Source organism: Patagioenas fasciata, chromosome 6, assembly GCF_037038585.1.
Source record: "Patagioenas fasciata isolate bPatFas1 chromosome 6, bPatFas1.hap1, whole genome shotgun sequence".
Lineage (NCBI taxonomy): Eukaryota > Metazoa > Chordata > Aves > Columbiformes > Columbidae > Patagioenas > Patagioenas fasciata.
The window spans coordinates 18170757-18459114 of NC_092525.1; the positions used below are offsets into that span (position 1 = coordinate 18170757).

At 41.9% G+C, this 288358-nt stretch overlaps 6 protein-coding genes across 20 annotated transcripts; 1 reads left to right on the forward strand and 5 right to left on the reverse strand.

Annotated features, from left to right (window-relative positions):
• Nucleotides 1-252: 252 nt before the first annotated feature.
• On the reverse strand, nucleotides 253-155557 carry ROR1 (receptor tyrosine kinase like orphan receptor 1). Of its 2 annotated transcripts, XM_065842354.2 has the most exons (9): nucleotides 155230-155541; nucleotides 51444-51515; nucleotides 39229-39516; nucleotides 37816-37846; nucleotides 13478-13605; nucleotides 11950-12267; nucleotides 10892-11137; nucleotides 6990-7201; nucleotides 253-3269 (listed from the first exon to the last, which is right to left on the reverse strand). In XM_065842354.2, the coding sequence occupies exons 1-9, from the start codon at nucleotides 155327-155329 to the stop codon at nucleotides 1845-1847; spliced, it is 2820 nt and encodes a 939-aa protein (XP_065698426.1). In that variant the 5' UTR covers nucleotides 155330-155541; the 3' UTR covers nucleotides 253-1844. The 2 variants fall into 2 exon arrangements, with proteins under 2 accessions (XP_065698426.1, XP_065698427.1); XM_065842355.2 differs by lacking the exon at nucleotides 51444-51515 and having other exon boundaries at nucleotides 155230-155557.
• Nucleotides 155558-170030: 14473 nt separating this feature from the next.
• Nucleotides 170031-195876, reverse strand: PGM1 (phosphoglucomutase 1). Its single transcript, XM_065842363.2, has 11 exons — nucleotides 195578-195876; nucleotides 182356-182518; nucleotides 181922-182068; nucleotides 180741-180866; nucleotides 179332-179522; nucleotides 178717-178871; nucleotides 178025-178140; nucleotides 174769-174904; nucleotides 173171-173354; nucleotides 171205-171339; nucleotides 170031-170289 (listed from the first exon to the last, which is right to left on the reverse strand). The coding sequence occupies exons 1-11, from the start codon at nucleotides 195821-195823 to the stop codon at nucleotides 170200-170202; spliced, it is 1689 nt and encodes a 562-aa protein (XP_065698435.1). The 5' UTR covers nucleotides 195824-195876; the 3' UTR covers nucleotides 170031-170199.
• A 99-nt stretch (nucleotides 195877-195975) lies between these two features.
• EFCAB7 (EF-hand calcium binding domain 7) lies at nucleotides 195976-223769 on the reverse strand. Of its 7 annotated transcripts, XM_071810076.1 has the most exons (19): nucleotides 223318-223759; nucleotides 221257-221444; nucleotides 217080-217291; nucleotides 215632-215718; nucleotides 214755-214971; nucleotides 213605-213723; nucleotides 210001-210142; nucleotides 207987-208096; nucleotides 206878-207035; nucleotides 206548-206681; nucleotides 204355-204503; nucleotides 202320-202529; nucleotides 199259-199366; nucleotides 198189-198254; nucleotides 197350-197418; nucleotides 197106-197161; nucleotides 196884-197002; nucleotides 196621-196697; nucleotides 195976-196063 (listed from the first exon to the last, which is right to left on the reverse strand). In XM_071810076.1, the coding sequence occupies exons 2-15, from the start codon at nucleotides 221441-221443 to the stop codon at nucleotides 197410-197412; spliced, it is 1908 nt and encodes a 635-aa protein (XP_071666177.1). In that variant the 5' UTR covers nucleotide 221444; nucleotides 223318-223759; the 3' UTR covers nucleotides 195976-196063; nucleotides 196621-196697; nucleotides 196884-197002; nucleotides 197106-197161; nucleotides 197350-197409. The 7 variants fall into 7 exon arrangements, with proteins under 7 accessions (XP_071666177.1, XP_071666178.1, XP_071666175.1 ...); XM_071810077.1 differs by lacking the exons at nucleotides 195976-196063; nucleotides 196621-196697 and having other exon boundaries at nucleotides 196883-197002; XM_071810074.1 differs by lacking the exons at nucleotides 195976-196063; nucleotides 196621-196697; nucleotides 196884-197002; nucleotides 197106-197161; nucleotides 197350-197418 and having other exon boundaries at nucleotides 197651-198254; nucleotides 223318-223428; nucleotides 223661-223769.
• Nucleotides 223770-223808: 39 nt separating this feature from the next.
• On the forward strand, nucleotides 223809-252102 carry ITGB3BP (integrin subunit beta 3 binding protein). Of its 3 annotated transcripts, XM_065842365.2 has the most exons (9): nucleotides 223809-223923; nucleotides 228821-228863; nucleotides 231505-231643; nucleotides 237405-237477; nucleotides 239462-239540; nucleotides 240644-240737; nucleotides 242652-242711; nucleotides 249253-249345; nucleotides 250904-252102. In XM_065842365.2, exons 1-9 carry the CDS (start codon nucleotides 223919-223921, stop codon nucleotides 250912-250914), a joined length of 597 nt encoding a protein of 198 aa, XP_065698437.1. In that variant the 5' UTR covers nucleotides 223809-223918; the 3' UTR covers nucleotides 250915-252102. The 3 variants fall into 3 exon arrangements, with proteins under 3 accessions (XP_065698437.1, XP_065698439.1, XP_071666185.1); XM_065842367.2 differs by lacking the exons at nucleotides 249253-249345; nucleotides 250904-252102 and adding an exon at nucleotides 247585-249243; XM_071810084.1 differs by lacking the exons at nucleotides 223809-223923; nucleotides 249253-249345; nucleotides 250904-252102 and adding exons at nucleotides 228250-228457; nucleotides 243644-244577.
• A 2108-nt stretch (nucleotides 252103-254210) lies between these two features.
• On the reverse strand, nucleotides 254211-277330 carry ALG6 (ALG6 alpha-1,3-glucosyltransferase). 6 transcript variants are annotated; one of them, XM_071810083.1, is made up of 16 exons: nucleotides 277271-277291; nucleotides 276556-276606; nucleotides 274144-274255; nucleotides 270479-270563; nucleotides 266914-267003; nucleotides 265958-266046; nucleotides 263592-263674; nucleotides 262821-262885; nucleotides 260406-260591; nucleotides 259770-259905; nucleotides 257827-257912; nucleotides 257173-257257; nucleotides 256013-256083; nucleotides 255305-255373; nucleotides 254959-255157; nucleotides 254211-254701 (listed from the first exon to the last, which is right to left on the reverse strand). In XM_071810083.1, exons 3-16 carry the CDS (start codon nucleotides 274223-274225, stop codon nucleotides 254504-254506), a joined length of 1524 nt encoding a protein of 507 aa, XP_071666184.1. In that variant the 5' UTR covers nucleotides 274226-274255; nucleotides 276556-276606; nucleotides 277271-277291; the 3' UTR covers nucleotides 254211-254503. The 6 variants fall into 6 exon arrangements, with proteins under 6 accessions (XP_071666184.1, XP_065698396.1, XP_071666180.1 ...); XM_065842324.2 differs by lacking the exon at nucleotides 277271-277291 and adding an exon at nucleotides 277078-277264; XM_071810079.1 differs by lacking the exon at nucleotides 277271-277291 and adding an exon at nucleotides 277128-277261.
• Nucleotides 277331-285386: 8056 nt separating this feature from the next.
• FOXD3 (forkhead box D3) lies at nucleotides 285387-287681 on the reverse strand. The gene has a single exon (XM_065842803.2). The coding sequence runs from the start codon at nucleotides 287083-287085 to the stop codon at nucleotides 285877-285879; it is 1209 nt and encodes a 402-aa protein (XP_065698875.2). The 5' UTR covers nucleotides 287086-287681; the 3' UTR covers nucleotides 285387-285876.
• Between the last annotated feature and the right edge of the window lie 677 nt (nucleotides 287682-288358).

Below are 288358 nucleotides of genomic sequence, written 5' to 3' on the forward strand. Positions count from 1 at the left end.
ATAAAAGGCTCCTTAGAGCATTTGATGCTTAAGCTGCAAGAGAATTGTTTGCACTGATGCAATGACTCAAAAAAGTATGTGGGAGGAGATGAGAGAAAAGAGGGATCAAGAACAACACCACAGTTACTGTCTGTTGAACAAGATGCCAAGCGAGTGCTGCAAAGCTGTCTACGTATGTACGTGAGAAAGAGCAACTCCCACTAATGCACGTTATTCAAGTGTCTTACACCAAGATGGAGAAATACCGATATATTTATGTTAAAACAATGTTTTAATAAACAGCAGCATAAAATACTCAGTGTTTAATATCATCTCTGGCATGTGAAATACAAAAATGCACATATTTTAATTATAAAATAGCCTTTGTTATTACATTTTCATGCTTGCCTAATTGAAATGCCCTTAATTAATAAATCAATCATCAAGTACTACAGTGATTAAATGCATGCAGTGAAAACAAAGAAAAATATTTGTATAAGGTAGTGGCTGAGTATCACCATAATATATTTCAAGAACATCTACATCAGGTTAAAAATAAAAAGAAACAGACCAAGATATAAAATGCAGAGATGTATTTTCACTTCTGCTGTACAAAACATTATCACACTTTTGTGCAAAAAGATAAAAATAAAGTCATATTATACAACATTGTCAACTGAGCAAAAGATTGTTTTTGTTCTGTGTACAATAAAAATACTATTCAGTACAAAAAAGTCTGTGAAAAACCGTAATGTACACAGCACTCTCGTAACTCATTAAAGTGGTTTCAAACGAATAATCTAGACTGCTTATACCTGAATGAATTTTTCTTAATTATACAAATGTCATATTCCTAAGTTGAAAGTTAACACTAATTCACATTACTAGAACTGATAGACAAAATTGCTATCAATGGATTTGCTGCCTGATGGAATGTGAGTTTCTCCTTTCTCAGGGTTACTGGAGTCGTAGTCACTAAAATTAAACATTGATCTGAAACAATAAATATTCCTGGGAAAACCGATTGTCATATATAAAATTGTGGTTTGGAAGCTTTCCATTAAACAGTTGCATAGCAACAAAAGGATACAAAATTTCTGCTTTAACTACTGATTATGAAATGTTATCTTTGAATAAGTTGATTCAGGTCCTGAATGCTTTCATTTAATTTCCTTTAAGGCAATTTCTTAGAACTCCAGCCATCTTTAGCAGCCAATAGCAGACGATTTTTGAGGACTGTGAGCTGGTAACTCAAGCTATTGTGCTGTCATATAAATGACTCTTTCTTTGGTCTGCATCTGAACTCGGACTCCCAACTTAAAAAAAAAGACCAAAGTCCTACCTGAAGTAATTTATTCAGCTCTCAGATCACATCTTTGAAACATAATCCTCAACTGCAAAATTTACAAACATTGTAACTAGTATTGGAACTGAAATTGCACACCCAGTAGATCTCTGAATATTTGCATCTCCTAAAAAAAGAGACAAATATTATAATATGCTTTCAGTATAAAAAAGTTTCCGTGATTCAAACCATATCAGAGGTTTAAAAAAAGCTGTGAAAAAGTGTACGAGAAAATGTTTTTATCTAAAAAAAATTTTAAAATTCCCCCTACCCCTTTTCGAATCGTTGGTGGCACTTAAAGAAACAACGCGTCCGTTCCCCAAGCTGAGTTTCCACATACCACACCGACCTCTGGTTGTGTCTGCCCGTCCTGGTAAGCAGTTAAACTTCACAGAAGATACTTGCTGCAATGTCTGTTAAACAACCAGAAGAATCTTTAATAAAATATTTGCATATAAATCTTTGCTACGACTTTCTAGTTTGTATTGTAAATAGGTATATTTACAAAGGCCTCAGTTATTTACAATTCAGCTGAAATCATAGATTCATTAGGTCCATGGATGCTGGAGTCTCCTAGTAGGGAAGACTGCTTCGAGTCCATTTTGTAGGGTTTTTGAGTTTTATTTCCAAAAACCGTAATACCGATTCCCCCCGGATGACTAGGAATTGACATGTGAGATAGCAAAGGAATATTTGCTTCTTGGTTGGAGCCTGAAGACGGCAAACTCGTGACGTGACCCGTGCTGGTGGATCCGCTGGCGCTGCTGGGAGAGCGGCTCTTTGGAGGAGGACAGTGCTGGATCACCCTGGGCGGGCCCTGCGGTGGGTAGTGGGCAGCTGGGAAAGCAGCATATCCCGGCGGGATGGGGTACCCGTTGATGGGGATGTAGCGCTGGTTCTGAGGTATGGGCGCTCCGATGAAGCCGGCAATCTGCCCTTGCGGGATGCCTTGCGCTGGGAACATGTAGTTGGGGTACCTGGGGTTGCTGAGGTTGCTCACAGGACTGGCGCTAAGGGAAGTCGTTTGAGTGGTGGCGTTCCCACCTGAGGGGGTGGTGGAACTGGTGTGACTTGACAGACCCTCCCAGGAGCGCAGCCTGGCGTGGATTTCCTTAAATCGTGGCCGCCGGGATGGCAGATCGTGCCAGCACTCTGTCATCAGGCTGTACATTCTGGGAGGACAGTCTTCAGAGCACGGCAGCAGTTGCCTTTTCCTGATCATCTCAATGACTTCTTGATTACTAAATCCGTAGTACGGTTGAAGTCCAAAGCTGAATATTTCCCATAAAACAACTCCAAAGGACCAAATATCGGAATCAGAAGAGAACTTGCCGTACATAATTGCCTCCGGTGGCATCCAGCGAATCGGCAGGAGAGACTTGTTTTGAACTCTGTAATAATCTGCCGAGTAGATTTCTCTTGAGAGTCCAAGGTCTGAAATTTTCACATGAAGTTGTTCTCCAATTAAAATGTTACGAGCAGCGAGATCCTTATGGACAAAAAAATGACTTGATAAGTACTCCATCCCTGCCGCAATCTGGACTGCAATATGGAGGAAATCCCCGTGGTCCAGGCTGGATTTTACAGTCCCATCCTCATCGCTGCTGCATCCGACATCCGAATGCGGCGATCGCATGATGAGGAACTCGTGGAGGTCTCCTTGGTTCATGTACTCGAAGAGCATGCAGACAGGCTGCTCCTGGGTCACGACGCCCAAGAGGCAAACAATGTTCGGGTGATGGAGCTCGGCCATGAGAGACGCTTCTTGCTGGAATTCTGCCCACTGCTGGGGGTTGTTAAAGTCTTTTAGTGTCTTGATAGCAACAAGCTGAGCGTGATCCATGCCCGGAAGGTAGAGATGGCCCTTGTAGATCTTGCCCAAAGCACATTCACCCAGTTCTTCCATGAAACGTACGGCAGACAAAGGCAACTCCTTAGCCTTACTCTGTTAAGGAAATAACAGCAAAAACGCGTCAGAAAAACATGACTGAAAATGTATTTTTAAGATAGTTTTGCACATTAAGTCTGAAAGCCAACCAGACTGATGTGGGGACTCCTGGGGCCGCACACCCATTGGGCAGCGATGCTGCTCAGCCCCAGGGACACTGGTACCCAAGCTCAGGCCTAAGTGTCGTCTAATCTTTGTGCGCCCTGCTGCAAAACTAGATTTAGAGCTACTTTTTACCCTCTACACAAGACCACATAAAACTAGTAAGTGTTAGATCTAAATGTATGCAGGAACCGCCAGCATTTCAGCAAGGGCATTTATATGCTTAAAATTGAATCTGACTGATTTCAGGAATTGAGGCAATTCACATATTTTCAGTAAGTACACGCTAAAGTGTTTTCTGGGCCAGGGCCTAAAGTTGTAGCAGATTTTTTTTTTTTAAACTATGTTCTTGTACCCAATTCCTCCTCAAATTTGCAATTAACCCTTCAATGTACAGTGGAGATTATTTCTGTTCACGCTTGACTGAATGTTCAATCCTGACAGGTGCAGCATAGTCAGTGGGAAAAAATGACATTATGGTAAAAGAAGAAAGGCAAATTTTTAAAAACCTGTTGTTATTCTGGGTGCATATATTCACTTTTAGGCCATAAAGAAGTTGTATTATTTTAAAATGTTAACTTCCACATGTGCTTGTAACATCTACACCAAAACCCACTCATTTAGGGTCCTTAGTACAGCCATAGGTAGCAATTTAAGGCTGATGAGTTTGGGATCTATGTTTCATAAATTAGTGTAAACATGAGCATCTGCATTCCTGAAATAACGTAACAGCATCTTTACAGTGGTGATATAAGAATGTTTAAAAAATAATTTAAAAATGACATTTCAGAATAAATTCTAATCGTATTGACCACTTACAACTTTCAGACAAATACTACAGTAATGATAATAATAACGATAATAATAATAATAAAGCCATTTAAGCAGGCAGCCAGTAGACTGTACGGTGATGGCAGGAAATTAGCTATATTGTTGAGGAACAGATGGTTTATATTATACAAATCCTTTAGGCTAAAACTTGTTTAGGTTTGGCATATTGTAAATTATATTTTAGTAATGAAAGTGAAATGACCTCTGTCTGACCTGAGGCTGGGTTCGTCTGTTTGAACCAGCATTGTGGAAAACTATGAAAGAAAATGAAGTCATAAAGTTTTGGCAGGAAGGGCTCATTTCAAGTTAAGCGGTGATAAATCTGCTTCGTTTTTGTTTGACAAGTATTTGTCATACACCGGTGTACAAAATGTAAAGAAGTGTAAAATACAGAGGGGGCAGCACGCCAAAGTAAACCCATCGCCTCCATCTCCTCATCGGCTCCTTCCATTAGGTGAACAACAAGACGGGTTTGGTTTATTATCTTTTTTAAAGGCAATTAAAATCCCTTAAAACTGAATCAGGCTTTTGGATGAAATGCTTAAGTTTTTATTTGTACATGCAAACACACTTTTTGTGCAGACAGAGCTCCTACCTCAGCTGGAGCTTGAAACCCAAGTGTGTTTTTACCCAAAGTTGATATTAATACTGGATACAGTATTTAAAATAGGATTCTGCCTCCTTTCTTTTAAAATTTTGTTTGAAAGGCAATCAAAACATTTGAGACAGGGTGCGCTGGGTTTCCTAGTAGGAAAATACAGAATTAGCATAAATAAGATGGAAAGGTTTTTGCAGCGTGTTATTTTGGACATAAAAATAAAAGAGTGCTGTGTATATTTGCAAACATTTTGGGGCGAGTTCCATTCCTGTGTATGGTGCATAAGGCATCAGTTGGTCAGCAGCCGAGGTGGAAACTGTGACTTCATTAAAATGATGCCAATATTCCCATTATCTTCAGTTTAGCCAGGGTTTCACCCCAAATATCTAGTAGAATGGGGATCAAGAAACATATGCAAATTTACCCAAATATTCCATGGAAGTGGGACGTAAGCCGTAGGTTTGACACCTAATTAAAAGGTTTTTGTCCTACCACCATTTTGATATACAGCTACTCCCTAGAGTGCATAAAAGTTGAAATTAAGAACTTTAAAGGAAAATCAAGACAAATTCACTGGGCCAGTGTGTGGAGGACTGGGGAGTTCAAATATAACACCAGATCGAGCTCTGCCCGACCACCGCGAGCAGATTCCCCGCACAAGAGTCCTGCTGGCACCACAGCAGCGCCAAGCATCGCAACACCATTTCAAACAGGAAGCCTCCTGTTAGCATTATTCCCTGGAAAAATATGCAGTTTGTATTACTAACGGGCAAAAGCAGTGCTGCATTTTGCAGCACAGCGGGTTTACTTTTATCACGGACTTAAAAAGACGCTCTCATTCTGTCTGTGAGCTGCAATTTTCTTCTGCAACAACTCTCTGTGTCCGTCCCTGCTGCACTGAGGTTGTGGCTCCCCAGAGAGACAGGGCTCAGCTCCATCCATCTATCCATCCATCCATCCATCTATCCATCCATCCATCCCTCCATCTGTCCATCCCTGCCCTCGCAGCATCCCCAGAGCTCCCAGGATATGGCTACTTCACTCATCTTCCCTAAGCTGCCACAATTTAGTCTTTATAACCCAACTCTATAAACTGTAAAATTGAGAGCAAGCAATAGCAGCATCCCATAGGTGCATTATCCAACTTCAGAAGAAAACTACTCCCAGATTTATTCAGAGATGGAGAACGCAGCTCCTGAAGTGCAAGTGTAACCTCTCCTGATGCCGAGTGATTAACTTTGCTGGAAGCAAGATTTGAAGGTTAGAGTTCACATTGCTGAAATTCAATAAAATCAGAATTTGAGTTAATTTCTAACAAAAATTACAGCTTCCTCAAAGGCCAGCCTGTTTCAGATACCATAGTCTGCAGAGTTTCTATTCTAATTACTTGTAGATACTGATTTTCACTCTGAAATGCTTCGAAAGAACAAGGTCCATCAAGCTAAAAAGAAAAGAACAAGACTCTTTTCCAGGGTGTTATGCTGCCTGTAGATGGCAGAAGGCAGTTACAGCCCTGCAGCGGGTGATCCATACAGGTCTGAAAACCGGCTACCCTGCCAATAAACAAGGAGCTCAAGGTTAATCACGCTTAAATCTTAAATGATTTTAAAAAATGCTTCACAAACCTGGGACTACAGTGAAGCAAACCAATACCAGCAACAAGAGCCGCTATGCACCAGCTGTGCTGGCCAGAACTGCAGGCAGGTTTTTGAGGCTCTGTTTTGGTAATTTTTCTTTCTTTTTCTTTCTCTTTTAAGGGAGAGAGTGGCTAAGCCTGAAAAAACAAGGAACAAATCCTTCCAGAGTGATTTCAGCGGAGTGAGAGACAACGTATGACTGCAGCGGAGCCATGAAGAAAGTCTCCTGAGAAAATGCTGAATCACTTCTTTATCTGCACTACTTCCTAACTTAAATGAGGAAATTCGGAGACATTTCAGTAACGGGTTGCTTTCTCTATGACAAAAAACCCCTCCTATTTATCCAAACACATAGGAATTACCTCGACAGGTCCAGGACACTTGCTATGCTGCTGCTGAGGAAAGTCCTTACAAAAATTACAACTACAGGCACCAGCAGAAACTGCGAGCTGGAAATCAGCTTAATATTTTAGCACTGAGTTGATCAAAGCATTTCAGTCCCTGCCTTAATGGACAGCAAACGTCAAAGCAGAAATAAGGACTAATTACCTTTGGTTTATAGGCGTTGAGCATTGACATCTCCACGTTTTGTCCTCTGACGTGTTTTGGCTGCCTCTGAACGGGAGGGGAGGATGACTTCTGATTGTTGCGACAGATGCAGATGAAGAAGAAAAGCAAGGCTATGGCCAGGGGAATAGTAACACTTGGCACCAGGATATATAGGATTTCCATTTTATTCTTTTCCTTGGAATCCTTGTAATCTGGTACAGAAAAAAACACAAGCCAATGAATGAAGTATCCCGCAGAGTCAAATACATCTCTGGGTCAACTAGAAGTATTAAGAATAAAAAATCCAGGTAATACTACTGCAATCTACCTTGAATACTGTTTTATTTCCTCAATATTAACAGAGCAATTGATTTTGTTGAGTAACGTTTCTGTGAGAACACAGAATGGCCAGGAACAGGTTCCCTGTAACATGTTGGTTCCAACCTACTTGTAAGTCATGAAACAGCTGGACCCTGGGAGGTGGCTTTGCTTGGGGTGACATGGAATTATGGTCTAATACCGGTCCACAGAAAAGTAAATTTGTAAACCAGTTTATGCAAGAAAGGCTCTGGTGGGATTACAGACTCCTTATTTTAATATATACACTAGGTTTTGGTGCCACAGTTTCCTTAACCCAACAGAAATGTGGGGAGCCATTAAAAAGGACAGTTTTATACCCCTATTTATTTCCAGCCTCCTGTTCTCAACATCTCCTAACATTGGCTGGTTTATTTAAGATAGCACGAATGCTGGCTGCGATATTTGCTCCCTCCGCACGCAGCTCTGCACAGCTAGTGATTAATTTTAGAAACACGAAATCCTCTTCTCTCAGTGCCCAGCAAAGCATCAGCCCCTCGCCTCCCCGCAGCTGGTTCTGCTTCCCCCAAACACACGGATTAGAGGGAAGGTGCAGCGGGAGAGGGGACAGAGGCTTCGGGAAGGGGTTCATGTCCTCACTGTCACGCAGCACCCACGTGCGGTGACAAGGACAGACCGTCCAGCTCTGTGCGCGGGGACGTCGAAGCCTGTTCTGCTCTGGTATTTCCCAGGAGCACTCATGAAGTTTAGGGTGTAATTACATACAGATTAACACACTAACTCTAGGGCACCGGGGTCTCTGAAGATCACCTTGGGCTGCAGGACCGGTGGCCGTAGCCTGGTTGTTTCCCAGGGAGATGGGGAATGTCTGTGGCAGCATCAGGCTTAGCGGATTCTGGCGGAATGGGGAATGTTTTATTATTCCTACAGGGTCATTTCAGTTTGTTTGTCTGTGTTTTTGAGGCTGGATTTGTAGAAGTGCTTAGTGGGCCGCACAAGTATCTTTCATGCACTTAATTAAACATGAACTTGATCTGAAGCTTGTGTTTGACTCACATTGTGACAGAGGCAAAGTTCAAATGGTTCTGGATGTCACTTTGCATAACCCCTCTCCTCTTACAGGCTCGCGCTGTCCTCCACTCCCCCCACGCTCCTTTTTGACCATTCTTTTCAGATTAAGTTGTGCCATCTGGTTCTTAATCCAAAGGAGAGCCCGTCCAAATATTTCTATGGCCTTTGGGAAACAAGAGAGGACTAAAGCACCGTGGGTGCTCTCGGCCTGTCTGAACGTCCAGCTCTACAGCGCAGACCCACTGCGGGTTTCTTTGCTGCCCCTTAGCATGGACAATCAGAGCCTTTCCCCTCTCCTTCAAAACCTTCTCATGTTGGTTTTTGCTAAGCTTCATGCTCAAATTGCGCCGCGCTTCATATCTTCCTATATTCAAGTTGACAAACTTTTATGAAATTAATCTATTGTGGCTTGTGAGACAACTGAAAGATACAGTTGAAGAAAGAAAGAGTCAGCACGAGGCAGACGGAGACCTGGGCACTAGTTCATCGCCTGAACCATTCCAGTCAAAGGGAATTATTATTCTTATTAAGTAGCAGCCCCTGCCATGAAGCCTCATTAGGTTAATAGGTTTCTTGGGAGCAACCCTAATTAAATCCATTTCCCATCTAGGCATGTCCTGGTGAGGCAGAATGCACAATACTTATTAAAATGTGCCTGAAATGGCTCTTTCAGCCGGGGCAAAACTGGCAGAATGCAAGTCCCATGTGGTATTTTTGTTTTAATATGCAGATTAGCATTTAACAATTAAATTACTCCTCACCTGATATAGCTCTATTTGTCTATATTTAGAATAGCGATGCCATAAAACCCAGCTGTACAGCGAGTACCATTTGAAGCAGTGGTGAGAAGTAACTAAAATCCTTGTCGGGAATTCTTCAAACCAGTCAGTCGCTCTCATTTATTATCTAGTAAAACGTTCCAATCAGGGACTTTTGCAACACATCCGAAAATGTTCTGCTTTCAGCTATGTCAGATCAAAAGACGGAGCCAGTCCTGGGATCTCAGAGCCCGTCTAGAGGGGGCCTGGCAAGCAGCACCCCCCCATCAACTCCTAATTACCCAATTATCCAGAAGTTGTGGCAAACACAAGACGACACGGTCGTACAGCGACAACACAGTGGAGTGCACAAAGCTGAACGGCATTGCTGGGGGTGGACACATAGAGACCCTTGAGTTTGCTCAAATCAAGCTGCCCAAACCCCCCAGGGATGAGCTGTGACTCCTCACCCAGCCCAGGCGTCTGCCCAGGACGCTGCAGGGTTCCTGCTGGGCCAGATTTTTGTGCTCAAGGGCTGAAAACGACCTTTGGAACAGTTTATATAGAATGAACTATTCTTGTGTAGTCAGTCTATCACTGTGCCTAATTAACAAAAAAAATAACTGAGGTTAAATGCACTGAAATAATAGCAAAAAGATCCAGGACTCTAAAAAGCGTATATGAATGTGAGAGAGGGTTTGAGATGCACATGATATAGCCCAGACTGTCTGCCTTTCTCCTGATCTGCTCTTTCAGTAAGAACATAATTTAGATCCCATTTTGGCGTCGATTCCCATCTTTCCATTAATTGAAAAAGACTTTGGAGCAGGCTCACAACATGTCTCGCTGCAGGAATGTTCATAAGCATAACCAGAAATAATTTAATTTGGTTCTGGCTATCACACAGTAACATCAAAAGGTATCTCCTTTCCAAGGGGAAAGGTAACGTTACTGTGACAACTTGTAGGCAACATAAAATTTTGTGTGAAACTTTGTACTATGAATTTCCAGAACACTTCTGGGTGCATTTCTGGCATGTCCACGCAAATAGCTGTATTTTTTTCTTGGCAAGCTATCAATACCGTTATTTTTAAATGCAGATAAAACAATTAGGAACCATTTGTTCAGGTCTTCCACCCACCTCCCCCAGGTCTCAGAAAAGCAGAGTAATGAATCTCCATTTTTGTTTATTTTGAAAAACAAAAATGTAGCCAGGGCAGTTCTGTAAACACAAACCTCGAATACAACTGAGAGGATCTGGCAAGATCATCTCTATTTTAAAACAAGACTTGAGCTCTATTAAGTGAGGTTTGCATTTATTAAAATGGCTCTTAACGAACCAAGTGAAATGGGGGAACATTTTATAATCGCTTTGTGGATCAGCATCAACAATACAACTTCTGTGATTTGATTTAACTTGGACTCGAGAGTTGTACTGATTGTAACAGCGGCCTGGAAAGCTGGGGACGCTGGGGCTGGTGACCGTGCCGCTGCTTCACCACCTCTGGGGAGGGCTCAGGAATTCCCTAGAAAAATATTTTCATGCCACCACTTTGCCAGCTGCTCAAAGGTCTCCTCGGGGCGAGGATGCTGTGGCTTTAGCTGCAAACACCATAGTTAGCACTTCCTACAGCTTGCTTTTCAGGGATGCAAAAGAGACACTTCAGAGCTCCTCTGAGCTCCTGTTTTGCAGGACAGCTATAGGGATGTGACAAAAGGGTTCCAAAACGAAAGATAAAGAAGATCAGTAATTACCACATGCTGGGACATCACAAAGCTCAGACTTAAAGTTCTCATCTAAGGTGAAGCACCACGGGGCGTCCTTCTGGTTGCCGGGGTTGCGGCAGTAGGAGTGTCCCCCATTGAGCTCGGGGTAGCGGACGGCGGTGAAGGTGTGAGTGTGCGGGTACTGTGAGTTCCAGGGCTGGCACTGCCGCCCTGACCGCGTCACACTCACTGTCCCCCGGTAATCCACTCCCGTGCTGTTGTAGCATTTGTGATCTGTAAAAAATCCAAAACAAAACAATCAAAAAACCCCACACAAATCCAAAGGCGGCAGTGAGGCAAACGGCCGCAGCATGGTGCGCTGGGGAGCCCAGGTTGGGAGCACGGGATCCCAATTTGCTGTGGCTGTAATGCAGGGCCTGCTTTGCATTCACATTCCTGGGGGGATTTAAAGCTTATGCTTCTGTAATGAAAACAGCTTATGCCAAGCGTTTTTAATATAAGATACACAAAGGAAGTAAAAACTACAGTGGGAACCCGAATTGCAGCCATTATTTTCATATGAAGGTAGAGAATTTGTGGGAGCCATGTTTTATATTTGACTATTCAGATGTGTAAGGGCTGTAAACAGGCCTGATCAAAGACTGAGCTCAGCCAATGTCTAAAATTAGGCTGTATTAGGCAGGGCCAGCCCCGGCCCCTACAAATGTTCCTCCTGACAAGCACCCCCATATTGCACCCACGGTTTTGCTGCAGGACAGGGAGCACCTACCGATGCTCCTCAGTATTCAAATGCTTTCACTGTCACTGTTTCCTACTTCCTATTAATTAGAAAAGACCTGAAACCAACAAACAGTGTTTAGTGTGAGCCCATAGGTGGCTAAGGAAACAAACTGAGAAAGTATTTCTGAATTTCTACCCGCTCTGGACCAGCTAGGGGAGCAGTGTGGGAGCGGGGGGACTGGAGAGCGCGGCGTCTGCGAGCTTTCAAAGCCCAGCACCAGCTCCAATGCTGATGCACGGACCCTTCCAGCCATCCTTTTCACAGCGGTACCTTTTGCACAGAGGCACAGCCGGTTCTCACTTACTTTTATTTATGGGGTCTGCCATCGGGATCCCAATCCTGATACAATTGACAGCTTCGGGGCTGTCTGGTTGGGGAAGATCTTCGCAGTTGGGCAGCTTTAATCTCATCAGAATCATGGGATTAGACCTTGCAAAAATATACTCTGTCTGACACAGGACGTTCTCCAGGATTTCGCATTCATCCCGGCACAGGTCTCGCGGTTTGGGAGCCGACGAGGTCTCGTCGCAGTAAGGGAAGGCGTAATGGCACAGCGAGGGGATCGCAAACTGGGAGCATTTATCCGACAAATGGCTGGAAGTGCCAATCATGGTGAAGGCAGCTGTAAAATATACAAAGAGATTTCACTTAACCCAGTGGGAATTTTATTCCAGCGCTCTTGCCTTCCCAGTATAACCTTCACTTCCCATTGCGACTATTATTTTCAGATGTTCAGGTGATGAACAGGCCTTCCAGAAATACACAGTGCTAATTACATTAAAAGTTATTAACAATGCTGATTTCTCTGACAGAGAAGATACATCTGGTTTTCAACACGGGATTAATGTTAAGTATGTTACCAAAACTCCAAACCTTAATATAGGTTTTTCTTTTTTCCCCAAATAATTTATAATGGTTTGCAAAATCATATAATATTTGGATGCCTTTTACCCAACAGTTAAAAACGGCAGTCCCTGCAGGCTGCAGAATGACAGTACTGGTACCCTTGTGGAAGATGACAGCTTTCATAATATTCCAAATGACTTTTCAAACAAAATGCCATAAGATTATGAACTGTTTGCTATATAGAAATCATTGGCCTTTCCTGTGAAGTCTTTTTCACAATGCTGACAGTGTTTACAAAACAAAGGAAGAACACTCTAGGGTGAAGATAAACTTTGAATATTCTGACAGCGAGAGAAATTCTGAATATAGACAAGATGATTACTGGCTAGGGTTTGGCTGAGGTTAATGTATATAAAAAAATAGAAGAATATCACGATATTTATGAGGTTTCAGCTTGAATTCAGCACCCCCATCAGCACATCTCCCACAAAACCAATGATAAATGGTTCCTTACTAAATCTAAAGGCAAAACATGACGCGGTGAATTATTTATGCATATAGTATCTTATGCTGGAAGACACGTGGCCTCTCCCAGCACCTACAGTTCTCCTAAATTGTCTCAGTCACCTCCAAATCAACTAAGTCTGGTCTCCTTTTACTTTTCAAATCTGCTTGGGCAACAACTGCACAAGGCGGCCAGGCTTTGAGCCACCCCGAGAAGCTGTAGATACACAACGTCTTATCCTTGGAAAATCAGTTCTTAGTTTCTTTCGGATCAGCAGAGACACTGAAGCTGCTCAGACCACCACTCTTTAAAGTCTTTCCACTGCCACCAATCACACTGGGGTCCTGGGTGAGCTTTGTGTTGAAACCTCACAACAAAGGAGAAGGAGCAAATAAAAATAGTACTGCAGTTTAGAAAACCCTAGTAGCTTTGCGGGATAAGATTGCTTCTTGGGAAAGAAGCAAGCGCCTTTTTTACCCACCTGTAATCTGATTTTCTATTTCCCCTTGCATATGCAAAGACTCCATATAAATGGTTCGGTTTCCAATGAACCGCGCACAAGCGATCCCCCTGTAGGGCTGGCAGAAACCGTCCTCTTCATACTCGTCCCTGAAACCGATCACAAAACACAAAAGGGTGAAACATTTCACATGCGACTTTGCAACAAAACGTCCCCACAGGGAGGTGGCACTTGCATTATGAGCGGGCGATGCAAGGGGCTCGCCGGGTTTGTCGATTCGTTCTGGGTGACACTCGCCGGGTTCAGGAGCCCACGTCCCGCCGGCCCCTGTGATAAGGGATTATCTGGTCCATAGGTAGCGTGGGGGGCACGGGCTTTGTGACCTGAAAGGATTCCCACACTGCTGCAGGTAGTTTTCAGTACCTCACAAGCGAGCCCAAAGTGATTATTTAAGGATTGTATCAATATAAGGATCATACCTTTTTATCCAACAAAACTGTGAATATTTATTTTTTAAAACAACTTCAGCTTCCTGTTAAAAACAGTGGCATTTCAGGTTCATTTATTAATCTTGTATGAAAGGAACACTTTTTGCATGAGGGGGAAGGCTATATTCAGAAATATATCCAGCCTTGATTGGAAGAGAAAACATAAACCGCCTGAAAGAAAAGATTTATGTTTATTTAAAGCAGCTATCATGCTGTTTTCTATTTTTAAACCAAGCTTGTACTTAATACTGACAAACATAGCAGGAAGACTCATGCGAGCAGAGACAGAATTTAAAGTGTATATAGAAAATCAAACCACTCCCAGCACTGATGCCCTTGAAATAGGAAATGTTTCTTCCATCTTCCCCAAGTGTGGTAAAAGTTATTGCTAAAAAAGAACCAAAGCTAAGACAGGAGTTAAATAGACAGATTTATTTCATTAGGTGCTTTGCTTTATGCAATATAGGAGACATTTAATACATAAATCCAGATGTCAAATTATTTGCCAATATTCTTCAAACAAAGCAAAGAAAGGAAATTACTAAACCTCTGAAGGCCAGAGCGGTCGCTGCTTATTTTGAGCAGATAATCGAGAGCAAAGTGCTCACACACAACGGAGAGCCCGGCGGAGGTTTTCCGGCGGAGGTTTTGAGGAGGGGTTTGCAGACGCGATCACTGAAACACGCACCCAACTGCATCCATCAGCCCTTTGACTTTCTCGCTTTGAGTCAGGAGATATTTGGGACCCGTTTTCTGCAAAGGTTCTGCTCAAGCACCGGCAAAGGGAGACGCCTAATGAAAATTCGCTAATAATTTATTTGTGATTTATGCCGGTACCCACCCAAGACAGCTACTGCACGGCTCTCGAGCTAGGAAAAAACATATTGGAATATCCCTAAGTATGATCACAGCTGGGTAGGCAACAGGTTACTTTGTCTGCGTTTTTTTTTGCAAACTTCATCCACCCCCAGCTGGTGAAAGCCAAACAGCAGCATCAGACTATGCCATTAATAGGGAAAAATCAGAGCTTTTTAAATCAACTCTACCATTAAGTTTAACAAAAGACACTTTCATCCCCTCCTGAAGACCTTGGCTGTGAGAGCTTGGAAATGCAAATTACACGTAGGCTCTTTGAAGCCACCCTTTCATTGTGTGCATGGCTTAGAGCCTGGCTCCCCAGCGCCTGTCACAGCGGCCAGGGCCGGCTAATGGGATTAGTGGGAAGAAGCGCTGGGATCGCCCTCCAGGACACCCCAAATGCCGCCCGGTCCTCCCCAGCTACCAGCTCCAGAGCATCACCCCGGGATTCACACAGCACTGCTTTCCAGCTCATAGGGAGAAGTCAGACACTGAGAATTAACTGTGATAACTGATGGCTGTGAAGACGGGGGGTGGGGAAGAGGGATGGTAGAGATGGAAACCTCCTTCCACACACACCTCACAACCGTGAAGACATCGAGGGGAAGGGGTCCAGCCTCCATTAGGGGCATCCGCCACCTCTCTGGCCAACCTGGGCCAGGCTCTCACCACCCTCAGGGGCAACTATTTCTTCCTCATGTCTGGCCTGAACCTCCCTCCCTTAGTTTAAAACCATCACCCCTTGTCCTGTCACAACATGCCCTTCTAAAAGGTCTGTCCCTAGTTCTGTTTCTGTATCATCCTTCGTCAGCTGTTCAGGGTCCCACAAAATCCTCCCTTGCCTCTCCATCTCCTTGCGATGTCTCTTGTCCACCTTCACTCCTGCAGCTCTTCCCTATGAGAAGGCTCAGGATAGAAATCTTTACATCCAGGATTTAGGGCCACCCTGGGCATCCCTTTGGCCCTTGATGGGCACCCAAAGCTGTACCCAGCCAGACAGCAATTCCTTGAGCCACTGCTCCCTACAACACAGCGTTTTGGGGGGCAGCCATGAGTTCTCCATCAAAGAGCATTTCCCGCTGACCAGAGCGCTGCCGAGGCTCAACACCCTCTGCTCGCCAGCTGCCCCATCCAAAACCAGGGCCATAGCCTGACACGGAGCCCACAATAGCTGCAGAGCTCCTGTATGGCTTTGGCACATTCCCCACCTCCGGCAGCCGGCCTGAAAACGCAGCTATCGGGTTCTTGGCATTGAGGCTGAGATCACTGTTCCTTTCACATAGTTCACGTTTCGCATAGCTCGCATGCTTTTTCCGAGCAAATCACAGCATCACCGCTCTAACGCGTACCCGCTTCACGGTCCTGATCCAATTCTACTCATAGAGAAAGGACGGGTCCTTTGGGTCAAACAGGAGGTAAATTAGACCTGATTCAACAATTATTATGTTTAAATTTACAGACAGGCTTAAGTCCTAATGAAATGGAAGTCAATCTAAGCCATAGACATTGCTGATTGGGGATGGACTTAATCGCTTGTGCAAATTCTCCGCTGGAGAGGAAAGCAGTCCGCAGGTGGAAACCAGGGACACCGGCGTTTGCAGAGCTGGTCTCGGGCTCTGGGTGCTGCCCCTCGATCAACTCACGCTCCTTCCACCACCTGCACCCTGCAAAGCCCTGGCCGCATTTCAGGGAAGACTACACACACAAAAAAAGGAAAGCGCTGGATTTTAATGAGTGACACATAACACAGCACTGTAGTGCTTTATGATTATTTATTTTCAGATCTGGTTTCCACTGTGCTTTCTGTTTGGGTCTTTAAATATTTCTAGCCCTAATGTTTATCTTGGAGCTTGCCCACTGCTTTTAGATCCCCTCGTGACAAAACTTCTGGCTTCATGTAATAATAATAGTACCACGGATTAAATTTACGCTATTCTCTGGTGTCTTTAAGTATCTGATTGCACAAAGTTTACAGAAGACTAAGAGCTTTGAAGGGTGTCCACACCAACCCACTAATGTAACCCGATCTGGAGCCTGCACCAACATGGTGTGCACGGGGTCTTCATGCAGCCCAAACCTCAGCAGCATCTTTCTATGGATTGCAGAGGCTGCACAGAAAGATCAGCACCATAATAAGATACTTCATGTCTCTCTGGGTTCACCTGAGTATGAGTAAGTGTCTGTATGAGTAAAAGGACCCTGTCCTTCAAATATAGTTCAAAATGGCAAAGGTCCCAACAAGGGTCACCAGGACAGAGCCAGGAGGAGAGATCAAGTCACAGCACCCAAAAATAATTGCCAACAACTGACAAAGAATTCACTGTCACCGCTTGGGTTCATTTTCACCTCTTTAATTTTCTTCTGTTTTGTGCTGGCAATATTTACATCTGTCAGCCCTGAGTCACCAGCAGCTTTTCACATACTGAAATAGTAACAGAATAATAAACCAACCCTAAAGCAAAGAATGGCCAGTGCAAGTTTATGGTTCTCTCCCTTCCCCATGGCTTCCTCGGTGTTCTCCTAACTTCATAGCAAGATCCTTCTCTTCTCTCTGGGACATTCTCTTTCATCACATCTGACTATGGCATATTGAAGAGGTAAACAGGAAAGCAAAAAAAGTGATACGGCTCCATGTGCAAAGGTCTTACGGTGAATAAAAATCACATTCGGAAAAGGCAGAGCCGTTTGAGACCCAAACTCCCATCTGCCCTCGGTGTGATGTTTCTGGTGGATCGCAAGGCTGATCTCCCTTTCTGTTGCAACCTGAAACTGGGGAGAATTTCTAATTGCTTCTGACTTGAAACAGCAGCAGCTTCTTGGGAATCTCCACGCAAACCAGGCAAAGCAGCGGAAAAGCAACAACAGCCCCTTTGCAATTTGTTTCTTATCAGTTTGCACTAAACCTGGAGGGGCTGCACGGTCTCCACCTCATTCAAACAGATCTCTGGAGTCTGGTTTCTAAACACAAACCGTTTCTGCAAGATTCTCCGTCAAAGTCCAGTTCCCAGCATGCTGACTTTTCCTTGCCAGTCTTTTTCTAAATTACTCAGAAATTGCCCAAATCTAAACAACGTTCCCAGCAAATGTCAACAGTGGTTCCAGGAACTCAGTTTAGCAAAAGCTTTGTAACCGGGATTCAACATGAGTTCACTTAGAAGTATTTAATCAATTAATAGAAAAACTGAACCTTGTGAGATCATGTTGTATTTATTTTTATAATATCCAATGTATTAAAAATACATATTCCAGACATGCTGTAATTGTGTGCTCATTTCTACCACACCCCATGCAATTTGTTCTTTTTTTTTTTGATTTTCCTTTTCATTTGCTTTAAGAAGGATTTGCATGACTACTCAATGAGAAAGAATCATAAATACAGAATTAACTTTGATACCTTGAGCAAAAGCGGGCAAAGGAGAGATGTAGGACAGAAGAAGACAAAGTCCCAAATGCTTTGAGCGTCCCAAGACATGAGGTAGGAGCATCGCTCTCCCTCCCGACCCCTGTTTCAACACCAGCCCACTACAATATGTACTTATGCTTAGGTCTGTGGGTTGGTTAGATGGGATCACTGGATTACTGTTATTTTGGTAACCAAATCTCTAACTGACAGCAATGTAAAACAGAGGTGTACACAGAGGCAGTGAGCAGGAATAAAAGCAGCAAGGGAAAGGACATCACAATGTTCAGCAATACCGGAAGATGCACGGGATTAAGGTGTGTGTCTAAAGCCAGACTGATTTATTAATATTAACTCTTTTGAAGAGCAAAAGAAAATAAATGCTGAATTATCTCCGAGATCTACCAAGTGGAGATGGAGTAGCTTTGGCTCCGTGCGAAGACTGTCCAGACGTTCTTTTCACTTGCAAAGCAAAAGGCATTTTTTCTTGCTTAAAAAAAAGAAAATGTTCTACCATAGCACTAAATTAGAGCAGTTCATCTAAATAATTTATATCCAACAGCAGAGTACTGATGGGAAAACGCAGCCAACGTTGCCTAATTCAGACAAGCGAGCGCTTTCAAGCCTTCTCTGCCAAGGAGAAACTGCTGTGAGGGCTCAGCTCCTGCCACACTCTTGTGCTCTTGCAAAAGCTGCACCCAAAGGGTCCTGGTCAAAATTAGGATCAGGCACTTACAAATCTGCAGCCTAAACCTGAGGTTATGGAGGTTGTTGCTTTAGGGGAGCTGAGTTCATACTGAATGCTGACGGGTGACAGCACAGAAGAAACGTGCTCTAGAAAACTTGGCAGTTAATTAAAAGGTGTACCAATAAATTATTTTTATTGTTGCATGTATTCAACAAACCCTCTGTACATGCATTAATGCTGTATAAATTATTTGTACATTGTTAAATAAATTGTATTTTGTTCCGCACTCATGTTCCAGCTTCATGTAGAATAAAAGGAAAAGAGTTTTTACTTGGCAGGTAACCCTTAAAGCAAACAGATGAATAATATTCTGTCATACTTTCCAAAGAGCAAAACCCAGTTGCTTGTGCCTCACTTTGAAAATGGGAGCATATTGGCTCTGTTTCATAACAATATTTTAGAAATGTGAGGGCTGCATTTTACTTTGCAAAAAGAAGAGAATTGCCCAGACTTGCACGTCACTGTGTAATTTAAGGAAAAGTTCTGTGCAACATAAGCTATTGCTGTTTTGACACCCCTTTAAAGTGGCAGGGCAGCTTGGGTTTAAATGGTTCACTAGAAAAGCATAGGCATAAAATAAAAAACTAATAACGCTGTCCCTTGACATCATTAAATTTACAGAGTCCCACAGCACCACTGGTACACCTGGTTCCTAAACATAATAATAATTCTTAAAACAACTCAATAAGCAAATACGATCTGCCTAAGTAACTACTTTCTTAGCTGTCATCTCACTTTGCAGACTGAGAGCTGGTTTAACATGAGGCCTCCGATCCAGAGACAGATGAATATCCAAAATTAACATGAGTTTGGGATGCTGTTGTGTATGGCTGAGCACGTGGGAGGGCACCGAGCGGCCCAGGCCAGTGCTCAGGCCACTTTCTGGCTGTTCTCTGCTAAAACCGGGGCAGACAAAATTCCCTCACCCCTCAAAAATCTTACAATTACCCAAAGGTACTGGGCTGAGCCTTTCTCAGGGCTGCACATCGTTGCACTCCCCTCCCCTGGTCACTTCTCGTTAGAGGATTTCAGTGCTGAAAGGAGGCAGGATTGTGCGGAGACATAAATATCACTGGTGAGAGCTGACATGTGTTTTCTACTAACCTCATCTGGGCAGCGCGGCAGCATCCACAGTTTGGGAAGCTTAATAAAATACATCTCTCCTGCAATTAATCCTTTGGCAAGGATGCACCGAAGCAATTACTGTGTGTTTTTCTTCGTCATCATAAGAAAGTTTTAGTGTCTCTATCAAAATCACGCATTTTGGGGAAGCAAAAGCCGCCTAGAAAAGCTCAATAAAAACGGCCATGAATTTGATCTCAGTTTTGACCAAAAATAAATACATTAGCTGGGATGTTAGCCTCTGAGATTCACTCTTTTTCTCCTCTTAAACACTTCACAACAACCCCTTTCCTACCAAAGCTCCTCCAGCAAATCCACAGCATTCCTGTGAGCGAGGGCGCTTGCTCGGCAGCTGCAGCTGGTTAGGAAACAACCCCGGTAACGGCATTTGGATCGTTCCTGGCAGATTTCTTACATCATTATTCAAGATGAACTGCAAATCATATGCTCGTAGTTATGGAAATGGCAGGAAACTTCTTGCACTTATGTTTTGTTTGACAAAGCTATTCTGAGGTTATGTTTGGAAGGTCGCTCCGTCCAAGTTTTTTGATGCAGAGGAAAAAGACGGAAAATGTTTTTGAGGAGCCATCAAGCAGGATAAGATTACAAGTGCTAAACTCTGCCTCTTGTATCAAACCTTTGTAGTGCACAGAAAAACACACTCCCCTCCTCCTGGATTCCCTCATGGAGCTGCAATGATCTCACACACACGTTCCTTATCCACCTCTCATCGGGCATTAACCTCCAGATAAGGAGCTTTTGATGGAACGATCATCAGCTTCACCCCATAAATCGGCTGCAGCCGCTCTGCCCTGAGTGATACCAGACCCCCTGCCCCGCCCCACTGGGGCTCAGGTCCTTGGACTGACGGATTTTGGGGGCGGACAGGCAGGACCAGACTGTGTCACATCCACATCCAGCTCCTACACAGTGAGAGCGCAACTTTTCCACACAGGAATGGGAGAATAACACACTCTTCTGCCTCTCAAGGAGGATATACATAGTACTACAAATAGGTCATATCACAAAGGACATACTCCAGATTGTATTCAGTCTCTAATCAGATAAAAATCCCCAATACTAAGGAATTTATTCATTATTTAGTCCTGAAGTTATGGAAGTTATTTCATCGAGCAATGCAATAAATTGCAAATTACATTGTGCATCTCCCCCACATATCTGATATTTTTCCCCCTCATTATACACAGAGAAGTGCACCTCTGTGATATCTTTTCAAAAAAGAAACTTTAAATATAAGAGAAACACAGTCAAGGTTGAGTCACCTTTCAAATGGCTTCATCTGAATGCTAAGGGTTTTATTCCCAAATATTTTACTGCCTCTTTACAGGCATAAGGGGCCACAGAGCAGGTATTCGTGCAACTGATACCACATGAGAAGGTCTCTTTACTTTTAATCAGGCTTTAATGCATAAGGAGCTGGGTCCTCCAAGGAGCACTGGTTTGAGAAAACAGAAGGGACAAGTGTACTTTGAACCTCTGTGATCAGAAGAGGGTGAGAATAACAACAAGCGTTTAAGTAACACCTTTCTGTTTGCCTTACATTAAGTCTCTTTCGTCAGATGTCCTTTTTTTAAGGAAAAACTAACATTTTAAATTTTCCAGTTAGCATTGCTAATGATGACTGTCTGACAACTGCTTATTCACTGTTTACAACTAAAACGGCTCAAGTGTTCAGCAAAAGAGATTTTTCTTGCTACTGTGTGATGCACACCTACCTTTGCAACGGGACAGTCAAGTCTTCTGGAATATACAAGAAATAGCCACACTCACAAGTGAGAACATCAACAACGAAAACATTTCATGTAAAGCAAAAGACAATTTTTTATCGCATTAACACACAGATGACTTAAATAACATGGGAAAGTATCCTCATTTTCAAGCTATTTTTCTGTTCTACGTATTTCTTTTTCTCTCTCTCCTATGGAAACACATCCAAGCCTCCCAATTCTCCAGCAATGTGTCTTAAAGACCTGTTTTATTCCCTGATAAAACTGTTGCAGATTGTTCTTTGCCCAGGAAGGCAATATCCTGCAAATACAGCTTTGAACTATTCCTGACTGACAGAAAAACTTGTAAGCACCAAGAGTCAATACTGAACATTATAAAATGAGTTTCAGAACTTCTGCAGCTCATTTTATCTCTCACTAACTCTTTCCTGCTTTACCTTATTTTCTGAAGTCACAGCTTTATTTCTGCTCCTCCCTCCCTTCTCCTTCCTTCTAACATTTAATTTGTCTTATGTGACTCAAATAGGTCTTTCTTCTCATGACCTAATATTTTAACCTTAAGCATGATGAAAAACAGACTTCACAAATCCGACACTTGAATTAAAAGTGAAACACATGCCTCAGCACAAGTTAATTAAAAATAATACATATAATGTTAGCTTGTTTAAAGTATTATTTGACCAAAAATTTGCACCCATCAATAACTCCCACAGTCCACAATTGCTACAAAAGTAACAGTCACCACCAGAAGCTCAAAGTGACTGCAAAAATTAGCTATAGAATCACAGGATGGTTTGAGTTGAAGGGCCCTTCCCAGCTCCCCCAGTGCCACCCCTGCCATGAGCAGGGACATCTTCACCAGCTCAGGTTGCTCAGAGCCCCGTCCAGCCTGGCCTGGGATGTCTCCAGGGATGGTTCATCCACCACCTCTCTGGCCAACCTGGGCCAGGCTCTCACCAGCCTCAGGGGCAACAATTTCTTCCTCATGTCCACCCTGAATCTCCCTCCTTTAGTTTAAAACCATCAGCCCAGTTGCTGAGCTTGACCCTGAGAGATGCTAGAGCGCCAAGCAGGTACGGCCTTCAGCACACCAGTACCCAGCACGGGCCCTGCACATCCTCAGCGTTTTGCATCACTGTCAGATGCCCCAATATCAAGTCAGATAACCATAATTAGTTGTAGATAGCTGATTTTACACGCATGGAGCTTGGATCCTCTCTATATGGTAACTCTTGCCCTGAAACGTGCATCTGTGGTTCCCTTTGATGGGACAGGCCTTTCAAAGTAAGGACTAGATGGAAAAAGATTATTTGAAATTCCAGACTCCTGGAGGTTGCTGGGTTTATGAGCATAATGGTCACACTTTGGCTGGGTGTAGCTGGTAAAGTCCAAACCCATTTTAAGCAGTTAGTCTTATTGAAATAGTTGGTCAAATTTAACAACTATGAAAATGTTTAAAGTTCACGTAACTTGCAGGTCTGCCATAAATTCTGCGCCTGCCAGACACACATTAAATAGAGGATCCTCAGCTGGGAATAGCCAGTCTGCTTTAAAGGGTATCGCAAGTTATATTAAACAGAGAATGTCTTGTGAAAAAGATCGCTTTTGAGATAAGAAACTCATTCTTAAGACAACAAACACAAGTGAAAATATGCTTCAGTGAAAATTAAGATCTGTCCATCCATTCCCTACTGGTAATCGGATAAGGGAAGGAGAACTTGTTCTCTTTAAAAGCATTTTGCCTCTCTACCCAGGCTGCACCGACCAGGGTGAAGCAACCACACTTCAGTAACTGCCTTGGGACCAAAATACTGACATTTTGGTTAGCCCGGAGAAGGATGCCTAGCCCTAAACTCTGAAAATCCTGATTTGAAAGGAGAACTGTAAAAATGGCAGCTTTGTACCCAGAAATGGGCCAAATCCCTTCCGAAAAAAAAAAAAAAGGGTGTATGCTGCCTTTTCCTCCTGCTACCCCAAAAGCGTGAACACATTGCAACACATCTTCCTGCCTGTTTTCTGGCAGTGGTATTAAAGGAATTATTTAAGTAAGTTCTGACCTCTAATTTCTGTATTTCTTTTCACAGTAAATAAAGATGGAAACATCTAATTTTGCAAGGTCAACCAGTTTGAAACACTACAAGCTTAAAGCGTTTGTGTGAGCAACTTCAAGAAAAGCCCACCTTGTTAGTAAGATGTTTGTAGAAAACATGTAGGATAATACCACTTTGCAGCTCATTCACAGCCAATAATTGGTATTCCAGGTGAAAAAACCCACTTTCCTCCCTCCATAACCAACACCACATTTTCTGTGATTCAAGTGGCAGAAGAAGGAAAAGGTACACATTTTTCTTGACTTGTCTAAGTTTGCATAATAAGCAATTTATTGATATTTACCCACTAATAAAACAATCCCAATTGCTTTATATAGTTTTATTTTATTATTCCAATGTGTCAGCAATTGAGAATAGTAATTTGATCAAATTTTGCGTTAGAAGTAACTACACTAAATTGCCACTGTGAACGGATGATGAATGTCTAAGATATTTTATACATGATTACTTGGGCACTTTGATGCAAATGGTATCTGGGGTACTCAGAACATCCATCTGTACCATTTCTCAGCAGCAAAGTGCAGCCGTGTCTGCCGGACTTCCTACCTGTCTCTGCAAGACATGGTGGGCGTGACACCAACATCTCAGCTGTAATTCCGAAATTAATAGGTACTGATAAAGTTATATGCATGTTATGTATTATATTAAGGCATTCCCTCACTGAAAAAATATTATTTAAGATAATAGAACTGTTCCTAGAACCTTGTATTAATAGTCTGTCTCGGCATACTTTCACAGTTGTACTTTATCAAATCTAAAAGCTGGTTTTTATCTTTGAGTAGGTAAAATGCTGGTCTGTATCAATGCGAACTCTTATCGCAGTCTGGTAATATAAAACATGCATTTTACAACCGCATAAAAAATTAGATGAGCGTTAAGCTAAACATCATTTAAAAAGGCATGCACACATACCATCCATGCCGCAAACCCATTTATGCAGAGCGTGTGAGAAACAAAAATCAAAGGAAACACTGGTATTTATAAACCATTGCTCCTTTTATACAGCCAAGGAACTTTATTTTGGCAAAACCACGATTGCCTATTTTGTCTCCCAAAAACGTCTTCTATTCCAAGGATGGAGTAACATGCCCGTGTTATTCACACTAAGGAAAAACACAGAGCAGCTTCACAGAAACCTGTGGGTTTATCCCCAAACAGCGGGGATCAGCCTTGGAAACAGCTGCGGCTCCCGATGCCAACTCTTGCCCCAAACACAGCTCCCAACGCAAAGCAAAAATTCTTCAGATCATTCCTTCACATTTCTCATTCCTAGAATAATATTTTCACTCTTCATCTTTCGTTCATTTCACATCTGCAAAAGCCAGTACACTCATGGAAGGTCAAATCTTCATCTGCTACTTTTGCCTGGGCTAATATGCATCTACTGAGGAGGAAAAATTCACACCACGGAATTTTAAATAAATGCTAAAATTTTCCATGAGATGCTAAAATCACACAAGGAAACTAGCATAGTTTAAAACAGTAAAGGCTTTTACAATGTTTTTAAGTCCAAGATTACGAGATTCTGCTATAAGTCATATTTGTTTCTCATAAGATGGAAAGGATGGAACTATCAACAATAACAAAGAGAAAATGCATTTAAAAAAAACCCCCACATATAAATACAACAAAATAGTTTCTATTCCAAAAGTAATTAAAGAAGACATTAGAAAGCACCTACTAAAACCAGACCTTTTACACACAGGCGGGTCAAGACAGTTTGCATCCAAGACTTGTAAAAGACAAGGTCTCTGTGATCTCTTCATGGGTGTTGACTGAACTGACGCGGTCATGGACCCAAGAGACTCCAAGTCCGCCGGCCTCACAGCCTCCAAGACAAAACAGAGCAACGGCTGCAGCGAAGCCCAAACAACAGAGGACGTGAGGAGGTAACAGAGCTGGTGGCAATTCCCAGGAGCTCCTGGGAAAGAGACCCTCTCAGACGTGCTTTGGCCAAGTCAAGAGTTGGGTTGTAAAAATAACAATGTTTGTATATTTAGAATCTTACAAAGGCATTTGGCTTGACACAGCACAAGCATGTTCAGAAATTAAAGACAGATAAAATCAACACAACACTTATTTTCTTTTTTTTTTTTTTTTTTATCCCAAGCATGTGCTCTATTAATTCAAACCCACCAGACTTGGAACGCAACATAATGGAGAGAAGTACTACAGCCTATGCTGTCCCAGGATGGGTGGATGGAGAACTGCAATGGTCTCTTCTCACCTCTGAAACCTCTGAATCTCTAAACTAGCCGTGAACCTTGAAAAGGGATCGGTTTGCAAAGTGTTCTTGGTGCTAAACTGTGGCAAAAGAATGTGCTCATTCATCTCAAGCAAAATCAGGATTGAGAGAATATTTATTTATTTAAAGTGAATTTACTGACACGAGAAATTTGCCTGGAAAACTACGGCAGGGTAACATTTGTGATTAATTTTTGCTTAACACGGATCTCTGTTGGCTCAGGCATCAATAATGGCATCCAGCAAATCACAGGTCAGATGATAACTGCTTTTCTTCCCCACCGAGGTAACCACACATATTTTCCTGTTAACAAGATCAATAAACCTGACACATTCTGAAATCTATTATTAACTCCTTTTACAGTATTTGAAGCTGCCCAGGCTTATTGCTTTGAACGGCCAGAGCTAGAGCCTCATGCGTGTTTCTAATTATCAGGATAAATAATCTAACACCTTATAATCTTCTTCCTCACACTTAATGATTTTGTGATGAAGTAACACAAATTGCGATTGAGTAGGTAACTACCTACAGGTGGCTGCGCAACGATGTTTTCTTTATAGGAAAAATCATTCTGAAGGTTTAACACCGTATTGCAGTAGTGAAAGCACCTTGGGTCAATACAGATTTATTCCCATTTTTAATGTTTTTACTAGACTGAATAAACACTTGCCCCAAGACCAAACCCAGTGGTTCTAAAGGTTGCGGAAGCCCAGGGTAAACTCTTAAGTTGAGGTTGGTGTGATTGACACATCCTTGCAACAAGGATCCGCACAGTTATTTCAGGGTGGGGATTGTTCCCTCCAGCTTCATGTGGGCTTTCACAGCCCCTTCATCACCAGGCTTTTGCTCACAACGCTTCGGATGATGGCTGATGACAGTGTGGCTGCCAATGGTATTGGGTGGCCCTTTGAAATTGCTGATTTTCAGGGGGTCTTCACAGGAGAGATGCGTTTGAGCATGGAGACACCTGGAGCATGACCATACTCATCCCCCCCTCCAGGCCGGAGGAGCTTGTTCCCAGCAAGGACACTGGGCCAGCCCGAAGAAGGTAGGACACTAAAGGTGGAAGGAGAAACAATCCATCCTCACTGAACCACTTATGAAATCAGAAGATGCCCTCAGTACAGGAAAGACATGGACGTGTCAGAGGGGGTCCGTAGGAAGCCACCAAGATGATCCAAGGCTGGAACAGCTCTGCTGTGAGGACTGGCTGAGAGAGTTGGGGTGTTCAGCTGGAGAAGAGAAGCTCCAGGGAGACCCTGTTGGGGCCTTTCTGTGCTTAAAAGGGGCTTATAAGTAAGATGGGGACAGACTTTTGAGCAGGGCTTGTTGTGATAGGACAAGGGGTGATGGTTTTAAACTGAAGAAGGGGAGATTCAGGCTGGACATGAGGAAGAAATTGTTGCCCCTGAGGGTGGTGAGAGTCTGTCCCAGGTTGGCCAGAGGTGGTGGATGAACCATCCCTGGAGACATCCCACGCCAGGCTGGATGGGGCTCTGAGCAACCTGAGCTGGTGAAGATGTGCTGAGTCTGTGTGAAGGGGAGGAGAAGACTCAGTGCCTGTGGGAAGAGGGGACAGGAGAAGGGGACTGCATATGGGCAGAGATGGCTTTTCATGTGGTTAAACAAGAGCCCAGGACAGGGAACAAATCCATCGCACACAGGCCACAGGCATTGCCTGTCCTTCTTCCAGAACCCACACTTTGTTTGTAATACTGTAATTATTTTTATCACTATTTTTTTGTTTTCTTGAATAATTCCTACCACAACCAGCTGGACCTTTCACTACTCTAATACTTCAAATTCTTCACCTTAATTCACTTTTCAAGCTGCTGGTAGCGCAGCTGGCAGATAAAACAAAAACCTGCTTGAAGTTTTGCCCAGAGTTGAGCCATTTCATGCCATTACAACCTGATGAAGCTCCAAAAGATCCCTAATTGATCCTCCTTTTCTTGGTTCCCCATTGACACAAACTGAAAATAGCAGAAGAGGATTTGTTTAAGGAATATCAACAACAGCTGGGCATTAAAGTAAAAGAAGAACAAAATGAGTAAGAGATTGAGATTTGCCCACTGAGATTTTACTGCGTGGTTATACAGGATATTTTATTACAACCACAGAAACATTATAGGCCTTTAAATAGGATTTCCCTTATAATTAAAGGCCTTATGGCGTAAGGGAATCTCACTGCACTTTGGAGATGACCTCAGACATTAAATGGTTTCTGAAATGTTTGACTATTTTCTTATTTCACCCCTTACACCTGACCAGCTCCCATGGCTGTGCAAACACAGGAGAATGTTGTAAGGACATTCCACCACCAGAAGCTGCAGGTGTTGAAGTAAAACACGGCCAGACAAGACTTTGAAACACATTTGCTCCACATGACAGAAGTTCCATTTTCTCTTTCAGAAAATCACAATAAAGATGACTGATTCACAATTTCATTTGTTAGTTTTCTGACTTAGTTACACTCAACGCATTCCACAACAGCTAGAAATTATTTCATACCACAGGTTCGTGACACAAGTGTACGATTATTTCCCTTCTTTCCTCCTACATCTACAGACCTTTACACTCATTTCCCCCAAAATAACACCTGTACACATTGGGCTGGTGGGGAAGAAAATCAAGGAGGCTGGTTTCCAGTCTTCTTTTTTTTTGTTTTTAGACTGCTTAAGATGGACCAGCAAACCTCCAAAATATCATAGAAAGCTCCAAAAGCTTGAGACTGGGAAGAACGAGACTCTGGCACTTGGGCTACACCATAAAAAATGCCCACCCTCCCCAAAACAACAGTACTCATCTGTATTTTAGCAACTCCTAGATGAAGAGCCATTGAAGAAGATGCTGTATTGTAAATATATGTAAATAAAACAGATCAATAATTTCTGCTAGAAACTTCTAAGATACCACATTGTCTGAGCACAACACGAATCAGCTCTAATCACACGTGAATCAGAGACACTCTGAAAGACGATTTTTTAATTTGCCCTTTTTGAGGACAAGACAGACATTCAGGGCAAGACCTTTCCAAAATAAAGCGGCACAAAGACGGGCTCTGTTTAGCCACTACTGTAACCTGACCCGCTCCAGGAAGGGTGAAATTAATTGTAATATTGTCAGATCTTGCCTCACGGCCTTGGGGCTCAAAGAAATCCTTGTAAGTCATTTAAATTGCCCTTACAATCAGAGCTAAGCAAGAATTTTTTTGATGAAAATTGTCTTGGAGAGAAAAACATCATCTTCTGAAACTGGAATGTTTCACAAAAACACAGTGGTTTGGACAAAACTGCCACTGAAATCTTTTAGCGGTTCCAGAAGGAGTTTTTGGGTTGGCCTCAAAATAGGTATTATCTGGAATAACCACAAGAAATATGGGGAAAGCAGGTTACAGCTCCGCTTTTCCTCCTCTAAAGTGAGTATATGCTGGGCTAGGGGCTATGAAACACCGATTTTCTGAGAAAAATGCCTAATGGTCTCTAACATGAAATAAAGCCAGATATTGAAGGCTCAATATTTTTAATCAAATCCACTACGTCTCAGGACCAGGCTTAATGTGGGGCTTAGGAGCACGGGTCCTCTGTCCTGGGGTGGATTGAACTCCTACCCAGAGAACTTCTGCCAGGGAGTTCAGTGGGAAAAAGGCCTCTGTGTGACGTTAAACATATACAACATTCATAGGAACAATATTTGGCAGGTCTGATTATTTGGTTTCACTCACAAGACTCAGTTTATCATCAAGCTCAGTCAGACAAAGATTACCGACTAGGTATAGTGATCTTTTTTTCTTTTTTAAAATATCTTTTTTCATGCTTTTTTTTGGGCCCCACCCCCTTTTTTAAAAATATCTCCATAAACACAATACCCTGATGGCTGCAAGACAATATCAGGGTCAGTAATGCAACTTTTCAGCCTTTCCTGATTTTTTTCTTTCTGTTGCCAAACAGAAGAATCATCAAAATGATCCTCACGTTGCTGCTTCTTAAACAAATCAGGAAAATACACACAAAGTCTGTAACTCGGGGTCAAATTATAGAATTACAGGATTTCTTTAAGTGATTGTATAAACATCGATAATTGAGATCACCAATTAGAGAAGGGAAAATCTATCCTCTACTCAGACTCTGTGTGTCAGCCTCCACAGGCTCCTGCATGGGATGTGAGATCTTCCTAGATCTGCAGTGTTAAAAAATGACAATAAGGTATCTGATCCTAGTTTACGACGACAGCACAAATTTACCTTCCAGTGTTTATCAAACATGACCAGACGAGCTCAGTGCAACAGGACTAACGCAGTAAGGCTAAATTAACATGCTAAAAACCAGCTAAATATAAAAAAGCACAAGACCTGATCCAGTATTCCTAACAAGATGAAAGACGAGCACTTTCTAAGCAAGTAAAAGCAATTTCATCTTCTCATCTTCACGTCCACTATGCAACTGGGTTGTATTAGAGGCTCGTAGAAATAAAAGTCCAAATACTCTCCAAATACTGACTGGAGCACTCCACAAAGGCCATTTCTATACCAAAAATTTATTTGCATATGCAGTTGCTATGGGTGATCCCGCACAGACTGAAAACAAATCCAGTTCTTAATAGCACATTGTCTTTTCCCCTGCATTACAAAAATGCACTAGGGAACCCTGGTTCCCCATACCCAAGTCATAATGTATTATACTATATTTCCTCCCCCTTTCACACAGAAAAAAATACTGACATCAGTGTAATTCATTTCTTTTCAGGTAGTACAGCTATGTCTCCATACTGTGTAATACCTTCCCATCGTGCCATATGAAGACAGAAGAGCTTTCTGTTTGCACCACAAGCAGATAAGAGCGGACCACTTCAGACAAAATGTATAAAAATATTTATCAGATACCCTTTCAAAAGTGAAAAGCACTTTCTAAGGTCAGCCTTTGTCCAAACTACAGGCTAGTTTCTTTTCTGTGGACTCAACACAGCATAACATATTACAATTTAACCCACTTCACTAGGAAGAGCTGAGGCACAGGACTGGGATTTCTGCAGCATTGCTCACATGAAAACCAGGGGACGATGCACAGCTGCAGCAGACAGGAACAACCATCCAGTTGCAAAGGTTTTGGTCTGCGCCTCCAGAGATGGAGGTCAATTCTCTATTTCGTTAGAGGCTACAACAGCCTGGACAAACCAGCCCAGGGTGTCAGACCCAGCCAAGGCGATCAGCGCAACTGCAGCTGCAGCTGAAGTAGCACAAACAGCGGCACTTAAGGTAACTGAAACACCTTTAATCTTGCTCTGGCTCAGTTTCCCGTATGTGGTCTGGGAGATAAGAAGAGGTACAGAGGCAAAGGACTTTTGTGTTTCTCAGATAATGGGTATATTTAGCTACGTAAGTACCTCGAGGTAGATAAAAAGCACTAGAATACTGACTATAATGAAGTCATTTAACACAAGACACAAAGATGGCTTCCTAAATTCTGTACTACATTTACTCCAAGGTTTTAATTTATTTTTGCTTCTTCAGGAAAGCCCATGACCATGCCCCGTCCTAAACGATATGCCATGGTGCCTCAGCAGTCACCTCAGTGCCTGCGACGCTACAGGAATATCACGAAGAAAATCCCAGCAGAACCACCAGAACAAGGGAAAAGGCGAGACAGTGGCACAGCAGATAAGTGTGCACCAGATCAAAGACCCAGCGAAGAGCACAAGTCCAGCTCTCCCTGGAAACATTTCATTTCCACGACTGGCAGATAATCCGACTCTCAGACCCTGGCAAAACTCAGGGAGTATTATTTTCGCTTGAATGAAGTAATACAGCAGAACTTAACATGGTTTCTGTCAGCATCAGCCACTCAGACTTCATCTTCATACTGTGTGATTTTTTTTTGCACAAATATATTTATATTGGCCTCCACATAGAATATCCCACTTTACATTTCAGCCCCTATACATCGTACGCACCGGTCGTTGCATCATCGCACAGCAGGGCTATAAAAGATCCTGTGCTAAAACTCCTGGGACTTGCCTTCAGCCCTCATTCAACATTCCCACCCTCACTAAGCTACACAGAGGTAGTTTCTACGACAGCGACAAAACACGCTACAGGACTGGAAATCAGTACGTCTCCTTCAGCAAGATCCTGGGGTCAAACATGGATCCCAGCCCTGGGGTGCTCGGGATGCTGCTGGAGCAGCTCCCCAGTGAATCCACTCTTGCTTCTTTATCGGCATTTTTCCTCCTACAAAATTTAGCTTCTACAGTGAAAAGGGAAAAGTTTGTTAGTTTTTGAAATCCACAATCAAACACACAGTTGGCCGAGTCTCACCTGGATGCTGGCCAGTGGTGATGTGTTTTCTCACTGAAGGAACCACACTGACATCCAGTCACACGGAGCCACTGTACAAAAGATCTGTTTTACTAAAAAACCCAGATGTGTTTAACTAAGACAAAAAAACCCCAAAACCTTAATCACTGAAAAAGAGGATGGGAGAATCCTGTGGGGTTTGTGGTTTCACAAGCCTTGCAAGCTATTTCTGGAAATCACAAACCCCATTTGATTTCATGAATCAAAATGCCCCTTAAAATTACAGCCTCTCCTCTTCTCCTCCTCTCCTCATTCTCAGTGGTTATATAAAGAATAAAACAATACCATATTGGGGTTATATAAATAGAAAAGGCCCCTCTAAGAATAAAAGGACTGTTGAAGAGCAATACAGACACAAGGACTGTATAGACCCTCCTCGGGATGGTATATATATCCAGTCTGATTTACATTCATGCTGCTGTCTCTCTGCCACCCAGTAACCACTGCACATCCAAGAGCAGCAATATTTTCTTCCTGTAAAACCTAAACCACCATGTCTTGCGAGCTTACAGAACACTTCCAAAAGGTGACATGCTGTTCTTCGCAAGCTTCCACTGTAATAAAGTCAAAGGTCTCCCTTGTGCTCCACCTCCTCTCATTTCAGTGACTTGCACCCAGGATTCCTCCTGGAGTGGGTGAAGTTCAGGGCAAGTGCAGAGCCATCGCTCCAGGTGGTGGAACAATACAGAATGAGAAATAAAGGACAATAATACTAATGGAAAAGACTGGGCAAACAACCATTTTCAAAGCCAAAGTATGTCTATTGTTATATGAAATTCTCTCATCTGGAAACTGCTGTGTTCTGACCTCAGCCCTTTCTGATTTTAATCTCAGTAACAACCAGAGAGACTCGAGATCAAGATACACACATCTATGTCCTTAAAGGATGAAACCTTGCCATGGATGATGGGTAAAAAGTGAGTTTCAAAGTGATGTGAAGCATGGAAACTTCAAAAATCATGTTGAAGGTATGGTCTTCCAGGAAATTTTTAGAAGCAATGGCTACAGTCGTGTGTATATATGTGTGTAAAATACATAAGACACACAGAAATATCCAGCGCACAAGTATACACTGAGACATGCTGGAAAATAGTTAACTAGCAAAAGGCTCTCTTTGATCTTCCTCAAATTAGTCAATTAATTCGACTTGACTTTGCGCTCATATATTTAATGAAAAAAAAGGGGGTTAAATTAGCTGATGGTGGCCTTTTCCACCAAGAAAGAGCCAGCCAGACCTGACTTATCTGGCAGGAGTTTGTGCCTGTTGTGGAGGTGCCCTTGACACCATCCACTTTATGGAAACTATTCCAGCATCACCCCATCCCCGGGCTGGGGACAGAGGCTCCAGCACTCGCCCCACAGCTCATCCAGCTGCTCGTAACTGCCGCTGTATCTGTAGCACCTTCCGGCAAAATGAAAGATAAAATAATGATTTATTTATAAAGCAGGAGCGTGGGCTGTTGTCTCTTTTTTCGAAAGCAAAGTTTCTTCAAGCTATGTCAGAGACACAGAGCAGCAGAGCACGTTAATGGAATGTAATTCCATGGCCTCACAGATAAGGGCTTTAAAGCCGAGCTTTGCCAAACTCAGGAGAGTTAAAGGAAGGACGTTCAGGTCAGCCCATGTTCACACTACAGCAATGTCCTGGGTTCTTGATTTCCTTACAGACTGCAGGGGTGTCTTTCTGCTGGAATTTCATTGGCTTCAGACTGATTTGCAAATCAGACATTTGGCTCTAGCTAACTGTAACAGTGCTTACGAAAACCAGAAAGAATAAGGATGTAACACACACATGAATTATTATGTTATCTAGCATTGCCTGTCCTATTTTGCAGAAGTCATCCATTTCATCATTTTACTTTTAAGCTACAGTTGGCTCATCTATTTTTCTGCCATCACATCGGTGCAGAACTCTGCACCTATAAATTATGTGGAGAAGAAGTGCTGAGCATATGGATTTCTTTTAAAAAAAAAACCATGAACCTCAAATTAAATCCTTAAATGAACAGAACCTTCCATTCATGGCAGATTGATAAAGACAAGATGGGAAAAAAACGCTCACCGAACAAGGCTGCTACTTGTTGTCTATTTTGTTCATTGCTTTACCACAGGAGAAGAAACTAATGTTGATATGGCAGTACAACTTTTCATTTCCACAACATCCTTCAAAGTGCTTCTGTATTTAACCTTCATTTAGCCACTGTAAAATAGGATGATACGTCCCTGTGATGATAAACAGTAAGTGTCCATGTGCTCAGAGCAACACCAGTGGGCACAGCGAGGGAAAAGAGGCAGGGGTTCCCATGACTGTATTTTGGGGAACTGAAATCAGCTGAACCCACGGAACCACATCCAGTTTAGTGAGAGCGCCAGGACTAATGCCCTCAACTTTTGAGAAAACGGCAGGAAGATATTTTGTGACCCAGCTTCCAGGACTGTTCCTTGAAGAAAGGGTTTCCCCATGGGACTCCAATGAGTCTTAAATGACAGGGAGGGAGGTCACCACATAGTACATCTGTCACTCAGGAATTTGAAAACCAAGGCTGGCATAGATGGGGTTGGTTTTCACAGATAAAAGCAGAGATTTCTCGTAATTATACCTACTGCTTATCTAATAGCAATAAGGAATGCTAAAATGGCATTGAGACTATGAAACAACAGAACAGTCTGAGGGCCCACGCATTTGCAGCATCTAAGAGGGAACAGGCTCCAAGTTCTCTTCATATTTGAAGAAATTTTCAATCCAAATACCAGGAAGAAGTGAGGTAGTAATCTCTAGAACAACTTAATTTTTTATTTTTTTTCAGACAAGAAAATTTAGCAGAGCGGCACACAATGCCCTGCATATGCTGCAGAGTCCTGCTGCCTTTAGCCAGCACTCCTCCAAATGCTTTTTTGGCGACACTTACTATGTAACGTGGGATCACTCTCATCACAAGCACCTCCACCTTCATTAATTTCATAGTTATGAATTCATTTGCCAGCTTGTATGGGGAGAAAGCCATGCACGAGTAGGCTGTGAGACACCTAAGGTACTGTTTTCATGGAAAGAACAGCAAACAGTGAGGAACAGATTCCGAGGCGCTTTCCCTCCTGCATCCCACACCATTTCTCTTCGTAATTTCGTCTCATGCCACTGGACCAAACCCACTGCTGCTCTTGCAAACACACCACTGGCAGCAGATATGAACGAGGTTCGAGGTGACGTACACTGACCTTTTTTTTCACTCTAATTTATTATGAGTCCCAAGTTTATTATTTCTTTGTCATGAGCTCCTTCCCGATTCTCTTATTTCATAGATTAAATCTGGTCACCTCTACAGAAATGCAAATGTTCTCTAATCAGTAAAATGGAGATCCCTCTGCACAGTTCTTTGAACATTTCTCTGCAATGTTTAGTATAATGTGACCTCTTACAAGACAGAGCCCACAACTTCCCAGGGTAATGAAGTGTGATTAAATATCATTTTTGGTTACAAAATTATAAGGCACTACAATTGTAGTAGGCACTACACTATTAAAGAGGGAGTCTCACTTTATTTTCACCTTTTCACATGCACCCACATATACCAATGGGCAGCAAATGCTGAAAAGAAAATTAAGTCACTTTAAAGCCAATTTAATATTTGATACAGAGCATATAGTGATTGTTTGTTCCCTGAAATAAGACAGGGTTGTGTTAAATTAGAGGAAGGGTGTTTGGCTCAGGTGGTGTGTAGTATTCCTATTCTCTGAACTAGCTCTCATGACTTTAGTTTGGTTGTTCTCACAGTTGGGACGATGCTGTGTAGACATAACCTTAGAGCTCAGCCCAGCTCTCACTGAATTAGTGGAACCATTTGCTGTTACTTCTCCATAACTGGGTGAGGCTTTCGGCTAGTTAAATGTGGTCTTCAACCCAAAACCCTGCCAGGAAGAAAAACAGGAAAAAGATTCCCAAATCTATTCTGTTTTTAAAAAGCAAGGCAATCCAGAGTGGCCCAGAGAGAGAAATTCCAGCACAGCTCTGCTTTCTGTGTTGGCCCATCAAGGATGTGCTGCTTAACCTTACAAATTTCAGAAACCCCAGACTAGGTGGAAGCATACGCAAAATACTCATCAACTCAAGTCATTCATTAAGTCTCCAAACTGCTAAGGAGCACAACGGCCCCCACTTCCCACAGCACCAAGAAGCTTTCCTCCCCAGAACGCCACAGTCACCAAAACGAATCTATTTTAAGTCCGAGCAAAACAAACTTGGTAACTTCGTGTCAGGTACCTTCAAATGGGAAGACAAAAGCACATTTTATGAGGTTCCATTAGAGGGCATCCTAGCATGTCCTTTGGGGGTCAGATGCTTTCCCTAATTTATGTCCTCTAATATTTTGTAGACGATCTTCTGTAAGGACAGTCAGGAATATTCACATCCCCAAACTTCTGTATCCCTTGTAATTGTATTAATAGTTTCATTTTATGTTTTACATGGTACTGTATTTCTCTTCTAAAAGCTCAGCTTCCCTCACCAGAGAGGCAGGTTTTCAGTATTGTTCCGTGCACGTAAAAAGAGAATAAGCTGGACACGCTATCATAAAATTAGTTTCAAACTACAAAACAGTTGACGATCACACCTGAAAACAATACAGGACTGTAAAAGGTGTACAAGTTTGATCATGTACCTTGAAACTAGAGGCGAAGATAAATGCACGTTTTCAAAAGCTACCGAAAACAGAAGTTCCACAGCCGAAAAACAACGCGGCAACTGCTCAGACCCAGCAGCAGGAGTGGAACCTGAGCTCCAGGACACAGGGAGCTGTTGTAAAAACAGCCGCTACTCACACACCCACGTACTTGATCTTCAAAACTTCAGTTTTAAGACAGTTTACTAATACAGGCACAGAGAGATACAGATACAGCTTATGACCATCAGTCCCCTTAAAATCAGTAAAAAGCTCCTGGGTAGTAAAATCTACTTCCAGTGATAAATATTTCCCAGACTGGGCTGTGACATGTCTGAAGACCAATTTCTACTCATACCTGTAGGTACACTGAAATAATTTCAGACTGAAGGCACCAGAGGATCTAAAGGTAATAATACGGGAAATTAAGAAGTCTAGTGTAAGAAATAGGAGTTGACATGATAACATGAAAATATATCTACGAGACAGATAATTCAGTTACAATAAATTACCATACTATCTGACTTAAAGCGGAATGTAGAAGTGCTCCTGTCACACAAAAAGAAAAATGAACTTCTGACTGCCGAAATGCAAGATTAATGAATCGACATAACAGACATGAAACAACTTACGATGATCCTGGACTTGCTGTTGGCGGGGGACCTGGAAAAGTGACAGAAGAAAAACAGCGTGATGAGTTATGGCGAGGTAGCGAGCAGGAAGCTTTTGAAAACCTTTTAAAAGATAAAAGTAGCAGTCTGTCATGTTGGATGTGGTTTATGCAGTTTAACAGACGAGCTGCAGTTTCTCAGTACCAAAGACAAGAGGGTGACTGTCTGCAAAGTGCTGTAGACGAGGACAATAAACAGGTGAGACACTTGTCCTGCAGATCAGCCCTGTCTTGGGCCATCACAGAAAAGGTCACAGCAAACCACAGGAGGCTTGTACAAAAGCATGTTGTAACTGTAACTGGGAGAAAACAGCATCATTTCCCCCTATCAATCTTCATTATTTCTCTGGGAATTCATCCTAGGCCTGATTCAGAGGCACTGATCGAATTTGTTGTGAGCTCAGCGAGCTTTTGCCAGGAGGGTTTCATTGATATGGCCCTCGGTGCGTCAGTTTTGGCAGCTCTGGAAGGGCTGAGTGGGCTGGAGTTCAGCTGCAGCAGATTTCAGGGGACTTCGTACTAATGAATATTTGCTCTAGAAATGGAATTGTGAGATTAAATATCGCTCCGGTCAGAAAAAATACTCAGTGTTTTCTGCAGGAGCGCCTATGAAAGCATCATTGCTCAGATAAAAATCTATACTTCACATAAAGGCTAAAGGACAACAACTGCCTTATGAAAGAACATCTAATGATTAATTTCTTACTAGAATTTTGAAAATTTGGGAGATTTATGAAACTCTTCACATCCGTCATTCATTGTGTGTTATTTGCCCATTTTGTAAGAGGATTAACTACAATTCTCTGCAGACATCTTCACTACAGTGAATTATTCCCCTCTGAAATGTGGCGGTGGAGGAGAACACACACAAAACCTGTTTCTTGTTTGGAATCGTCTCAGTCATAAGATCAGTTTTGAAGGCAATTATATATATATAAACTTTGAAGAAAAAGTGCTTATTTTACCTGCCATATATATATATTTCTATATGCATATCACCAACATGCCTACAGTGCAAGCTAAAATGTCTCACTTACAGGAGGGCACTCCAGCACTTGAGAATAAAATAGTTTTTTCTTGTTTGGCCCAAACCCACTCACGTAGCGTATTAATGAACCCTGCTGTTTAGTGACCCCTGCATTCCAGCCCTGCTTCCAGTGGGCTTTTATGACAGTAAAAGCCACCATTAAGCTGCCAACGGGAGCATCTCAGGAAAACAGGTGGCGAGGATACGCTGCCATCCCAGAGAGGCTCCCAAATTTAGGCTGAACCAGACCAGTCGATACCACTACATCAGTGTGTTCACTTTCAATGGATAAATATGCTTTTCTTTGCAGCTGTAACAGTTTGCACGGCTTAAAAGGAACAAACTTACCGAATTTTACAAACAGCACACCCGTTGTAGAGACAGTCTTTCTGCCGTTAGTCGCGACGCACTGGAAGTAGCCGGTGTCCGTCGTGTCCAGGTTCCTTATTCGCAGCCGAGACCCATAGCTCGTGGCACGGAAGGAAATTCTCCGGGGCTCCTGGACCACCGGAGCGTCGTTCTTCAGCCAGCGGACCGTGGGAGGAGGATTGCCGGAGACTTTGCAGTGCAGCTCAGCGGTCTGGCCCAGGGTGGTGGTGATGTTGTTCATAGGTTCATCAAGCGTCAAGAAGTAATCTGTGGTAGAAAAAAAGGGTGAGTAAAGGATTACAGCTCAGGAAATGTCACTTAAGGAAAATGAGATGATCTTTCGAGGTCCCTTCCAATCCCTGACATTCTGTGATTCATTCTTGTCTTTGAAAGGAAAATAAAGCAAGTGACTATTAAATTTAGCAGAAAATTACAATACTTGTTAATTGATGTTTCAGGGCCAGCAATAGTATTGCAGGGTAATAGAAGGAACAGATTTTGGCATTTCCATTACACCACAGTAACGCTGTATTTCTTGAAAACTTAGCCTCCTTCATACACTCATGGATTCCCTCTGTTGTCTCAACATTATCCTATCTCGCTTCAGAAAAAGAAGGTAACACTGCTTCTCCTTTCTCTTTTATTTTTCCTTTTTGTTAACCAATAAACACGAAAAACATGTTATCAGAAAGCCCGATGCTCGTTTTCATGCCTCTGCCTATGCAGATCTGCCCCGGTTCACATTAAGACCCACAAAATATAGCAGTATATGAAATTAATTGCTCGGAAGTGAAGATCTCAGAGCCATTTTCAATCAATTTCCAGAGCGGTGCAGACAGCATGTTGTCAATGACTTTGCAAGAACTAACTGCACAGATGAAGGAATAACCACCATGTCTAGAAGACAAATGCTTATTTTTCTCAGTATTTCCTTTGCTAAGAACGCTAAAGTTTATCTTAAATCTGAAATAGGTCTCATAATAGGTGCAAGCAGAAGATCAAGAACTATTCTGTTAAGACAGGGAATGTTAAATCAAAATTTAGCAAAATTAATCTCTTCTAATCCGTTCATGAGCGTTGCCTTCTCCTGTCAAGTGCTATTTCTTTCTGCATCGTTCATGAAAAGGGCCATTTCTAGTTAACTGTATTCAACATTTAATTAAATCCTTTAAAGGCAGAGAGTGAGATGGATTGGGGATGGGGAATGGAATACGTGGGCTTTCATCTCTGTGCCACAGGTTCAGACCTAACAGCGGTCATTAGTGGCCAAACCCCATTATCATCTGTCTGCTCCTGTCTCAGCGGGGTGGCCAAGAATGAGAAATGCAAGGCTGAGATTTGCTCCTGCGCACCCAGAGCCAACCCGGCAGGCCATGAAAAGCCCATCAGTAAATAAATTTGTGCTGTGCTGCTTATGCTCCACTGTGCTGGGGTGCATCTGCTGTTAAGTCCAGCTGTAAGCCTGCCTAAAAGCACAAAAAAATCTCCAGTATGTATAAAACCAGCTTAGCTAACTAACGTGGCTAACTAATCCACTTTCCTAATTATTTATATTAACCGTGTCTTTACTAGCTACTCCATTATGTTTTGTGTATATCAGTATCTCTGTCCTTCGTATTTAATCTCTTTAGCGCGTAAGCTCTCCCCCTGTATTTGCACAGCACTTTATACAAGGCATCCCTGTTCTCACTTGGTCCCGAGGAGCCATGAGGATCAACATTTTGCACAAAGGTGCTGCCCACATGTATTTTTTTTCCCTGATCAATGAGTCTTTTAACATGCAGGTAGGAAACTGTGCAAAATCTTACTGTTAACTCTGCTCCCATAGATTTAATTAGTTAAGAAAACTGTGTATGGGGTAAAAAGGGGAGAGATCATGGCTCTCAGTGAGGACAGACCCCAGGGTCTGATGTCTCTTGCCAGAGGTGTCAGCCTCACCTTCCAGCTCCCCGGAATCATTTCTTCGTGCTTCATTGCACAACTAGAAATGTTTCTGACTCGCTATCTTAATAACCTCACCAGGAAGCACAATCGAGGTCAGCGCACGCATCCGTGGGTTCTCGCCACAATCTGGGTTTAATAAAATCACACTAGCAGCATGGAACTGGATAACCACACTTAATTATCCAATGTAACATTTCTGTACCACAGTCATTTATATAATCCCTGATAACGTTTCAAAGACTGCTTCAGACATCTACAGCGTAACACAGCCAGAAACCAGAATGTCCTCAGTCCTGTGATGGTCTTGCTGACAAACACCACAGCAAACAATGTTTTAGTGATCCTATGGTATACAGGAGAGGCAAATAAAGGAGTAATAACGTAGGGTAGGTTTCCAAGGGCTGGAGAAGGATTTTAAAGTATCAGTAGCAATAGTAAGTCAGTGAAAAAGTACGGTTGTAATGCAAGAGCTATGGTGCAAGTACTCTATAGGTACAAAGAGGAACAGCCTCAGCGTCAGGAGCTCCTGTCTCCTCTAAGTGTTCTCTGCCTTCCTCCATGAACTACTTACTACAGAAACACTAAAAAAAAAAATCTATCCACTAAATTCAGCTTAGCTTAGTCCTGAAATCCATACATTTTTCATCCAAAGCCTAAATCAGATCAAGCAGATCACAGGTTTCACGCAAGCTGGAAGCTTCATGTTCCTCACAGATAAAGTTCTATAATTGTAAATATGCTGAAGGTCTAACAGTGCTTCTAAAAAACCTTGAACTCTTACCCAGGCATACAAAACTATGAGCACTCCTTCCAAAGCCATCCCTTGCTGAACTTGTGTGGTGTGGAGGGGCTGAAGAGCCATCCAATTTTATGTTTAATACCTGTGTCCAACTCTCACCTACCAAAGCCCATCAAACCTTCAAAGCTCCTGCCACCATCCACTGCTGCCTGCACCGGGTTCCTGTCCAGGTCACCCCCATGTGCATTAACATCTCCTCCTTCTGGGCCCAAAGGCCAAGAAAAACGGGGATAAATGCTCCTTTTGTGCTTCCAGCTGGAGGCAAACGGGGCTGATGAAATGGGAATGAACCCGGTGCTTGCACACAGGATGAAGATGCCGTGTCGTGGGGCCGTGGTCTTCCAGCACAAGTTGTTTCATTTGACACTGTCCCTGCCATCAAGGAGCTCCCCAGATGCGCAGAGTTGACTCCTTCTGACCTAAATAATTATTTCTTAGAAACATGATGGTTCTTATATATAAAGTAATGACTGCGTTTCTGAGAATGAACCAGCCTAGTGGCCCAGGCCATTGGAAAGTCTGAGTTTTAATCCTGGCTCTGGCTAGTCCTGGGTGAATCATTCAGTTGTGATTTTTAGGAAAGCCAAAGGGAAGTCGACACCCAAAGCCAATCAAAGCTCCCATGGGATTTGTGCAACTAAGTCCTTTCAAAAACAGCCTTAAAGCTTTTGGCTCAATCTGTCCAGCTATAAAGTGAGGATAATAATCCCTCTTACATCATGGGAAGGCTGTTATGTACATTAATGAGATAATGCTCATAAAGCATTTTGAAGGTGAGAAGTGCTATGCTGGGATAAGCACTGTTATTATATTTTAAGTTAAATCTCAGGGTTTCAAGAACTTCACAAAAGCTGGTCCATATATGAGACCAGGACACTATAAAAACATTTTGGAAACATTTTCATTTACAAAAGTATGGGAGAATAGCCTGAAAAAGTCCTAAATAAAATTTAGCCCACCTATAATTTAATAATAGTCAAACTGATTTTTTTTTAATTTGTAAAAACAATTTACTGCTGGGCCCAGACCCTGAATGCCAAGTTTCAGCCCACAGAGATTTTTTTTTTAATGGTTGAGTTATAAACCCTTGAAAAATGCTGACAGCCCCTTTACTATAGCAGCACTAGCGGGTGCCCTATAATGAACTTTTAAATGACTTGAGATAATATCTGGAAAGCCAAGCCTGAAATATATTTCTGGTTTTGAGCTGTTGCCAATGCAAACACAACACATCATAAGTCATCTTCATGATCCTAAGCGCATAAATTGGAGACACTGCATATAAAATCCAAATATTAGGTATCCTTCATGGCCAAACTTTTTGCAGGTTTGATGTTACAGAATAGCAGCAGCTGTGCAAGGACAAAATGTAGCATGTTGTGTGGAAAGGAGAAAAGTGCGTGTATTTCCACGGCTGTGTCTTGACATTGTTAAATAAGAGCCTGTCCGGTTGTCATAAATCCTGGAGTTTTCGACCACTTTTAAGTGGAACCCAGGTGGCTTTCAAAATAAAAGCTCGTCCTCTCTGGCCAAGGAATGTTAATCTCCTCGGTGACCACATGGTTACTCTATCTTAAATTACCAAAGACACATCTTAGAGCAGTAACACCCTCTTTGCTTGGAGGAGGATTTTGCTGGCCACAGTGAGACCTTTTTTCCCCCAAGCACTGTGTGCTCTGTGTTTCTGATTTCAATAGGTGTTTAAAGCACGACAGGGATGCAGGATTAGACCCTGAAACGTTCATTTTCTGAGAAGAATCGTTGTTTCATTTATCCTTTCCTTTATCCCCTTCTGATTTTGCACAATATTAAAAGAAAAACTAAAATTAAAGTCTCCATTCAAGCCGTTGCGAGCCTGAAAACAGCTTTAATCCAGGTGGGACAGAGAAGCTGGTGTACCAAGTTATGATACTTCCCATTATAAACACGTAACAACAGAGTCCTCTGGAGAGGAACATCTCCAGACCTTTCCTCAAGCAAACCTCCATCTGTGGGAACACCGTTTACGGTTGCTGGATTGGAGAAAAAGTTTAATTCGGGGTTTGAAAATTGAAATCTGCACTGCAGCACCTAAAGCAACCACCTGAGCCAGGTGGACAAAGCAGCTGGGCCACCAGTCTCACAGGCTGTATATATATTACATTTATCTCTTTGCACCAAAAGGTTTAGCAGCTCACCACCTCTTTGTCATAGCATACGTGGGCAATGAAGAAATGCAAGAAGTGTCTCAGTCAGTGCCTGCAAGATGGATAAATGTAAAGATTGGTAACTCAAAGAGTTTGTTTGAAGGGAAAGAGCCTGCGAGGCACATGGGAGGGTCCAAACATAGGCTGCCCAATTTAAAACATAAGTCTGGAAGGAAGCATTTTGGTTCATTCAGAGTTTTGGATTATGCCCGTTAGTTCAGTGTGATCCTACATTTGGACGCATCCTGTACTCACGTGTATCGGCACCACCATTGAGCACAGATCACTGGAAATTTTCTATATGGAATTGTTGTCTTTGGAGAAAGCCAACAACCCAGAGCCCACCCAGCCTGAAGACACTGGAGGGTCTTGCTGGTTGCTCCATATGATCAATCGACTTGAGTTTTAAGCTATTCCAGTTCAGCTTAAGACGGAACCAGCACGATCTCTGACTGAAGCATGGCCATAGACAGAGCATGGTGGGGAAAGGACTAATCACTTAATAACTCACAAAGGAAGACAACTCTGATGATCATTGTTATTAAAGGGGCAAAAGGAAGATTCCTGGCTGGAAATTCACTTATTTTGAATGAACAGAAGTAGAGGAATGAAAGCAGGAGGGAAGGGATACCACACTCAACCCATGATTTGGCAACTCATATGAAGACTACCAGAGTTAAAGAAGTCCAGACAATCATGGAGAAATATTCAATGTCAACTGTCTTGCGACAAAAGGAAACACTTTACTGCCTTTGCTCGCCCAGCTTATTTTCAAACGAGCTTCCTCAGCGATGTATATGTGCAAGACTCAATTCGGGACACACTGAAGCTTGAGTTGGGATTTCTCTTCCTGGACACTCTCTAGAGTTTAGTGCCATGCAAGGATAATTTACAGAACTCAAACAGGATGACCACTGCCCAAGGCTTTATGGCTTTTCAGATGTCCACATGTGATATTCACCGTATTCGGGATTCTCAGAATTAATTGCTACTTTCTGATAATTAGCAGCTTGGAGATTGCCCTGGGGCATCGGGGAGGGAGGGCTTGTGGAGGGAAACTGGAGCACACATGCTCATGGGCTTCTTAAAAATTATCTGGGGCTGATCCACCTGAATCCCATTGCTTTTGAAGAGGAACTGGACAACTCATTGCCCTTCATGCCTCTGTGGATTCTTAATATGCATTTGAGAGCTCACATCTGCCTCTGCTTTTATGAGTCGACTTTCAGGTTTAAGGACAGATGTCTTGGTGATAGCTTTGACGCTGTAATCTGGCAAGGGGAAATGAAGCTTTTCCTTACTCAGGAACCGGTTTTATAGCACAAGTAGGAAGCCTCTAAGCTTTATCACAAAAAAAGTGATTTGGAATAAGTAAACAAATGTCCACATCCAGCTATAAACCCAACTACTGAAAGCCATCAAGGGATTTTGTTGTCACTTTAGAAGCTGCTCTGCCGTAAAGAGCCACATAGAAAAACTCAGGCTATTAAAGGAAGGGTGTATAGAAAGGTATGTGCCTCAAGATTAATGCTGTAGAGTCAAAGAAAAGCTGTTATTTTTGACATTTTGACATAGCATCACTTTAGGATCTGGTTCTTATTAGCCCTTTCTGTGCCTTTTAAAGGTCTATTTTTTTAAAAACCAAAAATGTCAGGAAATTTGGAACAGAAACTTTCAATAAAACACGTCCCTTGACCCTCTGATCTATCAATCTTTCAAATAAACAAAGATAGCTGGATGAGCCAGGAAAACGTTATTATATATAGTTACCTTATGTATAATGGTCACATATTCACCCATATACTGAGGTTATATAAAAAATTCAAGGTAAGTGAAGCATTTTGTGAAAGATTTTTGCCATGAATGCCCAACATTAACTCGGGGTGGTTTCTTTTTCAGGTTGTGTTCTGTGACCTTCAAATTTCACACCCTGTATTATTTATAAATGAGACATTCAAGAAACACAAATTCTCAAATAAAAACGTACACTCCGTCAGTGGAAAAGCAAACAAAAGGAGCTAATGTACTGTGGCTAAAAAAATTTTCAAACAAAGTAGCAGTAATTTACTGCCTCGCCACTAACAGGACCCCACAAATAGAATCAGAATCCTGAGCCCCATCAGGGGACCTTGATTTACTGAATATCCCCCCGATAATAAAGGAAAATAAAAAGGTAAATTGTGCATAAATGTGAAAGCTGTAATTCTTCCCCTTTCACCACGTGTATCAAATTCACATCCAGTGATTTCAAAAGAAAATCTGGAAATCTCTAAAGAACTGAGGCCAAGTTAGGAGGCCTCGATCCACCTGGTTTTCTCCACGTTTGGTTTTGTTTATGTTTTTTAAGTTGTAGTTTGCCTAAGAGTCCAATTCTCTCTGGGACACCAGAAAGATTTTCCTTATAAGAACTCATAGCGAGGTCACTTCCCTGCCTGGAAAGACTTGCCAAGGCAGTAGCTTCAGCCTGGCTTCATCAGTAAGGACATCAGAACTCGTTTCTCCCCTGGGATCCCTTGGACCCAAAGGGTCCATCACCGTAACCCACCGGGACATCCTGCAGCCCCTTCTGCACTGTCCAAACCCCCCTGCCAGGGGGTGATTAACCTCCACAAAGATCTCCAAGAAGTTTATGACACACATGGTGTAGTGGAGCAAATATTGCAGTTCTCCCATCCCCTGTTTTAACCCTCCACAGCTATTTTCTGCTCTGGATCTCATCCCCAGACCATCCCAGAGGAGGGATGCTTGCTACAGGTGATCCTTATATCAGTGTGTCTTTGCACAGCTTAGCCTTAAAGCACTGACTGTTTCAGGGTATATTTTGTGAAGTCCTAACTCTTGCTGTCAAGCTCTCCGAGGAGTTCAGGATAACACCCGGAGCACCACGGGACTGCTGAGTGATTGCAAGGTCAGCACCATGCAGAGACGCCATGAGTGGTGGGGAGCTCAAAGACCGGCCTTGGGAGCATGGACGTTTGGAAATGAAAATGGCTCCCAAGCCCTGGATCATTCTAACATTTTATACTCATTTGCCAAAGCAGATAAGCCATGAAAGGGAAAGGAAAATAGGCAGTATCTGCAAAAACTCACACTAATAGGTTTTCTTTGGAAATAGAAGGACCAAGTGAAAAGCTCCCGCAAGGAGGAGGTACAAGCAATGAGGGAACGGGCTGCACCTCAGCACTGAGTCCTCAGCTTTGGCTCAACCACGGCCAGGACTTGTCCTTGTGCGTGGTCAGGGAGATGCCGTGGTGAAACGAGCTCCTGAGGAGGCTGCGGGGGGCTCGGGGGCACCAGAAGGACCTGATGAGGGGAAGCTGCAGCGGCAGCATCGTTCTCTTATCAGTCCTGCAGAGTGAATGTCCACTGAATTTGAATCCTACTCACAGTTAAAAGAAAATACTATTTCAAAGCTGACTCTTTCTTGGCAAAGACTCCAGTATTATCTTTGCCTGAGGATGAAGAGTTCCTGAACAATTCCTCTACTGCACCAGATGTAAATAGGCTCTCAGTCATTCAGACCTATCTATTTCTTTGTAAATAAACCGACATCTGATGGAAGGAAAAGCCTACCCTTCCACAATGGATTTTGTGGAAGAGAAGCAGCCGAATGAAGGGCTCTTCACCTTTTTAAATAAGAAAAAGAAGAGCTCAGGGTAAACTGGAAACTTTCTCAAATAAAAAGCTGGAGCAGGAGCTTGTCCCATGGTGTAAGGAGCAAGCAGGAGGCAATGCATGGGAAAGCAGAAATGAGAAACCAGAGTGCTTGAAACAGCAGGAAGAGAGAAAGAAAGAAAGAAAGATTAAAAAATGCTCGGGGCCGCCTGCCTTGCTCCATCACCAGCTGGCACATCCCAAGAAAGAGTCACATTGAAGAACTCTTCACGGAGAGGGTCGTGAAGCATTGGAACAGGCTGCCCAGGGCAGTGGTGGAGTCACCATCCCTGGAGGGGTTGAACAGACAGAGATGAGGTTCTCAGGGACATGGGGTAGTGCCAGGGGTGGGTTATGGTTGGACTCGATGATCTTGAGGGTCTTTTCCAACCAAAATAATTCTATGAGTGTCAGGAGCAGTTCCAGGGCCTGGTGCCACAGAGCCACGCAGGAGCACCATGACGGGCGACTTCTCCGATGAGCCATGGTCCTCATGGGACATCTCCTGCCCGCCGGGCAGCTCCCCCAGTCCCAGGGAAACCTCGGCCTGGGAACCTGGGCATGAAAGGCTTCACATCCTACCACAGAGCCCAAGATGGGCCTTTTCCTACCACCAGAGACACCTTTTTTCCCAGAAGTTCACTTCTTTCTTCCTATATAATTAAACACTTACTGGATCACATTTTCATTTCTCTTTTTCCCTCGTGGCATTCCCTCTGCATGCCATGATTTACCAGTCGGAAAAGAGAGAGAAACGTTCATAGCTAAATTTCTCCTATTTTAAAAGTGATTATTTTTTTTATGTTTTATGCAGGGTTTGTTTGTTTTTTTAAGGTTTTGGTGAGAAACCACCTCCTCCCTCCCATCAATCGCTGCTTTCAACAGCTCTTCACGGGTGGCTGCGTCTCTTTTAAATTCATTTCCTGTTAAAAAGAATAAACAGGCAACTGTTTAATGCTGTCGATTTAGCTTATTTAATAGAAATTGAAACCTGAATAGGGCTCAGTTGTAAGATAATCACTGCAGAATTCACGGGGCTAGGGAAAGTACCATATTAAGTAATTATTTCAAAATGCAGAATATTGTTTAGCAAGACGATGAGCTGTTCCTCCTTCCCAGACACAGGAGAAATATTCGAAGAAGAGATGCTCATTTCCAAAAGGCAGCAGGTAGAGTTGGAACCACTTAATGCGGACAGCCGTTTAATTGGGAAATTTGGCTGGAAAACACTTTCATGTGGTGAACTTAATAGGCTTTAAAACGAGTTTTACTGGGACGCCTGCGTGACCTCATGGCCGACTGCAGCAAAGACAAGCAGAGGTTGATTCCTTGCGACGCTTGTTTGCAAAAGAAATGGAAACTAAATGCACACCTAATTTTCTCCTCTGAGGTTTCAACTCACCAAGTCAGCATGTGCGGGAGTGTATTTTGCTTTTTACAAGCGAGAGTTTCAAAGACCTTTAGCAGAACCAGCAGTTTCCACATGAAAGCCCCCGCTTCTCTCTTAGACAAGACGGAACGTGTGCACCTTGCTTTGCTCGTAGGCACATTGGGAGAATCCGCCCCTCTGACTAAGCTTTTTGGGCAGCAAATGCATTTTAATAACCTATGTAAATCCGTGTTTAGGTGTGTAAGCTTACAGCAGTCTAAATGCTAATCAGGGCAAGCAAAGGGGCCAGTAATCCCCCAGGAATGTGGGATTCAGCCCAACCAGTGGTAATTGCAGCATTCCAGGTGGAAATGAAGCGTGAAACTTCATTTTACCTGTTTCTGACAATATAGCTCAGGAACAGGTGTCATGGAAGTAACGCGGAAAATGGTTTAATTACTAATGTAGAGGCCAGATAAGATGCTTAAGAAAGATGGTGACACGGTCCAGGACGGTGGCAGGTGCTCCAAGTTTTCCCTCTGCTGGCTCTGGAGCTGCTGCTTTCTGACAGATCTGACACACACACACACATTTGAACTTCCAGATAAGAGAAAGTCCAAGCAAAATATGGGCTAAAAATCACCCTGGTTATAAGAAACTAGTCTACACAAAACCTCCCAATAGGAGTAACTAAAAAGAAGGTACTGAGGGCTATTTTTCAGCATGGATGAGATACATTTTACTGTAAAATCACATTATCTTCAGTATCTCATTCGTATCTTCCCCGCTATCTAGGTTTTGGTTGGAGTTACTCAGCTTTCCCTGCAATATCTTGCAATCTATGGGCAATTTACCAATTGAACACTTGGGCTGACATTGGAGAGCAAAGAACTTATCACTGACAATCCTTTGCAAAAAAATATTTCCACCAAGTGCAACCGTGTCTTCTCCTGTGACCGTGGGTGGGCGCCTAGAGAAAAATCTACCCCGTAGGTTAGTAAGGTTGCCTGCTAAGGCCACTTAATTCTTTCTTACTTTTTGAAAAACCAAATGAAGTTGCCAAACAAGTAAAGAAACACAGCTGGGGGGAACCGCTGCCCCTGCTCCTCTGCAGCTTTGGGATGTTCCCAATGCACAGCCCAGACCTACGGACCTGCCGGGGGCACCTGGACGAGTCCTGCAGTTGGATGAGACATCTATCCTGTCAATGCCTTCTTTCAGCAACTTGCTGTAAATTGGGAATTCTCTGCTTGATGACTACATGCTTTTCTCCCCTTCCCACCAGTGAACACAAGTCCTTTGACTTTTGTCTTCCTCACTATGTGCTGGATCACCAGAAAGTTCTGCTCCTTCCCTGGTGGGCAGATGTGAAAGAGCCAACCTTGCCTTAACATACCCAGAACTACATAGTCTCCTCATACTTAAGCACATAAAGCATATTTATGCTTAAACATAAAACATTACGAACACGTGCTCATTTAAAAAAAGAAACAAAAACCAGACAAAAACACTTGGAAAACCCATCTGTGGCAGAGCTCCACTATGGGAAATTTCAGTTTAAATAGTTCGTGGTTGGCAAAGTCATAAGTAAAGGAAAAGAGTGGTTGGGAAATTGCACGGTTAGCGTGGCAAACGGCATCCTCCGTGGTAAACGTTACCTTAGAAACATTTTGAAGACCAGACAGGCTCAGGAGCTGCAGGCCACGGTCTTGCAATGAGGGCGAGGGGAAGCCAAGCAATTTGGCTCAAATAATTGGCGGTGCATAATTTACAAAATGAAGGGGAATGAGAAATACATCCCTTTTTTCACAATACATACCCTTCGGAGAGCTCCAAATCACATATAATTACCACCTGCAAATATATTTTCCCCTTCTATTAATTTAAAGCCTCAAAATTTCATAATAAAATACATCAAGGCAAACTGACTGCCTGATGCTTGTTAATTTTGAGTTGAAATCCTAAGATCCACCAGACAAAATGTCAAGCAGTTCATAAACCAACAGAACTCACATCTTGAAATATTTTTACCATGTGGAACATTTTACCAGTACAAGAAACGAACACAGCATTCCCCAGAAATCACAGAACCACATATAATTACACGTCAAACGATCACAAGGCAAAGAAAGGTTTATCTTAAATGCCTCCTGACCCCTTTGCTTCCTGATTTGGCCAAGTCAAGAAGAAGAATTGAGATTTAAAACCTGATTTCACATCTTTTTTCTTTTTTTCCGCTCACCTTTATCTAATTCACTTGAGATGTTCCATGATGACGTAGGCATGAAATCAGCAACAACTGATGAATTTGCTCCTGGAAAGGAAAAAAAACCCGATGCTGTTAATATATTGATTCTGTATCAAAAGGAGAGTAAGAGGTATTTATAAAGCCACTGCGACAGCAACAACATTATTTGAAGAGCAGCAGCTATTCAAATGCAGCCGCCGCTGTGTGTTGGCAGGATGAGACATACGGGCAGCAGACCCAGCAAAGTGGAAAAAGGCACCGGGCCAGCGCTGGAGTTTGTTTTGCAAATGCTGTCACTGCCAGGCCCTGTGTTAATTAAGCAGCCAATCTTTGAGATGAATTTGGCCCACCTTAAAATCTCACCACGGGTTTTATAGAGGTAGAATGACTCTGCAGTGCTACAGCTAAGAAAAACACAAACGCTATGAGGTTGCTGAGCATGTTCTCTATTAACATTTACAAGCGGTTTTAATCCTGCAAACCCATGCACACAAGAAGACAGAGTTTACGCACTGAAGTTAACAGGGCGACTTGTATGAAAAATCCTGCGACTCATGTAAACACAGGCTGGAGGGACCGAACAGATCATCAGTAGCATTTTCTCATTGCTATGATTCTTTTTTCCTTTTCAAGAAAAAGCTGAATGGTGACTTCAGTCTTCACTTCTATATTCACCCTTTTTTTCACATGCAAACAGCAAGTCGTAGGGAGGATGGTGTTCAGCGAACCAGCCTCACTGGACATTGGTGAGTTCATCCAACACCTGTATGAGGACTCTGGTGTGTAACTCTGTAGCAGCACTTGCCACATCTTGATGGGCCATGGTGGCCGGGGCAGTATCCATGACAAGACATTTTTTGGGCTCCCCAAGGAGCAAAACCATGTTCAGCAGTGTAAACCCATCGTCACGCGGTGGGAGGGGAGTCACTGTCCCTGTCCCCTCATCACAGCTGACTCCTTATGATGCTCTCCAGGCATCTAGGAAGGACCGGCTTTGGAACATGACCTCTCAGAGTCAATCTCCAGAGATTATTACACATATCTATCCGAAATTTAGTGAGTGGGAAGATGGGAAGAAGGGGTGTGTGCACAAAATACAAAAGGCAGTGCACCTCCCAATTCCCTGTGTCCACCCAGCCCTGGAACCCTGGCCTTGCACAGGAGGGAGTGATGCCAACAGGAGCACAACGGCACCCAACGGGGGAAGAGAGAGCGGATTTGAAATTAAAACAAGCGTTTGCCAACGTGTTAGCTCCCAAATCACTACAAATTAAGACCTGATCCTGCACCCTGGCTGGATCTCACTTGGTCCCGTAGCGAGGGCAGAGCCAGGATGCTGAGTATCAGTGGGATCCCAGATGAGGACAAGAATATTTTTAAATGTATTGTTTGTATTTTGACACCATCCCTTTAGCTTGTTCCCAGACGGCTTTTAAGTACAAAGCAATTTGACTCGTAAAACTGTGGCGGCGCAAGGATATGCAAGGATGTTCTGCGTTTATTTGACTGCTTGGCAACTATTCTATCTCATTAAAAAATCACGAGAAAACTGTAAACACAAAGTCATACAAATGCATGAAGCAGTTAAGTTCAGATACAGCCCTTACACTTTTTATAAATATCGCCTTTCTTAAAAGCCCACCTGGTAGCACTGCTTATTTAAGACCCTGTCAAGTATTTCCAATGTAAACACCGCATTTGAAGGCATTATAACTCACCTACGAACAAGGCCCCTGGCCTGTGCAGATACACAGGGGAGAAACCCACTGATGGGGACAGATCCTGAGCCTGTGTATTTTATTTTACTAATAAAATGGCATCGCTCTGAAGTCAGTAGTGACATCTGTTTGCACAGTCAAGGTTTTGGCCCACTGGATCCATCCCTCCTCGTTCTTTACTTTTTAACAGCCGATCTTCTTACCTAACCCAAATGTTAGGGACAATGCGGCCGGAAAACCACATTCATACTGCTCAGACACTCTAGTTTTCCACAATATATTTTCTATAAGTAACATTACTTTTGTTCACCTCGAAATATTCTGGTATTAAAAGCCCACAAATGAACTATGTCCAACAAAGAGCTAATACACATTAACGTCAATGAAAGAAAAAGTACTAACAATGCTATGACCAAATACAGTATTTTGCTATTTAAAACTCCAGAGTGTTCATATTAATGTTTTCTTAAACAGGCTTTGCAAACATGACCATGAATCTCACAGAGTAGATATCCACCACCTGATCTACAGAAGAAACCACATTAGAAGACTAACCTTTACTATTTGTGAGATAGTTCTCCAGGCTGGTAATTTTCTTATATTCTTGAATTAAAGCTCTGATTTAAGAGATTGAGAGGAAGAAGCAGAGCAACTACACAAAACAGGTACACACCACCGAATCAAAGTTAATGTGGAAAGCAAAAGCATCCCAGAAAAGAAGTCCACAAGACATACCTGAATTCAGTTCCTAACTGCAATGATTTAGAATTGCTGTGCATTAAAGTGCCAGCAGTGATACCTCTCCTTGGAAAAACTGTGTTTTAACCTCCAGGCCAAATCCGAAGGGTGCTCTGTCAGAAGGTGACTCCCAGGCAGCCCATGGAGAGAGGTGAGTCATGGATCAGAGAAGGATCAAAGCCTCACCTGAGCAAACCCGTTCCTCCCCGAACCAACCCCACCTCCCGCTCCAGCCCCGTCCGCCTCCGCCTCCTTTGAAAAAACAGACTGGGAATGAGTAGAACTTTTTTCCCTTTGGGACCCATCATGTCTGGTGGGTCAAAGAGCTGGAGCACCATGAAGGTCCCACCAAACACAAGACACCTACAGCTATTCCACGCGGGACGTGGAGGACCACGCTCAGCATCCATCGCTCTGCTCCCCCACGGACCATCCACCCACTTCACACACACACCTGACCCTTAAACTTCACACCAACCAGTCGCTCCCTTTATTCTGTAAATCCCATACACTTGATTTACACACAGCAACTTGCACCTGAGGCACTGAAACAGGCTTGCCCACGTGCTGTCACCATTACAAAAAAAAAAAAAATCTGCTTAATATTACAACTGGATTTCAAATGAGATGTTTAAGAAATAATCTGTTAAAAATGCCCTCTCATGCCCCGCTCCAACTATTTGATTTGTTCTGAAAACAAGTTAACCTGAGAAATGTGAACAGCAGAGAGAAATGTTATTCCGTTAAGATTTTATTTATAGATGAAATCATTCCAGGTGAATGACGAATCTACTTCTTAATACTAGAAAGATAAGTATCTATTCAAATCTCTATCACTATTAAGAAACAATTGTCTTAAGTTAATGAGAAATCACAACAGTCAGTTAAACCCCCTGTGAAAAGCTAAAAGAAGCTGGCTGACATCTGATTTTATAGCCGCATTGCATAAGCGTAGCGTGAGTTTCACACAAGTCAGTCCTTTTAAAGCCTTTGTGATTAAATAAACTTTAATAAGGTTTACAAAAGCCTGCCCCTGAAGAAAAACGACAGAGCCGGCTCTTATCTCAGGCACACACTCCTGGCTCATTTTCTCACCAGGAGCGACCATTACTCAGGGCTCCTGTGTTTGTTCTGTCTGTTCTACAGACCCACGGAAAGGCTGGGGCAGCCTCATCCCGGCCACGGAACCAGAACGAGAAGATCCAGACCCATGGCCAGGATAATTAATATCTCTGTGTGATGCATTTGTAACGAGAAGTAAAGAGAATTTAAGTCAAGCGAGGATGAAGGTCGATAACTAAGATGACACCAAACCCAGAAATGATTGAAGATTTTGAATGGGGAATAAATCTGGCATATAGAAACAAAGCAGAGAGTAAAATAAGTCTAAGAGGTTGGATATTCATCATGTAAAACCCTAGGACTAATGCACGAGGTCTGTACAGCTGCTATGCATAGGAACGTACACACTGTTGCCTGGGACAGGTTTTCTTCTTGGGTGCAGAGATGAAAATCCCAGTTCTTGCAGAAACACATCTTAAGGTGGAAGATACGTCTAGTTAAAACATGCAAACAACATTTCAACCTGTCTTCTTAATGGGCATCTTGCAACCTACTTTATATCCCACCAGTGGGTTATTCTATACCCTAATTCTATACCCTCAAGACAATCTGGAGTAAGGAATTTGTTCTGACACAAACATGAATGCGATTCCAACATTTGCAACTCAGATCTCACCATAGAATACCCACAATGGCAAAAAGGTATTTAGAGAAACCAAGGAGTTAGAAGTCTGAATAGTAAGATAAACAATCCAAACCAAATGTTTAAATAAAAGAACTTTTCCATTTGTGAATTTCTTTCTGCAACTGCACAGAAAGCCTACCCTGAGTGAGATTTAACCGACAAAGGAAATTGCCTACGGAAATGCTAAAACCCCAATTTCACGAGACACTAAAAACAAGATTGGTTAGAGGGGGATACAAACGGGGAGTTATCCCACACTGCCAGGAGGGTCCAGACAGGATAACCTCACAGGGGATTTGGGCACAAGAATTTTGGCCAAATCACCAATAAATATTTTCTAGCAGCAGATCTAGTAGAAGAGTCAACGCCCCTTAAAGAGGTGAATAAAAACCTTCAGAAAACAGACTCTTCAGCTATCCTACCTGGATACAATATTGGAAAAACAGAAATCAGAGAGAAAGTTATACAGACTTAGACCAAAACCTAATTAGACGAAGTGCTCAGTATATTTTGCTTTCCTGCACATTCCAGAGCGACGCTTCATCTTTCCCTGTGTCTCCATCCCACCTGACTGATGTGTTCCAGGATCTCTCCACAGATCTGCCTCCCGGCTGTTTTTCTCTCAGCCCTATCTTCCCATCTTCCTTTTTTCTCCTTTCGTGTTCTCTGTCCCGCTGATCCTTTGTAAGCTCCCCGCACATTTTCATCTGATCTCCCGAGATACTGCATTTTGCAATCGGGCAGTTCCCAGCCCATCCGCAGCCCACCCGGGAGGCGCTGAAGGAAATCTAGACATACTTTCTGCAGACTGTCATGGATTTAATCTGTGCTTTGATAATTTTCTTGTCTGTTTCAAAACTGGCACCATCCTGAAATTTCCTTAATGTATACCTCAAGTTTTCCTTGTATCTTTAACGTGTGAAAGGATTTTATTTTCATGACATCAGTATCCCTGCATGTCAGTAGACATGTCTGCATTATACGGTTCTTGTGTTTCAAAAGGAGCCCGGAATCAAAAATACTTCAATCAGCTGAATGAAATTGCATGAAAATGGGAAATAGTTGAGAGTGTTTCTGCTCTCCAAGTAAGGCAGGAGAATATAAGAATACACTGCCTTTAGTAGTACACAATACCATAGGTCAATGGCAAACCTTCCATTGATTAGTTATGAATATAGCAATTTCAGTACACAAAAATATATAAAAAATACAGTGTATATATAACCTACAGCAAACACAATCCATGTCAAAAATATATTCCTGCAAAAATATTCAAGCTGCCATTCTAAATATTTTGAAAGTGAGGAGCCTGCAAGTTATATGCAATAAAAACTGCTGGAGAACAGGCCTTCACTAAATCTATTTGGTAAGCTAGATGAAATGCCGCATGACGGCATTTCTCCTTCAAATGCATAACTTTAACTAGTTCATATAGCTTTCCTCCACCTAGGTACTCCATGGCTGAAAAAGCAAAGGCAAAGCTACTTAAAGGACCCGCTGAAGCTCTTCAGGCCGTTCCGTGCAGATGGGGGCAGAGACAACTTTGCGCGATGCTAATAACTTTCAAATGGTTAATTTTGCTCACATTCTGAGAACGTAAAACTTTCAAGCATATCTATCTGTGATTTATGTGTGGTGTATCATTACTGGTAGCCTGGGGTAGCTTAGTAATTGGCATTAGATAGGGCAATTTTCAACAGCAAGGAACAATTTAAGCTCTGTGGATTTCAGATATACAATACATTCATTTTCAGCTTCAAAAGTGAAGACGTGCAGCAGGATGATTTAATTTAGTGCAGGACTGGAAATTGTTAAGAACTTCATTTCTACTCCATCTATCAGAGCATCTCATCGCTGCTACCGGCACTTTCATCGGCACGTACGCCAGGAACGGCCTTTTTCTAAACGCCTCCAGCTCCCAAGGGCTGGAGATAAATCGAAGGATCTGCCCATTTCTGGTGCATCATCAGAAACCATCACGGGGCCCTATTTGTGATTACGGGGCAGGACGCCAAAACGCACCTGACACCTCTGCCTTCCCTTGTCTTGGGGGTCCGCCCTCTTCGATAAGGATACACCAGGAAAGCTTTTGGCTCAAAGGTGGGTCACTGGGGTTGGCTGTATTTACAGGATATCAGTGATAACCACCCCAAAAGGTCTACTGGGGAGGTTAAAGCTTATTCTCAAACACACCACTCTTAAGATTCGTTCTGGAATATCAACAGGCAGCATCATCAGAAAATTATGTGATTGCTATGTACCGAGTATCTGCAAACTCTTAAAGTACCTTTAAATGTTTTGGCAATAGTCTAAGGACTACACAAGTCTGGGCTGACTGCAATGTTTCTAGTAACTTGGTCTTGGGTTAAGGTCATATCAGTTAAAAACTGTTTTCTTCCATGGGATCTCAGAAGAAGAGGTTTTTAAGAGGCCTTTTTTATATGCTAATACTTTAATCCTAAATACCTAATTACTGAACTACAATTCCTTTTGATTGCAGCTATTAATTACAGATTATCATTAATGTTATGTGGATTTAGAAGTCACTGTGGAATTTGGGTGCACTTTACATCGCTCTAAATTGGGTCGTTAACAGTTCCACTTAAGAAGAGCAAAACACTGCGCCCTGGAGCAACCCACAGCTTTAATGACAGGGAATGAAGAAAAGAAATGGCCGGTTGGCCGAAGGCCAGCATTTCATAGCTCACAGTTGAGTCTTTGTGCTTACGAACTGCAGAAATGTGGCTACAATGGCACTTCAACCTATGTCAAGGAGACGGGAACCTCCAGCGTGTGATCCCAGAGCAGAGAACGCTCTGCCCAGTGTTCCTGGGATCGGTGGACTGGGCATGATCCTGCACTGCGTAAACTCACAGGCCATCCGCCTTCCTGTACGAAGAATTATTTTTACTCTGCTCAACCTGAAACGCAAGCAGGATATTGGAGGAATACATAATTTTCTTGCCCATAAAGGCAGGTTTTATCGGGCATGGATATCAAAGAGTCTGGTTGTTCTTCAGTAGTAATAACCCTGGAAGGGAGCACAGCACAGCTGTTTGTCATGCAGACCTACAAATATGGGGAATTTGCACAATAAATGCAATTTTCCCACCTCTCCAAACCTACCTGAAATAATACATGGGTTTTCCGTGCCCTGAGCTATTCTCTTCTGAGCATCTCAGGCTGGTGGAATTGTGGAAGAGAAAGTGGAAGTGGGAACCACACAAAGGCAACAGGATGACTGACAGAAGAAAGCAAAAAAGAACGGAACGGAACGGAACGGAACGGAACAGAACAGAACAGAACAGAATAGAATAGAAACAGAAACGAAACAAAACGTTTTGGTTGGAAGAGACCCTCAAGATCATTGAGTCCAACCATAACCTAACCTAACTCTAGCGCTAAACCATGTCCCTAAGAACCTCACCCAAATGCCTTTTAAACCCCTTCAGGGATGGTGACTCCACCACTGCCCTGGGCAGCCTGTTCCAATGCCTGACAACACCTTCCAGGAAGAATTTTTTCCTAATATCCAATCTAAACCTCCCCTGGTGCAACTTGAGGCCAGTTCCTCTTGTCCTATCACTTGCTACCTGGGAGAAGAGACCAAATCCTTCAAGCTCCAACCAAGGATGTGACAAGAATCAGAAGAGTCATGAGAACCTATCACAACATCAAGAGGGCAGGGAGATGGAGAAAGTTGTTAGGGGAAGACGTTTCACCATCAGGAATGGCAAGGAAGGTCCCAGGGAGAAATGGTAGGAGACAATGTTCCCTTTTAGGGACCTTCCAAGGGCAACATCTGGGTTGCCCGAGATGAAGGTTTCCCTAAAAAGCCCGCAAAAGGTCCTTGGTCTGAAGAGTGCCAAGATCCCTCCAAGCAAAGAGAAGAGGCTCTCTTGCAAAGCCCAGATGTCCTTGCAACTCTGAGTGATCCGCAGCCCACACTCAGGATGGAAGCGTGCTTTCCTGAAGACATCGATGCCACACATAAGCATCTTGGGGGGCTGCCCTTCTACTGACACAACATCCACACAGGTTCCCATTTATTTATCTTACCCAACAGCAGATCGAGCAGCACCCACATGCGCACGGTTGGGACCCAAGTGTCTGTAGACAAAGGAAGAAGTGCTTCGATGGGGCTTTGCGTTGCACCTGCTCGCGTGTTCCTGGCTTTCATCAGTGCCACTGTGCTAAATCCACCCCCAAAAGCTTCAAAGGAGGCAAATCCAGTCAAGTACAGGGAGGGCAAACGAGAAATTGTTTACATCCACCATAAATTGCAGCACGCCGCACCTCCTTGCACCTCAGCACTCGAGGGCCAGAAATGATTAAAATGGATACAGCTACCAGCAATCTACAATTAAGCCCTTATAACTTGTGAAGAAAATTACAGTAGAAGTCTGCCATGCGCAAATTCATTATTATTTTTTGAGCTCAATAATTATTTTTGTTGCAGCGAGGAAAAGCGTACCCATGTCAGCTCATGAATTAATGAACGGTCCTGAAACAATTACTTCTTAAATACACAGAAGTCTCCCTAGTGTAAACATGCTCCATTTTATACCATATCCTCTTGGTACAAGGCATACATTGCAGCCTGACTTATTGGCTGCGTATGATGAAACAGTAAACGTTGCGCATTTGACGGCTTCAGCCTCATGCCTAAGATTTTACATGAGTTGATGTTGATTGATGTACAAACTGCCAAATTTATAAAAAGGCTGAAACACAAGGATACACTGTGAAACGTATGCTAATAGAGCACAATTTATATTAAAAAGGGGGGGAATGTAAATATTTAACTGATGCCAGAGCTGGATGCTTTGGCCAAGTCAGGACTGAGCTACACTGATTGTTCAACAGGAACATACACCTTGGTCTAAACCCACACAAGTCTGACTTCAGGCAGGCTTAAAGCTTGTACATTCTAGAAGGTAGATTCTTCTGCTAAAAGGTTAGGGTTTTTTAATTTTCCTTGAAGTCAAGCAGATGACACTTGTAAGAGCAGCGAGGGAAGCGCCGGGAGGCAGGATCCTGACCCAGGTCCCTCCATCTCCGGTGCAGCATCCTCAAGAGACCCAAACCAAACCAAGACCCTCCAGCTAATTAATGTTTACTAGCAGCCTCAAGAGGGCAAGGTCTTTGGGAGGTGAAGCCTGAGCTCCCTTTTCATGGCTCCAGGCTGGGTTTCAGACACAACAGTGATAGGACACAGGCACATCTGTCCTTGTCCTGCCCCTGTGGGTCTCCAGATGGGGGCTGTCCACACACTGGCTAACAAACACAATTAAATAGGTAAGTAGTCTGCACAAAAGGTTTACATCAATGCTTCAGAAGTTTATTTTACATCCCTTCACTGCTGAAAGAGTTAATGTACTGATTTAGCCACAGTTATAACTTATTCACTATAGGAAAGTTTCCTGAACTTGAGGTTCATCAGGATCTCCTGGATTCAGATAATCTCTTAACATTCAGAAAAATTAAATCCAAATTTTACAATAGGACAACATTTATTTTCATTGCTACTTTTCAGGGGATCTTCAAATTGTTTCATCAGTGGCTTAAGCACGCCCTTGCACTATATTCCCCATGATTTCAACAAAAAATTCCACGTGCTACTGAACATCCCATCACGGACACGCAGACCCCAGCACTGCGAGCACCACGCTGGCAGCTTTGCAATGGGCACCAAATCCAAAGGTTTGATGAAATCAGTCTCCCAAATCTTTAAATTACTCAGCAATCCTCACACACTTTCCCAAGCACAGCCAGGACTAAACAAACAGTCAGTGCAACAGAGATACTTCTAAACAACACAAATAAGACTTAGCAAACCTTCGTCTTAATTGCACCCAAGAGTGCAAATGTCTGCAGTCTTCATGACCCTGTAATGGTTTTGCCACAAAAAACAAAAACAAAAACAAAATCAGAGTCTCTAAGAGTTAACAGCCTGTACAATAGGAAACCAACAGGAGCAGGGCAAAGTTGGCTTGTTTGGTCTTAACTGCTTTTGCAGCCGTTGAAGCTTCATGGAAGGATAAACCACTGATGATTTTTTTATTAGCTCAACAAACAAGAAGCTGGGCGTTTGATGTGATGCTGCTGCAGATCATAAGAGATTGTGTTTCAAAGTAGTGGCGACTGCCATAGTTTAAGAAACTAGTTGGCTGGGAAATTGATAAAGGTTTTCTCTGCAAGGCAGGGCAATCCAAATAAACACGCTGAGCACGGCGCATCCAGATGAAGTTCCAGAGGACCGACTGCTTGCCTAGTAACTGCAAACCACACAGCTGCACAAAGGTTTTTCATTGCTGTTCCTAATTTCTTGTTCTTCAGACCAAAGGACTGCAGTAATATCGAGCTCAGCAGGTGATAAGAGCGAGTGTCTGCCAAAGTAAGCCGGAGTGCACGGATTCTGCTGAGTTCAAATGAGTGCATGCTTATTACAGGGCTAAATTTGACTAGAGGCTTCGTTAACATTAGTCAGCTCTGATAGCAACCAGATACACTGGAAATATTTTGTACGGACTATTTACAAGTAAAGGAAAACACGATTTCTTCTTGAAAGCTTCAAAGCAAACAGGACACTGGGAAAATGAAATGTAGGACGTCCCACAGCCTTCTCATTTGTTCTGTATGTAGCATTTACAGACTGCTCCTCCCATTTTTTTCTACTAATCTGTAATTAGTTCCCAAACCATTCCCTATGGTCAAGCCAATTTTCTTCTGCTGTTTAAGACTCCTAAAGTTCATTCCCAGGTCCCTTCCTCACTCTGCCAGGAGCTACACCCTCTGTTTTGTCCCACTTCGCAGCTCTGACCATCTTGTAGAGGACTCCACTCCACCAAAAGAGAATGAAGTCTTGGTGCTACCAAGGAGGCTTCTAAACAAATGATGGAGAGAGACCATGAACAACTGCAATTTTGGTCTCTTGAAGGGTGGCTGCAGTTTTGGGAGGAGGGCTCCTGTCTGAGAGATACAGAGAATTGATTGCACAGTCTCAACACTCCAACGGTGACATGAGAAAGATCTTGGAAATATTTTTTTATTCTAGCAGATTACCATCTCATTTTTGTGATTCTGGTCAAATAACACAATCTACCACCTGCTTAGATTAAATTAAGATGTTGAAGTAACCAAACTCCTTACCCTGTGGCTGTACAAGACTAAAAACTTTCCATTATTTAATATATGGATGCTCGAGGAATATTTGAACCTAATCCAGGCTTTACTGAGATATGTGGAAAATCCAGCATCAGCTAATGATGTTCAATGCTGCCTCAGGTTTGTGCAAGTCTTTAATCCTTCCGAAACACAGCTCTGCTAACTTGTGTATTTTCTTACTCAGATTCCCAAATCAATTGACTTTGACAGTGGGTTTGTGTGCTGCTGTTAGTCGTGCTGTTTACATTAGGCCAGGGATAACAGATTTCAGCATTACAAGAATATTTTTAAAATTTCGCCATTAAAGTGTCAGAAGTAGTGTTAACAGAAATAGGAGATTTTCTTGTGGGTTACCTGATTTGATAACAACATCATACTTGGTGATCTCAGCCCAGCTCCCAGCAGCCAAACACCCATCACAGAAAGCACAATGAGCAAATCTGGCCAACTCCAGGGGCCAAAGGACTGAATTTCTCTCTCCCGGTACCTGTGGGATATTAACAACTTGGTCTGGAGGGACTGTGAACTTCAGGTCAGTCCTAAGCCCGTGAATGGGGCAAATCTCACTATTCTCATAGGAATCCGTAGCGAAAATGGTCTCAGTTTATGACAAAGGAGGGATAAAACTCAACATGAGCTGCAATAGGAGATATATTCACAAAAAGATGGGAACAGACCAGGAGAACTGGATTCAATATCCTTTGTAAAGCTATCAAATTACTTCTGCTGCACTGAGGGCCACTGAGATGGCACTGAGAGATGTCCCCTCTCAAGGTAAACATACACAAACCGTAAATATCAATCACGCGAAAGTGTCTTTTTTCACCACATTTCTCAGGAAATCGTGCCTTGTTTGAAACGCCTGGGCTCGGAATGCCAAAGGCAGGAATTTGCAGGAGATGTGGTTCTCTCCAAACCACAGAGCAAATTGTGCCCTGTGATTTTGGTTTCCTTGCATTACTGGCTTAAAGCTCTGAAAGCATTTAATACCTATGCATACATTAGGCACAGACACACAACTAAGCAGATACAGATTTTGGGTTAATACAAAATCCTGCACAGGTAGCATCAGACAGTGCACGCCAAACATACCACCTGTGATGAACTTCACAGCAGAAATCACAGCACAACATTCATTCACGAGCATTTCTTGTGGCAATAAATAGAATTTTGTTCCATCTTGGGCTGTTTTAACAAATTGAGGTGTTCACTGATGTGCCAGGTAGCGGCGCACGCAGCTCCAGACACAGGTTTTAAACACAGTCGGCAAAAGGTTGCATCTGGGGTGAGGTGTTAATTCCCAGTGTTCGCTGACACCGGGAATCCAGGAGCTACGGTGGGTGCAGACATGGAAAACAGATGTGACATGAAGCACTGGGGGTAAATGTGTCCTCAAGCCATTCTCTAGCGAACAAAGTGGTTGAGAAGTCCTGCTAAAGACTGAGGAACCCTGATGTCCTACCTGGTGGCCAGAAGCTCTGACTACTGACAAACTGCATTTCAATTATGGGACTGATGCAGACAAACAGTGTTGACATATTTACTAATCAAAGCTTTGTTGTTGGTCTTTCAAGTTCAAACTGGCTGAAAACAAAGAGGTTTTGCACCAAACTTTCTGTGCTTCTATCTCAACAACAGTGTTAGCCTGGTTAGTTCTAGTAACCTGCACTATTGTATCCAAAGCAGTGAACACAATTGTTATTTCCACTGATGAGCAGAATCTCTGTTAAACCCCTTCCAGCACAGAATTAAGCGTACTTGTGTGTAGCTTTATACTAACATAAAGCTGAGGCACAGGGATAGAAATGAGGACTAATTTGTCTTGCAGTAGGGTGTGTGAATTCAAGAGACTAATCTAGCAACAAGTGATGTTATGTGACAGAGCTCCTCTCCGTGCAAGCCTAACACAGAGCAAGGATGAGCAAAACCAGTCTTCTGTGACACCTGGACATTACACTTGCCAGCTTTGCCTTACAAGAAAGAAAGCAAACTTCTCCGAATATCCTACTGGGTTTAAACACATAACAAACACACTTAATAAAATCAGAGATGAATGTGACATCCTTCTGTCTCACATACTTCATACCAGCCCAAAGACACACTCTCACTTCCCAGGGATGAGAAGAGATGGAGTTGGTGAACAGGGTGAAGCACCTATAAATGTTCCAGCTGACTCTCGCAAGAAATCTCCCTTTATATCTAGAGACCCCTAAGTGTGGTGAGGCAAAGTGAAGCCGAATGGTCATTGCACTCACACACTGTTCAGCACATTCCGGGGCACCTTAAAGAGACCGCCGGTTTCTCAGAACCAAAAAGCTGATTTATTTTTCTGGTAAACCTCCAGCCATCAGCACAGCTGACCTGCTGTGGTCAGGGACACCCCGCACCTCGCCGGCTCTGCATGGATTTCCATGAGAACTTCTGCTGGAGGCTTCGGTCCATATCCATATGTTGTTTGCCAGTTCTGGGAGGGCTCCCACTGTGGTCAAGGAAGTTCTGCCTAACAAGGATAAACACAGGACTGCCCAAAGCTTTCAGGATTTAGCTTACTTAGTGCCATTACGCTTGACATTGTGCCAGGTGAAGAGAACTTGATCTCTGCTCCAAGTGGATAAACACTGTGCTGCAGACACAGGAGTCTTGGAGATCTCAGCATGTATTTATGTAAAGTAGTGCAGGTGGGTTTACTTTTCAAATAAATAAATACAAAAATACTTCATAATACTTCTAAGTCAGCAGAGAACAGTGTGGTGGAATTAGCTTCTCATGTACTGGGTTGGAAGAAAGTCCCAGTGGTACCAAGTGTCACTGATGAGGAGAAAGAGCCAGGCCAGACAGAGGTCACCAAGGGAAGCAGGAGATTCTGCACTTAAACACAGAGTAAAACCAACATGTGGTATTATGCAAAGAGATGTCTTTGGTTTGAGTAGGAATCTTTCCTTAACAATTAACTCTTAACAGCAAATTAATATCTGTATGCCCCCACAGCCCTGATGCAAACTCATTGAAAAACTGTCTAGTGACACTGGGATCAAACACAGAAACTGAGGAACATGCTGAAAATTTAACTGTTAAAAGTATCACTTGATGATGCTACTACTTTTATTCTATGAACTAAGAGTCAAAAAGAGAAAACTCCAGGGAAACCAGTGTAGTTTTTCAAGAGGCACTTGGTCTCACTTGTGCTTCCATTGAAGTCAACAGTAAAGCTGCTATTGAATTAGGAAATGCTGAGCACTTTTGAAAGCTGCACAAGTGGATGAAAAGTGCCTTACAAAGCTATTAGCTCACAACTGCTCTACAAGTTACAAGCAATGAAAATAAAGAAAGTAAAATAAAAGCAAAGAAAGGGATAGAAATGTTTGAAAGCTCTTCTAAACCATCACACGCTGACGATCAGCAGTTACCATTCCCTCGCAATGTCTTTCATCTGCACCAATCTACTGAAGGCCACTTCATCATGGTCTAGGTTTTAATTAAATTTAATGTTTATTTGCACATGCCAGGTATATTGTAATTCATGAGAGGGAAAAACCCCTGCTCTGCAGCCACCAGAGTCACCTCACTGAAGTTTATGGAGCCTTTAGCAGATTGCAGACATAAAATAAGACCAGGACTGACTGAACCGAATAGTTTTCTGGTCTTGTGGTGTGGGCTCACGGCCCCTTGACTTATACTGATTGCTGGTTTGGAGCTTTCTTGTACATAGAATCTGAAAACCATAGAACAGTTTGGGTTGAAGGAACCTTCCCAGCTCCCCCAGTGCCACCCCTGCCATGAGCAGGGACATCTTCACCAGCTCAGGTTGCTCAGAGCCCCGTCCAGCCTGGCCTGGGATGTCTCCAGGGATGGTTCATCCATCACCTCTCTGGCCAGCCTGGGCCAGGCTCTCACCATCCTCAGGGGCAACAATTTCTTCCTCATGTCTTGGCCTGAATCTCCCTCCTTTAGTTTAAAACCATCACCCCTTGTCCTATTGTAACAGGTCCTGCTCAAAAGTCTGTCCCCATCTTTCTTACAGGCCCCTATTAAGCACAGAAAGGTGCAATAAGGACTCCCCAGAGCCTCTTCTCTCCAGCTGAACAACCCCAACTCTCTCAGTCTGTCTTCCCAGCAGAGCTGTTCCAGCCCTCTGATCATTTCTAGGGCTCCTCTGGCCCCCCTCCAGCAGGTCCATGTCTGTCCTGTGCTGAGGACTTCAGAGCTGGACACAGGACTCCAGGTGGGGTCTCACCAAAGCAGAACGGCAGAATCCCCTCCCTCCACCTGCTGGCCACGCTGCTTTTGATGTAACCCAAGGTACAATTTGCCTTCATGAAAAACCAACCACGTGAAAAGCTAAATGGGCTAAATATGGTTGGCACATGAACAAGATCTTCTCTGGCCCGTAAGCTCTGACCGACGCAAAAGACACAACGTCTATCTTACATGGAACCATGTTAGTAGAAATCAGCAGCAGACACTGACCCAGTGGCCACCGCCGGCTCCGCGGGGTTGTGAGATGTCCAACGCCGGCATCACCATCATCAGCCGCAGGACCCGACAGATTCTGCGCTCTTACAAGCAACTCAGCCCCGCTGAACATTTTACCTAACTCAAATACTGAGGAGAAGAACTACATAACTCAGAGATTTGCTTTGGCACGGGGCGAGGACACTGTGGCACCGTTTGTGTGTACTCAGCAATTTTAGAATCCAAGGATTTCTCCGCGTTGCATGCTTGGAGATCTAATAAGAGCACTCTGCACAGTTTCTGGCTGGTTAGAAAGCAGACAAATGAGAAAAATGAAGACTTTTGTTTTTATTGGGCTGTCAGTTAACATTTAGCAGTGTGGCTCAAGTTGCCTTTTAAAGGGTGCTGCGCTCCATCCTGGCTATTATGTGAAAAATGACACAAGGTGCTGTTATTTAAGCACTAAGTCAGTCCCTAATGACCTTTTATACACAAGCATTTGTATTCTTCAAAAGGTGAACGCAGAAGGACAGGAATGAAGGAAATCTCCCTTTGGACAACTAAACTACATTTCCAGCAGCTGGTGTACACACAGCACGATTAGAGTTCCACGGTGCTTGATTAGCAGCCCAAAAACATTTATCCACTTAAAGAATCTGCTTTCACTACCTCAGTTTTAGGGAATTGTGATTCAGAGTGCTGTTCTTTGCCAACACTGAGGGCTAAGCCTGACTTTAAGATGTACAGTGGTTGGACCATAGGGATATATCCACAGTTATACCCAGGCTAAGGGAGGCACCGAGTTGATGCAAAAGGGAGCAGAAATGGTGCTTTACTTCACCGCTGAATGACGCCTTTCACTCAGCTCTGACAGGAGAAATATAGGGCATCACTGAAAAAAAAAAAAAAGAAGCGAAAATCTGGCATTCTTTTCTATCTGGGAAAGATAAAAGGATGGTGGGTTTAAGGAAATAATTTCAAACATGGGGAGCTGTTGTACAAGAGCAATTATGAAGACTATTTCCTCATCTCCACGATAAAGTAATCAGGTCCTTAAGTAAGCCCAGACACTGGCCTGAAGGTTTTATAGTCTCTTCTCCTCGTACTACTGCAGCAGAGGCAGCTGGTGGAACAGAGAAGGAAGATCTGTAATGAAGTTGCATGGTGCAGTTTCTAAAACACCCTAGACATAGGCTTTTTCTGTTAAAAAAGGTCAGGGAAAAAAAAAAAAAAACAACCAAAAAAACAGAGAGAGAAAATTATCCTCAAAAATTAATCTTCCAAATAAAGAGAGCAGCCTATGGAGAAAGGACCATGCACAGTTTGGAGGGAACCAGCAGAGACATAGCTTGAGAAGGATCATCTAATTTCTTTAATGGGATGTGACCCCTGCACCTTGGTTGTCTCTCATCACTGGCTCTCTGGCTTTGAAAGGGTCGTAAAATGGCAAATACCAACAGAAATGAAAGATTAAATAAAAATGGTACCTAGGAGAAAATGGAGATGAGATCCATTGTAAAACAGTAATTTAATCAAGAGCTACCTGCCCAGCTCCATTTGATTATAGTCAACTTGGAGGTAACACTTCAGGAGCTGAGAATCTGGTCTCTATGGCTGCATAAGTAGTTCTTACACAAAGAAAACTTCACATCTGTGGACACCACATTTAGATGAACAAGTCAAAAAGATATCTAGAAAAGAAACATCAAAGTGAAATGTATGAAACCATTTTACACACACAAGCAGACATCTGAGCAGACAAAGCCTGAGCCCCATTGCAAACTGGATCAGCACTTCACTTACAGTCTGTTCACATAAAAATAGCTCAGGTGTTCATACGCTAAGCTGGAATATAAGTCTCCATCTCAAAACACGCTTCTGAAAGACTGATACAGAAACTGGAGTCGCAGAAAAATGTCTTAAAATACCCTCCCATAGTCCCACACTTTGACCATCTGATTGTACAAGCGGTTCCTACCATAAGAAATTGGAATCTGTATTTTTAACCCCAGGTAAGACAGGTAGCATTTCTGTCCGGCTTTCCTTCTGCATGTTTCTATACATTCAGAAACACGGTGAGTGATACAAAGAATCAGCATAAAAATGGTAATTGCATGTAAGTCATATAAAGAGATGGGGGAAAACAACAACAAACAGTAAAAACAGGTCCAAAAGGTTGAGTGAAAATTGCAAAATCTAAACAAAGACAATTTAGTTGAAGACCGGAAGAATAAAGAAGAAAAAACCTGCAACGCAGATCAGACAACTTTTGTGCCAACTGCCTGATCTGGCACCTTTATTTCACAGCAAAAGATGATTTATAGCTTTACTTTGTAATATTGCACCACTGGAGCGCTGGGTATTTTGAAACCCTTCATAATGAGCTTATTTTGGTGGGAAATTATCATAATGCTACTTGGCAAAAGTTTCAACTGACAATCTTTAAAGGTATTCAATTGTAAAAGATTTACTGTGAATATAATAGCAAATATGGTTGGTATCAGGAGCCTTTTTTTCAGCCTAGACAGAGTAAGTCGTCTGTTGTTCCTTACATCTGGAACAGTAGTAATCTATTCCTTAAGCCCGAGCAATCAAATTACTCTAATTTTCTGTTGTCTTGGCTTGAATAAATATTTTCAAGACAAGTTATGTTTAAAATATGCACACATTGACTGTACCGTTAAATGTGCTTAACATCTGTGCTGCAGTTCAGTGTGGTGAGCTGGAAAGGTATCCCAATGGAAAGGCACTTAAAAATAACTCAGTTTCCATTTGAATTAATAACCTAGTAAAGAATAATTATTGGGGGAAAAAGAAAAAAGAAAAAGAAGGAATAATTTAAATTAAAAATATAGAAATACGAGAAATTAGGAAAAAAATAGAATAAAAGGGGGACTGGAATTCCTGTGGCAACTTGCACAGGACCAAGTTTCAGAGGGATGGCATGCTGTAAAAACACAACCTTTTGTCATTTCACAGCATTCAGGCTGAGTGGGCAATTGAGGGGGAAAAATGATTAAAATATTAGGGGGTTTGTGTCTCCAGAATCCTTCACAGCCCTTGCAAGTCTCATCACGGCAGGAAGCAATTTGGACTATTTGCTAGTTTGCCAGAAAAAAATGGCAACATGGAGTTGCTCATTTCACTGTCAAGTACTGGAAACTTCTGAAATGTTGAGTGAAAAAACCAAGGGCAATTATTATAATTATTTCTCACAAAAAGTACCAGGGAAATGCTCCCATTTTCACATGCAGATTCAGTCTAATGGGTGATGAAGGGAAAGCACAGCTTGTATTTTTGGAAACCTCCATTAACACCTTCAAACACATTCTGCAAGACCCCTGTCTGAGGAACAAGCGTGAGTATCTACAAGCCCCATGGATGCGGGTAAAACTCTGTAAAATTTTGGATCAAAATCCCACATACTTCTCATTTCTTCCCTATGCATCAGTGACAGGGTTGACAAGTATTCCTTAAGCGATATCAGTACTTTCAGACTTAAACATGTCATCTAAAAGATGTTCAGTTTTCATTTTTCATGTTGTTTTTTTCATTTCCAAGACACCCCTTACATTCCAGCTCAACGCAAGGAAGAAAATGAATGCACTTCTTTTTTTCACTGCCAGTGTTTCCTTTCTATTGCCATTTTCCCCCCCAAGTACTGCAATATTAGGACACGGAGAGCAGATCTGGTAAGAAGGTCTTTTTTTCAAATAATTGCTTTTTTGTCATTTTTATTTGAAGAAATAAACATTTGGTATTGTTTTCCCTTAACGGGCAATGTTTGGTGCGACGGGAAGCTCCAGGTATAAATGAAGATGTGTACATCTGTAGACATTTATTCCAGCTGTTCAGTTAAAAGAAAAAATAAAGTCGCTGTTCCTCCTTCCCCCTAAAATCTCAAAACTGATTTCAAATCACATTTTGAAAGCGAACGCCACCTTCTGCTTTCCCAGGCAGAAATCTGCACTCCCATCAGAATTTCCAGCTCCTTCCTATAAACACGGTGGTTTTGCTTTCAGGGATAACTGCCTCTTGAACCAGCTACAGCACTGAAGCAAAGTATCAGGCAAAGCCCAACTTAGGCTCGGCACGATAATTCTCATTCATCTGTTTGCTGGTTCCTGGAGCCTCAAAGCAACGGGAGAAGGGAGGGGATGTGGAAACACAAGAGCTGCCCAGTTTCTTTGAAGAGAGAATTATGTCTGTTGAGATAGAGCGTAATTGATGTTGAAAATGCATGCGTACTAATAAATTAATATCACAGCAAACTTGAATTACAGGATTTATGGGAATGCAACACAGTCCGTTTGGTAAACAGATCTGAAGTACAGACGATTTGGGAGGATAAGAAATACAGAAGCTTGGTTGGCTTCCAACTGAGGAGATTAATGTCAATATTTAAGAAAGCACCAATTCCCTTGCATAGGAAACGGGAAAAAAAAATCAGCCATCTGAAACAAAATATTGGATTGCCTCAGCGCTCGAGGATTATCCAAATATAGTAAAATTTCACCCTGCTGCTCTTTATGTGTTGGAGTCCATCAGATATCATGTAACTGCCCCTTCCAGCGCCGCTCTTTGGGAAAAGCGTGCGAGATTGGAAGTGCTGGAGAACCTGCTTCTTATTTTATGGACAAAAGGACAAGACTGGAAGTGCTAGAGAAGCTGGTTCTTATTTTTCGGACAAAAAGGACAATTCTCCTACATCAGATCGCTCAGATCTGCTGCAGAGCGTCCCCATAGCTCATAACTCATCTCGACCATTGATAACCATTTAAAATGATTTACACCGCAGAGAAACGCTGCTCTTCCTCTAATGTCACGTCGGTTCAGGTCTTTTGGAGGTGTGATGTTTTTTCAGAGGAAATATTCACCAGAAGGAAGCTTCCCAGGGCCTTCCACCAGCCACCAAAACCTCTTTTTATGCTTTCTCTCCCCAAAACCAGACTCTCTGCATCACTCAGATCGACCTAATACATTTCACTATGGAAGGAGCAACTCAGAATACTTTAAACGTTTCCATCCTTGTAATTCCTTCAAAATACTCTGGAAGGTCAAAGGTTTAAAGCCAGTTCTTTGAAAGGAGTCCCATATTGCTGAACCTTTAAAGGAACCTTAACAGGAATGTTAATTACTCCGAGTCGTGCATGACACACACTTAACGTGCCAAGTGCCCGTAAAACTTTAACAAAAAAACCTCAAATCCATTTTTCCCGAACACATTTCAGGGCCCAGTTCAGCAGAGTACTTAAGCACATGAGTAACTTTAATAAGACTTAAGTATGTGCTTAAATATTCTACTGTAAGAGAGGCTTATGGTCTGTACTATAAAGGGACTAAAATCAGAAAAACAGCCCAAAACGCCAATGATACCAGTGGTCCCCAGTCCCTGAGCTCTAAACAAAGAGCTATTGTGAATTACAGTTTGTCTGTATCTGTTTTATGAACATCTCACAGTATATTTGTTATGAAAATGTACCATATTAATTGGAAATGTTGATAACAGGTGTTTTCCCTCTCTGATTAAAATATACTACTTGTCCACCAAAATAACTGTTTGTGGGAAGAGACAAAAATCTGCACCTATCTTTGAAAGCCCACTGTAATCTGATCTATCAAGTGATCGCTTACAAAGGATGGTGAAAGACATGAGTTACTTTGATGGTCATTATACTCTAACATACTGAAATAACTAATAACTAATATTAATAATAACCAGAAAATAACTAATATTTTCTGGTTTTACTCCCACGTTGCGTTTTTATTAAGCCCGTGTGTGAATGCAGGAGGTTGTGCGTATTCACGGACCTTCTCCATTTGTAACCGTCTGTAGTGACACCAATGGTGAACACATTTCCTCCGAAATTTTTCATGTTCATAAATTTGGGTTACTTCTACAATCTCATTTATGTAAAAAAAAAAAAAAAAAAAAGTATCGATTATAGAAGAAGTTCCTTGCACGGCAGGAGATCCCAAACACCAGCGCAGTCGCGCTCATTCTCTTTTCCAAGTGAAGCCAACATGGAAACTTGGAAGACGTTTTGCTAGAATGTCCTCGCCATCCGCTTCCCTCCCCTCACAAGTGACTCGGCTGGACAGTAAATACCACTGTAAATACCACAAATTAAATAATAACTGAAGAGGAAATATGCACTGATTACACATCTCCATTTATTCCACTATTCCTGCAATTTTCTGTTCCTTTTCCCCTCCGTATCGCTTCATCGCGATGTTCAAATTCACAGGCTCATCAATTTCCTGATCCGTTTCCAGCAGTTACATTTCTGCTACCCCAGCAGTCAGTCAGTGAAGTACTTGGAATTGCACCACTCTCAAATTTATAATTAGAAATATTTTTATCGCTCTCTCCCACGGCAAGGAAGATAACTTATCTTTCTTAAAAATAAACAAAACCAAATGGAAAGAATTCATTCATAATTAAATCATTCTCTCCAGAAAACCTACAAGCAAGACTGACAATTCATGAAAGAGATAAGAGGATTAGAAATATAATTTTAAAATTGTCTTAAGGGTGAAAGTTTACACCCACATCAGTTAATTGATATCCATATCAGTTACAGAGAAATAGCTTAGCTCGGTCCCAGTTAAAAAAATGTATTAGCACAATAAAAATATTTTAAAAAATGAATAGGCAGACTATTTCAAAATTGTAGTATGTTCCAAGGCGCACATGGGCTTAAAAAGGGAGAAATACTTTTTTTAGTTCTAAAGTGGAGTTTAAATATTGTACAAATAGTTTCACATAGAATTTTGTAAAAGCTTCCTACCCTTCAGTTACATTAAAACAGTGTACTCGAATAAATTATTCTGGGGTGAAAAGAGGAAGGCACTCTGAAAACACTCATGGATGAAGGAAACATGGGGGATGAGCAGAATCTGCACGACGGCCACTCGCAAACTGGAGACGCGTGGGCCAGTTTTAATAGAGAGCTGACTTGGGCTTTCATCAAAAACTTGAAACACATCCAAGCCCCCAAACCATACCCAACATTGAAGAATTTTGGTTAAGTACACTTTTCTCTTATTTCCTCTATCTATCAGCACAACATGATTTCAGGCAATAATCTCGGGGATGGAAATCCAAATGTCCGAAAATTTCAATGGCGCCTGTTCTCAGGGTACTCCAGCCTTGCTAGAAATATGAATTACTGTCCTACAGCCTAACCCTGAAAGATTCACAGTCCAAATTCCAGCCCAAAAACATTTGATATGCTTGGACAGGCTTCCCATAAGCAGTTGAACTTCGTGCACTGGCATGAACTCCCTCTCGGCATCTTTTGAAGTTTGCCCGAGCACATTATTGATGTGCACGGCCAGGGAAGGCCAGGCAGCTGCTCACAGAGCGGTCATTATCTCTGAAATACTTGACATATTTTCCTAGTATAAAGTGAACGAACACCTCCAGAACTCAAAGCGCATTAATAGTCCGATATGCCAACTCCAACAGAAGCACAGGAACTCCAGCATCTCCCAGTACAGGCCAGCATCTGGTGTTGCTGTGCCAGCTGTCCCACTCACACTGCCCAGCACAAGGCCAGGGATGACTCTGTTTTCACTTGGTACTGGCACCTGGAAAGCCTGCTTTGTAGGAAACACAGAACTGAGCACTGTTTCCAATCTGACGCGAGTCAACAGCAAACGAAGGCATCTCAAGCATCGACTGCTGTGAATTATTCAGGTAAGATACAAAATGAATTGCAATTGCTCACCTGGCACATCCGATTATCCCTCCCTTCCTTCCTCAAATTCACTAAAGCACAAGAGACCCGCGATTCAATAGGCAATTTATCCATCAAAACGCATGAGGAATCCTCTTCTTTTCCCTGCTGCCCAAAAGCAGCATCAGAAACAAATTCAAATTATAAGAATGTAAACACATGGACACACGCTACTGTTTGGATGGATTGGCTTACTCAGGGATGTCACATCTTTCTTGTTACGAAATCAACTGTGTGACACATTTCTCAATAGCACCAACAGTCCTTTCACTAGTGGACAGGTATTTAAAGGAGTGTGACATGGTTTTAAATACTTACCAGTTATCCTGCTGCAATATTACTGTAGCATCCAAGCCAGCTGGTCCTTCTCTGCTCCAGCTCGGCCGTCGCCAGTGCCCTTCTCCCTGTGTCTGTAAGTTTTTACTGTACCTTGGTGAATACTGTGATTTCCGTAAAGCTGGTATATGAATTACATTTTATTAAATGTCATGGTAAAGTGCTCAGGCACTGATGCACAGCCTATTAGTAGCTTTAAGATTCCAATGTTTTGGTGGGAATGCTTCAAAACTGAAGTATGTTTTCTTTGGCCAAAGCACCACCATTAGATGCAGTTTCTCCTGACATTTTAAGAATTGTTTTATGACTGTTTCCATGGAGGTCAAAAAGGAAATTACTGTTCCAGGAATGCTTAGATAGCATCCACGGCAACACAAAAGCCTAAGTTATGGAGTTGCATTCTGGCCAGTCTGATGGTGTGATGATTAACAAGTTGTGCAGCCACAGAGGGCCTGGAGCTAGGAATGCTGCTGGGAATTCTGCTTCCCCAGTCCCAGCCACTGACCTGGCATCTTCCAGCTCGTACATCTTCCCATACGTCCAATTATCACATTTTCTTCCTATACATTTTATCAGTCACAATTATTATTTGTATTGTTTCCCTACCAACTGCCAGACATTAGAGAGATCAAAACAACGAAGCCCCCCTCCCTTTTTTTTAAATAAAGTGACTCTGCTTAAGACTTCCACAGAACAGTGATTGTAAATTTATTAGCTTCACTTGCTATGAGGAAGCTGTTAAAGGCATCAGGAAGCAGTCAGATAACCAAGGCCATAAAATACTTTAGAAATTAATGAATGAAAGATGGGCAGAAGCCACAAAGTGTGGGTCTGGTTCTGGTTTTTGAACTCGTACAGAGTTCACAGATGCTCACAGGCAGGGTTTTTATTCCAGAAAGTAAAGCATCAGTGCTCAAGCGCAGAGCGCAATCAAACTTCTTCCAAAGCTCTGAGTTATCCCAAATCCTTGGGTTTTGTTCTGATACCTTGCTAAAACGAATCAGAAATCCTTTGAGCTGGGAACTGGTACAGCTGGCTTTGGTCAACCATTTCCTGAGACAATGCTCCAGAAAATATCACTACTGCTGCTACCACCAGTTACTGCAGGCTTGAAAGACCATGTTGATAAAGAATAAAATTCATCTCTGCTGAAAAGACTTATTGCTCCCCCTGAAAAGAGGTTGTAGCAAGGAGGGTGTCAGTCTGTTTTCCCAAGGAACAAGCGCCAGGACGAGAGGACTGCGTCCAGTTCTGGGCCGCAGTTCCAGGACAGGGAACTGCTGGAGAGAGTCCAGCAAAGGGCAGCGAAAACACTGAAGGGAGTGGAGCATCTCCTGTGTGAGGAAACGCTGAGGGAGCTGGGGCTCTTCAGCTTGAAGGAGACTGAGGGATGACCTCATTGATGTTTATAAATATGTAAAGGGTGAGTGTCACGAGGATGGAGCCAGGCTCTTCTCAGTGACAGCCAACAGTAGGACAAGGGGTAATGGGTTCAAACTGGAACACAAGAGGTTCCACTTAAATTTTAGAAGAAATTTCTTCTCAGTGAGGGTGACAGACACTGGACCAGGCTGCCCAGCGGGGGTTGTGCAGTCTCCTTCTCTGCAGACATTCAAACCCGCCTGGACACCTTCCTGTGTAACCTCATCTGGGTGTTCCTCCTCTGGCAGGAGGATTGGACCAGATGATCTTTTGAGATCCCTTCCAATCCCTGACATTCTGTGATTCCGTGAATGGCCTCAAGTTGCACCAAGGGAGGTTGAGGTTTGATCTTGGGAACAATTTCTTAATGGAAAAAGTTGTCAGGCATTGGAACAGGCTGCCCAGGGCAGTGGTGGAGTCACCATCCTCGGAGGGGTTGAACAGATGGTAAATGAGGTTCTCAGGGACATGGGGTAGAGGTGGATTTGGTAGCGCTGGGTTAACAGTTGGACTTGATCTTAAAGGTCTTTCCAACCAAAACAGGAAGGGGAAAGGATGGAGCAGCGCTCAAGCAACAGAGCACTGGAACAGGCTACCCAGGGAGGTTGTGGAGTCTCCTTCCCTGGAAACATTCAAAGCCCGCCTGGACACATTCCTGTGCGACCTCACCTAGGCGTTCCTGCTCCAGCAGGGGGATTGGACTAGATGATCTTTTGAGGTCCCTTCCAATCCCAAACATACTGTGATACTGTGAAGGCTCCCATGCTGCCCACGGTACCGCATGAGCCCGTCTGACCCAGAGTGCGGAGGGAGGCTGACCACTCACCTTCCTCAAAAACAAAGAGAATCTGAAGCCTTTCGCAAATTCTTCTAAAACCAGGGAGTTCTCTACTCATTTAAATGGATTCCTTGAAACAGAAAATCGCACTTCGGATGCTGGTGCCTCTGTCAACACCTTTTGTTTGGGTAGGGAGAAATAAAGACGTTCTGTCTCTATCCCTATTTTCTGATTCAAAAGGAGAAATACCCTGGCAAAAAGGCTGCCGGATGTCAGAGAGGAGCTCGAGACAACTCACCCTTACACATGCTCAATACATCAGACCTTGCTTACATTATCACGTACCAAAGGTACACTGCATCCTCAAAAATGAAAATTACATGTTAAAATAGAAAGCTTTTTTCCTTTCTACACCATCCTTTCTGACATCTGCATTAGCACAAGACTAGTAACAGTTGCTAATTTTTCTTTCTTGTACAGTTCCTCTGTCTCTAAATTGTACTTGCTAACTGGAAAAGTAACCACTCCAGCGTCTTTTAGTTTCTTCATAGCATTAACTGTGGTATCCACAGACAGAATCACGGACCACCCACAGGACAAAATGGCAACTACGGCAGTTGCTTACATGGAAAAAAATGTTAGAAAACTATTTGATGTATTTTTAGCCTCTTTTAATGCACTTTAGCAGCTGGAAACAAGGTGGGAAGCCAGAACCATGGGCCAAGATCCAAAAGGCCTTGAAGGCTTCTCCATGGACTTGGATCGGGATCTCTCCGGCCACCGGCCCCCACACAGCTCAGAGCTCTGCTAACCCCTTCTCTGGGATCATGTTCTTGATTTCCCTCACATAGAATACACGAGCTCAGAAGAATTACAGGCAACAAGATTCTAGGAAACGTAATATTTATGGGGAAAAAAACCCTTCTGCATACAAAATGTCTCATGCTTGAGAAACGTGTGCAGCAGACAACAGAGAAGAATTATTTTCATGCTTTCTAGTGCTTGGAGCTATGACTTTATTTATAGCATCCACTTTAACTGATATTACAATAGCCAGGGATAAGGACAGCTTAGCTACAACTTTAGACAGAGGTGAGGCTTCAGAAGTACTATCGGCAGCTTCTTTGAATAAAAGTAAATACTAGAGTCCCATTTGAATTTTTAAGCATAACTACAGAAATAAAGGACTCTTCATTGTAAATACACTGATCTTTGGGATACAAATCTGGGAAAGAATCATAAAGGTAAAAGTAATTCAGAACTACAACTGAACCAAAAATTACATTTTTAATTAAGCTTGTGGATTGGGCTGCAATATTAGAGTGGCATCTTGTTCTGCCTGTCTCCTGCTTACAGCAATACAAGCAATGTAGCTCATAAAGAAAATTATGAGCTTTCTGTAATTATTCATATTTGTTTGTCTAATGGCCATATTGATTCAAGGCATTCTTAGGAATTCCACTATCCTAATACCTGGTCATTATTCTGAGTGCTGCCCCGATCTGCAGTAATTGCATACAGCCCAAGAAGAGTCCCAGCAACAACACAAGTAACTTCTAGAAAAAGTCCTATAATCATTTCTTAAAAGTCAACAATCACTGAAATTGCTGAGGCCATTCATTTCCACTCTAAAAGAGATTTCCAGGCTGCCTACAACAGTTGTACAATAATTCACATTTAGGAAAAAAACTCCTTAAGTAAGGAGGATGCTTATTTTTCCATCTGAAAAAGTTTGCTGTGAGACGTGAATCAAGTGGTCAAATGTAGCAAAAGCTGTTACAAGAAACCACCTTATTTAGCACATTCTGTCAGTGGCAGAAGCTATTCTAACACTCAAACAATTAGCTTTTTGGCAGCATAGACTCTGGAAATAGCTGCATAACTGTCCATTCTCCTGACAATGCTCTTCCTGGATTTTCCTTAAATCCCATGAATGAAGGATTATCAGGATTTATGTAGCAATTTAATACCTTCAGGAAAGAAAAAGCACACAGTACAGGAAGAGAAACAACAGGGATTGAATGGATCCATCATAATTTAAGTTGAACTTGCAAAGAAATTTATCCTGACATTGACTGATAAATATCTAGACTATTTGAACTTGTTTCCTGGATGTGAAAACCATCCTGCAGTTGCTTCCTCTGGCTGCTCCAGTGCGGTGGATTTTCGGGAGCAGTGCTATGCTCAAGTCAACGGGCACAAGAAGTCACAGCAATCAATACCAACTCATCCCTTTTGCATCGATTCGGTTTTTCAGAAGTCCTTAGGAAATGACACTTGTCTTGCAGGCTCTTCATGCTCCCTGCCCAAATGATCTGGCCTGGATATTTTTTAAAACAGTTTTGTTTTGTTTTTTAAATCATATAATTTTTAAAATGAATGCTTAGTCTTCAAATATGTTGTTTAGTTGACCAAAACTGAAAAAATTAAGATGTTTCACACAGGCTTCGGGATTGGATCCATACAGTGTTATTCCCCCATGAAGCATCTCAGACACTGAATACTCTTTTATCACCCAATTTAAATTCCCCATTTATTTAGCCTAACGGGGTGTCCCCCAGCACACGTCCCAACACGGTGGCCACTTTCCCATTCTCCTCCTTGCTCACCGTGCAAATCTCAGGATATTACAACCTACCTCTACCAGCGCTACTCTTGCCCCCCTGGTACCTTATCAAAATGAGGCTGGGGTTAAGCAGCTTGAATTTCCACTGCATTCTCTGCCAGCACAAATCAGCAACCCTCTGCGATTCGGAGCAAAGGAGACTAAGAAAACAGTAGGGTCAGTGTGACGGGCAGCAGGCTCAGTGCCTTCCCAGCCCCACTGATAAAAAGGCTTTTTTTGTCAGTATCTCAGGGAAAAAAAAAGAAAAAACTTTAAGGAAGGATTTCTGAAGCAGCATAATGAAATAGCTTTGCAGATACTCCTTCCACGCATGAGAGGAGAGGTACGAGAAAACACAAAGTCATTTGTTTGAGAATTTAATGAGTAGATGATGAAGGCTGAGGCAGCAAAAGGCTGAGCCCAGGGAAATGTGATGGAGAACAGAACAGGCTGGGATGGACTTTGAAAATGAAGGGAAGCAGCTTGCATTTGATATGGCAGTGGAAGAAGAGACAGTTGAAAGCACACAGGGAAAATGGGGCCAGGCAAAGAGGCAGGCTAGAGAATTTATTTTTACTATACTGCAGTATATGAGTCCTATTTAACCCCTTTGGGGCTGGTTCTTAGTTGGCTGTACATTCTCCTATTAGCCTAAGAGATTTATAACTGGACGGATAAAGAAGGTAAATGCTAGCTCTGAAGGAGGCCAGACAGCCCCGGTGTCCTTGGCACCAACAGCCCTGTTCTGAGGCTTGTCATCTGCTTCAGTGCAGGATCAGGAGCAAGACACCAACCTTCAGGTGACAATTCAGCTATTTATAGACTTTTGACATTTAATAGATTCTTATTCACTTGTCTAATGGTACAGAGGAATGATGGCAAATCATCTTTGGACGGAAATGATAAAGATATATCGAATGATCAAACGCTTTGATCAAAGCGAACGGAAGAAGAGTTGGATGCAGATTTAGCGATGGATGTTTTTTTTTTCATTCCCCTACAACAGACATGCTGTTCTATGAAAATCAGGGGAGGAATGGAGCACGTGTCATGCTTTCTGACGGCTGCTTTCAGAGGAGTGATGGTGTAGGTGCTGACTTTTGATTTCCCAAGGGTTCAACCAGCCTTTGATGTGCAGGTCAGGAGCTCCCTGGCCCCCACACGCCACATGGGTTTAGATGCTCCACAGTTCGACTCTCAGTGCCTTTGATGATTGTTTTTTGCTGGCTAAAGAGCTCATCTGCTTTTGAATGGTGATTCTCAGGCTGAAGCCACTCTACCTTCAGATGACAATGTGTGGTTTTTAACCTAAAAACAACAAATCAGTGCTCACTGGCACAGGCATTGTGTAGATTCTTCCCTCTGTAGGAAAGTAAAGAGGTTAAATCCCTTTCCATTTTAACAAAAACATATTTTATCTAAATCCATCACACTTGTATTTAACTTAAAAATAAAGAAACGGGCATTCTGCGCACTAATAAATTTTTCCTCGGCACTATCCCCTCTCTTTGAATCTGAGGGCAGGGGGAAGAGAGAGAAAGAGATACAGAGAGGGAGACGAACTATTTGGGCCAGGCTAACTGCCCTTTGAATTGTCAAAAAGCTTGAAAGATCTATGACTTGCTGTACTGACAGTACCAGCAATGTAGGTCAGGCCTTCGGGTCTCCAAGGCTTTCAGATCAGGCTCTCTGTAGATCCCAGACACAGGATGTCAGTATCTCATTTCACAGCTTATAAAAAAGCCCCAAAATTGCGACATGGTCAGGCTGAGCCAGAAGAATGCTTTTTATTTTAATCAACAATTGCTAAGTTAACCTGGCAACATACATGAAGTTAAATCATGTTGAGACTTCCACAGACCATTCTGAGTGTCTAACTTTTCCCTCTATGTTGGGAAATCACATTAACATTTTAATTTACTCTTGTCTCTTACCTATGCAATATTATTCCCTGTTGCACTCTGTGAAAAGCTTATTTCATGTTACTGCAGCGGACCCAAGCAAGACAGTTCCCATTCCCACCACTTACTTTCATAGTTAATCCTCGAGGCCAAAAAATTCTGCAATAAGGACTTGATGCCTGACGTTTGCTCTGTATTTTCCATTTCTCAGTTTCGCCCATCATTCCCTTGGACTATGTTAAAACAGTTCGCCTCTTTTCTTGTTCCTTCCCTTTACTATCCAACACCGCCCACTTCAAGAGAGTCGGCGTTTCCCACAGAGTTATTTGCCATTCTAAACTTGGAGGGGAGAACGTGGCATCTGAAACAACACCGTGTGGTAACTATTAGCAAAGAATGAACTGTAATAATTATAAGTGTACTTGGAGATAATACGTTCCTTCCCTCCCTCCGAGTCCTTGCTGTTTAGGCAAGTTGCGTGTACTTGAGGCTGAGGGGTAGGTGTTGATTTTTTTTTTTTTTTTTTTTTTCAATTAAATGAGTTTCTCAGGCCTTCCAGACAATTTTGTGAAGTCTTTGATTTTAAAGAAAAAGAAGAAAAATATATTTTCTGCAGCTAGCTTCAGGATATTTTATATTCCATTTATATGTAAGACTTTTAGACATTTCTAAAGGCATTAGCAAGACTACAATATAATCTCCTATTTCCTTCCCTTCTCCTTAAATTAGCTTGGGGATCTTCATGCCCTCCTGTGTGACTCCTGTGCTCATCACCTACCCGCTAATACAACTCCCAAATCAACACCTGAAACCTCACCAAGAGGCAGCACTTTAATGCCCCGTTCCTCTGCTATGCGTTTCAGGAGGAAAAAGAAAAACAAAAAAAAAACTGGTGGGAATCCAAAACTCTCCTGCCCAAGTGGCTGAAGTCCAAGCAGCCAGAATAAATTTTCCTACAGAACGGCACTGTTGTCCTTGCAAAGAAGAGGCTTCATCCCAGTGCGCAGCGGTAAAACACAAAAAGATCTGCTGAACTCACGTTGTTATAATCTAGGAATTTAGAGAGGTAACAGCAACCCAGCAATATATCCACCTCCATCCCTAGTTTCTGAACTATTGTGTCGCAGTGGACAGGAAGACAAAAAGATCATTCACCTCCACATTTCTCAACAGGGTCTGATCGAGGGGCTGCGGAGCGGCACACGCTTGTCCAGGGAATTTCAAGGGGGGAGGTAAGAGGACGGCTGGATAACATTTAATAACTTTGAAACATGATAGCTACCTACACAATAATGTCATGGTTGGGAGCAATGGTATTTCAGAAGCTGCTCACAGAATGACTGAATTCATTGTTTGAGCCTACAAGAAATTTTATTAATACTTATTGGCTGAATAATGTAGAGATTTGAAAAGTTTCTGTTCAGCTCCACAGAGCGATATTTTGAACTATTTATCTTACAATATAATACGAAGAGAAGTAGAAATTTACCTAGGAATCTCTTGCTCACAATTCAATTGTAATAGTGTGTTTAAAAATCCGAGCTGACAAATGAGATTTGAGGTTTACAGGTACAGTCATCTTATGTATTCACTTCAGAGATTTTCTTTCATGGCTTGAATTTCATAAGCCAGCTGGAGTGTTCCCTGTGCAGAATCTGTACGAGATGTATGAACAACTAACATGGAAACCTCTCGAGTTAACAGCCACCTCAGCCATCCTGTCTTTATCAAGACTGGGCATTTTTGGCTACGCCAAGTGTCAAGGAAAACAAATGTACACCTCCGAGCTCTCTTTAAACGCAGAGTTTAACAGCAAAAGTAAACTCCAACCACTTAGTGTTATCTCCATTGTGTCACGCGGGGCATTTGAAATAATTAGAATGTAACCTAAAAGACCTTAGAAGTAAAATTGTCTAAATCTGATTCAACAAAGTTAAATTACTACATGAGATTGTTTTAAAAGCCTTTACATCATTGCAGATCTCAGCATCTCTGAGGCTCCCGGGCCCGTAATCATTTCCCTAAAAGTAGTAAAAACCTCCCAATGCACGATTGCATTGCAGGTTGTTTAATGTAGTTTGGAACATGCCAAGAAAATGTCTTTGGCCTTACTCTTAAGAATATGGCAATGATCAACCCAAAGCATGACGTGAAGGTTGATTATATTTAAAGCAATTTAACGTGTTGCAACAACGTTAGACTTAATGCTGCTCCATTAAACGAAACTGCAATCTCGCAGCAACGCAAACACAAGCTCTGCAGAGCTGGTCCTACACGCTCGATCCACATTAGTAACATTTACCCACATGAGTAATGTCCCCGAGGTGAAGATAATGGATGAAGGGGAAAAACCGAACAGCGGGTTACAGACCTTGGCTTCGGCCATGCAAGTCAGCAGCGAGGTTCTTCCTCCGGAACGGCCCAAATTAATGCCAAATCACAACAGCAATCCCACGTTTCTCACTCGTTTCCATAAGTTGTTGTAGGAAGCCAAAAAGCAACTATTATTAAGCTCTGGCACAGTGATTTCTGCTGCACAGCAGAAGGAGATACGCATTCACAGACATCATATTCACAAAAACACCCTTTTTTTGTGCGGACAACTCCAATAGTATCAGGTTAGCGATCTGATCAGTTGTGAAATGATTTTTTCTTCCCCATCATTTGACCACTATTCACTACTGCCTTATACACAGGACACGTTAACATGGCAAAAATCTAGTTTACAAAAGCAGTGAGGAATGCAGCACTGCAATACAATAGCAAAGATAATAATCCCATTATAATTTGTAGATCACCGACCACAAAAGCTCTACAAATAACGGCTTCCTTTATTTATATGTCAACAGATTTGACATTGTCTGATGATCGAGATAAACAACTACGCATCTTTAAGAAACTGCTTCAAATTACTATAATTACCACTGTCTGTGCTGTGTAAACTCAGCTCCATTTATACAGAAATGTTCTGAGATCACCTGTTAGTTTTTAGTGACAGCAAAGGACTATCCCTCATATTCCACAAAATTAAAATGAGCAGCACTGCAGTAAATTATTCTCACCGGTAATGTGGAAAATTACTTTACCAGACACGCTGGTCCACAGAAGACATTTCCCATCACTGAATATATATATTTAAAGCTGTGGATTTCAAAACTCATTAGCTTGCAGACTGCTCGCTGCTTTCCAATAGTCTTTCTTGTATCCTCATCGAAGTTTTTACTTGGACAGATTGGGCAGCAATATGGGTCCCGAATTCAGCTCACAGCCTAAGAATTACATGTTTAAAAATCAGTGTAAAGGTTCGGGTCCATTCTGATGGTGCTTGTAATGTTTCAGAAGAACTGCCATCTGAAATCTCGCCAAAGCAACTGCATGAGGGACAACGATTCCTGCAAGAAATATTGGCACCGCGGGCTGCGTCCTGAGGAACACAAACCTATTCAATACGGTCCGATTCAGTATTGGAAAAGCTATAAAATCAAGCCCAGAGATACTATCTGGACAGTGCTGGAGGCAGGTTTGCACCATCTCTCAGTGACACACTGTCAACAACTTATCTCCTCCAGACTTTCAAACCTGTGCTTGGAACTGTGAATTCAGTCGGGGTGTGACACAAACCTAAAACCATTCAAACACCACTCGGCAAACCACCGGGTTATGTATAAATAGCTCGTGTAGAACTGAAGATGACACATCCATTGACAAAAGCAACACAGAAGTCCTGTGGGAGCGCTCAGGAAGTCTGACCACCATAAAACACATCAATCACTTAATAGAGCTCGCTAATTATCTACTGCCCAAGACTTGGTCAATTGACCTGGACGGGCAATTTTCCCATTCTTAAACAGGTCCTCTTAGTTCTACTGTTAAAGATTCCATGTGTAAGGATTTTAAAAAACAATGGATATAGTAGGGGTTAACTCCTGTGGTCTCAGAGCAGCTCATCACAGCTCAGCCCACATACCTTTAAACCTTTAAAATACAACTGCAGACATATTTAAAGTATTAAAACATACAACTGCCTCTGTTTAATGTTTGAACTAAACTAAAATATAGAGGAAAAATGTAATTCTGGAATTAAAAGTAGATCTAGGCAAGATGCTTATCACCTTGGTAATTCAGCTGACACTCAAATCTAGACTAAATGTAACTACAAAAGCTACCAAAATTCAAAGGTAAAGCATCAGCACGGTCACTGTTTCATTTTGTCTGTCTTGATTTTGCAAATAAGGTTATTCTTGAGCAGTTAAGCATCTCTTTGTAGATATAAAAGCTATTTTGGGGGGGGACACATAAAGCATAACCTGAGAGCTATCAAAGCTGAAGTTTAGCTTTGTACTGCAAGTATCTGACCTATTCACTCAGTAACAGGCCTAATCAATCTTACTATCTCCCACAATAGTAATTCATTATAGTACAGGCCTTATCTTTGTATCAAAGTCAAGAAGAAAGGCAGAGACAGATATAAGGAAATACTTCACTTCTCTCTGATACGCTGTACATAGTTTAAATACCAGCACTGATAATATGTTGAACACTCGTGAGTCCCGTGTACACTTAATCACTCATTTCCTTCATTGACTGAGAATAACACTGGCACAATTTACTGTGCTTTACCCCCCTGCTTCTCCTGAGACATCTGGCACACATCCAAGGAGCAGGAGGACCATGGGGAGGCTTCGAGGGATGGAGAAGGAGGTCTGATGGAACAAAATCTCCTTCAGCTATGGAGGAATTTCAGAGCTCAGGAGACCTGGAGAACTTCGCATGACCAAGGCTGACTGACCTCTCCAGACAAGGCATCGTCTCCAGCTCCTGCTGCAGGTGGGCAGCCTCTGTTAATCTAAATTATGTAGAGCCTGATTCAAGACACATGTGAATCCTGGCAGGACTTGGATAGAGATAGTGGGGAGAGGAACCATGCACCCACACACACCAGTGTGTCCAGGAAACCTCAGCCCTCCCTCCCCTGCCAGAGGGAAAGGCCCTTCCTGATAAAAATATAAATCTAGAATTGCATTTGTAGTTACGCTTCTGCTGACAACATCATTTCTCCACCGCTGTAGAGTGGGGTTTTTATGTGTGAACGAGAATCAAGGATTTGCACCGCCCAGCAGCCGCACGAGGTTTGGGGGGATTTTCCCTCCAAAATGTACAAAACCATTTTTCTATCATACAAAGCATCATTTGGTCGTTTCTCATTTCCCAACTGCAAAGGGACTGATAGAAAGAACACACAGCTATTTGTCATCCAGAGAACACTCATCACCTCACACTCATTTTCCTATGGCATTCTCCTTCTCTCTGAGCTTAAGACACTTGACCATGTCACTTCATGACCATAAATCGCCATGTGCTGCTGCAAAGGCTCAGCCACTCCATTGAAAACCACAGCTGACCAGTAAGCAGAGTGGGAGGGAAGTACTCAATACCTCCAACAACAATACTTCATTTATAAACCTGACACCTCCAGGCTCTATCTCAAAAAAACCCTGAGGGCTAAATCAGGCACCTAGAAATGGTTTATTTCTAAAATCACTATGCTGAGTTTTTCGCACGCAGCCTTCAGAAACACTGCACTTTATTTATCATTTAAAAGGCACTAGGTCATGTTTGGCATGGCAGTTTCCACACTCGAAAACAGAGTAATTGATCTGAGGGAAACCAAAGTGGACCAACCACTTAGCGTGTTTTATGGTTTTTACTACTGTATGCACCTGCATAAGTCCAGGGGTGCAGTCCCTCAAGGCCCAATACACAGATTTATATACTCTTAACACATCTTAAAAATTAAGGAAATTATGCTTTTTACTCTCAAAGGGATTCAATTTCTAAAAATCCTAAATACCCTTCCACTGTCATTCCTGTTATTTATGCAACATTAAAGGTACAAGCTACAAGTGGTCCGTACTTAAAAAACAACAGGCTCTTTTCACCTCTGTGGGTAGAAAATCTTGACCCTGTATTTCACATTGTTCACTGGACCCAGGCAAGAGAGGGAGCAGCATTTCCAAGCAGAATTTGCACTGTGTCCTCCCCTGGGAACAATGGTTCACTGGGATTCAACTAAGGAGCAGGGGCAGAAACACCTACAGAAAATATTTGTAGATGCAAGAAATTAATCTGGTTTTGTGTTCAAGATGCAAACATTGGATCATACAGCCACCTGTATTCCACTGGTACAAGACTGCAGGAAACTTATTTCAACTTGCTGGATCTCTGAAAGCAACACAGGGAACAGGAACATAAATATGGGCTCTGCAATATGCAAACTAAATCTATGCCATTTTAAAACTTATGCTGTTATTTTCAGTATGAGCACTTGCAACTATTTTGCAAACACAACGTCAGGATGTCTAAAATCTCATTTAAATGACAGAACTGAGAAATGCTGCAGCGCAAGCAGCAAAACAACTGCTCTTCCAGTTTGTTTCTTAACCTTTTCCTTGGAGTGACACGAAAACCTCCTTTTCTTCCTAGAGACTTAATACAAGTGTCAGCTTCAGTCATTGCCGTTTTACAAGACTATAAAGTTAACAGCCTCTAACACCCAATTAGCGGTTCCCTATATAAAGCAAAACCAGTTCCATACTATTGTATTCATAATAACCTGAAGCTGACTGCATCTTTTCCCTTTCCTGCCTCAACACTAGTTTCCAATGCATTTTCCTTACAAAATTGAAACAAGAAGGATTAAAACACTTCTGACAATTACTAAAGAGATGAAAATTCATAGATCTTCAATACTGGAAATAAAAAAAATTTAGATGTACGTAGCTGGACCAACTTGGTTCATTCAGAAGGTATGTGGTTAAGGAATCTGACATTTACTTTGCTAAAAAAAATCAGGGTATGTTCAGATAATCTTAGAAGTATATACACAGCTTTTTGTCTTGTGGTCTCTTTTTTGCTGTCACTTCAGATCAGAGTCATAGCTGAGGATCCCCAGTAAAGCCCTGGCTACTGTCTAAATGTATTAGGAGACAGTTCCCAAGCTCACAGGCTTGTAGCTTAATGGATGGTACCAAAAAAAAAAAAAAAAAAAGAATTAAGTATTATCATCAATTTTGCAGATGCACGAGAGAGGCACAAGCAAATTAGGCATTTTAGTCAGGTCATGGTGTATGTGTGTGCACGAGCAACGATCTGAACTCCTTGTGGCTGTAAGTCTAGTGCCTGAGCCACGAGGCCATTTTTCCTCACCAGCTGAACAGGACGATGATTTTTTTCTCACCCAGAGGGGTGGACAAGCAGCAGAACGGCTGAGCACTAACCAGGGGCACAGAGGGGCTGAGGCACCCCCAGCTTTGCATATTTGCAATACCAGATGAGACAAGGGGTCCTGGGCAACTTGAGACCACCTTGAAGCTGGCCCTGCCTTGCCAGGAGGTTGATGAGTTGCCCTCCAACAGATCCTTCCCACCTACGTTTTTCTATTATTTCTAACTTCTATGCATAACTTTATTATGCTTATACAGGTATCAGCAACAAAGTATGTGTGAAGGGAAGGTCCATGAGCAACATCACACTTTGCTGTCACTTGTTCTTAATCCTCCAACATTTTGACAAAGCATCAGTCGAGATTTCAGTTTGTTGGGTCTGGAACACTGCACAAAATGGCATGTTCCTGGGCAAAGGCACAGATCACAACAACAGATTTTTGCTGTGTGTTTCTGTGAAAAAGCAGTATTCCCCATCCTGCGTATCTCTTCCTGCAGTACTGCTTTTTTAGATTAGAAAATGTCCAAAAACACATTTGAGTGAGCAACGTTGCTCTGGTAATGTCTCAGCACATCAGTTTCCAGAGAGCCCCAAGGCAAAGATCCCACTCAGCTTTCAACAGCAACAACCAGCCAAAACCTTTCCCTGCACAGGTCGTTCAGGGGAGAGGAAAATGATCCACAAACCTCCCTCCTCCACATTTCTTCCTCCAGCATGTGCCTCAACCAGCTCAGCTGTCACACCAGATCATGTCATCGGGGCTGGGACATCCCATGAGCCAAACAGCCCAGAGCGATGGACGTAGGACTGATTGTGTCTGACACCTGGGGAAGGTTTCGGTCCATGTGTTTGCCATCTCGAACCATTCGTGTTTACTGATTCTAACACGGGATGCGCAGAACACGGCCAGCAGTTCACAAAGCCGCAGCGACCAGCAGGAGGATTTTGTCCTTCCAGTCAGCCAGCACAGTGCAGTCTGAGACAGCAAACTGAATATCAGCGATAAACAGGAGGCCAAATCCTGCTTCTGTAGAAGTCGAGGCTAAAGCTGGACCCCTCATTCTGCCTCGCTGATGTCCTTTTCAAAGAGATTCAGAAAACTGTCCTAAGGAAAATACATGCTATATATGCACCAAAAAGTACAACTCCCCACCTCTTAACTTACAAATAGAAAAGTAGAAATGCAACGTATTTAATAAGCTCTCTATTATACCCAAGAGCAAGACATAAGTCAATTACTTTAACTAAGAACATGCGCTAGGTACTACATTCATTTTTTAAAAAGATAGAACTTGGAGCCGGACTACAAATGTATATGACTTATTTACAAAAACAATCTAAAATAGATTAATCTCTCTCATAAATTTCGGGGTTTTTAAATTTTCAATAAGGGATTTATCCTACACTTTCTTTTCCCTTGTACTGTTCTGTTGTGGTTTTGCCAGACTCCCTTTTTCCACATATCTCTCAGCACTAAAAGGAGGTTCTTGAAGAGGGGGAAGCCACGGCCCAGCTGGTCTGGCTCCTGGGGACTCTTAGGACTGGGCTTTTGCTCTAAAACGACTCTGGTACCCTGCCCTGTACAGATGTGAAAGGAGAAATATATGAGAGGAAACAGGGGAGGAAGAAATGGGAATTTCATACTCTTCAGGATGACAATTGCCCCACTGATTAGATTTTCCCTCGAGCAAAACTTATTTCACACTTGGCATGTGATACATCGGCCCCACCTATGCCATTGTTCATGGCGAAAAATGCCTTTCTAAAGTTACCAAACTTGAAATGCTTTTCATCAGCAAGGTTTAGATACATCTGCATAATTCTCCAAGTACTGATTCATCTATCAAACTAAGAAGTAGCCTTATTTATATTCGGTCCTCAGAGATTCAATGGAGAGTCAGCTTTGACACCTGGGGAACCTGCGTCAATGAGAAGCTGGAGGGAAGAGAAGCTGGGGGGAATAAAAATAGCTAAATTAAAGGAGACATTTCGAAAAACTCCAGTAGAGTTTAACTGCCAGGAAGTATTACAATTTCAGAAGGGGAGACAATTCAGGTACAAAACACTCAAAAATTTCCCTGCTTCACACTGCAGGCAAACTCCTGTCTCATTTGGTGTTGGCCAGGACAGGAGCATCCAGCGGGTTTCCAGATCTCCACCAAGTACTTCTTACTCTCCAAATAATTTTGGCATAGCGGTGATCACACCATCATCAATCCTCCTTCATTAGCAGAGATGAGAATCAATTCCTTTGCTGCCTTTCAGACCTTCACAAGTGAAACTAAAACTGATCTGCTAATGGTCTGGGATGTGGCTTGTGGCTTCCAGGATCCTCTGTCCTCGACTCGAGTGACATTGTCCTCAGACCTGGAACAAGTTTGGGCTCCGGAAAATACAGGGGGGGAGGTGGGGAAGTGAAACCATTTTAGTCTTTTATGAAACTTATGAGATTAAATTTGTGCCAGTTTCAAGCACAGGTTGTGTGAAAGGTCAATAAAAGTTTGCGTATTTTTCTTTTCTTTTTTTTTTTTTTTTTTAAGATACAAACCAGAATTAATTTCAAAAATTTACCATGATTTCTGCACATCTTGGGAGTCAAAAAGAGCTTCTGGGAATGCGTGTATCAGTCTGATAAAGAGCTATACTACAATTCCCCGTGGTTTCTGCATTTCTTTAAGTACGCAAAACCCGCACAGCTTGTTTACAAAATCTCTTTGCAAAGAAGACGGGTCCTGCACCAATGAGTGTTATTTTGTGGATCAGCTTCAATAAGCACAGGATTTTCAAGGAATGAGAACCTGGTTGAAAGAAATGTATTCCTAATTTTTAGGATTCTTTGAAACTAAGATTAAACATAAATGTAGAATAAACACTAGAAACATTAACCTCAAGGAAATAATGACCACACATAAAAGCTAAAAAACATTAAAGGGAAAATCAACAGTAGGCATCTTTAAAAGAAAATGCTACACTTGTCTCTGAATTCTTCAGTTCATTATTTGAAAAAAATATCTCTCTGGTTATGTGAACAAATGTTTGAAAAATGAGCAATGATTGAGAAATAGTATATAGTATGTTACTATGCACGTTTTTGAAGCAATGCAGCATATCTGTGCATTAGATGAACCATCAGTGTTGCCTAAAACAAAAGTAAGCAAAACTATATAAACTAAAATATGCTGTTTCTTTGACATATCACTAACTTGCATATATAATTCAAATATAACGGATTGCCTTTGTTTGGATATAGTGATTTTATTTCCGCCTGCAAGAAAGTCATATGGGAGGGTATATGAAACTGGGGGGGCAGAAAGCAGTTTAGGGGCCACCACAATGATTTCAGAAGCTTTTGTGACCCCAAACGAGTCCTGTACCCCCTGACAGAATCATGCACCTTTCTGAGAAGTGCAGCTGGTACCACCAGGAGAAAAGATTTTTTCACAGACCAAAGTTTTTTTAAAAACTCTACAAAAGCAAAGTGGGGGAGGAGCGAATTTTTGGGCAGTCTAGACAGGACTCAGGAGGTGAAGCCCAGAGACAGACTAGATAATATCCTGCCACTTCAAACCTACCAAAATAACCTCCAAAAGTCCTTAATGAATTCCCAGCAGAAGGCTGCACAGGCAATGAATCAGATGAGACCACATTTCTCACCATTGGCACTGTTTTCATTAAATAAAGCGAAAAATGTACAAAAGGCAGCTCAAAGGAACAAACAGCATCACTTACATTATCCATGTAGATATACACCCAAGCAGAATCCAGCGTGGCCTCTCATATAGAACAAGTTATTTGCCACAAACCCTCCCCTCAACGAGGTTTAGTATCTAAATAAATAAAATTTGAACAAGAGCAGTATTATCATTACTTTACAACTTGGGAAAGGGAAACTGATTTACAGCCACACATAAATCTGTGGTGGTGCAAAATAATCAACCCAGATCTCTTGGTTTGAACAGGCTTTCTTTTTTTTTAAGCAAAAACACATGTTGATTGATGACACTTTTTTTTTTTGCAGGTTCATGTCGATCTTAATGAATTGTTTATGTAAAAACAAAAGCTTCATACCATTCCGAATCCTCGTTAGATGGCTTCAGGGATAGAGTCATTATTTCATTTGAAATGACCTTTCATTTCAAATTGTTGTTGCATACAATTGAGAACTTAAGACAATCAAAACCAAGCAAGATGGTTTGATTTTCTCTAATAGAATACTTTGACTCAAAGTGAATCATTTTTCCAAAGTTTTAACAATTATTTTTAAATTTTCCATTGGTTGCACACTAAATGCCTTACTTCTCAAAACATCCACTATTTGCCAATTCTCAGCCGCGTCCTTTGCTCAAACAAAAAAAATCTGAGCAATCCAAGTTCAGATTCAAACCTCAGACCCCACAAGTGATTCGTTATTGTAGCTGGATTCCTCTGTAACATCCTTTCTAGTTACAGCTGAGAAACTGTAGAGGAACAAATGAGATTGGAGAGAGCAGAGAGCAGCCAGGTGAAGGTCCAGCACTAAGAGAACAGCCACTCTGAACACTGGAAAATGAAACTTTTCTTTGTGCAGCAAAACAAAAAAAACCACTCTGGACGCAGAAGAGGGTGGAAAGGAACACTTTTTTTATATGCTATGCTGAGTTTGATTGAAGACATAAAACTTTAGCACTTGAGGAATACTCGGGTTCATCAGATGTTTTTGTGAGATGAACACCTGGGCCACATCACATCCACCCTGTGATTTCTCCTTGTGCTCACTGGTACTATGTTCTTCCTTCTCAAGAAGAAATTGGGCATTTTAAAACAAAAATAAACTATTGGTTATTTGGAAAAATAATAATATAATATTTGTTATTATTATTGTTACATTTGGCCTGTTCTAAAAATGAAAGCAACACAGGCAAGTACTTCTGCATCTGCACTGCCCCAAACACAGTTCTAAGTCACTTGTTCACGCACAACCAAAGAACAGAATAATATAGTCAAACTCAAACACAAGTCCACCAGGAGTTGTATTTTGCGTATTAGACTTAGTTCAGCTAAATTCACTCCTAACTCAGATGCAAAAACATCTACATGATACGGAGAAAAGAGGGATCCAAGAAGATGCCCGCAACACAGACAGCAGAAGCCTGGTTTTAATAATGCAGCAAACATCTTGCTGCTTCTTTTGATTGGCATGGCATTAATTTGGGATTTCTTTCTATTTAGTCTATGCAGGAAAATGATAACAAACAGACCTGACAAACTCTTAAGTCAGAGTGGACTTCACCTCATTTTCAGGAAGCCACGGACTTTACAAACAGCCCTGACCCTTACGCACAACATCATATTTACCTGCACTTTCTAAAGCAAGCTCAGGGAATTCCAGTCTTTACCTTTTGAAGGACAGAGTATACAAATAATTTTCTCTTGCACCACACAGAATATCCTATATTTCATTATATTTTACAAACTCCTCCACTTCCAAGGTTCCGCAGTGGCTAAAGACCTAACACTTCATAATGTTTATTTGTGTCACAGACATTAAAGTACTTTCTATTTGTGGAAGCCCATCAAAAATAAACAGTCTGAGATAACTGGGTTTTAAAAACTTTCTTGTACATTTGGTTTATTATTGTCCCTTCCCCAGCTCTTATCCAAACAGTCCTGACAGCTCGTTTATTGAGAGATCTACCTATGCAAAGCGTGCTGGTGACAGAACCACGGGAAGTGTCTAACTGTGGCCTGACCTTAAAAATAATAACATTTAAAAAAAAAAATCACAAGAGCAATTTGAGGACAACTAATTTGTGGAGAATACTGTAAAATATTCCCTAGTGCCTCACTGTCGATTAGTTAGAATTGCTACCTGAAATGTTACACGTGACAGCTTTCAGTTTGATACTGTATCACCAAATAGATGGGGCAATATGAAATCCACCCGTATAAACCTTTGCTCATGGGATTTTACAGTAAAACACGACTCCTACTGAAGTTCCATTAAAGCAGAGATATAAATGTTCATATATCCAGCGAAGCTATTCAATGAAGTTTTATGTACCTTTATATGTTATATATAAGTCTATACACATTTGCAGAACAACATATATGTTGTTTTCTAGACATCTAACCTTTTTTTTTTTTAAGTTTGATTCTAGGAAAGTGTTCGGTCCTGACCAAGAAAGGTGCATTTTTATCCCTGATCCATTAAAAGCACAAGTTGCAGCAGTTTCGCTTTCTTAAGTACCACTCCATTAACATCCTCATCATTTACCCCGGAGGGGCACTGGGGAAGATGAAAGTTAGTTTATTTTCCAGACCTTCTCAAAAAAAGGTTGTCTGTTCAAAGCCACGTGGCTATGGGAGCTGTTTGCCGAAGACACTGAATTAAGACACCCCCAACCTTACTTTAGATTTGCTATCAGTCATGTGAAGGAGCTCTCATTGACTAACAGCTCTGGACTAGACTCAACAGTTACTTTCCAAAACTCCGCGGCAGCACCTCAAAGGTGGGCACAGCAGTTAATGACACTTTTAAAACACGCTTGTAAACACCGAGTGAAACCCTCGCTTTGTCGAAGTTCCTCAACAAGGTTAGATTTTCATCCACAGAGCTTAACACGGATGACATGGTTATTAAAAGCAATAATTAAAAATAGCTTTTAAAAGGCATTTTAGGGGCTTTTAAGAACTACATATAAATTGGAGCCTTTTAAATGAGATCATAAAAGGTTTTATAGCTAAGTACTACCATAGCAAGCACACACCGAGATGCTGAAATTTTGCACTGAATTCACATTTAAATACGGCATTAGAGCATTGCTGCAGGGCTCCAACAAACTAAACCAGCCAGAGAATTTCTACTCAGAACTAAAACTGTATCACTAATTCCCCAGGAATGTGCTTTTCCTTTGCTTCATGCCTGTTACCCAACACTGCAGAGTCAAGAAATGTTGAGCTTGACTTCATTCACCCTCCAGCCCAGCAGCACAAAACCTCCTGCCACCCGTGAGGATGCGCAGCTACAGCTGAGGACACCACCTGAAAATGAGCGAGTTGAAGAGGTGATGCTAGAACTGGGACTGATTTTGTAGTTCTGTGAAGAAGGCGGTGGAGCTATGAAGAAATCCAATTTCCTTTTTCAGTGCTGTGGTGGTTTTGTTGAGCCCAGCCAAGTTCAATCTTTCATATGTCTTTAAATTTTAAAGTATGATTAAGCAAATGTAACTCTGCACATGCTCAGGGAGAAGACTGCTAGAAAAGAGTTATTCTTGCTACCAACAGTTGTGAGACACAGATCTGCACATAAGCTGTGCCCTTGTCTTTTTTGGATATGGGCAAATAGGATGTCCCACCCCATGCAGATCTTGGCTGTGGCTCTAGGAAGCTTCCTACATCTTTTGCACATAAAAATTGCGATAAAGGAAGAAAAGGGTGAGAAGCAGCTGAAGAGGCTCACGAGAGATAGAAGAGCGAGAAGTCAGCAGTAATGCCTTTTCCTGGGCTGTTCCCCCTCGGTCTGAGCCAGAGAGGGTCGGGCGATGAACCGTGGCCACTCCAGCTCAGCTCCTTCCCCAGCTGCTCCTTTGGGAAAGCACCGACAGCAACTTCTCCTGTGGCAAAACACCACCTGGCCCAGCTGCAGCAGGAGACCTTTCCTAGCAGGTATTTAGCCAGTGGACATTACAAATTCTCAGTTGTAAACCTGGATTCGGGGACTTTTATAAAGGCAATTTTTGACCTTCAGGTTTCACAGCACTGGAGCGGTTACAGTCTGTTGTGCCAATAACTATTTGGGGAGCACTAAATCCCGAGACTATTTGGCTGTTGTGCACATGCGCAGCTCCCAGGAATGATGGATCCTGATTGAACATTTGCAGAAAAGCAGGAATGCCATGTGTCGCCCCCAAAAATAAGACAGCATCTTTCCCTCATGCTGTTTTCCCTGTCCAAATGATCCAAAAGGCATCAATCCATACAGTGAGCTGACTGCCTGGAAAACCTCAAACTTACTAAAAACAAACCCATTCTTATATAATTAGCAAAACTTTTTCTAAAAAAAAAAAAAAAGACAATCCCTCATAAAAACAGAAAATTCTGCTTTTGCCACACATGTAATACAAGAAGCCCTGAAAATAGAATTTAAACTGGAAAAGCTGACAGGAATTTAGCAGAAAATTTCTATACAAAAAGAAAGTCACATGCTAAGTAGAAAGGCACCATCCTACCTACTCCTTTCACTGCAGCAGGAAAAAAAAAAAAACCAAGATACATTAAAAAACTTTAATGCAAACTGCTAAACTAGCCAAATAATCACACAGTCTTGCTGTTCTTAAAGAATAACCAACAATTCCCCTCGTTCAGCACAGCAACTGACAGAGCATCTGATGGGCCTGTTACCTCAGCACTTTGTGATTTCATTATAGAGAAGACAAATAAAAGCACTGCTTTGTCAGAGAACTAATCCAAATCCAGAGGAGCTTCTGACCTATGTGTGGACACATCTTCTTCTTGGCTTTTTATTAAATCTTTAAAAAACCAAACAAACAGACACAAAAACCAACACACAGATCCTCACCAACTGTACACTGGGATAACTACACTAAATTTAGCAAGACTATAACAATTTCTATACACCATCTTCTTACATGCTAAAAATTGTCCCAAGCAATCTTGCATATTTTTCCCATCTTCTTCTGAAATTCTCTTTTCACAAGATGCCAAACAAACTATATTTACTGTGCTGCTAATACAGGAAGAATTGTTATTTATCAAGTCAAAGAAGATATCTGTACTATGTTGTTTGGCTAAAGTACATTAAGTTTAATTGCTGACATACCCTTAAACTTTGATAAAACGGAAGAACAACATTTCGTTTTGCCAGAGGAATTTCAAAGCATAAAAAAGGGCTGTAAAATAACATTAGTGGCTCAATTTCAGAAGTGTTTTTCAAAAATGTTCCCCCAAAGTCAGCTATGGTGAGCATGCCATCAGTCGGCTTGTGCCACTGCTTTACAGCAGCTGTAAAATCCAAATACTCTTGCCAGGCACAGAGAGGTTATTTCTCCTTCAGAGACAGGAGAAAAGGGGCTGAGTTTCATATTCCCCAACAGTTTTATTGCAAATATTCTCCACCTGAGTACTGCTAGAAAACAAAGCATGCTGTGACCTTAATTTAGGTGGTAATGCCAACCACCACGTGCAGATAAGACCCACCTTTTCTGAGGTTCATGAAATATAACCTCAAAAACCTGCCCATTCAAGCAGCCAGGAGCTTTGCGGCAGCTCTCAATGCTGTTACTAGTGGTTTCCTACACGCTGATAATTCCTTATCACAGGGACAAGAGGGAAGTATTGGCATAATTTCTTAATGACACCACATAGCTTCTCAAACACTAGTGGAATATAGAGTAGCGGGTACCGATTTTCCAGTTATGAAATACATTAAATAAATATAAAATAAATCACAACCCACATCTGGAATAAATATCAATCAACGAGCTGAAAAAACATACTATTCAAGAGGCACTCGTATCAACCTTTTAAATTCTCACTTGGTATTATAGTGGAGTAACACATAGACTGAAGCAATGTAATAAAAATGTCTAGTCCCAGATATGGTACTTAAGGGTTAAGTGTTCAACCTGTTGATTGCTTAACCTTACCTAAAACATATGGCTTTGCACTTAAGAGTAAACCCATGGAAAGAAACCCAGTGCCCAGAGTGTGTGTGAAATTCTTGGGAAGGTCACTCTGAGGCAAAACGGACCCAAACACTTTGCCTGCGCACATTTGTTTCACGAGACTCCACTGCTCCCAGCATGCAAGGATTTCTGAGCTCCCTGCATTCCTACTCAAACAAGAAAGCCTGTTTAATAAATTAAGCAAGTGATTCATCCACAAGTAAAGGAATGGTTAGTAACCAGCTTACAAGGATAAGAAATAGCCAAATATTCTATTTTACTGTTCTTTGCATTGTCTAAGACTGGATGGAGGCTTGTGGTTTCTGATGACCCTTGGCTCAAGGAAAAAACAAACAAACAAGAACACACACACCAAAGAAAACACAAAAACAAACAAACAAACAAAACACAACGCCACCAAAGGGGCTGAACAAAAAGCCCAGAGTAACCCCAGCATCATCTCAAGAGAACAAGGTGGGACTGAGCCCCGACACCAGCAAGTCTCAGTCTGGAGAAGCGATTGGGAGCAGCCGCACTGCAGGAAACACGACTTGGGCTCAAGTCCTTTCCTCTGCTCACTCCCTGCGGTGTTCCCAACATACAGGGCCCTTATGTGATTTACAGCACCATTCAGATCCACTCCAGGCACTACAGGATGTTTCTAATAGCTCGTTTACTCTCTTTGTGTGTTCCCTTACGCAAAATTATAACCAAAAAAGACACGGAGGTTTTGGTGTCCTAGACGTGGCCATTCCTCTGCACTCTCTACATATTTAGATTCCCAAGTCGGTGTTTTTCACCTATGCATATATTTCATATCATCTACAAAATTTGCATAAGGAGCTGTGGATCTAATACAGTACTTTAGCAGAGGCTTAAATTCTTCACTATACTAGAGAAGAAGGTTGTATCTAAAAAAATGCTCAACATAATCAGAGCAGTAATAAGTCACTATGAAAAGCAACCAGCACCAGAACATTTAAAACTCTGCAGTACACGTTTCATCCCAAGAAAATGCAAGTGAGCTTATTCTGAGAGCCGCACTCTGATTAATTGTCTCAAAAAAAAGTATAAGGAAGAGCAGGAAGGAACAAGAACTTCAAAATCCGCATTTAGGGGAAAAAAAGCTTAAAACCATCTGCTAAAGTTACAAGGCAAGTATGAGAAAGTTTTAAAAAACAACCCTTCCTCATATAAGAAGTAGCAGAGTGCTTCATAAATAGTGCCATCAATTATCTTTAGTACATTTTGATACAAACTCTTGAGAAATCAGCCTGCTGAGCTAGAGGATAATTAGTTTGTGCAACTTGTGAACCCTTCCACTTGCGCTCAGAACAATCCAGCTGTTCTGCTGAATATTCCTTTGCCCAGAGAAAGTAATAACTGAACGTTTGGACAATCCACAAAACAGACTTTTCGCATCACTGTATAAACTGGGGCCAATGCAGAAAACTTTTTCAAGATTAATATACTCACACAACTGGGCACAGAATATGAACTGTCAATTTAGGCATTGATCTTTGGCTCACCGAACTCTTACGGTAAAGGGAAAACGCTCCATTACTCTGATTTTAAGCTAAATCAAATAATCCCAAATCTACTGTGATACTATTTATACTATTTTAAATTGTACTGTCCTGCATAGTATGGAATGCTAATATAAAATCTTGCTCCTTGGGGATGTACAAGAACAAACCACATAGAAGGGTACCCATTTTTTCTTCTTCAGCACATTAAGCTTATGCTATTGCTAAAACTAAGAGTAACTTGTTAAACAGTCCCAGCAAAGTGATCTCTGATAATTCTATGAGCACGTTAAACATTTTGTAAATATAAATCTGGTCAGTGGGTTCATACTTGTGGGTACCACTACATGGATGAGTATTGGTTTATAAGGCAAAAGTAGGACTTACGCTATAAATAGTGAGAGGAGATCATAGGTACTGAATGTCTGTCTTTGAAGGAAAAAACAAAACACCAGCGTAATTTTAAAATGCCACCTAGACAACAGAGCTAAGAGGTTAAAAGTTAAACACCTACAACCCACTAGCAATAGTAATTCTAACTCATAGTAAATACTTTCATTAATAGTTAGTTGGGGTTTTTTTAGATAACATCTCAGGCACCAAAGCATAAATTATCCATGTATTGCACAGAGAATTAACAAAATAACCCAGTTAGCTGAAGCTGAATGTCTCATTCTGAACTTCCTATTCCCAAATACACAACAAGAAGTCACTAGTACCTCACTGTAGAAACAGTATTTAAAATACAATTTGCTGTAAGGAATTTCATAGAGAATGTAGTTTTAGATGCCTATCTCCCATTAATGGAAACATGATTTGTGAAGGTTAAGGCCAACACAATGCTGCATTTTACTCCTTCGGTAATAAAAAATGACGCATACGTGAGCAAGAAATAAAAGATGTTCTACTTCTGTACAAATTAAGACATGGACAACCCCATTTTTGTAATGTGTAATTCTTATTCTTGTCTTTTTCTGACTACCTTTAATACGACGCGATTTGCTAAGGTTAATGTTATAGTATAATAAATAAGGTGAGTAGTAAGGGAAGACAGAGAAAGCAACTTAGCACTGAGATTGAATAAAAGTTTGTTGACAATACTATTAAATGAAAAATGATATAAAAGGCACCGGATTGCCACCAGCAATCCAGCATTGACCTGCAAACTTTATCAGTGTTATTTCAGCTCCACTTCTGTGTGTCACCATATAAACGCAAAGAGTTACTAGTAGGAACTACTAGGAAGGAAATTCTCTCACACAGGGCACAAATGGGTCGATTTGGGACTCCAGTGGTGATCGTGCCTTATACAGCCATTCGCATAATATGAATTTCTTATGTAATAATTAATCAGTTCCTACCCGTCCTGTTTGTTATCATTTGGCTTATTTGATTCTAGAGACGCAAGCAACTTCAGAAATGGTTGTAGCTTCAGGTCTGCTCTAATTAAAAGGAACTCCTCCCCTTCTTCCCTGATAAGAAGCAGCGTGAATAGTTTCTGTGGTGAACGTTTTGATGCAGAAGAATTTCAGAGATTTGTGGAGCTGTGCAAATCTCATTCTTACACTCCAAGTGTAAGACAAAGACAAAATAACCAGGTGTCACAGAAAAGAAACGACTGTATCGCCCCTTTGGAGCCTCAACAAAAATGAAGCGGGAACGACTAACACACACTGAAAGATAATCTCACCAAAAAAAAGAGAAAAAAACCCAAAGAAATTTATTTTTTCCCATGTAATCACCAAAAGGTCTCTTGAATGTAACATACACCTTCAAACCCAAATGAACTTAAAAAACTATTTCAATAAAAGCCAGTTTTAAAAGTATGATGTTAAGCCAATTTGCACATGCACCAAATTCAGCAGAGTCAGACTCATGTTCGCCTGTCTCACATTCCTCTGGGCTGTTCTCGGCACTGGGTGACGTGGTGACAGACATGAACGGGTGAAATCATATCACTATCTTTTGAAAATTGCCAAAAAAGTGATTTCTCACCATATGGACTCTGTAACAACCCTGATGCGTTTCAGCCCTCTTAATATTTGATTGCATTTTCCCTTCCCTAATGTGACACAGTCACCCACCTAAAATTCACCATCTCAGCAGTTTCATGGTGATATTAATCCAAATGGGTTTTATCTCTACTCTGACATGTATATTAAGAGTTACGTTAATAACACCACATATCTAGATGATATAAAAAAACAGCTGTGTATTTAAGCTTGCTTAATGTTAGTACTGGCGAAGCCTTAAAGCAGAAGTGATGTCTGGAAACCTTATCTGAAAATGACTGCCCCAACAGCACAATACCATGGCCCGTCATTAAAAGCCTGAGTTTAATATCGTGAGTACGTGTATTCGAAGCGAAGCAAGGCTTTGCAGGGTTCTTCAAGCTATCACAGCGTGAGTGCACCAAATCCTACCACTACATAAACTCCCCAAAGAAAATTGTAAGAGTGCAGGTTTTTCTTTTGATTTAAAATAAAATTTTTAAAAAATCAAGACTTACACTGAGTTCAGTGGAGCTGGACTGCAATTGCCCTGGTGAGTTTGTAGGTCCTTGTGGTCCTTACCCACAGTCTGAGGACATCAGCGGGGTCCAAGGAAACATAACTGCTGCAGATGAAAAGATGGACCCTTGGAGAGTTACAGGCTCGAGCCAAGATGAGAGACTGAGAAACATTATCCCCATTCTCTGGAGCACAGAAAACCACACGGTAGCACACTCCAAGTGCTGTAGCTCCCAGAAGTTCCCTAAAGACCTGGTCTTCTTCAGGGTGCAGGTTATTTCTTTTAATAGGTACACGGTTGTATTCAAGAGATGCATTTTCCCCCTTATTTTTCTACTCAAACAGGTCTTCACTATCCTGAAGCTGTGTCCCTTACACATCTTGGAGTTTTAGAACTTTTTTTCCTCTCCTAAATTTTTTAATACTCAATAGGAAACCATCTGCATATGTTGCCATTTTCTACGTCTTCTCTACATTTCAGAGCCTGATGCTTTTACCTTTTCACAGAAAAAAAATTCCCTTACTTGACTTCCTTCTACACGAGAAACCCAGAAAGTGCATCAGGGCATCCCCTGGGCTCCTGTCCTTCAGGGTCACATTGGCACTTTTCCCCAACAGGCTTTCTATTGATCTAGTTGGAGTATATCAGAAGAACTAACTGCTCTTACATCCTCCTCAAAGACAACATTTACTAAGATAATGCAAATAATATCTGGTTTTCCAGTGCAGTTGTCTCCTTACTGGGAAGACAGTAGGACAGTTATCAGGTTATCGGAACCAGTGTCCTCACAGACACCCATAGCACACTGGGGGTGTTTCCAAAAGAAAATAGTGTTTTCCAGTAAGAGAAGCATCTAGTGATTCCACTATTTATTGCAAACCCACTAAATTAATCATTTCTGGCATTACTTTAAAATGACTTTATCTAAATCTGTGTTTAAAGACACTGCTATTTAACATGCCAAGACCTCACTGTTATCAGTTTAATCACAAGAGAGTTTACCAAAGTTTATTTCTCCACAGAACTGGTAATATGAAAAAAAGAAAAATGGGTTATAGGACAGGACAGTAATTAAAATGTTGTCTACATCAACATTAACTGCCAGGGTAAATTTTTGAGGTCAGCAGTATAACCATCACGCACAAATTTATATCCTTAAGTGATTTGTTGAATCGGAGTGTTTGTATACGTCTCTTCTTGGAAGTCAGTCAATCATTACAAACTGGTTTTGAAGGTGACCTATTAGCTTATATGTCATATATTTTTCCAAAGCTAAATTGTCTGAATTTTGCTAGCCATAAAAATGAGAGAAGTGCCAGGATTTTTATACTTAACCCTCGGTTTTTCTGGGAGACACAGACCAGAAGCACTCTTAATGCAAAGCCACTATTTATTATTGTCCTGAAACACAGACATTCAGACATTCCCTAATTGTGAAAGACAAATACACCAGTGATTAAGACTAGAAGAGTGAAAACGAGGAGTCGTTTGAGGTTTTCTCGATGTATGTGTTCAGTTAGTCATCTTTTCCTGCCACTTATTTTTCATGGCAAGCTCTGAATTTTCACCTGGGGTTCATCAAAGACGTGTTCAGTTTTGTGTGTACAAAGCGAAAGAGAAGATGATGAGGTTATTCTGCTCACTGCACACACTCCGGAGGTGGCTCCTGGGGTGGTCTGTTTAGGTCCAAAAAAATTTCTTAGGAGAATAAAGGCATGATCCAAACCAGCCTGGACTGACTCCTCCCTTGCAGGGTCTGGCCACAAAAGCTGGAGCTGTGATGGGAATGGATGAATTTCTCAGCAGGTCACAACAGCTCAGGCAGCACCTGAAGGACGCAGCTTTCCCATGCTGGGCTGATTCTCTGGGTAAACACAAGACTTCAGTCTCCACGGTTGTCAATCTAGCACCTTTAACGAGCAAGAAGTTCGTTTTATTCAAGGAGGAAAAACGTAGATTTCCATCACTCCTTATAAAAGGGCTAGAAAACGTCAAGCATGTAGGTAAAAGTAATACTTCAAAACAGCTCAAGCCTAAACTCCCTTTCCCCTCGCACCTGCATGCTGATGAACATGTGCTGCATGTCTCTGTACTGCCTCAGTGTTCAACATTTGAACTGGACCCGCTCCAGCTTTTGAATAAATATCTCTTTTGGGGGAGAGGGAATTACATTCCTTAGTCAAAATACAGTTTTTCTTCTCTTAAATTTTGAAAGAAATGTGTACTTGTGAAACATTAGGAACCAGTCATGAGAAGAACTGAAATCCTTTCTATCTCCAGCCTCGGCAAAGAGCCCCGGTCCTCCTGCAACGCATCCGTGACCTCCAACCCAACCACATGTAGAACTCAACAGGGATGAGAGAGCCTGCAGGCAGAAGCTTATTTCTGCTTTGGGGAGTTTTTTTCTAAGTAATGCTTATTTCCAATGGAGGCACTTTGGGGAACGACATGAGGGTACAACAGCCTATTTGGGATCAAGATGGCAACACACTTCGTTTCACATGGCGTGCTAAGTTATGAACAACATATGTATCTTCGGAGTCCTCCTAGTCAATGGTGAGAGACTGTCACCACAATTAGAACAATAATAATAATAAAAAGAACTTCCTTCTGTTCCAAATACACCTTTTGGGGACACCTGGTTCAGCTGGGGAGCACTGGCCAGAGGTTTCGTGCTGACACAAAGTGACCCGGGGTTCGTTCCGATGGTCAGACCTGTCACATCCAATGTGCAACCCAAACTTCCACCCGTCTGGAAATGCTCACGGTCGGTAACTCTGCTGCATGGGTTACGCCCACAAGCTCGGTTTGTACATGTACAATTGGTGGTAGAATTGGGTTTTGTGATAATAAGAGCAACTCTGAATTCTAAAGAACTCTTTGTAATCCACATTTTAGGTGTGTGGTATAAACAACCCAAGAAATTAACATATTTGAGAACAAAGAGACCTGTGAAAAAGCATAATGAAGAAAAAGAAGAAAGGAACAGATGTCAAATTATACTTCAAGTTACTAGTTTCTTTTCCCACTGATTTGAATATCTAAAATATACGTTTTTGCCAAAGCAAACAGGTGATTAAAATATATTAAAAATTCCAGTAAGCAAAGGGCTACATTTGTATTTGCTTGACGCTTGTAAGTCATTCCCAAATTTATGGCACATGCACAGCACAGCAATAGTAATATTCATTTTACAAAGGCTGACTGTTTAATTGCAATTAACCGTGGCCTTATAAAAGGAAAGATGCACTCGCTGGAGTACACATAAGCCTCATTTATCCTCCAAGGACTGTGAGATGAACCTGGCATGAAATATTAAGATCACAATTGCTATTGGCAAGCCATCTGACGGGAAGCTGTTAGCTTGAAAGAGCACGGATTATATGAAGGAGCAAAGAGTGAAAACACAGCGGTGAATCAGCCCCACAAAAATGTCCTTTGATTGAGAAGCACCGGGACGGGTGGGCAGGGGACGGCGGGGTGACACGAGGTGCGGGATGGGCTCCAGGAGGACAGAGGGAGCAAAGTGACACATAGGGCGATTTGGGGCAGCCCGCTTTAATTGCAGGCACGCTGTGCTTCTTAGGAATGGAATGAATGCCATCTTCAAACTAATTAAGTTTCTTGTCCAAACTGCTCCTGTTGGAAAGCTATTCCAGTGCCTAACAACTTTTCAACTTTGAAAATATTAAGCTAAATTTACTGATGACCAGTTTAGGCAAATTTAATTTTGAACCAGCATTAATCTCTGCCTCAGTTGCATTCCCTGACTTTCTCACATTTATGAGGATAAATGCTTTATTCCTACAGAGGAGTGACATTCACTGGAACAAGTACTCGGCCTGAGACAACAAGCCATTTCTGCAGCCTCACCAAGGAGCCCATCCATATCAGTGATGGTCTCCAGAGTCATAAACCTAAGTTGTGCCAAGACTTCCAGATGGGGTCTTTCCAGAACCTTTTACATTGAAACTACCCTTGCTCCACTATTAATTAACCTGATAAGCCCTGGGATGTCATTTGCCTTTTCATCCGCCTGCCCACACTGATGGTTCCCACTCAATACCCTGGTGGTTGGTACACTCCCGTTTCCCTTCTGCCTTTCTCTATGCTCCTCATGTTACAAAATAGAAAAAACACAGAGGACAGAATCTTAACTTAGAAAAACCAGGCACCAAATTCCTATTTACCTAGAACAACAAGCAGGCAAAGGAAAAGGGTTCTTAGGAAAACCAACTGTGAGATACAAAAAGCTTCTTTCAAAGGGACAGAACTTGGGCTGGACCAAGAATTTCCATCAAGAAACACCAAGCTACATGGTGGGGACAAACAGGATTTAAAGCTTAATTATGAGAAAATCAGGATGGGTACTAGAAAAAACAGCACAAAAGGGTGAGAAGGATCATGTTGCTAAATAAGAATGTGTGAGATGGGCTGGACAGGGGCACAACAGCAGTAGATGAAGGAAAAAAAGCCAAGCCCACCATCCTGATGCTGGGAAAGGAAATCTGCAACCCTGGGAAGACCGTCTGCCCAAGAAACCAGGGCACATGGCTCCTACGTTCAAGTGCACGGGGGGTTTCCCAGCTCCTCATCTTTCTCCTTCCTTCAGAGCTGTGAACGGGTGGGTTGGAAGAGCTCACCAAGTCCCTGAGAAGATGTCAGCAGCCCCTGCGGTATGATCTGCTCTGAGAAATATTGTAAGCATGTGTTTATGTATTTTGCTAACAGTATAGCTGTTGTGCAACATGTTTATGCAATAACTGGAGGTCTTTGAATCTGAGTTTGCAGCGGTTTGGAAAGGTAGCGGTTTTCCCTGGATCCTCAGGGTTTGGTTTTGTGGGTTTTGGGGTTGGTCTTGGTTCACCCTCCCCACTTCAGGTGCAATATTTCATTTCTTGATATAATGACAGATGATTAAAAGCAGTGTTTCCAATACACCTTCCAACTGAAGATGGATCTTCTCTAAGATCCAATCAACACATTTTAAAGGATGACATTTCATTAGAATGCCATATAAGTCAATCTGATAACACAACCAGGGCCTAAATCTCTCGTCCTGGCATGCTACAGTAAAGTTCATTCATCTTGAACTTGTACTGACTTCTGTGGGAACCAGACTTTCCCCATGTTGTATGTGACTGAATTTATACTCTAGCATATGCAAGATGTACAGATCACCCTCCTGGACATTGGATACAGAAAGCTAACCAGAAATCCTGAATAACAAACACCAACACAGGCACAAAACCAGGTAGCCTTATTGCTACAAAAGCAAGGCTTTAATCACCAAAATTCATTTATGTTTGAAAAGGAAAAAAATTCTTGGATTTTAAGAACGCTGTTCAGAAATTCTTTAAGAGAGTGAGTTTCCACTGGAGAATGCCAAACCTGCACAATCAAAACATCACCTGGAGATGGTTCAATGCTGAAGTATTTGCTGCAGAGCCCTGCCAGGGTGACGATGGGACCCTCGCTGCTGACTACACCCCCAGCAAGCAGCCTCGCTCGCTGAATGGGGAGCCTGCCCTTCCAGCTCTCAGGCCTTTGGCAACGTGCCTTCCAGTTCCCACAGCTCCCAGTTGCCGGCACACCTCCCCCCAGTACAGCCCCCCGGGGGTGCTGGGAAGCGAGGCCTTGCTGGCTCCCCATCAGCAGCTGACGTGGAGCCAGAGCCTGCAACTATGGCTGAGCCAGACACTTTGGAGCCGTGGCTCCCAAGACTTCCAGTTTCCTGGCTTCCCTTCAGCCCACCTGGCAGATTAAAGGGCAGCCCAGAGCTTGGAAACAGCATTCCCAGGACTGTGTCTTGTAAGGAGCCCCGGCTCTCCGGGCCGATGGCTCCACGCACCCCCCAGGCAGCTCGCCCTGAGTTTGGGCCCCGTTCCCTTTACAGAGAATTTCACAGGTTTGGCTTTCAGTGCAACGCTGAAACAAAAACCACAGCTTTTAAATGCTCTAGTCCTCTGCGAGCGGTAATCATCTTTCTCCACACAACTCAAATTTCAATCCTTTAAAAACACAAACAAGTGAATTCATGGGGGAGAACAGGAGCAAACAGTTCCCAGTTTTGTAGATTAGAGGGGTCCTTCGCTCGCATTCGTGCCCCTGTAGCTTTCGTGGAGCTGCCTCCAAAACGTGGTTAGAGCACTTTCTGCTATGCTTTTCTTGCACTCACCTGCCAAACCCCTCACGTGTGCCAACAAAAGCACTGGAGCCGTGTGGGCCGTACGGTGCTGTGACAGACCAGCAAAACTGGGGGGGACAATTTCCCTTCAAGTTCTCAGGAGTGGAAAAAGATCCAGGACAGAAAAAAGTGGATGTAATTGCACAGCTTTCTAACACAGCTTTATATGAAACACAGAATGAAATGAAGAATTGTGTTTACCCTTCCAAATAAAACATTACCTGAAAACAAAAAAACTAGCCCTGAAGGTTAAGAAATGCTTTAAAACATCATCACACAAAACCTCTCTGACCTTTTATACCAACCCTGACATCTCCTCTCCAGGATGGATGCTTTGTTAATGCAGTTTAGCTGGAGCCCTATTAGCTCCACCAAGAGATCTCACTCTAATTTTTTAAAAATCATCAGCCAGAGTACAGTGCACACCCTTGGAAGTCAGTGTATGCAGATGGGCTCTAATTTGTTTCCCTTCAAAACGATAGGGCCCATCAACTGTCCCTTGTAATATTTAAGAAAAACACAGGTGTTCCTCCGGCCCGCAGGACGAGGAAATACCACACTGATTAAAACTGGAACTGCGCTCGCCAGGACAGACCTGAACCTCCTCCCGCCCTCCTCGTGCCTCCCCTCCACAGTTCTTCTGGTCAAAAGAATGGGCAAATATCATTTGTAACTCATCTTGGGATTTGCAAATGTAATCTCATAACCTCTAACGAAAGGCAGGGAGAGCACAGGCAGAAGCGGCACTGGCCCACAGGGATGGGGTGAGTGTAGGTAATCTATAAAGATCACAACATCCTCGATTTTACGTAAAGAAAACACACCTTATTTATACCATTTAAAAAAAAGAAACCACCCTGAGAAAAACATCACAGCTTCCCAAGTTAAGACACTATTTCTCATTTCTAGAAGCTCTTCCAAAATGCCCTTTTACAAGCCCTTCCTCTTCCAACATGTGATGCGAGATTTCACTCTGCTCCCTCTCTCCCTTTGCCTTCCCTACGCACGCTCCATTTTTTTGTATCTAGGCTGAAACACACCCTTGAGCACTTAAGAGTTACACACCCTGTTTTATATTAAAATACATACACACATAAAAAGGAATCCCAGCTCACTGTTTCCAAATGTCTCCTCTCCTACGTGTGAGCCGCTCGGTGTTGCCAGCACCACGATGCAGCTGTGTCGGGGAGCCCAGGCATGATCGACCAGTGTCAAACTGAGCTCTACAACCCCGGCACAGCCTCAGCAACACGGGATTTTTGGCTCTGAAGGGCTGTGAGTGCTATGGGCTGGCAGAGCCCAGGAGCAGAGAGATGAGGAGCCTCCTTGGGGAACACAATCCAATTTTCTTTTCCTGGTACAGCAACGCCCTTTGGAGCGGGAGGAAAAGCAGGTCACACCAGGGCTCTGCTGATGGATCCCAAATGCCTTCCTGGTGTGCAGAGAAAGTGTTAAATAATGAATTCTTTTACACACATAATGCTCAAGTCTCAAGGAAATCACATCTTTTTTTCCTTCTTTTCCCAAAATTGGGCCCACCAATGCTTGCTTTCTTTAAGAGCCAAACAACATTCTTGGAGAGCAGTTCAATATCTCAAGAGGTGTAAATCACCACACTCTATCTTATTAGAAACATTTGAAAGAGGGCAAGTGCTTTCAAAGCCATAAACTTCGGATTCCATACATGTTCCAAAGCTGTAGTGAATACACATTCCTGACTCAAACTGGTTTTAATTTGCAGTCCCTTTAAAGCACAAACGCACAAGTCTGAATACTAAATCAACTTAAATAACAATAACAAACCATTTAAAAAATTGTCCATTTGCAACTCCTTAAAACAAACTGAAAATAAGAGTCGCTCAAATGCCTAAAGCAATGCAGAGGGTGCATGTCCAGTGCAAAGGTAGCCTGCAGCTCCTGAGGAAATGCAGCGTAATCACTGCTCCACCATGGATTATTTATGGGCACAAGCCTGACAGAGTGTTATAAACTAAAGCAACAATTCTCCCTGCCTGCTGCAAAAGGCTAAAAATCCCCAGACACAATGAGAACAGCGGAATGAAAACCACATGACAGTGAAAGGAAAAAAAAAAATGCCACATCCTTTGTGAAAACAAACAATTAAATCATGAGGAGATAAAAACCATACCTGAGAGCACGGGGGTGGGCACATAGCATCTGTGCCAAAACACGCAGTTATAATTTCGCAGCAGCAACAGTTGTTCTGGCGACTGGCAGAGGGCCCTTTGCTCTCCAGCAAGCCTTTTAATTAAAGATATTGCCAGTTATCTCCTGCTGCTGAGCACCTCCCTTAGGAAACAATGGCACCCAAAAGGCAGCGAGGGAAGGGCAGGGTTTGCAAATCCGTGTTAAACAGACATACCCACAAAAATTTGTGTTTAAAGGTGTGCGTGAAGCGGATAAAATGCACTTGCTGATGCAAACATACGTGTGCTTGCAAATGACTAATTAAAAAAAATGAGCCATTTGTGGAAATTCTCAGGGAAAAAGGGCTACTGAGAAACACTAGTGTTGGGAATTGGGGGAGCGCAGGTTAAAATCGTAACTGGGCAGGAAACCTTCTTTTTCTCATGTATAACCCTTAATGATGGAAATCTGTCCATAGAGTTTTCAGTATTTCATTAGAATTTAAAATCAAAACAATTAATTTTTAAGGAAAAAATGGGGAAAAACATCTGAACTGTATCATTTCCAACAAAACTTTACTGTTAATAAAGAAGTAGACTTTTCCCTGAACGCAAAGTTTCAGCCAAGCTGAGTTGCAAAGCATCTGGAATTTACAGTATTTTCCTAATGCAGAGGAGATGGTTTGCTGCTCTGGATCCAGAGAAAGCATCTTTTGTCAGCAGCTGGGGAATAGCTGAATGAAGAGCACAAGAATGAGTGTCATTTAATCGCTGAAAAGCAGCCTTCTTTCTCTCTAATCCATTGTTAGGAGAAAATGCTCTATTCTCGAAAGCCTATTAGTGACAATGTGGACTTGTACTGAAACATGGGACACATCCAGAAGGTTTACCTCAAGGTACTAAGTGTTCCAGAAATACTATAAACCTCAAGTATTATCGCTTAGCAAATTGCTTTTAACCCCTCCAAGTGCACGAGACGTAAACCATTCAAGCTATGAGCAACCTGATCTAACATTAAAGCTGGATCTAACTTCAAAGCTGGGACTCAGACCTAATGACCTGCCTTTCAGCCTAAGTTGCTATGTGATTTTATGTTTAGCCATCAGAAATCTTTAAAGACATTGAATATATCAGCTATGCAAATCACAGGCCTTTAATAACAAACCTTCCCAACACTGCTGACTTTGGGTAAGGTTTACCTTACTTTTAGTACAGGAAAAACAGCTGAGCATAAAGTGGAACTACAAATATGATACCAGGGTCAATAATGACTTGCAACCATGCATTGCATACATATATATTATATCTAAAGTATAATGATCTCCCACTGGCCAGCAAACATCAAGAGGCAAGAAGAATAAGAAAAATGTCTAACTGGGCTTTAAAATCATGAGCTTCCTACCAAATTTGAACAAGGACAGAACATGCCAGGACCTGACACAGGCACAAACCTTGTGCTTCTCAGAGAACACAGGCACTTAAGACTTCTCCTGTTTTTCTCCACAATCCTAAAAATACCACATGATGAGGCAGTAAATTCTGTCAAGTTAGTATTTATTAAATCCTGATGCTATCCTTGGAAGCAAAATTAACTAATTGCAAATCATTACCTCTGGAATGACGAAAATACAGTGCTTAGACGAAATTAGTGTGAAAGAAAAACTCTGAAGTTTTTTCCAGTAGGAAAGAAAAAGTGCATGTCACAGGTGTTCCTGCAAGAACACCTCAGGCTGTGATGGTTTTGGGTCAAAGAAGGTGACAGAGGTCAGATCAGGTCAGTACCTTGATGTGAGACCTCCAAGAGAAAGCAAAATGCTGCAGGGAATTGTGACGGTGACTCCCTGAAGGTGACACGCAGCACTTGGGGCTCCAGGAGGCAGCAGAAAAAGCAAGAGTGCCGTAAGTTATTGTGGTTTTGTGTGTGCTGCTTATCAGAGGAGACAGGTCTTAACCACTTGTCCGCATTCAAAAAGAAATGAGACAGTTATTAACTCCAGTGGAATGGAGCGATTGATTCAATAAACAACCCAAACACAAGAAATAACTAAGCAGAACAAACAAAAACACAAAACCCAAGAAACCCTCAGGAAAACCAGCAGAAATAAGGAAAACCACTTGAAGAAACGGGCATAAAAAGAAGTTGCTGCAAGGTAAGCAAAGAGTGTGTTGCTTTCTTGCTTTTTTTGCTCGTACTCTGATCTGGGAGCTCCCCCAAACCAATGAGTTCACTTACACCCCAGCTCCCCAGATTGAACCCTAAACACAAACAGGACCTCAGATCAAAGGGTTTGTTTGTTGAGGAGGTTTTCACGATGTTTTCCATATCCATTCTTCACTCGAAACAGGGAGAAAACCATCTCAAGGCAGAAATCAAATTCATCTACAGAACTGTGCCCTTCAATTTCTTTTTTCCTCTACATTCTTCCGTCTTATATGCCAGCTTGTGTTTAGTCATGGGATAAGTCTCCCAAACCTATGGATTAGCAGAAGGATAAAAGGCAATGGTATACAGGAATAAAGACGTGTTTATACTTTTGAAGTGAGTCACTAAGCTGCCAGCTTGGAAAAAAAAAGGAAAATTCCTTACCCTTGCATGCCAACACAGCTCCTGTGGATTCTTTCTCAGAAACAACTCTGTATGAACCATAGATACTTGAATAAATGGCATCTCTGGTCATACACCAGCAGCCCACACTGCTATGTATCACATAACCCAACTATTGTAGTTCTTCCCTCAACACCACAAAAAGAGATGATTTTACTATTCATATTTGCAGGAATAAATAGAGAGTCACCCTGAAACAGGACACAAAATATATTAGAAATTGCTAGATATTAATTAATAAGACTTTCTGCACTTTTCCCAAACACTAGCTCAAGCTTTTACTCTGTATCAGTTGCCTTACTTTGTTCTGTAGTAAGATATTTACATGGACAAGTCTTGAAGAAGCAGCACAAAAATGGTGTCTACATGGAAGCACTACTAGACAACAGATAAACAGGGAGCTCTAGCTAATAAAAGACAAAAGACGGGCATTCTTTTGCCTTTGTGTTTGCCCTGCATACAGCCAGATTTCCACTGTATATTCTCAATTATGCCAGAACCTGCCCCAGCGTTGATTTTGGCAAAGGGTTCCAGTCTGTGGGCCAAGGACTGAAAGACAACTGGCAGTGCACGTTTACTTACTATACATGCGCGTTTGGTTATGAATGCACTTGCCAAAGAGTGAACTCTTCCTAAACCTTCTTCCAATCAGTTGAACATCAGCAAATGACAGATCTACCCACAATACCTGCGCTTTGAGCCGAGGGCGGTCTGCCCCGCTCTCAGGTGTGCAGCACAACACAGCACATAAATCAGCACATCTCTTGTAAAATCAGCAGAGCAGCTGATCGGACAAGATAGCGAGACCCACAGCTGTGCCGCTGCAAACCAGAGCGAGCCCTCGGACTGCACCTACTGTCCCCCCGCCATCCAGCTTTCAGATTCATTCTTGGCACTAGCAAAACCTATTTCCTCTGTGAACCTTACAGAAAAGGAAAAAGAACGGCATGGAAATAAGTTGATAAATTGTAGGTTACTTACAGGCTGATCAAAGCCCACTAAAAATCAATGCGAGTCTTTTTTTGTTGACCCAACAGAATTCGAATCAAGCTTTTAAGCACTTAAAATTTCAACCTTGGAATTTAGAGTGCCTAAGTTTTCAGTAGGGAAAAATACCCAATTTCTGATGTTTGGTGGAATCTCTCTGTTTGACTCAGTCACATTATAGATTTCGAGCCTGAAAATGGTCAACACTAAGAACAAAAACAGTAAGGAAAATATATCTTTATTACCAAATGGAAAAAGCATAAAGTGATCCTGGAATTCCATTGTCATGACATGTGAAATCTGGCAATTCGATTCAGTGCTGGATTATCAGCAGGTCCCAGTCCACCATTTAATATCATTTGCTCTACTTGTTTTGGAGTCTAAAGCCAGAGCTGCGTTACCCAGGGCCTGGCAGGTGCTTTCCATTTCTTTCTGCATGGTTACATATAACAGGTTTCTTCAGGCAATCAGGTAGATCTTTACAGCACATTTCACTAATAGTTGTACAAACAGAAACAACGTAATGAATTATTAACTGGTTAAAAAATTAAAACCTCCTTTCTCTTAAGCAGGAGGGTGCTTTGCGTTCCTATTTTTTATTTCCAGAAAACATAGAAGTAAAACGTAATACAAAAAGCACCATCTGCCTTAGCACTGGACTGAAAAGCATTAAAATTACCAAACTATTCTATATGTGTTCTACAGAAAGAGTCTGGAGCCACGTGCCAATTACTGTGGCCCTATCAAAGCAAACACGATGTCAAAGACAAGAATTACAAGAACAAAACTGATGAAAGTTAAAACCAATCACTAATGTTCACGCAGTAAGTACCTAACAACTACATTGCATACCTAGGAATCATACTGCTTGTCCCATGAGAAAAATTATTCCCTGCAGTTCCAACAGATTGCCACAAGTCTGGCAGTCAAACAGTGAATTATTACAACTCTTCAGATTTCTCATGTAGTATAATTTTCAGTTTCATGCACAGAAAAACGTGCAACTGCTGAGACCCAACAGAGAGAACAGAGCGATACGGGAATCGCCTCTCGAACCCACCAACCTGCTGCTCACCGTGACCAGCAGGGGAGCTAAAGAAGGAAAAACAAAATAAAAACTCCACAAATTTAGGCAGGAAAGAGAAATCTGCCTTCAAACCATAACCAGTCAGGGCTGTGGAAGGTGTAAGAGTTTGAGCATTATTTTTCTAATATTATCTACAGTTTGATTGCCAACTCTAATCATTCCAAGTTGCTTCAGCTTGCAATGCATGGCTGAAAGTAATAATTTCTAAACAAAGTAAAATTAAAGTCTCTTCTGAAGCACAGAAAACACACAAAAGCTGTTCTGGTCTCCTTTCTGTACATGTTCTGTGCATGTCTCCAGCTCTTCTCTAGTTTGTTTTTTTTCAATTAGTGAGAATAGAATCTCTAAAAAGAAACTGGCAACATATCCATTCAGTCAGATGGCTGTAAAATCAACTCAGCCTGTGACTCTCACCCCAGCCAAAAGCACAAGTCTCCTGCCCAAAAGATTATTTTACTTTTGGACAAAATCTGCCAAAAGATTGTGCTTGTACTATATGGGTCCAGTGAAGCGGCAGCTCAAACAAAGCCGAACAGGTGTTAATGATATAGGATGAACATAATTTTAAAGGATGAACATAATTTGATATATAACTTTATTTTTTAAGAACTTAAAATCTCCAATTTGTAACTAAAGACAAATCTCTTAGAATTAAGACCATGTTGGTGCTCTCTCATCAAACAGCGTCCCAAGTTCAGGGCACAAAATCACTTCGGTTTTAACCCTTAACAAAGCACCTAAAATGCATTTGTGACTCTACATTAGTATAGCTGCAATTCCTAGACTAAATCCTGGAAAACAGAAATATGTTTCAGGGAAGCTACTAAGGACAAAGAGAAAAACAGGTAAATAACAACTCAATACATTACCAGTTTTCATAGCTTTTGCTATGGTTGATATAATATTTTTGTGTTATGACACCAAACACAGATACAATGGAAATACGAGACCATCACTCTTCATACATTGGTATGAAGGGTGGTACATTTGCAAAGCCTGTAGCCAGGGCTTTCACTTACTGTCTTATCACTAATGCTGTACTTGGGCATCCTGATTGTCAAAAAATACTCAGAGTTTGCTTCAGGAGAGCTGAAAACTAATGAAAGCTAAGGATGCTTTATATGAAGGGAAATTGTGCCGAGCGCTATTCTCAGTCTTGCTATTCCACCATGCTATTCTGAATTTTATTTCCACGTGCCTCAGTTTCTCCAATAAGAAAGCTGCGAATTCCATGCAAACTCCAAAGCACTTTGAAGTCAGCAGAAGAAAGGAGCTAATAACGCAAGTCTACTATTATTCTATTTGTAACACAGCTTTTTGCTATTTATGGAAGAAAAAATAAAAGAAATGTATATACTAAAGCCTTCTGTCTCAACAATCTCAATATTCGCACTACAGACCAAATCCACCACTTCTCAGAGCCATACGAAGGGCTCCTGTAGACCTGGGTTGGCTCAGGGTACATGTAAAGGCTACGAGCTGCAAATTTCAACTTTGCCTGTACAAACCCAGCCCCCCAAGGTCTTGACTCCTTTATCTTCACCCATTTCCTGTGATTCCAACAGAAATAATCCCGCTTTAGTCCAACACCCTCAGCATCTGCCCGCTGGGGTCACGACGTTACTGATTTTTTCCTTGACTTGCCTGGTATCAGCTGCACAGTTTGTTGGCCAACTTGAAATGGTTAAAATAAAATAAAAGGCAAATAATATAAATATTTAAAGCAACTAGCAGACAGGATAACTCAACTGGAAGGTGAACCAGTTTATATGGTCTGGTTTTCTCTAAGCACTACAAGTATTCTCACTGCATTTTCCTGAAGAAACTAGTGAAAATTAAAATCCATATATAGCCAGTTTTAAGCTTAAAAAGGATAACAAGCTGCTGTTCAGAAAGTAAATGATTTATAATGGATTCAAACAATTAAGATTAACCAGCTTCATTAAAAAAAAAGTTTGATTATTCTGGGCTGTGTTTTGGAAACCATTTCTACCTTATTTTTCTTGGTAACACAATTTCATGCTACAAAGAAGGCATCAAGCGATGAAAAGCATTTGTTTCTTTCTAGTTCTTAAGTAAAACCAGCAATGTTAAACAGGTCAGATATAATAAATACAGCTTTTTCAAGGGAAAGAAAAATGTTTTCCTGGCCCAACTTTGAGTGACAAGAGAAAATTTTTACCAGCTTGCAACTCCACTTTATTAAAAGTGTTCAATTTTATTTAATTGGATATATATGTATATGTTCTATTGGGCTGCTTTGTTGCATTTTTCAAATTAATCATATACCATAGAAGCAACATTTTAAAGTGAGTGATGTTCTAGACACCTTTAAAAGTTCTCATCTGTGGCAGCCACAGTCTCCTACCCCATATTTTTCAATTTTTGATACTTGGATTACCCCGACAGGAAGGCGATAGTCCTTGAATAGAGCTTTTTGTTCAGCGTTCTGATAGCTTCCAGCACTTGCCCCAGTCCACAAGATACATACCAAATTTACTTAGACATCTAGGCCAGACATGAAGAATTTCTCTGTCAGATCCAGTCAGCTCCACCACTTTAACATTTTGGCTTCTCGAGGGCGGGAGAAGCCGGCGCGGCAGCCACCCAGTGACACACGGCGGGTCTTAAAAGGAACTTAATGAATGAGGCTACTAACCTTGCAACCCCTGAAACCTTCCTGGGTTAGCTTAAAAAAAAAAAATACAAATCATCCATCCTTAGCTGTATTGAACCCTATGTCCTGAAAACGAGGGCTGATAGGAGATCCATACAGAAACTGAAATATTTTTAAGCCAGTTTGCCATGCAACAGTCCCCGAGCTCAAATCCACTGTGTGTTTCCTTGTGAAGACACTAAAGAAATTTCAGTCAACTTGAAGAAACTCTTTCAAATTAGTTTTAGATCTGTTACCAAGAGTTTAAACCTAGCAGAAGGAACTGGTAGGCAATCTGTACTTATTGTGGTTTAAACCCATTTAATGTTGATCTTGTCATACTCATCTTCTCCCATGCAGAACTGCTACAAAGGGAATAAACTTCTGTTACCCAAAATGATTTACCAGTTGGAAAAGGCAAGAGGGAGTGGTGGAAAACCCCATCAACAGAGCCTGGCCTTGCCTCCTGGGGAAGGAGGGAAGGGATCTCCTGCAAGATATTTTCTTACCCACAGTCCAACCTCAAGATGGTTTGAGTTTTTGGCAGAAGCCCTTTTCTCTGGGCTGGACATCTCCAGAGGCAGATGCTTGTACGGCTGGGACGGGGGGGTCTGATCTGCTGCGGCTTCTTCTGGGGATCAGGAGACCCCAACTGCCAATTCCAGCCCCACGCTCCTCGTTTGGAAGTTATTGCCGTGCGCAATCTATCCAGAGAGGCCCAAAAATATATCTTTGTTAAGTGGAAAAAAACGAGTTCTTAATTTATATATTACAATTAAACCAAATTGGATTGATTTTTTTTTTTTTTTTTTTTTTAAGACTTTAAAATGAGCTCTAAGTCTGAAGATCTGCCAAGGCTCCCTTCCCTAATTAAACACATAACTTGCATTAAAAACCTTTTTAGTCCAGCTGCTGAGAGACTGTGGAATTGCGGAGATGTATGGTTTGTGGGAAACATTGTGTTCCTTCTTGAATTCTTCAGCTTTCACAAAAGACAGCATGTGAACACTTTCCATAAATACAAACTGCGTTTTCTAATTAAACTACTGTCACCTCGATATAATGCACTAGCAAACCAAAAGAAAGCTTAGACAAATATTTTCAAAGTTAAAGTAATCACCTTCAGTTGAAATGCCCAACTTCTCACTACAGCCGTACCTTTAAAAATAAGTAAAATATCCCCAATTTAGACAAGGCATTGCCACTGAAAGGTATGTGTAATGCAGCAGAAGGCTCACACAATGAAATAGCAGATTAACCAGATTTTCTTTCTGGATCCAATTTAGAAGCAAATTCATTGGCTGTAGCTACACCAGGCTCGGAGTTCAGAATGAGATACGCATGCTTCTAACAGAAAACTACCTTTTTTTTCCTGTAATTTAAGAGTTTAGGCTGGTTTATCAGTGTTGATTATTAGATATGGACAAAACAAGTGTTTGGTCTTTAATTACCTCCATCCTAGTGGAAGTGCACATGAAGGTTATATGAAATACTATATACTTGCACAAGAAATTAAAGTGTTCCTTTTGCTGCATTTGTTGTTTTATTATCAGATTGGCTTTCCACAAAAAAAAAAAAAAAAAAAAAGCTCTGCAGGTATTACATGCTCAAAGCTTTCTCTAGCTTAGAAAAACAAAATAATTGAGAAATATCAAAGACCTAATCCTGGGCAAGCAGCTCTTTCTTTGAAAAATCCAACTGTTTCCAACCGCAAAGTAGACAATTCACTTGTACATTTGTAAAACAAAGCACAGGTCAGGACTTTGTGCAGCCCAGCCTGGCTGACTCATACTTAGATCCCCTCATTTCCAGCATCCCTCCCATCAAACCCAAGTCATGCTGTCAAACGTAGCTTTGGAAGCCTGACCCCATCAATTCCTGATGCAGAAAATCCTTCCTACCTAGTTGGAATCATTTTAAATGCACAAATTAACATATCAAAATGATAATTGCTCTTCCTGTTTCCCAAATGAAACCACTAACTGTTCCAATAGGTTTATTACATCTCTATATCCTACACTCATTTTGATTGTACCAGATTTTCTTACATCAAATTGCAAAACTAATTACCCACTTGCAGCTCAAGACGCTTGACGTCTGAACATGGCAGGATCCTATTCCTGCAGTGGTTTGACACTGTTGCCTCAATTTGGGCTCCTGGCCATCCATCAGAGACAAGCTGCTCTGTCTGGGGGGGTCTTTGGTCCAACCTGGCAAGTCATCTGCTGAACCGAAGGGCTATTAAGCGATCAAGTAAACTATTCTGGTCGGGCAAACAACAAACACCCACTGAAGAACAGAGCTGTAGCTTTCACAGTTCCTGATGGTCTTCCACTGTCAGAGACTCCTCAGATGAGTTCTCATCTTTTTTTTCTCCCCCTAACAGCTGGAGACTCTGAATGACCAATTTCTGCTGGCCGAGCAGGGGAAATGGGCTCTTCTGTCCCATTAGCAACTGTCAGCTCCGTGGTTTTGTCATGCAAGTGCCTAGCGCTGCTCTTTTCAGGAGCCCCTTGCACAGAGCACGGTGTCACCCCAAGGAACAGCAGCAACTAAGGAGCAAAGCTGTGAGGAGCCCGAGATAACATCAGCCCTTGGAGATCTGGCCTGTTCTGTTTGACCAGAGCTAATGAAACTTAAAAAGAAAAAAATAAATAAAAATCACACTATAGCTTTTCCATTCTCATCACGAAATTCTCCAAATGAATTCCCAGCTCATCTCCTACTAGAGCAGCACTAGCTGAGAAGATTTCACTCCATCCTTTCACACTTAGGTCATCATCACACCATCGGAAGCCTTTATTGCAGTTTATCATGAGCAGATGCCCCACTGTCTTCTCAGGATGCCAAAAAGACGCAGCAAAAGCTAATGGAAAACCACTTGTGCACAGGCTGCTATAACCACTTTGCAAACCTCAATATTTGTTTGAAAGGCATCTCCCAATATGAAAAATAGTCCTACTTCATTGTTAAAAAGAGAATGTCGCAGGCAGTTAATCTCAATCATTTATTTTATATCATCCAAAGCAAAATATTGATACATCTGGACAAACTCAGTCCAAGAAAAGAGCGCCATTCCCAAAGCATTCATGAACACAACCAACAGATCATAAATCGTAACTATCCAGAACTGACCACAATTAAATAATGTGTCAGGGGAGGAGGTAGGCAGCCATTCTGGCTACGTTCAGACCACTGACAGAAATTCAGAAAAGGCTAAATTAAAAGTATCAACAGTTTGTTGGACTGGTGTCTCCCGAGTCACTGAGTTAAGACGGTCTAAGCTACAATAAACCCCTCCAGGGCAGGTCAAATGTTTCTTAAATTGTTGTGCCCAAGAGACTCACACAAACTCAGGAAAAATCATTTATATGCTTCAATCAGACTCAGAGCAGGACAGAATTCTGCCTGCACAATGAGCATGTTCATGGAGAGCCATCTTCTCTGGTTCAGTAGAGGGAAATTTAGGGTGAGAACTTTAAAATTCTGCCTTTAGAAACTATTAGATTTTTCTCTATTGACACACCATCAGCTAAAGCCACATTGCATGACATTTAATATCATTTAAATATTCTAATCTTTAGATAGACATGCAGATAATTATGGCATTTCTATCAATTGAAGCTTCACAGTTTAAAGTCCCTTAGAAAAAAGTACTCAGAGACTCAACCAAGAGGCTGTGAGCACACACTTGATTTTCATGTGAAAGTCATTTGGATTACATGTACTTACTAGTTCTTTTCACAGCACCATGCTCCTGACAGAATTTATCAAATCAGTGAGCTCCTTGGGAATTAATAAAGTTATGAATCAATATAACAAACAATGACTGTCCTGGTAGCTTAATAGATCTTATCATTGCAAAATAATGATAGGAATGCGGCTCATCCCAGTGCCCGCACGATCGCTGTTTGTACATCTGGTCAGGAAGCACAATGCGGCCACTCCTGACTCCCTGAAAAATTAAAGCCCAGACAGAGCCGCAAAGATAAACAGGGCTTTGGACGAGGGACTCGCTTTGATGAAATAAGATTTATTCTCAAGAATTACTGGAGCTGCTCGCAGCTTTCAGGAAGAAAATAAAGAAAAGGAAAATACATAGGCTGCTGGAGTGAGACTAATGATGATATATGTTTGACATTAAAACTGCTAAAACCAGGCTGCATGTTGGTAAATTGTGTCATGTGCCTGGGGAGTCTGGGCACTGGCTTTTGAGCCAGGAGCCTCTAGTTTCTCGTGCTGTTTTTAACAATAACTGCTTTTGTTGCCCTTGCCAGGTCACGGCTGCACTTCTGCTGTGGCAAGAAGAAACCAGGGCTCACCTTCCATTCGAATTTGGAACAAGCCTTAAAAGCTAATCTCACCGTGTAAGTTCACTGAATTTTTATTATGAAGCCAGAATTGCGGACAGGCAAGTGACAGGGATATTTGCCAATGGCAGGAAGAAATTAGCAGATCCTAGTGCCATGACTTTGCCCAACACATCTGACACAACCACAGCAAAAGAACCATCACTCCCTGTTTATTTAACTCAATGCTGATGTTCATGTTCTTTCTCATTTATCCACTATATCCATTGTTTTCTTCTGGAAAATAAATAGCAGAAGAAAAGCTGTGGTAGGCAGGCACTGTGACACAACCTCCACTATCACAGTTCAGAGGACCCTTTAGTGAACAGACAAAGAGAAATGAGTCTGGAGCTGAGTGAGTTCCCACTCACAGCAACGCAAAGTCATCAGTCACCCTGCAGACACGCTCTACAACAGCAGGTCCAACAAAAATGAGCAGGACAATCACTGGGGAAGCAATGAGGATCCTCACCTTTTCGCTAAGGGAAATCTAACAAACTTACACTTTCTGGAATCTTATTTCCACTGTTCTAAGTATGGCAACTCCCATCCTGGAGATCTTTGCAGAGATGCTACCTACAGCAGAGCCGAGGTCGTGCTGGAGACACCACCACTTCCCTCCCTTCAGCTCAAAGCATGATCAGCTCTACCACAAGTGGCCAAACATCCTTAAAGACCAGGAATAACAGCAATTCCATGACAGCTATTCCATCATCTAACTAATGGCTTGGTTATTAAGACCATAGCTCATCCTAATCTCAGTGGATAAGAACAATTATTGTGGCAGCTCCTTAACATTTTATATTGAAAGCACATTATCAAAGTCTGCTCTCTCACATCTGCATGTAATACATTCAATTAAGTAACAACTGTTCGGTTGTTCAATTCTCTTACTTTTGCCCTTGGTCACAGAGATTAGGGTTTATGAAGATCTGCCACAATGACAGAAATACCAGGCTGAGTTCTCATAAGTAACAGCCTGAGCTGTAATCACCTCTCCTCTCCGGGTGGCAATGCCAGACGCTGACATTTCCTTCAGTAACGTCAGAGTCTGGAAGCACAGCACTGAACCCGAAACAAAGCCCAGATAATTCTGCAAGACCAAGAATTGTAGCTAGTAACACAAACAGCCCAATTCTGACGCCTGTAGTGTGTTGCCCTCCTGGGAGTGCAAAGCATCCCACTGTCAGCGCAAGCCCTTTGCTCTGATTTCAGCCCTCCTGCAGCATAATCCTCAAGCAAATCTTCCTTTCCTGCCCGTTGAACATAAACCTATGTGCACATTCTCTGTGAAGGGGATGCGGGGGCTGAGCATCTCACAGAAGTGCAGAGCGCCTTTAGTCACACACACTCCAGAGAAAGGTACAGGTTCTGTACATCTCAGAAAGCAAGGGCCACACGCCCATTATGCCCTGAACTGCCTCAACATTATGTGTATGTTTTCCTTAAGCAAAATGCAATTATTTAAAAATATTTTCCGCTCTACCCCCTTATGACTCATTCCAAATGACTCCAGCATCAGCAGCTGCTCAGTCTTACCCTAGTTGAAAAACAAAACCCCAAACAAATAAAAAAGCCCACCCCAACAACTCAAAACCCAGCGTGGAGCATTTCATCCAGCAGAACTTTGGAGAGGGTGCGAAGTCTTGGGCCCACTGCATACCGGAGTTTTGTGTGCCCTTCAGTGACACCCAGATTTCGCCTCTCGTGGACTTACAGCTGTGCAATGTGTGTGTAACGTGTTGCCATGGATATTGCTCCAGATTCCACACGCTTCAAACAGAAGATTTATAAGGTAAAATGCCATGTAGGTCAGCAAAGAGAAAACAGACTTCTTATTTGCTCATTTTAATATCAACTTGAAGGAGCTAGGGTTTTTCTAAAAAGTAGCTGTGAAGAAACAGAACAAAGTGCAGATTATCTCAAAAAAACTAAAGGCTTCCCCCAAGGAGGCCTTCAGCCAGGTGCCTTCCTATCTGCTGAGCAGAGAACACAGCAGTTCTTCCCCAAGTAACAGCAGACAGAAACTACAATTAGAATACAGAAGTCTGTATTAAATAATTTCCCAAATTAAACATGTAATTAAAAAAAAAAAAAAAGAGGAGAAAACGGAGTAATTACAGGTCTGAGCCAATTTATTCTGCAAAGATGAGCAGAATCCTTACTCCAGCCGCTGTTGTAAATGGGGTATTTGGTCGCTGGGACATGACAACTACCCCAGCTCCCCACGCCAGGTCCCTGGGTATCATGAGCTGCAGAAACCAGTACCCTGGTCACACTAATGCAATGGGCTATAAGACTTAAGATGGCAGTTTTATTTTTGTTGTTGTTATTATTCCTTTTTAACCATAATGCAGAGTGTTCACAAGCTGCCACCTCAAATTCATTCCCTGGGAAAACACACATTTTCTGATTCCACGCTTATTTCTTATAGATTCCTACCCTCATTTCTTATAGACTCCTACCCTCACACATGAAGAGAGAGTAACCCAAATACTATCCCATCGACATCACTGACTAATTAATACAAGCAAGGGAGAAAACTTTAGCTAATACTGTTATAATTACAAGACAAAAAGCAATGCCTCAGTATTACCAGCCCACCAGAAACAGAACCACCACGTTAAAGCAACACTCGGCCACCTCCTGGAGGAGCTCAAACAATGGCCGCATTGTTCGGCAGCCTCGTCTCTGCTGAAGGCCACCCACATCTTCCCCACTCCAGGGAGAAGTCAAAATCTTCCAGCTCAATAGACATCCAGTCAGAGGAGAAAGCATCTTTACAAGGCTTGTTCATTTTTCTTGGACAAGAAGAGAGTTCAGCCTTTGCCTTCAAGCCAAGTCCCTGAAAAGAAGGGAATGAGTCTGAAGCTCCTGAAGATGGACGGGCCTTCAACGCTCAGGCATTTTGTATCACACAAGATTGATTTCCTCCAACGACAAGAGGCCTTGGGTGAAAACGATCCCTCATGGCCTCGTGGCTGGGAGCCAGCGCCAGACTGAAACACAAAGGGCACGTCGTGCTTGCCTCGAGATGTCGGGGGCCTTTTGATAAATTAAAATTCATTTTGGTAAATGAAAAATTCCTGGAATCTTTTGTTCCTGTTAACATATGCTCTAATATTTAATATTTAAATAAATTACACTAAAACAAGTAAAAAAATGAGTCAGTCCTATACGAACACCCCATTTTTTAGAAGTTCAAAATGTTCTCCTACTTTTCACCAGGCCTACTAGAAAACTAAATGCAACCAACCCTAAAAGTGCTGGAGAAATGGGAGAGGAAAATAACAGAACTAAACTAATGTGCTGTGCCAGATGAAGCCCAAACAAGAGCTCTGTTCAGAAATCCGCTGTGGCTCTGGGTGCACGGCACCAAACACTTGCTGTGAGGGAGGGGACGACGCTGTGAAGGGCAGAGGAGACTGTGCAACGGACAGCACATCCTATGAAGTTATAAGAGTTTTCAGGATTCACCTACAGACCAAAAGAGGTTCTGGAAATAAGATTTGCTAGGTGTCCCAATATAAATGAAGAATTTTAATATTTCTCCTCATGTCCCATTAACCTCACCAGTATTTCCATACATGTCACCTGGAAACCTGCTTGGGATGTACAATAAAACCAGGAGAGGCATGTTAACGGCAGAGAAGAACAAGGGAGAAGCCCTCACAAGCCTGAATTTGACTCCTTCAGCTTGCCATGCCTGGAACTGGGGAAGGAGAACAGAGAGACAAAGGAAAACAGCTTGTGTGTAAAATAAGCAGTGAATGTAGCCCAGGTGGATGAGGCAGCCCAGGTCCTGCACGCTGCTCCAGGAGAGGACGGCACAGGGGCTTGTCTAGGTGGAGAGGAAAAAAAGGAACTTTTCCTTATATTAAAAAAAATCCACCACCATTTATTTATTTTGATAAGAATATCTACAATAGGTATCAGGGAAACTTAATCAGTCTTTAGAAAGTATTTAGTTATAAAGAAGTGCACAGAGTCATTGCTGTCTGCATCCCACAGCAGAAATGAGATATTTCTTGAGAGCCGAAAGGGATATAGTTTATCATGTCCACTGAACACCTGCCTCCACTTAACCCTTTTGGGACTTTCTGCTTCAGCTGGTCTTTTCAATGGGGTTAGTAGATCAACAGGGTTCTAAATTCTTCAGAAACTCTTTTCCCCCTGCCTCTTTTCAACAATATCTTACCAGACAGTCTTTCAGCACAGGGTCTCCATCCTTATGATGTTCGAAAAGACTCCAACTGAGGGATCACAGAAAGTCACGACAAGGCAGTTTTGTTTCTGCCAAGTATTTGAGCTCAGATACCCCCTGTTCTTTATGTCAATCAGTTGTCTGGGCCAGGTCAAAAGTTACTCGTAGATCCCAATGTAAGATCCCGATATAAGTTTTACAGCGTGGTCATCTCCTGGCCTTGCTCACAGAGGCAAAATTCCCTGGCACCTTCATGAGCTACACACTGTTCCATACCCAGGCACAGATGTACAACTTTTTTTGTAATATCTAAGTTTAGCAATCCACCCAATGGTGTATTGCCAGTATATGGACAATTCACTCTCATGTCTATAGGTACATCAAATTTATTTGTGAACTTTTGTTTAAAAATAAAATTTATATGCATAAGAAAAGTGTGTACTGAGAAAAAAAAACACAAGGGAAATGTCACAAAGAAAAATGAGCTTGAGGCTTCATTGACTGGAAAGTGATTTTTTCTTCCTCTTTTATGTAAAATACTTGAACTAAGCGAATGGCAGTGCTCAGACTACAGTGAGAAGCTGACAGCAGAAATCAGGTCCTCTGCCTTCACTGCTTACCTAGAGCACTGATATACAATAGGTGCTTTAGAGAGATAAAGATGACATACACCCTCATCAAAACTTAGAAGCTTTATTTCTAAAGAAAACTCCAGATAAGATTAACCCAGTAGCATTATCTCAGCATCCAAGTGTAAGTGCGCTCTATTTATTTAGATATTCTATTCTGAAATATATCAATGTAAATAGCAAAACTCCTTTGCCCAACCAGTCTGTTTAACTAAGCCTAGCATTGTTACAGATTTAACTTTAAGACTAAATGCTGTGTAGTCAGAATTGGAAGGACAGAGTTGCAAATGTTTGTCTTTTAGCACAGAGCGCTACAGAAAGCCGGTATCAAAAGCACAATAGAAAACAGAGTTTGGTGGGAAGTTCAGATGCTTGACTACCCTGCTCTGAATAAAGCAGCAAACTTCTATTAGCTCCCCACTGTTTGAGCCAGGCTGGGTCAGTTCCCCTGGAGACTTTGCCTGTGTTATCAGCATTAACCCTCTTCATGCTGCTCAACAAAGCTGCCACGGACAAAAGCACACGCTGCTCGGTGCCAAAAAGTGCTGCCAAGAATTAATGCTGCTTTTCAAAATTAAGTTCCAAACTCTGTAACATGTACAGGCCAATTATTTTAAAATATGGGATAATACACATGGTCTCAGTTCCGTGCCCAGAATGCAGGCCATTATCTGGCAGCATTTGCAATTACATTAACTGCGGAAAGTGTGAAAATTGGTGTCACGGAGAAAGATGATCAGGATTTCTACTCTGTGTTGACAGAATAAGAGCAGCTTATAACTAGCTGGAAATAATTCATTGCTTTTTCATTGCAGAACAGGACACGCAAATTGCAAAGTGCTCAAAACAGTAACAGTTACCTCAAAATACACTAAAAAGTTGCTTCAAGCACACCTCATGGACGAAGGAGGTGTTTGTACTGTGCAGCTGATTATAAACATAAAATGCAGCATTTTATAAACACTAACTCATGTCTTAAGGTTATACTTTACAGTATCTCATAATTTTTTGCTATGTTATACTTAAAAGGTGAATCAAGTACTGGGCACTTTACTGATGGCGTCAGAAGTACCTGCTAAAAGTATTGCTGGGCTGGTTTGGATTTTTTTAAGGCTATACCCCTGAACTGTCCCACCCACACAGGCAAGCAGCATCTGAATGATTTCCACCTAAAATCAGATTCATATTAAAAAAAAAGTAATAAAAAATATCCCAAATAATTTGTCTACTAAACATGTAAAAGAGGATTTCTTGACCAAAGTTTGAAGCCCTCCCTGAAAGGGAATGGGCTTGAGCAGTGGCCTTTCAGTGTTTTGACACCCTGAGTATAAAATCAAGATTCAGTATCTGTCATGACACTGTGACTCTGATACCAGTGTCACCAGCAGCTTCTACCGTACCAGTACAAACGTGTCCCCTCCAGGCTCCGTGCGAGTGGTCTGGAGGTGACAGTTCCCACCTGAGCAAGTAGAGCTCAGGGTTTGAATCTGAGATAATTATCTCTTTCTCCGGTGTCATCCTAGACAAAGTTATTTAGCCTGTGTCTCCATTTCCCAAGTGAACAATGGGACAGCAGTCCTTGACTGCCTCATAAGGAATGTCACGAGGAAAACGATGCCAAAGATTGTGAGGCTTTGGGGTATTTACAGTGGTAAGTACCAGGGGATAGGAAAAAAACATCTTAGCCAAAAATCAACATGGAAATCAGCTCACAGTGCTTTGAAGAGCAGTATAGGTGCAGTTCAGCAGTAGTATTTAATAAAATGTATGATTATCCGCACAGAAGCAGAACAATGCCTCCTCTCCAGGCTGAAACTCCAAACAACCCCACAGTTTGCTTCAGTAAAATTCTGGCACCCAAATGCACCAATGCACTGTCTGCTGCAGAGTTTTTTTTACTTTCCTCAAAGTGCCCAAAGGCATCAGGCATGAATACACACACAGAGCTCCTGGGTACAAACATACACACACACAGAGAGCTCCTCAGGAAGATGCTCCCCGCAGGGACAGGAGAGATGAGGCTGCTGTGCCCAGTTCAAATACTTTCTTCCTTTCCTTTATACTCACTCTAAGCACATGTTTAATGCCCAAATGTGTCTTTGCAATGGAAAAAAAACAAAAAACCCACCACATTTAGAAAGGCTTAAATGGCTGTGGGAAAGAATTCGCATTCGGGAGGGGATCCAAACTGGTGGCCACAAATGTGCCCTGTGGATTTTGGGCACGGCAGAAGAGGAGTTGGGGCTGTCTCTGTTTCTGTGCAGCTGCAGCATGCTGTGCAATGGCTGAAAAAGTGTCTTCCCATTCACCACAGAAATAAGTAGTAAAGCGTCAACGGTGCCAAAGCTCAGAGGATGACAAAGAAACCAACAAAACCCAATCAAACAAAACAACAACAACAACAAATCAGTTGCTATTTTTCCAAACAATTCTAGGAATATAAAAATGGGTTTATAGATGTGAGCATTTTTTTCCTTAATGGAAAAAAAAAGCGCTCTAATCCCAAAGACTTATATAAACTCCAACAAAAGCTAATTTCCAAGAGGAAAGCTTTCAATACCTAAGGAGCAGATCTCTGTGCCAAGCAGCGGAGCGGTGGGCAGGCTGCCACGTGCCGGCAGAAGGGACTCACAGATCTGTGAAGAACTCGCCCCATTGTTTCACCGACTGATTTGCTGAGATAACCCAACCGCGAAAGCCAAAGGCCCTGCAACTTTCCCCCAGCGCGGCAGCCGCATCCCGGCACGGGCATCCCACCAACTATTATTCGATTAACTACATATGGCAGAGAAACGAGGGAGGAAAAACACAATATGCCACAGTTTGTTCCCACAGAGACTCAGCAATATCAGGGGACTGTACTGTGTTATTTAAATTTGTGAGGCTAAAAATACTGCCTTTTATTGCTCTGGAATTTAAAGACTAAGAGCAGTTACATGATCTGAGGTAGCAAACCTAAGGATATAATGCAGTTCCTTCCTGTGACCTGAATTTGATATGTGTTATTTTTCTGCAGACCTTTTTCCCTTAGTAAAACAAACAAGTAAACAAGCAAACACAGGCTACTAATTGTATTTACATTACACATTATCAACCCAATCTATATTTGGGGTTATTTCAAGACAACCAACAAAGCTTACGTTACAGGGACTTCGCATGAAGTAAAACTTTTTTTTTTAAATCTTGCAACTTTAATATTAATGAAATGGATGCAGATTAAAAATACATTTATGAAAATCCATGAAGGGAAAAAGATACATTCCCAAGCTCAAAAGGGGAATAACTTTTTATCTCATATTAAAAAAATACTCTCTAAGGCAGCATTTGCAGGCAGCAGTCTTAGATAATTGAAGAATAATGGCAAATGTGGTCCTGCTGCTCGTCCCCTCCTCCAGTCTGAGAAACCTGAAAATCTGCACAGACGTTTAAACACGACTGAGATCACAGAAACAGAAGTTACATCTTCAGGCGGGAAAGGCCCAATCCAGAGGGAGCTGAAAGGCCCCCATTGACTTCCCAGGGCGCTGGACCAGCCCGGACACCCAGCCCACTGCCAAGGAGGAGCTGCTGCCAGAAATATATTCCCCTGTAGTTCTGCCCAGTCCAATTTAAACATCTCAAGCAATGCAGCTTCAATAACCTCCCTTGCAAGGTTATTCAGTCCAACTGATTTTACTCTTAGGAAAAACTGCTTCTGAAATTTAGCTTGGGCTTCCTTGTCTGCATTTCCTTCCTCTTATTTACAGTCATGTCTTCTTTGCATTACTCTAAATAATAGCCCTTTCCCTGTTGGTAACACAAATCAAATATATTGCACATAAAAGATCACCCCTCTTAACTTCAAGAGCTTTTCACTTTCCCTAAATAAATTAAGCCACAGAAACAATTTTGATGTTTTCCCCCCAATTTGTTGAAAATTTTTCTAGTATTAACTTTCCCATAGCTGTACATAATGTCAGTGGCAGAGAAAGCCCACTAACCTCACTGATCTTGTATATATTCATTTTCAGGTTCGTTTCCGCCAAATGTCAGAAATTGGGTTTGGTATGTTTTTTACCACTACAAGATATTACAAAGGAGTATCTGTTTACTGTTAACTATTTTCTTTCCTTTGTGACAATACCATGCAGAATAGCCCGGCAAAGGCAGCAGATAAATACTCCACAAAACTGCAGCCGGTCAGACTCCAGTGCTGCACTGGAAGCGGTTAATATCGCCTTCATGGGACACAGTGTGAGAACGAACTATATTCAAGCAGTATTTGAATAACTGGATGCATTACAGACAACTAATAAAAAGGGGAAGAAAAACCTAAAAATTTAAAACATTCAGATTAGGAGAAAAACCCAAACACCTCTGTAATGCTTGCGACTGTAGCATCTATATATGCATGCACACACTTGAATAAATGATGTGCAAGTTTCATATTAACGGCTGCTGCGTTAATGAGCTTTATTACCCAGGCCATGAGCTTACCAGGAGCAGTGGCCAACAGAAAATGTCTTTGCATCACATGCAGCTTAACAAGTCCTTGAGGAACTGCTGTAAAAAAAAATAGCAAAACCCACCGAGAGAAATAGAGCACATGTGCATAATATAACAGACGGGAAAACAGTCCCTCTCCAAGCAGGAGGTTGGACTAGGGGACCCCAAGTTCGAGTAGCATTATGAGGCTTCTATAAAATTCAAGAATTTTGCGTCCTGGAAAATAGTGTGATTCTATCTCAACTGTCTGACACCATTACATACGACACAAAACTTCTTAGCTAAAGTCGAATTAATAAATATTAAAAGGCTGAGTTTGACCTTTGCAGAACAGTGAGCTGCAGTAGATATCACAAAGAAGGTGATGTTAGGTGGAAGTTACTGCGGCAAAAAAACATGCCGGGGTTTGCAATGGAAGAAAGAAAAGCTAAACATAGCACTCGGACTCAGGAGATTACAGGTCAGTCCATTCCAATAAAAAATTGAGTATTAAAAAGGGGGGGCAGCATGCATATATATGTATTTGGGGGGGAAGGAGGAAGGAGAGAGGGGAAAGTAATACTTGTTATTTGAGCAGGGCATGCCTTTTTTTCTTGGCAATCTCTGCCTCCTCTTTTCAACAGATACATCCTTTGGGGCCTAAATTGTGAGTTAGCCACATGTACACAGAGAAATGGGCCTCTGTTTTCTGTATAACGACAGGCTACTTATTTTTCAGTACAGACAACCCCTCATATCTGGTATTTAACTTATATTTAAACTAGTCCCAGCAGAGCTACCCCTCTTAATGGCTCACACAACTCTGGAAAACGGATTTTTTTTCCTCTTCTTGGACTAGACTCATCACTGATGCATTAACTCAAAACGACAGTGAACCTAAGTCTATTCAGTTTTGTGGGTTGGTGTTGAGTGATTGGGCTTCTTGGCAGACTTGAACTACTTGGGAAGCCAGAAGTGAATCAAAGACTATTACACAGATACAGAAAAAACATTAGAGATTCTGACATACTCAGTCCTTTCAAAATGTTTGATGTTTTGCCGTTCTCGAGTGACTCGTGTGATTAATAAAGTAGACGTATTTGTCATCTCCTTGGACAGAACTAAAAACGCACTTTGTTAGAGGGAAAGACTAATAGGTTTTTAGAGAAACGCCGCAGGTGAACACTCCCCAACATGCACCAGAGATGCTCTCTTCCTTTTAGAATATAACAAGTCCCAGGAGCAAGGACAGAAGAGGGATTCAGGATCATGTACTACAGTTTAGGTCTGAATATTTGTTGTCTATGACCTTTCATACCCAAAACCATTTTATATGCATCAGGTCTTAGGCGAGAAACAATTTAGGTATGGTATTACTATTGTTTTAATTAATGTATTTCTAAAGGCCTGTCCCTTCAGAGTCATCAGGTTAACCAGGGTAAACCAGATTTGGCAGAGCCCTCTTGCCACGTCCCTCCCCAAACTCAGCCCTGACAGATGCAAACCTCATCTCCTGTTGAAGGCTCCAGCAACACAGACCTCACGGCCTCCCAGGATTGCAAAGGGCTTTATTCTCCTTATCCTGTCAAGTTTTTTCCTCGTATCTAAATTAAATCTATTCTGCTGTAAATTAAGCAGAATATCTTTTGTCCTAGCAATCACTGCCATTGGGAATACCCTGTTCTCTTCCTGTAACAGCTTATGTACTAACAACTCATAACATCTGCCTTTTTTTTTTTTCCTTTTTGGCGATGCAACCTCTGTTCATTCATCCTCACAGGTCATGTTTTCTTAGCTCCGTGACGATTCTCACTGGGCTTTCTCCAGCTGATCCATACCTTTCCCAATACACGCTTCCCCAAACCAGCCACAGTATTCCTCCAGTCGAGGTCTCACCCATGCTGAGCAGAGGGACAGACGACTTCTTGTACCCTGCTGGTTCGATTGCTGCTGACACAGCCAAGCACAACGTTTGCCTTTCCTCACAGTGCACCGCTGTTGACTCTGCTCCATTTCTCTTCCGTGAAAACTCCCAAATCATTTTAGGAGAGCTGCAACCTAACCACATTCCTATTCTGTCATTTATACAGGTGAATACTCCTTTAGAAGTTTAATACATTACACTTACTCCATTTCATCGTATTTCTTCTATTTCTCCAGTATAGCAAGATCATTTTAAAAGCTCCCACCTGTGCATCCTCCAGCACAATAGTTATTCCATTTCCCAGGTTGCTACCAGAACCACCAAACCACAGGGCCCAAGGTTTTTCATTTATTCAGAGGCTCATCATTTTTTCTGCAAACCCCGAGAGCCACCCTTGGTGTGCAATGGCTCCGGTTCTGCCTCGATGCTCCCCTAGTTTCACTGAGACCCTCTGTAGATGACTCAAGGTACAGCACAGGAGCAGTGACATCCCCAGTTTACAGGAACTCAAGATATGTCACCTCGTGTTCTCCACAAGATTCAATGAGCCGCTGTAAGAGGAAAGGAGATTGGCGTGACAGGATTTGTTGTTGACAAAACCATTTTAGCTTGCTGTTTATCTCCTTGTTATCTTCCAGCTGCTTGCAAATGATCTATCTGTTGTCAAGCAGACTGATGTATAATTCCTTGACACTTCTCTTTTTAACAGGTTTTATGTATGCCTCTCTTTTTTTTCCCCCCCTTTTGCTCCCGATTTTCTAGGTCTGCCCCCATCAGCACACAAATCCAGTGTCTCTTGCTCCTAACACTGACCTGGCCTGAACAACTTCTTCAGAGGTTAAAGAACCAACAGAAACAACATGAAAACATCTAATTTATCCAAGCACCCTCTACCTGTATTTTCTTATTCTAGACTGAGATTGCAGTCCTTACATCTTTACGTTCATTGATTTTGCTGTTTTTTTCAGGGCAGCGTGGAAAGTAGCACAAAAAAGAGCCTTTGGTTTCACCTATCACGATTCTTCCTGTGCACGAAATCACAAGTCAGCATTTCTATTTTACTGCTTCTCACGTTATCACTTAGAGCTTTAGTCCTACTCTGTGCCTTTACTTTTCTGATTTTGCTGCTGTGTTTATCTGAAGATTTTGTACGTATTCCCAGTTTTTAGATTCCTCCTCCTCGTGTTTGAAGCCACTTTCTCTCTTTTAGTCACACCTCTCATCATTCCGATATACCAGGAGATGTCCTCACATCTGAAGTATATAATCTCTATAAGTAACTACAGATTTCCTTAAATACTTTTCCTCTTTTAGATTTGCTTCCCATAGGATCTTACTTATGAATTTCAGTCTTCAGGCTACCAAACCACAGTATTTTTTATATCATCCTTATTTCCTAAGGATTTTGATCTCCACCACTCTGTTAATCAAAATATTTTTCCAAGTCAAGAAGCAAATTTAAAAGCACTCTGTCATTTTATATTTGATAGCTATGCATTCAGCTAAAATTCAAACATTTCATGATAAATGGAAGTGCTCGTTGTTGTTGGGGGGTTGTTTTTTTACATAGTATCTGAGGTGTAAGGCTTTTAAGAGTTTCATGCTATTTACACCATGTTGTGAGTTCATTTTTTTTTTTAATCAGGATATATTAGCATATAGGTAAGATATCACTGTTTGTTGTGTGGCTGATTGGTGTTCTTTTATTCTCCCTTTGCTATATAAACCTGATTTTTTAGATGTCTAAATACACATTTATTTTTTAGTCCAAATTTGTGTTTAAAAGTTGACATGTCTTGTATTGATTTGAAACACATAAAGCACCACATTGGACCTCTTTGATCTTAAAAATGTTGGTAAAACAGGCGTGTGGAAGAGAAGATCCCTGCCTTCTATCCCCAGATCTGCTACAGGTTCTCTTTTGGTATTTCAAGCAAGCTATTTTACCTGTGCTCCTCTATATGTATCTAAAAGGAGAAAATACTAACAAGCAAGGTACAGGGAAAAATTATAAATTGTTTATAAACAGTTCTGAGATCCCTTGATCAAACCTACAATACAAGATTGATAACTTCTGGATACTAAGAGACAGCAGAGAAATAAAAATTGAGCGTGCTATATTTCTTTTAGATGGAACATTGAAAAGATTTGTTTTTTTCTAAAGCCTGCCAAGCTGCAATAAGAACCATATTTTTCTGCATGAAATTTAACACCCAGAAGAAACTGTAAAGGACCAGAGGGTCTCTTCTCCCTATACACTTACTACTGCCATAAACTCCATGAACATATGGAAAGAACACTCTCTAGTTTGCCTTTTGGGATGTAAATACAGATAAGTGCATTCATCTGTATGCTGGGGGGGGTGGGGACGGGGAAGAAAGAAAACCTACAGATCTTATTAAATGAGTTATCAAAAAATATGAAAGTGGCAGAAGTACATTATGCAGTACATAAGTTCAGGCACACCACTTAGATGCTTTACATGCTTTGGGTTTTATGTGCGTTTTCCTTTAGAAACTGATCTTTTGATACACAAGAGTTATTTCGGTATTACCCATCCTGATTCAAGACGTATCAATAGTGTAAGCTACATATTATCAGCAGACAAGGATATCATTCAAGAAACAATACCCAAGTATGTATGACAGAGTTCAAAACATGCTTTTTATCCTTCCTCTGCTTTCCACGACATAGCTCACCTACTACAGATTCAGATACACCAGAAGAAGTGAGTGCAAATGTTAACTATAATATATAAATTGTGCTCGTATTTCTGCAAGCGTTCTCTTCCACACCCAAATCACTGAGAAAAAAAGCAGCTGCTCCAGCTAAGAACAAGGTAAATCCAAACAGATTACGCTGAAGTACTTGCTTTATGCAAGATTTAGTAGAGACCACAATAATCATTAAGTCTGATCCCCGGTGTGACACGTGTCACAAGTTCCGACATCCAGCAATTCCTGCACGTCGCCCACCGCAGCTGGGAGTGCATTGTTTGCAAAGTCAGCCTTGATTTAAGGGCTTCCAAGCATTGGAGAGTCTGCCACATCATTTGATCTTTTGTTTTCAACAGGTAGCTCCTTTCAAAATGAAAAACTTGTAAAAGAAAACTGAAGTGGGCTCCCTTTATTTCAAGTGGTAGACTTCGTTAGGAGTATCTCTGCATCGCAAACCACAGAGCAATGGAGAAGCACCTGAGCAAGTTGGGCAACAGTGGACAGAAGGTCCACATGAGCTAATAACTCCTTTATACAGAGGAAATCACCTTGCCTGAAGCATCACGTAGCTATAGACAACCTACGGCAGGCACCAAAGGAAAATTACGTGGTTTTACACTGAACTAGTCTAATTCACATTTGCAGTTAGGTTTGTGCATTTAAAACAAACTTTGAATTAAAATATCTTTTTTTTTTCTTTTTTTTCTTACAACAGTTTGCTTTCCAAGTCATTTCCAAGCGCTTGTCTCTAAAGATGGCATTTCCCAGACACCTCAGTCCTCTGGATGCTGGTGAATCCTTTGGAAATGCACCTGGGTGACTTCAGGACTTTCAGTCACGTCACTGGCACTATTAGAGGTTTAAACCTTGGCACTCGTCCTTCCGCAGGGACCGCGCACATGAAGCCCAAGGAAAGTAACTGCATCGGGGAATGTGGTTATACTGAAAAAAGACAATTTCAGGATCAGACCTCAGCCTTCACGGAAAATTAAAATTACACCAACACAAGGCTAGGTAAGGAAGAACAAAAGCTGTTCTCATACTACAGAACACCCGATCACCCCTCCTTTCACCCCTGTCTCCCCGGCTGCTTTTATGAAGTTTAATCAAAAAAATATATGTTGTTATACTCTGGTCTTAAAGTTTGGATGAAACCAATTGAAATCCCACACCGACTGCAGCATGTTAATGATACCGTATTCTCTTCTGGCTTCCTGCCAAGGAGTGAACAGTGCCAACATTTGCAGACTTCCAACAGGAAATTAAATAACTGCCCTGTTGGAAATATAAACCCATTTACAGTGGTCAGACTCGCATTTTCCAAAACAATGATATAGTTTGTGCACGTGAAACGCTAGGAAAATTTGTAAGAAGATTTAGGCAAATGAATATGAAACAAAGACTTATGAAAAGGTATTTTACACAGCTCTACAAATTATAGCTTTGTCAGGTGTATTTCCTGACCTAAGGCTTACGTAGGAACAATTATAAGGGCCTTTACCAAATATACTGTAAACCCACCCCTGTGGCCAATGACTGAAAGTTAACAAAAGAGCTGCTTATTTCACAATTTTCTATATTCTTTCATTTACTTCATTGACTTTTGGTCACATATTCTGCTCTGGGCACTGTCCCTTCTCACACACTTAAATCCATATTGAAGGGACAGGCAAAACAAGAAGCCTGTTCCTTCCCAGGCACAACCTGGACCGTGGTGTTCAACTTGCCCAGGTGCTGCAGAGCCATACACAATAAAAATTAATATTATTCTTTAAGCATTAATCGTTAGCAAATTCGATTCTCATCTTCATTACCCTGCTACTGCAACCTTTTTTCTCTGTCAGCTTCTTCAAAGTACTATGCCACAGAGAGTCCAAAATGACATGGATTTGCAAGCCAGGAGAGGAATGGGAGGTAGGGAGCACATTAGCCAAAAGCAGAGTGGATCAATAACCAGAAATAACAGCAGCAGAATTTCCACACCTAAAGGATTCGAAAGTTGTCCTTCACATTTGTACCAATACTAAAATAGTGACAAGTGTTGTGTTATTTCTTTTTAAAGCAACACCATGCACTAGTGCAAAGCAAGTGCACCTTACCTATCTGGCAATGCAAACTTCACTGCATTCACTGTAAATAGTCTGAAGTTGCAGGTATGAAATATTTCCCACCCCACAATACTGCTACCTTGTATTTTTGCACAGTAGGGCCTTTCATTCAAGGATCTGAACTTGTATTACACAGGTGGGTAAACATTATTATCCTACTCCACACAGACTGGGAAGGAGACAAATTGTTGCAGAGTAAGTCAATGGCAAAGCTGATAATTGCTTGAAAAAAAATCCTGTTTCCCTAAGAAACACTTCTAGGATAGCCTGAAGATTCACAAAAACATAGAGATTACCTACATAGGACCTCTATATTTTAAAACCTCATCTACAGTTTTATTTGTACTTACATAAGACTAAGAATTTTACATGTACTTACATCAGCAAAGTAGGAAGTCACTGCTATATCACTACTTGTATTGCTCCTTCCCTTCTTCCTCTTCCACCACACAAACTGGGTTGAGGCACTTGAAAAATGTGATCAGTTCCACCATTACCCCAGCATGTAGTGAATTATTTGCATGGTTTAGATTCACATTCTCCATAAGTCATTTGACTTGTGAACAGAAAAATAAGCAAGGAAAAACAAGCATATTTGCAAGTGTCAGGAAAAGCAGCAGCAGGGCTATAGCCTTAAAACGTCTCTGGGATCTCAGATGCCCCAGGACATCACTAACCACTGGTCAGATCTCACTTTCAAGTCTCATAAATGAAAAACAACTCAAACTCTCACTCACTTAGGCCCTGATCCAGAAAGGCACTCAAGCGAGTATCTAACTTTAAACACAAAACTAGTCCCATTTAAATCCACTGGACATCTCAACTGTTTACAGCTACAATATATGTTTAAGTGCTTTGCTGGATTGGGGCCTTAAGCAGAGATTGTTATTTAACACTTTCTTCAAGGTATGTAGCCAGTTTCTCAACAACTTCTCAACAAACTTCATCTTTTTCCGATCCACTGCATCTCCTGTTGTTTCTTGAACAAACACAGATGTCCCCAGTTCGAACACTTCAGATTCTGCCACCACAGTAATCTAGGAACCAGCAGATATTAAATTAAAAGGCAAGATACTATTTTCAAAGTCTTCCTCGAGACAAGAATAAATAAGCAACATTTGCTGTCAATAGCACAAAAAAGGCAAACACAGGCAGTGATGCATATGCTGGGGGGCAAAAGGAGAGGATGGGAAAGGGGAAACCAAACCAACCCTGTGGAGGAGGTAACAGCTTGAGGCATTTTTCCTCACTACAGCAATTGCCTGTAGCAGGAGGAGTTCTCACTTCTTGCTGCAGCTGATAAAGCACCAGAACTTGCCTGCAGAGAATGACCGGAGGCATCTACAGCAGCACCACGTGGAACAGCTTTTTCCACAGCAGCGGAATATTTCCAGCACCAGTTTGCACAGAACGGCTTCTCCACCAGTCTCTCCTTGTACTGTCTGATGCAAAGACTCGTTTACACAGTCCCCAGCCTAAGGTGACAAACCAGGGACACACAAAGACGTGCCCCATTTGTATGACACATCATCACATCAGATGGACCAAGCAGCACCGGCAGCTCTTAGTGCTCTTCTCCTTTCAGCTCTTCCACTGCAGAGAAACTCATCACATAGGGAGCAATGGAATTATTTAAGCAATCAAAGGGAACAGATTCTTTTAAAACAGAGCTGCAAAAAAACTGCTTAGGCCTCAAAATAGTCAGCAGGGGAACACTTGGAAAAAACAAAACTCCCAAGGACCGTGAAAAAAAACCACACTGGAGCACAGAGATTAGAAAAGAGGAAAGAAACAGCATGAAGAGGAAGAAGTATCAAGCGCTCTGCTAACTGCACCTCTTAATTAAAAGAATACAGTTCTGGCTTGGTGAATTAATGTTACTGCACATCCCTGCTATAACACACATTTTTAAAAGGGATACGTTCCTGTTCTTCAAAATGCTGAAGGATTTATATTCATCTGGCTACAGTATGTTACAGAACTAAAGACTTTACAAAAAGATAATCTCCAGCAAGCTGGTGCTGTTACTCATATATTGAAACATAAGTAAGATATTATTGGTTTGGAAGCTGTCAAGACACTTCTGTCTGTGTGCTGCAACAGAAGTCAGAACGAGACATTATCCAGCCCCTGTGAGAGGTTTCCATTGGACCCTGGAAAAATCAAAGGCCAGAAATCCTTTGGGGTGTTGACATTATTTTCTAAACTAAGTCATTACAAGTATAGTCCCCATTCACATAAAGATAATTTTATTTGAGATATAAAGCTTCTAATATAAATAAAGCTTTTGAAAGAAAAATAAGTCGATCATTTTAGCTGCTGTGCCATTGCAGCTCTTGTCATTTGCCAACACCATCATAGGGCTTGGCCACATGAACATCTGTAATTCTGTTCCCCAGTACATTCTCCCCTGAAAAACTAAATTGCTATAGACGGATTTATATTTTTTTTAATAATTCCCAGGCACTAAAAACCAGAAAATCAGAAAAAGCACTGAAAGCTGCATTATCATTGCTGTGCCTGTGTTATATTAGACCAGACATGTCTCTGCTTGGAAACAAATTGATTGCATCTCTTGGTCCATCAGTCACACTCTGGCTAATATACCAATCATTCCCTAGATTAAAGAATAAGCATCTGCTTATAAACACAAAACAACTGAAGAGCTGGCACTGCTGTACAACTTCATGTTACGTTCTGTTTCTCTGCTGTTCATCACGTGCACGTAAGAATTTAACACCACCGCATCTCTAACTCCAGATCAGGGCATTCATTTCAAACTGTAACTGCCCTATGCTTTTGGTACATGCACCAAAAAATGCATCTTACTACTTTTTTTCTTTAATGCATGCATAGTATGTCATGGAGCACTTATCAGTGACTACCACTACCCATTCCTGATTTCTGTCAGCTCCTGTTCCTTCCGTCTATTCCTATCAAGCAGCTCCGATAAGCAGGCAGCCTTGCAGTGTGCTTGGAAAATCAAGACATTTGGAGTCTTTCTGAACTGAAGGAACTGGGAATTTCAAATAATGGACTCTTCAACAAAGATAATTTATTACCAGCACCGGTCACAGTATGCATTTATTCTGCATTTATATTAGTGCAAAGAAGAACAGATTTGGTCCAAATATCTTCCTGTGACTTCAAAGTTTCAATCAAGCATAGTATATCCCAAAATTAAAAGGGATGTTAATAGAAAACATCTAAGCAGATGTTGGCTGACACAAGAATACACTAAAACGCAAACGAAACCCCAGGACTTGGAATTGCCAACAGAAATGATTAGTCAGAGTAGCTTGATAGCATAGCCCCAAAACGCGCTCTGCTCCTCATAAAAGAATATGAGTGAAAATGCAGCTGGACTCCATATCGGATGATGCCTTCGAACACTCAGCATCTTTGAATAAGCCTTCCACCAAAACCAATATAAATCACAAAGTTCAGTGTGTGCCATTTCACCCACAAATCTCAACAGAGTTCCAGACAGGTCAAGTTCATCATTAAAAAACACAGATCAAAAAGTAACACCACTAACAGTGAATTTCCAAATCTTTTGTCTTTGTGCTTTCCAGGGGTGACCCTGCTGTATATTGAATCTTCAGACATACCAAGATTTCGATACAAAGGAGACAGAGTCCCTTTTCTACATACACAAAAATCACTCATTTCAGAACTCCATGCCGTGATGAGAACACTAATAAAAGCCAAAGAAGCCACACAGGAGACTAAAACTAGGAGTGATTTCCCAATCCAGAGAGTTGATTTAATTGTATAACATTAAACATTTCCCTTTTTATGTATTTATATTCTTCCAAAATGTGAAAAGTAAGTTCATGCTTAGAGAACTCCCATTACTCTCCTTGAATTGCACACACAATTACTAAACATAGGCTTCAAGAACAAATATTGTCTCAAGTACTAACCACTTTCATCAAATACTGTAAATACTTTGCTGACATACAAATGGACTTAAAATTTGGAAATAAAACTGCTTATTTCAAGTCATACATTCAGTCTGAGAAATATTCTAGTAGAAATAAACAGTATCTTTTCATTAGGGTTTGACTGAATTCTATACTGTTTTTTACTAGGCAAATGAGATGACTTTTAATTTCCTAGTATATATTTCTTTAAGAAGACAGGATATTATGGTTAAGGTTGGTGGAGGGCATGAGAACATCTATGGAACAAGAAGTGTAACCATTTGCATTTGGTTGTTCATTTTAACCCCGCTATGGTATGAAAGTCATGCAAAGGAGGTTGGATAATATTTTGTTTAGTGAAATCAAATACCCCCTGAGCAGATATTTTCCTGTATGCAAAGCATTTGCTTTCTCCCTTCCCCCAAAGAGCTCTGCAGGAATGGACACCGTTTTCTCATTCGGGAACGGCTTTAAATGACAGTCGTCTTTCAGGCCTGAAAGCTGAGACACCTCCTCCTCACAGTATGGATTGCACACATCAAAACTATCCCTTCTCCCATGGCATTTGGTGCAGGAAGCAAAAGCAACACTATATTCTGCTTAAAGACAAAACCCAAACTATTCAAATTTCACACGTTCTGCAGTGGACGCTTAGCATCTATGGGAAAAGTGGCAGTGGCAGAACTCCAGAATGTCACTGTTTGTCAACTAATTTTTCCTTTGCTGCACACACCTACAAGAAAAATAACCATCTCCGTGGTACCACCAGACATTTCAACAACACCAACATCGATCAGAAATACTCAGGAGTTGTATCGGTGTCACAGAACAAAACAAAACAAACACCTCTCCCCTTTCTTTAAATGTACGTTAAGCCACGAAGTCAATGAGAAAGAAAAGTATCATCCTTAACAGGAATGAGTTCATGCTAGTTGTGCAAAAATGCATCTTTTAGGGTGGTAACATCACACTCGAGGGGTGGGCTTGCACCACACATCATCATTTTCATGTTGAAAGCAGCTCTATTTTACCCAGCAGTCCCAAGAGAAGCTTAGAGAGTGATTCCACTGAGGCCAAAAATAAGACAGATACATCTTTTTTGAAAGGTTAGATAATTCACTTTTTACCCCTTATTTAAATAAGATCGATATGCTGAATAGCTTCAGATGCCTGTTTTACTTAATGTGATACAGTTCAGACGAAACAACTTAGAACCCAGGAATACTATAGAAGAAATATGAATCTAGTGCTGTTAACACCATTTTTAACAAAAGCATTGATCATTAGAAAAAAACATATTTGTGAGAAGAATCTGCCATGAATCCAGCTTGTTATTTCTTCAGCACAGCAGGCATTCTTTTACATGGGAAATATTTTAGCTGCTTGAAAGCAATTGCCCACTAAATTTCCTAAAAGATGCATTACATGGATTCTTTAAAGGACTCTAGCAGAAAATCTGTCAGGCTCTGTTGCTCAGATTGACTATTTTAATCAGCATTACTGAATGATTAAGCCCCAGAGGATCATAACCACTTGTAGGATCTTCAAGACAGCAAAGCGAGATCAAAAACTAGTATTTCCTTCCTGCACCTCAGTCATCTTCACTGTAATCACCAACCATCACTGGTGTCAGTAATTTACAGTAACAAATAGCAGGATAATATCAGGCCTTGATACCTGATGAAAAGAGAGTTAAATTAGCACAATAATCCTTCAAGAACATGAGTGACTTTTCAAGGAGCCCGACATCACCTTATACAGGAAAGGGGATGAAAAGAGTGTATAAAATTAGTTTAAATGGGATAACGCAACAAAAGCAAAAGAAAGTTGAGCCTCTGTATCACCACATAGCTACCCTTTGTAATATTTCAAGTGATTTTACAGGGCTCCTGACAGATATGTACATAGACACCTGTCAGCAAATTACACTGAATATATACACACTTAATCCCCTACTTGTAACGTCGAGACAGAATTCTTCCCCCTAGGCCTTTTCAGTTATTACAATTAGTCCATGTGAAGTTATTCTTGATAATCTTAGGAGATAATAACTGTCAGGGGGAAAAAGTATAAGAGAACATCTGACAATTACAGGGTTTGGGTAGGGGATTTCTGTAGAACTGACAAAAAAACCCAAAAAACAACAACAACAACAACAACTAACTATGCCAGTTCAAATACCGGAGATATAATGCAGGTCAGAAATATTCCCAGTTCTTTAAAGCTCCAAGTAGAGAGTCTTCAGGATGGCCTTGAATGAGAAGAGAACTGAACATGCCTCATGAATGACCACAGAGCAACCTCAGATGTTCCAGTTCCCCAAAATCCTTGTAAAGGTCCCACATTTATAGGAGTTGCTTCCACCTGCAGCCCTCGCACAAGAGATTATGTTACCCAACCAAAAGCTTTGTGGCAAGGAAAAGCAGTGAGTTTGCATGTAGTCTCTCCTTCTTTATTGAACAAATTCACTAAAAATTAATTTTACGTGCTAGCAACACCAAGAAGAACTTTTTCCCCTTCCCCCAGCACCAATTATCAACTTGCTAAATTTTCAAGACATACCAAAGAATTTCCCCAGAATTATTAGGACCTTCACAGATAAATAGATTTTGAAACCAGAGCGACAAGTGTGATCACTGCCATCAAAACCAGTTCAGGAAGGAAGGAACAGGACAGCTGGCTGAATGCCCAACCTAATCTGTCTCGCCCTGAATAGCACAACCAACAAAAAAAAAGTAAATCTGTCTGACTTTGACGTTCTCTGTAGATTTTCAGCCTGAAATGAAAAGGGTTGATCACAGGGCTCCTCATATCTGAACCCTATTTGCTGCTATAAAAAGTAAGAGACCAAAGATCTTAAGAGGAGTCCATATGGAACATCAAATTTCTGCACATAAAATATTCTCAGGTTTTGTGAACCTTTTACTGCTGCTCAGGGTTCACTACACAGCCAGTCATAAGAGTCAGAAATACAAGGATATAAAAGAAGATGGTGTGATAAAAAATATATTTATAAATCACAAAACCAGAATGCGAGAACATAAATCACGTCCTACAAACAGACTCTCAAAGGGAAAATTGTAAATCAGATATCATCTCCCCTATCATAATGGAAGAAAATCAGGAGAACATCTTCTTTGGATCCCTGATGAATTAGAATTTTGCTAATGACTAGCATTCCTCTATAATGAGAGGATGCATTTACAGCTTCTTCCTTTGCCTGGTACTCTTTTTGGAGAACTCAGGTAGCAGTAGGGGCTAAAAAGAAGCAAAAACCCTTCAACAGATCCTTTTAGATGGGTGTCCAGAAGCCTTCCTAAAGCTCTTTGCTGTACTAAAAATCTGGTTTATACACACATAAAATACTACTGTTTCTAATGTTGTGAAGGACATGTGTTTTTCAACATACAGCATATCGTACACAGGAAAAATAAAAGGAGAGGATAAATAATGACAACATCCAACTTATGGCCCAGCAGTGGAATGACCCATAACTTATGAGAAGCAGAGTCTCCGCTGGGCCTCTGCTCGCTCTGCTCTGCAGGCACTCAAACGCATTCTGCTCTCACACACCAGGTTTCAATTATTCATCTCTTACTCAACTTCAGATTTACTTATTTAAAAGGATACAATTTTAACAATAAATCTCATGGCTAGTGTTAATTAAAAGCTAAATCTTGCCCTGAGCTGGACTTCCAAAGTCTATGAGAATGTTCACAGCCCATTTATTTATTCCAGCATTGTGTCAGTTATTAAATTACAGTAAATTAAAAACACAGTGACAGACCAATAGCTAAAATAAGTGAGACTTGTTGCATCTCACTTACAAAGGTTGCCAGACTTGGGCTCTGACAAACTGCCAAGAAAAGTGAATTTAGAAGTGAGAGGCCCTCAGTTCAAAAACATCCTATCGCGAACATGAGGCGTTTCGACCTCGGAGGTGCCAGCAGCCCAGCATTCCCAGGTTCATCACAACTGCTTTGTGCAGTCCTGGCCAAAGGGACCGTGCTCTCAAACCACAAATCCGGACCATTCAGAGCTGTAAAAAGCATTGGCAAGAGTACTAAGTCAGAAATCTATGAAGAGGCTCAAGCGTCATGAGCATCTACCAGCTAGAAGGGGATCAGCTTTGCACCAGCCGCAGCTTCTGGGAGGAGTTCTGACATGTTGCTAATTAAAACAAATGTAACTCTCCTGTCCAGTAGCAAAATGCACAAGAGTCCAGACAGGAACAAAGGAAGAACCCCATTGGAATTTCAGATTTAATCGTTGGCTGATAGTTACTTCTAAAGTACCACATTTTCACCTCTAATTACCGGCTTCCCTCTTGCTGCTGGCTCTGGAGTATTACTGGCCTTTCACAGCTACTCAGCTCTCAGGGGAGCTCTGGGCTTCTACTCTTCATAAAAAAAAGCAAAGGGAGCACAAATCAAAACTGGGAAGCGCTTTAAATGCAAGAAGAGAAAATTATTCAAGACATTAGACTAGCAAGCCAATGGTCAGAAGCAAAGATCCACCTAGGGCTATTCCGTGGCCTTTTGACAGCATTTAATGACATAAATCCTGACAATCAACTGGGAATTAAATGATTTCTCGTCATTCCAGGTGAAACACACTGAAAGTGGAGCTTGACGTGGCGCCCTCTACAATCAGCTTGTTCTGGACAAAAAGGGATGTCTCCAGCATGCTATAAATTTTCACTAAATTCACAGAAAGACAACGTATTTTAAAAAAAGGAAAAAAATCAAAACATACGGAATGAATAATTAACATATGAACTAAAATTAAAAACTAAACCATACAGAATGCTTGTTACTTACATAGCACATCAAATATTTCAGCATAAACAAAACAATTACAATGACACTTCCTTTTATATGAAGCCAAATTAATTTTGGAGAAGAGATGTTCAATCACGATAACTGACCTCTTAAAGGAAAACTGGGAGAATTAAAAACTTTTGTAAATACAGTGTAGACTCCACAGCGCTCAGATAAACAATAACTCTATTAACATGTCACAGATGAGAGTGATATTCACTGTGCAATAAAGATGATACCTCTCCATGAAAAGAAAGGCGTGATAACAGGAGTTTTGCAAATAAGACCTCATTAGATCAAAACCAGATCTAATCTTCATTCTAATACTGACTGTTTGTTTGTTTTGGTTTTTGTTTGTTTGTGGGTTTTTTGGTTGTTATTTGGCCAAGATTCTGGCTTCTCCTAGAGACCAGTCTGTGGACACAATCACACTTATCTTTGGGGACAGAATTACTGAAACTGAATTCACCAGAAAGAAAACAAACCCTTTTTCCAAGTTACGTATTCCACAAACATTCAGAGGTAGAGATGGTACAGATGCTGAGGTGGCTTGTACATTTTATTTGGCTGCTGCTACAAACACAACGATCACTTCTCGAAGTGGTGTTAGCCCAACAAGAAGAGGAGTACCGGACAATTTTAAAAGGGCTCTAGTAAAATTTCTCACTTGATGCATCATCTCAAGCAGCTTCATTTCTCCTGACCAGGCCTCTGAAGCTTCTGACCTGCACCCTGTACACTTTCTGATAAGATTTTGAGAAAGAAACATGATAAGAATCATAGAATCATTTTGGTTGGAAGAGAGCCTCAGGATCATAGAGTCCAGCCATGATCTAACCCGACCCTGGCACTAACCCATGTCCCTAAGGACCTCCTCTAAATGCCTTTTAAACCTCTCCAGGGATGGTGACTCCAGAGCTAAAGGTCCTCATGAATTTTGATAATAAAACCACATAGGTAATAAAATCTCTCCTTCTTCAGCACATATTTTCAGCACTGAAGCACAGTTTCTCTGAATCAGTAACCATTATGACCAGCCACAATGCGGACACCCTTAGGCAGCACATTACACATCAACCCTTTAAGGCCTGGCTTAGCATCTGTGAGGGGACCATGTCGCCTCCTTCAGAGGAGCCCAAACCAGCTCCCTCTTCAGAGGAACTCTCAAGCTGTGAATCTGGAAGTGTATATCCTTCCAAAGATAATCTCAAGTTCTAAGGAGAAGAAAAGCATATGCTCCTGTATTTCCAGTCTCTGGAGGGAATGCACAATGAAGTTATAAAGTTGCAGTACGTTTTTCCTTGGTTATCTCTGATCTTTCCCTTTCCCATGGCCTGCTGCTGTGCTCCAACAGCGCTTCCCCACTCCGGCTCTTTCCCAGGTCTGCGTGGAGCAGATGTTCAGACCTCTGCTGCACACAGAACGGAGCATCTGGGAATGGGACAGGACCCCGCACAACTGACACCCCTTGGAGGAAAGGAGCAGGAGGTCACAGGAAGCCATCGCCAAGTATCAGTTTCAACATATGACCTGACCAGTTTGAAAAAAACTTTTAATAAAATGCAGGCTTCCACCAGGGCCTCCACTAACTGTTTTCTCAAGAACTCATCTCGTTACGAAACTTTACCATTGCATATTGGGATGGCTAAGTCTTAACGTAAACCTAGCCCCAGATATCTGTTGCTGAGTAAAAGCATGCCTTCGTGGAACACAACGCAGAACCGGGCATCGGGAGCAGTTATAAAAAACATGCAACATCTGCACAAAGTTACCAGCACTTTTGCTCAAACTCTTCAAGAGTCTGTCTTGCCTCTCCATGCAATGACTTGCCTCAATTATTATTTTTTTTAAAACTTTCCCTGTCACCAAGGCCAGACAGATCTGCTTTCCCTTCGACATTCTCAAGTGCCATGAGTGTGCCCAGGCTCTGGCCTCCACCACGACAGCAGAAAGCCCTGGCTGGGTTGAGCCTGGACCAGCACTACTGAACCAGTGTGGAATCTTCCCAATCCAGCTGACGGGGACACGCTGCCCAGGCCCTGCCAACACTGGTGACGTGGGATACTGCCTGCAACAGACCATTTTTTGTTGTTCTTCAATGCGCTGTGAAGGTGCTTGGTAGCACCTCGCTGATCAAACACAACCAGAGCCCCTGTGCAGCTCTGAAGGGATTTTGTTAAGAGAGGATATCAAGCACAATTAGGCCATGGAACTCAGTAGAACTAACAAAGCAGACTTGACCTACGCTTTCGTCTGCTTTAGAGCCTATTTCATGCCTTCAGCATGAACTTCAGCTAATGACTTGTTGGAATAAATTAGAAAAAGCCTGGCATTGTATACGGCACTGCTGAAACCCAGTACAGCTTCCACAATTAATTTCCACCTGCCAGTTCCTTCTCAACATGCGCCTTTCTGTTCCTGTTGGTGACCATTCTGCATTATTTTTCAGGAATCATATCTAACGGATTATCCTTCAAATGTGTCTCCATCCCAGCAACATGCACCACTGGATTCATTTCACAAGTCACTCGCCGTTTCCTTTCATACGCTGCTCTGCAGATTTACTTGGAAACAGTGGCACTGTGGTGTCTCCACTTCAGGAGGAGATCCGGGAAAGCAATCTTCCTCCCCACGGGATGCTGGCATGGAAATACGCTGAGAAGCCTGTGTTATTGCTTTCCCTCACTAACGGGTTCCTTTCTAAAGCTACTTCTTCTTCCCAAGCTGTCTGACTTTGGCGGAGCACCATTTTCAATATCACACTGCATGAGATTCCAAATGTACGCATGTTATTTTACATTGTATTCCCAAGAGGCCCTAAAAGAACTTTTCTATTAAATAATGGTAATATTTAGAGCTTTATTATTACATAACACACTAGAGGTATCTATTTAAGCTGAAAATATTTCATTTTTTTCACCTTAGCAAACTTCACAGCCTTTCTATACATTCTGTCATTTCACTCAATTAAAAGACATTAAACATGACCAAGCCTCTCATACGTCACGCCATCCTGGCGAGGGGGGACAGTGACTCTGCTTGTAAACAGACCGAAAAATTACAACTTCTTCTGCAGCACCTGACCAAATTTTACAGCAAACGTAAATTTTGGGAGCTTTGGAGCACTTTTCATTCATCATAAAGTACATAAAACTGCAATCACCAAACCTACAGAAGCATCCTTCAGCTAACACCAGTATTTTGTTATTATTTCCAAAGAGTCATAGACAATTGCTCTCATTATTTTCACTATTGTTTCATTTATACATGAGTACATTGGTTGACTTTCAGTTTCTCCATTGTTAGAATGAAAAAGAAACCAGAATGGAAGAAGCCCTTCAAAGTCACTCAACTATTCGATTGCTGCCTCAGTCCAAAACAATCCAAGATTTCTTTAAGCTCAGCTTTAGGGCATTGGTTCCACAGCCCTCCCAGCACTGCACTACCCTGACCACTAGAAACTGCTTCCCACCATATAACCAGATTTCACATAAACCTTCCCTCTGCTTTCAAGTGCAAGAGAATATGAGAATAGCCCCAGTTTGCTCATTTTTGAAAGCAGAAATTTGGATCAAAGAGAGCATGTAAACAATAAAATAACTTTATTTAATATTCAATGGAGTGTTTTGATACATCAAAATGTAATCTGCATTATCACTGTGATGCCTCTACCTGCACAAGGCTGGTTTGGGACATCCCAACTGTGTGCAGAGCAGCCCTGACACAAGTTGCCTCCTTGATACAGGTCAGGGAGCAACTTCTCCACTGAATTACCAGCACGTGTTACCTGGGTACCCACAGCAAGATGAGAACATCACACCGGAACAGTAGATAAAACACGTGAATTTGCAGCCCATAATAACTGCAGATTACTAAAAAGTGTTCCCTAAGATACAAAATTTAAAAAACACACCATTGTGTGAAGGTGAAATTTGCAATTGAGGATGACTGCGTTTTCTTCCAGGGCTTGGGAAGAAAAGGTTTACACCTTTTATTTTGTATTAGTTAACTTTCTAGATATTTCTGGCTTGCAAAACAATTGCTATGTGGAAAGCAGCTGCATTTAGTTAGAGACTTTTAAAAGAGTTTTCAACTCAGAGGTGCTGTTTTGAGTCCCAGAAGACTGCTGCATTTCTACATGTGTTTCCAAAGAGTGGTATCTAGTGTCACACCTCAGGGAAGCTACTTCCCCCCCGCCCCTCCTTTGCCTGTATTTACATAATTGTATTTAAAATCCATACACAAGCTTTAAAACAATCCCCTGCCCAGATCTCTTTTGCTATGCTTTAAGTTAAAGTTCCTGTAATGAACACAACAGCTTCAGTAGACATTAATTATAGAAACAAAGAAATGATGTCCTGAAGATAACGTGCTGACACTTCAAGCAACTTTTTTCATGAATTGTGAGACAACAATCATGGTAAGTCCAACAGTGACAGCTACTCTCATCCTTTTACAGACTTATGGCAACAAATGCATTTTGTTTGTGTGCAAACTCATAAGTGAATACTGGCTGAAATAGCAGCCTATGGACAAAGCAATTAACCACAGGGACTAATCAAGAGCTGTGGAACTTTATCTCACAAGAGGCAACTTTCAAAGAAATCAACAGTACCCCCTATAATCTGAAACACAATCTAGAGATCTGTGGCTTTACTTTATGCTTTTATACTATTCATGCTTCTTCTATTGTGACGCCTCACAAAGTTACATGATACGCAATAATAAAGCTGAAGTGGTAACATCCATACTCAGATACTGCAAAGAATGAAAAAATATCCAAGTTAGAGAGTTCCTGTGACTTATGTTCACAATTAACTCTGTGGTTTTATTCAGAACACTTGGGCCAGCCCGTGAGCACCCTTGGGAAGAACACGCATTAAAGACGGCCTGAATGTACAAAGGAAAATGCGCTTTTTGTTTTGTTTTGCTCTCTACAAGGAAAGGTCATTGACAAAAAGGAAGCAGCGGGAGACAGGGGAAAAAGTGAAGACGAAAAGACAAAAAAGAGCTTTTGGTAGGCAACGCAGCAGAACAATTTTAGTCACTTGACAATATCCCAGCTAAATGGACAACTGGGTAATAATCCCCGCCGAAAGAGACGTGACAATAGCTGTGCGGGTTCCTGGCCCCCACGCAGATCCACATCGGACTCGTCCTACTGAGCTGCTACTCACACGAGGTCGTTTGTGCACATCTGTACACGTTTACTGGAGCAAAGCAGCAAAATATCTGGAAAGGGAGTCGTGTCTTCACAGATGTTTGGACCAAGCACAGCACAATAAGGCTCTGATCCTCCCGGACCTCGGGAAGCCAAGAGCCCAAACTGCTCCTCAGTGTTTTTATTGTGTTACAGAGTCAGGTTTTGGACTCCCACCCCACCTTTTCTGGCCGTAGAACTTAGGCTACCTCCAGAGATGGACTTTCATTGTAGTCCTTATCTGACATGTCCACGGAAAAAAAGAAATCTTTTACTTATTTAGCAGTTCATATTCTCTCTTTTTGAAAAACGTGACAGTAGAAGGCTAGGGATTGAAGGGTTCTGTATGCTTGGTTAGGTTCCTGATGGAGCAAAATCTATTCACACAGCCACTACAGTCATCTTAAAAATTGTAAAACTCCATATAATAGTTTGTTCATTTGTTTAATTAGAGTGTTAGATGTTCAGGTTCTCTTATTCTTACATAAACCCTAGATCTTTAACAAGTTTGGGGAATAATGTAGTGTGTGGTTGCAACATATGTGAAAGATGCCTATCTATAAAAAAAAATATATCACTTGATCTGCCCATGAGTCAACATTGTAAGCTTTTGCCAAAGATATTACTTAAAATACAGGAAATATTTCACTGTGGAAAGTAATTGTGCATAATGACTATATTAATAGCCATACATAAAGGTGGATTCATATAGATACTTCCCAGTAGAATTCACAGTAAATAAAAAATGGCCCGTTTTGGACCCAACATGAGCAGTTGCTTTATGCTTGTGGGGTTTTTTTTCCCCTCCAGGCTCTGGGAAACCCACAAAATTTCACATTATAATCCTAACGTTTTGAAATTATCTGAAAAACAGGAAAAAAGATGGTCTGTCTTCCAAGCCCCCTTTTTAAAAATCCAGCTATTTGTTAAGCACATACAGCATTTCCTGGAGACACTAGAAAACAACATTTGAAAACCTTCCCACTGAGATGTCATGTAGAATTCCTCCCCTAAGCTAGAACATCATCCAGCCATTGAATCTGGAGCCTTCTGTGCCCAACAGAGTCACACTGCGATACCTGGAGGTCATTCAAACGGCTCCACTACCAAACACACAGTCCCAGTTAATGGCATCATTAGGGACACGCTGAAACGCAGCGAGAAAATTCAGGCACACCAGAGCGTTGTATCTGTTAGCTACGACTTACTTTCTAAAGGCAGTTATCCTACAGCCTCTGTAATTTGGCTTGGAAGTTTTAAAACCACAGCTTTTTCAGTTCTGAACTGCTAAGTACTTTAACTCATCAGCTTTGTCTCTTTAGTGATCACTGTTTTCCTTCTTTAAATACTAAATATATCCATATTATCATGCAGGATTTTTCAGAAGTGCATTGTGATTTGAGTACCCATCATAAAATACCTTCAAGGAGACACAGTTCATGAGTATCCGCCTCTTGCTGAAATTCTCATGCAGGCGTCCAAAAGCACTGCTCACTTTTTACTGACTTGGCCTCAGAAATAAGTCGTTCTTGCCTAATTCCAGCCAGGTCCCTTTATGCCTGTGCTATGCTTTAAACATATAAATCATTTGCAAACGGCTGAAATCAAAACCCTAATAAAACAGAAGGATTGCAAAATAAATACTACTCGTTAAAGCTAAATCAAAGAGGCTTTCTTTAAGGGTATTGTTTAAAAAAAAAAAAAAATTGGAAGACTACGAGGGCGATGAGATGGCAAAACAGTTCCCAAAGCTGGAGCTAAAGGACAAGTCATCATTGATAACACCACCTCGGGAACCATAAATCACGTATCAAAAACAGGATTGCCTGGGAACGGCTACACTTCTGTAATAACGCGGCCGAACACTTGGAAGGGGTTTTCTACGAAGCAATTAAACACAGATCAAGCATAAAACTTGGAGTTCGTTAACGGGTGTGGGGGAGCGCTGGAGCCGCCGGGCTCCCCAGCGGGCGGAGGGGCCGCGCAGCCCCAACAGGGCGGCGGCTCCGGACCGCCCCGGTTCGATCCCCACAACTGGGTAGCGCTGCGGTTCGATCCCCATAGCCGGGCAGCGCCGCGCTCAGCTCCCCACAGCCGGGCAGGGCGCCCGGCCGCGCCTCATGGCCACCTCGGTCCCCACACGGGCGGCACCGACAGACTCGGTCCCGGTCCCCCCCATCACAGAACCCCCGCCCGGGTTTCGACCCCGTCCCGCCGGGACGCGGCCCCACGCTGCCTTACCTTGCGTGGCGTCCCCCAGCTCCGCCCGGCTGCCCGCACGCAGCAGCAGGAGCAGCGGGAGCAGCAAGAGGCTCCCGTCCCCGCCGCCCGGCTGCTGCATTCCTGAGCCGGCGCCGCCGCTACTCCCACATCCACCGCGCAGCGCCGGCGTCCCGGGCCGGCCCGCGTCTCCTCCTCCTCCTCCCGCGCCGCCGACCCGTCCCACGCCGCGCCCTCGGCGCTGCGCTCTCTCGGCGGGAGGGGAAGCGGCCGCCGCCTCTGCCGCACTCAGCCCCTCACTTGTCACTTTCCGCCAGCTCCGCGCACAGACCGGCCCGGCCCCGGCCGAGCCCCCCCACGCCCCGGCCCCGCCGCAGTCCGGCCGGGCAGCGCCCCCTACTGTCCCGCCCGCCCAACCGGCCCGCGCGCCGCAGAGGGGCGCTCGCCTCCCCCCGCCCGGCGCCATTTTCCCCCCGCCTCAGCCAGCAGGTGGGCTCGGCGCACCTCACCTGTGGAGGGAAGGTGCCCTTCCTCACAGCCCAGCTCACGCCTTTCCTTTCAGAGCAGGTGGATGAAGGCAGCAGTTGGGTTTACCATCCCTTTCCCTCCCCACTTTGCTTTCCAAGGGTCTGCCACTCATACAAGCAAACACAATATATGGGATTATTACACCTGGGGGGAAACCACTTTTCCAGGCAGAGTCTAGTTTAGTTACTTGTTACCTCCATTCCTAATCATCCAAGGTCTCTCCCTGGTCTTCTGTCGTGCATGAGAGCTGAAATACCTTGTCAGCAAACCTCGCTGAGGAAGCTCCCCAGTCACAAAGTGAAGGACGCCATGTCAGTAGGGAGGTGGTGAAATCACCATCTGAGGGTGTCCAACCCAACTGCAAGCACAGGTCAGCCCGCACCTGCCCCCGCACAAAGGGCTCGAAGCAATGGAGGTGGGAATGGTGGAGGTACCTGACCAGTGCCTGCTGGCCTTGGGAAGGACATCGCTTGTTGCCCAGACACAGCTGCAGAGAGAGCAGCTGGTCAGTTTTACATAATTTGAAGTTTATCGCACTGAGCTCTACTTTTTAAGATCACTTCTGCTGAAACAAAGCAAAGAAACTGAGAACTCGCAGTGTGGAAAAGTGATTTCTCAACTATTCTTCATATGTGGGTTGATAGTCAAGAGCTTCTAATTTCCCCCTCACAATCCTTCCAATTTATCGGACCTCTATTTTTCCTGTCAGTCAGGACCTCAAAAGTCCAGTTTACATCTTAGGAATAATTTTCAACCCTCTCTGCCTCAGTGAAATCAACATTCAGCTTATCCTAGTTATGCTTTTATACAAAAAAATAAAAGCCTACCTGAAAAGAAGTCAGGTGTAGCTACTGCCTGAGACCATAAGTGCCAAGAGCAACACTTTAATCCTCCTCTTCACTGTCCATTTTATCACAGCTGTAACTGCGGTCAGGCAGGTTCCATAGTGGATGGCACAGATTTGCCGAAGCTACTAGGAGCAATAACTACTTTCCATCCAGGAGAATGATCACATTCCTGGGATGCTTAGATCAGGTTTAGGATTTCAAAAGTCAGCAACTGCTTAATAAAAAGTTCACAAGGAGAGTGGAAACAAGGACAAGATTAAAGGAATTTCCTCCTGGCTTCCTGCTAGATCAGATCCACCCCTCTTAGGCTTGCTTTCTGCCATATGAACCTTGTATTTCTTGTCAGACACTAATAGAGTTCCAAGAGGAGGAACAAACCCAGATAAGCATCTGGCCACGTGAGGTCTGAAACCACCTTCTCCTCACATACGCAAACGTGCACATATCCCTCCTCAGACAGAGGAGGACAATGTCAAGAATTATCTGACCAATGTACAAATACGGATTAAATGGAAGAGGCAAGCCAAGCTTTACACTGCCAGAGCTGTGACAAGGTGTGACACATGGAAGGAACTGTCTGCTGCTGGGACCTGGGTTTGCAGCATGGTGGGGTTTAATTTCTGCAGCATCAGATAAAGTAGCTCCTTTTTCAAGGTGCAGAACTTTTGCCACCTTGCTCCAACAAGCCTTAGGATGCAGTTTCACAGGTGGCTGAAGGCAGCCATGCTGCCACCATCACTCCCCCTTGCCAATCACGCATTCCCCATACATTCCTTGTGTCAGCTCCAGTAGTTGCACAGCCCCACAGTACCTGACCTTTCAGCAGCAGTATGAGCTTAGGCCAGCTTAAACCACGCACAAAGCCAAGGTTAGGAAGGACCCACATCATTGTCTTTCCCCAGGCAGCAACATGGTCTTCCCAGTCCTGCACATTCTGACACAAAGAACCAGGGGCTGAGGTGGTTCAAGAGCTAAGCTGACAGATAGTGGAGACAGTTCCGCCAGTTTAGGTCCTAGAACCACCTTTTTCCCAGGGCAGAGCAAATGCTCTTTGGTCCTCAAGGAACAGGGAGCTGAAGGTGCTACAGCCAGCAGAACAGGGGTCTCACCAGCCAGAGCCTGTCCCACTACCCTCAAGCAAGAGCCAGATCCAGCTGAGAGTCTAGATCATCAGGCAAGTTGGTGGTGGTGGTGAAATGGGTCTGAGATCAAGCTGAGGAATCAACCACAGGTCAGACTCCATTCCAGCAATGGTCACTGAGACACAGCCCAGCAATAAGACAGGTCTGAGGTGATGCAGGGAAGTCAATCCATGTGTCCACATCCAGAGCAGCAGGAGCTGCAGACAGCTAGTCCTCTGACATAGCTCAGGCAGGGGCTAAACAGGGGGCAGGGCTGAGCTTAAATAGAGCCCTTGGGCAAGGGTAGGGTGGGAGGTCCCAGATGTGGCTGGTCAGTGATTAGGAGCTATAAGTGCCCTCAGGGGCCTGACACTTATCATCCAGATACAGGAATAGGGAAGCTGATGCTAGGGAGAAGGTCAGGCCATCCAGCTGGGGTAGGATTTCTGCAGCACCAGCCCGGACTTGCCTGCCCTGGCCCTCTAAGGTGACATTTCAAATTATTTCTAAGCTGATCTAACAGCAAGCTGCCTGCAATTAGAAAAAAAAAAAATCTCTTTTGTTTTCTGTATGTTCATCTGGGCAAGTCCATTCAGCCAGCTGGTCCCATGGAAAACTATGAGCAACGTTTCCTCCAGCTCATCCAGCTGGGTCAGCTCTCCCTGCAGCTGCTGGGCTGTGAGATCCAGCGAAAGCGAGTGGGACCCTCATTCAGGGCTGGGGTACGAGCAGATGAACCGCTGCTTTTGGCAGCAACCTGCCTTTGGACTTGTTGAGCTGTAACACAACAGTGCTTCCTTAATCTGTTTCTTGTGTCATGAAGTAAAATGTCTGTGAGGTCCAGACACCTCTGAGCTTGCCATAACCCATGGTGGTGCCTAAAGATGCAAGAGAAGCCTCTGGCAGATGGGGAAACTAAATGCAGATTCCCCAAATCTTTAGTTAGCTTCTACATGTTAGATACATGCAGTGTGAAAGGAGAAATAATTTGTGATTAAAAAACAAACCATTTATTTTTAGCTGCAAATCTACCAAAGCACATGCAATTAGCAAATATAAATCACTTCCTGACTTGAAGACCATTCAGCACAGCACATAAATGAAAGTTAAAACATACGTTTTGGGAATACATGGTACATCTGCTCTCAATCTGCAACATTTTGAAATCAATACATATATTCTCCTTCCTTTCCCTTTAACATGCTGCAGTCTGTCATACCACAGTGAAAGAACTAAAAATATTAAACAAAGGAACTAGAGTGGACGCAGCCCTAAACACCATAAAATGAATAGCATGGAGTATTTGGAATGATCTGATGGCAAAAAGTAGTCGAGGTGAGGATAAGCACTGGCTTGGGATGACAAATTAGAGAGAGTTTCTCCTCTGTGGTCTGCAGGATTATTCGGAGATGTAATGTGCAGATAAAGCTTCAGAAGGTGAGTCTGGGGAGAAGAACCAACTGTTTGATGCATGTCTACGTATTTTAAAACAACGAAAGGCTTGTAGTCAATATCTTTGTGGAATTAGTTCCCGCAGGGAAAATGTATTACACAGATTTTTTTTTTTTTTTAAATGAAAAGATAGCAAAGAAGCTGACTGTCTGGGAATGATTTGTAAGTACAATAAACCTCACAAGAGGATGATAAGCAAAGTATTGTAAGAGAATAGTGTCAGAAGTACAGCAAAATAAAAGAGGAACATTACACATTTGTAGTTACTGACAATGAGTGTTCTTAAGTATCATGTCACATTATAAAAGAATCCTTGTTTTCCTTTCCATCTCTCACTAATACTTCTGTTAATCTATACCAGATTTTTTTTTCATTCAGTCATTTGAGGCCATATCAATCATCCTTTGCTCATTTGAAATCCAACTAGAATTACACCAGCATCGTAAGGCTTCCAGAGTGGAACCTGGACATCAGGCGAGGAGCGCCCATGGGTTCCCAGCAAGACTGCATAGAAATCTGATTTCACTGCTGACTTTTAAATGCTGACATTATGTGAAAAACAACAATTGCTGATATTTTTTAAAGGCTGGAGATTTGCATATGTATTTTTCTTACACTGCTGATTCTTTAGAATAGGAATTCTGTCTGGCATATGTGAAGACATTGTCTCGATACATCCTTCATCTTGCAGCTGAGTTTTCAGAAGCAAGCGCAGTATAAATAATTACACATTTCTTTAAAAGGAAAAGGAGATATGAATGTGTTACGAATTCTCTCTCTCTCAAAAAAAAATCAACAATTATATAGAGAATAGGCATGTACAAGGCTGACATATATCTTGCTAGGCGATTTTTTCCTTTTCATTTTGAAGGCAACAGGTTAGGCCAATGAGGAGGTGCATTTGTGCCAATCTTTGCAACAGCTCTGTCTCTTTCTCAGGTTGAATTTTTTTTTGTCTTGGGAGGAGAGCAAAGGGCTGGATGTCTGTCAGGAACATGGAAGAGAGAGAACGGTCAGGGGTCAGAGGACAGGTTGTAGCCCTGGGGAATGACAGAGGGAGTATCAGGAGGTTCAGTACAATCTTGTTCAGATAATCTAGTTCAGTCTGTGATCTGGGAGCACTTTGAAAATTGGCAGGAGACTGTGGAAAAGATAAAAGGAGAAGCCTTGAAATAGACCACAATTCTCTCCCTTTCATATGTGTATTACACTGGAATTTTATATATATATATATAGCAGAAGGACTCTGTTCTTTATATCCTGGAATTACAAACCTCCACAACGTGTAATGTTACCCTTCTGGAAAAATGAGGGTGATAGAATGGGACACAAACACCACCAACTACTTAACATATGCAAATACTAGCGTGCTTCTCATGCATTATTTTTGTTGTTGTTATTACTTTCTTTTTGTAACTGTGTGTTGGCACTCCAGCGTTTCATTAAGTTTAATATCCATTGTGCTGGACGCTTTCAAAGCTTTAATTTAGCAGTCAGGGATGGTACAGAGCAGGACGGGCAGCAGGAGCAGCATTCAACAGTGATGCTTCCACATAGTCACACAGGCTGGCTATTTGCATTTCAGATGCTGCGCTTTGTAGTTATCCTTCAGGAGGAAAGAGTTGCAGTTGTTTTACCTCTGACTTTCTCATTAGCCCCAGAACTGAGTCTTGAAAAGAAGGCAATGGATGTACAGCTTAGTTCAGGCATGACCAGGTTGTACTTTTCCAAAATATCTCAGGTAATTTCAGGTGAAACTCCTCAACTTCAAAGGGGCCATGACTCCTCTTGCAAAGTTTATTTGCTTTTTCTAAAAGGAATCAATTAACCCATTCCTCAAAAAGCTTATTCAGGGAGGACATTATTCAGACAACAGTTGGGAAAACAACTGATATTACATTCAACTGTCTTAATCCATGACTTCACACCATTCCCAGGTAGCTCCAGACCAACCTGTAGTAAGTTAGTCCTTCCACCTTCCAAAACAACATCATCTTTGTGGCCAGGCATGTCAAGTAGTAAAATACTTCAGTCATTAGAGGAAAAAGAATGTCACAATTTTTGCAGGAGAAAAGTAAGTTGCAGAATTTATGGCTTGACAGGTTAATCAGAAGGCCTGTACATTTGCCTTTACAATTTCTTTACTTGTAAGTCCATGTGACGATTTTGTTAGGGATTTGGCATCTTAAACAGGTTCTTATTCCAACAACATTTCAATTCACCTTTAAGGCTTTCAATTAAGACAAACTGAACTAGAGATCTGTCGGTGGAATTTGCATGGAAGTTAGCGGGGGGTTGGCAAAGCTATGATAGCAGGGTTTAGGGATCAGGTTTATAGACTTGTATCGTACTATCTAACATCTCGTATTTTCCACTCATTCTGCATGTAAAACTTTTATTGAGATCAGCGTGAATTTAGCACGCCACTAAAATGGAGACTATGCCCCTAGGACATAAAATGATGTAAGGTACCCCGTTTAGTTATAACAATTTGGCTGCACTAAATCTTGATGTTGAATGTTTGGTTTAGTTCCCCCATAAACTTCGTCTGCTGGATTTATATATTTTGGCTCCTTTTATTTTGACTCTAGTGGCTAAATTTGCAATGGGCTTAAGTGAAGGCAATTCCACTCACACCAGCAGCAAATCTGCAGCACAGTGGGTATTTCTTGTTATATAAATATAGGGCCTCATCTGGCAAGATGCTGAGGGGACTCACTTGTTCGGGTTTCTGTGAGATCTGAGAGCGCTCAGCACCTCCAGGGAGAAATTCCAGACCTTGCAGCAACTGAACCTCCGCTCAGTGCGGCCGTGGTCATTTTCTATAGCCCTTTGTCCAAATCAGTGTACACAATACATTTCCTTATCATCCTATTAATCACAAACACTAAAATATTTCTTTTCCTGGCTCTTATAAAAGTGCACCTCTATCTGCAACAAGAATTATGTAAATGATGAGGATGATGGAGGGTTTTTGCCTCTATAGCTCTGTGAAATTTAGCTTTCACTCGCATGGGTGTGGGGCTTTTTAAATAAAGCCGTATTTCGATAATGGCTTCAGTGGGATTTTTTAATTCTTCTGTTCTGTTTAGAGGGGGTTTTTCAAATCCATTTCAATTCCAGTGAAAATGTCTCTGATCTGATAAAGGAGATGAAGTCACTGCATAGGCTTACTATTTTATTTCCATAAGGTTTGCAAGTTTTGTTCCCTGCAGTGTTTCGGAGCCCAGGAGTATTCATCTGTTTTGTAAAAGGAAAGTTCTACGAAGCAACATTTGGTCACTGTTGTCTGAATTTCATTATTCTGTTCTCCAGACTAGCAGAGGGGAAAAGTGCACGTTAGCTGGGTCACAGTCTGAAATGTGAGAGCAGGCAACTTTTTCTCAAGTTTATGGGAATGAAAGGAAATTTAATACTGTTCAAAAGAGAGATTTAAAGTTGCATCATGTGAAAACAATTGGAGAAGTTTAATCCTGAGGTCTCGGGTTATTTGGTAACTAACATGACCATTTGTCAGGCTGCAAAAGCTGAAGTTGGCTTTGCCTCTCTTAACAGTTGGCCTCTGTTTTGGCACAGTGTTGCAACAACGAAGCAACAAATACAACTTATATTGGTTTTATAGACCACTATTAGTTGTCATCTTCTTTATCCTTTCAGCTCGCGCCATCTCTGCGTGCCTCCTCTGAGCTGCAGATCTCCCACCAATCCCAGCAGCATGTGCTGACAAGCCTTTAATGGAAAAGGGCCTATAGACCTTGACAGCTCCATAGACTTGTAAAATGCTGAATACATATCCATAATTTAACCTTCACCTCTCAGACTCCTTCAGGACTCACACCTTTCATTGTATGTGGAATAAAAGCAATGGGACCCTGGGATGTAACTGAATATTTAATATTTTTTCATGTTTCTAGTATATTGCTTATGCTAAAAGATGTTGGTTAAAACATTCTTTGTATTAGTTTCTGTGGAATAAATGAAAATTAAAATCTAAAGAGCTTAAAGCAGAAAAGTTAGAGATGTTGTCCAGAGTGTTCCATCACAAATTGTATCAAATAAGCCTTAGCAAAACCTCTGTTAAGGAAATTATCTTGTAAGGCAGCCCACGTCTCCCTGTGTCGTCATCTTCTCCCTGCCACTGATACATCCTCTCTGGTTTTGGCACCCACCCCATCTTCTGTTTGGCCATCGCTCAAGGTCTCTCTACACAGATTTAAAATAACGTTAATCATTATTAATGGGGGGAATATATATATCTATGTTACAAAACCTGCAGTGTCTGCCTTTCTGCAGGCTCACCTGATGGCACAATCACTTCTCAGACACCCGTGCTGGAAGTTTCACAAAGGGGATTTTAGTCAATGCTGGAAGAACAGAGCAGGGCTTGCAGATGTTGAAGTTAAAGATCCCACACATACCTACAAAAGAGAAATGAAACCTGGAGGGGAAAAAAATATTAGGTACAGAGAAGATGGAAAGTTGGGAGATTGTGCAGGAGACTGAAGAGGAGGAAAAGTTGGAAACAAGAAGGGAAAAGAGGAGAAGAAACTCCAAAAGTTGAGATTAAAACAAGACCCAGTATGCAAACACCGAGCTGCAAAACTGTTGTGTGTAATTTTGCAGGAATTAGTGCATAGTGAGAGGAATCGGTAGCATTTCCCTGGATCTAAAACCAAGTTCCTATGAAACATCCAGCAGCTGTGCTGTTTAGCATCAACCCACTCGGTAATGGCAGAAAAAAATTAATGTTATTCATATAAGAGCTGAGGCATATTCTGTACCCTCTTTCTACCACACAATAAGTTTAACACACGTGCACGCGGGCATTCAGCTACTTAGTGGGTTTTCAGGGCCTGTATATAAAATTGAAAAATGCAGCTCAGCTGCTTTTTATAAGACATTTACAATAATCACTTCAAAGTAGAACATACAATAGCTGCTTAAAAATTGACGTTGATTCCCTCTATGATAGAGAGCTTACCAGTACAGCCTGGGCATTTGAAACCACTAATGTCTAGTTTTGTTTCTGCTGCTGTTTAATTTGCATGGATCTATTCCATCTCTTTTAATTTTTTCTTTCCTGAAAGCAGAAAAATCAAACGTCTTACATTTCTAGTGCTGACATAAATGTTATCAACAGTAAATGCTTGAAATGTTGCCAGAAGCTCCACTGTCCCACCTGCCACCCTAAGCAAGATCCTAATTAGCAGCCCTGTACCTGCAGCACATTTTTTCTTTGCAATGAACTACAAAATCAATGGCTTCAATTTACATTAAACATTTTACTCAATCAAAATAAAAAGTACAACAGCATGTTGCTATAAACAGAGCAAGTTCCAAACCAGACCGGTGCATTACTGAACCCAAACACTGATATTGTGCCCTGTAGATTCCTTTTGCTCCTGCCAGGGCAGCTTTGGCTCTATTTTGCCGTGTTTCTTTCTGTGTCACGATTCTAATAACCAATAGAATCCCAGAAGATATTTTTAAGCAGGACGCAAACAGCACAGGTAACAATATCCAGCAGCTTTGTGTCCATATTTATACTTGCACCTCAAAAATCTCCCACCATCCAGCATCCGTCATGACCCCAATTTTCACCAAGGACAGAGCAGGCAGGGGCTGAGGCCTCACCTCAACTTTTCCCTTAGGAAAATAAACAGAAGGAATAAACCAAAAAAAGCAACAATTACAACAAGCTTTCCAGCAGATCCTTCTGCAGCTGACCAAGGGCAACACTCGAACTAAAATCTAGAAAACATGGGGAACGCTCTGAAAATTGTCAAAGCTCATGGTCAGGACCTCACTGGCCATGTCAGTGTAGGCATGCTAATAAACTCCGATTTAGCTATTTAAAATAACACTTCTGTACTAATTAACTTCTTCAGCCTGAGCTGCACATAACTGATGCTTCATTTTGCTTTGTAAAAGGCTACGCTTCACCCCAAAACATGTAGGCGTTTGGAATTATACAAGAACATAATTTAAATATATATATTTTTTTTTTCTCTGTCATCCAAGTGGTCACATTGTCAAACAGTTCAAATTTCTTATGAAGGGAGAAACACCTCCAAACTGTTGCTGAGCCAAATTAAACCCCAGCATTATTTGAAAAAAAAAAAAATCACATTCTTTCATTTTGTGCCATGGATTGTAAGAGCTGTGCGTCTGATTACTGCCATCATAAGATTTCTTCTTTGAGGCTGACTATAATTACAGAGTATTTTAATGCTTTTGTTTTTGGGCTACAATGGGATAGGACAGATTTGTAGTCTCTGTCTCCTGTTTCATCCACTTTTGCGCAGTCAGAAGGAAAAAATACAGAAAACTTTCTCTCTCCTTCTCCTTTTTCTGGACAAGTGTGTAGCATTAGCACAGCCCAACCAGGCTGCAGCGATACACTCAGTTCGGGGAGGGAACAACACTCAGACCTGAGCAGGAAAATGCTTGTCTTGAAATAAATCTTAAACACAGGAAAGCTCCTGTCTCAGGAAGGGTCCATGCAGGCAGGAGCCCCAAAGGACTTGCACGAGGGATGCTCCGGCCAGAGCAGGTCTTCAGCATTGACCGGCCGAATTATCTACCTTCTCATTTCGATAGCAGCCATCTCCAGTGTTTTAACCCACATTTATCGGATTTATCACACGATACTGGATCCTGCCCCACCTTGCTGGCGGCTCGCACGGACAGTCAGAACCTTGCTGTTGCCTGAGCCATCCTCCATGGACGGTATGGAGCTGGTTGTTTCTGAAGGTCTCCCAGCCTCACTGTGGGGGGTTAATGGCATTGTGAAGGGACACACACCACTGGTAATTTTGTGCCAGAAACAACACAAGCACTCTGCTTGCAAACTTCCTAAACTCCTCCGCTTCCCTCCAGCTCCCCCCCGTCTCCCAGGAGCGGTGGATAAACATGGACTCAAATGATTCAAAGCTTCTCATCTGCACTCACCGTTACACAGGACTTTCCTTTACCATTTATTCCCTCTCTATCCTTTCTGTTGTGGATGCGAGGGCTGCTGTGCATGTAAATAAGCTGGAGTTTGTTTATCAAGATGATGCTAATTACAACCTGTGCCATTGGAAAAGTGAGGATGGATGTTTAGTAACAACTTCAGATGCTGTGTGAACCCACCCTGATGGCTGCGGCTTTGGCTCCTCTCACATGGAGCACGATGATGAAATTGCAGATCGGGACTGTTGATTTGTGCTGGGATTCCTCATCCTAATTAAAATTCAATTTGTTCCCTGTAACCAAGCTCAATGCGAGTGTATCTGAGTGTTCAGCCACAGAGAAAAAAATCTGAGTTTACAGAATTGAAGTGCAGGTGGGATGCTGTGAGCAGCATGTTCTGTGCTGGCACATAAAGCCATTTCCCGTAACAGGGAATAGGGCCCTTATCTCTGTTAATTCTGGCTTGTAATCACAACCTGTGAAAACAAAGGCAGCAAATGTGCGGGAATACTAAGGAAAGCAATGAAAAGAAGCTCTGCTGATGGTGGAGAAAGCGCATAGAGACACCAGGACATGCTGGAAGTCCTGCATGCCTGGGCAATGTGGGAAAACATTGAGAAAAAAAGATAATTGGTTTATTTGACTTGATAATTTCATTTGCGGCCACTTTCCTCGCCTGTGCCTGGGCATAGCTGTCAGTTCTGTGATGGAGATGTGCTGAATAACACATGCTCTTCACAGCAAAGTTGCCAAAACAGATTTTTTTTTTTCAAAGGCAACTGGAAATTTTGCCCCAAACTCTGCATGCTGAAGATCTAGGGATTAGACTTTGGATTTATCACATAGGAACAGGCCACTTTCCTGAATTGTTTTAGCCAGTCTCAAAGGAACCTTTGCTTTACCAGGCTGAATTTCAGCTTTGTGCCAATACTTCTGCTCAGGAGATCGCCTGGGGAAAGCCTGGCAGCCTGTGTGCTAACTAAGGACTTCAGAGATGCAGCAGTTTTGAGTGGACGCCCAGATTACAGATAAAATCACACTGAACTGAGGTGTTGCAAGACCCTGGGCCTGCTGGAGACTGTTCTGAGACTCTTTACCAGTGCTGCCATCTAGAGAGAAACCGCCCACCTCCTGCAGATGGAGCATTACCAGATCGTACAGAAGCAATGATAGCTCTGCCAGATTGGAACAAGAAATCACCGAGCGGTTGGGCTGATTTCTGCTGCGTGTATGGCTGTGCCTGCTTTTATTGGTGAGCTCTTGTGATGCGTTTTCATTTTGAGCAGTGGAAACTGCATGCAGAAATCAGATACTGCATTACGTAAACTCAGGGTAAAGATGAAAATGCAGATGACTAGTGAGACATCTGGATCTAATTGGGCTCCTCTGGGATGGACAGGGGTCTCTAGCTTTAGTCTGAAGAGAAGTAAAGAAAGAGCAGAAGCAATTTTTCATGTGAATACCCATCTGCGCAGAGGGGCTGAGTCTCTGCACACACCTCTGTCGCTACATCTTTGGTAAACGTGACCCATTAAGTGCTGTACGGCCTGACTGTGTTTCTGTCATTGCACGCCATCACTGACTTGGATGGAATCCGCTGTAATACAGCCCAGGGGTAAAAGTGAATTTCCTGAGAAAATAACGACTAACTGAACCTTGGCGTGCAGAGTGGAAGTCTCCCGTATTCAGAGCTGTACCAGCTATCCTTGACCACCAGCCACTTTCTCTTCATTTGCTGGATATTCAGAGACGTGCTGGCACTCAGGCAGCTGCCGAGAGCTACGTCCCACTCAGTGACCTAGCAGGCAAATCTCCCAGGGCTTCCCCATGAGCAACGTTTTGCCTGTAGCCATATCCTTCTCCTGTGCAAGGCTCCAAATCCCCTGAGCTGAATGGCCAAGAGCCACGTGGGCACAAATTGTCATGAGAGAAGGGTATCGACAAGGGGGAAAGGTTTGGGATCTGCATGTAGGTGCAGTGGAAAGGAACAGCTGGAGGAACTGTAGCTGAGATGAAGCCATGAGAATGCAGGAAGGTTTCTAGCTCATAAGACGCTGAAATTCAGGAGCCCCAGCAGAAAGGAGCTGCATGCCACTGCCGAGCCGTCAGCACCATTACGGGCAAGAGAGCAGGTTTGAATACACAGAGTTTGACTGAAAAGCACCCGTGGTTGAGTAGAAGGAACTCAGGACTGACCTGCTTTAAAAAGAAGCCAACCATGAACTGCGGGGTCACTTGTTCAGGCCACACTTAAAAGGCAAATTAGAGCAGCCAAATTGTTTTTCTCCCACTAATCCCAGCTTTCTGGTTTAGTGCTTTGCAGCCAGGGGGGTGGAAACCTCCAAGCCCCTACCCTGCCAAGTGAGGCGCTGGGCTTGCAGGACCAGGACCGGGGCACAGAGAACATGGCTCTCCCAGACACAGGCAGAAGCTTTCCCTGGGTTGGCAGCCGCCGCGGTGCAGGACGAGGATGCTGTGCACATAACAACAGCTCTTTGCAGAACAGCAGCTTAGCAGAGCCTTGCCTGGGGCTGCAGCGTTTCCTACCTTAGCTTTTAGCATTTATTACTATCTCCTTTTTTCCCTTTCCCCTAAGACTGATCTAGATCATTCTACTGAGCAGCGATTACAGTGCTAACACAATTTACAAAATGTATTATCTGCAATTCTATAATCAAATCAGACTGAAGCTCTATGGTGTAAATTCTTCTTTTGTCTCTTGGCATATTTTTAATCACCGATTTACATTGTTTTCAAGTTTATTATTAGCTGACTGAGAGATCAAATGTTTCCATGCCCTACAAAAGAAGCTGTCAAGTACATTTAGGCTTGGTCTTTCAAGAGACAGGAGACTCCCCAGATTAATTTGGAAGCTTCCTTGCTGACTGCATCTGCCCTTTCCTGGCCACGCGGTTCACGCTTCCAGTGACTCACTTGGCAACAGTCACGGGAGTGTCCATGCTAACAATGCCTGACATGGGGTATGGAAATGGAGTCCTTCATTAGACCCCCAAATACTCTCAACATGTTCTCCGCTAAAACAATCACAAACCTCCTCTGCAAATTAAAAAGGGAAGAGTGACCCATCTCTGTGCTGCAGAGTAGGAGCAAAGAGAAGGTAGTTTCATCACAGCCCAACAGGGTCATGTGGATTTACCTGGTGTTATTTTCCAGAGTTCTCCCCGCTGCTGGAGGGTGCTGCCTCCATGGATGAGGAGCATGTAGGGCATCGGGGTGGGAACATGGCTCAGCTCCAGGGATGGATTCCAGGCGTTAGCATCAAACAGCTACAACTGTGTCCAAAGTGACCCTCTCTGTGCCCTTGGATAAGATACTGCACATTAATGCCTGCAAATCTGATTATTTCAAGGATCTTACTATCCACATTCACCCAAACAAGAGTTCATCAAAACAATGCTGGATTCTTCACAAGGGAGCCTATCACGATGTAAGAAAATGAAAGAGCACTGAATGGTAATTGTAGCCCATATCACTTTAATATCCTGCAATGCTCGTTATTGCTCATTTCTCTGTGGAGGGTTTGTTGTGGGTTTTTTCTAATACAGAAGGCAAATGCAGATCAATTTACATAATTTTTTTTAAAGGGAAAAATCTACGTAAGTGGAAAAATACTCAGCCTTAATACACAGCCATTGCTTATTCAGAGACATCCTATTTAAAAGACTATGTATCAACAAGCATAAAGCATTTGTGCTTCTTTTCCAGGAAAGTTTCCAAGATAGAAAAAGCCTCTGGATTATTGAAGAATTTAGTCCCTCTGTTATTTCTAGAGCTTTTTGTTTCAGAAAAAAAAAAAGTACATATGCTAAACCAAACGGCTGTGCTAATGAGCACCATACACAAATTGCCAGCAGTGCTGTGTGACGCAGAAAAGCAGCACAGCAACGTGCACACAGAGTGGTGACAGGGGCTGGGTTTTATTGTCTATCCTTTGCAGTGCAATAGTGTTCTTAAATACAGCAATAAAATTAATATTCCTCTTTTAGTGACAGATTTGACAATGAAAGGGGAGACGGGCTGACGTCCTTCACTCGGTGTGCACTCCAGCACAGGGTCTGACCAAGCCTTTATGTGATGACAGTTGGGCCAGTGCGGCCGGTTCTTTCATGAAGCTGTGAGAGTTTCAGTGCAATAGAAATGAGAGGTGCCAGCATGACCTGCAGAGAGGAAAGAGATAGCTCAGAACTGCAGAGCAGAGCGGGACACATCGCATCCACCCTTCCCTCGCAGGTGTCAGCACGGGACACCCAAAACTCAGCACCTGCTGGTCAAGGGACTGTTTTGGGTTCATACACGAGCTGTGGGACCAGCAAGAGGGACAGCACGGTGAGGGACGCAGCATTACTTCACAGAGAAAACCCAAACACAGCTCTGGTACTGCCACTGCCACCTTCATCCTACCATACTCCAAGCTCTGCTGCACCATCAGCACAGGACAGTTAAATCCTAAGTTTAGTTTGTGCCTCTCAGAATGCAGGTGTTTTGTTACTCTTTCTGTACAGTAAGTTATGCAAAAAGAGCTCAAAGACTGTTTGTGGGGCATATAAAATGAGAATTCTTTTCCTCCCGTGCCTACAAGAGAGGTCGACAGCATTTTTAAATGATGCTGTAAAGAGTAAGTATTAAACTTAGTACAGAACGGGTCAGCATCATCTTATATCAAACTGCATCCTTTTGCCCCATGTATTTGTTTTAAGCAATATTTCCCAAATTCAGTATAGGAATGAGCTCATTGTATCCCTAGTGATGCAACATTTCAACTACAAGGTCAGTTCAGCACTGAAACAGTGCCCTCCCGCACCTGCAACCAGCCACAGATGAAACATAAACAGGAAAACTCAGGGGCAATTGGAGGAGCAGCTGTGAGGGATTCTGAATAAGTAACACTCGTTCCACACAGAGCTTTACGTTTAAATAAATCTATCTATACTGGGATTAAAGATACCAAAGCCCTTGGTTTCAAAATACCTAGCACCTCCACATAGCTCTAAGCAAAGCAGCACTAAGCAAAGATTAAAACTTTTTAGGGAGGTTGGGACTCAGCAGTGCCAAGACGGAGATGCCATGCTTACCTGTGGGTCTTGATTTATCTTTTGAGCATCCTTCTCGTAGCTGTCGATGTACAAGCGCACAGTTGCTCCAGCACTGCCAGTGCCGCTCAGTCTGAAGATGATGCGGGAGCCATCAGAGAAGATGAGCCGCAAGCCCTGGTAGGAGAGAAAAAGAGGAGAAGAGCCCTCTTGGGCACCCAGGTATTTTCCATGAGACTCTGTGTGGCTGTGCCTGACCTGTGCCATCCCTGAGCTCCTCCTTTTGTGAGCCACAGAAGGCTCCTCTGTTATCCTCTCCTCACTTCTGGAGGAGCCGGTGTCCCTTCTTATGCACTCTGGAGAACTCGCTACAGCTCCTGAATGCAAAGCGTGTTGCTGCTGTAAGGTCCCTCATCCCAACACTTGCTTGAAAACAAGAGCTGGGGACTGATTCTCTGTCACATGCACCAAGAGGAAGAAATTGTTGCCCCTGAGGTTGGTGAGAGCCTGCCCCAGGTTGCCCAGAGAGGTGGTGGATGAACCATCCCTGGAGACATCCCAGGCCAGGCTGGACAGGGCTCTGAGCAACCTGAGCTGGTGAAGATGTCCCTGCTCATGGCAAGGGTGGCACTGGGGGAGCTGGGGAGGTCCCTTCAACACAAACTATTATATTACCAACCCACTGCTCTTCCACAAAAACAGGACATAAAGAAAATGCTCCTGTCACCCCACAGGCAATTCCTGCAGGATTTCTCCATTATTCCTTCCCACTTAACATACTTCCACATTACACTGTCAAACCAATCCATCTACAGGACATTTTTATTTCAATAATGTCTGGCGACAGGTTACATATTTAATACTCCTGTCACTTCTGGAGCCTGAACTCACTCCCCATTACAGCTGCTTTGCACTGCTGCCAGCCCTCTGAGGGACAAGCACACAAGGGTGCCACCAGCTCAGGGACAAGTACATCCAGGGAGGGTTTGCCTGCAGCAACCTGTGGGTCTGGTGCTGGAGAGAAACTAAGACCTGAATGGGAGGGTTTGTGCCTCATGCTCCAGTGGGGTTTCACAGAATCATTTTGGTTGGGAAAGAACTTTAAGATCGAGTTCAACTGTTAACCTGGCACTACTAAATCCACCTCTAAACCACATTCCCAAGAACCTCATCCCTCCAGGGGTGGTGACTCCACCACTGCCCTGGGCAGCCTGTTCCAATGCCCGACAGCCCTTTGGGGAAGAAATTGTTTCCAACATCCAACCTCAACCTCCCCTGGTGCAACTTGAGGCCGTTTCCTCTGGTCCTGGTGCTTGTTCCTTGGGAGCAGAGACCGATCCCCCCCCGGCTCCAACCTCCTTTCAGGCAGTTCAGAGATCAGAAGGTCTCCCCTCAGCTCCTGTTCTCCAGGCTGAACCCCTCAGGTCCCTCAGCCGCTCCCATCACACTTGTGCTCCAGCCCCTTCCCCAGCTCCATTCCCTTCTCTCAACTTGCTCCAGCACCTCAAGGGCTTTCTTGGCATGAGGGCCCCAAAACTGACCTCAGGATTCAAGGTTGGGCCTCCCCAGTGCCCAGTACAGGAGGACGGTTACTGCCCTGGGCCTGCTGGCCACACCAGGATGCTGGTGGCCTCCTTGACTACCTTGGCACACTGCTGACTTATATTCAACCCTTTTTCAACTCTTAATTCAACACAACCCATTTCTCAGCTGCTGACCCAATGCCCCAAGGATCCCTCTCAGCTCAGCTCTTTCACTCAATCCTCACTGCAGTGGCTGTGGGGAAGCTCCACAGTCTCCAGAATCTTCCCTCTCCAAGGCAGCAACTTCCCTCACACAGTGCAAGATCACACCAGCAAACACAGGGCAGAAAACATTTTCCAAAGAAAAAAAAAAAAAATCAATGTTTGGCTTTAAAACAGGTGCAAATGCAACAAAGATTAAGCCCAAAATACAGAGCATGACACCCCTCTGAAGTCACATTCAGCCCAGGCAAGGTTATGCCCACCTGGTTTCTGGAGACGCTTCCATCCACAGGATCGTTGTACTCAAAATTATCAGCTTTCTCAACCGTGTAGACTTTGTCACCACACGATAACTTCTTCCCAACAAAGGAGCGGTCAAACATCACAGTCTCCAAATCCTTCATCATTTTGTTAGCTGCATCTGCGTCCACCTCTTCATAGTCGTACCTACAACCAGTCACCACAAAACCAAGAGGAGGAATGGGAGGCTGTAAGGAGAAGCAATGTTTTGTGATGCTCTTGTTTAAAGACCCACAGAAAGTCTCTACTCCCTTGCTGGAGGAGAGAACAGGAAGGACAAAGAGGAGGATCTGTGAGCTGCAGTAGCACTACGATCCAGTACAAATCTGTGAGATATGCTGCAGTGTACCACAGGCATTCACCATCAGGAGAAATGAAAGCACAAATTTTGCTGTCTTGCACTAGGCCTACACTCCAACAATGCTGACTGCAATGAATATATGCTAATTCTGCCGATAGGATCTCGACAGGCTCCTCACGACAACAATTTTGCCTAAACATCCTTGTGTGCACCATCCAGTAAAAGGCAGGTGCGACTGCAGCACAAGATAACACACTGGTGCCAGCTTTGGTCTCATTAACCCAGGTAAGAGGCAGCAGAGAGCGGCCGAAGCACAAACTGGTATCTGAGATGTCATGCTGTGATTGCCAGAGTGATTTGTGCTGCTTTTATTTGCCCGGCTGGCGAGACACTGCACGCACAGGCTTGCTAACCTGCCTGCCACGGCACTTAGCTCGCTATGCAGACATACCTCTGGTGCTAAAAGACTGCCTTTTTCTTCTAGACTTGGGCATTTTTTCCACAGGTTTAAATGCCTCAGATGTATGCTGGCTTTGTGGTGTGGGGGAAAAAATAAAAAGAAAAAAAGGAAAAGGCAAGTTCTTTCATTTGGCAATTTGAGACAGAATTTTCATGTAGATCTTCAAGTTGAAAGATTTCTGCCTAATGCTTTCACTCCAGACAGCGTTCCCACCTCTGTTTATGAGCAGGTTGGTTCTCGCTCCTTCCCTTTTCATCTTCCATGCCTACTGTAGTTTAAATTTGCATATTTTGGACCTAGACAGAAACTTAACCAGGTAAAAAACAGCCTAGGAGCTGGGCAGTCATTTGATAACACATCGTCATCGCCAAAGGTATTACAAATTAACTCGTGACATGCAATCTGAAGAAACATACTGTTGCAATGGCAAAATGGAGTCTTGTAAGAAAAAATCTCCATTAAAAGCAAAAAGATACTGTGCACATATAAAAAGTACAGCCTTTGCAGACTTTGATACTAACTAGATTTATGTTCAGAATAACAAAACCTAAACTGGACATGATAAAAGGTTAAGGTAAATAGCCGCTGTTTGATTCAACCCAGATATGTTGCATACTGCAGCAAACTGCTCAGGGAGTTTGAAATTACTACAACATGACAGAAACAGCAAGAGTTGGAGGCAGGAACAGCACAGCCATAGCACAAGCTGGTGCCACCAGTGCTTGGGGCTCTGACCTTGGGAGGTTGAACACCAGACAGAGATAAGTGTGAGGCGTCAGGAGCGCTTTTTTTCTCCCTACCTGGTGAAGAAGTTCCTGCCGTATTTCTGCCAGTGATCCTTCATGATGTCCTCCACGCTCTGCTTGCGGGTGGCGAGGATGGACAGCCACGCCAGGACAGCCCACAGCCCATCCTTCTCGCGGATGTGGTCGGAGCCTGCAGAGCCACAAAATAAACACATTTCTCACCTTTCACATGAGAGTCTGTGCCCTACCTTGTCTTCTCTCCTCCATCCAACTGGCAGCTGTACAACCTCACAAATGGAAGGCATTTCATGATCTCAGTCCCTGCTGCATTGTTAAAACGGTTCAAGATATCATCTGCTTTTAGCTATAGCCCAAAAACATTCGGCCCCTTTTAACACACACGCTCTCTCTCTCTCATTGTTCACAGATCCTTAATTCTGTTCCCAAGGAAGTAAGGGGAATGCACAGTAAAAAGGTCATAGAAAAAAAAAAAATAAAGGCAAACGCAAAGGAACAGCTCAGGAAGGACTAACATACTAACATCAACCTCTTCAAGCAGCTGTCACGCACTGCCCGCCAAATCAGCGTACTCTGATCAGCACATACTCTGGCTGAGCACCAAGAACAATGTCAGCCCTCCCTGAGGCAGCCAGACCCTAACGACTCCAAAACCACACTGCAATGGAGACAAGAGCAGGTTGTTGGATGGTGCACAGCACGGCAAGGAGGGGCTTCATTCATATGTGGAAACCAGGAGAGCGCCGAGCGCCTGCACCCACTTGCTGGGTACCAAGAGGCTGTGAAAGATGCAGTTTTGGGTAAAAGAGGGTTCCTCCAAAGCAAGGATTGCACAGAGGGGAGGAAATTATCAGGGCCCAGCCCTGCCCTGCCCTGGGAGCATGCTGGGGGGGCTGACAGCAGCATGGCAGGGACTGCCCAGCACCCAGACCCTCAGGAAACCTGAGAGGGTGTTACAACTTAGACAGCACCCCCAACACCCAAATTAAACAAGGAATCAAGTGGCAGCCCAGAATACACCCACTCAGGCTCCACGCTCCTGGCTTGCAAGTTGAGTGCTGTGCCACAGATGCAGTTCTATCATTTTGCTCTGGAAAACCACCAAATGTGTATTAATGAAGTCCCAAGGAGTCCAGGTACGCCTGCTACTGCAGAGAGCACTCCTGAGCTGCCATTTCACTCCCTCCAGAATTGCCAGAGTGCAAAACGTCTGGGAAGAAGGCTGGGGGCTGGGACATGCGTTACGTGGCGCTTTATACAAATCCCACTATTGTGAACGCAGCGATAAATTATCCTCATGGTCCTTACAGCAGAGAGAGCTGTACAAAGGTGATGGAGAGGAATGCTAAATAAACAGAAGTCCCATGTGATGTATCAACTTATTGCTGGTATAAAACACCCAAGCAAGCAAGCAGGAATTCTGTCATGTTGCATTACTCTAATTGCTCCTGGACTCCAGTCCCACTGGGTCACAGTTTGTTTCAATTTTTACTGGGTCTATTTGGCTGCTCCTCCACCTCTCTCCCCTTCAGCACTCACACTCTGTCCAGCTCCAAACAACTCCTTATTAACTTATTATCAAGCAGCCTTCCTCACCCTTTTTCATTCCTTAAAGTGCATTTGCCAGATGGACAAACGCCCTTTGCCTTGTGGGGGGAATTCAACACTCCTGGGCCAATTTTTCTCCACTAAATCTGCTTCAGTCCCTGGTCACTCAGCCATGATGCTGCACAGCCAAAGTCTCAAACCTCTTTTTCAGCCCCTGCTGTAAATGGAATCAGTCACTTTTATTTATAATGTAGAGTCACTTACCTATTGGAGGATGTAGAGAAACTATGAGCTCATTGCTCACACAATACAAGATGGAAACAATTTTAGAGAGCTGCTCATTAGAGACCATCTCCTATCAGCAGCTCCATTAATCATTTACTGCTTTTTGTTTTTATTTATTTACTGAAATGCTGTTGCCCTCTCATCAGCCAAAGTCCAGCACATAAACTTTACACATGCTGAAATCATTCAGGGCAAAACTCCAAAATGCTTCTTTGCTCACGATTTACTTCAAGATTTCTTCACAGAGATATCACGCTTTCCAAAATTCCCTTTCCTTCCAACGTGAGGCCAAATCCTGTTATCAGAGTAGCATTTGATTGCGAAAATATTGCCACTGTATATTTCTTCAGCCCCACAGTGAACTGCTTTCAACCTGAGTCTGTGATGCCATCCCTTCAGCTACAGACCCCTGGGGTAATCCTTTCAGGTTAAGTTGTGCACCCCAGTTCCACAACACACTTAACTGCAGGCATTTGGGGATTTAAGGAGACACCCAAGTGCAGGCTAAAATGTTTTACTAAAATATGGGGTGGTGGAATGAAAACACACAAGGTTTGAGCCTGAAATCAGCCAGCCTAAATTCCCCCAAGATCCCGTGTCTCACAGATCCCACCAGCTGTCCTGTGGTCTTCAGAGGCCTTTAGAGAACCAGCAAAACAAAATCGCAGGGAGATAAAACTCAATCTTTGTGCACAGATTAGGTGCTGTATGCAGGGAAGGTCCTGTTTCCAGAGTCAGGTTGTTAAAACCACGTGGCAGACGCCATGCGAGAACTCAGAAACGGCCGAGGCCTCTGGGGAGCACTGCATGTTTTGAGCACACCGCTCCGACGTAGCACAAAATCTGCTCACTTTAAGTTCCCTGCACAAATAATAGTTTGGTGTCACGTGCACACCCCTAGTAAATTCCTTAAGATGTTCACTTTGTTTCTCAGTAACCTAATAACTTGCTCAGACTGTTCAAAGGCAAGTGTTAATTTAAACTTTATAAATCATACCTTGTTTTTAGAACAGGAAAATGAGGGCCCTATTAAGCTCAGAGATTTAATAGTGACCTGAAACCTTCCCTAATAAAACTGCATGCTGCAAACTATATTTCTTTCCAGAAATGAAAACATTTAGAAGGTTTTCCTGGCCACCAAGAGTTGAAAAATACATTTAACACTGCACTTAATCCCCACAGACTCAATGACCGGGCTAGCAGAGAGGCCCTTAAACTTCCTGCATATCTACTTATACCTTCCTAAATAACTGAAAGGAGAACTAGCTCTTGCCTGACAAAATTTTTAGCATTGTGTTTTGTTTCAACTAGTAATTTGTGCAAGCTTTTCTTTTTTATTTTATGATTTTAGAAGCATTAACAGCTACACATGAAAGATAAATCCCAAGCTGCCCAGCACAATGAAGAATGAAGAGGATGAATAACAGCATTGTTGGTGAAATCAGCAATGCTGACTTACCAGTACCAAAACTTTCCTCTCCACACAGAGACAGTTTGTTTGCATCCATCAGGTTTCCAAAGAACTTCCAGCCAGTTGGAGTTTCATACAAAGCAATCTTCGTAGCGTGGGCCACCCTTCAAAGGTAAGAAGGCCAAGTCACATCACAGCTGGACTCTTAGCGCTCCCACGTGAAATACTGCAGTAGGAGCTTCAGTTGCTACTGAGCATCTCTTCTGGGGCAACACTGAAGCCAGGTCCTGCCCCTGGTTTGGTTTTTTACAAGGAACAATTTTTTGCACAGGAATCCTCTATTTCATCCTGGTGTAACGTTTGCGAAATGGGTGGGATGCACAACTAAAGAACAGACGTAAAGCACTTCTAAAACAACTTCAAGTTGTAGATCTCAAAGCTTTTAACAAAGAAAGTATCACTATCAAATTCAAAAAAGGTGGGAAGGTTCATTTGTTTGGACATATCTGTAGAGAAGAGAAAGAGCCAAGAGTAGCCCAGCTCTGCCATGTGCCCAAATGGGATTTAATTCATTAAACCCCAGTGCCTCCCCTGGCTGCCAGCCTGCAACAGCCCTGGCACCGCTTCACCCTTCAGACGGACCTTGCACTCGCTCACATGCATTAAACCACAAAAAAGGGACCGTCCTTCCTCGTCAGGGCTTCTTCCCCTCTCCCACCCTGCACAGAGGCAGACACTACCTGTCAAGAGCCCCGCTGGTGGGCATGCTCCGCGCAAAGCCCCGCACTCCCGTCTGCTGGAAATAAGGGATACTGAAAATATTGGCAGCAATGACAGCGACGGAGTCGGAGGGGTTCACAAAGAAGCCATGTTTCCCAAGAATCATGTTGCGATCCTGGTGAAGACAAGAGAGAAAGAGCTCTCATCCCCGCTTAGCGCAAAAAGGCTGCAATGGCCAAAGTTCTACGATTCTATGATTCTAAGTTGTTCAACTTGGCAGGCGCAGCCTATAAACCCAACAGCTCACAGAGGTTTTTGACTGTACTAAAATAAATACAGTTTTGAAGAAGTTAAATAGCAACACCTGCATAATATTTCACCTCCCTGCTGATTTTTCACAGCCTTTAAAGCTACTTAAATACAGTTTGGACTTCATTATTAACACAGTAGCCAACTATTGCTGCGGTGGCACACTGCAGCAAGTGGTTCACTTCCACTCATGATTATGGAAGGGAGAGAGGGAGAAAAAAACCAGCTCTTTGCCTTCGTTCCCCTCTCCTTAACAGCAACTGAGCAGTCAGTCCCCTCCCATTGACTAGAGGGAAAAAAAGGTGAACACAAAACAGCTCATTTACCCCATCTCCATCAAAGGCAGCTCCAAAGTCGTACTCTCCTGTCTTCATGGTCTGGACCAGGTCAGCAGCGTACGTCAAGTTGGGGTCGGGATGGTGGCCACCGAAGTCCTCTAGGGGGGTGCAGTTCACAGCTGAATTTGCGGGGGCTCCGAGTTCCTCACACAGGATCTTTTTTACATATGGGCCCACAACTATCATGGCAAAACATGGAGAGGAAACAAGTCAGGCTCTGCCCCTGCCCTGTAACCAGCCAGGCCTCTGGTCTGCTCAGCTTACGTCAGTTTATATGGTTTATTGTACAAACGCACAAGCGCTGACATCAAAAGCCTCAAGCAGCACACAGGTGTGCTTGAGCCTGACCCATCCAGGCACACAAGCTCTTGCCAAAGCCAGCTTTTCAGCTGAGGGGTTCTCCCACTAAATAAGTGAAACCACTCGTGGGTTCAGAAGAAACTGTTGCCCCTGAGGGTGGCGAGAGCCTGTCCCAGGTTGCCCAGAGAGGTGGTAGATGAACCATCCGTGGAGACATCCCAGGCCAGGCTGGACGGGGCTCTGAGCAACCTGAGCTGGTGAAGATGTCCCTGCTCATGGCAGGGGTGGCACTGGGGGAGCTGGGAAGGTCCCTTCAACACAAACTACTCTGATTCTATGATTCTATGAAGTGAGGATGAGGCTATGGCAGGGGCTCAGTATGTGAGCCAGGACCCCACTTGTGAAGGGCTTGTGCATGGAGGTGTTAGTACGACAGCCACATAGAACAGAACAAAATGCAAATGTGAGTCATGGATATCCAGCAGTACAGTGGGATTTACTGCTCTCAAACACTTAAGGTGGAGACAATAAAAAAAAATAAGTGAGCATAGGAATGGGAATGTACTGGTGACAAGAGAAACAATATGCTAAGAAAGCAAGGGTGCTTCTGAAAATGTCTATTGAAAGAGACTCACAAGCTTGGCTTATATATTAAATTTTTAAAAACTGTCTAATGTTCCCATTTTTGTGATCAAATATCTGTGGGCATATCTTTGCCTAAATGCAGTGACCTCCATGGGACACTGCCTGAGGTGAAGTCTACCAGGGCAGCTGTGATGACAGTTATCAGCACTAACCTCCTCTGTCCCTCAATGGGGATCAATGTATGTGAACCACACAGCATTCCTCCCAACCCCACCGATATCTCTGCTCTTGGTCAATGCCCAAGTCCAAACTTTTCACAAAAGAAAATAACATAAAGCCATAAAAAGTTTGCCTGCAAGAAGAAAAATGCAATATGGTACAAAACAAACAAATAAAAATGTAGAAGTGATGGACATAAATTCAAGAAAAAAGCCTTTTCTCTGAAGCAGGTGGTAAAGTTGTGGGGACACTCTGTGCTCCCACAATGCCTCAAAACCTAAGCCCAGCCATACCTCCGTGCATGGCATCGATGCGAATCTTCAGATGGTTCTTCCCTGAAAGCAGCTCCTTCAATGCACTGAAATCAAAGATGTTCCTCAGCATATTCGCATAAGCTTCTACCGAGTCCACAATTTCCACTGGAAAAAAAAAAAAAAAAATAGAGACCAACTCTTACAGTCTGAAGTCTCTGTAGAAAATTAATTTTGGTACACACAGCACTGTGTTGACAGTCCATAGTGCAAAGGGCCAGGGCTCTGCATAAAGCCATTAAACATCCCACAGAATAAGACAATAATAATGGTCCTATATTAAGAATTTAATTACAGGCTGTCACTGCTAATCGGGTTACAGACCAAACAGACCAAAAAAATCCTTAAGACAAACACTGTTTCAGCTACAGCTCCCTGGACTTCTTTCAAGAGGGTTCAGTCCTACTCCACTTACCTGGAGAGTGGGACTAAAGGGAAAAAAAAAAATAAATAAATATATATATATATATATGTATATATATGTAAAAACAGATCTCCAATTTCCAAAGTCAATGGGAATTGTGCACCTAATAGTCTGAAAAAGTTGCACCTTTGCAACTAACAGGTAACATAAAGCCTGAGTCATGAAAATCTCATTAACATTAAAATCCCACTATACAGAAATGGGGACTAAGAGAAATACCAGCTTTTGTAATGTTTTATTATTTTTTGCGTTTAATTACAAGCACAGGTCACCAGGAGATGGTAAAAAAATACTTGCAGTAAGTGTTCCTCAAAAGCCTTTTTAAAATGCATTTTCATATTTCATGCTGACTGACAAAAGTCACATGTGAAATTTAATGGTTTTCCCACTCACAGAGACTGCTTTTTTGTTTTAAACCATGGAAAAAAGTCAGTTACAAAGATTAAACACTAACACCATGATTTTTAATCAGGAAAACACACTGTAACTGCAGAGTTCTCTGTTTTGCAAGTACAAGTTAATGGTGGCATTACAGACAAACAGTCTCTGATTTAGTGAAATCTGATGAATCAGATTTACCTACTGAAGTAAAACCTTTGATAGGACAGAAACAATGATATAATTAAAGTAACTACACAAGATTTTTTCAGAAACACACAACGTCCTTGCCCATTCATGGCAGGTCCACGCTGACTCCACTTGAAAGGAAACTTTCCAAGAGGAAGAACAGTTGTTTTACCTGTAAACGGTTTAAATTTGTTCTCCAAGTCAAACTGCTGTTTCCCAATGGTGCTCAGGTCCACCTGGAGATCTGGGCAGATCGCATACTCCTCAATTTTCTTGCTAATTTGGAAAATTTTATCTGTGATACCTTCAGGGGCAGGACCTGCAAGATAAAATGGGCCAGGGGGAAGACGTTAAAGAATCCGAGTGCAAGAGGAGTGTACTTCAGAAGTACAGGAAAAGAGCTGTGCCTGCGAATACCTGCCTAAGAGAGGAATGGAATATCAGGGTATGAGGGGAGCAGATCAATCACTTGCTCTGTCTAGGGAAACCCACTGCTCAGGGCACTAAATATCTGTTATATTATTAAGACATTTAAATTAGGTTCCTTGTGGTCAACACAAAAACAGCCAAACAGAAAGCAAATCGAAACAAACCAAGCAACTTTACCTCCATTGGCAATGTTGAACTTAATGCCAAAATCTCCATTCGGCCCACCAGGGTTGTGGCTGGCTGTCAGAATGATGCCACCGATGGCTTTGATTTTCCTGATGATGCAGGACACCGCTGGGGTGGAGAGAATGCCGTTCTGCCCGATAACCAAACGACCGATCTGAAAATTAAAGAGCAAAAGTAATGACTGTGAACCCCAAATCCTAAAGAGCTGAGCTTTCTCGAGGCATCTAAACAACCAAAAAAACCCACCACGTCCCTCTGGTTATGGTCTCGAACTTTGCTTTCAAAAGACACAATGAGGCTTAGAGAAGCCCAAATAAAAATCAAACATCATCACTACTGCCATGGCACCAGCTGCGGATTCTCTTACAGCAAGTAACGCACCTTCTTTCCATAAATTTAGTAACATCACCGAGATTAAATCCAGACCAATGTGTTACGCAATACAAGGTAATCAGGATCTGCTTGCTGGAGTTCACGTAATAAAGTAGAAGATGAACATTCTTCTGGAAGAATGTTCCCCTTACCGTAGCCCCCAGATGAGGTGACAGAGATTCAAAAAAACACCAGACCACTCTGCATCAACCAAGGAGATTAGACCCTATACATGACTGAGAAAATAGGAGGAATTTCATTCAAACGCAAGATAAACCAGGAAACAAAAGGAAGTGTTCCCAGACTGCAGGTCCACATTTGGTGCTAAGCCCCAGGCACTGGATGACTGCAATTCCTGGTGCTGGTGCTAAGCCCCAGCTTCACTGCTGATGGGTTATTACGTGCTACAGCTGTCATAGACTGGCTGGGCCAGCGAGGTTAGGACCTTGCTAAAGGACCTGCACATCTAGCAGATGACGAGCAGAAATGTGAAAGAGCAGCTTATAAACCCAAAGTAAATGCCTTTCTCTTAGCTGGTCACAGCAGCTAACACTGCAGCCCTCATAGTGCCCATCTACCAGGCTGACCGCACTAGTTTATTACACACCATACGCTTAATTTGGAGTAGCCCAGTCTATTCTGGTTTTGCTTTTCCGCCCGTTCTCAGTCTCAAGCCAGCACAGCTTGTCTCACGTTTTAGTCCAGCCTTCCCATCTTACTCCTTCAGTTTCATTGAGAATCAATGCAGTCTTCAGGAATCTCCTCTCTAAAACTTCATCTCGGGTTTCCCATCTTCCCTTTGAGGGTCACATCCACACCGCCCTTCCACATCAGTGCCCTGCCAGGCCTCACATACAGCTCAAGGGATGCTGTGAAGAACTGCCAAAACAAGGGAGTTTCTCCCCAGAACAACGCAGCAGCTGCCAGAGAGTTGGGTGAGTTCACTGTCCTTACCCAGCCCGTCCTCCCTGCTCCCTGCGCACCTGAACTGCAGCTTACACACCTGCGTTGCTGCTCTCACAGCAAGGAAGGAAAAGCAGCAAAACCTTGTCCCCATACAAGCTACCCTCGGATTTGGGTTTCTCTTTGGCTGTCGGAAGTTTCCAGCTGTCATTCCCCACCTGTCCAATCCTAAATCCTTTCTGGTAACCACTGAACAAGGTTACTCGGTGTAGCAGCGTGCTGAGCAATTTACACTTTATCTTTTTTAATTCTCTGAAATTTCTCATGAGGAAAATCTAAGGATGGTAACAAAATACCTTTCACAGAACGCTCCACACAGACCTGTTCACAGACCCCCTTTGTGCAGTGATTTTGAGCTCCAGCACTTCGAAGCAAGCCCAACACCACTTCCACCACCCTGATTTGACTGAAAGCCCCACTAAGATGCACATGGGCAATAAAGAAGACCTCCCACGATCCCCTTCCTTACCCCAGCAGCACAGGCTGATGCTTTCACAACAAAAACATGTTTTCCAGGGCAAGGAAGCTGGTGTCTACAGCCCTTCATGTCATCAGCACGTCCTTCCAGTCCTTCTTCTGTACAAGAGATGCCTCATAGGAATAACCTCACCAACCCCACACCCTGTGCCTCGGTTACAGTCTCTGAATAGAGACACTTCTATTTATACAAGTCAGGTTAAGTGGAGGAACTACCCTGGTCATTTCCTTCAGCCAAATAATCATAATTTCAAAACACGCAATATGATGGTAGCGACACAGCAAGTGTGTTTGGCACTATTTGGAAATCCCACTGACCTGCTTTTGTAGAGGTAACAATCCCTGTCTCTGCCACGCACCAACAAAGAGATTTTTGCACACTCAAAACACAATACTCATTCTTACATTTGGAAACATCCTTGGGCTCCTCCCTTCTATTCTATAGAGCAAGATGAGCATGACATTGATAGTTACAAGTATTAGCCAGACTGTAGAAAAACAGTCAATGAAAAATATAAAAACAAGCAGTGAAGTAGATTTTAGCCAGACATGCACCACACTGCTGGAAAAAAACGCACAAGAAAAGTGTCAGCTGGTCAAAGTCACTCTAACCTCATCTTTAGCAGCAGAAACCTGGTCCTAGTGTCAAACTGTCCAAGCAGAAGGCCTGGCTCTTTGGTACATCTTCCAGCTCTTCTGCTCAGCCCTTACACTGACTTAAGAGGAATACATTAAGTTGCATTGCCAAAGCAATGTCCGACCCCCAAGGTGGAAAATATGTTGATTTAAAACCAAAACAAAACAGAAGTTTACTCCTCCTATTCTCCCATTCACTACTAATTACCCTGCTGTGATCAGATAAGATTTTCTACCAAACAAATTCATAAGAGCCAAGTCTCTCAGCACAAAGTTTTGCTCTGCACTAGGAGGTCCAGGACAGACAGACAGAGGCTTTTCTTCTTAAAAACCAAAAGGAACCAAAGCCAAAACCCCAGTGCCCAGAGCCTTGCAGTGCATGAACCAGGCTCTGCTGCAAACAGACAAGCCGCTCGTTCTGCTCCCAAAATATAGATTCCCAGTACAGAGATCACTGCAAAGGTTGCCACTCACTCGCTAACTCTCACATTATTTCAATTTTCCAAGGCTCCTGGACTACTTATCACATAGCCACAACTTAGACCTGTTGAGAAAGAAACCACCATGTTTTGCCTTTTCCTTTGCTGAGCAGCTCAGACTGATGCTGAAAGAGCTTGTGCCGAGCTGGCACTGAGAGCCAGGGCTCCCCCCGCTCCTCCACTCAACAATCACAGGGGTTATGATCTGATGGACAGACTATGAAATCCACAGGTGTCAACAGCTTGTGGCATTGCAAAACACAAACCAAGAACACACAAAAACCCAGCAGTATCTATCTTCTTTGCTGCGTGTGTACTCCTGCATATTTCTATCCAACTGCATCACTTGAAAGCGAAAAACCAGCAACTTCTGTACTACCAAACTGATTTTCCATTAAAAAGTTGATTATTAGCAGTTGAATAAAGACTGGGGAAATTAAATCTCATAGTGACTATTACGGTTTTCTGTATTCATCAGCTAGACAACTATAGGAATTTAGTCATTTAACATTTACCAACCCCATTGGCAGCAGCCATTTGGACTATCAGTTCCACTGCAGACTTATTAAAGTATCTCCCATCACCTCCAACTACCATAGAAGATCCTTGTCGATCTCTTAAGTCTATGGAAAAAAATATACTCTGGATAAAATTCTGCAAATAGTTCGTCTTGGATTCAAAATAAAAGGTCTTCTTCCGTAATCCACTGGTTCCTGGTTTCTGGTCGCTGTAAGGAGCTGTTGGCATGGTCAACAGAGGCAGCGGAGCGTCTTCCATGTTCTTTTTTCATGCAAATGCATTTAAAAAGTAAATTATGACAAAATACAAAAACCAATCTTGACACCAGCAATGGCCCACCTATTAGACAGAAGTTCAGCAAAGTCGTTGAGCACCCAAAAATAGCTTCTTGAACCTTGAGCTGAATGTGGTTTCTGTAACTGAAGACGTTCTCTTGCACTTGCGGTGGAGGATCAATGTCACGGAGAACACACAATTCCACGCTGCTGTCCCTCACTGGAACAGCTGGGAAAAGGAGATTTTTGTTTTCTTTATCATCCCCTGTTCCCCAGAGGCACAGCTCCTTGACATTCTGTGCTATCACCCACCGGAGCCCAACACCGGCGACCGATCCGAGTCCTCCCTGAGGGCAGTGGCGCAAGGGGAGCAGCTCAGATGCTGCCTCGGCGCGGAGCCCAAGAGTTTTCGCCAGCCCAGCAGATCTGCAAGGCAGGGCCGGGCCGGGGCCGCCGTCACGCTGTTCCGCAGGACATAAGCCTCCAGCGGGCACGGCAGCGCTCGGCGAGAGCTATTTTGCAAAGTCTGATGAGTTAAAGGTCACTCTTAAAATGGAAGGCAACAGATCTGTTACCTACGGTTTGCTCATTGCTTTGACAATCTGATTTCTCCATGGCTCCCTCTCAAACGCAGGGACGTTACCCACGGTGAATGGTGGGTCAACCTTTGTCTGACTAAGAAAAACCCAGAGTAGCTAAAAAGCCACGAGAGCAAAGATTTCAACTGAATACCCACAGAAGTCTCACCAAGGGCAATAGATGCACCTGGAGTTACTAAAAAAAAAAAAAAAAAAAACCAAAACCCACAACTAAAAAAACTATCAAATCCTTTGAAAACTGCATCTGATAAAGCTATTCATGTTGGAGCACTTTAAACACATAGAGAAGAGACTCAGATACCAAAAAACTTTCAGGAAGCATCATTTTTCTGAACATGGGGAAGGTAAATCTGAACACTAGATTGGATCAGAGTTTCCTCCAAACCTCTTTAATAACACAGAGTCCTCTGTTCAAGCTGCTGGAAACAATTTATAGATATTACTGGAGCAATTAAAGAACATACACTTTGTAATGACTCAGTTTGTCCCATTATTAAAGAGCTGGGGAAAATGTAGGTGTGTTCACAGCTGAATTGTGACAATTTACAAAGACACTCCCGGGACTGTTTCCTGAGGTGCTGATTCTGTCATTGCTGCAAAAACTGACAGATTTTCTTCCAAGGCATAAAGAGATCCTGTTATATTCATCAGTACGTTAAAACTGAGCTGGATAATTTCTGTGAGACTCAGGGGGAACCTCATGACTGAAGGCAGAAAAACACTCTCAGAGACGAAGGTTCTACCTGACCTGCAAATGCGTCAACCGGGTGCCCCAAGGCAGACGAGTAGCCAGGCGAGCTTCCCTACGGAGGGGATTCAATTCCCAAGGAAGGGGAATTTAATTCGAGTTTTTTCTCAGAAAGCAAAGCTATTCCAGCCATCTGCAGGAACCCTGAACAATGTTGCCCCAGCAGCCGCCTACCCAGGCTTGTCCAAGGGGTGAGTGCTGCCTTAGACCAAAGCTCTGGCCTGAACACGCCACATGTGAACTGAGCTGCCTGATCCACCCAAAGCTCTCTTGCCTTAGTGTCCCAAAAGCCATTTATCTTGCACGGGCTCAGAATTTGATTCCTTAATTCCCCTCTTTTCCCCACCAAAACACACTGAAGCACATGCACTGCAGGATTAGGGCAACATGTATTCTACACCAACAGCCAGATTGCCCAGGGTATGCAGCTACAAACAAGAGGTTTGCATTTTATACATCCATGCTCTTTCAGCATCCTGCAGCTGAGGTGCCTTTCTATTTTCATGCAAAGGTACAGGTTTCCCTCTAGTGGCACAGAAAACAAAATTCAGTTCCCAAAATTAGTTACGAGGAGCCTCGCACCAGTCTCCTGGCAGCAAAAGGCCTAAGCAAGCTCTTTCCCTTCTTGTTCCCAGCAAGATAAACTTACTGTCCTGTGAAATGTTGCAGCATTAAGTGACAGGAAGAGAGCAGAGGCCACCTACCAGCTCCTGCAGCTGCACAGAGATGCACATGGACTTACTGGCAAGGAAAAGGTCTCTGGAGGGTTAGGGATTTGTGTTGCAATTAAGTGCACATGTACTGGACAGAAGAATAAAACTAAATTAAGCTGGGCAGGAAGGTCTTGTCATTAGTGCCATGCTTATGTACATGAAATGAAAGGTCATTTGATCTGGGAGGCTTTGGTCGGATGACTGTGACCATTACAGGTCACTTCAAGACTGGAATTCAGCAGGTCATCTGTTCCATCCCCAGAATTGCTGCAGGATCAAATACACCTAGGGCATCCTCCAGAAAGCTGATACAACTTGTTCTTGAAATCTTTTTCCCCAGGTAAGCCGTGCCAGTGCACAATTAGCCTTGCAGTTAAAAGTGTTTTCCTACAATCTGCTGTACATCTTGCTTCCTGTGGTTTAAGCCCTTCTGAGCTGACACAGAATATAAATTGATCATAATCCTCTTCCTGACAGGTTCTCACACATTAAAAAAAATCCTTTAGCATATAGACTCTGAGTGCCCCCTCTTTGCTAAAGTAAATAACCCCAATGTCCTCAGCTTTTCCTTGTGGTCCTATTTCCTAGGTATCTCATTCCTCACGGCAGTCAAAGCTTGCTGAGGGTGCTTCCCCCTCCCAACACCCAAACCACAGTAGGCGGGGACATCCCCTTTTACTGTCTTACACTTCAGCCATGCAAGAACGGAGTGAAAACTATGAGCTAACCGTTGACCTTGGTTAATGATAAAAAGACAAACAAGACTATTTTCTGGTTTTAGAGGACTTCAGTAAAATGTTGCAGCACATGTGGGTCCTCCCTTGCCTCAATACTGCTGGTTCCTCTCAGCCATCCTCAGCACAGGCTTCCTCCCAGCTACAACCTTATATTTCAACACTCAGGCAAGGAAAATAGTCGTGGGGTGAACCCACTGTGCAAAAGCCAGGCTGAACAGGAATTCTCTCTTCACATCCCCTGCAAACACTCTTGGGTCAGGCTTCTCCAAGGTCCAGCATGAGCTCTCCTCCATGAGAAGCCCTTCTCCTTTTACACTTATTTTGTGTCTTTAAGACAGAAATCGCATTTCCCTAACTCCTGCCCACAGAAAAGTTCTAGTCCCTGTGTTGCTGGGTGCACACTTGCCGTCAGAGCGTGTCAGGGACCCTGAGCAGCCCAGCTGTTCAGCTGCCAAAACCTTGCACTTTCCACCCAAGTACAACTCCAGTCCAGGCAGCCACTGCTGTGCATGACATTTGGCGATGCCAAGACAAATGGAGCCAAAGCAAAATAAACAGACCAACTGCAAGGCTATCAGTCATGCAAGGAGTGTTGCTTCAATGGCAAAACTCTGCTTCCATAAGAATTAAAAATCTAGGTTTTGAAGTTGCTCTAGAGGTTCTAGAGAGGTAAAATATGGCCTTGACAATGCAAGTGCACATAGATACAACCACGTACACACAAATCACTACAGAATTAAGACACATTGTTCTGTACTCGCTTTGCACCCCAGTTAAAATTAAGAGACAAGCTGGATGGGTGGCAGAGAAAGGGCTCTATAGGGCCAGGAAAGAAATCACCACCTGCATGGCTGTGACAGACACTGCAACGGGCTCCAGGTTTGCCCCACTGGTAGTTGCTGATCATCCCTTTGCCAGGAGAGAAGTACACGTCAGCAACCAAGATTGAGAAATTTTCTGTTCAAGGGTCAGCTCTTGAAAGCACACCCAAACATGCAATGTTATCTTGGGCTGCCCTGGCCTTTGCTGCCCTGAACCTGCTCTGAGAAACAGGAGAGGGATGCCAGCTCGTTTACCTTGAGCAGATGTAGGAATGCTCCAGGATTTCTGGCCCCAGCCCGTGAGGAGATAACCCCTGTCCCTGGATCCTCTTAGAAACCAGCACCCGAACCCAAAAAAACTAGAATCACAAAATGCAGACAACGTTTTGGGCCAGAGGAACAGCATAAGGAACAAAGAAATGTCTGGTTAAACCTTGCCAGGCCCCATCAGGACGAGAAGCTTTGGTCTGAGGTGTTCAGAGCCAGGCTGCTGCCTGGTACCCACAGTACATATATGTGACCGTGAGGGAAGGAATAGCATGAATAGAAGGGGAGACATACATTCTTTTTCCTGAGACATACATTATTTCTTGGGTTTCACTTACAACAGACTTATTTAAAAATCTAGGAATGACACGTTTTTCTGGATAACTGGATTGTACTGCAACAGCCTTTGTGGTCTACTCATCACATCCGATGCTTAGTACGTTACTATGATTACAAATGTATGTATTACATTCATGTTGTATTCTGTCTATGCACCCTTCTTCTTACTAATATCCGACGTTAATTCTCTTTATTTCTAAGCTATGTTCCAGTTCATTATTTGAAACATTGATCAAGATATTGGCTGGCTTGGAGAGAATGACGACAGGACAGCAAGGACCCACCGAAGCACATTTCTTGACCCTGATGCAGCTCAGTCTTGGCGTAAGACATACGGTTAGTACCTGTTCAGTCCAGCTCACCTATCCCAAATGTTCCTTGACAAAGAGAAGGCATTAGACTCCGCCCTGCTGCCCTAACAGCACAGCTACAGCTGAGGTTTCTGGTTATCCAGAGTCATTGTTCCAGGAGATTACAGTTAAACTCATTAGTACGAATTTCAACTGTCTGCTGGATTTGCAGAGATTAACTGCAAAGCACCTTTGCTCTTCCTTTGAGTTGGAGTTTCATTATTGTAGAGTTTCAAATTCCAAAAAGGCACTGAAACTGGACAACCTGGCCACTGCCTTAATAACCTTCAACTGTAAACTGATATAAGCCAATTAACTTCACAGGCAAAGGGAAGCTAAACCAGTGTAAAAGCAGTCTCCAAGCTGTAAAAGCTGCTGTGTGCATGCCTGTCTTCTAAAACCCACCATAATCTGAAGCCAGGAGGTATCTGCACGGGAATACTCACAGCACAATTGGTATCTATTTCCTTACTTCAGATCTTACATCGCCATTTCCCCTTCTGAGAAAAACTGTAATTTAAGAAAGACCAGAAACAGAGGTTTTTCTTAATGGCCTGTAAGATCTAGCATCACTGCATCTAACTCTGGTAGACAGGACTTGCTTTTTGGAAGAACTTTCTTTACAATCACTTTAGTTTGATGTTTTTAATACTTAAAGGGAAGATCTGGCCCTGAGGACTGAGGGAGTCTGTTCTTCAGGATAATGGTGCCAACTGCTGAATGGATTAAGGTCTCTAAACCAAGGCGGCTGATGCTGACTGCACAGTGTTGTGCAGAAACAGGAAGGAGCAAAAGAGATGTTGGTAACAGGTTTCTTAAAAGCTAGGTAAGAAAAATGAGTGAGGCTGAGATAGGGGTGAGCAATAATGAACACTTCCCATCGGTAGAGCCAAAACAGATGCCAGACGTGTCAGTCCCACTACGCTGATGCCGAGGCTGGGAACGTGGGTCTGGACCAGGACGCAGCTCTCCAAGCCTGCACCACACCATACTGGTTATTATGGGCTCGGCAGCACCGTCAGAAAGACAACTGGTCCGGAGCCCATGACAGAACAGCACAGAGAAAAAGGGAGCAGAGCTACAGAAGTAAAGCAGTGGCAAAACCAGAGCTGCTAAGCAACAGAGTTTAAACACTTGGTTTCCCTGGGATAATTGAGTGGGGAAAATGGTTAATAGCAGCCAAACCAGGAAAACAAATTTTCTAAGGCAGAGAGCAGTATTTTCTAACTAAAGCACTGTTTGTCCTGCAGCAGTAAAACAAAACCAGGCAAGTGTTTAACATGCAAAGTGGTGCCTGGTATTCAAAACACCTTCAAGCAATTTGCTTTAATGTAGCTACTTTGCAGCACTTAGAAATCTGTTTATTTAAGAAGGAACCAGGGTCACAGTAAATGTGTTGAATAGCGGGTGACAATGTTAGTGAATCAATCTGGTGCTAGCTATATGATTAAATCCGGATTTATAGCTTCAATTCTGTAATTTTTGCATGCTTTTGATATAAAGCTACTGTACAGCTCCAGTTCTACTCTGACAAGTGCTGGTCATTCAAGAGCTTCTAAGCTTTTTTTCACATAATTAAAGAGTCAGACTCACAAACTATGCGGGAATATCATCAAGGAAACATGGCACAACAGACCAAAACAAAGCAGTTGGGCTACACTGGATGCCAAACGAGAATGGCAAAACCAACAATCTCTATTTTAGTTTATTTACATAAATGCAAACTTTATGTAGGATAAACACCTCTTAATCATGCAACTACAAATTGAGTTGTTGCTAGTCAAATATGAGCATGTAATTGTATACTACCCGTTCCAGACAGAGACAAAACTAAAGCTCACTTTGGCACCCTTTCCTTTGACGTTATAAAACTAACAATCAAACTGCAGTCCTCAGGTTTCTCCTGTGACTTGAGAAGATGACTCAACCAGATCTTAAAAATCACACTATTTTAAATTATTCATCCAATTGCCTTTTACTCCCTAAGACCAGAAATACACTTTCCCAGCACTTGCTTTGGGACAGGTGGCAGACTGATTTCAGATGAGTGAATACAGCCTGGTATAACATATTACCTGGTATAACATACTTTGTCAACCAAGCAATCAGAAGAGCTATGTTAGAAAAGACTGTAGCCTGAACTTACATTCATTTTATCTGTACTCCTTACATCTCGTTTTCAGTTCTACCACATCCATGCTACAACTGTTATACTAGTCCCTCCTCCCACGCTCTGTAATAATCACCTCTCCACAGGTTCAGGTGTCCGGACAGGGCAGCACAGCCACCTCTGGAGTTTTCTCAATATTACTCAATATAAGATTACTGAGTCTTTCTCTGAGACCTGGCTGCTGGAATCAGGAGACCCCAGCACTTGGATGGAAACACAATCTCCAGGAACCAGATGTCTGTTCTGCAGTGAACTTTTCTTACAGGTTAGCAGGAATTGTTCACCCTTCTCTTTCAAGGGTGGCGGACTTCCAGCTACTTCACATTTTTTATGAAGGACCTTACTCAACCGCACTGTGGTAACTATCAAGGAACTAGTACTTGGCATTACAGAGAAAAACTATGAAGCAAGCATTCCCAAATAGAAAAGCAGATATGATACATAGAAATTTATTATGAACTAGCATTTTGCATTTCCTAAATAAACTTTTAAAGTGCAATTTTGCAGTGCTTTTCACCTGCCAGTCCTCTTTGAATCTCCAGGGTGGGGGGCAGGGGGTAATTTCATGGCTTCCTACAGCACTCTGGCAAGCCTATCCCCTACCTCTGTTCTGTTACAACAAAACTACGGAGAACCTGCATCAGTAGATAACTGGTAATGCTGCAATATTGCCAAATTTTTGCTGAAAATAGTCTAATTTGCCTCAGGCCATGGCCTTTGTCTTCATAAATTAATGATTCAGAATGAAAAGCTTTTAAAGCAAAACATCTCACTTTATATATAGCATCTTGGCTCTTAACCCACATAGTCTTCCACTTGTTTTCTTCCTTTACCCCATTTCCTTTCTTGCCTTTCCAGAACATTTTTCTGACTTTAAAGCCAATTCTGTCCTAGCGCTTTGAATTCACACGGGCAAAATACCACAAGGCAAACGGCCGTTAGCAAGTGCACCCCTTGAGACCTGCTTCTGCTACTCGGCAGAAAGCTCAGTGCTGGAACACACACATACACAAGTGTCTGCACCATGAGGGTGGAGGATTTGAGCAGTGTCTGGCCCTTGATCCCCTCCCAAGAAGCCACCTCCCCAGGCCCTAGCGTGTTTTTTCTTTCAGGGCTTTGCTTATGCCTGGGATCAGGCCGAGCTGAAGATGATGGAGAACTCCTCGAGGCTGCCGCATCCCACCAGGTCCTAGGTGCACAGCCAAAAACCTGAACAAACCAGGGAACAAACCTCCCAATCTGCTTATTCATAGGGAACCAAGATGCTGTCTGTGCATGAACTCGAGCACAAACGCTGCACGTTTCAACTCCAATCCCTTCTGAGAACACATAAACAAGCCAGTGGCTGCTGCTTTTCCCGTCAGGGAAGGCTGCACTATCCATCACTTCCACAGGTGCACACAGCAAGGCCAGAGCTGTGAAGGACTGAAAACTGAACAGCTACGACAAATCACAGAAGACAAATTTCCATGTGGCTTAAAAAGAAACAATTATTTACTTCTTTATGCTGTAAGAAGGCAGCAATCTCAAATAAATTTTATTTTTTTCTTAAGAAGGTAGACGTTTAAAGGCATTGAGGCACCAAATTGCCACTGAGAAGCTGAAATAGGTACCTCTAAGGTTTTACCATAATGTCCAACCCTAATCACTGTCGTCCTCAGCCCAATCTCTCCTTATTGGTCTACAATGAAGAAAGTTTGCTGCTCCTGAGGAGCAGTCAGGTGTCTTGGGAGAAGGGGATGTTTTTGATTTGGAAAAGTTGAACTGGAGGGAAAAGCTTTCCTTGGTAAATTCGGCTTCAGCTCAGCTGTCCCTACTACACATTCCCTGCTGGGCTTCTTTTGGGTTGACCAAGTGACAAGACCAATCAAGAGGGATGTGGTCTCCAGCAGTTGGAGACTGGAGAAAGTTCAGAGAAGGGCAACAAAGCTGGTGAAGGGTCTAGAGAACAAGTCTTATGAGGAGTGGCTGAGGGACCTGGGGGGTTCAGCCTGGAGAGCAGGAGTCTGAGGGGAGACCTGATCTCTGAACTGCCTGAAAGGAGGTTAAAGCATGCAGGGTGTTGGTCTCTTCTCCCAAGCAGTAAGTGATAGGATAAGGAAATGGCTTCAAGTTGCATCAGAGGAGGTTCAGATTGGATATCAAGAATTTTTTTTTTCCTGGAAATGGCTGTCAGGCATTGGAACAGGCTGCCCAGGGCAGTGGTGGAGTCACCATCCCTGGAGGGGTTTAAAAGACAGAGAGATGAGGTTCTCAGGGACATGGTATAGTGTCAGTGTTGGGTTTACAGTTGGACTCAATGATCTTGAGGGTCTCTTTCCAACCAAAACAATTCTATGACTCTAACCAGCGCAGAATGAAATGCTGCTCCCCACACAGCACACCTCCCCACTGGCATGCTGGGCCACTCGTTTGTGCTGTCAGCTGGAAAACACGATTGCCCAAAGCAAGAAAAAGCGCTAAGAGGAACGCTGCTCGCACTTCCCCACTTCTGCGCTTGCAGAAACCCGGACCAAAGGGAGGTAAAACTACCAGGTAATTTTCCGCGCGGAAAAGCCGAGCAGAGCTTCCTCGGCTCGTGTGTCATTCACAGCTTCACTTCCACGCCACGCACACGCCGAGCGCCAGCGATTTCCTGCCCCCGTGGAGCGGGACCGGCTCCGGCCCGGCCCGATCCATTTTCCCGGCCGAGGGCTGCCGGTGAACGCCAGAGAGCGCAGCCCAGGGCCGCCCGCCCCGCAGCCTTACCCCGTTGGCGGCGGCGATGCGGACGATGAGCTGGATGGCGTCCTTCATGTAGAAGCGGCCGTCCCCCCCCACCACCAGCGTGGCCTCTTGCCGTTCGGTGGGCGGCACGGTGGCCAGGATGCTCTGGATGAAGTTCTCGGTGTAGTGGGCATTGCTCTGGAAGACGGCCACCCGCTTGCGCAGCCCGCTGGTGCCGGGTTTCTGGTCGCCGTAGGGCTTGGTCTTAACGGTGGCGATGTGCACCATGGCCGGCAGCCGCTGCGAGTTCCGGGCGGCCGCGGCTGGGGCGGGGGGAGCACCCGCCGGAGTGGCCCCGCCAGCGCTCCCGCCCCGCCGCCCGCCCCTTAAAGGAACCGCCAGCCCCGGAGAGAGAGGGGGAATCCTCTCGTACTCCGTTCCCAGCCTCGTACCGGTGGTAAAGAGATGACAGTGTTCCTGCCGAGCCGCGGATCTCTGCGCCTAGAGCCGCTGGAGGCCGGTGCTGCGCTGGGTGGAAGAGGGAGATGGGGGGCGTCAGTCTGGCTGGCTGCACAGCTCCTACCCACAGGCCTGTGGCCACCAGCAGGATGTCACCACAGGCCCTGACCAGCACCCCAGGCCTCAAGTGACCACCCAACACAAGTGGGAGACCCAGCCAGTGCCCACAGAAAGGTGGTCTGGAAGGCCAGGATTAGCAAACCACATTTTGTTACTATAGCTCTAGTGCTCAAAAGCAAGATGACATTCCAGAGATTCATATTACAGCTGTTAACATGCTTTCTCCCAAATATCTCCCATTGAAGATGCTAGTACCTATGTTGAGCCTTAAAACCAGAATCTACAATGTTTTTCTACCTTGGTGGTACCTGGACTTAGAGCAAACTGGAAATGACTCTGCAGATACAACCAGGATCTCTGTTCTCATCTCCTACAGGGCAGGGAAGGTAGAACCTACCACAGAGAGCTAGCCTATGTGTTTGGTAATGAAACTCTTCCTAAAAGCAAGAGGATCAGAAGATACTATTCTACTTTGTATTGCTGTGTCAGGTTTTACTGGATCCTACCTGCAGCAAACCCAAGTCTTTTCACGTGCAATGATTTCTCAGCCAAGCACTTCTTCCAGTTTTAACCATTCCTTTTCCTAAAATGTAGAAAAAGTAGCATATGGATTCCTGCCACATCTAACGAGACTGATTTTACAAACAAAAGAAATGCAAATAATGGAGTGCTGGCTTTGTACTGTCTCCTGTACACAGAGGGTTTCTCATTATTTCCCAGCTCCTCCTTGGAGATGTGGTTTGGAACTTCTGATGTGTCCACAACTCACCTGAGGCAGCGCTTACAGAGTTCAATTGCTAGAAAGCACCAAATATTTGTGGGGCCTCTTAATAAAACTTCTACTTCTTTTAGACCATTCTGAAAATGAAAATGTATCTGCTGTACCTGCTAAAAAAAAAAAAAAGAAAAAAGAAAAAAGATCACCAGTAAACCTGTCTGAGCACCAATTGGTGGAGCGTGTAAATCAGAGCCGGCCTCTCTCATTTCGTACCTGACATTTGCTCGCTGGGTGTACGATTACAGCAGAGGAACAGCAGAGCGCAGGAGCTGCAGGCAGATAAATATAGCTTTTCAGGACTGCCTGCTGCCCTTACAGATGAGGTCACATACATTTAGTGTCCATTTTAAACTCAGACACTTTTTAAGCATCCAGTGACCAGGGTCATAATTTTTTTCCACATTAACAGACATTTAGGGGAACTAGAAAAACATAATATGCTTAATATTTTTAGTACCTCAAAGTTGGTTTTCATTGCTTTTGCAGCTTAAACTCGGTGGACTTCAGTTTTCTGATTTCAGCTATCCTGGAAATAATTAATTGCTGTTAAGAGTCAAAAGCCCAAGACAAAACCTCCATTTTCCTCAGATAATGTTATTTCCTTATCACATACGAAAAGGTGGACTTTATTTTATATAAAGTATAAAAACCAGTCAGTAATTATTCAGAACAAGTGTAAGATAAGTATCATCATAAGGGAAAGAACCAAATCCTTTATCAGGTAGCAAAATAAAATCACAAACCCCACCCCTTTAGACTTCTCAGGTCAAAACCACAAGAATGTTTAATTAGGAACCCATCAGACCAATTTAACAAAGCAAGTTTCTCCTCAGCAAAACAGTGCCAGCACGTGATGAAACTACATTACGTGTTATAGAAAACAAAAGCATATCAGCCTTTATAAAACAAATTAGCCTTTACAAAACACCATTATATTACAACTGTCAGCTATATTACTGAACAGAACTAAGTTGTACCATGTCTCAGTGTTTTCATGCCAAAATATTTCATTAGAACAAATGTGATGAATATTCTGTCAAAGGATTTTACAAACTTACAGTTATTCCATCCCTTTGTTATCATTATAGGTTTCTTAAAAGCCATTAGTAGAAGCGTGATACAAGAAGTAAGTACTGATGTGATTCATTGGCTTTAACAAATCAAACTCTGAGAAGCATAAATATATGCAAGCTTTTTAAGGACAAGACTATAAATTGGGTAGAAACTGCCAAAAAAATCCTGTTTTAGTCTGAAGGCTACTGAGAAATGGCTCTCCAACCAGAACGTTTAACGTACGACGGAATGCACACAATTATAAAGCCATTCTTCCTGCTCGTTCAGCGGCATCACGTGCTGAGAAATCTGCATAGCAGAGAGAAAACCAGAGGTGAAATAGTAGTTTATTGGAGAACTGTGTGTATGTTACCTGAATGAACTGTTTCAGTACTTACATCACTACCATTAAATGATGAACATTCAGCATCTATAATGACAGCCGGTATTCAAAACTTACTATTAAATTCATTTGCATGACAGCAAAACAGCCATAAAGGACAGTGAGCCTACAGTTTATATTGAATGAATCCAAAATTAAAATAAATAAAACATCCTACAGTGTCAGGCTATAGATACCTAAAGTGTCAGCAGCAATATTAAAATAGATCCCAACCCTGCCCATGTCACAAGACTGTGCCTGTGAAATATGAAATAGTTCTGATGCCTCTTCTTTTCAGGACAGAAACCACACTTCTAGAATAATAAAAACTGGATTTTCTTCATAAATGAATGAAGAAAACTATCTGCATTTGTAATGAGTTTTCAATCTCATTTTATCCCTTAGAACCCTCAGAGTTTTCACTAAAGCCTGCCCAGCTCTGGGACAGGGACCAGCACATCAAATTCCCTTGTCATTGAACATTATCTATAAATCAAGTTTAACAAAAATTGGCCATCTGCAAATCACACTGTGCATATGGAGTGCAAGAGATATATTTTTGTTTCTGACTAGCTTGATCTGTTTTTCAGAGACACACATATATCTGATTAAAATATGCCACACAAAAAAAAAAGTACAGCCTTTAAAAAAATAGTAAATGGTAGATGTATTGAATGGACAACTGAAACAGGCACATGTATGTAAAACTGAACAGCTGTGGATTTTTACAGCAACTTGCACATGGATACATCAAGTACATGTTCAGCTTTGAAATATCAAGAATTATATCTGACCTGTATTGTGATGAAGATGCCACTATTACCATGCTCATTATCACAATAAAAGGCTTTCAAAAGGAAACTGTAAAGATGTCCCATGATCATCTTCTTTTTGTTTAGATTTTAAGTTGGCTAAACAATAAAAATCTTACCATCGTGGACTTTGGTGCCACTTCTACAGCAAAAACAGTAAGTCCTCTATTACTTAAGCAGTTCTTACTCTGCTCATTGTTGACATGAATAATCACTTTGTTTTCAGACTGCAAGTTGAAAAACAAAAAAGAACACATTAGTCTTTATGGTTAAGTGGTTGTTCTTTATGTAACAACCACACATTCCTCTTACTTCCTCAGACTTCACTATTTTACATAAGGATGCTGATGTCTATTGTCTTTGAAGAGCAACAATTTTAAATGTACCTTAGCATCATCAGAGCACAGATTCATCATCAAAAGTCATTTAAGACTTATTGAAATAACTTAAGCACTTGCAAAGATACAACTTGGGAACACCATTGAGTGAGAAAACTATACCACAGAATATTAGTGATGCTAACCGTTTACATAGTTTTGAAAGGTGACTGGACAAATTAATTGTAAAAAAATATATGAAGGGATTTTAGGTGCAAAGACAATATTTCTGATTCAAATAGTCCTTGAACTGCAAATCACCATAGGCTAGGACAGCGAGCTGGAGAAGTGTCACTGGATGCCTGCCCAGTTTTTGTACTTGCAATGTCTCCTACAGGCCATTTATGGAGGCAAGATACGGACCTAGAATAATCTTTATCTGACATCACACGGCCTTTCAGTTTTCCAAAAATCCTCTCCCTCCAGCAAAAGTCCATTTCCTCAGGAATTTGTATTGTATGTTCTTTCCTCACCAACTATGTAGGGGTTCAGTGGAGGCTAGGCTCCTAACAACTGAAGTTAAATGCCCAATGTTAGCATAGAAGCATCCTTCATCTTTAGTTTCCTTTCACAATAAATAATCAGGATTCCTCACTGCCACCAATCAAAGATACAAGTCCCAAAGGTGTTTGTAAGAGACACTCATCAAGATGTGACCCATCCCAATCTGCTGCACATTGTTTGGTTCAAACAGTCTCTTGAAAAAAATAGTAAGCCCTAACAGAGATGTTTAAAAAATATTTGAGAAAATTAATGTAAGTATAATCACTTAAAGAACAGATGTTCTTGCTGTGCGAGTGCTTTCAAGGAGGATCCAAGATGTAAAATTGAAAGCTTGGGTAATGGAAAATTCATTAACAACCAGTTTATCCCAGGCCACACTCAGATACAAGACCTGAGGCCATGCTACATACACCACTATTCAGCTATCTCTAGATAAATTTCAGTTTGACAAGAGACATTGGGAAACATTTGATTCTCAGACAATGTTATCCAACACTCTCTTTGTATTGAGAAATGGAACAGAAAGAGTTACTCTACAGAATCAGCCTTACGCAGGAAAGAAGCTACTACTAGACTGGTAAGGACTGATTAAAAAAAAGAAGTTCTCTCTGGTCTTCACAGTACAAAGTGTTTGTGGACAGCAAAGTGTTAATACGGTAATTCTGGAAATATGGTACTGTTGCAGAACTGTAAACACAATCTAGCGTTAAGCTGCTTATGGCTTGGATCTGTCTGCTCTGGCATCACTTCAGTGAAGCCCTTGTTTCTACAGGGCAGTGAGATAAAGGTGAACAAAAGAATTATCTGTGCCATAAGTATCTTCCTGTAACAGGAAGAAGGTTACAGAGATTGACCTAGCACAGAGGGTGTATTATAGTAAGTTTGTGTTTTGGATGATAGGAAATGTCTCATTAACTTTTTTTTTGGCACATAAATGGGTAGACAATAGATTGGGTACTGCTTACTCTCGGAGAAATCTGAAGCTCTGTGTGCAAGGTCTTTTAATCTCCTCAGCTCACAGCCTGACTAGGGAGGGTTAGAAGACAAGACATCTTTCTCTACCCACTAATTAAATACATATGCAAGACTAAAACAGAATCCTTCAGGAACTAGCATAGTTCCTTAATTTACAGAAATAACAAAGAAACAATTATTTCCATTGAAATCATCAGTACAATATCTGCAGATATAATCAGACTGCTTGCACTGCGGAAGCTTAGAAGACAGATGCATAGAATTGCCTTTTTATTATTTTTTTCCACACATTTACAATACAAAAAAAAGTCTCATGCTTACAGATTCTAATGAGATTTTCAGGGAAGTGCAACTATTTGCTTCATGGCAGAACAGTGGTATTTATGGAACCCAAACGGCATAAATAGCAGTGGTCAGTGATTTTAATCAGACAGCATCCAGTTGCCGCAGTACAGACCTCAGCTCCTTCTCTGACATATCCCCAAACACAAAAATAACTTCAGTATATCTACCCTAAAGGGCGAAGTGCAGATCTAAACCTGTAGTTCCAAGGAGCCTCAGCATTCAGTCCTAATATTAGTCCACCAACCCACCTCCTTCTGCATGTTTGACCATTTAAAAATATACTTCTTGCTGCGACTTTTTTAAGACTTAAAGCATTTTATGTTTAGCATCTTACTGCACTATATTTATTTACACACAGTTCCCAATATAAATGAAACTGAGAATGAACAGCACATTCATTACAAACTATGCAAAAAGGTTTTAAATCCCTGCTTCTTGCTAACCACTTTCGCTTGGATTTACAATCCTCAGCTTGGATTAGTAATAAAGTAGACCTGTAAGATTAACCAGTTAACAATTCGCCCATAATATCCTTCTAAAACACAGCAACGCAAATTACTGTTCTCTCTTTCTCACACACACTGAAAATATTAAATAGTGTAAAGGCTGTAGTCTTTGCTCCTTCTCTAATTGTATTTCTTGTTCTTGGTATTTGTTTGCTGGTCTTATGAACATATTATGTCTTCAATAATTATCAAAATATTGAAAAACTGGAGTGTGAATAGAAACAAATATTCAGATTCTGTATGATACTTAAAACTCATAATAAGCTGTCCCTTCCAAGAACACTGATCCAGACTCCTTTGAAGTCTGAGTCATATGTCAAAAAGAGCTTTGCATCAGGCATGGTTTTTTAAATTAACTAACTACAGAAACCTGATATCAGAAAATGGAAGTCTCAAAAATGGCACAAGGATGGAAGAAGAACAATAATACTAGACATTAACCCAAAGTACCTTACAGAAGTCTCACGCCATACCTTATTTTCAATAACAGAAGTGATTCTCCTGCCCGCTTTGTAGGTATAGACGGTTACGTTTTCACAGCCATCCACGACTTTGGCCTCTCCTTTATTAACAACAGACTTACAAACAGCCCTGTTGAGTTGCCAGCTCCCTGCCTCTAGATACATGGCTTTAATTCTGGGTTTGCATTTTTCTGCGTAGATGTCAATGACAAAGGGGCACGCCTGCAATGGAGAAAATGAGTTTTATCCTCACTTCATCTGTTGTTTTCCCACTCAGATTTTCATCCACAGCTGCTAAGTATTCTCAAATATGCTCTGAAGTAGTTACCCAAGTAGAAGTACACCACTGAATGTTAACTATTCAAAACCTGAGAGCTGTGGTGATCTTTTAAACCAAATGAAAGCTCAGGACAAATGAACATTTTTCATGCCAGTCACAGCACACTCGATACGCAGTTCAGTGCATTTGGCTCCAACGTGGCAAATCCTTTGTTGGGTAGTAAGACATACAGGAATTAAGTTTTAACGCATTTCAGCATCTGCAATAAACCTGTCTCCTTTACCTGTCACACTCTTGGTATTTGTGCCACTTCCTACAGACTTAAAATATCCACAATTTCATATTAAGCACTCAGCTCTTATAGTATCTTGGCTAAGATTAGTGCCTGTAACAGTCAGGAGTTTGCATTTTCATAGACTCAGTAGAAGTGCCTCAATTTCTTTCAAACGGCTGTTGGAACTCACTAGGATTTCTCAGTTCTGTCTTTGTTATGCTCAATGTTCCTGACATACCAATCTTTTAAAGCATCTGAAAGGGTTAAGTTACAGACACAAATAGATTTACGTTTTCAGAAGAATGACTAAAGCATTCGGAGAGCTGTGTTGTCCTTTGTAAAGCAAAGACATCAGCCATAAGCCACAGCTAGTTTAAGGCACAAAATACCTGTAAGAAATTTCTAACTTGACAGAAACCTCCCCCAAATGTTCTTTATTAGAGGAGAGCTCCCTCTTACGTCTGCAATGCAGAAGGACAGTTTCGTAGTTGCTCTGCTGACCACACTCAGAGCAAAAGGACAAAGTGCTGCTCATTACGAAATCATTCGCCATGATCTCAGTATTTTCACCAAGAGACAACTGATGTCTCTCGACCATACTGAGTATTTCTGGGTCTGTATGTATTTGTTTTACACACATATTTTATATGGTGACTACACTGACGCGTTTAAGTTTAAAAAAAGTTAAAGAAATAATTTAATCAGACTATATTTTATTTAAAAACAGTTTTTCTTGGGAATTAAATGTAAATGATTAATTAATCTGCACATTTAATGTTTTCTTTAATTTTTCATATTTTTTCTCTTCATGAAAAATATTCTCTTACTTCAGGGAGAACTAACAACACTGGTACTGTTTCCGTAAAATTACAAAGAAAAAAAAACTATAAGCACAAAGAAACAGAGAAATAATCCCTGGTCCTGTAAAGGAAACAACATGCCACCAGAAGCCCTTTGATTAAAAATTTATGTTGAACACTTTCAGACACCGTTGTGACAGGCAATGGAAACAGAAATAGCCACATCTGAAAAGTATGAATTCTGAATGACGTGAGGAAAATGTTATCTTCTCCTTATTCCCTCCTTCTGTTGCAGCTTGGGCCAGGAAAGTGACTTTTTTAAGCAGAGCAAGCCCTGTATTTTGTAGGTCTCCTGCCGGGTCACAATTTACCATCTCTGCCATCTTAGCACTTCCCACTAGCAAGGTGCATGAATTCTTTCCACAGGTGTAACCCAAGATTCCCTCCTCTGCAACCACACAAAATACTGGCTTTCTCTAAAGCAGAAGACAAATTCCTTCTTTCAACAACATTAGTGCTATCCTAAGAAACAAAATACCATAATGACTGAAAGTCAGTGTAAACCCTGTGTTAACAGTGTTTGCACTGGATCACTGACCTACTGAAATCAATTTGTGACAGACAGTACTGCAATTAAACATGTGCAGCGAGTTGTATGTGGAGCAGTTATTTTTTGCTATAGGGCTATCATACCTCTGTCATTTCTAATGCTTTATTGTAGCCCAGAGACAACAAAGTGACCCAGAGGTCAGTAGGATCCCCTTCACGGTCATTGGCTTCCATGAGATTCAAATCCATAAATCCTTGTCTTGTTAGTTCATTCTTCTTCATATCAAAATTCTCTGTTTAAAAAGAAATATAAGGTAACACTTAAACATGTGTGCTGTCTGCAAACACCGTTCATTCTTCCAAAGCCAAATTCCCATTTATGTTAACGAGCTTTAAAAGACAGAGCCATGCTGCAGCCTCAGGCTCTCCAATATAATTTGGGAAAGAATGTCCTTGACTAGATATGTGCTCTTTGCAGGGCTTCCCCATGGATTTTAGGTAACGACTAGAAACAGCTGGCCCCTCATATAACCCGAAAGAGGGGGAGATTTCAAAACAGAAAGAGTTCATATAGATTTTTTTTTGTTGTTGTTTTGCTAGTAGTATTTCTTGTGGTTGAGATTTGCAGAATGTGCTATATCAAGAATGGGAAATGAAAGTCTGCTAGGGCAGCACCCTTAGTGCTTGAGGTCCTTGAAATAGAATTGATTTACTTAGTTCCTAAAAAGCAATAAAATGCCACTAATCCTAACACGCCTCTCTTGATAGAATACCTTAGATCAAGCACTCTAATGTCAGCAAACACATAATTGAGATGTCCTGGTGTCAGAGATTTTTAAAAATGGTTTTCTCATCTTCATAACAATGCTAAATCTTTACTATTTATTATTAAAAAGGGATTACCAATTTAATAAATCTATCTAAGGGTACAGATGCTATAATAAATGGCTTGAACTTTGGTGTCAAGATTTATTATATTCGTCTGAACCCTTCAGCTGATTAATGACCTGGTAAAACATTCACCATATTCTCCCCTTTCCTCTGCTACACTTCACACACGCACATCCCTCCTACTCACGTCAAGACCAGTGCAGGGAGGCCTAAAACTGACAGGGTCATGAAGTGTGGAAAAAAACATGTACAGGGATGAAAGGGACAAGAAACTCATCTATAGAAAAGTACCTTTGCATGAGCTTTCCATCATTTAGGTAAAAGTCCAATATCTTTGAGCATTTTAGAAAGAAATAGTAAGACTTGCCAGATTTAAAGTATTTTGGCCCAAATTAAGCAACGTGTCATAGCCTACAAAGGAATTACATCAAACATGACGTGCTGATATATGATATGCCATACTGGCATGTCAGGTATGATTTGCAGAAAAGCTATATTTCTTACAGAAACTTTAATTTTCATACAACAGCTTCTAAATCTCCAGTCTCTGCACTCACTGCAGCTGAACTGCCAATGCTTTGAAGTCACTGGTGAGTGTATTCTCCTAGCCCTGCTCTGAGGTAAAAATGTGCATTCTCAAGGCCCTTGCAAGCTTAAAGCAATGCCACAGAATTCAGTTTTTGTTCAAAATTGACATTTGTGGCACAACCCTGCTCCTGCAAGCTGGCAAGACGTCAAGAAACGTTGACAAGCTATATCGGCAGACAGAAAACAAAGCACAGCTGGAACAGTCTTAACTGTCAGCTTCCTCATTGCACTCCCAGAAGTCTCAGAATCCCACAGTGGTCATAGCACAATATTAACAAACTGATAAAACATACATGAGCCTTCAAAAGACAGATTCTTTATGAAAAACTGCTTATATCTCAAGAAAACTTATAGTTACAATAGGTATTTTCTAATGTCTAATTTTCTAAACAGATATAAGCTCTAAATGCCATTTTTAAAGCATCATATACATACTAATTAAATGTCCCTCTCAACACTTTGAGATATGAAACCAGCGTAATCTGCAGAAAGGAGACTGATTAAATGAATACCTGTTACGGTTTAATTCACCATATGATCGGTGATTAGAAAACCTGTCGTTTTTGGCAGCTATAAAATATTTCACCTACAAAACTTTGCAATTAGAAACGGGAGGAATTTTCTCAGCAGGAAGTCAGTGGTACACGAACCAGAACTAAGCAAAACAGAGGACAGGAGAATGGAAAAGGGAAAAAAGAAAAACAAAGTGAGAAGAGAACTATATCTCCATATGTTCTGTGGTATAGGCTACAAAATACTCAGCTCTTCTATACTATACATAGTAGGATGCTATATGCAACAGCTTGCAAGAAGATTGATAGACCTAATTAGTTGTATCAAGCACAGCAATGAACTTACCTTTACATACAGCCCATGCTTCCTCATCACATTTCTCACCACTAGTTCTCAGCTCAAAGAAATTGTATTCCTCCAAACTCAGAAGGCCATTTCCATCCAAATCAATTGTTTCAAATATATCCAATAAGGTGGCTCTAAAAGATGAAAAAGGCAGAACTATTTCCAAATACTTCTCTTTCTTTTACTGTCTCAATATTGTCGACAGCTATTCAGTCTATTTGAGAATATTCTGTGCAAACAATATTTTAGTAATGCACAGCTTTTAAAAGCTAGACATTATTTGGAGCACATTTACAATAGTTACCATGACTATCTGGGGATATGACTCACCGGAACTCTTTGGTCAGAGCCAGTTCTCCATCTTCACCTCTATACACCAGTTTTGCTTCTCTAGTAATTTGTGCTTTTGCCTTCTTCAACCTACAGCCTGTTGTGAATGGGAGTAGCCAGTAAATGCCTGATCCAAGCTCCCCTCTCCATCCAAACGTCTGCTCTTAAAGGAAGAGAGACAAATTTGTGAGTTACTTCTCCAATGATGCTTTTCTGTTATTACTAGTAATATTCATACAGAAGTGGTTCTTCCCTTAAAGAAAACATGTCTACAGTGAGATGCTGTGTGATACCATTTTAAAGACACAAAAACTAGTGAACCTCTTAGTTATAACAGAAGTTAGAAAAATGTGAAGGACAAGAGATGACAGGAGAACAGGCATTACTAGAAATATCTAGTAACAGTCCTATCATTTTCCAGATACGTGACACTGTACTTGTTAAACTTTAAAATGAAAGCAGCCAGAAGCAGGCTGGCAAAACTCACTGAGTTTTTAATTTTCTCTCCAATTCATTAGCTTTGCTCAAACTACTAACAAAAACTTCCTATGTAAAGAAGTCACAAGCAACTGAGGGTTTAAGAAGCAAGCTGAGTTCCCTGTGGCTTGGAAGGGGGAAGTAACTTAGTGCTATCATTTCTCCTCCCTTATTTCTGCCAGGGGGTAAAAATATTCTGTGCACTATGAAGTTCAAAATCGAGGAGAAAGAAAAGGAATTTTTTTCAAGTTTTACCTTTGAAGTTTTGTATTCCTTCACCTTCAAAAACAAGTGAGTTTTCACAGAGTATCTACACAGATAACCAGAAACTCACCCGTACTTACCAACACACCAGATGATAATATGGCCCTCACAAGAATTTCATAAAACTACCATTTGAGTGGCTTGCAATTCAGCCCATCCAAAGGGTGTAACTAAGACACAATTACATTTTACCTTGCATAAGTTCTGCCAGTTTTGAAAGGGAACATGCAGAGAAACAGTGGTTCTTCTCTAGTCTGATAAGGTACAGTTTGAATTCCTTCCAAACACATGGGAACTCATCCACGAAGCATTAACACAGACACTAAAGATATAACAACTAAAATAGGAACACATCAGAACTAGCCAACCTCTTTGTTTTGTTGATCAGTAAAGCTCACAAGCTGTAGATTTTCCTGGGTTTCATTTTCCTTCAGGATATACAAAACTGTATCCACTGACAACCAATGACAAGGTTTTCCTAAAAAGAAAAACATTCCAAACACATGTGCTTAATAATGGCACAAAATTGGTTTTCTTCCAACTCCGAAGTAGATATATCTATGGCATTTATTATATTGATCCCTGTTAATGTAAGGTGGATAAAAAGAATCTATTATAGGCCATTGGGATTTCCTTCCTATTTAGGTTGATCAGATAAATTGTTTTAAGTCTTGTGATTGTCTTACAGATAATGATTACTATTAATAGTTCTACTATTAAAACCTTTGGTAGTTAAGGAAGCTATTTCAATTATTTTCTACCATTATTACTACAACATTAATAGTTATTACTTTTCTTTATACTAAGGCTCCTAGATATTTCCAATTAAGGATCTTAAAAAAATTATATCATATTCTCTTGTGAAGTTCTGTAAAATATTGCTAAACTCACCATGAATAGAAACTTAGATAATGTGCAAAAGCTAGGGATACCAGAAGATGTAAATCTCAGAAGTGCTAATTGTTTTTAAGATTTAAATAGCAAGATCCCTCTACGATCCCTCTACATGGCAACACTAGTTGTTGTTTGTTGGTCTAAGGTTGTATTGGAGCCGATGCCATTTGAACCTCTGGGATTTCTTGTAGCCACTCAGTTCCTGAGGGCAATCAATCAACAAACTATTTAGTGGTCTTCCAGTTAATCAGACCACAGCAAAACAGTGAATGCAGGGGCTTAGTTTTTCTACAGTTAGAAGTTCATGATGCTAAAGAGTGGCTACACATCACACAACTTTGTTAAAAATCTGAAGATACTTTTGAGTTCTCATAAAAAGGTAATTGCTCTGCTATTAGATGAATCCTTTCCTTACATGCCAGTATATTACCCTTTCCTGTTCACAGCAAACCGTGAAGGCATTTCTATATGCAGGACAATGTGCAAAAGAAAGGCAAGTACTCTTGGTTACACAGAATGTCTGGACAATCCTGCAGCAGAACTACTCTAAGGCACAGTTTAAGAGGGTGGTACATGAAAAAACGAAAGTTATGAGACATTCTGTTACTCAAATCTTATTATGGGACCCGTTGATCAGCTTCCCATTTCAGCCTGGTTCTAACTGGAAAATGACTACTTTCTGTCAGTGATTTGCAGTGAAGTTTTTATTATCAACCTCGATCAGGATCAATTACCAACCTGTAGCACAACAGCCAGTCCAGATAACTCTAAAACATATTTGTAATCTAATGGCTCCTGTTTCACAGGATCAAAGAGGAAATAATCTACTTGGGGGAAAAATATTAATAATTCCAATGTAGCAACTAGATAAAGCTCCTTGGTAAATCACTGGAGAGAACAAAACCAATAGCACTTGGAAAAAAGGAGCACAAAGGCTTGCTAATCTCTAATGTGGGGCTTCACTCTTTTTAAGATGAAAATTGAAATAGGCAAACTAAGCTCTAAATCCCTCAACAAGATTCATAATCAAAACATCAAGATACCATACTGCTATAAAAAGCCACAACCTATTTTAAGTATTTACAGAAGCATTTGAGGTGAAGAATACGGTATTCACTAAGTTTTGTATTGTTGTTTACCACAAAGTACATCAAAATCTTAAAAAGAGATACTGCAAACAGTGCCAACATTTGAAATTTGTGAATAAGAAACTTCACAAATCTATGGCCAAAAATACTCCAAGAGGTTGGCTGCCTAAAGGGAGGAAGATAATAGACTTAGCTGATTTTCACTGTCCAGGCAGTGCGCACAAAATGAGTAAGCAGAAAATACAGTGTGACAAGTTATATTTTTAATAGGACTCTGTCAACTAAGTATTGCTATATTGCAATATTGTAAAGTATTGCAAGTGGGAAAGCGAGAGATGTATCAACAGAAGAGAAAATATTTTTAATAAAAAAATTCTCAAAAAAATGCAAATACACTTACCTTCTACTTGACGAATGTTTAAGGGCTTGATGGTAATACATACTGTAGACCTCTGAGGTAAGTGCAGCTTGTACTTGTGGCTAATAATTTCACCATCGTCTTCTAAGTAGAAGCATCCTTTAGATTGTGCACATGGCCATTCCTGGAAACCAAGCAAATATTAGATATTGCCTTGATCTCTGATCAAGTTAAAAGCACCTTCTCTGAAATACATTAATTTGATTTAATAAATCCTCTATAAAATATACCACAAGATACAGCATTGATCTTCTACTCTCTTTTTAAAATTAATTTTCTCAAACACTTGTTTTTGTAATCAATTTTTGCAAAGCAGTTAGTGACATTGCCTCGCATGTGAAAATGCTTGAAAAACATGCAGATTACCCCAATGCTCGAATACAAGAAATGAAGAAACAAACAGAACTCATTAAATTCTCCGAACTTTGATTTACCACTGAAAGGCTGGAATTTTGCTACATTAGTTCCACCAGGCCAATCAAGCAAAGAACATAATAGATCAGCTGAACAATGAGGAGTTACTTGCTCAAACACAGATATAAGTACTGGTCAAATTAAGTGGTTCATTTTGACTTCTGTGAAAGCTCTGGGAAAGACAAACTGAAAACTGCTGTATTTGTGAATAACATGGTTCCTAGAGACACCATGATTTTGCTGAGATGCTATTAATAAAACAGCTTTGTGCTTTGATTTTTTTAGTTGTTGTTTTTTTAAAAAAAAAAACGCAAGTCCCAATTTCCAATTTCAAGTATCATTTGAATTATACTTCTTTAGCAAAATAAAAATCAAGTCCTTATAGAGATATTGTATGCCTTAAGAACCTGACATAGCTGAGATAATCAGCCATTAGCTCATTTAGTCTCTAAGTTCAATACCTTACAAAACCGTTTGAAAAACTAATGACTTCTCAAAAATATCTAAGCCAAAAGGTCTGCTAATGAAGCCACACGGCTGTTCTTTGAGAGATAAAAGAGCATTACATAAGTTTAAACAGTAGTTCAAATGTGCTGTAGCTATTAAAAAAGATACTGTGACAATTTTCATGTACAAAAATTACTTTAACAGCCACAGTTTACTCTCCCTTCCTCACTATGCAGTTTTGCAGTCAGATGGACATTTTTACAACAGGAATATCAAATGATTCAAGTAAGAAGGGAAAGTATTTCAAGGCACAATGTGCAGGTTAAGATGTGAGCAACAGTAAGCAGAAGTTTGACAAAGCTTTATGAATCAAATACTAAACTGTTATCCTTGCAGAGAGCATAAGGTGGTGCTATATTCTCTAAATTATCCAGGTCAAATTACAAACAGGTGTGTAAATTTGGGAAGCTAAAAGATTATTTTTTGGTTTGATTTAAGCACGTAACTTCCAAGCATAAGAAAAGCTGTCAAATAAACATTTCCCACTATGTTGGCTACTGTGTGAGAAATGTTAATCATAAAGAAATGCTCCTATGACTATTTAAGTTGTTGAATAGCTCACACACTCACACAGAATTAAAACCCTAACCAAATATTTGTGAGATAAATTGTTTCTATGATTAAAGCAAAGAACTTCAGTTCAACACTTTGTCTTGTACAAAACCATAGGCACATATATACCATATGCACCAAAAAGTCTCGCTAGTTCCATGGCATGAGGCTGCCCCACCACACGAGTGGGCGCATGTCACTGTGCCAAGAAGATTATTTTTTTCAGGTATTTCTTTTTGGTACCCATTGTGTGTACAGGTCTTTTGCTGACCTCAGTAGAGCAAAATGCAAAAGTGAGACTCCTTAGAAGGCGGAATTTAGCTACCCAACAAGAGAGAAGGTTTGGAACATGATACACTGCTTGCTTTTTTTTGTTCATGTGTTTCAATCTTGACTAAAATCAACACAAATAATATTTTGCAGAAATTTAAGATCTCCATTAGCCATCTTTTACTTAATTGTAATTCAGCTCCAGCTGAAGCCCAACAGGTCAGCATGTTGCTTATGCTTATCTGTAGCACTTCTGTAACTATTTTTTTTCTCTCCAAGTTTTTTATGTCATTAAACGTGTCAAAAAACTCCACTGACAAAAAGAAACCACACAGAAGAATGTACTGTGAATACATTCCATGTTTCCTAATTTCAACATTCATCATGCTTTCACTTCTACTGTTTTCTTCTGTCAGAAGTGTAAGATTGGCATTTGTCCAACTTCACAAGGGCAATATTTTGTTTACTGTCCCAAAAAGACATGTGAAGTGCACGAAAAAAAAAAAAGTATTTCTGAATATAACATAAATAAGAAGATATTTTGGTGTGCTAGATTCTAATCCATGCAAGTGAATCACTCTATAATTATTCATTGATTATGACAGAGTTTGTATTTTGCCATTCCGAGTTACAGTTTAAAAAACTAGTAGTTCTACTTACACCTTTTCATGTTTATTGAGTGATTTTAGTTTTTACATGATGCTAATCAATAGCAATTTGTATCTGCAGCTGTTTTTTTCTGGTCAGTTCTTACTGGCTTGCACAAAGAAAAAGGAATCCAATATTGGGAAACTGTGCAATGGTTTTATATACTACATATCACGTATGAACAAGGTGAAATTGCAGGTTAAATTGCGTGGAGGTCCAGATACCTAAACAGACTGCGAAAAATTCCTTTGAGATTATGTTTTTAAATTTTAATATAGAACAAATGTCACTGTATAGCGATGTCGAAGATATAAAGGACTTCAGAGTTCAATAACAAATACAGAGTTGTTATTTGAAACAAAAATGTAACTCATGAGAACAATCAGTTCAGTTTTCTAGCAGCAGTTACACTATGTGGTCATAATCATTTTTTCTCTTTTATACAGGAGTCTCAAGGTGCACATTTTTAAAGTATCCGAGCAGTTTCCAGTTAATGTTTTATATTTCTACAGCTATTATTTTCTGTTGAAAGAAAACTAGTAAAGGTTCAGTCAAGAAAGGGAAAACAAAGGAAAAAGATCAATATTAACACTCTACAAATATTGACTTGGCAAAGTGACTTTGTTGTCTTTCTCCCACAGGAATTTACATTGAATGAGTGATTTATTTAAAAGAAAATACTGATAGGACATATTAGTCTAACTAAAAATCAATATTTTCAGGGACAGCATATATTTATGAATTAATGCCCAATGAACTGAATACGCTCACAGATCTGTTATTTATTTCCAATTACCTTTCATATAAAGGTTTATGATACACAATCTTTCAGACTACTTAAGCATTTAAAGTTCTCACCAACCTAATAAATTATTAAATTTTAAATTTCTCAAAAAGTCATTAAACGTTTTATCCAAGAGTGGTTTCATTTATAAAAAACACACTTTGTTCTATTAAACCTTCACACCTGAAAAATTATTTTCAATAACTAGATGTCAGCAAAACCAACAGTATATAAAAATGTTAATAATAATATGTACCAAGAAACCTCGCGCTAGTTTATAGCTGCCCTTGACAAACTATTAATAAAACATAAGCTAAAAATCACAGAGAAATACTTTCTCATTTAAAATGGAATAACATATGTGCCCGGAGGAAAACAGCATAATTTCAATAGGACGAGCTTACGTGATACCTTCATTGTGTCTGGCTCAATTGTGTTTCTGTTGCTACTGGCACACACGCTGATAGTGGTTGACGTGGATCCTTTGCAACTCTGAGCTGACGAGGGTCTTGAAGGAGTTTTGCTGTCACCTATAAACAGAAATTCTGAGTGACAATTACGTTATTTCAACCCACTCCTAGTGCTCCTCATCAGAAAGCCTTGTTTATAGGCACATGGGGAAAAAAACAGATGAAAAGAACTTCTATCAGATAGGCTGACTTGCCTTATAGAGCATCTAATAATTCATTAGCCAAACACCTTTAACTTCCCTGACTGTACATCTCAGGTGAACAGGCATATGAATGGCAGAACCTTGGAATCCAAATCTGCCTGAAGGACAATAAATTGTTACCACATTATTCCATTTACCTTAGAATCGATGTAAAAAAAGATCTGTCCTAAGTGGAAGGGTTTAACCTGCTTCTCATTTAAGTTCCTTCTTTTCAGGACAATGCAGTTTCCCTGCCAGACAGTACAGCACTTCTGCACAGATGCCCAATGCAATTGCTTCCAAGCCTTTACTTTCTGGTTCCTTATGTTGGGGCAACTCTGCTAGTACAATTGGTGATTTAGCTACATAAATTCGGTCTTCATCACTGTTTTGTCATCTTTGCACCTCTTCGGTATTGCCTAGAATTAAGCAACTTAAAGTACATGTGAATATTTCATACATGGTACCTTTGCAGCTTGGGAAGATTTTAAAGTATCTTTGTAACTTCAGGAAGAACATTAAACTCTCATCTTGATTGTGCTTGAAAAGTACTCTCGATAATTGAAACAAACTACTTATTGATAAATGTTTAAGGTTTCATCTCCTATCTAGGAAGGAAATAAACAACTTGCTATGTTGCAACATCTGAGCACTTGTTTCCTCTCTTCCTTCTGCACTGGGTCACCTGAGAGTCAATGAAATTCACCCTTAAAAATGTGAGAGCTTCAGATCACAGATACAGCCAAAGTCCATTTAAATATGGGGGTCAGATATTCTACTGAGACATTTGTGCGATTGCCACAACAGAAAATTATATTAGTAACATCCTCACTAATAGGAGAAAAATTAAATAAATACTCAACTATGAACTCCAATGGAATGAAAAATCCCAATATGAAATATAAGTACCTTTTGTTGGTGCTTGTTTGTGGTCAGTTTTCCTTGAGATTCTTGGTGATGGTTTTGACACCGGCAGTGTGATCCCTTCAGAGGAAGTTTCAGCTTGACTTCCAAACTGCTGTTGCCTCAATCGACTGTCAACTTCCAGTTTATCTCGCGCAGTCTTGCAGCACTGCTCACTGGTTGTCATGTATAACTCACAAAACTTTAGATAGAGAGAAGTAATCTGCTAAGTGAAACATTATTTCTCAGAGTTTTAAGGATTAAAATGCAACATCAGTAAGGAAAGAACAGGTCAACAGATGTAATGCTCTTTCTCTTAAAACACAATATTAATTTTCATTTTCATGAATCAGAGCGACCACTTATATTTCTTTCTAGATATTTGCAGACTCATTTTTTTAACATAAGATTCTTAACAGGAAGATGATGTTCTTCTATGAAACTGGGCTGTTTATTAAGATCAAAAGTTAGTCATTGCTTAGAGATGATGTCAAAAAAGCTGATAAGGTGTTGCATAGTGAAAATGAAAAGTATGAAATAGCACAGACATAGCAACTCTGATTGTTTGCAAAGCTTGCTGTCAATTGCCATCTTTACCCTGCAATTCCTTTAACTCTTCACACATGCTGTTAGGTTTTGTGCTTACTATTAGGCTCTGCCTAAGACATAACGTTCAATTGCAACAAGTGACCTTTTCTAGGATAACAACCAGGCAAAGTGCAGGAAACAGAAATATCCACCAGCCCGTGTTCCAGTATGCAGACAGTTGCGAGGCTGAGGGAAGGTCATCAATGGGCCAACACACAGAGGTGGGATGTGTTATATTTGATAATGCAAATACTGCCAGTAACATAAGAATAAATAGTATCAATGTTTGCAATACCTTGTTGTAGTCAAGTTTGCCATTGCAGTTAAAATCAGCTTGTTTAATAATAGCACTCACTTCATCCCGAGTCATTTTTTCACCTCTCTGCAATAAAAAACAACTCAGTTTGGGTTCCTAAGCAAGAATAATTTTGTTTTATCGGGTCAACCACAATATACTGTATTTCAATTGTTTGTCCTTTCTGTCCCAGTTTACTCTCCTCTACATTTCCTTAAAATTACTTTATTCTCACTTTTGAGCACTCTACCAGAATTCCATTACTAGCCCATTTTTAACAGTTACTGCTCCCCAGTGTTTACGCTTTCCAAGATGATTGGCTTTTACAAAGAAGGGAGGTTTTGGCTGTACAGAGCAAAAAACCTGACAGAGAAAAAGAATCATTGTAGTCATCTGTGATGTACATCTATGTAGTTTAAAGTCAGAGCATCAGCTCTACACCAACTTGGAAGACTGGGTTTTTTCAGGGGTTTTGTTTGCTTGCTCTGCAGATCCTCAGAGGACCTGGATTTTAATCCTGTCACCACTCGTCATTCTACCATACTCTTGCTAATGTTTTTAAGTTGTATCTCCTACAGTCTCATCATAAAAAAAAAAAATCTCAGCTGCTATTTTAAAAAAATCTTATTTTCTATCTTTTCAGATTATATTATGAAACCTAAAAATATGGTGGCAGTTCAGCAGCTAAATAAGCAAGTTCCAGATACATTTTCATGTCATTATTTTAAGTCACATTAATGATACGTACAGGGAAGCCTTACGACATTTGCATGCTTTGGGTTGATAATGCATAATCTCTGATCAAACTATCAACCTACCCCAGCACAGTTCATCCTAAGACCCCACTGAACTAAAAATAAGATACAGTGAAGTCACTGGTGTGACAGTACATCATAGCTGTGATAAAACTAAAACACTGACCATGACATTTTATGTATAACTTGGATAAATGTTATATTTTAATTCTGTATCTGAACACACACAGACAACTTGCGAGGGAAGAACAGCAAAAGTGTGTCATCAACTCTCTTGGTAAAAGCTCATAACCTCAAAAGGCTGCAGAGGGCCCCTGCAGAGAATAGAGGGATTTGCACTAACAGAACCAAGAGAGAGACATGTGCATCCCCTTCTGTTGCTCCGCTGCCATTTAAACAGAGTTCAGCAAAACATTCTGTGAAAGTACTAAATATATTTTCTCTGCCAGCTTCCACCTTCAAGGAATAATTCCTGAAAGAGACTGATGCATTATCAACTGCAAGACTGAGAGGGGAAAATATGGAAAAAAAATCATAGATAACCACAGAAAACCAGAGTTAAAATTGAAAAAACCCCACATTAATCAGTTACCAATTCTTTTGATCAGGAATATGTGTTTACACATTCCGAATAGTTTCCAAAATCTCTACTAACAGTTAAAGATGGATAATTAAGTAGCTACTGATACTTACTGTTGTAAGAATTTTATATAGTTCATCATGTAAAATATATCCAGTGTTATCTGTGTCTATTTTTCCGAATGCTTTAAGAAGTTCAGTTTTTGTAGCTGGTTTTTCTTTTTTTAAAATAGTACAAAAATCGTCAAAATTCAGTGTAGTTGTTTGTGAAGTCCAATATTTATTGACTGTCTCCTGAGATGGATTTCCTCCAGCCTGTTGAAGTACTGAACAATAAAACACAATATTAACTATATATTCCAGCTATCAGTAAAGGAGTTTTCTCAAAACATCCTTTAATCACTTTCCATGTTCATGCTCTTTTTTTTTTTAAGCCAAATCAATCCAAGGGAAGAATGGGGTCTGAAGGACAGTTTTGCTTATAGTTGCAATCCTGTCCTCTACTGATCCAGATTGACTGTGACCTTCCCTGCCCTTGAACTCTGTGGTTTGTAGCAGAGAGGTTCAAGCAGCCTCAGGGGCAGACGAGCTCACTCGCATATTTTTTTGAGAGGAGTCATCAAACAGGCAGTGCCTGGCATCCTACATCATCTCTCGTGAACTGTGATCCAGCACAGAGACAACATATGCACTGAGAATCACACCCACTGTCTTCTACAGAAGGAAGAAACTGGAGAGCAGTCTGTGACTTTTTATAACACAACAATATCACGGGAATTATTTTGCTTACAGGCTCTGATCTGCAGCTTCCACTTACTCATGTGCACTGTTCTCCTAAACCAGGGGTGTCAAACTCATTTTCAACTGCGGCCACATCAGCCTTGTGGTTGCCTTCAAAGGGCCAAATGTAATTTTAGGACTGTATAAATGTAGGAGTAGCAACTACTGTCCTGAACTCAATGGGATGTCTTCCTTAAATAAAGTTAATAGGTTCAAACCATTAATTAAGCAAATATCCATTAATTCAAAGACAGTCTTCTCAAGTGACAGGTGTAAAATCCAGCCCAGCGCCTAAATTCCCAGTCTTAATATCAGGAACCTATTATTCCTAAGTTCGCACATTACTAGAACCTGTTTCTACAGAGATCCACATAAGTCCTTCCATTTACTTTGCAAAGAACTGAGATCTAGTGCAGAATTTAGCCTGAACACTTTTATGTCACAGCTATACATTTGAACTTATCAATTCAAATTACACAACATGAATTTCGAATGTAAAGGAAAAATTATACCAACAGACATACACTGCTAAGGCCAACAGCCAATAGATACATGCAACCAGTCCCTACACCTGGCATTCTTCACCATGAGTTTTCTGGATCTAGTTAGCCTCCTAAAGTCAACAGTTTCCAGCGTGAAGAAGGTATTATGTTAAGTTGAAATTAAATTATAATGCACAGTCTATCTGAAACTGGAGGGATGCTTTTACATCTTCCCATATAATCAGGTTTTGAAGGAAACACAAGACATTCTCCACCTCTGCGCAGGCTGACAGTTTGATTTTTAGCCAGCTGACCAGTGACCAAGTCTATACGAGCTGAGAACAGTTCAGGAGCATCTGTGAAATGAGGTGGTGGCATCATTACAATTCTCAGTAGGCAACTGTGTCACCATAAAAACAAACACCACCAGATACCTTTGCTGCTAATCTCTGATTGAATGCCAAGGACTAAATAAAGATTTCTGCCCTGTCACCTCCACAAGCAGAGTCAGCAGAATACAGCAAAGCTTACATCTTTATCCATGCAACGCTTAGGCACATAGCGATTGTTTAAGGATTTCAAGGTCAACAAAGGCAGGGCAGTTACTCTGTGTTTGTTTACATAGATAGCTGAGTTCCTGGAATATCAATATAGCACAGTATTCACTTACATTTAACAGAGTATCTTTCAAATATACATCAATTCTGTGTAGGGTACGTCCAGGGAGATCAGCACTTGCCATACCCTACATACCTCCCAAGTTTGTATTTTTGAAAGTTCAATTAGACCGCACCTTTTATTTATTACCTCTTTACAGACTGATTCTGCTAAATACCTTAAGTAATATTATACCATTGGAAATGAATTGTCCTTTATGAGTTGACCTTGAAACTAAAACGCCCAAACACTTGCTATGTAGTGAAGTGGCGTGGATAGAGATGAAAGCCAAAGCATATCTAGAAGAGATGACATTTGTTCACACCACTCCTATCTTAAAATCCAGATTATCCAAAACTATCATTAGGATGTTATAAAGGCACTTTTATTACAGCTGAGAAGGCCTGAATAACACTAAGTCACACGCTGAAAGAATGTGCTCGCTAATGGGTACAATTTCATGTCCTGGTATAGGGAAAGAAGCTACAAACAATCGGTGCATCAGAAAAGTACACTCAGCTTTGACAGCGGTGGTTTCCACCTGAAAAGCTCATGTATTCTAGGTATGGGCAATGCAGCCATTAGTGAGAAATTCATTTCCTCACATATGCAGAAAAAAATAAGGTCACTAGAATGATAACTAAATTATCTGATAGCATAGCATGGTTTTGCCTTTTGCTGTTTTTTTTGTTTTAGTTTGTTTTTTTTTACAAACAACTGCAATGCCATAATACACATACTTTTTACTGGCATCATCATCTGTGAGGAAGACTTTCAGAACAACCTGTACTACCACCAAGCCTAAGTGCATTCTGAGCTGCACCACGAAAAACACAAAATAGATCTCTTTAGTTTTGAAATTACACATTTCAGCTCTCTTTACTTAACTGAAGGGTTATGTACTCATGCTTTCTTTATCAACCATGTGAGCTGGAAACATTTTTTCCAATAAAGCAAGCTAAGAATTTCACATAATCATGAAACTCAGTAAAAAACAGGATTGAAAGACACTTATCAGTTCCCTAACACAATTCCTGCTATTACATACAACCACAAAACCACACGACTTTCTCACAAAAGGACAAAACTGCTCTAAGAAAGAAAAACAAAAACCAAAACCAAAACCCAACCATGGCAAGGCATAGCACACAATCCTACAGCTCCAAGATATAGCAAAGTTGGTATTTGCTTGAGAAATTTTATCAGGCCTAGCGAAACCTATTCCACAACTGAAACACGTTTTTACTCAGTCTTATCTTACTTCTTCCTTATTTTATTCAGTCACTAAATTATAAAGAAATCAATTTCCAACACACAGTCCTAACTATCATTTTTAGGTAAACTTTTGTAACTTCCCTAATAATTCCATGCAATGAACTTTGAAATTCGATAGGTTTTCTAAACAGAGTGAAAGCTGTGAAGCTTAACAAACTATCTGCGAACACCTTTCTTTGGTACAGCTGAAGCATTCAGAGATACAGTTTTTTCCTGTTGTACCACTGACAGAAATACCACTAATACACAAATGTAATACAGATGAAAATATGAAAACTTTTGATTTTAGTCTATGGGAACGTTTTAATTCAGGAGGAGTTTAAATAAGAATTCTCGCAAGACACCAGTGTCCGAGACAGCCCATTTGATCACATGAAGTTGGTAAAGGCAATATTTTCACATATTACTTGGACAAAGCTCCTTATAACTGATCTATGAGACTATCTGTAGGGGTAAATTACCACACCCACCCCTCCAATAACAACCTCTCCTATGAGTCTGCAAACCTCTGTGCCAATTAATGCCAGTTACCACGGCAATTTCCTATGGCAGGGCAACTGCCCACTGTAAATTGAACTTAATCATTTCTTGGAGATAGGAATTTATTGCAGAAAAGTCATAATAATAAAGCAGCACCTAGGCCCACTTCAAGTGAGCACCAATGCTACCATCACACTTGGTGTTGTTAAACAACTCACATTCCCAGTAAGCTGGTATTGACTTTTGCCCATTTATACTGATGATTTACAGATTAAAAGCTCTGTATACAATTCCCACTTCCATGAGTCATCCAACACCTAGCAACAAAGATTAAAGATTTGAGAAAAATGAAAAACATTGAAGAATGGTAGTTTCTATAAACTTCAAAAGATCACCATGTGACTTATTTTATAACAGGGAAATGATGAAAACGTCTTCAAAGATACAGCCACCAATACTTGAAGTCTGAACACTATTGAAAACTACTGTAAATTCATTAAACAGTTACTGAGTTTGTGCACTGGGATACTCTCAAGACTGCACTGCCGACTGCTGTTTGTAAACTACCCACTGCAATCATCATACACAATAGTTACAGGGAAAAAAGTAATCATTACCTAAACTGAGTTGTTCTTTTGATTTAATATTTTCTAAACTGCTTTTTAAAACAGTTACGTAAGCTGCTCGGCAGTTCATGTAAAAGATTGCTTCTTCTGCATGCTGGGACTTCTTTGCTTGGGAACTCTCTGAGCGTGTGACTTTCTGAACGGAGAGGGACGCGTTATTCTCAGGACTGCTGGCCATTCTGTGAAGAACACAATTACAGTTAGAATCTGTTACTCTTTTGCCTGTTTAATAATGCCTCTGCTTTGCCTTCTGAAACACAAACTAGCACATATTATCCTAACATCTATGTCATATGTTTGCTACTCTCTAAATCTGGGATGGGAATACTTACCTACACTTGTAGGTAAACACGAGATCTGCAAACACAAACAGCTTGAGCTCCACTCACTATTCACAATTTCTTCTTGGCAGGAAATATTTTATTATATTTTATTTTAATTCCAGACATTTTATATCAGAATTATTATACAGTCACATTATTTGAAAGCAGAATGCCAAATTTTCAAGTTATCAGTAATAAAAACTTATCTCACTGGAGAAAGCTCTGTGGCTGCGCAGTCAGGACCCACTCATGTCATGAGGGGCTCCCAGTTATATTTCTTGGTGATAATAGCAAAGCCCCTTCTCCTCCAGTGAAAACTGCAGGTGAACGTCTTTATATTGAACTGTGCATTTGTCAGTATTTTCTTCCTCACTCAAAAATTCACTTTCATGTTTCCAAGACTCATTTAGCTGGGAAACTGCGTAGTTTACGCACCTTCAGCAGAGACACTGTGTGATGTTGTAAACACCCTACAACATTCAATGTTAAAAAAATGACAAAATAATTATTAAATCGACTACACTTTTTTTTTCTGGTGCCAACCCACACTAGAATGGGCTTTTGTTTTCTGATTTTACAGTTACAACTTAACCAAACATATGGCTAATAGTAAAACTGGTCAAAATTCTAACACTTAAGCCTTCAAGTATGTGATGTTAAACGCACCTAATTCTACTTTTAAGAGTTATCTAAATATTAGAAATAAGTAAGTCTGAAGCTAAGAATGTACATAAAACTTTGTGTAACTTAGGCCTTTTAAGTACAAGAACTCTACCCATATAACTGTAAAAGAATGCAAAAAAACATGAAATGCATGTTTTCTAAATTATTAAAGCGATTCAAAACAGTAACTAATACTGTTTGCTCACCAATGGCCAGTAAACTTCAGCAGCTTCCTGCTTTTACCAAGAGTGATTAAGGTTTTCAGCAGGCCATCACAGAGGGACACTAAATCGTGTTGTACCATTGGACTAAGAGCCTCTCATATTGTTTTACCCAATGTTGACTTCAGAAAATATATTCCAGTATAATAAATTGAATATCTCAAGTTCAGCAACAAGACAACGACATCATAGGGTCCCCTTCAGGACTCATTGGATTCGTACTCAGGAGGCCTAAATCACTCACACCTTCTTGAGTTATATAGGTCTTTTACACTGGGGAAAGAAAGATAATAATCGCTTATCATGGATGAAGTACCCTATTTATAATACACAGGCCGCCTGCCTGACACTTTAATATTACACTGGCATTAGAAGGACCCCATAGGGACACTGTGATACAGTCTGGTTACTGCAAACGGGTGTCACTATAATTAAGCACCAGTGTTACACACACAAAATGGAAGTGGCTTAAAGTCAAGGAGGAAGGGAAGAATAAATGTTAATTTTCCAGTAACTAGTTTATAAAATGTGAACTCTCGTTTATACTACTTAGACTTCCCATGACCAAGATATCTCTTACGTGGGCCACAGTTCTGCCAATACATCGCTCAGAAATCCAGTGAGCAACAGCTCAGTGACAGCAGCCAGCAGCCCCATAGCTCAGGGTGTTTTTACTGGACAAATGATACTTTTAAACAAAAAAGTCAAAAGGGAGCAATCCAGCCTCCGCTGAAGTGGGAGGGCAACACAGCCTATTACTTTCAATTTTAGTTGTTATGATTCTAATAAATAATAAAAAGTCTTTCAGGAAGGAATTAAGCCATTCTCTTCTTGGCAATACTGACCTTTCCTGCCGTAGGTCTGAGGCCGAGGTTCAGCGCCATCCACAGCAAAAAACAGCAGAGAAGCTTCGCGCTGCTGCTTCTTCAGCTGCCAAGCGCTCAGGCCTCAATCACCTGAAATTTGGAAACTTTTACCACACGAATCTCATTACCTCCCTCTCTGGTGAGCGCAGGGGTGTCCTTCGGCAAAATTTACCACCCACCCTCGTGCAAAAAACATTATAATCCCCTTTCCCTCAGCCCATCGGAGGGGAATCAACGCTCCCGCCCTCCTGGCGACCCCAGCACCCGTGAGGGGCGGGTTCGGCCGCACTTCACTTCCCACCCAAACCGGCCTCGCACAAACCCTCCCCAGGGGGCGAAGCCGCCACCAGCCCGGCTCTTATCGCAGAATAGCACCGACAGCGTGGGCAGCGGGACCGAGAAGCCGCCCGGCCCCCGCAAGCCCCCGCCCGCCGCCCTCAGCCCGCCCCTCTGGGGCCGCGTCCCGCCCTCTCAGCGCCGTTTCCAGCCGGCGGTGTTTGTCCGGTGCACGGCGGCGGAGCAAGGCGGGAGATCTGCAAAAGGCGGCGGGAGATCTGCAAAAGGCGGCGGGAGCTCCACGATGTCGTAGGTATCGGGGACGGGAGGGAGAGCGGGTTAAGCTCGGGTTGAGTTCAGCTTCAGCCACCGTTTTCCGCAGCGGGGCAGCCCCTGACAGGCTCCGGGAGCCGTTGGGGCGGGAGGGCCCGCGGGGGAAGCGGTGAGGCGAGCGCTGCTCCCCGGCGCCCTGCGGGCTTCTCACACGGCAGTGATCTTGTTATCTGAGGAAAATTGGGCTCGTCGGGTTATCCCGGGGGAGGAGGAGCACGGCAGTGCGTGGGGAAGGGCGGATTTTGTTTGCAGCTCTGTCTTTTCAGCGGTTGGATGAGAAGTATTTAAGATGGTGGCGCCTTGGGGCAGAGCCGTTATCCGGAGAGAGGTTGGGTGGGTGATGCCCACAGGTATGGGTGGTAGTTTTCTGTATGTTCACTACAGGAAAACCCTTGAGGTGCTGGAGCAAGTTCAGAGAAAGGAAAGGGGCTGGAACACAAGTGTGATGGGAGCAGCTGAGAGACCTGGGGGATTCAGCCTGGAGAACAGGAGCTGAGGGGAGACCTTCTGATCTCTGAACTGCCTGAAAGGAGCTTGGAGCCAGGGGGGGTCGGGCTCTGCTCCCAAGGAATAAGCGCCAGGACCACAGGAAACGGCCTCAAGTTGTGCCAGGGGAGGTTGAGGTCGGATCTTAGGAACAATTTCTTCCTGGAAGGAGTTGTCAGGCATTGGAACAGGCTGCCCAGGGCAGTGGTGGAGTCACCATCCCTGGAGGTGTTTAAAAGATGTGTCAGTGAGGTTCTTAGGGACATGGGTTAGTGCCAGAGTTAGGTTATGGTTGGACTAGATGATCCTAAGGATCTCTTCCAACCAAAATGATTCTGTGTCTGCTTCCAGCTTCCCCAGCTGAGAGGAGTTTGTTTATCTCTGCTCACCCTGTGGATAAATCCTGTGAGACTCTGTGGTAGGGGGTGGAAGAGCAGCAGGAGACATGGCACGGATGGGTTGTGCTGAGTGACTCCTGGGCTTTGTGCTATTGTGGGAAGGTCTTGCAGGCCTGTGGAGATAAGGGCATAAAGTGTTCCGTGTCCATTTTCCATCAGGCTGTATCTCTTAGAATAATTCTAGTTGGAAGAGACCTTCCAGATCAGAGAGTCCAACCATAACCTAACTCTAGCACTGAACCATGTCCCTAAGAACCTCATCTAAATGCCTTTTAAACCCCTCCAGGGATGGTGACTCCACCACTGCCCTGGGCAGCCTGTTCCAATGCCCAACAACCCTTCCCAGGAAGAATTTTTTCCTAATATCCAATCTAAACCTCTGCTGCAGCAACTTGAGACCATTTCCTCTTGTCCTGTCACTTGCTACTTGGAAAAAGAGACCAACTTTCAGATAGTTCCTGTGGTCTCCCATAGGAGTAAGTCCTGTTCATAGTTCTCCTGTTCTTGCAATTCATCAAGCAATAGTCATGTAAGTCTGATGCCATTCTTAGAATCGTGGAATCATAGAATCACAGGATGGTTTGTGTTGAAGGGACCTTCCCAGCTCTCCCAGTGCCACCCCTGCCATGAGCAGGGGCATCTTCACCAGTTCAGGTTGCTCAGAGCCCCGTCCAGCCTGGCCTGGGATGTCTCCAGGGATGGGGCATCCACCACCTCTCTGGCCAACCTGGGCCAGGCTCTCACCACCCTCAGCATAAAGAAGTTATTCTTGTGTATATTTGCTAATTGTGGGCTTCTGAAGAAGAATAAAGAAAATACATAGAATGTTGTTAACTTCAAAAGCAGTAAGGTGAGGCCATGAGACTGAGGATGTCTATATATAGGCCTCAGATATTGTCCAAGTTAACAGCTTTTTATGTGATTTCAAAGATAGCTTATGTTAGAGCTAACATAGGTTCCAACTTCTGCAAGGCTTTCTCTTGACCACTGGAAGTTGAAGTAATCACACCAGACAATAGCAAGAAAAAGGAAACATCAATAAACATGCTTTGGGATTTTTGGGGAGTTTGAGTCTGTTTCTCACTGTTTGTACAGTGAGCTTAACTACCATCTAAGCTGAACATAGAAAATGATAATCCATTTTTTCTGCTTTTTCAATTAATAAGTCATTTTTGCTGGCAGGTTTTGAAGATGAAGCAATATGTAAATAGCATAGAGGAGTTTTCTTTTTTCCCCGGTGGAGAGGAAGCTGACTGAAATTGCTTCAAAATTCACTACAACAGTCTCTAGGGTATTTTTAATGAAATAATATAATCAAGTACCTGATTCTGTATGCTCTTTTTTGTGCCTTATATCTGTTACCATTGCGTTGATTCATAAATGAATTGTGAAGGACAGAAAGTTAAGTACATGTGGAATTAAAAAACAGTATAAAAAACACCCTATTTCTTTATAGGAACTTAAACTGCATACCTAGACTCTCACTGTTAAGCAGTTCCTCATGTAAGTGGTTTCATCAAAGCACTTTTCAAGTGAATAAAGGTCTCCTGGTATTAGCAAAGGAGCTGACAATCTGACCTGAAATGATAGATGACCAATATGCTATAGCAGTAATATGTAGTTCTCTAACTTGATAAATATCATGGGCAAAATAATCATTGCAGGTTGAACAGTTAGCTATAGACACTGGCCGTCATACTCTGCATAGTTAAGAAAATAAATTAAGCCTGGTCAGGGAATTTTGAACCAATTCCAGGATATGAAACTCTGGTAAATGAGTTCTTGTGTACTGTCATTGCAAACGCCTCATCTTTCAATCTCCTGTTCTTGTTCATCCTCTAACACTTGATTCTACACCATAGCCAAAGCAAGGCTTGTCCAGCCATATAAAAAAGACGAACAGAACTGGAGCTGGTGCTCTTCCTCCATGGTGTTTCCTAAAATACTTTAGGAATTTTCTTTGCACCTAGATACATGTATTGATTTTTCTCCATGTTCATTTTTTGAAAGACCTGAGAGAAGACACTTTGGCCAACTGATTCTTCACGTTAGATGTCTGGATAACTTTTGTTTCAGTGGTCCTAGTTTACCTTCTCACATTGTGCCATCAGAAAGACAATCACTAAAAAAAAGAAGTCCAGAAGCAAAGCAGGCTGCTGGGTAGGATGAATTGGGAAAAACAAGGCAAAGTTGAGCTCCTGAAGCCAAAACTGTGTCTATGCAGCTCCTTCCAACATTGAGGTGCTCACCTGGAGCGAGGCTTGGGATGTTTGCAGGGATTTTCCAGGCCAGCAGAGAGAAATTCAGGCTGGCTGCAACTCTGTTCCTATACACAATACTTAACGGACTTTACAGAGCATAGCCTTGACTAGTCCACAACCTTCTCCCTAAGAAATCTTCTAAATGTATATAATTTAGTGGGATTTTCATGTGGTTTCTCATTTATCTTCATCCTACAGCTACATTGAGTCTAGATTCTGCTTTACTTTGGCTTCCATCTTCTTTTGAAGTCTATCATAAAAGCTTCCATTGTAATGTGCCTTAGTACAACATGCAAATGCATTGCCCCCTAGAGCATCCTTTCAGAGTAGATGTATTAATAAATATAATGTTTCTCTGCTGCCACTGGGGTGGAAGATGTAATGGAGTCTGCATTCCTTAAGCAGTATGGGGTTCTAGTTAAAAGATAAATACACTGTAAAAAATTCCATCAAGCTCTGACAGCTTTGACTGCCCTTTGGCAAGAATTTCAGATGCTTTTTTAATTTAAATGTTACCTATTTACTGGCTTTTTAAAGATAGAATGCTTGTATTCTCCTTTTAGTAATAGAGACAGTTGTAAAATGCTATTCATGTAAGACCCTTACCTGAGTTATGTTTCGAAGATGTGTTTTCATTCTATTTTCCCAAAACTTAAGTTTACGGTTTTGGAATAGTAACATAAATTTTTAAGGGAATTAAGTCATCTTAATCCTTTACAAGTCAAAACATTCTTTTTCAAGATGGAAACTGTGAACTAAGTTCTTGAAATATGATGTATTTTCTAAATCTTATTTAATTTGATATAATACATATGTTTCTTGGGGATTGTTCTTATGAAGATTTTAAATTTTTTTCCTCATTGTTTTATATCATGCTTTAAACTATTGTTAAGATTTAGGAATGTACTTTGAAAGTTTCGGGTGTCTCTGGGAAAAATAGTCTTAATTTATGTTGACCTTTCTTTCCTTTGAGCATTTAGTCTGCATTCAATAAAATTTTGATGACTGCTCTTTAGAAGACAGCTGTACGATATAAAGTATTATAAATATTCAGCTTTCCTCTTCTAGCGTTGCCATTAACAGCTGGGCATCCAGTTCAGCAGAGCAGATTTCGCAGAGAGAGCTTGGCGTGTTCCTCAATCCGTATAGGGAAGAAGACTAAAAAATAGTTTCTTATGGTTTGGGGACCTGTAAAGACATAGAGCATCTGTTCCCCAGTTAAGTGATAGTCTGGTAGCACTGAATCATGTTAAGAGCTGAAATGATGGGAAGAACTACTTTTTTCACCTTGGCTGTACCTGTGCTTTCAATGCCTAATGCGTTATTTCTACTAATGGCAAAATAATTTCAGCCCTTGCTCAGAAGGTATGTAAATGATAATATTTTTGCATTTTTTCATTGTTTATCATCTTTGAGAAAGAGACAAATATACAATGCAATTTCGCTTCAGTGGCTTGATTTTTATCTCTAGTATAAAATGGAGAATTGGATTTTCATATCCAAACACTTTATCCTTCTAAACAAGCAACATTTTTGTTACGCAGTGTTACACAGTATTTTAATGAGTTAGTGTATTTGCTTTGAATGCGATTAGTTTTCTTGTGTAGTAAGAAAAAATGTGAAGCACAAGAAAGGAAAATGTCTTTAAAATTGCAGATTATAGACCTTACTACCAGAAGTCTTTGTCTCCTGATGACCATAAAACTTGCCCGTATTTTTCTCTTGCAGAGTTAAGAGAGCATTAAAGCTGGACACTGTTAGAAATGATAATGTAAGTATTTTTTTGTGTATGGAATTATCTGGCCTGTATATATGTGTGTGTATATCTATCTATATGCACACATGTATATAAACATGATATTTCATTAGAGTTGCATTATATTCTTACAGATTGGTGGTTGTCTAGAAAAATCTTCACTAGACACAAAATGATTGCTGAAAATATTAGTATACAACTTATTGTATTCCGTTTGTCATAAAAATGCCTGGCTTTAAGTAATGTATATCTGCATGAATCACTTGAAAATCAGTGGAGAAATGTGCATATTTTTATTGCCATCACTATTTACCAAAGAGCTGAATGAGCAAAGATCCTTGGTGAAATCATTTATTAGAAATTAGCTCCATCATCCTGGAAGCAAATGTTCTGCCCTGTAATTGTACGTATAACAATATGGAATTACGATAATGCTGTAATCTGCATATTATAAACTGCAAAATTGAAATGAAAACATTAAAGGCATTTTCATGTCAAGGACATAATTACCTCCCTCAGCTAATCTGGCATAATGAAACCATAAAGTACTAACACTGCTATAAATTTCACCACAGTTATCACAATAAAAATAAAATTGTACTGTTGCTATTATTTTCTGTAAATGCAGCTATAGTATCCTCCCAGTACCAGCATGTCATGACATATGTCAGTTTTTTATCTGCTCTTACCAACAGTGGGTGGTGCTGCAGACATCAAGACAGAGGAGCTGTGAGGATGGCAGTGTTTAAAGGAAGGAAAAATTAGAAAAGTACATAGAGCAAAATAGCTGGTCAGCAAATGAGCTCCAAATAAATCTCCACGTCTGTGGCCTTTTGAAGAGATTTGTTTATATGTAGCGTATATTTGGAGGTCTCACTGGTGTTTAGCAAAATAGAAATTTGCCATTTTAAGAATTTTCCATGTAGTTTTTTGGTTTGCTTTTTGAAATTTAAACAAAGGTGGCAAAATACCGCAGTGGCACTAAAAAAAATCATTAGCAATTTAATTAGCAGCTTAGTGTACCATTACCCAACTTGTTCTGCTCAGAATGCAGCTGTGACTGTAATTTTGCATCTGTTTCTTGGGCTGTAGGGATGTTTTTGTAGATGAGTGGTCCAGCTGAAATGACATGCAATTCTTTTTCTGCCTGAAAGCTCCTCCTTCCCTGCCCCCTACCCGTAAGATGAAAATAAAGATTTACTTGATGTTAACCTGTGTTCAGGTCCTTGTGCAGCCAAAAGCTTAACAAAAGCCCATTTGAATGATAAAGCTTTTACTGGAATCTCAGTAACAGAGGTTTATGCTGTGATTTTTAGTTCATACAATGCCTCTAACAGGTGCATGTCAAAGATTTAAAGTGTACTGATTAAAAATTGCATAATGGGACTGAGACTCTACTTCCTGGAAGATAAATTCTTGCTGCCAAATAAATACTGGCCTTTTAAGTACTACAGTAACTTTTTCCAGCTAAGTGCTCCCAGGGGTCTTAGTTCATATCCAAATATGGTGGCCAAGGTGACTCCTGTTCAAGCAGGAAAAATATCCTGAAAGTGTAAGCAGTTTGGAGATTCTTTTTCAAAGGAGATTTGATGATATTTGAATGCCTAAAGTGGCATTGATACTTTACTGCAATTAGTTTTTAATTTAAAGATTTGAAACATTTATTTAACCTGTTTGTGGCAAAATACTAGTGACAAGAGGCTGAAGATTGGCTTTGATGATTCTGTGTTTCCAAGGGTGGGGGAAAAAAATCACTAAACTAGGAAAAATAAGGCTGTTTCGCTGCATTTACACAGCCCTTTCAGCTCTCAAGAAAATTTTGAAAGGGGCTGGAAAAAGCGGTTTTGCCCAGAATGTCTTTTCATTATTTACATGTTAATACAATGAAATCAGTTGTGCACTGATCGTGTTCTCCTTTCTAGAGGTGGCCAGTCTGCTTTGGAAGCAGCCAAGTGACTGTGTCTCCTTGAAACCAAACCTAGGCAGGAATGGGAAACCCGGCATTCTGAAGCCGTGTTTTCCAGCTCGCTACCCGGTGTACATTCTAATCTTTTGTTTAATTACTGGATCAGCTGGTTAAGTAACAGTGAAGTACTGTCAGTCTTCTAATAAGCATATTGCTTAAAACTTCAAATTCAGCTACCTGGATAATCCTGTAGCCACTTAATTGGTGGTTTCTAAGAGTGTGAGATGACTTTAGAGTGCAACTGGTGCCAATGGAGTCTCCTTTAAGTGTCCTATTTCTGTGTACATCTTCTTTTTGACAATAATCATTATTCTTCTCAGTTGGAATCAAGTTGCTACTAGAGCAGAAGCCCTTTATGTGCTACGAAAATGTGGTTTTGGTTTGTTGTTTTGTTTTGGGTTTTTTTTTCTGTATATTAGCAGTGCAGTGAAGTCCCAGTTTCTCAGAGTTTCAATTCAGCATCGAATCTAGAGAATGAACTGTGCTCCAGATAATCCCAGTTAAAATTTCAGAATTGCCGACTGGTTCTTCTGGGGTGCAATATGTAACTCTACTGATAGGAAAGGTAGAAGGCAGCGTGTGTTTAGTTTCCAGAAGGGAAATTTGCAACTGTTGTAGGTTGAGATGGACGTAGGTAATTTATCTTTTGCCAATATTCATCTAGATTCTTTCTCTTTTGCTACGTTTTAGCCACCTGATGCAACACCTTTGAAGACCAAAAAGAAAAATCTGAAGTCTTACTCACCAACAACAGGAACATGCCAAATGAGTCCATTTTCATCTCCCATGAGCCATAATGCACAAAATCTCACAAATCACCCATCAAATGGTTAGTTGAACATTGTCTTTCTTATTGCAACATTTTTCTGGTTATTGGCTTGATTTAGTAACTTACATCTCTTGTGGCATGTTCAATTTCTTTTTCCTTTTAAAGAATTGTAATCTCTTTTGGAAAAGCCAATGTTGATTTTTAAAACTTGAGTATTTTTATTATAAATCTTGGGGATGTTTATAAAACAAGTTTTGCTTTCTGTTGATCAATATTTAAAAATGCTTGACTTTGGCTCAGCAAAAAAACATCCCTACACTGGTATTTTTGTCAATAATTGCATTAATCCCACAGGTTAGGCATGTTTATGCTAACGCTGTGCTTTGCTTGCTTGCTTTGTAAGTCCCACCTTTCATCAGCAGGACTGGTATGTACTACTTGACGGTGACATCAGTTCTTCTTCAGAGTATAGGTGGAGTTGTTCTGAGGTTGCTAAGTGCCACTTCAGATTATTGCAAGGAAGTCCTAGTTTACTCTTGCAAGGCAGTTTTTATAATCCACAGTTGAGGTCTGGACTCTCTCCTGGTCAGGAAAGCTGGAAAGAAAAAATGTGTGCATCTGAGGCATGTTTAATTTTGTGGCCCTTTGAGAGTTGAGTTTTGCAATGCAAGTCCTGGTTTATGTGCTTCCAGGTTTCCAGTGGACGGACAGGCTTAGCCATTCTTACCAGTAAAATAAATGTGTGCATGCATTCATACATACACAGAGCATTTCTCAGCTCTGAGCCTTTCTCTATAAATATTGAAAGTTACATAGATTTTATCAAATCAAAGCTAAAAGGGAGGCTTTGCATTCTTTTGCATATTTTTTTCTATTGTTTTTCATAGTAAGGCACTTGAGGGCAATTTTTCATTTAGCTAATGTAACACCGAATGTCATTAGCTCTAAAAAATATGCCTTCTGATAATTATATTATTTCTAGTTTACTTTAGGATATATGACCACTTAGTTACACAGCCACAGTTTTTGAGGCAATCTATGACTGCTCAAGAAGTATATTTTCAGTAGGCTGATCTACCTTTATGACTATATAGGTTGTGATCTTTTTAAGTGTTAGGGAACCATTAGGTCATCTGCTGTGACTTTTTAATATTAAAAAAAAAAAAACAAAACAAAACAATGAAGAGGCTTCCTTGTAATCTTTCCCATATAGAGCCCAAGATCTTTTATTTCTTTGCAGTACAAGTCCTAGAAAGCTGTTTAAGTCTTGATTTGATGACTTCAAATTATTTGAAAAACAACAATAATAATAATAAAAATCCATCACTTCCCTTGTTAGCAAGTGCCTTGTTCAATTACCTTCGCTATTAAAAACAAAAATCTCCTGTCTGATTTTGAATTTGTCTGGCTTTAATTTTGAGCCATCAGTTCTTGTTCTGCCTTTTTTGTTGGGTTAAAGTGCTTTTTATGCCCCATATATTTTGGAATTTATGTGCAGTAATTGAGGCCTCACTAACATTCATGAATTATGATGAGTAGAAATATTCTGAGCAGGATAGAATAACCACTGTTTGAAATTTATCTAGATGTCTGCAGATTTTGCAGTAGCTATTGCACCATATGCTCTCGTGAGGGACCTGAAAAAGTGGCTTTTTCCTCTAGGAAAAAAGGGATTTTTGTTTTGTTTTAAAAGAATGTTATAATGAAATTTTGGGATTCTGTCAAAACTGGAGGAACTAGAAATGGAAATTACTGGAAGGCTTTGTGCTGAAAGTACTGCAATCTGAGCTTGACATCCTTTTTCCTCATTAAAAATAGCAGAGAGCTGGAGGAAGCGCGGCAATGTCGGGTGTTTTGGTGGCAGCATAGCTACACATAGCTACAGACCTGTGTGCAGGGGCTTTGGTTTGTTTTTTCTAATAAGTAGTCATGCTAGGAAAATAAACAGAAGCTGCTATATCCTAATTCTTTATTGTGCTGCCCATCTTCATTATGACCCAGCTTTGTGTCGTCATCATCTGGTTGTCCAACAGTTTTAACGGAGTCTTTTTTTTTGTGACCACTCGCAACTTTGTGACATTCACAACTTTCCTGGCAAGCTCTGTGCTGACTCCAGTTCTCCCCAGAATGGCTGTTGTTCTACGCCAGTGTAATACGTTTGAATTGGGCATTTACCCCTGGAACCAGTATGAAAATGATTGTTTCAACTGTTGACGTTCCAAGAAGCATTTGCAGGAAGAATTAGACTGATTTCTCCCCATTCTTTCAGTAAGTGATAGCGTCTCAACTAGTTGTGCAAACCTGCTCTCTTGAAAGGACCTGTATTTTAGAACACCCTTGCCTTCACAAAATTTAATATATATGCTGTTGATGCGTATTTAATTTTGTGGCCTTTTGAGAACCATGCTGAGATTTGCAGCCAAAGGCCTGGATTATGTGCTTCCTGGTTTGGGATGGAGGGAGCAAGCCTCTGTCTGCTAGAAAGTCAGGATCTGTGCCTCAGTACCTGCCCTGTCTTGTGAACAATTCCTCCTCTCAAAACTAATGGTTTCTTTCCTCTTGACTCCTAAAAAGGTGATTATTTGGCACAGTGGGTATGTCCACGCTTCCACTTAGCTCATATCCAGAAATCTTTAATGACATTTTATCAGGGCTTTAAAGTACAGGGCGTTTCAAAAAGATGGACCAAATTTCAGAGCATTACTGTTTGTAATTTGTAATTACCTGCTTTAATGACCTTTTCCCTTTAGTTTTATTCGGTGCCACTTTGGTGACACAACACATGATAATACACAAACGTTTCAAAATCTACTACAAGTTTTAAAACATGTTCAGCATTTGCACGACATGCCTTATCTCTGAGGTGAAAGAGGAAAGGGGGCAAAATGTCTTGTATTAAAATGCCTGTCTAGTGGGATGGCAATGGGAAAGGTGAACACGTACTATATTTCCATACTGATATTAAGTATGGACATCGGGGAACATTCTTTTTGCCTATAAAAAGACTGATCACATGATCCTGGGTGACATTTAGATGGATAATTATTCAGTAATACAGTACTAGCCATCTTTTTTTTTCCCTGTGTTCGTGTAGCTACAAGATGGTGGTATAATATATAAGCCTTCCTCTTAGATCACAGGTTTCAGGTCATCCTTTTAAACACACAATTTCTCTTCTTCTGAAAAGACACTTCTAGTTTAAGTATTGTAGTGTTTTAATAGATTATGCATATCACCTGTTAGAGTATAATCTAGATTCTATTTTTCTGTGACCAATATGTGAGAAAACAACTGAATGAAAATTATTACAAAACCCATACCATGAGCTACGAAAACTTATTTTGCATTGTGTGAAGTACACAAAGTTGCAGGCATTTATCTCTGGGGAGACAGATGGAAACTACTTGTCTTGCGAATATGACTTTCTTTCGAATAACAGTGTGAAGGAGCGCCTCACAAAAGACTCAATACCTACAGAACGCTAAGGTTATTCAAAAGCGGCGTTTATTTTAGAAGAAGAGATGAACCAACCCAATTATAAGACAGTGTGTCCTTACGATGCTGTCCTATATATATGTCCTATTGGGCAGCCTGATAATTCACATATTATCAGCTACCCAAAAATCTCACAACCCTTTTATGACATAAATTTCTAAAATAACAATACTAAATCCTCACTAGTTTCTCATCATTGTTGGCTAGCATTTTGAACATCTACTTTAAATTGATTTATTTTTATTCAAATCAATCCAGGGTGCTACCATTCCATACTACTGGTTTAAAAGTAGTATCTGTTTGATAATTGATGAGTGATTAAAGTGCAAGTTCTACGAGTATTTGGTTTTAAAATTAAATCTTTTGGGGTCTTAACCTTTAGCTGCTGTAGTGGAACAGCTTAAACTTTTATAGCACCTTGTCATTCTGAGACATTTTTAAATGTTTTACGAAATATTAAAATTAAATGTTAATCTATCCTTGAGTGCTGATAGTTGTGTGTAATAATTTAGAACTAGCAAGAAGAAATCAAAATGTTTAATGCTTAATGTAGCCTCTCTTTTTTTTAGTCTGATGGTCAGAAAGGAGGCGTCTTACAGTGGGGTATGCAAAGTGCCTCATTCCTGAGGGTCTGTTCTAGGATCAATGCATTTGTTAAGGCCACAGTGAAGACCTGTTGTAGTTTCCTCCAAATATTTCACTTAAAGGTGAATTTCACCTTAAAATAACAGCTGTTTGGTATGAAGTGTTTGTAAGAATGTGTCTATATCTGTTGGAAGGACAGTAGATAAGAACTAAATTAAAGCACCTTGTAAACTTCTTTGGCACCAGAAAAAATAGGATTTTTCTTGGGTCTTGGATCAACGAGTAGAGTCTGATTGGCTACAAGTACAGAATTACTGGTGTGCAGTTTTAAGTCGTTAATTGTCGAATGCACTAATGATCTCATTGTTTAAGGGCAAAACTGTTATCAGAAAAAAAAAAGCATGAATAATTCCTCTCCCTCTTTGTATGTATGCCATCACCTCCACCATTGTATCTTTAATTAGAGTCTCAGGTCCAAAAGAAATCCATGGCACAGGAGAATAGAACTGTGTCAAGAAAAGGGAGCAGCAGCAAAGGAGAGACTGAGAATGTGACTGTTGAGGGGGAAATTCTTAGGAGGGATGCAGTCTCTGCCGGCACATCACCCTCCTGATACACTAGTCGGAGGGTGTACTGACTTTAAAAGTAATAGTAACTCATACATAACACAAAATTTTAATCTGTTTTTTTCCAATATTATTTATATCTGAATCGTATAGGCCGTGATAGGTTGTGTAAACAGATGTGAATTGAGAAAGTCTTGTGATTAGGGGTGTATTGCTATACATAACAACACATGTAAAGAGGGCTTTTTAAGTGACTGTTGGACAATCTCAAGTAGATGGCAGTGAGCCAAAGATGTTATTTCAGTGCAGCACTAGTTTTCTTAACCTGATCAGCGTCACCGAAAACATCCCCCTGTCCACCTGCTTTTGGAAAGCATCTGTGTTAGATACTCATCTTGGAATCTGGTCATCTAAGAATGTCCAACCTACAGTGACACCAAATTACCAACACCATATGTGAGCCTTGTTTTTATTAACAAATCCATGGGAATAGAGTTTTGTGGTAATATCCTGTTCCTGTTCCTTCACAGAAACGGGCAACTGCTCAAAATATCAGTGCACTGAGATGGAGAAATATGTCTCCCCATGCAGAATAATAGCAACTGGCATATGATTTATTACACCCCATGATATGATGAGCTAGAATACTATGTTGTCAATATAGCATGTCAGAGCCTTTGGAAGTAATTTGCAGTATCTCTTTGTAGTTGTTTACAAGATGGAGTTGGGGGCCAAGCACTTTTTATTAAAGGAAAATGGAGGTTACATTGCTCAGTCGTTAGAGTATTTTCTTGATAATGCTCTGTGCTAATATACTGTGCTTAGGCAGTTAACAGCATTTAAAAACAAAAATCTCCGTAGAACACAGTAACTACGCATCAGAAATATTATACTAACTTCCGGTTATTAATACTATAATCCTAAGGTTTCCACAAATATTAATATAATGTGAATTGATAAGAGGTCAAATTCAAAGGAGTAAATTGTAGCGAACTTGGTGAGTTTCAATACAAGGGAATCTGCCCTGCTTTGTACTTGAGTTTTGGGGTTTTTTCTCTTCCTAAAAGATCACTGAACAGTCAGGGTTCATACTTAGACCTTTTTCATGTGCTTCAAATACTCAATATCTTATTTTCATCCTTATTGTTTCTTTTCTTTTCTTGTGAACCTCCTAGGAGATAAAACCGAGGAGAACGATTCAGAGAGCAGATTACCCAGAAGAGGGCAGCCTCAAACAGAGCAGGATGCGTAAGTGTACTAAGTGTGTTGTGAGTGCCGTGATTTTCACTTACGAAAGGTTAACATTTCATACAGAAATTAATAATTATTAAAACCAAAAGTAATTCCACAGGCGTGTTTGCTTTGTAAAATCTTTTAAATTCTTGTATTTTCTACCACAATCTTATTTTAAGCTATAAACTCCCTGACGTTATTGGACTTTGGGCAGTCCGCAGTTAGTAAAGCACTTAAATGTTTCAGGTGAAGTATCTGATAAACCGTTTTCCTAAACTCGACAGATGCAAGTAGGAGAAGTGAAAAAATGTGTTAGTAGTAAGGCTGCTACTGTCGTATGTTGTTAGCATTGTTTGATCTTTTCTGTTACAAAAAACGTATTTAATTGTTTATAACATTGCCAGATCTCAGCTGAAAAGTTAGCTGGAATTTTCTGCGCCAAAAATTTATTCTCATTCTTCAACACTGGCTCTATTTTTGTTCTTGAAATCTTACTATCCTGTTGTGCTGTCCTGCTTTTTTAGGTCATCCTTCAACTTGTCCTGCTTAAGTATACGTTGATTGTTACTTGTGTATTTTGTTGTATATATTAAATATTTGTATCACAGTTGTATCTGGTGTCCCAGATGAATATTCCCTTGGGGCTAAATATTTTATGCATGCATTTATTTTTGACTAACAAATAGTTCTTGTGACATTCATTCAACGAAATATGTTTCTTATGTTTGAAGTTGTAGCTCTCAATGTGTCTGTGGTTTTGTTTTTTTCTTGTAATGGATGCTTTCCCTCACCATTAGCTTGAAATTTCTTCAGAGTAGGACAGCTAGTGTCTTCTAAGTGATGGAGCTGGACAGACAGTAGAATTGGGATGGCATTTTAGATAGTAAAAAATAAAATCTTAAAGTTATACCAGTGGAAAGCTGTCAACTGATTAATTGAGGGATTTTTGTGGTTCAGTAAATTGCGTGATCAACACATACAGACTCATTTCTTAATTACATTAACCTTGAATTGCAGAACAATTTGAGTAATCGTAGTCTTCATTGACACGTAAATGTTTGCATTCGATAATTCAGTGCAGTTTTTTTAAATGGCAAGATTTGCAGAGGACTAGCAGTTAGTGACATGTCAGTAAAACACATTTATAAATTAACACCTACACAGTAATATATGTGTGAATTTCCTTACACTTTAGTTTTACAGGTGGAAAGTATATTGTACAATACACTGACTTTAGCATTTTCTTTTCTGCATGGCCTTCTGTTCCCGTGTTCAAATATAACATTAGGAAGGTTTTCTCATACTGTAGTTCTGTTCTTAAATTTGGGAGGTTTCTTAGAAGGATGATTCTCCCTTGTGTGGGAAGAAGCAGTAAATAGATCATTTCTTTGTTGTCTCCACTTGATTTGCATGTTTAAATGGTTCAAAGAGAAAACAGCCTAAACATTTGTTTTTCAACACATATTCAGAACAAATCCTTAATCATGCCTGCCATTTAGATCTAATCTGATTGTATATTATTTTAAGTTTTATTGCAAAACACATTAAAAACTGTAAACTGACTATCCTTACATTGGTAGCAAAATACATTTGTGGCTTAAAAGGGGAGATAGTACAGCAAAGGTGAACAAATAACGTGATTCCTTGTACGGTCTTACAGTCTGCAGGTTTGGGGAGCCCTTTTGATTAAATTCCTGTTCTTAGCAACAAATGAGTTAAATTCCTGTTTTTACCATTGTCTTCCTGCAGGATCACAAGAAAATCCTCTAATCCTGCTGAACCTGAGTCCCTCTCCTGAAAATTGTGTAAAAATATATGTATTTTTGGCAGTTTGTATATAAATCCTAAGCAAAGGCAAGTTATGTTTGGTGTTATATGACAAAACCAGGTTGCACAGCCCATCTGTTCACAGATGGGAAAAACTCTGGGAAACATTGTAAACATCGATTTTCAGTAAATGGTGATGTGGCTAATTGCAATTGTTTAACTTTTTACCTAGGTTTGTGGAATTGCAGTCCAAAGTGAAAAGTTCATTGGTTAGAATTCTGAAGATAAGAGCAAAGCTGACAAACCTACAGGTCTGGTGTACACTGATTTACTTTTGATAATCTACTTGTAATACAGGATTTGAAATAAAAATTAAAATCTTACATGAAACCTTTGAGTATTGAGGAGTAGGGAAGCAAATAAAATACTTGAAACCAGGCAGGTTTGACTTGGAAATCACAAAACAAAAAAAACCCAGAACTTAGTAGATTTTCTTTTTTAAACTAGAGGAGTTGCTTTTCCAAGTACACCATTTTGTAATTTGTATCGCTCCTCATTTTGTACACAAATAAAAGCATATGAAGTAGGTATCAACTATTATTTATAGCTGAAATATGAATTATTACTTCATAGATGTTTATGTCTTTGAAGATTACATATCCCATTGTGTTAAAGTGATTGCATTATTTAATTTACCACTAATGTATCATCGTTTAGTAGCCTGTTTAATACATGCTAAAATGCAAATCACGTTGCTCTTTTATTCACATTTTGTTTCCTGGATAAGTTTAACACAAGGTTCATTGCTGTATATCGATATCTGAGAAATAATTCAGTGTACTCAAAGTGTATTGATTTGGTTTACTTGCATGTGTGGTCTGACAGTGTTTTATTTACAAAATGCACTGATACTAATTCAAAATACTGTAATTGAAATGTTTATTTAGAAAAATCTATTGAAAAATCCTTTCTGTTTCTCGTGAGACTGATAGTGTATGTTTTTAGGTCTACCATGAGATGCTGAGGAGCATGTTCGATACAATCTTACACACTCACAGATTTTACTAACATATTCTAGCAAGCTTGCACATGTGCCCAAATTGCTTTTCTGGGGATCAAGTGCTAATCTGTTTAAACAGCTGAAGACTTAATAATGAAGCGTAAATAACGGGAGATTTTTAAGTAACACTCTCCAAGGCACCCGATGCCGTTTTCCAGAGCAGCATGTGCTCTTGCACCCCTCAAATTTTTAGTCCTTTGACCTTCTGTAAGGTGGAGTCTCATGCACCGTTTAGAGCTTGTGAAAAAAATCCAGAAGTTCTTTCTTTCGGATGTTTTAAATAAATTGTAAACATCTGAGCAGGTAGTTTGGGAATGAGATTTAACCATGTCTTTAATTATGTTTTTTTTCCAGGCTTTAGAGGGCAGTAGAGAGCTTGAAAATATTATTGGTGTCTCCAACTCGTCTTGCAACTTGAGGGCTGAAGTGCAGAAAACCCAAGTGCTAAGTAAGGAGGATTTTCAATAATATTTATCCCCTATATAACAATTTAACGATGATCACTCCAAACGTTTCCTGGAGTTATAGCCCACTCTGTGTTTTAACGGAGTGTTATACACCAGGACTGACCTGTGAGTTCTTTTTTCAAGACAAATGCACCTTAAATGTCCTTGTGCATCCAGCCGAAGACATAAAAGAAAGGAAACCCCAACAGCCCGACCTTCCAACTCACAGGCACAGATGCGGAGGAAAAACATGCAAGAGCAACACCTTTTCTTATGTAAATAGTTAGATACTTAGTGGGTAGTTAGCTAGTGATTAGGCTAAATGTTTGCACTTTGATTGCGTTGCCTTTCTTCTCTTTTTGCAAGGAAGTTGTTTTGTTTGTTTGTCTGTTAGGAGGATTAGGCTGAATATAGCTTTCCAGGCTTTAAAAATTGTTATTCATGTGTCTTTGAATGATGGACATACCAGATGCTTATTGTGTTGGGATTAGGGCACTTTACAGATGGCACATCTGTAATATTTTTCCAAAGCACCAAGAAAGCCAAAGATTTTAATTTATATGTGTCCACTTGAGGAAACTTTTTATCCTTAATCCATGTCAGAGGTTCTTGGGACATGAGAACCCTTAGCAGTGAAAACTGCATTCATACTTCTCTTCCCAGCTGCAACTTGGTGGGGAAATACTCTAATGCAAAAAACTTACGGTGTGGATAATAGCAGGAAAAGAAAAACAAACGAACAAAACCACAACTACCACTTGCTTTCAGGGACAAGAAATAAAGATCTGCCTTTCCAGGTCATTCCTTTCAGAGTTAAAAGGGATGAGTGGCAGCTGTAGGCACCAATCTTTATGCTTCAGAACAGTTAGTTCATTTGTTTTCACAACAGCAACCCCTTTTATCTGTACTCACATGACACATTTCAGTACAGGCATGTGTCTAAGACTGCATTTACCTACCACCACTTCTCCTCAAAGGTTTGCATAACAACGTTGTTCTTGTAGACTTTTCAGCCCAGCCTCTAGTTTCCAGCTGAGCAGGGAACATGAATGAATATGCATATACATAGTGCCTGGGTCCAGTCGCTGGACAAGCATACGAAGATGATAAAACAGTTTCTTAACCTGCAGCAAATTTGATGTTCTGCTGGTTGACCTTGTTCTACAACCTCTCTGGTTGCTCTGTTTTCTGCAGGGTGTAAAACATTGGAACCAGCTCTGGGACTGGTTCTTTGTTCGCAGCTGGAAACAGGTGGGCTGTAAAGCCACAGGTGCGACAGAATTTTTCTTCCCAAAGAGCACTGTGACTCCTCCAAAGCATTAGATCATGAGTCCTAGCACTGGCATTTATGCACCACACAATTCCAGCGACTACTGTTGTTTAAATTACCATTTCTTTCCTAATTTATATACCAATGCTCGTTCCGTTTTCATTTTGCATGTGTATACGCTGTACTGGTTCCCACTGTAATGCATATAACCAGATGCTTTCTTATCCAAAATGAAGTTTCCTGAAAACAGCCTGTGTTTACATTACTACCCTACACTGTGGATAGGGCAGTGACTGTCCACGTCACCTCAGACCTATCTCTGTTGCATTCACTTCTTGGTGCCTTCAAAATGGGAAAAAATCCTCTTTCCCCATCTCTGAATTAGGAGCAAAGCCCCGTCTCAGCACAAGACAGAAATGGGAACAAAACGTGGTATGAGGCTTGTAAGCACAGCTTCTCAAACTTATGTTCATTTTGAAAATGTTTTGTTAATTTTTTTGAGCATAACTGCGTAAGTAAATGGATTTTTTGCCATGACTTGAAGAAAAATTCAAATATTTTGAAAGCGAAAACGGAAGCACAGGTATTATTTTCCTTGAAATCTCTGGGGCTACATTGGTTAATTTCAGATTTACTTCTTCACTAGTGAGTCAAGCAGAAGAATTGCAGCTGTTGAAAAGAAACCATGGAAAACTTCCTGCAAGAGGTAAGAAGTTTTTTATAACTCTTGGGTTTTGATTATTCCTTTTAGATGATTCCTTCTTAGTTCTTTTCACTCAAAATAACTTGAGTAACTTTAGTAGGTGAAAATTATGATAATCAAATGTGTTTCTTCTGAAAACTTTTACTCTACTCAAATGTAAATTTCATCTATTCTGCTATTTTCATTGTAATGGGTATTCCTCCATAAAACTGTGCAAGGAGAAGAAATCATCAATGGTCTTGCACTTGAATCATGGTCTAGAAATAAGTAAAATCAAGTCCTAGAGAGTTTACCTACATTTTTTTGTGCCTGTTATCCTTGTTCTTCCTCACTCTTCTCCCTCCCTCTGCATTTTCAGTGTATAAGCCCAGTAGCTTGCAGCCTTTGCAGCAAAACCTTTTTCACCTTCTGTGTATTGTGAGGTATTTAGCACACTCGGGGACTGTGGAGGCCTAACTATTAGGTTTCTTCATAATTAGTGCTATAAAAATATTTGAAGTTGGTGGCATGTAATGTGGTGTGGCCCACACAGCCACTTGAGTGCCTTGTCTGGCTGGGAAGGTGGCAGGAGGACACACACAGGATTTATTTGTCCTCTCACACTCAGTAAAATCAACAAACATTCACCACGGATGTTCTGATGTTTCTGTTATCTTCATGCATTCTGCCTTAAAACAGAGCAAAACCAGAATTAAAATCCGTGATGGCATCTCTGCTGCTGTCCCTTCATGTCACAAGCAGCTCTTAGATTTTGCTTGCGTCTGATTTCATGTGGGCCTAAAGTCTTTCTGCTGTGAAGAATTCTCTTAAAGGAAAGAAAATTGATCCAACTTAAGTTTCCTCAGCTCCAGCAGATTACCACAAAATGAAAAGGAGTGCCGTTGGTTTTTAAGGAATTTGGCTCATTTGTGCAATGTGCTCTTTGTGATTTACAGCTCCCCGTGTCCTGTCGGAGCGATCGCAGCCCCCGCTTGGCGCGGCTAATGCTGAGTGCCATGGGGCATTGCAGACTGAGACAGCCAGTGCTGCCTTTGTGTGCTGCTTGCTAATGCTCACCACGATATCCGTTTATAGTTCCATCTTTGCTCTAGAAACTACCCCCCAACGCTAAACATATATCTAGTGATCAGTCTTGTTAGGTGAGAAATGAGATATTTTGTGAAAGTAGGATAGAAAATAGAATTATGAGTTTAAGCAGAGCAATTTTGATGGAGTTTCGATGTCAGTTTTGCTTTAATAAAGAATAAATTCAATTTTCCAGTCTTGAAAATACAGTACTAAGAGAGGCGAAGAAGTATGTGATATAAGAAAAGCACTTGGAGATGTTTTACTTTGCCTTTTAGTTTTGCGTGTGTTTTTTTCATAATTATTTTTAATTAGTTATGCTCAAGACTTAAAACTTATGACTGCTCTGTGGCTTGATACAGAGGGAATGTCACATTATCATCACATGGTGAGGCATGAAATTTATTTACTTTACGTAAACAACCTCTACTTAAAACAACTTAATACAAAACATTCCTTGCTCAATGGGCGGCATTATGTAGAACTCAGTATATCATTTTGTGTGACCAGCATAAAAATGGCGCCATTGTTTGTCCATGACTAGCATTTCCAGTAAACAAAATGTTTTTTAATAGAATGTAAGCAAACTGTAAAGCAGCTGCCAAGAGATGAAATCTAGTCGGTATGTTGCCGTCCAAAATATGCTTATGTGTGCTGAGAATGAATGTGTAGGTTGCGATATGCATATTTTAAAGGAAAAGTTAATAGGGTCAGAGTTGCAAGGAGTGAAGTTAATATTCAAAAAGGGAATATTACAAATTCTACTAATACTTTGCTTCTCAAAAATAAAAACACTGACATAAATCGTGTCCATGACTGTCTGTTGTCCAAGTAAGAAATGAAAGAGTGTTAGAGATGCCCGAATACTTGCAGTGTTAAGGAAAGCTATTTTCAGACTCTAGCTTGTAACAAAATAAAAATGACTTTATTTTCTATGGTGTTTTTCATCCTGCCAAGCCCCTGGGCCAGTACGATCACCCTTATTCCGTTCAGTTCTAAACATTCCTGACTTTCATTTTGTTTTTAACACAAGTGACCGAAGTTTGTGCTGTTTGCAGCAGTAGCGCTGGCTTTCCAAGGGACTAGGGCAGGGTTAACCAGGTGGATTTTCATTTAATGCCATTTGAAATTACTAATGAAAGCAAAGCTGGGCAGGTTAATGACCAAGTAATACTGAGCTCCCACTCACCTCCTCAGTTTTATTGAAGACTGTGTATGGCGAAACATAAAATCCCATTTCAAAAACACTGCAAAATAGAGACACAATAAGCAGAGTTCCTTCCCATACAGATGAAATAGTAACAGTACAATATTCCACCGTTTAAATCAAGTTTACAATATATTTCTACCTCATTCTCAAATAAACCTTTAGACATAGCTGGGTGTCTGCCTCCCGCTTATCCTTCCTCTTCTTCCTCCTTTGGGATCTTCTGGGAAAAAGGGGAATACATCAGACTTCAGATGTATATTTTCTGGAACATATCTGTGGATTTTTCTGACTGTAAAAGCCTAACATAAGAAACATAGTTTTATTTCTTAGCCCAACTTCGTGTTCACTTGCAAGGAAGTCATTATACCTTTGCTGGGAAAAGTAAGTCTTGTGAACTGGCTAATGAGAAATATATTAAGTGAACTGAATGAATTCACAAGTAAATTTATTCAGAAACTGAGTTTCTTTCCAGAGTTTCCATTCCTTGAGAGTAAATGGAACAAACACCATGGTTGCCTGTGCTTACAACAAATACTCACTTGGCAGGGAGGTGATGAGGTGGACGCAGGGGCTGGACCTGGCTATTGGGAAAGGGCTTTTTGCCTCTTTGTTAAGAACAGTATTTTTGCTCATAAGGCTTTTCTACCACTGGACATGGGGAAAAGTTAATCTCAGTTACTTTATACCTGGGCGTGAACACTTGCAAATGGGACTGCATGGAGCAAAACTGAATTACAGATCCCAGGCTGAAGGGACCTCAAGGACCATCTGGTCCCACCTTTCTTGGCACAAGCCCAGTCTAGACAAGCTGGGCCAGCACCCTGTCCAGCTGAATCTGAAAAGCGTCTGATGTTGGGGAATCCACCACTTCCCTGGGGAGATCATTCCAGTGGCCCGTTGTTCTCATCCGTGAATTAAGACCCTTGAATGCTGAGTGTGCGAGTGCGCACAAGGACTTAGTGCAACCCCCCATTATTTTGAATGTTCCCATGCAGAAACCCAGAGAAGCGGTCCTGCCCTCCTGCATTTACAGTCACAGCTAATTGTGAGATTTCCCTGAAGCACACCTAGAGAAGGAGAGTGTTGTATTCTAATTTGTATTGTGTGGATTTAAACTGTTGTTGCTCAGGCTAAGTTTGACTGTCCATCTTCTCTCATTGCGTGCAAAAGGGTCTTGTTTCAGTTGGCAACCCCTCAGAGCCCTTCACAGTCTGGAAGAAGTGACAAAAACCACTCAGCCTGTTATCCAAAATCTGCAGTGCTGGTGATTTTCCTGGACAAGTTGGCTACAGAAAGGTGAAGGAGCTGGGGCCGGGTTTCTGTTCAACCCCACGTGCTCTTCCCCAGCAGGTCCCGGCTCTGTGGGGTTGTACCTGCACCTTCAGAGTGTGTGTTTCCAAACACCACCTGAGATTTGAGAAGTGTCTGGGTCTGAGGTCACTGACATGATGAGCTTTTTGGATGGAAGGAAGGGGGCAAATCACAAACCTCTCCAGTGATTTAACATCCTCCGCTATGTAGATGAAATATTAAGCTATTAACTTCTGTGGCAGATACAGAAATGCACATGAGATGTACGACTATAGACCTCAGATGTATATACATATAGAACTGTCAACCTGCGTTTTGTATGTAGGTGTCAGCCACATTTATTTATGAATTTCACACTTGTGTTTTATACTCTATTTTCCTATGCACCTTTGTACAGATGCAATAGCTATTAATTTTTAATTCCGGTGGATCTAGACTTTGGAGTATTAAGCTTAATGAAAAATTAAAAAGAATTGTAGTTCTTTCAACAGTTACATGTAGCAACTCTTCCATGAGAATAAATACTGCGTTCTCCCATGAATATAATTATTTTAAATAAGAAAGAAAAAAAACAACATTAGTTTGGACTCAGTAGCAATTACATGTTTAAGAGGTGTAAATAACTTGCTATCCAGACATTACAAATATCCAGGTGCTCTGTATGTGCTGATGACAACAAAATTGAAAAGAAAGACTGTAATAATTCTGACTGGTTTTCTCTGCAGAAGATATTGATTATTTGTGTGTGGTGAGAGATTTGGAAAATTCAATTAAAGGAGTTGTGCAAAGGTTTCATAAATTTTCCTTGTACAGCGTGTACACAGACATTGTTGCGTATTAAATCAATGCAGCACTTCACAATATATTTTCTTTGAAACATAAAAATAAATAACATTTAAACAGTTCTGCTTACTACAGAAACAAATTTTATTTTCTGTGAAGCATTTAGTCATGTGCTATCACTGACTCATACACATTTGCCAGCTGTAACAAATTTTATAGACGTTTTCTCCAGAGACATAGCTCATATACTATGAATTTTTAAATGAGCAAATGGTGAAGAAGGGATGTCAGCAATATAAAAATTGATCAGTTAAAAGATAAAAGCATAAGTAAAGAGATTTGTATGGTAGTCTTAATAGGTTTTATTAAATAAAAATACTATAAAAAGACAGTAATGAATAGACTGAAGGTTTTAACTGTGGTTGAGGTGGAGAAAAATTATTCCGGCACATTTAGTAGAAGATTGGTTTTATATCACCTGACAGGTGAACATTTTTTTTCTCTCAGCTTTTTAGATCTGTAAATGTTTTAGAGCGGTTCCAACTTGGAAAAGAACGGCGGTGGAAAAGGAGGGGGAAAGAAACTTGGGAGGATTCTGCTGCCAACCCACAAAACGAAACAAAAAGCTTGAAGTGCTACAACAAGCATTTTAAGTTTTTGGAGCGTATGAGTAGTAAATCATATTATTTGTTTACTTGAATATTGAAATTTTAATGCCATCTGTATAAATATTACTATAAATAGGGCTGTTTTGTCTAAAGGTGCTATAATGATATTTGCTTGGAAAGAAAGCTGACTTGACGTAAAGCTGTTTTATGTGAATCTGGGCAGTTTATGTTTTTTAAGACAGCTTCTCAGAGTGAGACGCGGATCTTGGCACAGTCACTTTGGCACGTACGGGTTCTCAAAGTACTGCGTAGTCAGAATGACAGTCGGTGATGAAAAGGTTCGTGAAGATCGAATTAGGAAGTTGCATTTAGGACAAAGAAACCAACTTGTAATTAAATCTCAGTCTTTCTCTGTTACTTGTGATTCAAGACTGGACAGCGTTCTATTTGAAGCAATAGTTAGTGGTATTTTTTTTATGATAATTCATGTAAACAAATGGTGTTTATTAGGTATAATGCTGAAAAGTTGTACCTGAGGCGAAGTTGAACTGGGTGCCTGTTTTCTGGAGTAACCGTATGAGACCCAGCTAAGAACAGGATTGCTGGTGCGACCTGGGTCAGCTCTGCCTTGTGTCACATCTACAGGCAGGGTTTGTGCGTCACGTCCTGAACAGGAGCTTGTGACACTGACAAAATCACAGCGTGACAAATAAGGACTGAGGAGAATCTTCCCCACCGCAACCCATGGCTTGGGTGCCTCTCTCCGTCTGGGTTTCTGTGCAGCCCCTTTCCTCGGAATAGGAATCTTCTCAGCTCTAAGCCACTGTAAATCTTGTTCTTGGTATGTTTAATGTAGAGGAAATAATTCTGAAATCTCTTCACCCATTTGCAGTGGTGGAATTAAAACACAATAGGAACCATTAGCAGACACTAAGGGTTCAGACCAGAGCTGTTCCTCTGCTGCAGAAAAGCCATTTGGAAAGCCTGGCCCTGGGCTGCACCTGCTGCCTGGCCCCTTGTCCCGCATGTTCTCATTCCCGGAGTTCCTTTGTCCTCTGCTCCTCCAGACACCTGCTCAGCCTCCCCCTGTCCCGCTCCAGCACAGGCTCAGGTGGGGTTGTCTCTCTTCTTGCCATCCCTTCACAGGTTGTTCCTCTTAGGCAATCAGTCCTTGATTGGATTCTGCTGAATCTGCTGATATGGTCCTCATGGATTTTTATTTATTCTTTTATTATTAATAGGAAAAAAAAAGAAGGGCCAGCTTCTAATCCTCATGATACATTTTGTTCTGCTTTGTCATTGTTGGTAGTAATGTAACGCATGTGTGCACACCTTCTCCTAAATTACTGTAAAAGGGATTTTGTTAACCACTGCAATAACACTTAACTGATGTTTTCACAAATTCTATAGTAACACCATTGCTCTGTTTATCAAAACTGATATTTCTTAGGGAGATGGTTCTCAGGGACATGAGTTGAAGGTCGACTTGATAGTGTTGGGTTAACGGCAGGACTTGATGATCTTAAAAGGTCTTTTCCAACCACAATGGTCCTGTGATTCTCCACAGAGTACGTTCAGACCGGCAGCAGCTCCGTGTTCCTGAAGTCGCTCCGTGGCTGCGATGAGCAGCCCCTGGTCCCTGCGCCACCGCCATGCACAGGTAGTGTCACCACACAGGCTGGGCACCTGGGCTTAAAGCATTTGCAGAGTGAGTGGCACGTGGGCCTGCACTTGTCTGTAAAGCTTGATGGGAAAGCTGGTGTTACTCTGCATGTGGCATTGCTTGTTACTGGCTTGTTAAGCAAAATAACAAATTGAATCTATAGAAACACTGTCCTGCTCTAAAACCCCCGATAGGATTTCTCCTCCAGTTTCTAACTGGGTATTTTTTTCAAGAATAGCAATTCAGCTGTTATTACATGTTAGAAAAGCAAGCAAATCTGTGTATTTCAGATTGGACCTTCTGAAGTGCCTGACTGATGTGCTGGAATTGGGCGAGGGGGCTGTGGGGTCCACATCAGCTCACTTAGTGTTCCCGCAGCAGAAAGCATGAAACAGTATCCTAACAGGACACTTTAAGATGTGGTTAATGGATTTTTAAGTTCTTCCTCCTTTGGCTATTGGTCTTTGTTCCAGTGTTGTAAGGAAAAGCCTAGTTAGCAGCTGACATCTGTCATCATGTATTGCATGTGCATGAGAAAACTGGTTGCTCGTATCTTTCCAGTGAGAAAAAGAAGTTTCTGAAGATGAGAATGTCTGCAGGTTATATGAATTCCCTGTATAGTGTGAGAAGATCTCTCCTTTGGAAAGCTCAAGTGTTCTAATCCTGTAATTGAAGAATACGGAAAAGTGGATCTACAGCTTTTACAAGCTGTAGAACTGAGTTAGTGCAGGGGGAGCTCAGGCACAGGCATTTTGCTTCTCAATGAAGGTTAAATTATACTTTTGTAATCACAAGTAACCCAGTAGCAAAAAGAAGAAAAGCTTTAAGCCCTGATTGCCCACAAGCTCGTGTTCCTCTAATATCATCAGCTGCTTAGGCCAGAGATGCTTTCTACCCCTTACTCATCTCAAACCAGCAATCGCACCAAAGGCTGGAACAGAGTAATCATGGGACAGGAGAGCAGAATGTGTGTCCTCGTTAGCAGCTTGTTTTCTCCATTCATAATTTCCAGGTCCTGCAGAAAGCAGAGTGGTCTTTCTGTGGCATTATCCAATAACCAGTTCCAGTTTTGCAGTGGCTTCTTAGCTTCAGCTAAACTCATGCTGCTTCAATTTGACGTTAGTTCACTCACATCTCGATTAGTTCATGTCCTTATAGCTGGAGGGTATCGTGTAGTCAGTGAATAGTGTGTTTGTACCGTAAGTCAAAAAAGCCCCACATTTACTTGTGGTTCTCTATCCCTTCCCAAGTGTGACCAAGACTGTCCAGCCTTTTGCATTCCTTTTGTGTAAAAAAAAAATACGGTTGTGATAGCTAAATGATTTTTAGCAACTATTTTTCAATTTTTTTTGTACGGCTAAAAACTACAGCATTTCCGTAAAACATCGTAAGATGTTACTGTGGTTCCAGGGAGACCATCTGTGTGTGTTTTTTCTTTAAGGCAGTGAGGCTGGTACTGGCCAGAGAACAGACATACAATGCTGCGCAGATCACATGCATGATGATGCTGTTGCCTAATTGCTATTTATTTTAGTCATTCCTTATCTCCACACAGGCATTATGTGAAAAATGCATTCCTCATCAGCCCAAACTTCTACATCTGCTTGACTGGACTTAAAAGGAGAGAAGAAATGTCTGTAAACCAATCTCCCCAGCAAATACCAGTTCAGGATTGCTCGTTGCGCCAGGCAGGTGCACATCTAGATAAAATTTCTGGCATCTATTTAAACTTAACAATGTGCACAACCAGATAATCTCAATGTAAATAATACATCATGGTTGGTTTATGCAAGCACGTGTACAAAATGCTCGTTTAGACTCGCTGCTGTGTAGAAAATAAACTATATTTTCTGTACGATTATGTTCCCTTGTTGCGGGGGGGAGGTGTTTTGTGGTTTTCGGTTTTTGTGTTGTTTATGTTTTCATTTTTTTAAAAAAAGGTAACATAACCCTCCCTGCAAGAACTGCCTGAGACAGAATCATGTTAAAAGATGAACTTTGGATCCCAGGTGTCCAGTGGGAAATGGTTGTGTCCTGCTGGGGTGGGGTTGGGGGGTGTGCACACTCTCATTTAATGAATTAATTATCCCCCCCCAAGCTAGCAACACATAATTTCAATGAAAGCATCTAGTTTTGCCACAGCCTGCCCCAAAAAAGTTTTTATTTTTCTAATGACAATTGGGCTCAAAAGAAGAGGCAGCTTGTGGGGCAGGAATTGGTCTGAGCGCTGAACACATTTCACTTGCCACAAGTGGGGACCTTTTTTCATCCACACACCACAGAAAGCTATCTGCTTCAAGTCCACAGCATTAAACACACGGCTCTAACAACATCTGCTTTTTAGGTCAACGTTTTGGTTTACTTTTGGTATTTAATGATGTAGGAGGAGAGTTGTTATAAACCAGTTTCTTTTTCATTATCCTCAAAGCCACCGCTACAACTTGGTGAATCAGTGAGTGGGGCGCAGCCTCTCGTGTTGAAAGAGTGTGGTCAAATGTTTGGGGTTTGGTTTGGGTTTTTTTTGCCAGAGAAAGCAAGTTCAATGTAAATGCACACACCTCAACATCCTTTCCACCACTGCCAAGAATTGTTACTCAAACAGATAAACGCATTTTTACAACTAAAATTTTGAGAACCAAAGTGACAAATGTGTTCCAGTGTGTGATTAAACATATGCACACTCAAGCTTTGAGAGTTATTAATATTGATTGGGAGTTATTAATTACTAATTAATAAAAATGGTTTTGCGCTTTACTACCTGTGCAGTCTGACTGGAAAAAGTGTCAGTAAGTGTTTGGTTCCTATTTCCCATCGCCCGCAACCTCTCCGGGGCTTTCTGGGCTGTCGTGTTTGTTGTCCGTACCTGGTTCCCCAGCTGATGACTTTGGGTGACAATGGCAGGTGAGCCTGAAGCAGCAGGAGTTTATATAACCTGATTGTAACCTCTGGAGCTGGAAATTAGATAATTATCAATTTGCAAAGGAACTCTGTGCCAGTCTAAATCAAGCTGTTCGGTGTAGTCTTAGAAAAACAAAACTTTCACAGAAAGTATCATTAAATGTGATGATGGACAACACTGAGTTACATACTGTGGCAATTATTAAATACTATTAAAAGTGGTATATAGTAATTTTTTAGGGAAATACAAAGTAATACACTAAGATTTAGCTGCAAATGCTCCTCATTCGTGCCTTTGCTATTTAAGCACAGTTTGTTTGACCTCTGGGTATACCAGGTGTTTGCCTTTCAGAAGCAGCTGGTCTGTTCAGAACCATTTCCAGTTCCACAACGAGTGGATCCTGGGACTCTCACTTCGTCACCCCTGGAGCCACTCAAGGACAAAGAAAAAGGACACAGGAGAGCCCCCAAACCACGTGTTTTATATGGGGGGGAGGGATTGCACCACCACCTCATAAGGAATGGGTAATTAGGACCCGAAGCTGTTCAGCTTCCTTTGATCTTAATTTGCTGTTTCACCCGTTATTTCACTGGCAGTAAATGTTCTCAAGCTGCCACAGTTCCTCTCAGAGAAAACACCGGAGGGTTTGGCTTTCACAGCCTCTGGAGACAAAGATTCCTGTTTATGTGTCCTGATACACATCAATGCCACTCAGCCCCCACTTGTCAAAAGCAAGGCCCCGCTGTGGGCAGAGCTCTTGCATGCCTCGATTGGAGTCACACCCACAGAAAAATCCTAAACTTGTGAAAATATTTAAGTTTTGTTGCTTTACAGTTAACTGTTACAGTGTAGGTGAACTGCTAAACTGTACTCACTCCCGATAATGCCACCATTAATATCCAGGAGCACCTTTTTATTTTGTCATAGCTGCTGTGGGTGCAATGTCTGCTGTGGTTACTTTTTCCACAACAAATAAAGCTGGAAAAACTGAATTAATACACTCAGCATGTAGAGACTTCACGTGCAGGATTCATAACTCACAGTTGGAAGTTCCCGAACAGCTGATTCACACACAACCAACGCTGCAGAGCCCCAGAATGTGCGAATGGCCACAAGTTTGGTATGTGAGAGAGCACGGTCAGGTCAGGGGACACGGCTTCAAACAGTCATGGCTTTGCTTTTATATGTATATATATACACACACATATCTATAGGGGGAGAGCAGAATGAAAAAAAAAGACTGACTCCTAATTAAACTATAGCACCATGAATTGCTTCATTATCTGCTACATGCTTTGTTATGTACGTATTCAATCAATTCATATTCTCTGAACTGTTGGCATTGGAGGCTGCACTGTGCAGAGGGAGAAACTGCAGCTTAATTCAGTTTATACATTTGCAAATTACTGTGCAATAAGTGGTGGGTTTTGAGGTGTTTCTCTTTTTTCCTTCAAAGAGCCTGGTACGTGCACAATTATTTCAGTAGAACCAAGATTTTTTTGGCTTTTCAACCTCATCAGAAACAGTTGTTGAGAGTCATAAGATCCACCAGCATTAAAACCAAATAATAGCCGCTGATCTGCAGCAAAGAACAAAATGTTCTCCAACCCACCGCATCCGCAAGAACCTTCCCAGGCGTCACAACCTCCAGCTCTGCGTATCTCTGCGGCTGACGCACTTCTTCTGGTGTTTCTGGTTTGGAAAATGTCACATGTTATAACAGAAGGAAAGCAAAAGGCTGTGGGGGAACTGAAGCTGCTGCAGAGTTGCTGTTGTATGAAACAATGATGGGTGACAGTGACTACACAGGACAGTTGGTGTCACAAAACATTTCAGCAAGACAAGAGCTGCCACTCAAGAGTTTCACTTCACCTGCACAAGTGCACTTGCTTGTGCTTTTCATGCTGGGAAATCTAAACTTAATGCTAACAAAAGAATTTGCTGTTTTGCTGATATGACAAGGTTTTAGCATTAAATCAAAATTTGGTCCTTTATTAAGTATTTTCAGTTCACAAATGGTAACAAAAGTATTACACATCTGAAAAAACACACTAGAGCACTTTTCCAAGTGCTCTTCAAAATACTTCTCCTTTAAAACAGTCTTGCATTATCTTGAGTTTAAATATGCATGTTTCCTGATTTTCATTAGGTTACAGGACTTGTATTACATCACAAATAGGTTTACCTGCAACGCCAGACACCGGTCACTGAAAATACTCTGTCTTTTCAGTTTAGTCCTTGATCTTCACAGGTTGATTAACTGATTTTCTTTTGACTTCTACTATTCTTTGAGTCCCAGAGTATAACAACATTAAAATACACCAAAAATAATAAAAAGTGTATGCAAGCAATAACAGACACGGATACAGGGAATAAATCCGGTAACCTCTGTGGCGGATGCGCTGCAGCACACACAAGAGACAGGATGCCCATCAGGGTTACGGAAAGAAGAAACTGTAAGATAAGGAATGATATATTAGCTAATGGTGATTTAACACCTCAAACAAATAAGCTCTACTTGGGTGCTCTGTGTTCTTCAATCTATACATAGATGACATTGCAGAAAAATTATAGTGCACCTCTACACAGATAGTGTGGCTTTCCCTGTCTGGGGCATTATACAGAGTTACAGACATAAAACTGGTTTATGCAGATACTTCAGTAGCACGAATAGCTGCAAGTAATGAGTTATATGAATTAAAACTGCTTACCAGAGTCCTGACAATCTTGGGAAATGATTTAAACCACGAAACATATCCCTTCATGGAAAGGGAGAACGGTTTCAGCTGCAGGTCCTCAGCTGAAGTCTTGTCCAATATGGAGAAGGAAGCCCCGCAGAGCAACAGGAACGCTGGCATTGTCACCGCATAGGCCAGCAGCAGCCCGTCCTTCAGGAGAAGGGGCAACATACTGTTAAAACAGGATTAGCCGCAGAAGTGAGTGCACATTCTGAGTTACATGCCAAAAAATGTAAAGAGAAGAGGAAAAATAATACATTTCTTTACTAGAATTGGGGAAAATGTGGTTTTAAAATAATGGTTGTAGTGTCCAACTCACCTGAAAGTTGATACAAGTAAAAACCACGTAGCCATAAAAGGGATTTCATTTATGATTAAGCAGACTGGTCTAGAACGAAAAGAGGAAAAGCAGGTCTGCAAACATGGCAACGACAGCACTTTGTCCCCTCCGCCTTGCAGAGGGATGCTGCCCTCCCACCCCTCCGGGGGCTGGGCAGAACAAAACCCCAGGAACCACCAGCGCCCAAAGCCCCGTGTGCCCCCCACACCCCACTGAGCCCCGGCGTGCAAATGTTCTGCCCCGCAGCGGGCTGCAGCAGGAACTACCACAGATAACAAGAGTTCTCCAACCACCAGCTGAGCCTCTCTGTCAGGCACGAACGTGTTCAGAGGGCTGCCCCTCCAAATTCTCCCTTACCAAACATTATTTCAGGCACGTGTGAGACATCCGTGTTGCCCTCACCTCCTTTGGGGCAGGGGATGGGAAAACAGAGCTTAACGACCGGTGCTGCAGTCACCCAGTTTAACACCGTGCTCCAGGATGTGCAGCCACAACAGCGAGCTGAGCGAAGCAGCACAGCCCCGCACGGTTGGATTTGGATAATATACTGTCATTTGTAAGTTATTCAGAAAAGCAAACGTACAGAGGTTTTAAAATCAGATATATATCTAAGTGAGAAAGCAGCATGTGATAACAAGATGAGGAAAAGAAGATCAAAATATATCCACAGAAAAATCATTTACTTACACTGACACTAGAAGAATAGATTTTTCATGGACTTGAAAGGAGAACAGGAAAAATGACAATGCACAACTAACCTTAGAAAAAGAAATCAGAGGTATATTAGTATATCTGACTGCAATGCAAAGCATCGCTTTAGTTTGTCTGCTGGCATTAACTTTACATTAATGTATGAGCTAAATGATCTGATTTTTCTAATTAACTGCTACATTTACTCCAGTACAACTTACAACTACACAGAGCTGCTTCTGTAACCAGCCACGCATGCAAAAAATACATTGTTTGAGAGTTTACACAGAATTATTCAGAAAACACTTTACATAAAGAGCCCTCACTCTTGCTTAACTTTACTGACAAGAGTATCCCTGCCAAATAAACACAATATTCACACACATAAGCACTGGCAAAGTTTGGTCCTGGTGAGAATTACCCACCGTTTTGACATAGTATTTAGCTCATCATCATCATGAGCAGTCCACACATCAAAGTAACCAAACTGTCCTTTTTTCCCACCAAATAAAAACACACTGCAAAATACAAGCCAGTTCTTAGAAAGGATAAATGTTAGTTTTAAGCAATGTTGCAATAAACTCTCAAACAGTACTCACATAAAATTAAAAATAGAAATTATCTTGTAACTCTTGAAACCTTAGGACCAGCTCCGTATAATTTTGATTTCAAGGAAAACGGATTTTTGCATCTAAGTCAGGTGCTTAAATTCAATGATATAATATGACTAAGATAAGGCAAATATTTGGGAAAATAGTATCACTGTCTTTTCCAACTGCTAATGAGATTACAATGCCCATCTTGGGACTTTTTAATTGAATTTTGCAGCCAGTGCAGTAAGAAAAAGTAGCGCTTTGGAAGCTAAACAAAAAGAGGAGAAATTCTAACTCTATGTGAGGTTTTAATGTGGACAGAATCTTCTCAAGACTCTTCAGAGGAAGATCATAAAAATACAGCATTAATGAAAGAAAACTGAGGCTAAGGGAAAAGTCTGGATTTAAAAGTCAGGTCAGTTTCCCTTGGATATGTGATAGCAATGCTCTTTTTTATCTCATCTTTTCAGCAGAAACAGAACAGCATTTAGTGGCACACGCAGTTCTGCACGCTGCAGCAACAAGTGCATATAAAACAAGGAGTAATTAAAAATGTACATTTACCAAAGCAAATTTAAACCCTCGGAGAGAAGGCTGGACAGTCAGTTTTATACAAGTAGGAAGGAGGCTCAGGAACGTTACCGCAAAACTAAAGAATTTTGTAAAAACAAAACACAACACAGTTTTAATACATGTGTAACTACATCCATGATATCATATAAACACTTTTGAAAACTATCTAAGTTAGGAATTCACTTGTAATATGCAGAAGTGTAAAATCACTCAAGGAGACTCAATCACAAGAGCACTGAACGGTCCTCACTGACAGAAGTGCTTTTGGAAAAGGAATAAAGCATTTCCATGAATATTTCAGACCCTGTAAACCTCAACTGGAATTGTTCACTTACTCAAAAAACAGAACTCTGACTTCTCAGAGCACTAAAAGAGGTAATTCTCTCAAGAGGAAAGCATGCAAATTTTCACTCAGTTTTAACAAAGCAAACTTAAATCACTATATAAACAAGCAGGAATTTTTTCAGTCATAAATGGTCCTAGCAGTACTTGCGGAAACTTCTATCATTTGGGAGAAAAGTACAGTATAGGAAAGAAAACATTTTTTTTAAACACCACTTTTCACAAAGCTTTGACAAAAATTACTCATTTTGCAAAAAAAATAATGCAGATAAAAAGCTGCCTAAAACACTTCAGTTGTCTTACCTGAGTTTTAGTTGACTTTGAGGTGATATTATGTTCTTTATCTTTATAAGGACACTGAGACTGCACCAAATATTGGCTACTTTATCCTGGGAGAAAAAAAAGTAAAAGGTAATTAGTGATAATTACATTCATTTAAACTTAGTTTTTGACAACAGTGGGGCTTGGGAGGTGCGGGATTGTTGGGTTTTTACCATGATACTGCAAAAAGACACTTGTAGATATACATATTCTTAGATGTACTTAAAATTATTTTGATCATCAAATATTGAACGTTTCAAGGGACTCAATTAAAACATGATCTAAAATAACCAAGAAATGGTTCTTTGGCACAAGAGACTAGTCCTGAACTTGTGAGATCACACATTGTGTGAAAATAAGGCTCAGAAACTCTCTGTCCCTGACTAAATGCTGGCACATATAAATCTTTTTCAAATGTAAAGACATTGGGTATACTGTCACATTTCATTACGTCCCCGAATGTATTTAGCTGTGCTTACTGCTTGCTAGCAATGACAGAGTTAACCTCTAATAAATCAAGAAGTCTAAAGACATTAGCAGTTGTGCTAGGATCACTTTCAAAATTAAATTTGTAACTACAGCTATCATGCTCTTGAAACTCATCCCCGAGCAGCTGCTGGAATCACAGCTGTGTAGACAGAACAGCGAGAAAGCCACCAGCACCAACAACTGAGCCATCTTCCTCACGTGCTCACCAGCAATACGGAGTATGCGCTTCAAACCTGCTGAGGATTACAGGCCAACAGAGGGGCTGGCAGCACCAGCAAACACCCAGGACGCCTCCTTAATAGTCAATACGATTTTACAACCATCAGCATTTGTTGCTGCTGCTGGAAATGGGAACCAATTCAAAGAACCTGTTCCATGCAGCCCGATATACATTTACTGTACATTGCTTACATGGACAATTTCTTGTTTTATCTAGATTAGCATCCAGCAAGTCACCCCCCTGATCAACTTAGAAAATATTTGGGCTAATATTAGACTAAAATCCTTAAGTACTTTCAGACTCATTGGTTATTGTTATTTACAGATTTTATTTTTAAACTTGGTACTGAATAAAGTGCGGTGATCAAAACTATTTATAAATTCCAGGTAATTCCCAAGGAACAGGGTAACTGGGGGGGCTTGCGGGGGGAGAGGAAGGAGGATGGGGTTTTTTTGTTTCTGTTTGTTTGGGGGTTTGTACTTTAATCCTGAAGTTGAGAATTTGCTTGTAAAAGTGTAATATTAAGACTCCTGTCCTAATTAAGCAAAATAACAGCAACAACTCACTGTTACTTGGGAAATGAGCACTCTTTGGTTTACCAGCAAGACTCCTGTGGCGATAGCATTAGGTAAATGAGGAATTGCTCTGCTGGATCAATGCTGCGGCACTCAGCACCTTGCAGCGTGCAAATGTTGATAGCTTGAGCAAAAGTAAAAGCAGAACTGGCCTAAGGCTTCTGGAAAATATTGCGGAAACTCGCACTGAAAATACAAGGTGGGTCAAAAAGGAAGTTCTAGGCTACACCCAAAATACACTATTTTAATGGGTTTTTTTTCATAATTAATCCTGTTGAAAAAAAGCTGAGCAGAACCAAAGACAGAGACTGAGGCTGTTAACTTTAAGGGTTACATCTTCTGACACTGTCAACTACTATGGAATGTATTTCAATGGAAAAATGTATGGATTGAAGTATGGGTTTGATGATGGGATAAGTGTTGTCTACTCTCATAATATCCTGGAAGATGCCAGCTGAGCTGGGGTTAAATACTGGATTAAATAACTGGCAAGAAATGACTGCTGAAGAAGCCATCTCAAATTACTAGTTCTGTGGTGTGTCTCCCACATGAAATCCCTAAAGGTCACAATGAAGGTTTCTCAAGGGATCTAAGAATACAGAACATGTACAGCAGGGTGGGGAAGAAGAAAACATGCATGCCTCAAACAAGCCTCGGTCAATGGGAAAGAGTCTTCTGAGTACTTGCATGATTTGTTCCATGTCGGTACAGAACGGGAGCCAGCACACAGCAAAGGATACCACCACCGTTCCTGTTATTTTAATTAATAATACTAACCTGCAATCAAGAGAAAAAGTTTATATCAGAAAATATGTAACAAAAATGTTGGTAACAAATGTCAGTTCTTAGTTTATAGCATAAATCTTTTTTAAAAAGATACAGCACCGAAGGCAACAAATCTAAACAGAAAGAACTGCCAGTACCAAAGTTTGTCATCCCCAGACTAGTGAGAACAAATCCATGAGAACCACAGAGCTACTGCTGTCAATCAAATCCAGTTGCCCGCAGCAGCCCATATTTAATTTAGCTTACAGAATGAAGACCGCTGAGAAAGGACACCTTAAACAATTTCGCTGCCTGTTCAGTGGAAATATTTAATGTAAAACTCAACAAGAAATATTTATTTTGCAGGAGAGGAATACATTACAACAAGATAAGTACCTTCCACTAGAAACTAATTCAAAAACGCCCATGTGCAAATAAGGAGAATCCCATTCTCAATGCCAGGCTGCCGGGCTGTGTTCTTGAGAAAGACAAAACGGTTTAAAGTCACTTACCCCTTTCCTTTCAGTCCCTTCTTGAAGCACTTTCCAAGTAAATAGCAAAAAAAGGGCAGAGAATGGTAGAGTTCCATCTGCTTATAATTTAAGGCCAAGCAAAACACCACTGACCCCAAAAGGTCCCAGTCATAAGACAAAGCAAGGACACCCCACAGGGCAAAGCCAAGGCTCACTGAGTTGTATATGTTTTTTTATGTCAAGGACAAGATGCACATCTTAGTAGTGGAAGTCAGTGACGAATGCCCTGAGGGACAAGCATAAAAGGGCATGCAAAAGAAGTTTGTCCACATTAGTTTGAAAAGCACACTGCTAACTGTGACTACGCTGTTCAGAGGCAGAAATAAATTTACTTCTATTTGAAGTGTAGTTTTTATATTTCCAAGGCTTGATTCAAAGCTTGCACAGACAAATCTGAGGACAAATAGTGTGTGTTAATTATACATGTAATGTATATTGAGTCAACCGAGCTTTTGGTGACAGTAAGATACATCAGGGTAAACATTTTTTTTCTTAGTATTTACATGATTTAGGATAAACCTTTCAAGAGTCTCTCCTCCAAAATGATATGTGCAGGATACTCAGATAGATCAGTATTTAAATTATATATTATTTAGTTCAAGGACTCCAGGGGTTTTGTGATTCTGTTATATTTGCAACGCACCCTCATGCATGCCAGGCCCCTTAGCTGCTAATACTGTACAAACAATGAATAAGTTGCTGAAAGCAACGTTACTTCCTTATGACTTACAGGTTCCCAACTCAGTAGAGTTTGAAGAGACTAAGCTACACTTACTATTAAATAGCAACAGAAGATTAGCTTTGTCTTTTACTGTTATTTTTACACAATGAGAGAAACCAAATAAGAGACACTTGCGCTGCCAGAAATTTCACAATATTTTGGTTTCTCTTTGACAATAAAAATACACATTCAGATTGCCTATGTTGTTTTTAGTCCACTCAAATTTCCTACTCAAAATCATCACATATATTTGAAATCTCATCAACAAGCTGTTCTACCAAAGGGCTGGGATCTTGCAGAGATGTGCAGCAGCAGTTAAGGTTAAGTAAATCTATTGACTTCTTGGGAGCTGGTCACAGATAGTGAAGCTATTCATGTTAAGAGTCACAGGAGACTATGCGGAACATCTGTCTGCTTCAACATCTGTGACATTCCTGCCATGAGGTTTGCTGAACCTTTTCTTAAAGATCTCGATGCTGCAGATTCCACAACATCCACAGACAGTCTATTCCAGCATTTCACAGTAATTAAGGTTCAAAAGACTTTTCCTTTCTTTTTTCTTTAATAAATATGCCGTATGGTAACTTCAGAGCCGTTACTTCTTACCCTATCCAACACAGGACACATAGAACACATTATTGCCTTCCTCTTTGTACATCTCTTACATATTAGAAAACTGTAACTCTGCCTTCTTCTGACCACCTGAGATGAATTGCATTCATTCCCATCCCCCATTCTTATAAGTGATGTCTCCAGATGATCTACATCTTTAAAGAGTCAGGTCAAAAATAGAATTTCAGAATTCCTGAACTGTAACTCAAATATCCAATAGCATCATGATATTTTTTCCTTCAAAATCTGCTTTCCAAGATATATCATCTTCCAAGTTCACCGTGCACACTCTTAGAAGAAAATCACAAGTTAGCAAATAGATTGTCAAAGCTTGATTTAGTAGATGCTGAGATTTAATATCTCCTTGGAATATTTAAATATCTATATTTATCACAACTCCAGGGTCACGTCCCTCTGGCTCAACAGCACTGAGCAGCACAGCCTGGAGTAGTCAACTAACAGCATCTGCTTCTTCATGTGCAAAACAAGTATAAAACCAGAAATCTTACTAAAAAAGACCCACCTATGAAGGTATCTGCCACCAATATTGACTAGTAAGCTCTGACGGCCTAACTCATATTAAATGCCTAGCTTTTAAATGGTTTGGCATTAAGGGAAGTGAGTCCAGTCTCAAGCACGACACAATGGGACATTTTATAGAACTGAACATTCTACACAACTACACTTGACATGCTCCTCTGCCATCTCAAGATCTGATGTGATTCTCTCTCCAAACACAAATCACGGGAGCACAAGCCATCCTTCTTTTCACTGTCATAGCACCATTGACGTTTTCTGCAATAAAGTAACTGATAGAAATATGAGTCTGAGGCATGGAAAAAATGCTGTTCATCTTTGGATTGACTTGTCCCAATATCAACTATTTCTCTTCAATATATTTCAGACTTATGGTTTTCTTTAATATCTCTGCTTTGGGGCAGGCAGAAGCCCCTCAGATGACTTTGTATACAAAAGTAACGTTCTGCCCAGCTAAAGACAAGTACAAAACAACAGTGTCACTTCGTAAATGAAAAACTCATTTCACTGCAGAACAAGGATACTGGAAGTGCCCATGGTCAATAAGAATGAGGCCTGGATAAAGCAGTATACAGAGAGCACTGGAAACCTGGAAAGAAGGACCAAAAAAAAAAAACAAAAAAAGAGGAGAAAATTATTATTTCTAAGTTAGACATCAGACAGAGGAACTTCCACTACTCCTCCAGTACAAAAAATTGCCCCTCCATGGTGCATCCTACATTTAGGAATCTACTCTACAAGGAATATTCTGACAGTAATATTTTGAGGAATAAAAAAGGATAAAGACTTTCCATAAATAAGAAAATATTTAATGGAGACCAGCCTGCCCTTTGCCAACCAGCTCAAAGATCACACACACCCATCTTAAAGCTTGGAACCAATCCAAAAATCAGAAGACTTATCATTCCAAAATGTTTTGGTTCTACCGTTAGGAGTGTGTGCAAAGCAGTTCCTAAATTCCCCCATGTTACAGCACAAATCTGTGCTTTACTATCCAAATAATAAATTCAGAAATAACTGAAATTCAGGAGTTCATAGCTACTAAACTTCAGAGTGTCTCGTTATTGTCATTGAAAGCATTACAATAATTGCTCTAAGTTAATGTCTTTTTAAATCTTTTTAACTGAAAAGCCTTTAATACGAGATATACTGACTGTCATTAGTTTTAAGTCAATTGAAGCCACTGTGGTGTTCCACACGATAATTAACTCTCATCCTGTTACATTTCTACCCTCTTTTAACAGTATGTTTTCTTTGTTTTTTTTTTTTAATTTACACACACACCAGATACTTGCCTTCTTTTTAGTAGATGTTTCTTTCAAGGAAAAACAATAGAAAATAACTGCAGGAATGTAAACCAGCAAATCAGCAACAAACACTGAAAAATAAAAACCAACTTTACATTAGGGTCCTCCCACATACCTCATTTTAATGCTACTCAAGTTGCATATTTTCATCTGGATTGTAAATCTTAGACTCTGCTTACAGTTTTAACTTCTTAATGCTCCACATCTTGGTTGTATTTGGTGTAAAAAACCTAGGATGATAATAACTACCCAGCGTTAGAGCAAGACTAGTTGCCTACATTTTGAATATGCATCTGTATATTTTGAATCTGCAGCCTCGCTGAAACCTTCACTTTAGTCATTCAACTCAACTGAAGTTGACTGTAGTTTCAGTTGAACGTGATTTTCTATTGTCTTACATTGCACTACAATACGTTTCATGGTTTTAAAGGTAGCTCAGCTTCGGTAGTTACACCCACGATAGTCTTTTTCCAATTGTTTTTGAGAAGGCATGGAAAAAGGACAAGCAAATAAACATTAAAATATCAGAAAGTCCTTCGTTAGAATAAACTGGGTAGTTCCACTTCAAAGGACAAAAAGAAGTAGGTCTACAGAATTTGATCTTGTTAATGTTTCTAACGCTATCATTTCTGATGTCCCAAAGCTGCTGCTTCCACATGTTCAGCTGTTTTGGCTTCTGGCACAGCCTCAGTCAAGAAGGGAGCACTCTCTAGTTCCTCGCATGCCGAAAGGAGAGAAGGCATTCTTAATTCTCAAAAGAAATCAACTACGACTAGATCCAGTCAAGTTGTTTGATGGAACAGATAGTCTGAAGACACAAGTAATTAAGAAGCTCTAGATTAGAACGATCTCCAGTGTATCTGTGTGAATTACTAGTGATGTGGATAAACAGACTCAAACTAGTTATTTGGCTCTGATCATCTGCCTACAGCAAATACATGGAAGAGGGTCGATAAGAACACAGAACCGGCAGGTTCACCTGCACAGAATTATGTCAACTCCCACTCGTGCTAAAACCACCAGGTAAATTATTCTTGAGCCTGTCTTAAGAGTCTGAGAAGAATCTCAGATTGTTTCTATAAACCACTTTCAGAAAACGTGCGATATTCCAAGAGGGAAAATATGCTTTGGAAGTCATGGGTTTTAGAAGAAAACGCTCAAAGAAATCAGTTATTCAGCAAGAAATCATTTTGCAGGCTTAAGCCAAATATACCCAAGGCGTTAGCAAAACAAATACACTGACACTGAAAATAAAGGTGTAATATCAACTGCTGACATTGACCATTCTGAATTATTTTAATGCATTCTTCTAATGGCTACTGTTAGAAAGTTTATCAGTTCTCCTAGATCCATTGGTGGTTTGTCAAGTGAGTTAATTTCAAAATTAATAAAGAACATTACAAGGGTAATTAAGTTCTAGTGATTTTTTTTTTTCAATTCAATCAATTACTAGAGACCAGACTCTGAGGTTTGCGAAGTACAGAAAAGCTACTGATGAACAACAAATTCTGCTCTTGCAATCAGAAAGCATTTTGTGGAACTCTACTGTTTTGAAAAGCAAAAGACAGATTTAAAATGAAAAAAAAACAAAAAAGGTTAATATGGCATCTGATATTGCCTGAAGAGTTCACAGACCACATTATTTGCTGTCCTACTGATGCAGCTACTGAATTAAATTATCTACAATTTTTTTTCTGCACTTGTTTTACCCTTTTCATTGCAGAGGCAGTTGAAAATAATCAAATAGTCAGAAGAGCGACTACAGGAAGATGAATTTAGTATAAAAGTGGTAAAATACACTTTTTTTTTTTGTTAACATAAATTTATCTCTAGAAGGTGGTGACCATTTGAAAGGAAGGGACATCTTTAAAATACCAAGTATCTCCCCCTTGCAGATAAAGTATACAGCTCACAATAAAGATCCCTGAGACCTCGAAAGGCTGTTAAAGTCAGTAAATGCCAGTCTACGCGCAAAACAATTTTACAATAAAAACCAAGCTAAGCTGAAAATGAAAAGCATATTTATCAAAATGGAAGGGAAGACCACAGTACTATTTTTGAAATTAAAAAATGGGTCTATGCTAAAAAAAAAAAAGTAGCTTTGTTTTAGAGTTTTTACTGGGTCAAATGGGTTAAAAACTTGCTTGTCTATTTTATATTTATCAGCATCACAAATAATGGCAGAAGAAAGAAGAACACAGGAGTTTGGTTCACAAGTGGACCTGCAAAGCCACCCCAGTCAAAGAACTGAGAATAAACTGGTGAAGACAGAGAAGCTGCTTGATATTAAACAAGTGAAATTAGCAAGCAGGACAAATCTGTACGATCATCCTAAGGAAATATAATTTTCCTACCTGTTGTACGCATAAATAACTTATGCGGCTGACTCTCATACCCCTGAGATGTGTGCAGAGCAATCCAATCAGGATTTATTAACTTTGCGCTGTAAAACAAAGTACAGACACATCAAAATGTAGACAGTTCTCATTTCCCTTTACACTCCTCTCAGCAATAAAGATGACATGCACAGGAGTATATTCCAAGAATTAAGATGAATGAAAGAAATATTTCAAAGAGCAATAGTGATCAATGAAAGATTTTCCTCACCACTAGATCAGCTTACATTATAGACTTTAGCTGCTATTTCACAATTAAGAAAAAAAAAACTATCTTTGAAAACAGTAAAAATGGAATACAATATTTATTAGGACAAGATAACCACCTTCAGTCTAGTTCCACTGACTTTAAAAAAAACAATTGTAAATACCTTTCATACTCAAGTATTAAATATAAACCATTTACAGTTCACATAGATGCCCCACATAACTCTGCCTGTGCACTTTAACCTACATTCTTATTCCATAAGTCCCATTCCAACAGCAGTAAAGCCCTTGTGGAAAAAGTATTCCAATAACAGAATTCTATTTACATGATATCCAGTCATCAAATGTCACTTGGGCTTTCAATACAAGAGAGGTTCCCCATGCGATGCACTCAATTCCTACAGCGCATTTCTCTGTACATCACTGAGCCAACACTGGCTTATAGACAAAGTTAAACATCTAACACACAGCTAAATCTGCGAAAATTTAAGGACCTGGCAAAAAGAAGAATGTATCACTTTGATCCCCCTTGCAATACTTACAAGACAGAAAAGTAAGAGTGTTCGTTTTAAGCAATAGGGATAAAAATAAAATCTATTTCCCTAGCTTTAAGTAGCAAACAACACTTTCATCAGCTGCCAAAAAAAAAAAAAAGAAAGGTGAATTTGGTGGTTTGTATTTGTAAATATTTAAAATAATTAACTTACATGTAAGCACACAGAAGACTGTGATAGGCAGTAAGAGGTGGATAATCAAGGCCCCAATACAGTAGGTTATTATCACTTGTATTGAAGTACCTAAAAATAAATAAATAAATAAATAAATACATAAATAAGGATCTACACTTCCAGCTTTGTTTCAGACCAAGGAAAAGACTGAATATTAAACCAAATATTTTTATCAACATATTCAAAATCCAATATAGAAGTTAGCAACTTCTGTATCTGTTTTATTTTACTTCACACAAAAAGAACTCAAGCAACAAAACAAAAGCAAAAGTGATTCAGGATACGCTCACTTGTGTTTGCAAAACATATTAAAAGCAGCTGCTAGCGCTTACTTACCTATAGAGGGAAAATCCTAGATGTGAACAGAGCTGGACAAAAACCCAGAGACTAATACAAAGCCTGCACAAAACCAGCTCTACACATCTGCTGTGGCTCTGGATTTGTTTACAAGGTAGGTTTTGCAGGTCCTCACCTCCATCTACAAACCCAACCTACATTTTTCATGCATGTCGATTATTCCAGAAGATAGTAGCCAATTTGCCAAACAAAAGAAATAAGAACAATGCAACTAAATGGAAATTTCAAAAGAAATTATTTTCCTTATATTAATCCTAGATTTCTTTTTTCTGGACTTGGACAGCACGTTCAATATTTGACAATGACTTCTAAAGAGTTAAACTATGTCTGCTACTCTTTTAGACTGTAATGTAACAAAGTTGTGAATTGCTTCTTAACAGACCTTAATATGAAAATTCTGAAAAAAACATCAGTTGAAGTTATATTGCTGGGAAGCAACTGACATGGAAAAGGGTGGCATAAAGATGTTACGAAGACAAACAAAAAGCAGCATAGGGCTGGAAGAAAACTGCCACAGCAGGTGCCCCTGCGCAATTGTGATGGCACAAAAATAGGAGTTAGGGCTAAAAAGTTCCTTAGAAGGCAACACCAAGTTAGCAGAGCAACACCCCCTAAATAGTCAACACGAGGTCACAAACCTCAATCAGATACCTCAGTCACAAATACTTCACCTGGTTCTACTTCAAAACTCAGGCAGACCACGGGAGAGAAGGAAAAGGATTTTCCCATTTATAATTACGTTGCATTGGTATTTCTATGGAAGGCTGGCAGCAGTTAAAACTAAGTCACCTCTTCCAAATACGAAACAGAAGGTTTTATCCAAGGAAAACGGAAGTTACAAAAATAAGGCATCAGACCCTTTATATCGTAGAGTGAATCAGACTGGCTATAGTCTATTCTAACTGCCGAGGGGCAAGCTCTTGGCTTTTCCAGGTCCACTCTTCAAAGGCAGCCAATTTTTGACATTTATTATAGTAAATGATATTTCTTTAATTCCTTATGAGCTGCATGAAGTATCTTATGAACTGATGATGAATCATATTTCTTTCAGTTGCATCTCTGCTTCTTAGCCTGCAATTCAAGATTGCTCATGCCAAGGCAGTTCAGATTCTTTGTGCAGACTATAATAAACCGCAACTTAGTAGCAAACTTTCCAGTTTTGTTTGTTTGTTTCTTTTAATTTTACCTTTCATAAACTCATAGTTTCAACAGAAAAAAAAATCCCTATACCCAGTAATATTTAGCAAAAAGGCCTTCAGTTTTAATTAGCAGTATAGTAAGAAAGTAGCCTTAAATAATTAATGTCAAGGCTCTAAATAATAATATAAAAATAAATAAATATTTAAATTCTGGTTTCTGGCTCAGAGAAATCTCACACAAGGAAACTAAATACAAACCATACCACAGCTTACTGCAGCAGGGGTGTTCTGGTTTTTGGGGGGGGGGGTTGCCGGGGTTTTTTTGTTTGTGGGGGTTTTTGGTTTTTTTAATAAACTTTGGTGTGGATCAGAGAAAATAAGCACGAAGAATGCAGCTGCATTACTCATACATGCCTGTCAACGTGACAACTGAGTCTGAAAAGATCAAGCAATCTTACAAGACTATGTCCTCACCAAAGAGCTATTCTCTGTATTTACCTGGACAAATTAACAGCTTGTTGCACAGACAGCTTTTCTAAACACTAAACAAATAACAGCACTAGAGATTATTAGAATCTCAGCTTCAGATTTGAACACTATTTTCACATACTGGAGCATAACATCTTTCCACACTGCATATTTCTATAGTACAGAACGGGAGAGACAGTTCAGTATTCCAGAACGTAATCCCTCGCGTCTCTGCCACGATGTTCTTTTCCAAACGCCCAAGACTGCATATGACTTCACTGTACAAGAAAGTCAATTCTCAAAGCAGACCCGATCCAAAAAACTTCTGTTGTAAAGAAAACGAAGAGCAAATACAAGACAACCGAGATGCCCAACTGGCAGCCTGCAGACTAAACCCACCCTGGAATACAGTTTCATCTGGCCCCTGGATATACCCAGATATGACTACCGTAACTCTTCATTTTAAGTACATATAGTTCTGCATAGCAGAGTGGATCAAAGCTGCCAACTCTATTTTTATGTCAGCTCTGCGTTATCGCAACTCTGGCACAATGAGGCGTTTGGATATCCCAGAAAAATGTAGAAGAGAAATTACAATACGGATACAATGGGATGATCTGGAGTCACAATAGAGAGTCATCTGCAGAGTTCCCCAGAGCAATACACTTCCAGAATTTGCCCCACATCTATTTACAGAAATACAACTGAATTCATATTCTACTCTGTCATATCAGTCTGTTCCCCAACAGACAAACAGAATGCCACCATGCCCGTTGGAAGATGACCTGGAGTTCCCATATATTCCAATTTGTGTTGCAGCACATATATGGACTACCTAAGTTTTACTGTTCCATGCAAACTCTTAAGGAATATTAGGAATAACATAGAAATAAATAAAATATTTTGAATAGTTTTCCTAGTGTTTTAAGTGATCTGTACAAATCAAGTCCACTATCCTACATATAGATTCCAGACGCCCACGTTTCAAAATCTATATTAAGAACATGAGTGTGAACAATGAACTTGCAAGTGTAAAAAACCACCAGTGTCTCCAGCACAAGAATTAAAGTCTTTGCACTTACTGGAATGACCCTGTGTTTTAGTGTAGAGATGAGCAGAGTTCGTTTTGATTTTGCCAGTGCTGATAATCATGAGAGGCTTCATGTATTGCAGAATTGGAACTCAGGAAGCTGATTTTTTTTTCTCTATACCAGGAGAACAAGCTTTTATATGATTTCTCATATGAGTCTGCTAAAAAATTGCTTCTTGATCTTTCCAGTCAATTCAGAACAAAGCCAGAGCCTCACAACAGAGAGATCTACCAGGCATTTTGTTATACAAGCTCACAGCTAGCAAGTCACACTTCCAAATTTTAGGGTTTTTTTTTCTTTTTTGCAAAGAAAATGGTACGTCAGCCTAAAAAGAGGGTGATGCTGTATTACCCCAAAAAGGTTTTTAGAATAGTTCAGAAAACAGTAGATAATACTGCAGAGAGCTTAAAGGTATATTAAAGTAAAACACAAAGCAAAGTTTCTTTACATTTACCCCTTTGTAACCTGAACTACAACTGCACTACGTACCACTGCCTGATGGGTAAATTGTAAGTAACTTCTTGCCAGTGTCTCTGAGCTTCATAGTCTCCATACATAGGTGGCTTTCCTGCACCTAAAAAGAGATGACAGAGTATTAATGAATTTATTCTGTTTATGCAGATTGCTTTTTCTCCAGATCTGTATTTGCATATTAATATATTACTTATTTCACTCTCCATTCCTCTGTGATATTTGAAAACAAAATAGAAACCTCATCTGCGATGCAGTCTAAAAGGGGAGGAGGGGAAAGCTATGCGTTCTTTTGGCTTTCTGGATATTTCTGCAATAAGCATTTATCAAGATATTCGACTGTGAAAAATTGCTTCCTCAACTGATGGAAAAAAATCATTTCCAAGTGCAGATGAAAAATGTGGCACTTTCTCCGAAATAAGAAAATGTACATCTTATCCTGATTTCACGTGAACTACTACACTTCCTTAGTATATAATAATTCACAATGTTCTCACTTGTGTTTCAGCCATGTTGTTGTACCTTGCTATTAAAATTAAAAACCAGCCTTATTTTTTAATATACTTCGACCTCAGGCCTGCTCAAAGTCCCCCAGTCCCTCTCCCTTTCCTCTGTTGCCTACTTTGCAACACTAGCAAGGACACTGCATCTGTCCTTTTCCCCACGATGCTTCATAGAGTTAAGATAGGCTATTTACTAAATCAGGCAATTCAGTACACAGAATAGATTTAGCAGAATTTTTTCTTGTAATCTACAAAGCTTTCTAAATAATAACTGCTCCGTTTCGGTTTACAGGAATTCTCTTACACATTTTTCAACTCAGTGTTATACAGCAGTTCTGCAAAGTGAATTATGTTAAAGGACACATTTCACACATGCATACGTAAGTCTCTCAGGGATATTTTTTTTTTAATTCACAGAAAAAAAAAAGCTTTATCAATGCAAATATTTCAGATGTCAACTCATAAACAATTCCCTCAACATAAGCCCAACTCTGATCTAGATAGTATGTTAAGTATCTTTATCACAGAGATTATTTACTTCTACTAATCTGCACTTACTGAGAACAGAAACTGAACTGATAGTACTCCCAGTAAAATATTGACACTAGTCAGACAGAGATTTAAGAGTTTCTTCAAAATATAGGAAAGCCGTCTATAACTTTTTCACATGATCTATGCTTGTGGGAGTCACACTAGCTCAGATATGTACTATTTATCCCTCGGTAGTGGAGAGAACAGATTATGTCCACTAATTTATTCCCAGGTAGCACAGAGAGTAGATTATCTCCGCTATACAACACACTAAAAGTTTCCCAACTAATTGAGGTCACTTGAGAATCAGTCTCATATCAGTATCCATCCTGTAGCTATAAATCTAGCAGAACAAAGAACCTGTCATAGGATTACATAAATACAAAAATAGGTGTTATTCCAGTTTTAGAGTGTGCTATATGTGTGTGTATGTACACATATATGTATTAATATATAAACACATATTTCAGATCCTCCCCTTTAAAAAACAATAAAAATAAAAAAGGAAAATAAATCAATTGGCTTCAGAATGGCCAAAAGAGATCTTAATCCAAAGGTTTGATTACATAAAGCCAAATGCAGAGGCTGATGACACATCAGTTTGAATAAGCATATTTAATTTACATCTATGGCAAGCATCAAGTATACAGCCAAACAATTCAGAATCAAGAAAAGTGGAGTATAATATTTTTAAAGTGTCACAAATACTTTAAAGTGGTCTTATTCAGTTTTATTGTTACCTAGAAACAGACATCTTTAAGGGTCTGAAGCTGCCTTTCAACACAAGTATTTATCTTCTCACTAAACAGGAATTTGACAATGCATTTTAAAAAATTATGCATTAATCTATGAAGTATAATTTTTCCCCAATAATTCTCCGAGACCAACTAATCTAAGGTCATCGTAAATTGTAAACTTCCAAAACTAGGAATTAGTTATCTGCTTTCTCACCATCATGACCCTAATTCCAGAGGCAGGTCCAAAAGCGTGCTAGATGGCAAGCAACAGAATTGAAACTACAGAGCAAAACAACACTGCACAGTCCGTGGGGGCAGAATTAACCCCCTCACTTCTAGCCATCCACACCACGCACGGTTTCAGGCTGTGACGACTGAGAATTTCTACCAGGTTCTGCTTCAGAGAATGACGACTACTTCAATCCTTTGCTCAATTCTATTGCATGGAGCAGCAGTGAACGCAGAAAACAGGACTGTGTCAGTTTAAATATCACCCTGCCGAATTTTTTTTTTCTTGCTCCTGTCATTAAAGGTTTATTACATCTGAAGGAAATCAAAGAATAAAAAATTTCCAGTGTACCTATGCATTTGACAGCTCTTCTTAACATTCAGGTTCTTTTTCTTTTTTCCCAACCAGCCAGTGCTCAAAGTTAAGCACACGTTTTAATAATTTGCTGGGTTGGATCAGACTGAGCTTTTGCTATGCCAAAAGAAGTTACATGATTGTTCTGTATGAAACAAAATTTTTAAAAATGTTATTTTAGTTTGGGTATTTTTTTAAGACTCTCTTTCAAAATATTGATTGGTTAGAAATTAAATCAACTTTTTAAAAAGCCTAGTTAGCAAGGTAATTGTAAATACTTGCACTGCAACGGAAATTTAGGATTGTGTGACAAGAGACATGGTGTTTGTTTTTCTGCCTGTAGATGGATAGAAGAGATCCTCGGTTACCTACAGAACAGGTCTCTTATGATGGCATTTTCAGAAAGCAAATTCAAAATAAGACAGCTGTGTAAGAAGGTATGCATGCAACTTGTCGGCAAGCAAATTCCTACAAGTAAATGAAACCCAGGAGTTACCAGTTTAAAATCCCTAGAATACTACTGAGCAGCTCCAGCGACTCAGGGGATGAGGTTCCCAGTTGCCTTCACAGAAAATCAGAGTTGAATTTGACTGAGCTTGTGATTCTTTCAGCTGATGGGAATTGAAAGTAATGACTCATTAAAAAAAAAAAAAAAGAATTGCAGAGAGCAAGCTTTGTGCAAACTTATGCTAACTGTAGGAATGGCATTGAGAGGTTTGGAAAAAAACTTCCTAGTTCTTTGCAAGCATTATGAGACAGGGAGGAGAAAAACTCATCTTATTAGAAGAACATAGCTCTAGTTCACACTGTAAACAACCTGAAGGAAGTATTGCTACAACGCAGAGCATAATCACTCACTGCACATCACTTTTATACCATCTTCATTATCACCAGTACAGTTTTATCTAAATATAAATTAAGGCTATATCTATTATAGAACTTAAAGGACAAGATTTTTTAAAATGTACAATTGGACTGCAGTAATATTCTGCAGCTACTGAAACAAAGACACAGATGTGAACCGCCAGCTGTTCTTTGGCTCCTCCTAAAATATTACTGACCATCACCCCCCAACAGCCAAAAAAAAAGTTGTGGTGGGTTTTTTCAGAATTTTATTCCAAGTGGCTATGACGTTAATCATTGCACACTTCAGAAAAATATGAACAAGGTATTACAAGAACCTTATGGAAACAGGCACTAAAATATGACAATACTTGAAACAACACATGCTTCCTATTTATGATTTTACATGCAAGTTTATTTTAATTTATCACAGGCTGCATAATTCACCTTCATGTGGTTGTTTTATGGACTGTGCACATGTATTACCTGAATAAGAACCAAGCGATACAGTCCAGCGTACAATAAGTGCTAGTAAAACAGTAATTGTCATTAAGCTCCACTTCTCCATAGCTGGTCTTCGTAATAAGCCAAAAGGTACCTGAAAAAAACACCATAAGCATCACTCCAACAATGTCCATGATTTTATTCCTTAGGCATTTAACGGCACTACTGACAGTTCCGGATTTCCCCCCAACCAGCAGCATTCTGTTCCTGCCCTGCATCTGGAAGCATGCTCCAACCAGGAGGGGTTTGCAGTACTGAAGAATTTCTAATCACGAAGCCAAGGGCTGCCCAGAAACAATTTCTCCCACTGCTGAGCTAGACGCTGAAAAGGCATCTCAGAAAATCCATAAAAACAACAGCAAGAAGGTAAAAAATTTCAAACCACTTAAGAGAATTCAGACACTAGATCGACACTATGCTGTACATACACATCCATCTTTAAGCACCATCTTAATAAGCTCCACACAATTTTTACACAAATATGTAGCATGTTTTACCTCTAAGTGACAAGAGAAGGTTCTACAAGAGAGCAGTAGAGAATATTGTAGCAGCAGACAAAATACTCATGCCAGTCATGTACATTAAGCAGCTCACAAACTACTACTTGCCATTGAACAAGAAAAACTTCTTCAAAGAAGTCTATACAAATTTCTTATTTTCTTGATTAAGAATGCCACAGTCAAATTACGCAAAGTGCAGATCTGGCTTCTCTGATGGTTTAAACACACTCAAAAATGATTTAAAAGTTAACTATGTACTGGCAGGTCTTATGCTGGAGCAGGTTTGTTCTCCTGTAGCCACTATAAAAGCACAAAGTCCACCATAAACTCTGTATCATGTATTCTAACCAATTCCACTGGAACAAAGTCAAGAGCCAGTACATAATCAAAAATTTAATGCCTACCACTGACCTAGGAATGCAAACATGGCATTAATGACAAAACATCCTTGACCCAAATCTTACTTCAGTCTCCTCAATATTCAAAATGGGGTTTGAAATTCTACCTCTTTCTTCTTTCTTCCCAAGCATCCATCAACAATCCATCAGCTGCCTTTCTCTACAGGATCCACCACATAAACCTACCAGACTCAAGAGATCTTTGCCATCCTTCTACCCAAAAAGGCTGGGGGACTGATCTCCCACCAGGCCTGCTTGACCATCATAAGGACATAATAACAATAAGAAATGTTGCTAGATCGGTCAAATTAAAGGCCTCATGCATCAAATTCCAAAATCAACAAACAGGAAAATAACAATGTTGCCTTATGCAAAAAAGGCACTAATGATAGAATATGCAAACTTTGACCCAGAGGATCAAAAATATTTTAGTCCAAGTTAGAAAAAAAAATCAAAGTAGTAACTACTTGAGTCTTGACAGTGACAGACAGCAGTAAATCCAAAGACCGTTCTGCCAAATCAGCAGTAGCAGCACCATTCCCTCCAGAGTCAGCAACAGACACATTACAGAGGAGTGGACGAGCCTGGTACAACTGCCAAAGACTTTCCTTGCAGAAGAGGCATCATCTGATTTAAGTGAGTTAGTGAGTTTAATACACTTGCCACTGCCAAAGGAGAAAAAAATAGGCACAGAAATCCCACACTGCAGCAGTACTGAACTGCTGGTTTAGTAAGACAAGTAACATCTAAGACATGTTTAGGTTATTCTGTTCAAATTAAGTCTACATTTATTTACTATTCACAGAATGACACAACACCACCACCAAGGGGAAAAAAGCTACTTTAATAATATACATCTCTGACAGCAGTTGATCATCATCTATAAGTAGAAACGTGAACATTGATATTTTCATGCTTTCAAAGCTACACCTGCGCCTAAACCACAGGATATGCACATTTATCTAAATAAAACACACTGAAGTTGACTCTGTAGATCATTTTACCCTAAGTGAACTCTCATGCTTCCTAAACTTGGGCCCAACAAGACCAGTCCTGTGTGACTTTCAAAATCAAGTGTCACAAATGCAGCCTTTCCATTCTAGAAAATACCTACATCTGCTCTCCCTTTTTATCTCCAATTAGAATAAGTATTAATTAATTATATCTTCTTAACTCCTATGTAACACCAATTTCACTTACAGACAGACTCCTCCATTTCTGTTCCTCCCACTTCTGCCATTCCCTACATCTGGAGTAACCATCATTTTCTGGGGTATTGAGTTTCTTCTTTCTCTCAAAGGTGGTTCATAAATAGTCTTTCCTACTTCTTTTTTATCTTTAATAATTATTCCATACCTCCTGAAGCAAAAGCCATGGTTTTGTTAGATGCTAAAGCACTGATCTCTAATTTTTGTCATCCCACGGGTAACAATGTTAAACAAATAAGACTTTTCAGGAAATGATAAAGCTGGTTTGGTCAGTCTCAAACTTTTTACCTTCTGCCTCTGGATGGGCAACACTAGAGGGTCTCTCAATGAAGATGCCACCTATAAGCACAGGGTGAAAATCACAGCTCAAAAAAAAAAAAATTATCCTTTCACGCTGCCTACTAGGTAGATCCAGATAAATAGCTCAGATACAAACCACCCACTCCTTACCAAGGGGAAACTCACATAACTCAGTCACATATAACTCATTTTAAAAGAGATGTCAGCACACAGCTCACAGTATCCTTTCCTTCCTCAAAAACACCAATACTAAACTAAGAATTGCATTTGCCGAATACCCGCTCTATAACCCTACTGTTCCCCCACTCCTCTTCACAAGACGTATTTATTCCTCAAATTTCCTAATTCACCCACCCCCTATTTCCCGCCTCAGAGAGGGACACGAGGCTGAGGAGCTGGGGAGGGTCTGGCGCTCGGGCCTTCCCGTTCACACAGCAGAGCCGCCCTCACCGCCCCCGGCCACCGGGCCTACCCTCAGCCCCGAGGGATTCACTCAGCCCACAACCGCACCCGCAAAGAAGCCACGGAAGGGCGGCTCGGTACACCCCCGCCCCGCGCACCGACACTGGCGAGGCTCCCGGTCACCCTGGGGCACGGCAGCGGGAACACGACGGGTGCCGAGTCCTGAGGTGACGAGCAGCACCGCCCTACCCGCCACGCGCCCCTTCCCGCCCCGCCACGGCGCGAGCCCGCGACTCCTTACTGGACACAACTGCCGCGCACGCGCTTCCGCCTTGGAAGCGGCTTCCGGCCTCCCGCCCCATGAGCCGGCTCAACGCGCATGCGCGAGGGGGCGTGTCTGCGGCTGCGCGGCTGCGGCCGCTGCGGGGGGTATCCCGGGCACCGGCCCTGCGGGGATAACGGGCGGGGGGAAGGATCGGAGAGAGAACCGCCGAGCCCTGGTCCCGCTCGGGATGTGGGGGAATGAGAGCTTAACGAGAAGCTTTACCTCAGCGGACGGCGCGAGCTCCGGGGTCAGCTTCACCCCGCTGGTGCTGTCAGAACTGGATGCTCTGCATGGGGTGTATTAGAAGGGGGTGGTCCGTAGGTCGAGAGAGGTTCTCCTGCCCCTCTTTTCTGCCCTGGTGAGACCGCATCTGGAATATTGTGTCCAGTTCTGGGCCCCTCAGTTCCAGAAGGACAGGGAACTGCTGGAGAGAGTCCAGCGCAGGGCAGCGAAGGTGCTGAAGGGAGTGGAGCATCTCCTGTGTGAGGAAAGGCTGAGGGAGCTGGGGCTCTTGAGCTTGGAGGAGACTGAAGGGTGACCTCATTCATGGTGATCAATATGGAAAGGGTGAGTGTCATGAGGATGGAGCCAGGCTCTTGGTGACAACCAATGATAGGAGAAGGGGCAATGGGTACAAACTGTAACACAGGAGGTTCCACTTAAATTTGAGAAGAAACTTCTTCTCAGTTAGGGTGACAGACACTGGACCAGGCTGCCCAGGGAGGCTGTGGAGTCTCCTACTCTGGAGACATTCAAACCCGCCTGGACACCTTCCTGTGTAACCTCATCTGGGTGTTCCTGCTCCAGCGAGGGGATTGGACTGGATGATCTTTTGAGGTCCCTTCCAAGCCCTGACATTCTGTGATTCATTGTTTTTTTAATTTACCCTGCTCACATGCATCCCTTAAGGTCGTGCTTCTGTCTCTATCGCAGTAGTTAAGGGAAGTAAGGAGGTATAATATTGAAGTATTATTGCTGAAAAGTGTGGTCTTGACACAGAAAAACTGGCTGTTTATTCAGGCTACAAATTAACCTTTGTTTTGGGAGGGGTTGTTTGTTTTTTTGTTTGTGGGCTTTTTGTTTGTTTGTTTGTTTTTCTAGAAGGAAGGGAGCAGCTGGAAGGCTCATTGTCCAACTGCACCAGAGATCTGGGAAGCAGCTTCTCAGTCTTTATGCCCGGGAGACAATATCTGGGAACCAACCTGGAGAAGGATCTTGGGCACCGTGGGCCTCTCTTACAGCCCTTCAGTTTCACCCTCTGTGATTAAGGACTTGACAAAGTATATAGCATAACATAAATGATCCTAGATCATCTTTATAAAACCCTTGCCCATATTTAAAAGTACAGTCTCTGTCTGACGACTGTGGTTTTCTTCCGGTTGTGTGTCTAACTGAGGCTGGCCTATGAAACTAAGTAGAAAAGTGATGATATTTAAAACTAAACCCACCTACTGAGGTTTTTGTGGACCTTCCAGATTGTTCTCACCTTGGGCTGGAATCCCAGAACTGAAAGTTGTAAAGGCTTTAAACCCAACTGCTGCAAAATGGAAGTACAGTCACAAAGTATTTGATCACTTACAATAGAAATATCAAAGTAAACAGAGGTGATAGAAAAACAAAATTCTTCATTCCTTTTGTTGTTTTTTTTTTTTTTTTAATGTGCGGGTTCTTTTCAAAATACCTAAATATTAGGCAACATACGGTGTTTCATACCACCAGAGATGGCTTTCCTTTCTTAAAGTTCTAGTGTAGTACCATATAGAATACTGATTTCCTCTATCCCAACCATTTTTCAGTTGAGTGCAAATCACTTGGACATCGTGATCCCTCTCACACCTGCCATGATTTCAGCGCTCTCAGCAACTGTCACTTGTGTTACCTCAGGCAGGAGGGCGTGAAAAGACTGGAAGTTTCTGATTTTACATAGGTAAATGTAAAAATCTCACTAGTCTGCTGGCCTGTCAAGGTGTTTGGAGCCATCGTTCTATTGAAAATGGTGGATTGTTATAATCAAATTTTACCTGTTTTACCAAAATCTGTTATATTCAATCATATTGCTGCTAAAGCAAATGCTTCCATTTTAGGATATTAAGATTCTAAGGGATCTCTGAAGAAGACAAGTCTGTAAAATAAGCATAGTCCTAAAAAATCCATCAACTACAAAGGAAATTAGAAGGTGGGAGGAGTTACACGTCCTGAACGCCACCGGGCTGTGGTGTAGACACTGAAAATGTGTGATTCAAAATGAATTCCCAGCCCAGGCCTGAGCAATAACGTCCCTATTTTAATTTCTCCTCTCCCACTCTCTCTCTTCTTTCCTCCCACTCTTTACTCCAGGATTTTCCATGCCCGGAATTCCCTAAAGCCAGCTCCTGACTCTTGAGTTTTTAGGGTTTTTTTAGGTTTTACCTTGCAGGTTATTGATAATTTAGCCCTGGAGCCTGTGTGGAATGTGCACGGCTGCACATTCAAGTGCATTATTTCAATTAGCTGAGCGTTCTCTGTTGCAAGGTGAAATCATTCACTCCCCGAGAAAGCTTTTTTATTGAATGCTTTCTAAATCCTTGCATTGGTCACGTCGCCCGGAATTGAGTCCCTGTCACTAGTATTTCTGCGGTGACTTTGACCAGATCAGTGACTGGAAAAGGCATTAAGGACACATTGATACGGCGGGGTTGGAGACAAGCGGGGCTTGGTTTTGGTGCTCGGTAGTGAAGAGAAGCCGATAATGAGCAGATAAACGGCTTTTCTTAACCCTTGGCGTTCTCGAGAGGCTTCAGCAGATCTGCCTCTTCTCCCCCAGCCCGGCTCGGAGGGTTGATGGAAAGCCGAGCGCTGGGAAGGCAAATATCTCCCGGGTATTCCATACATCTGAAGAGAAGCGCGGTCAGGATAACGAGAAAGTTAACGAGAAAGGAGGATGGGAACCCTGGCAGAGGCGAAAGTTGCTTTCCAAACTCGTTTAGGATTTCGTTTCTGAGCTGAGCCGTGATGCGGGAACAAACTCCTGAGCCTTTTTCGACTGCAGATTCACCATCTGACCTTTTCGTGGGTTCCCGACACTCCAAAATCGCCCGGAATTCAGCGGGCACGTTTGTTGGGCTGGGGGAGGCGGGAGGTGCGAGTGCGGTCGGACAGCCGGGCTGTGAAACCCTCCGCTATCGCATCTTGCTTTCCAAAGCAGGAGCAGAACTAAATGTGCTTGAAGCCACCACCACAACCTGCAGGGAAATTGTGTGGGTTTGTTTGTTTGTGTGTTTTCCTCCTTTTCTTCCCCTGAAATACTAGCACTTAATAAAGTAATTAGAAAGGCGTGAGGTTTGGGTTTGTTTTCCTGAATTCCTGCCATGCTCCGAGTCCTCCGGAAAACGTTTCATTCTTTACTGCAGACGAGAGGCGGAGCGCATTTCGCCTGTCCCGGCTTTTCTCATTTTGCTGAAGCTCAAGGAAACGGGGATTTTATAAATCCTGAAGTTCAAGGAGGCTCCCTCTCACATTTCACCGTCTCAATAAAGTTGCGAGGTGCCTACTTTCTCAGCTTGCTTACAAAACCCTGAATTAATAAAGTTTACTTAGTTATTTAAATAGATTAAATGTCACATTTTAAATGGAAGGGGTAGGTTTACCTTACTGACCTTTTTTTCATTCCTGATTTAGAAAAAGGCAAGATTAGCATGGATATTGCATTTTCAAGGACCTCGCCACTATTAAATAGACTGTTAAGTGCATTTTATGGCTGAAAGTCTGTTCCCAGTTCAGTCTGGAAGACGTGCTAAGTTCATCTCTACCTGCTACATTGAACATTCACTGACTACAATACTTTCTGTGGGTGTAATACCTATGCTCTGTATCTTTTAAGTACATAACGCTTAATGGTTTAGGACTAGAAAAACGTAATTCAATAAAAGTCCCTGGAATACAAGTGTTGGCTCTCAAGAAAACTGGATGGCGAGTGTCTGGCCAATTGCACCGATTCCCGGCTAGGTGCCATCAAGGGCAGGGAGGCTGCGGAGATGACAGGGGTGCGCACGGCTCCGGACGGTGTATCCGCGGAGGTTTAAGCGGGTGCGTATCAAACGCAGCCCTGGGGGTTGCGCTGAAGGCCAGCGCTGTGCCCCGGCTGAGCCTGGTCCGCAGCCGCGGAGCGTAACTTGTGCACGGTGCTCGCCGTGTTCCCTCAACCGCTGCCTTTTCGAATCTCTTGTACCCATCCAAAACGACCAGGCTGGTTTTCCGCCTCCCCGGACCATGCTGAGCTCCCCGGAGCGGCGAGGACGGGCCTCCAGCACATCTCAGACATCAGGGACCTCCTGAAAAACTGCCCGAGAAGCCACGGGAGGCAAAATCCTGTTGAATTCCCCAGTCCCCCGAGAACAGCCGCCCTGCCCCACACCCGTAGTGGGGGAAGAAAAACCCCTACTCTCGTAAAGCAAATCCCTGTGGCATTTTTCCTGGCGTGGGAGATTTAAGAGGGCCTCGCGAAGTCCAAGGGATGGCCTTTCTCGAACTGAAATCCACGTCTTCCTTCCTTTATTTCTGACCCAGGACATGGAGCCCGTGCCGGCGGGGTGGGGACAGGGGTGAACCGGAGCGGCCCGGCGGCGAGGAGCCCAGTTCTGGGGGCGCTGGGAATTTGCGGATCGGTGCGCGATTACCCGGGCAAAATCCCGCCGGTACCGCTGGCGTGGACCCCAACCCGTACCCGCCAGGTACATCCTCGGAGTTCGGGCCGTCCTCAAACGCTGCCCACGTCCCAAAGGTTTCTGATGTCACTAGTGGATTATTTCCTCCGACCACCTCTCCGCGGGACAGACAGTGTCGGAGCACCCGGACGGAAAGGTCTCTGAGGGGCCTTTCCCCCCCCTGAGCCCTCCAGGACGCTCCCGGTAGACCGGTCCCTCTGCTGGCACCGGCACTCCCGGCCTCAGCTCTGCCCTGCCGCGGCTCCGGAGCGGGGTCTCCAATTGTCCCCCGAAGCTCCACGCTGCCTCACCCCCCGGGGACACGATCACCGGCCCCGGTGCTGCCCCCGGGTCTCGGCTGGGACCCTTGCCTGAGCAACGACGTCCACAAGCGATAAATATACATTTTAAAATAACTGCAAAAGATATTTTCCTGCCTTTTCAAATGCTCGCCGCTGTCTTTCAACAGCCACTAGCCTGTAACTTTCAGCCCCGCTCTGTGTCCGGGGAGAGATCAATTATGCTATAAATAGGCGGCGTTGAGAGCAGTTAGCGCGGAGGGAGCGCAACTCCAGCGGCCGCGCAGCGCTCGGCCCGCCGGCTGCGAAAAAGCGAGAGGGTTCCCCGGGAGACTCTCATCAGCCGAGGAAATGGCCCTGATGAGCCCATCTCATCCCTTTTTCAAGCAACGTGCTGGTTAAGAGGATTAGGGCCAGATCGTATCTCCAACCTATTGTACATTCTCCGGCACCTTCCCCAGGCGGAGAAAGCAGCGGGTCCGCAATCGTAATAAATAAGGAGGGGTCGTGGGGGGATGACTCTGGGTAAACTCTCCGGGCTGCGAGGACGGTCATTTTCCCGGTGCTTAGGATCCAGTTACTTTCAATACACTCCAGGGACCGACATGACACGTCTTATACTAATAGGCATCTGTCACCGAGCGTGTCAAGTTTTGCCATATGCGTCCGACAAGTTTGTGGAAGGAAAAGAAGAGAAAGAAGAAGAAAAAGACTTTCTGTTGTTTGGCTAAAGCGAGCAGCTGCGGAAACTTCGCCGAGAGATGGTGTCCCCGGCTGTCCCCAGCCCGCCGCCGCTCTCCACGGGGCAGCACCATGCGGTGGGAGCTGCTCGCCAGCTGACTGCAAACCCTCCCCCGTTTAGGGACCAATTTCTCGTACCCCCGGATCTCTGAGCCCTGCCGGTAGCTTTGCGCGACCCGCCGGGGCGCTCCTTCGGGCGACCGGCTGCAAAAGCGCGCCCAGCACGGTCCCATCTCGGCGGCTCCGGGCACCGGGGAGGCTCCCGGTCCCCCTGAGTGCTCCCGGCCCCGGGGGGGCGCGCCCGTTCCCCGCGGGTGCAATGGGAGCCGCCGCGCCCCCTGCAGGCACCGGTGCGCCACTGCAGCTCCGCCGCCGCCGCTGCCACCGGGAGCTCTCACCTGCCCGCAGGGCCCCGCTGCCGCTCCTGACCCGGCGGCCCCAGTGGCTCCTGCGGGGAGGCAGCGGCCGGACGGCGGGCTCGCCGCCGCGGCCTTTCCCGAGCCCCGCGGCCTCCCGATGCTGCCCGGTCCCGGGAGCCGCCGCCGCGCCTTCCCCGAGAAAGGTGTCTCCGGCACCGCAGGGTCCCGCCGGCCGCTCTCCTAGGCGATCGGGGAGAAACCGGGGGAGAGAAATAGAGGACGGAGGTAACCGGGGGAGAAGCACTTCCCGGGGCCGCGGCGGAGGGAGGCGGCGGGGAGGAAAGTTGCCGGTTTCACCGCCGCCGGCGCGCAGATGCCGAGCCCGAGGTATTGCTGCTATGTGGGGAAATATGAGCGAGTAATTTTATAAGTAACAAAGGCTGGGGAATGGAATGAGCTCCTGTTATCCGGTGTCCTCTGGAAGCCCTGGATCAGCAGCTTCTTGAGCCTAGAAGTGAATTCAAGCAGAGGCTCCTTTCTCTTTCCCAGGGGTATCCGCTAAATATAGAAATAACCTCCGCGCGTGTTGTACAAATCACCTACCATTTGCTGTTTGTGTAAAACCGATTAGCCAGACACAACTGTGAAACAACTTGTTACTTTTATAGCCGCCACGTACAAACAAATTTAGATCCGCTGGGTTTCTCCGGGTGTCCATGTAGGGCCCTGCCTGACACCGAATCCCCGCTCGCTTCAGGTGCCCGTTCTCCCTTTTCGTGTCAGATGATTAGCGAGTCCTTATTTATAAAGTTCAAACTATCTCATCACTAAGCTGCTTGTTTTATTTTAGTCCATGTATGTGGAGGTATAAATATTTACTTAGGAAAAAATAATATTTACTGCTTACCGGGAAGGCAAGGACACTTTTATTTATTACTTTTTTTTTTTTTTAATCCGCTGTTCCCAGCAGGTGTTAGAGGTGAAATAAGCGCCTCGTCCAGCTCCTCCCGATGCGAAACCTGGTGCCTGCTGCATCCCGCCTGCATTTCACGCCGCCGGTTTTCCTAACAAAGACAGCGCATTATTTGGGGCAGAAAAGCAAAATCCACGAAGGTTTCCAAAGGCGACTAAAATTCAATGTTTTGCGAGGGAGAGAATAAAGTACCAACCACAGTCGGTGCACAGGAGAGACTGAATGCCCGAGATCTCGCCACGCTAAACCCCCAAAGCAGGTTTTAAAATATTGTAACGCGCTAAAGATTTTTGTTTTTTTTCATCCTGGCAGTCTCTTTATTTTAGCCCGAAAATGCGCACAAATGTACATATTTTGGCAGCTGCCCTTAAAGCTTGGTTATCAGGAATTAGCTGGTAAAGGCCGTTCCCTTTCCATGGGAACGGAGCCGCTTTTTAAACACCAATTATTTTCTCGATCTAAACGAGAGATCCGCGCTCAGACACCGCACTGGCGCGGCTTCAATTATCTTTCCCACCCCGCAAAATAAATAGTAAACGTTACTTAGATTGCCCCAACGTTTTTTATTTAAAACAATTTCCCTTATAATTAGCCACGAAAGCCAACCCAAAGCGTACCTATTCCGGCCGGGAAGGGGCAGGATCCCACAGCGCCAGGCTGCTGAGCCGAAATCACCATAAGAAAAAAAATAAATGTGTTTAGGGAAAAATCACGGCACGGTTGATGGAAACTCGAATCTGCCGGGGAAGGTTTAATTTTGAAGGAATCGCTTTGATGCTGCCTCCGTCACGGCGGCCGCCCCGGGAACGAGCGAGCCCGGTTGCTGTCGTTGCGCGGCCGCGGATGGAGCATCACGAAGCGGCAGAAGGTATGCGCGGGGCCGGCCCGCCGTAGGAGACCCGTCCACACCGCACCGAGACTGGCGGAACCCCGATCTCCGCCGCCACTCCGCTCACCCGCTCGCTTCTCCAGCATCCGCGGGCCCCGCAGCGCGTCCTTCGGGTGGGTGCGCAAAGATACGCTTCTCACACAATGACGGGCAGAGCATTTTAAAAATTTATTTACAAAGTTGTGTACAACACGAAGGGATAACATTTAGAATACATATATTCATTCATATATAAACAGACTTCTATAATAGAATGACAGCGTTTTCCTCCTTTGTTATTTTTTCTCCAAAATTCTTTGTTTTGTTCGTAGTTCGTTTAATATTTAAAATCTTCCCCGCTTATTTTTGATACTTTTTTTTTCGTTTGTTCGTTTATTTCGGATAAAACCGCTCAGAGCGTCGGAACCTTCAAAAAAAGTGAAAGTTCGCAGCTCCTAATCGCGACCGTCATTTCGCCTTTTTAGAAAAATAAAAACCCCCGAAAGCAACGTCAGTGATTTTTGATACAAATATATACAAGCGGCGGTGGGGGGGGGAGCGATGCCCGCTGCTCCAAGCCCGAGTGGGGGCGGCCGCGGAGCCCCCGAGGGGGCGGCCGGCGGTGGCTGCAGGAACTTGCCTGGGGCTACTTGGCCGGGGCTACTGCGCCGGCCACTTTGCCTGCACGGCGGCGGCGGGGGCTGCGGGCTGCAGGAACTGCCCCGCGATGATGTTGGTAGGCACGCTGAGGATGGGGGCGATGGCGGCTGTGGTCCTGGCCAGCGCCAGCGGCTGGTGGGCCATAAGGGCCGACTGCACGGTGACTGGCGGCCGCAGGAAAGTCTGGGCGCTGGCGGCCGAGCTGGCTGCCGGGACACCGATGATGTTCTCGATGCTGAAGGAGGGGCGGCTGCTGGGCTCTGACTTGACGATGGAGCCGGCGGCCCCCAGGCTGTTGAGCTGCAGCTGGAGGCTGGGGCTGAGCTGGGAGTTGAAGGCTTTGCGGCTGAGCTCGCTGGACGGCAGCAGCGGTACCGCCGGCGGCAGCATGGGCCCCACGGGAGGGATGTAGGGGTACTGCAGCGCGGCCGCGGCGGCCGCGGGGTGCGTGTAGGCGCCGGGGTGCAGCCCGTAGGGGCGGCCATAGGGGCCGGCGAGGCCGTAGGCGCCGAAGCCCTGCATCATCAGCGCCGTCTGGTCCCGCAGGTGCTCCTGCTGGTGCCGCTTGAAGCGCTTCCTGCGGCGGAGGAAGCTGCCGTTGTCGAACATGTCCTCGGACTGCGGGTCCAGCGTCCAGTAGTTGCCCTTGCCCGGGTTGCCGGGTTCCCGGGGGATCTTGACGAAGCAGTCGTTGAGGGAGAGGTTGTGACGGATGCTGTTCTGCCAAGCGGGGAACTTCTCCCGGTAGTACGGGAAACGGTTGCTGATGAACTCGCAGATGCCGCTGAGCGTCAGCTTCTTCTGCGGGCTCTGCAGAATGGCCATGGTGATCAGGGCGATGTACGAGTAGGGCGGCTTCACCAGGCTGCTCTTGGGCTTGCTCTGTCCCGCCGATGCCCCACCGCCGCTCGCCCCCTCCTCGCCGACCCCCTTGCCGCCTTCGGCCGCGCCGCCGAGGGCCGCCTGGGCCGGGCTGCCGCTGCCGCTGCTGCCGCTCTCCGCGCCCGCGCCCGCCTCAGCGGGCAGCGCCAGCTCCGCCGCCTCGTCCAGCGGCAGGCGCGGCAGAGCGGCGGGGCTGCCGGCCTCGCCGTCGCTGTCCTTGCCCAGCCCGTCGTCGCCTTCACCCACCACGTCGATATCCACATCCTCGGCCGCCGGGACGGTGGGGCCGGACATGTCGCTGGCGCTGCCGCCGCCCGATAGGGTCATCCCCGCTCGGCGGACAGGGCGCGGCGGCGGGGCCTCCCGCCCGCACCCGGCGGCGCGGCGGGCTCCCCCCGTGCCCCCCTCCCGCCGCTCCTCCGACCGGCCCCTGGGGCTAGACCCGAGCGGCCTGGCTGCCCCCCGCGGCCCCGTCCCCGCGGGGCATGGGGCGGCCGCTCCCGTTCCTCTCCCGTCCGCGGCGTCCCGCGGCGCGGGGCTGCCCTGGCCGCCCGGTCACCTCCGGCTGCGCGCCCTGCTCCCGCCGCCGGGCATCGGGGATCAGGCGGCGACGCTGGTTCCCGCCCGCTGCGATGGGCGCCCGCGGGCGCCGGACATCGGGCCGCCGCGGCTCCGCGGGCACCCGCCACTCCACCGCTCCGCTCCGCGGCCGCGGCTCCGCCGCGCACCACTCCGCCGCCCTTGGCTTTTTTTTTTTTTCTTTCCTCTTTCCTTCTCTTTCCTGCTGTGGTTTGGTGTTTTTTTTTTTCCTCTCCTTGGCGGAGGGAGGGGACGGAGCTCCCGGCGGCCGGGCGGGGCGGGGGCAGGAGGCCGGGGCGTCGCGGGGCCTCGCTCGCCACTTTGGAAGCGCGGCGGTCCGGACTGCCTGATAGATTACTTTCCCGTTAAAGATATACTCGGAGGCGGTGCCACGTGACCGCGTGACGTCAGGCGCCCCGCTGTGAAGTCATGCAAAACTCGAGTTGTTTCATGGACTGTCAACAAAGAGCAGCGGCGGCTCCGCTCGGCCCGCCCGCCCCGTCGGGCCACCGCCGCGCCTGGGACCCGCGGGCACCGCGACCCGCCGGCCCGGCGCGGAAAAGTTGCGGCACCGGGGGTTTCTTGCTGCTGCTGCTGCTGCTGCTGCTGCTGCTGCTGCTGCTGCTGCTGCTGCTGCTGCTGCCGCCGCCGCCGGTGCGAAGGGCCCGCAGGCCGCCGCGATACGCTCGGCAGCGGCCGCCCCGGCCGAGAGCAGGCTCAGCGGATGCGCCACCGCAATAGCGCTTCAACCCACCAAGTTTGGGCTCTGAAATCACTTTTCCGTCGTTTTCTTTTTCTTTTCTTTTCTTTTCTTTTTTTTTTTTTTTTTAGCAGCAGCACCAGCTGGTAACGGAAGATCGGAGAATGGCTATTGATTAGTCTATTAGGTTAGTAGCAGGGAGAAATAAAAAAGACGTAAAATAACAAAGGGAAACTATAAATAAATAAGCTTTCAGCCAGTTACTTTTTTTCTTTTTTTTTCTTTTTTTTTTTGTTCTCGCTTGCTTTTTTTTTTTTTTTT

Excerpts from the sequence above, each read along its gene's own strand:
- ROR1 (XM_065842354.2), bottom strand. The coding sequence starts at position 155,329 with ATGCAGCAGCCGGGCGGCGGGGACGGGAGCCTCTTGCTGCTCCCGCTG. Across the intron at positions 37,847-39,228 it reads TGTGCTGTTTGTAAAATTCG|GTCCCCCGCCAACAGCAAGT; the intron begins GTAAGTTTGTTC and ends TCACTTTTCCAG. Across the intron at positions 7,202-10,891 it reads TTGTGATGTCCCAGCATGTG|ATTACAAGGATTCCAAGGAA; the intron begins GTAATTACTGAT and ends TTTCTGTACCAG.
- PGM1 (XM_065842363.2), bottom strand. The coding sequence starts at position 195,823 with ATGGTGCACATCGCCACCGTTAAGACCAAGCCCTACGGCGACCAGAAA. Across the intron at positions 180,867-181,921 it reads CAAATTTAAACCGTTTACAG|TGGAAATTGTGGACTCGGTA; the intron begins GTAAAACAACTG and ends TTTTTTTTCCAG. Across the intron at positions 178,872-179,331 it reads CTGCCTTTGATGGAGATGGG|GATCGCAACATGATTCTTGG; the intron begins GTAAATGAGCTG and ends TGTCTTCACCAG.
- EFCAB7 (XM_071810076.1), bottom strand. The coding sequence starts at position 221,443 with ATGGCCAGCAGTCCTGAGAATAACGCGTCCCTCTCCGTTCAGAAAGTC. Across the intron at positions 215,719-217,079 it reads TATATAAAATTCTTACAACA|AGAGGTGAAAAAATGACTCG; the intron begins GTAAGTATCAGT and ends TTTTTATTGCAG. Across the intron at positions 206,682-206,877 it reads GCTCTGACCAAAGAGTTCCG|AGCCACCTTATTGGATATAT; the intron begins GTGAGTCATATC and ends TTCATCTTTTAG.
- ITGB3BP (XM_065842365.2), top strand. Across the intron at positions 237,478-239,461 it reads CCTCAAACAGAGCAGGATGC|GTTTGTGGAATTGCAGTCCA; the intron begins GTAAGTGTACTA and ends CTTTTTACCTAG. Across the intron at positions 242,712-249,252 it reads TGGAAAACTTCCTGCAAGAG|AGTACGTTCAGACCGGCAGC; the intron begins GTAAGAAGTTTT and ends GATTCTCCACAG.
- ALG6 (XM_071810082.1), bottom strand. The coding sequence starts at position 274,225 with ATGGAGAAGTGGAGCTTAATGACAATTACTGTTTTACTAGCACTTATT. Across the intron at positions 266,047-266,913 it reads AGTCTTCTGTGTGCTTACAT|CGCAAAGTTAATAAATCCTG; the intron begins GTAAGTTAATTA and ends TTTGTTTTACAG. Across the intron at positions 263,675-265,957 it reads GTTATTTATGCGTACAACAG|TGTTTGTTGCTGATTTGCTG; the intron begins GTAGGAAAATTA and ends TTTATTTTTCAG.
- FOXD3 (XM_065842803.2), bottom strand. The coding sequence starts at position 287,085 with ATGACCCTATCGGGCGGCGGCAGCGCCAGCGACATGTCCGGCCCCACC.